Genomic DNA, 271,426 nt, shown 5'->3' on the forward strand with positions numbered 1-271,426 from the left:
GGTAACTTTGAAGTTGAGATCTGAATAGCAAAAAGTAGCCAGTCATAGAAATGGGAGAAGAGGGGAGAGTGGCGGGGAGAATAGAGGGAATAATTAATGCAGAGTCCCTAAAGTAGGCAAGTCTCACTGTGTTGTAGGACCAGAAAAAAAGGTTCATATGACCAGAGCATTGAAAATAATGGGAAGATAACAAGAGATAAGGTCAGAGTAGGAGGGCTTAGTGATACAGGAATACAGGAAAAGGAATTTGGATTTATTGCAGGTGTGATGGTAAGCCATTGGAGGGTTTTAAGCAGGAGAGTGACCTGATTTGGTTTATAATTTTGTATCACTGACTACTCTGTGGATAATATATTGGGGAGGGGGATAAGAATGGGGTAGAGAGACGTGAGGAACCCACTGCTTTAGTTAAGAGACAGATAGTGATGGCTAGGGTCTTAAAATTAGTAGTAATTTAGATTGAGGTATGTGAGTGAATTCGGGGTGTGTTTTGAAGAAGAAGGGGCTTCAGTTAAGTCTTAAAGGATAAGGTGGAAGGCAGTGGAAAGGTGGAAGAGTATTTGAAGAGTTAACGTCAAAACACAGGGTTGGTGTGATGGTCCTTCATCTTTTCAGAATATTGGTTACACAGGTGTATACATTTAGCAAAACTCATTGAAATCTTACTTCACTGTATATACATTTTACCCCCCCACAAAACAAAACAAAATAAAACAACAATAAAAAAAAAAAAACCAGAGCAGAGATGGGGTGGAATGAGTATAGCAGAAGAAAGACCAGATTGGTCCAGAATGAAGTTCTGAACCCGTAGAATTGAATGTAGATGTTTTATACGTGCTTCACTGAGTTAGGGTGGATTCCTGAGACTGCAACATGAGATAAGTGGTATTTTAGGAATCTAAAAAAGAGGGACTTCCTTGGTGGTCCAGTGGTTAAGACTCTGTGCTCCCAACGCAGGGGGCATGGGTTTGATCCCTGGTCAGGGAACTAAGATCCTGCGTGCCACATGGCACAGCCAAAAAAAAAAAAGAATCTAAAAGAATGGTTATATATATATGTGTATAACTGATTCACTTTGCTGTAGAGCAGAAGCTAACACAACATTGTAAACCAACTATACTCCACTAAAAATTAATTTAAAAAAAGAAATGGTCAGTAACTTGATGCAGGTGTTAACACTATGGTAATTATTTTGCAATATATAAATGCATTAAATAAATTGTACACCTTTAAAAAAGTTGAATAAATTAGCTGTTTGTTATTCAAAGTGTGGTTACATCAGTATTACTTGGGGAACTTGTTAGAAATGAAGAATTTCAAACCCCACCCTTTACCTACTGAATCAGAATCTGTGTTTTCAACAAGATCCCTGAGTGATTCATATTAAGTCTGGGAAGCACTGGATTAGAAAAAATAGACTATAATGAGGTCACTTTCGACCTATCTGAAGAGGGCCTGAATGAAGTGTTGGCAATAGGGGTGAAGAAATAATCTGAAACAATGCTGTAAATGGATAGTATATAGAGATGATGCTTTGGCATGCCAATAACAACAACAAAGTGTTCGGGTTTTTTGTTACGTTGTTTGAATTTTGTCCTCAAATTTATCTTGTGTATCATCTTAAATATTTTAAATATTCCTAAACAGTGTTCTGCCTGTTACCTTGCTGGATTTCTCCTATATAATTTCCTTTTTTTTATTTTATAAATTTGTTTATTTATTTATTTATTTTTGGCTGCATTGGGTCTTTGTTGCTGCGCACGGGCTTCCTCTAGTTGCGGCGAGCGGGGGCTACTCTTCGTTGCGGTGCATTGGCTTCTCATTGTGGTGGCTTCTCTTGTTGCAGAGCATGGGCTGTAGGCGCACAGGCTTCAGTAGTTGTGGCACGCAGGCTCTAGAGTGCAGGCTCAGTAGTTGTGGCACACGGGCTTAGTTGCTCTACGGTGTGTGGGATCTTCCCGGACCAGGGCTCGAACCCATGTCCCCCGCAATGGCAGGCAGATTCTTAACCACTGTGCCACCAGGGAAGTCCCATAATTTCTTAATAGATTCTTAATCAGTGACATGTTAGCAAGAATTTACATAGTTTCTCAAGGTTTTCTAGGTTGAGTACTAACTTTAAAAAAATTTTTTATTGAGGTATATTTGATTTACAATATTAGTTTTAGGTGTACAACATAGTGATTCAAAATTGTTATGGATTGTACTCCATTTAAAATTATTATAAAATATTGGCCACATTTCATGTGCTGTACAATATATCCTTATTTATTTTACACATAGTAGTTTGTATCTCTTAATCCCATACCCCTATCTTGCGCTTCCTCCCTTCCCTCTCCCTACTCCCCACTGGTAAACACTAGTTTGTTTTGTATATCTGTGAATCTATTTCTGTTTTGTTATATTCATGCCTTTGTTTTATTTTTTTAGATTCCACATATAAGTGATAACGAACAGTATTTGTTTTTCTTTGCCTGACATTTCACTAAGCATAACGCCCTCTAGGCCCATCCACGTTGTTGCAAATGGCAAAATGTCACTCCTTATGGCTGAGTAATATTCCATTGTATATATACCACATCTTCTTTATCCATTAATCTGTTGATATACACTTTGGTTGCTTTCATATCTTGGCAATTGTAAATAATGCTGCTATGACCATTGGGGTTCATTTATCTTTTGAATTAGTGTCTTTGTTTTCTTCAGGAAAACTACACCCAGGAATGCAGTTGCTGGATCATATGGCAGTTCTATTTTTAGTTTTTTGAGCAGCCTCCATACTATTTTCCCCAGTGTCTGCACCAATTTACATTCCCACCAAGTGTCTGAGGGTTTCTTTTTCTCCACATCCTCACTAACATTGGTTGTTTGTGGTCTTTTTGATGATAGCCATTCTAAGAGACATGAGGTGATATCTCATTGTGGTTTTGATTTGCATTTCCCTGATGATAAGCAACATTGAGCATCTTTTCATGTGGCTGTTGGCCATTTGTATGTCAAGTTCTGGGTCATTTCTGTATGCTGCTGTTAAGGACCATAATATGTTTTGGGGAAATGGGACTGACTAAAATGAAACTTTAAATTTTTTCTTAGTGGACTTTTTTTTTTTTTTTTTTTTGCGGTACGCGGGCCTCTCACTGTTGTGGCCTCTCCCGTTGCGGAGCACAGGCTCCGGACGCACAGGCTCAGCGGCCATGGCTCATGGGCCCAGCCGCTCCGCGGCATGCGGGATCTTCCCGGACCGGGGCACGAACCCGTGTCCCCTGCACCACTGTGCCACCAGGGAAGCCCCTAGCCATTCATGTTTGACTACTACTATAGTTTTCAAAAGAAGCATCTATAGGCTTAAGATTCCTATATTGATGCTTATAAGAAAATTGCAAAGAGGCATATTTTCATTACTTTTTAAAAACTTCTATTTATAGAAATTTATTTCTTTTAGGGAAAGTTTGCATACATGTATATAGGTGTATTTACACCCACGCATGCATATATATATGCATGCGTGGGTGCATATACATTATCTGGAAATTAATAAGTATATATTATATATATGTATGTACATATGCATATATGTGCATGTATATATATGCACATACACATTCATACCTTGAATAGGAAAATAACTTTGGTCTAAATTCTCTGCATATTATTAAAATCCCTGACTGAAGTTAAAGTAAAACCAGTTTGAAAAGTGTGTAATCACTGTGAAGGTTTTTAGAGATAATTTAGATGGATTTGTACACATATAAAGTTTAATAATGTTTTAATCTTACAGAATTCTCTGGCAAGGTCTTAAAATGAGGTTCCTTGTGCTCTCAACAGAATTACTACCAAAAACCAAGTGTGGAATATACTGAGTTTTCAGATAGCAGAAAATAAGTTTTGTCACTGCCTTTGTTCCTTTTGATTTCAAATTTTGACCGCTTACAAGCATAAACTATTGTGATTTGGAAGATTCAGTGTCCTAAGGGCATTTTTTTTCTTGGTGCCAATGGTGTCAGTAGATGAGACCAGTCCACCATGCCTTAGTTTCACATAAATTCTTACTTGTTTTGCTTTTCTATAAAAGTTATTCTAAACCTTTCTCTTGATTTCTTCGTTTAGGATAGTGGTTCTGAACCTGTCTGTTGCTTCCACCTGATAGGTGAGAGTCCCCAGTATGACATTACTACAGTCCAAGCCTAGATATTATAAGGGAGATTATGTAGACAACAAGGGCTATATAGATTATGAGCATTAATTTCTTGTCTAATTGATAGGATTGTTGGAAATCCCTGGTTTAGAGGCACTGAATGTACATAATACATACTAAAAGCTATTTTGCAAAATGAATTATTTAAAATAATTTAAAATGCATAGAAATATGTAATAAAGCTGTTCTAATCTATGAGACAGATATGAGTGTAAATTGAATTAAAATAAAAATCCATATGGTCAAGAATAAATCCCAAATGATATGAGTGACACATTTTAGTTCACTTAAAACTCTGCCCTTTATCAACACGTAAACATAGTTGGTATTTAAATAACAGTAATTATGCTAATAACATTATGCTAAAACATAAACATTGTTTATGTTGAATTGCCTACTGAGAGTTTAACTACCTATGGTTGAAGAATGACAAAAGATGGCTTTTGAATTTTCCTTAGGGCTCAGTAGTAGAAAGTTATTTTCCTTTATTCTGCCCTGAATACTAAGTATTTGAAGGCAGACATTCCTCCCATCCTCCACCACCACTGGTAGAAGTATACACATTTGATAATAGTGTATACAGTTAATGGGAATGTTACATTGTTTATATATATATATTTTTTACCATTGAAACCAAAACATATTTCATGGTCTGGGTATAATTTAAAAGAAACATTCTTATGAAGAACTGATTTCTTTTATAAACAAAATGCACATGCCATAAATAGTTCTTCATTTTAATATGATAATATTTGCTCTCACAGCTGTATTCTGGTATGGCTTAATAATCAGCTACATATGAAGTATTTGAGATAACAGTACAGTAGTACTGATTTTATTTTAAGAACCTTAGAAAATGTGACTTGTGGGCAAAATAAACACAGAAAGAATGTTTAAAGCGAACTATTCACCTTACTGTTTTAGTTTTTACTATGCTTTTTTCCATTTTCAGAACCCACGTATCTCATTTGCTACAAGTATTCCAGTGGAGGCTCTTAATTTCCCAAGGCTAGTAGCCGTCTACTATTTACTTACTGTGTATGGAATGCCTAGAGCAAGTGACTTCTATAGCTAAATTAACAAAACATAGGAGAGAAAATGCTTAGGCCAATTTATTCATATCCCTCCAATATTAATTCTATAGTTTATAGCTATGTAGCTATTAAGAATTTGTTGAGCAGTTAACCTGGTTTAAAATGGGATCCAGTTATTCTCAAACTTTTCCATCTCAGGAACCCGTTAACACTCTTAAAAATTATTGAGGAGTCCAGAGAACGTTTATAGGTTATATCTGTCAATCTGTAAGTATTAAAAATTTATGCAAATTTTAAGAATTTTTATGAATTCATTTAAAAGTAAAAATAAACCCATTACAAGTTAAAAAATAACATTTTAATTAAAATAACTTTTAAAATTTAGTGAGAAGAGTAGCACTGTTTCACATTTAACAAAATGCAAAATCTCTTTAATATCTGACTTACTGAAGACAGCTAGAGTCTCCTTTCTGATAATGAAAAGTGCTTTTGCTGAAGTTGGCAATTTAGGGAATCGGTGGTGATCTACGTCAAAACAATTTGAAGACAGTCATTGGAGGACAAAGTCAGTGTCTTCTGCACAGCATTTTATCCTCAGAGTCTGGTACAGTGCTTGGTATATAGTAGGGCCCAGATGATATTCAGTAGGTGATTGAACTATATACTGCAGTGGCTTGAGATGTGAATAGAGGGTGAAGATACGGATTCAGGGAGCACAGACACCACCTTCAAGCCACTTGGTTGAGAACAGGAGAGAAATTAGGTCATAACTGGATTCAGAACAGGATCAGAGAGGTCTTTTAAAAGAGTGTTTCTTTGTGAGGGAAAAAAAAAAACAAAAACAGCGGAGAGGAACTAGGACACAGGAAAGAAAAGGGATGACAGGGGGACCTATGGAGGGTGGAGATGGGTAAGATATGCATCATCTAGCAAAGCATTTCATACTTTAATGAGCATATGAGATCCTAGATCTAGTTAAAATGCAGATTCTGAAACTGTGTCTTTCTAACTAGCACCCAGGCTGCTGGTCTGAGGACCTCACTGTGAGTAGGGAGATTCTAGAACCCAGCTGAAGAGGTGAACCTTGGAGGAGGAGTAGATACCTCTTCCATTGAATTGGGAGATCTTGGCTGATGGAACTTTTTTTTTTTTTTTTTTTTTTCCGGTACACGGGCCTCTCACTGTTGTGGCCTCTCCCGTTGCGGAGCACAGGCTGCGGACGCGCAGGCTCAGCAGCCATGGCTCATGGGCCCAGCCGCTCCGCGGCATGTGGGATCCTCCCAGACCGGGGCACGAACCCGCGTCCCCTGCATCGGCAGGCGGACTCTCAACCACTGTGCCACCAGGGAAACCCCTGATGGAACATTTTTAAGAGAATTTTTTTCTCTAATATCCAGTTAGTACCCTTTCCCTTTCTAAATTCCCTTTCTAGTAATTTGGAATTTCAGTGTTCCCACAATGCTTGATCGATAGAATGATACTGAGGTAATGACATAAAATACAGTGATTTTACTGTTTAAAAAAAGAGACATTATTAGGATCACTAACAATTGTCTAAATGTCATTGCTTCATAAACAGAGCTCAGACTTTGGTGTTAGACATGGTTTGATTCTTGGCTCTGGCTCTGCGTGGTTTGGGGCTGTTAACACCTTAAGTAAAAGTACTTTCATGCAGGTTTTTTTGTGAGAAGTACAGATGTAGTACATAAAAGCCAGCACACAAAAAGTGGTGTCTATAACACTCCACAAGTGCAATAAGCTATATTGAATGTAATTTCAAACTTTGTTTCATGAATCATCAGATTCATCTAATTTTTAAAATAATTTAAATAAGAAGGTGGAATGAACAGATCATATTTCATTTCTATGCACAAGAGAACTGTGCATATTTCTTTTATAACTCGGACATGGTTTAACTTAAAAAAAAATCTCAAAATAGCTCAAGTTAGCAGACATGCAATTTTAGCAAGGATGATTGGAATTTTGGCCTTTCCTGTAATACAATTATATTCAAGCAATCCAAGCATACTGCTCATTAGAAAACATTTTTATCTGAATCTTTTACTCCTGGGGGCCAAGAATGCTGTTTTTCTTTTTCTTTTTCTTTTTTTTTTTGCGGTACGCGGGCCTCTCACTGTTGTGGCCTCTCCCGTTGCGGAGCACAGGCTCCGGACGCGCAGGCTCAGCAGCCATGGCTCACGGGCCCAGCCGCTCCGCGGCATGTGGGATCCTCCCAGACCGGGGCACGAACCCGTGTCCCCTGCATCGGCAGGCGGACTCTCAACCACTGCGCCACCAGGGAAGCCCCTGTTTTTCTTTTTTATAGCTATGTTTATGGAATGTAAATCACCCTGAGCAATTATTTTGACATTTCAAGTTATTATAACTATTCATTCTTCATTTATAGCTATTTGAATTTTGACAAATTTCAATACAGTGACAAAACAAGGTCAGGTACATTCAATATAAGGTTATGGTGTACACCTATTTTAATTTGTTAGATCTACTATGAAGAAAATGAGGATATACAATATTTCACTTTTTACAGTTGGACTTCCTATACTAAGAACAGACTTCTGAGCTCTGGGAATTTTGAGGCAACTGATCATTGCCCAGTGTCCGGGTATGTGTGGGCTGGCTGTATCTCAGGGAGGGAGTCAGCAGCACAGAAGGTAATAGTCCCTTGACTACTTCTATATTGTTGCTTTGAAAACAGCAAGGCAGAATGTCCTCATTTGGCTTTCTTCAGGAAACACATGCAGATGGCAGAGAGGAACTCAGTAGAAGGTTAAGAAATAAATCCTGCAATTGAGATAAAAATTAAGTCAATATTCCAGACTATTCCCAGGCACATTTTACCTGAACTTTTATTGCCAATATTCACAGTATCGCAGATAATTAGCTCTGTCTTATCTATTTTATAATCATTGTTGATCTTTTACACTGGTAGAATATGCACGGATGGTGGGAGATATTAATATAGCATAAAGCATATTGTAATTTGTAGCATGCTTTCACATACAAGGTGATGAGGGCATGCAGAAATGTCAGCCAAGCTACTTGAAGCCAGTTGTAGTTTAGGTTTGCGGGCCCAGTGTTATTAAGATCCTGCTGGACTTTGCTTTGAAAAGTTTTTCTCATTCTTCTTCTAAATCTTGTAATTGTTAAGTACTACCTTCATAATTCATGCTCCTATTCTAATCATGCTTTTAAGCGCTTTAAGAATTCTAAGCCCAGGGATCCCTTCAAAAGGACCTGACTAGAAATGGATGCTTATGGTGGGTGCCATGCTGATTTACAACAATTATCCTAACCTGACATTAGATCTATTCAACAGATACAGCAATAAACATGGAGGATACTGATGTCTGATTCTGAAAATTTTAGTTATGCACATGAAGAGTTTCTTTTCTCTACTGCGTTGGCTGAGTATATCAGGATACCAATTGAAAGAAGATCTGAAAATTAATAACTCCTGCTCTTTTGATTTAACATCCAATAAACTTTTCTCTGGCCATAATGGCTTAAAGAACTAAGCACTTCCTTGGCAAAGAGTTTTTCTGGCATGAAATGTTACTGTAAAAATTTTTTTGTTGTATAACTTAAAATGAAAGGTTGATTTTACATTGCATTTATTTTGCAAATGATATGAAATTTCTACAAGCCACTAGAAGAGCAAAAATAATTTTAAGTGTCTCTAAAATTTGAATTAAAGTAAAAATATTCTTAGTATTTTATCGGGTACATATTTGTGTTTGACTTTTTTGGGACCAGCACTTATGTATCTTGGTATCTCTGCTAGCTAGTATAGTGCCTTGGAGACTCAGTAAATGTTTGTTGTTGCTCAGTAAATATATGCTGATTAGTTAATTTTCATTTTTCCCCATGTTAATGGTTTAGCTCTCCTAGTCATGAATTTTTATGCAGATATAAATTTGGAGATCAAAAGAAATTCTGGAAGGACTATTCCTATTAAGGTAAAAATTTTCTCTAATTTCTAAGCCAGAATCATAAAAGTCAAAGCATTTTTTGAATAATTAAATTGATAATTTATTGTAGGTGTTGTCAAGTAAAATTTTTCTTTCAAAATGGTGAAAACCTAGGCTATTGAAGCTTATCAATTTAGGTTTGTTTTTTGTCTTTTTTTAGAAGGAAGTTAAGAGTGGCTTTATTATTAACAGTAAAGTAGATACCAGGATAATACAAAACATAAAAAACAGAAACAAAGAGGAACATTACATAATAACAAAAGAGTCTATCCATCCAGAAGACATAGCAAACCTAAATGCTTGCACCAAAAAATAGACTTCAAAATATGAAAAGCAAAAAATGATGAAATTGAAAGCAGAAATAGACACATCAAGGCCCCTTAATTTAGATTTATTTTTAAATATGTTATAGGAAGATAAAAATTATTGAAAATTTGGCCATGGTATAATTATTAATAAGATTTTAGAAAGTGAAATGATGGGTAAGTAACATTCTTCTGGCCTATTCCACCACTAGGAGAATAAAGTCAGTTCATAAATGCATATGATACCCAGGTGTCTCTTGGGTATTCCTAAATCTTTGATCTTTTGGAGTTACATCTCCTTTAATTTTCAAATAGAATGCCTTGAATGACTATTCTAGCTTCCCCAAATATCTCCAAGGATTTTTAAGAACATATGTATCTCCAGCCTTCTCTGGTTCAATTGTATGCTTCTGCTGAATTGTCAATTTTTTTTTTTTTTTCTTTTTTGCTGTACGCGGGCCTCTCACTGTTGTGGCCTCTCCCGTTGTGGAGCACAGGCTCCGGACGCGCAGGCTTAGTGGCCACGGCTCACGGGCCCAGCTGCTCAGCAGCATGTGGGATCCTCCCGGACCGGGGCACGAACCCGCGTCTCCCGCATCGGCAGGCGGACTCTCAACCACTGCGCCACCAGGGAAGCCCCTGAATTGTCAACTTCTGTTTCAGTCATTCAACTATGACAGACACTGATCTTTCCCAGGTAGCACTTTGCCTCATGTAGGACATTACCGTACCCTTCAAAGCACCACTAACATAAAGCTGTGTATCCAACTTTACCAAAGGTCTCCACACTTCAGGAGAGAATTAGAATATAACAATGTCCACCACTACCTTACATCTATACTTTGAATATAACTATATCTCGAATCTAAGGCAAAAGAGTTAAACCTTTTGCAGGTATATCCAGCTTCCTAGCCATTCTGCCCCACATCAGAGTCCACCCTGTACTTGTTTGTTGGAGAAAACACCTTTCATAAATATTTCACAGGGCCAACTTCCATCCTACTTTGAGAATATTCCACTCACTACGTACAGGAGTTGGTTTCTCTCTAGGACTCATTAGACATCCTTAGACACAAGAATGCACACAGGGGGACTTCCCTGGTAATGCAGTGGTTAAGCATCCGCCTGCCAATGCAGGGGACACGGGTTCAAGCCCTATTCTGGGAATATCCCACAAGCCGCAGAGCAACTAAGCCTGTGTGCCACAACTACTGAGCCTGCGCTCTAGAGCCTGCGAGCCACAACTACTGAGCCCACGTACCACAACTACTGAAGCCCACGTGCCTAGAGCCTGTGCTCCACAGCAAGAGAAGCCACCACAATGAGAAGCCCACGCGCGGCAATGAAGAATGGCCCCCGCTCACCGCAGCTAGAGAAAGCTCGCGTGCAGCAATAAAGACCCAATGCAGCCAAAAATAAATTAATTAATTTTTAAAAAATTGCTGTTGTTTAAAATAAATAAATAAATAAAAATAAATAAATAAACAAAGTGGCCCATACATTCAAGGAAATCCCTTTGCTTTGTTTCATAAAGAACTTTCTGAAGGAGGTGGGACCAAAGCTGGCCTCTTCTGTGGTCATTTCCAATCCTTGAGGGAACACCTGACTCTCCTCTGTGTAGACTATTTCATGGCTGTGCTGGAACTCTGAAGAATAGACAAAGGCTTCAGTTCTTTCTTTCTTCTTTTTCTTTTTTTAAAGGTAGAATATTTATTTATTTGTTTGTTTGTTTGTTTGTTTATTTAGGCTTTGCTGGGTCTTAGTTGTGGCACTCGGGATCTTCATTGCATTGTGCGGACTTCCTACTGTGGCATGTGGACTCTTAGTTGCAGCATGCATGAGGGATCTAGTTCCCCACCAGGAATGAACCCGGGCTCCCTGCATTGAGAATGCAGAGTCTTACCCACTGGACCACCATGGAAGTCCCAAGGGGTTCATTTCATAGCTGTTTTGTAAGGTCTCTTCACTCTGCATGATGGTGAGCATGAGATGTGCTAGAGATCACTCTGATCTCACTACTGATGCCCAGACAACTACTAGGGCTAAATCTAGGAGCACAACTTAGGTCTCTTATTCCCCAGGCCAGTCCATTTTGTAGTTTTGGAAACCTTTCCTTTTTGAAGCTAATATTTTTTTCAATATCCACCCACTAGTCACAGAATAGGAAGAATGAAGGGGTTATTTTAAAAAATGTAGTTTGAATTTTTACAAGTTTCTTATAATATATGGCTGTTTCCTCTCTGCAAAAATAAAATGAAATCTTTTTTTTTTTTTTTTTTTTTTTTCCGGTACGCGGGCCTCTCACTGTTGTGGCCTCTCCCGTTGCGGAGCACAGGCTCCGGACACGCAGGCTCAGCGGCCATGGCTCACGGGCCCAGCCGCTCCGTGGCATGTGGGATCCCCCCAGACCGGGGCACGAACCCGTGTCCCCTGCATCGGCAGGCGGACTCTCAACCACTGCGCCACCAGGGAAGCCCAAAATGAAATCTTTTATACTTCAAAATATAAATAAAAATGGCTATTACAATTCTAAGTTAATAACACAGTAAATGCTGTGCTTAATTTTTCTTCCTGTTTTTTTTTTTAGCAGAACAAGTTGAACAGACAGTAATGTTGTTGCTCGTTTCAAGTAAACTTAATGAGAGGCCAGGTAGAACTTCTGTGCCAGAACATAAAATCACTAAGAAAGAAAATGTTTTAGAGAAAGCAGGGCTTGACTATTCTTATCTTTGATTATCATTACTAAATATATCCTTTTAGGGAAAATACAGAGTTCAGTTTACTCATTTCACTAGGTTGCAGGAAGAGAAGTTTAGTAAACAGACATTCCCTCTTTCTTCTTACCCAGAAGCCCCAATAGTTTATTTTAAAGATAATTTTAGGGTAAGTCCTTTTGATCTTACTGCTATCAGAGAATTATAGTGTGGTTTTGCAAATCTGGCTAGAATGCAGGACCTTAACAACAAAAAAACCCCAACAAAAACCAAAGTCTTAGATTCTCTGTTAAATCATTTGAGTTCAACGATAGGAAACTCTTGTACGTGCCGAAAAAATGAAACAAAACAAAAAACCCCAAAGCCTTAAGATCTTTACAGTAGGAAGAAAATAACCAACTACTCTTCAAATTATGGGGTTGGTCCCATATTTTGAAAGTTACCGTCTCTACTGGTCTCTTAATGAGCTGTCTGTGCACACAGGGGGAAGGTCAGTAAGAGTCAAGGGCTTCTATCTAGACTATCCCATCTACTCTAGCAGATTCAGAAGATGTGTTTAGGACCCCTGCCTTTATCCACTGGGCAAAGCACTCATTATCATCATCTTAAGGCTGTACTGAAAACTTCCTCCGTATTTGTCTGCCTTTTGGGGGAGTGATATAATACAGGATTCACCTAGAATATTTTCCCTTTCTGCTTCCTGCACATCTACATTCCTCCCTCTTACCTTCATTTCTTTTTTTTTTTTTTTTTAAGAAGATGTTGGGGGTAGGAGTTTTTATTAATTAATTTATTTTATTTTTGCTGTGTTGCGTCTTCGTTTCTGTGCGAGGGCTTTCTCTAGTTGTGGCAAGCGGGGGCCACTCTTCATCGCGGTGCGCGGGCCTGTCACTATCGCGGCCTCTTGTTGCGGAGCACAGGCTCCAGACGCGCAGGCTCAGTAGTCGTGGCTCACGGGCCTAGTTGCTCCGCGGCATGTGGGATCCTCCCAGACCAGGGCTCGAACCCGTGTCCCCTGCATTAGCAGGCAGACTCTCAACCACTGCGCCACCAGGGAAGCCCCTTACCTTCATTTCTTAAATATTGTCTGTAACACTGTGGCTACTTTTTTCTCCCTGGCTTCCATTTCCAAATGTAGGATTAAACCTACCTTTCTGAATATCATTGTGTAGGTACTGACAACATCCGTAATCCTTTAATTACCAACACTGAAGGATATATTTTTGTGGACAAAGATGGGATAATTAGAATTTTATCATTATATATATATATATTTTCTGTTTACATGAACTTTTATTTTTTCCAGCTTTATTGAGACATATAACGTATATTGACATATAACATTGTGTAAGCTTAAGGTGTACAACATGATGATTTGATACACGTGTAATTGCGAAATGATTACCATAATAAGGTTAGTTAACACTTCCATCACCTTACATAATTACCATTTCTTCTTTTTTGGGGGTTATAACACTTAAGTTATACTCTTGGTAACTTTCAAGTATATAATAAGGTATTGTTAACTATAGTTACTATGCCGTACATTAGATCCCCAGGACTTATTCATCTTCAATCTGGAAGTTTGTATCCTTTGACCATCTTTCCATTTTCACCAGTCCCTGCCCCTGGCAATCACCATTCTAGTCTCTATTTCTATGAGTTTGGTGTTTTAAGATTATATATATATATATATCTAATATATGTGTATATTTTCTTTATCCATTTATCCATTGATGGACACTTTGGTTATTTCCATGTCTTGGCTATTGTGAATGTTGCTGCAATGGATATGGGGTTGCAGATACCTCTTCAAGATACTGACTTCATTTCCTTCAAATATACATTCAGAAATGGAATTACTGGATTACAGGATAGTTCAATTTTTAATTTTTTGAGGCATCGCCATACTATTTTCCGTATTAGCTGTATCAATTTACATTCCCACCAACAGTGCACAGGGTTCCCTTTTCCCAGCATTCGTGCCAACACTTATCTCTTGTCTGATGATAACCATTCTAACAGGTGTAGGATGATATCTCATTGTGATTCTGATATGCATTTCCCTGATGATTAGTGATGCTGAGCATCTTTTCATGTGCCTGTTGGCCATTTGTATGTCTTCTTTAGAAAAATGTCTATTTTTTAAATCAGATTTTTGTGTGTGCTGTTGAGTTGTATGAATTCCTTATATATTTCAAATATTAACCTCTTATCAAATAGATGGTTTGCAAATACTTTTTCCATCTACATTCTGTAGATTACCTTTCATTTTGTTGATTGTTTCCTTTGCTGTGCAGAAGCTTTTTAGTTTGATGTAGTCCCACTGGCTTATTTTTGCTTTTGTTGCCTGTACTTCCTGTGTCATCCAAAAATCATTGTCAAGACCAGTGTCAAGCAGCTTTCTCCCTATTTTTTTCTAGGAGTTTTTCGGTTTCAGATATTACAATTAATTTATTTCCTGTTAGTTTCTGTGAACGGTATAAAATAAGGGTCCAATTTCATTCTTTAGCATGTGAATATCTGGTTTTCCCAACACCATTTACTGAAGAGACTATACTTTCCTAATATGTATTCTTGGCTCCCATGTCAAATAATAGGTGACTATATATTTGTGAGTTTCCTTCTGGGCTCTTGATTCTCTTGCATTGGTCTATGTGTCTATATTCATGCTAGTATCATACTATTTAGAGTACTATAGCTTTGTAATAAAATTTGAAATCAGAAAGTGTGATACCTCCAGTTTTGCTCTTCTTTCTCAAGATTGCTTTGACTATGCGGGGTCTTTTGTGGCTCTGTACACGTTTGTCAATTGTTTTTTCTATTGCTTTGGAAAATGCCATTGGAATTTTAATAGGGATTGCACTGAATCTATAGATGACTTTGGGTAATGTGGACATTTTAACAATATTAATTCTTCTAATCCATGAACACTGGATATCTTTTCATTTAGAATTTGTGTCTTCTTTAATTTCTTTCATCAGTCTCTTGTAATTTTCAGTATACAGATCTTTAACCTCCTTGGGTAAATCTATTTCTAAGTACTTTATTGTTTTAAAATAGGATTATTTTCTTTCTTTTTCAGGTAGTTTGTTGTTAGTGTATAGAAATGCAAATAATTTTTGTATGTTGATTTTGTATCCACAACTTTACTGAATTCTTTTATTGGTTGTAAGCTTTTTGGTGGATTCTTTAGAATTTTCTCTATACAAGATCTTATCATCTACAAACAGAGAAAATGTCATTATATTTAATATATTTTTTCATCTACCTTCTAGGAGTGATTCTTCCTGTTAATAAACGTGTTTTATAAGCGTGAGAAATATACCGGCCATTCGGATGTTGGCTATCTGAATCCACGAGGGTTGACCTTTTTATGAACCATATTCAACCAGAGTATAAAACTCAGTTATTTTATTAGAAGTGTTTCCACTGTACCTGTCTCTTCTTGCAGTTCTTTCCAGCCACAAAGTCCCTTCGTTCTTATCATCTTTGCCCCAGGCTTCATCCAGCCCAGTGCTTCCCTGCCCCTTCCTCTTTCGTAACACAGAGTAACTCCTTTCCCCCAATTCACCTAACTCCTCTCTACTCTACCCCACACACTTGTTTAAAAAACCTTGGGCACCTCTACTGAACCAAAGCACTAATCAATGAAGCCAGTCTCTCCCTGTAGAGCAGTGGTTCTCAACTGGTGGTGATTTGGCCCCCAGGAGACATTTGGCAATGTCTGGAGACATTTTTTTTTTTTTTTTTTTTGCGGTACGTGGGCCTCTCACTGCTGTGGCCTCTCCCGTTGCGGAGCACAGGCTCCGGACGTGCAGGCTCAGCGGCCATGGCTCACGGGCCCAGCCGCTCTGCGGCATGTGGGATCTTCCCAGGCCGGGGCACGAACCCGTGTCCCGTGCATCGGCAGGCGGACTCTCAACCACTGCACCACCATGGAAGCCCTGGAAACATTTTTGATTGTCACAGCTACAAGGGTGCTACTAGCATCTAGTGGGTGGAGGCCAGGGATGCTGCTAAATATCCTACAATGCACAAGACAATCTCTTATGACAAAGAATTATCCAGCCCAGATTGTCAATAGTATACCTGTTGGGAAATCCTACTGTAAGGAAATTCTTATATTACCTTCAGTAATCATTGGTGTTTTCTACTCTGCTCCTATTAATGTTTTATTACTTCTGTGCATTAAGTTATATATTTTATACCCATACGCACACCAGTCAATAAGCAATTGTTGAATACCAGATACGTGTCAGGCAGAGTTAGGCACTCCTAAGTTGCTCATAGTTCTATGAGGAAGACAGACAGTATAATACCTCGTGATTGAAGGGGCTATGATTACATAAAGAAAAGGTACCTGGGCTTCCCTGGTGGATCAGTGGTTAAGAATACGCCTGCCAATGCAGGGGACACGGTTCGAGCCCTGATCCGGGAAGATCCCATATGCCGCGGAGCAACTAAGCCTGTGAGCCACAACTACTGAGCCTGTGCTCTAGAGCCCACGAGCCACAACTACTGAGCCCGCATGCCACAACTACTGAAGCCCACGTGCCTAGAGCGTATGCTCCACAACAAGAGAAGCCACCGCAATGAGAAGCCCGCACACCACAATGAAGAGTAGCCCCTGCTCGCTGCAACTAGGGAAAGGCCACGCACGGCAAGGAAGACTCAACACAGCCAATAAATAAATAAATTAATTTTTTAAAAAAAGAAGGGGTACCTAATGTAGCCCAGGATGATCTGCAAAGATATTTTGAAGGGTTCTGAGAAGGAAGAGGCCTGAATTGAGCCTGGAAGAATACGTAGGAGAAAGCCAGGCAAAGAAAGGGAGAGAAGCACGTTTCTCACAAAGGGAAAAATATGGGTTAAGACACATGGTTAGAGAAGAGGGCAGCAGCAAGTCCTGAGGATGTCAATGTGCTGGCAACGATCAGACGGCCCTTAAGCTGGCAACTGGGAGTCCTTGAAGGAGAAGCTAATTGGGTAGAATGATAAGATTTAATTTTAGGAAGGTCATACAATTTCTGAAATCTGGCTGAGAGCTAATGAGGGCCTGAACTAAAGTGGAAATGAGGATGAGTAAGAGGGGCCAAGTGGAGTGATATTGAGGAGACAGAACGCACAGGACTGGGGATGGGGTGGGCATGGAGGTAAGAGATGCGGAAGTCCAGCATGACCCCCAAATTTCAGGTGTGGTACCATTTACAAGTCAGGGGAGGCAAGGGGAAGTTTGTGGGATGAGATAGAAAGTCAATTTTGGACGTCTCTTTGTGTCATACAAATGTTTTCGTTTATAAAAGTAGTATACATGTCTCTTACCAAAAAATTGTAGACGAGAGAGAAGTATGAAATGTCCATTCAACCAGTGTTAAACTTTGGATGGAGTTTCATTTCGTTTTGTTTTGGCTGTGCTGTGTGGCTTGCAGGATCTCAGTTCCCTGACCAGGGACTGAACCCCGGCCACATCAGTGAAAGCCTGCAATCCTAACCACTAGGCCACCAGGGAACTCCCATTTTTTGGGAGGGAGTGGAGTTTTTTCCAATTTGTTCTATGTGGAAAATTATGCATTTTAAAAATACAATCAGTGGGATGAATTGGGAGATTGGGATTGACGTATACACACAAATATATATATAATAGATAACTAATGAGAACCTGCTGTAGAGCACAGGGAACTCCACTTTGCTGTACAGTAGAAAGTAACATAACATTGTAAAACAACTATACCCAATTAAAAAAAATGCTTATGGTTTCCTTTGCTGTGCAAAACACATATATATGGAATTTAAGAAAAAAAATGTCATGAAGAACCTAGGGGTAAGACAGGAATAAAGACACAGACCTACTAGAGAATGGACTTGAGGATATGGGGAGGGGGAAGGGTAAACTGGGACAAAGTGAGAGAGTGGCGTGGACATATGTACACTACCAAACGTAAAATAGATAGCTAGTGGGAAGCAGCCACATAGCACAGGTGCTTGGTGCTTTGTGACCACCTAGAGGGGTGGGATAGGGAGGGCGGGAGGGAGGGAGACGCAAGAGGGAAGAGATATGGGAACATATGTATATGTATAACTGATTCACTTTGTTATACAGCAGAAACTAACACACCATTGTAAAGCAATTATACTCCAATAAAGATGTAAAAATAAATAAATAAATAAATAAATAAAAATGCAATCACAAATTTGGGTGCTTTATAGATGGTTTTTTCCCCACTTTGTAATATATTTTTAAACATCTCTCTGTGTCATTGAACATCCTTTTACATTTTTATTGACTGAACAATATCTCACTCTATGGAAGAACCGTAATTTACTCCACCATCCCTATCGTTTAGATTCCTTCGAGATTCTCATTTCTAGCAAGTCATGTGTAATGCCATCACAGGTTGAGTCCTCCAGAAACTGACAGAAATGCCGCTTGAAACATAAAATATTTATTAGGGATTGACCCCAGGGAAGTGAAGAGGGAAGGAACAGCAATGGGCCAGGGAGAAGCTCAACTATGACAGGCTGACTGCTTCAACAGACCTCATCTCTACAGAAAGGGCGCATCAGAGTTGTCCTGAATTGGGTGGAAATGACTGGGCTTTTATAACCTCAAGTCATTCAGTCACCAGACAAGGGCTGCTCTGGCAGGGGCATGGCCTCAGGTGAGGCTGCACTCTGTGGCCGAGGTAGACTTCCAAAGGGAGGTTTGGCCAGTGCATCTCTGTGTCCACTGCAGATGCTCATTGTGTGCATATATCTTCACTCATATCCTTAGGATAAATTCCCAGAAGTAGGATTGCTGCAGTAGAACGTGGGCATTTTAAAAACTTTTAATATTTATTGCAAAATTATCTTCCAGAAAGATGGGTCACTTTCTCCTACCAACAGTTCAGTTCATCACTAATATATAAGAACATGACAATTGTACTGTTTTATGTATTTAAATATTGAAAGGCACCTCAAATTCTTTTGGAAAATAAATAATATCTGTGATGTTTTGTTTTTGTGAATTTCATTTTTAACTCCTAAGGCAGGTTACCTTTCTCTATAGAGCTGTATAAATCTTTCCAAAAGGATAAAACACTCTAATGACCGATGGTAAGACACAAAGAACTGGATTTGGGTCTTGTGAGTTGCAAATCTGCAACACTAAAGAGAGAGAAATGGCTGGTGCTTGAGCTGACTTGAAACAGAATTTGCAGTACCCTATAGCTCTTTTCCTGTGAGTATTTGAGCAAATAAATGAAATTCCCACTTATTAGGAAAAATCCATATTTGACACACTACTGTTAGAGAGAGACGAACGAGAAATAACCACCATTTATTAAGTGCCTGCTCCATGCCAAGCAATGCCCTTGGCTTTTACATACACCATCACATTTAATTCTCACAAGAACCCTTTGAAGTAGTTATCATCGCCACATTTTTCAGGTGAGGAAATTGAAGCTCACAGAATCTGGTAACTTGGTAACCTTAGTCATACAGGTTCCCAAGCCTGTGCACTTCTTGCCATCCTGGGCTGCTGCCCCCAAAGCTGTAAGTCAAGTGACACAGCAGTAGCTTTAAATGGTATAGTATATATATATATATATATATATATATATATATATATATATATATATATATATATATAAAACAACTGTAGTAACAGTAACTCTCATGAAGCTTGCAGAATGTCTGTCTTTCTACTGGGTTGGCAGTCCATAGGATTCACTGTCTAAAATTTAAAAATTTTTGTAACACTTATGATACCCAGCACATTACACATATAATGTGCTCACTAAATATTTAATAGAACAGGTCTTGAATAGCCGGAAAGAAATTTCTTCCTAGTTTCGTTTATCCTTTCATCCTCATTTTGGGTTTGTCCTGATCATGGTGTCGTTAGGAGGCAGAGAGATGATCCAGTCAACGGTTTCCCACTTTAGCAGGAACAACTGTGAGCTCTTCTAAACAGACCCACTGATTACAGACAACGCCAGTGAAAAAAGGGTTGGATGGAAATAAACATAACAAATTCCTCTAGAAGTCACCCCAATCGGGAAGGATGCTGGTGAAATCTTTATTCAGAAGTGTAAATGAGTTTAATCCAGCCTTTAGATCTAACTTCTAGGTAACAGGAAATAGTGAGGGAAGAGAACTATGTTGAAGACACCACAGAGAAGCCATAAGACAAATCTAGAAGTCTGCCTAGTTTCTTTTTAAGAAGATAATGTCATTCTAAAAACGGGGAGGGGGTAGAGTGGGAGAGAAGGAGGAGGCTATTCTAGGCTAAAAAAAAAAAAGAGGTAACCGAATGCAATGTGTGGTTATTGTTTGAGTTCTGGTCTAAGTCAGCTGTAAAAGACATTTTGGAATCCATTGGAGGAATCTGAATCTGGACTGGGCATATATTAATACCAAGTAATTAAGGTTAGCTTTAGTTAGGTGTGAAAATGGTAATATGGTTATGTAGAAAAGCGTTCTTTCAAGAACGAGATGTAGAGAGGAAATATCTATTTTTTAAAAAATTTATTTTATTTATTTATTTTTGTCTGCGTCGGGTCTTCTTTGCCGCGCGCGGGCTTTCTCTAGTTGTGGCGAGCGGGGGCTACTCTTGGTTACGGTGCACAGGCTTCTCATTGTGGTGGCTTCTCTTGTTGCGGAGCACGGGCTCTAGGCGCGCGGGCTTCAGTAGTTGTGGCACACGGGCTTAGTTGCTCCATGGCATGTGGGATCTTCCAGGACCAGGGCTCAAACCCGTGTCCCCTGCATTGGCAGGCGGGCTCCCAACCACTGCGCCACCAGGGAAGCCCTGAAATATCTATCTTTAAGTGGGAAATATGTATATTTTCAGCAGAAAATGTGATGAGGTAAATAAGGCAAAACTAGGTTTTAGCTATCCATTATACTAGTCTCTCTGCTCTTTAACGTCGTTTTGCATCAAAAAGAGGATCAACCAGGAAAAAAAAAAAAAAAAAAAAAAGGGATGGCTTCCTTTACCGGAGTAAGAACCGATCTTTATCTTCTTCCAACAGTGACAACATCAACGTGTGGCCCGGATAGGGCTTCAGGAGCATGAAGCGAGATTCCAGGGAGCCTAGACAGACGAGCAGGTTCCTTTCCGGAGATCTGATTTCTGTGGGAAAAGAACCCGCGTAAGGCAACCCTTGAGCCTCCGACCCTCCAGTCCTGCGCACCTACCCAGGCCCCCTGCGGATGGTGAATAACCCGCCACCTTACTGCTCCCTAAGTGTTCCCAGACCACGCAGGGTGGCGGGTGTGACGCTCAGGGTGAGGGCGGGAGAATGCTGGGTTTCCCTCCTCTCCGACCCTTCGCGGAGGGATGGGGCCTGGGTGGCAGGTATCTTCCGCCTCACCCACCTGGAAGCGAAGCGGAGAGGGGCTGGCCCAGGCTGGGGCAAATGGGCCGCACCTGCCAAGGCCACTACCCTCACCTGCCGCCAGGAGAGCTCTGGCCGCGGCAAGGGGCGGAGACCCGGGAGTGCGGACGTCCTCACCTGGCGGCGGGGCGGGCGCGCAGCGGACTCCGCCGGAGAGGGAGCGCCGCGCTGCGAAGTCGGGCCGCAGGTGAGGGCGGCGGGCCGGGCCGCGCTCCACCGCGGGGGACGTTTCTTGGCTGGGAAAGGTGCAGTTGTGAGCAGCTATTCCTGGTATGTCAGGCGGGCCGGGCGGCCGCGAGCCCTGAGGGCGCCGCTTCCCGGGGCCCCGGCAGAGGGAAGGCGGCCAGGCGGCCGGAGGCGGGAAGGATGCGGACAGGATGCGGGCGCGGGGGCACATCTCCTCCGGGCGGGGCCGCGGTCCGGCGGGCGGCGCGGGAGCGGGTGCGTGGCCCGGGCCACGGCCTCCTGGCGGACGGTGGCATCCCCTGCGCCAGACTGTCCGACCACAAAGGCCGCTGCGGCCGGGAGCCCCCGAGCGTGGCTGGGGGTAGGGTGGGGAGGACGGAAGCGGCGGCTGGGCGGCCGGGGGTGGGCGGCGGGGGTGCGCGGGGCGGGGCATTCCGGGAGGGCGGCGGCCGCGCAGCCACTTTTGAAGTCCAAACAGTCCTCGGGGCCGGTGCCGCGCGCCGCCTCTGGTAGCCCTCTCCGCCTCCCGCGCTCTGCCTGGGTCTCCGCGGCGTTTTCAGGAGTTTAGAGAAAGCCCCGGCTTCAAGTTCTCGTGGGTTCGAAACTTTACCAAACTGCAGGGCGCAACAAAGGGTCAGAGAGCCCGGGCGTCTTGCAGCCGGAGAGAGGCCGGAGCAGCGGGCCGGACGCGCGCGGCACTCCCGCCTTTCCGCGCACCCACTATGTCTCTCTCTCCCCCTCTCCCCTTAGTTCTGGAAGTGATGGAGGAGGCGGAGGCCGACTGCGCCCTCGCGTTTGCCGAGGCCCAGAGATGGGTGGAGGTGAGTGCCTTTACTCCTCTTCTCTCCGCACGAGTTGGCGGCCTCGCGGCCGCTCCCGCCACTCTGCTTTCAGCCGCCTCCCGGACCTTAGCTGTCGCAGCGTCTCAGGCTGGTTCGCTCAGCAGTTTGGGGGACTTGAAAGTTCTGCGCCTCCTAGGATTTAACATCCAGCGAAGCTTAGCGCTGCCCCCCACCCCCGACGGTCTCGCTGGCTTCCCCGGAGCTCCTCTGCCAGGACAGAGTCGAGAGCTTGACCCCGCGGGTTTGGGGACCGCGCATCTCTGTGGACCAACCCACGTCCGCGCCAGGACGCCTGGGATGTCCCTGCTGGGCAGAGACGGCCCAGGGTCCTCGGGAGCGTTTCTTTGGGGATGGCTAGAAGTGGAAATGCCTGAAACATACCTGCTTGGGCAGCGTATTGTGTGTTTTGTGGGAGGGCAGATGGAGGTGGTTTTAGACACCTGTGGCGCACCTGGAGCGATGCTTTCTCCGAGGCAGCTTCCAGAGCCCAGGGTGTGTGAGTCAAGGCGCGTACGTTTTCCAAAGTCGGCATCGATAAGACTAAGACATCCTGAAATCACTCACTCAAGGGTTGTTAGTTTCCCAGCTGTGCCTCAGGGAGGAGATCTTCCGTTCCCCTCTTTGCCGTTAAAAAGGAGATGGTCTCTTGGAAGTTCCTTGATCAACGCATTCGTGTTACGTTTGTCTGTAGAAAGTTAACACCAGGACTTCTAGCCGTTTTATTATTGGATGAAAAAGATGACTTTTATAATGATGCTAAAGAAGTCTTCCGAGCAGATGTGAATCAGGAACCAAAAGTATTGCCTTTACCAGCCTTGCAGTCATTTAAGGGTTATTGATGCCACGTGCTGGCCTACTCAACGTATTTAAAAATTCAAATTAGGATTAAAGGTTATTCCATGGAAAAACAATACATTCAAGAATCCCAAAGCAAACAGTACTTTAAAACAATTCATTTCTCCTTAAAGAAGTAAATTATGTATGTGGAAAAAAAGATAAACTTTACATGTTATGTTTTTCACGCTAAAGGAAAGTGAATGTATCATTACCCACTAGAGAGTGGCGAGAGATGGAGATGGGGGGTGTCTAAGAAATTAGCTTTGCCGTCTTTTTGTACTGAAACTTGAGCTGGTTTGAAGGTGACTTAGAACGGGGTGAGGGGGTGAGGGGAGGGCGTGGGGAGGTTGGGAGAAGAATAAACACTGTATTCTGAATTGAAATGAGGGTGGAAAAATTCCAGCAATGTAGTTAAGAGACATAACTTCCCCCATTCATAAACCTTGAAAAGTCAAGGCTTCCAAAGGTACTTTTCCATTAGCAGTATGTGTACTGCACAATTTTAGAAATCAAACTTACCCTTCTGTGTTTGAATGTTGAGATGGAGAGAGGGAGAAGGGAAGAAATATGGGGATACTTTTTTGGCCATACAGGGCTCCTGTGTGGGGTTTGTATCTGCAAGTTCTGTATTTGCTTCAGGGAATCTGTGAATATGGATGATTTTACATCCTTTCCATTTTCAGTATACAGATTTTTGAAATCTAAACATTTGTGTGTGTGTGTGTGTGATAGCTTGCTTATAATTGGAGACTTCTGTGAGAAATTTGTATCTAATAAACTCTGGGGAGGTGCGTTGTGATAAAACACACCTGTGTGCACGGTAAATGTGCTCATCTTCCCACCACCGTCCCACTCCACCTAACAGTGTTTGTCAGCAATGATTTGGCAACTCTGTAAAGTGCTTTGTTCATCATTAGCAGAAAGCCAAATCTTCCTAAAGGCTTTGCCACATAATTTTAATATGGTGAACTCTTATGAAGTTAAAATTAAGTGACTTTTTTCCCCTAGTGCCACAGGGAGCGAGACAGTACGTTCACTGAAGATACGTGAATACTTTACATCTTCACATTTACTCTGGGGCTACTCGGGACCCTTAAGTGACAGCGCCGTGCTCACTGTGAGGTTTCTGCTATTTCTCCAGTCAGTGTCCAAGTTCATCTGTCCCCTTAGCTTCGCCTTTATAACCAGAGCACATATGTTAAAATATTGCTCTTGCCAAAAGAAGCAGAGTGAATGAGTGTCTCATTCCACAACCACTTAACCCTGAGAACCCCTAATTTGAGGATAAAATATTGATTCCAAAGTGTATTTATAAACTATTTTGGAAAGCAAAGAAGATTATAGTGTAAATCTTTCTCCTGCTTACTAATAGTCTTGCTCCATTTTTCCATTTCTATCATACGTTCTTCTACATACATTGAAGCATAAGTGGTTCATTCATATATATATATATTTTATATATACACAGTACACATATATAAACATATGTATTATATTATGTGAATTATATCATTCATATATATGTATTTATATATATACATATAACACAAATAAATACATTAATATATTATATACTATAATATACATATTATATGTACTGTATGTAATATGCATAGAATATAATCCGCTACCTTTATTCTCAGCTGCAGCTTTGACCAACCCAAGGTCAGAAAACTCCGATAACCTTGTAAATCTTGAAAGATGACCGGAGTCCATGGCAATATGTCTTTGCCATTTCTATTCTCCATCAGCGATTTAAAATAACTAATGTATTATTCCCACAACCAAAGTTAAAGTCTTACATTTGTTTTGTTTTGGGAGGAGGAGAAAGGGTAAGGTGAGGGCTAGTGCTTGTTATTCTGCCAATTATTGTCATTTCATGACTCTTTTTGTTTATTTCAAATTGTTTCTCCGCTATTTAAAAGTGTACATGTACTTCTGGTTAGTTTCATATTTGAAATCAAAACAAATGTAGGAACATAACCTTTTAAGGTAATCCAACATCATGATATTGGATTATTATCTGGTTGGAAATGTGCTTTGGAATATTAATAATGTATTGAGCTAGTTTATGATTAAACACGGGTTGAAAGCCAAATAGTGTAATGGTTTGAAGGCAGAGGGGAAGCTTGATTCTAGCGAGGTCATGGAGTGGGAGAGGAAGTGGTAGAAAATGCAGCCTGGACCCTCTAATTTTAGTCCTCTTCTCCAGCACCTTTTAATTTTCTGTACCTAATAGTTGCCTCTGTCCCTCTGTTTATGGAGCATTTAAAAACCTGTGATAAACAGACAAGATACCAGTGAAATTGAAAACTGAGTATAGTGCTCATTGCATTGGTTGGTCACCCATTCCAGTCTGTGACTTAATGTTCCTACCTAGGTTGAGGTTTAAACACAGTAGTAACTTTTATGGCTGGAGCGGATCAGGCTAACTTAATTCAACACCTTCCTGCTCACCTGCCCGTCTTGTTATCTCTGTGTTCGAAGTTTTCAGTATCACTGTCACCCTGTAGAAGGACCAAAAGGGATGCCAACTTGAGCTCATTGCCATGCCTGGCACCAGAATATGAATCCTTCCCCAGTTACTTCTAACCGGTCTGTTTCTCCACCTGCCCCATTTTTGTCCTTTGGGAGTTGTGTGCTGGTCATCACTTTTGTTTGCCTTTAGTGCTAAATTTTTTTTTTTCTTTTTTTTTTTTTTTTTTTTTTTTTTTTGCGGTATGCGGGCCTCTCACTGCTGTGGCCTCTCCCGTTGCGGAGCACAGGCTCCGGACGCGCAGGCTCAGTGGCCATGGCCCACGGGCCCAGCCGCCCCGCGGCACATGGGATCCTCCCGGACCGGGGCACGAACCCGTATCCCCTGCATCGGCAGGCGGACTCTCAACCACTGCGCCACCAGGGAGGCCCTAAATTTTTAAAGAATCGCACTCTGTGGGTCCCCCATTGATATTTACAAAATTCGCCTAAGTGGTTTCCCTCTTTCTCTGTAAACTGCATCCCTTCTATTGGTAGTTTCCAACCTGTGTTCTGGTGTGAAAGGGTTTGCTGGGTGCACTTGAATCCTCAGTGCATACCAGTGTTGTCTGTAGACTAAATGAAGGTCTCATGATTTGTACTGTTGCTTTTCAAATGGATGTAGAGTGACGTAAACATGCATTTGAAAATGTTACTGAATTCATAGAAGCATTTCTGATAATTATATATAATTTCAATGAACAGATATTAAGCTTGAAAAGACTCTGATGGTAAAACTTGGTTTAAAATTTTAAATGTTAGAAAGCAATTCTTACACTAGCTGTTGCAATTAAAATTAGTTTTTCAGAATATAAACCTGATTTTGTTTTTTGTTTTTCTGAGGAGCCATGAAAAGATTTTAAAAGTCCACATTTACATTAAGCTGTGATGTATAGCATTCACAGCCCTTTACAGTCTGGTCTCCGTCTGTATATCTATCTTTATTTTTTGCTCATTTTCTCCATTACTATTTACATAGTTGCCAGATAGCATAGACATTAAAAGCACAGATTTGTACAGATATCCCCAGAACTTATTTATCTTATAACTAGAAGTTTGTACCTTTTGACCACCTTCATCCAATTCATGATGACTGCCATTAACACTGCTGTACAGTATATTTGAAAGTTACTAAGAGACTAAATCTTAAAAGTTCTCATCACAAGGGAAGAAGTTTTTTGTAACTATATGAGGAGATGGATATTGACTGAGCTTACTGTGGTAATCATCTCACAATATATGTCAAATTGTTAGGCGGTACACCGTTAAGTCATACCAAGCTGTGTGCCAATTAAATCTCAATAAAGCTGAAAAAAAAACCCCAAACACCATTTTGGAATCAAATCATTGTTCAGGTCCTGGCTCAGCTTCTTTTTTTTTTTTATTTTATTTATTTTTTTAATTAGTTTCTGCTTTACAACAAAGTGAATCAGTCATACATACACATCTGTTCCCACATCCCCTCCCTCATGCATCTCCCTCCCTCCCACCCTCCCCATCCCACCCCCCCAGGCGGCCACAAAGCACCGAAGTCTTGGCTCAGCTTCTTAAATGCTGCAGGCCTCAGTCAGTGTTCTTCCTTGAGCCTCCAGTGGTGCTTACGCCACTTGAATGAGATGCTGACTGTAAAGGAATTAGTGCTCCGTAATCCTTGCTTGTGTTTCCCCGCCCCACACAGCGTGCTGTTTTCTCACCTCCAGGCTGTTGTGTGTGGAATGCCTGTTACTCCTTGTTTACCTGGTATGTGTTGCCCCTCTGCATTCTTCCATGCTTGGGCTCTACAGTCAAGCTTTATGTGAAGCCTTTTCTCGGCCACCAAGCCTCCCCCCCATCCATTCCTTCCTTATCACTATGGCTGGTATGGATTTTTCTTTTTTGCTCTCTGTGGTGTAATTACAAACGTTCTTCTGTATTAGACTTAGACTAGGCGCTAACTGAGGGCAGGAACAATAGCTTGTCTTTTGCTTGAGGATTTGGCACAGTACCAGGTGAACACTTGTTGAGTGAATGTACAGCCCTAAGGCTGGAGCTTGAGCAAAACCTAAGGACCAGGACTCTTTCCTTCTCCCAGTGGAAATGTGCATCAGTGTCCAAAGCTGAGCTTGTTGCTTTGGCAGTTGGTTGGGACCAGCTACAAGATCCGCCCTCATCTGGGTGCCAGTGTGTACTTACCTGTTTACTCAGTATTTCCTCTCCTGCCCCAACCCTGTTCCTCAGTGAGGTCGCTCTACTTCTGCCTTTTAGTTACTGGTTTTCCTCATGGGGACTTACATTCAGTCGTTCTGTTATCCAGAAAATGCCTATGAAGTGCCTACTCTGTACCAGGCACTTGCTGGGCTTACTGATTCAACTGCCAATTCTTTAGTATCTTCCTAGGACCTCCAGACAGAGTGCACCCCATGGGGAGCAGACCTGCACACAGACCCTGCAGCGCCATCGGATAATTGCTGTGATGGAATTTTGCCCCGTGTGTATGATGATGGCATTTGGGAGGCAGCCTGAGCTCACAGAGGAGGCAGCACTTGAGTCGAGGCTGGAGTGGGGCTGACACCTTTGCCCCCTGAGCTAGAGCATTGTGACCTTGTAATTTGTTGAGAGATCTTGAGGTTGCATACAGCACAACTTTCAGCAGTTGCTTGGAGTCGTTTATTTATTTTTTATTTTTTACATTTAAAAAAACTTTATTTATTTTTGGCTGCGTTGGGTCCTCGTTGCTGCGTGTGGGCTTTCTCTAGTTGCGGCAAGCAGGGGCTACTCTTCGTTGTGGTGCGCAGGCTTCTCATTGCGGTGGCTTCTCTTGTTGTGGAGCATGGGCTCTAGGTGCGCGGGCTCAGAAGTTGTGGCTCGCGGGCTCTGGAGCGCAGGCTCAGTAGTTGTGGTGCATGGGCTTCGTTGCTCCGTGGCGTGTGGGATCTTCCCAGACCAGGGCTCGAACTCGTGTCCCCTGCACTGGCAGGCAGATTCTTAACCACTGTGCCACCGGGGAAGCCCCAGAGTAGTTTATTTTTGTTCAGGTAATCTTTGCATGCAGTGAAATGCATAGATTTTAAGTGTAGAGTTGCAGGCTATAGCTTTTTGTCAAATGTATAGGCCCAGGTACCCAGCACCCCAATCACGTTATTGAATATTTTTACCACTCAAGAACGTTTCCTTCCAGAAGGGCACATCAGTCTTTCCCTCTCCACTCTTCACATTTCTAGCATCATAGATTTCTCAGGGCAGTTGTGAGCAGCCAAGGAGTGTCTTGATGTCAGTTTGTTTCTTTTTTCTTTAGGCAGCATCTTACTATTTCTTAAACACATCCTCTTTATTGAGCAAATAAGAAGGGATCCCAGGACAGGAGGGGTGGCGAGAGATGAGGGCGTTCACAGAATTCTCTTGGGAAGGAACTGATTCACACAAATAGGAACCAGGGCAGAGATGCTGTTAGAACAGCTTGATTCCAGGAAGGGTAAACAGATATGACAAGGTATTTCCTGAGGAAGTGGGAGGATTCTAGCAGTGTCAGTCATTCTGGATCCTTCCAGTGTACTGGTACACTGAAAGCTAGAAGCGGACCTCTTCTTTTGTTTTTTTTTTTTTTTTTTGCGGTTCGCGGGCCTTTCACTGTTGTGGCCTCTCCCGTTGTGGAGCACAGGCTCCGGACGCGCAGGCTCAGCGGCCGTGGCTCACAGGCCCAGCCGCTCCACGGCATGTGGGATCCTCCCAGACTGGGGCACGAACCTGTGTCCCCTGCATCGACAGGGGGACTCTCAACCACTGCGCCACCAGGGAAGCCCTGGACCTCTTCTTAAAGTGGGGAAAAATACTAGGAACTGGTCTCTTTAATAAAACAGAGTGTTCTTGAACCGGCTAGAGAAATGAACTTCCTGGGCCAAAGGAAATGAATGATTTTTTGATTCTTGATGCACATCATCAAGTCACTCTGAAAGCTTTGTGCTAATTTGCAACCATGAGCAGAGGCTGGGGGCCCCAGCCTCTCATTATTCTGGCCAGAATTAGAAATTGTCATTTTCTAATTGCATTTTCCCTCTAAATAAATAGATGAAAGATGTACATTCTACTTTTTCTTAGGTCACTAATGAAGTTAAACATTTGTCTAACCGATGACTCATTGGGTTTTCTCCAGTAAGGAAGGGTGAAGCTGAAACAGGGAGGGTTCTACCTCCTCTAAATGAGGTCACAAAAGGCTCAGAGGGCCCCTGGCCTGGTGAGGTAAGTCTCTAAGGTCATAGGCCAGGGTAGGGCCATTGAGGAAGCGTCCCCTGAGTTGTGTCACTTTGCTTTTGGGTTGTTTGGAGAGAGGCCCGTTGAGTTCTGAACACAATTATGAGATAAAGAATGGAACAATTGGCTTTTTTTTTTTTTTTTTTCCCTCACTGCTGTGGTCCCTCCCGCTGCGGGGCACAGGCTCCGGACGCGCAGGCTCAGCGGCCACGGCTCACGGGCCCAGCCGCTCCGTGGCATGTGGATGTGGGATCTTCCCTGACCGGGGCACGAACCCGTGTCCCCTGCATCGGCAGGCAGACTCTCAACCACTGCACCACCAGGGAAGCCCCAGTTGGCTGTTTTGAGGAATTCTTAAAGCTTCTTCGAGGCTGAGAGAGGAGTAATTTCCCTGGTGTGTGGAAGGAAGTGTGCGACTCGTTCAACCCATTGGGCTCTTGGCCTTCTGTGCGGTGCTCCAGGGCACTCTGTCTCTGGACGCCCAGAGGGCTTTGGGTGGTCAGGGATTTCTACTGAGACTAACTGGTTCCTTTTATCTCCTCCTTCCTTTCAAAATCACTTCTCAACATAACAGCATTTGAGTTTTAGAAAAGCAGTAGTTTTGACAACGTTAGTAAAGAAAAACCAAGCAACGTCAGCACATTTACCTGACTCCTTTAGTTTGGAGAAATAGATTGTAGGTGAACTCTTTCATCTATTACATCTATTATCTGCAGATTGAATTGTCCATATTGTTCCTGTGCCCTACAGTCCCTGACAGACAGTTCTCAGGTTCTTGTTGAACAAATGAAAGTTTTGTGTCCAGTCAAAAGGTTGGCTGATTTAATTGATGTCTGTAGATCTCCTTAAATCTGTTAACTGTCAAAAATGTATCTGAGGGCTTCCCTGGTGGCCCAGTGGTTGAGAGTCCGCCTGCCGATACAGGGGACACGGGTTCGTGCCCCGGTCCAGGAAGATCCCACATGCCGCGGAGCAGCTGGGCCCGTGAGCCATGGCCGCTGAGCCTGCGCGTCTGGAGCCTGTGCTCCGCAACGGGAGAGGCCACAGCAGTGAGAGGCCCGTGTATTGCAAAAAAAAACAAATGTATCTAGCCCGAGGAAATGATAAACTATGTGTTGTACCCGTGTTTACTCTTTCCAAAGGTAATTGTCGAGTATGTTTCTTTAAAAACACTTTTGATGTACTCAGAGCTCTTAATAAGGATGATACCTGTCATATATGCACAGCTTTGAAAACAGGTTTGGCGCACTCACTCTGCCACTTACAGATGAATCGCCACACGGCCCCATAAACAGCCTTTTCAAAGACTGTAAAATCCTCCCTGATAGGCTTCTCAAAGCCTGGTTCTAATTCCCGGGTACAGGATGCTCAGTTTGGTGCTAACGTGTGTTTAGATGATAGTGCGCAGCCCTAGACATCACATCTGTCTTTAAGTACCTGGGGGGTTGTCTTAAGGAGAGCGGATAGAAAAGTCTTCCGTGGGCTTAGAGGGTAGAACTGGTAATAACTGATTGAGCACAGTGAGACCTTTGACTCAAGTATTTTAAAGACCCTTCTATAAATAAAGAGCTGTCCTACACCAGAATGGACTGACTTGAATGGTGGGTTACCTCCTAGTGAAGGTTTTCCAAGAGTAGGTAAGTAACTGACAATTAAAGCAACTAGTATTTATTTTTTTAACTATGTGGAAGACATGTGGCTAGAGCATCATACCCACATGCTCTTATAATGAAGGACTATTATTACCCAAATGTGTGTGTGTGTTTCCAGATGAGGAAAAAGAAGGGTGAGAGGTAAAATAATTTGCTCAAGGAAACACTAGAACTAGTAAGTGGTGGTTGGGGATTTGAACCCAAGCAATCTGACTCTTAATCAGTATATGCTGTTGTTCAAGAGGGACACCGGTCGGTAATCGTGGTGAAGGATTTATAAGTCAGGAAGAGAATGGGCTGTCAGTCTTCATTCCATCTAAAGCTGTAAGATTAGCTGCTTTCTGTTTATGACAAGTCCTCCACACACGACAGGTTCTGTCTTGTGATGTTAGTGCCTGGAAAGCTCATGATCAAATATTACGTAAGCTACAGCATTGCTAACAGACACTCTTGAGTAATTGCAGACTTTATTTAGGTTTGTACGTTCTGGTGTATCTAAGTGCTCCATAAACCCTTGAAAGTGTTACAAAAGGGAAACATGGTTATATGATGACACTGAGTTATACTTTGTACTAGAGTAGGAGATAAATTATATCTAACTAGTTTCTTCTCTAAACAATGTATAAAATTCCCATTTTTTCTCTTATACTACCTGATTTTAAGTAGTACATGGTATACCAAAATTGTACAGTCTGTTACTGTATAGTGCTTTGAAATATATTTCATATTTTTGATGAGGATACTTTCTAGTTAGTGTTTTAGACTTGTGAGGACTGAAGCCAAGGTCATGATCAAAGATTTTGCATTCTTGACTAGATTTAAATTTGACTTAGGTGTCTGAGCTGGGAAGGAAATACCTGATTTATTTTATTATATCACCATTTCATAATATTCAAAGGAAGGGTGGTTGTTACCAACCTTGTTACAAACTTTGATTCTGGAATGCTTTCTCATTAGAGTTTGAGGTCTCTCATTCTACCTGAGGAAGGAGAAAATAAACAAGCATTTTACCTTTACTTCTTGAGTGATGTCTAATCAATTTGGAATTTTACTCTATTGCCTGAAAAAGTATCGTCCATATATCAGTAGCGTCAGACATAGTTGGCCACACCTTCCTTCTTGAAACATTTCCTTCAATTGCCCTCTGGGTTTTTCTCCCATTTAACTTGATATTTCTGATTTTCCTTTGCTGAATCCTAATTATTTGGGTAAATATTAGAGTGCCCTGGGGTTCATTCATCTTTCCATGTTGTCTCTTCTTTGTCTCCAACCTCTCCCTTGCGGGTGTTATCAGATCCATAGCATTGTACACCTTCTGTGTGCTGATAGCTTCCACATTTATATTCCTGACCCTGACATTGTCTCTAACACCCCCCTCATATATGTATGTGTGTACACACACACACAGTCTCAAGATTTCCAATTGTAGGTCAGATAGGCACATCACACTTTGTTCAAAACAAAATTCTTAGTTCCTCTCCCTCCCTACCACCCACCTACTCATCCCCTCAATGTTTCCCATTTTAGTAAATGGCACCACCGTCCACCCACTTGCTCAGGTTCCCAACTTCGAAGTCACTGTTGCCTCCTATTTTTATCACACCCCACATCCAGTCTGTCAAGATATCCAAGTGGCTATATCTCCGGATACACCCAGAATCTGACCACCTCTTACCATGTCCATCATCGCCTCCCTGCTTCCAAAGTAACAGCCAGGTTCCTCTTAAAAAAAGTGAACCAGAGATTGTACATTCAACTCTTGCCCTCTCTTCCCTCCACAACGGCTACCATTACATTGAGAATAAAATCTGAGTTTTTAACCCGTGGTCTCCAGGTCCCCCCACATGACCTATTCCCTGTTTGCCTATCTCCTCTCTGCTCCCACTCTCCATCTTGCTTGCCATGCTCCAGTCATCCTGGCTTCCTGCTATTCCCTACATGTGCAAAGAAGGTTTTTATTTTAGGGCATTTGCATTGCTGTTCCTTCTGCATGAAAGCATTTCCTTCCCCTATTCAGATCTCAGCTTTAATGATACCTCCTCCTCCCTGTCTCCCTTTCTTTTTTATTTTTATTTTTTTTTCGGTACGCGGGCCTCTCACTGTTGTGGCCTCTCCCGTTGCGGAGCACAGGCTCCGGACGCGCAGGCTCAGCGGCCATGGCTCACGGGCCCAGCCGCTCCGCAGCATGTGGGATCTTCCTGGACCGGGGCACGAACCCATGTCCCCTGCATCAGCAGGTGGACTCTCAACCACTGCGCCACCAGGGAAGCCCCCTGTCTCCCTTTCTATAAAATATCAGCCTTGTGACCCCATACTCTTATATTTCATAGCACTTATCATCACTTGCTGTTGTATGATATATTTTTTGGTTTGGCTGTTACTCCCACAAGAATATGAGTGTTTTGATTTGTTTTCAAGCCTTGAATAGTGCCAGGTATTTAGTAGGCACTCAATAAATGGATAAATAAATGGATGAATGAACAAATGTCTTTTAATTCTTTACAGGTGATGTCTTTCTCACTCTGATATGACTGACTTTCAGGCTGTGCTTCCCTCAATAAGACAAGTTGGTTTTGTTATATTAGGGTTTTGTTGGTTTTGTTTTTCTTGTTCAAGTTCAGTTCTGGATTGAGCAAGTTCAAAGCATGTTTTTAAAAAACAAGTTTAAACCATGTAAAATTGACTTTGCTCAACCAATTGTAAAGATGCCCAAAGGTAAGCAAGTATCATAAGGTAAGAAACATCCTAAAAAATTTGAAGATGAGCCTCCTTAGCTGAATATCCTGCACTGGGGACAATGCATCGTCACGAAACTCTGGGTTTTAGTTATGAAAAACATCTTACAGCTTCCTGACCGGTGTCCTCCAGCTTGAGCGTGGACCATCCCCAGGAGTTAACTGGAGACAGAGTAGAAGAAAACAGCTTTACCTTGTTCAAAAACAAAAGAAAATAATTACAAATTTGAGAACAAAAACACTTCTTTCTGTCCCATCTCAGACATCTGAGTCTACTTCACGCTTTCCCAGTGCTGCACTTTACACCAGTTTTTTCAGGAATCATTCTGAGATGGCGCATAAAGCCGAGAAGCGCAGGTTTCCAAAAGAGCTTCATTCAGAAATGAGGGGGAAAGGGAAGCTGAAACTTTTTGTCTGTTTTTATGCAAGCCGACTTTCTCTTAATGTGCTTTAAAAAAATTATTCCTCCTAGCTCTCCTATGGATTAAGTGATAGTGCTCTTTTCATAAATAGAATTTTTTCTTCTGTAAGTTTCAGGTGGACAGCATTATAATTCGACATCTGTATACACTGCGAAGTGATCATCAGCACAAGTCTAGTTACCATCTGTTAAATATAATTTCTTTACAGATGAGGGAAGAGTGGCTCAGAGAAGTAGAGTTTCTTTCGCAGCACTGCTGATACTGTTAGAACAAGTGTTTGAAGTTATATTTTTCTCTCAGAAGAACTCAAGCTCTCAACCATTTCATTCACCTTCCTCTGTTTCTCTTCCTCTTTTATGACTGTACCTGCTGTTTTGGCACGTACACGCTCTGTTGTACTGTTCCATATGTCTGCCTCTGTCTCTCTTTTTTTCTTATTTCACAATTAAAAAGCATAAGAAAGTGCTCAGACTTAATATAAATGTGATGTAAATTCACACTAAGATGTAAGTAGATACTGTTGAATAATTTCCTGCCGTTGGGATGAGACGGGCCTAGAGACAGCATGTGTGTGTGTGTGTGTGTGTATTGAGGAAGGGGAGGGTTGGGCCCTGGCTTTGGTGGTTCTTCCTGGGGCTCGTCCTGGCAGGGAAGAGACAGTCCCAGGGCAGCATGGGGATAAGTGTGAACGTGTTGGAGAGCATATCTCTGGGGAGATGGGAGAAGCATTTGGAAGCTCTTCGAGAAGGTCCTTCTGGAGCTGGACCAGAAAGACGATGGAACACAGTGTGCAGGGCAGTTGAGTTGGGTAGCGGTGGTGCTGGCATGAGCAAGGGCCTCTTGGATTGTTCTGTTGGCAGGACAGAGAAGCTCATAGTCTACTTCGTGCGGAAGGTGCTTATTTGAAGGTAGTGAGAATTTCAAGCCCAAATTGTGGATAAAGAAGTTACTTTTTTTTTTTTTTTCCTGTGAATGTCATGTCAGGTGAATGTTGGAACCCATGGGACAGAATGGGACAGTGGAGGGGAAAGACCATATCACCTAGAAGATCAAGGTGCTTGCCTTGGGAGTCAGTGTCTTCTGTTAAGAGGAAAGAGAGGTTGTGGTCCGAACGCAAGGCAGAAAACTAGGAGGGTGTTAGGGACTCTAAGGGAAATGTTGGTTCCGTGAAACGTAGAAAGGAAGAGGATTGTCAGCAGCGTTCAGGACTAAAAGAAGTGATCAAGGGAAAAGAAAATGGAAAAAGCCCATTGAATTTGGCAAGAGATGCCTCTCACTTGTTGAAAATAGAGCTTTGGCTTGTTAATGAGAGAGCCAAATGAAGCCTCAGGAAATCCTTCTGGGAAGTCTCAATATAGGTGTGCCAGTGCTCTGAGAGAAGAGGTAGGGAGAGCTATTCAAGAAATCTAGATTCTCTTTACTTGTGTTAACAAATCCACTCCTTAGCCCCAGCTTACATATACTAAAGGTTCAAACCCTTCATACTTACGGGGAGTACACTCTAGGACAACAGGTCCGAAGGCATCATTGTGGTCTCTACATGAAGTACTAAAGTTGAAGCATACTGTTCTCTTTTAGAAATCTGTGCCCATCACGTGCTGGAGATCATCTGGAAGCCATTTTAATCTCCTGAATTTATTTCCTGTTTCCTTAGCAGGGAAAATGTCTCTTTTGTCCTCAGGGTTTTTAGCCGATAATAACTTGGTGAAGTAACTTTGTTTACAGTATTTAGAATAAGTATATCTTTTTAAAAAAATATCTTTATTGGAGTATAATTGCTTTACGATGGTGTGTTAGTTGCTGCTGTATAACAAAGTGAATCACCTAAACTTATACATATATCCCCATATCCCCTCCCTCTTGCGTCTCCCTCCCACCCTCCCTATCCCACCCCTCTAGGTGGTCACAAAGCACTGAGCTGATCTCCCTGTGCTATGCGGCTGCTTCCCACTAGCTATCTATTTTACATTTGGTACTGTATATATAGGTCCATGCCACTCTCTCACTTCGTCCCAGCTTACCCTTCCCCCTCCCCGTGTCCTCAAGTCCATTCTCTACATTTGCGTCTTTTATTCCTGTCCTGCCCCTAGGTTCATCAGAACCTTTTTTTTTTAATTTTAATTTTTTAGATTCCATAAATACGTGTTAACATACGGTATTTGTTTCTTTCTGACTTACTTCACTCTGTATGACAGTCTCTAGGTCCATCCACCTCACTGCAAATAACTCTATTTCGTTTCTTTTTATGGATGAGTAATATTCCATTGTATATACGTGCCACATCTTCTTGATCCATAGAATAAATATAAATAGTTTTGATTTAGTGACTCTAAGAAGCTTAAGGTCATATTAACCAGAAAACAGATGGTAATAAAAGAAATAAAACTTTTAAATATAGATGCACATCGTTGCCATGAAGGTGTACATTTTTGGCCTGTTGGGTCTGTTTCTTTTCTGTGTTTAGCATGGTATCGTGGCGGGAGTGGCAGGGTTTGAGGTAGTACTGCATAGGCATAGCTCGTACATGGCAGGTCCCATAGTAAAAGGTGTGACATGGACAAGACACGTAGCATCCCTAGGCGTAAATTCTTACTACTGTAGAGTGAGGGTTGCAAGGTGGTGATAAGGTTTAAAAAGAAAAGAATTTTGGGAGATGTGTAGGTTACTCAACAAAGTGTCCATGTTAGTATTATTATTCTACTTGCATTTGTATACAGTCAGAAACCAGATGATTAATTGATGACTTTTTTGGTCTTCCCTAGAATGGCTGATTTTTATGGATGTGTGTGTACGTGAGCGCACGTGTGCCTGTGTGTGTGTGAATCTCACAATGCACTTAGATAACTTGCTGTGTATTCTAACCTCTGGTTTTCAAATATGGGTCTTTATTAAGTTCTTCTATATTGTTATTAAGCTGTGATAAAAATCCTTTCATTTATAAGGACTTGAAGTTAGAATGAACAAATGCCTTACGAGTAATGAATTGTTTCTTTTTTTTGTTGTTTCTACTTTTTTTTTTTTTTGGTTGTGCTGCACAGCCTGCGGGATCCCAGTTCCCCACCTAGGGATCAAACCCTGGTGGGTTTGGCAGTGAAAGTACAGAGTCCCAACCACTGGACCACAGAGAATTCCCTGAATTGTTTCTTTTTTTTTCTTTTTTTTTTTTGTGGTACGCAGGCCTCTCACCGTTGTGGCCTCTTCTGTTGCGGAGCACAGGCTCCGGACGCGCAGGCTCAGCGGCCATGGCTCACGGGCCCAGGCGCTCCGCGGCATGTGGGATCCTCCCGGACCGGGGCACAAACCCGTGTCCCCTGCATCGGCAGGCGGACTCTCAACCACTGCGCCACCAGGGAAGCCCTGCCTGAGACCTTTTAAGTTGAAGGAAGAGAATTCCATATTTATTGCCTTGTTGAAAACACTGCCATGTATTCTGTCCTCACTGCTGCTTTCCGTTCAGCTACTAGTTTCAGATCAGAGAGAAGCGTATGTAGATTACGTGCATTAAGAGTCTTTTCACATAAATGGTTTTTTTCGTCTCTGTGCCTTACTGTTATTTCAGTTATTCTTTGTTCTTCATGTGTCTTTTTAATCCTTTAAGTTACTTTTCATGTTTTGTGTGTGTCTTTGAGTCATCTCGTTAATTTTGCTTTTCTGCTGTATTCAGTTCGGAAGAGGCAACTGTAAGATCCTTCCAATAAAGACACTTTCTGATGTCATCCTAAAAGTGAGCCTAATGAGCTATTTTAGAAAAGAGAAGCTTTTACCCTTTCCATGAAGAAAGGAAATGCATCTTTAGGTGTTTTATTCAAAGGATAACATTATACAACTGCTGGTTTTTAAGCCAATTTGCAAACAGTTTTAGACTTGGAAAATGCTTGTAAGTCCTGAAAGGTATCACTTGCCAAATAGCTGATCCTTGTGAAATTTGGCCTGACTTCTGGGACAAGAATGTGGTTGACAGCCACACTGCAATTTACAGTAATCCTTTTTGTGTAAGGAAATGAATCTTCTTGGCTTGATAAACTCCAGATGAGTTTCTGGCTCCTTGATTATTACCAAGTCATTTAAAATTAAGGTTTCATTATTCGGTTTAGGCACAGCCACCCTCTCTGTGCTTGTAATGGCCAATGTGATGTAAAAATCCTTTGCACAACTGAAGCATTTTGGGAAAAAATTACATTTGGGTGGGTCATTTTGGGGCAGAAGCTTATGATGTGCCTTAAGGAGATCAAGTTGAAGACCCATAGGAAGTTCTGCTGGTGTCTTAAAGAGAATTTTCTTGGAAGCCCACCTAAATGTTTCTCCTTAACTTTTCATCAGTCACACTTTTCTGCAAAATAGTCTGAAAAATGTAGCTGGACACGTAACTGCTCCCAACAATACGGCAGTTTCATTACTGAGGAAGAAGAGGTTGACAGTGAAATCTCTGCCATACTTATTTTCTGCTTGTTCCTTTTTTTGTAGCATTTTGCTTTATTCTGATTGCAATCTAGTGTCTTAGCTCTTTGAAGATATTATAATTTTTTCCCCCTTACTCCCTGCATTGTCTCTGTCTTCCAAGCTCCTTTTCTGTTTTTTCCCTTTTGACTTTGGTCTCTTTTAAATTGGAAGTTAGACCACTGTCTAACTGCTCTCTAGATTTTCTGTCAATTTCTGTATATGGAGCCATGTTCCTCACTACCCTCCCTACCCGGAGGACCCGTTGCCTCTAGACCCTGATTCTTTTCTGGAGGAACTTGCCTGCTTTGGTTCTGCACTGTGCCTTTGCATGTCCTGAAGTTGGAATTTCCTCCATTCTGTTTGGTTGGTTACCACTCCTCCGTCTACTTTCCACGTCCAAATGTTTGTTCACGGTTTTCTTCCACTGTTGTCTCTTTTTGAATTCTCTTTGTCTTTGTGGATTAATGCCTTAAATTACTGTTTTGTTATTTTAGTGAGGTTTTGGGAGGCAATGGAGAGAAACGTGTAGCCAGTTCATTGTGTTCAATCAGAAGTCCAGTGTGTGTGTGTGTGTGTGTGTGTCTACAATAGACTAAAAGAATAGAAAAACATGGGTTGAATGATGGTTATAACTATTGCCTAGGTGAATTTCATACTAGTAAAATAAATGCCACCTTATATAAACTTTTAAAGAATCCTATCTTATTGTAAAATCAAATTGAGGAGCTTGTATAAATCTTAAATACATACACTGTAATGAGGCAAAATTTAAATCACAAATAAAGGGATAGTGAATGCAGGACAAGCAGAAAATGAGCATAAGAAAGATAAACTAAAGCCACAGATGAGTTGCAGTTTCTGCTATGTTTTCTAATACGTGTGCTAGTAATAGGTCATAAACTTCATCTTTGTAGCAGTTAGTTCAGTTCAGAGACAGAATCTTGACCCTATCTGTGCCTTTCACAGCCTGGCTTTTATGCACACTCTTTCACTCACCTCTGAAAAAACTTGGCCCTTCAAGGGAAAAAAAGAAAGTTGACATGAGTATCTAGGTTCTAGTCACTTCAAATAACTGCATCCTACAAAGAAGAGAACAGAAGATCAGAGAGCCTGAGTAACCTGCCCAAGGAAGAGCAAGCCATACCTCCAATCCTGCCTTCAGTCCTGCTGTCCTGTCTGCGACATCACAGTTGCTTCCAGTGACACCCCTTCTGTGAATGTTTCCCTAAATGAGACCGGCACTTCACTTGTTATAATTAGTTGTTTGTCTCTTTGCTACAAGCTTCTTCCTCTTTTTTTTACCAAAGATTTAATATTTATTTGTTCCCAGTTTTATTGAGATATAATTAACATATAACTTTGTATTACTTTAAAGAGTACAACACAATGATCTGATATAAGTATATTTTATGAAATGATCAACACAGTAAGTTTAGTTAACATCCATCACCTCACATAGGTACAGATATTTTTTCTTGTGAGGAGAACTTTGAGATCTACTGTCTTAGCAACTTTCAAATATACAAATCAGTATTGTTAATTGTAGTCACCATGCTGTACACTATGGTGCAAGCTTCTTTTTTTATTTTTTATTTTTTAATAATTTTTTTTATTAGTTTCTGCTTTATAACAAAGTGAATCAGTCATACATATACATCTGTTCCCACATCCGTTCCCTCATGCATCTCCCTCCCTCCCACCCTCCCCAGCTGCAAGCTTCTTGAGAGGAGTTTCCAAACCACCTAGGGCCAAGTACAGTACCTGGACCCTTAATGATGGCTCAGTAGAATTTTCTTGAAAGGAAAAAGTGTGGAATAAATGTAGTGCTTTGCACATAATACTGGTACTATAAATCCTTACTGAATGAGACCTGCGACTTGGTGACTTAGACGTGTAACCTCTGGAGGAAAGAAATGCTGGGGCAGAGAAGGAAAGCTATCAGTACAACTGGAAACAGTGTGTAATGGTGCTGGTATTTTGTGGTCAAAGGGAGTGTATTCCAAGTCTGATGACAGAGCCCAATAAATAGTTTTCTGTTACTCTAGTGAATTTAGACCTGTAATTCTGGCATCATTAGTCAATAAATAATTCACAACTTGACCTTAAGATTATTGGAGATGTTTATATAATACTCATACATAAACTTAGGTTAGATTTTACTAATCACATAATGCACGGTGATCTTAAAGTTAGCAAATAAATAATTTAAATTCATTTTGTACTTTTTCTTTTCTTTGCAACCATGGTGGGTCTCTCTATGGTGAATGTAATAGAATCATAAGACAACACAGGATCTTGGGGGCTTTTTATTTTTTTTCATATAAAAAATACCCCTTTCTCATTTTTTTTCATTAATACACTATCCTCTACCCTTTCCCCAAAGAAGAAATTTGGAATGTATATCAGGATCCTAGCAGGAAACAGACCACAACTCACATGATTCAGATGAAGAGTTTTTAAAGAAGGCAAGGTCTTACAAATGTGTAGAAAGAGGTAAGGGAACCACTAAGAAACAAATCTGGGGCCATTGAGGAGGGCAGGCAGGTTTGAGTTTTAGTTGTGAAGTTTCTTGAGAGGCAGTGGGAAGGAACAGGGGAAAAAATACCCTGATCCTTCTGTTATTCTTTGTCACCTTCATCTGACACATCTCGTTGGACAAATCCAGTCAGAGGCCAGTTGGCTAAATAACCAAGATGATGCAGTCCTCAGGGGGACAAGAGGGGGGTGTAATCAGATCGGGGGTAGGGGGAGCTAGAGAATAGATTGGGGTGGAGGTGAGAGCAAACAAACTAACCAGCCTAGATTTCACCCATTCGCATCTCTTTCTTTTTGTGTAGCCCAATTTTAGGTCTGGACTGAGAATTTTCCTTGTAAGATTTTGATCTTAAGAGTCCTCTTTGAACATTATTATACATTCCAGTCTCATTACTCAGGATCTTGGTCTACCATTGTTTCTTCTTTTTTCATCTCAAGATCTCTGATACATGCTTAGATATACTTCTTTCTCACATATTTTCCTTAGGTCCTATTTTGGGTAAAAAAGTTTCTGAAGCTTTGCATATCTGGAAATGTCTTTCTTTTACCTCATGGATGAATGATTCTTGTCTGGCTAGGGTTTTAGATTGCAGGCTTCATACCTCTGAAGTCTGTAGAGATGTTCCACAGGCCTCTCATTTCTAATGTGGTCGGGGAGAAGTTTTTGTAACTAGTTCTAATCTGGAAGCTTGTTATATTTTTTCGTGTAATATTTTGATCAGAAAATATCAGATTTTATTCAACTCAGTGAAATTTTATTCCATTTGTTTAATTATCGCTCCCATCTTTATTCACCTCCTTTTGTTGGTATTTAGGTCTCCAACAGCTCTCCCAGAAGTCTACTCATGATCTCTGTTTGTAATTTTGCTCTGTGGCTGACATTTCTTTGAGGCCTCTGATCTTGGTAGTGCTGATGTTTCAGTTCACCCGCTAATTTTTTTAGTTCATGGATTATACATTTTTTAGGTTACAAAAAGGATGGTTATTATTTTTTGGTATTGACTTGAATTTCCTGAAGTGCTCGTTTTTTGCTCACGTTGTCGTCTGAGCCTGGCAGTAGCTCTGTTTCATTAGGAGTTGGGAAGATTTTTCTTGTTTATTCTTCCTTTGGCTGCTGGGCCCCCGTAGATATGTAGTTATTTTGCCTTGTCTCCTCATTGCAGTTCAGGTCCAGCTTCTGGGCTTCCTTGTATGATGGAGGCTTGGTGGTTTCTGTCCATGTGGTGGGCAATGAATCTGTTGATGGGTCCTTGGTCTGTCTATCTTGAGACACCAGCAGGAAACTTCTGTGCTCTTATGTGTGTTTATGCTCTTCTATCCTTGTCTGGTGGGGATACATCCCTACCTGCTCTCATCCTGGGGCCTGTGGAAATTGACTGTGTTCCCTTAGGGATTCAGGTCTGTCTGTGGGTCACTTCTCCCTGGGAGCGACTCTGGTCAGAGCTTTACCCTGGGGCTCTTCCACCGTTGGTCCCCCAGTTCTCTCATGCTGAAGGGGAGACAGTCCTGCAACAACTCCTTGTGTACTTGTTGAGGGCCTGGTATCTTGCCTGGAGCTGTGGGTCCGGGGGAAATGTATGGCTTAGATTGGAAGTTGGGAGAGGGGAAAAGGCTGTACCTATTTAATATGCTGCCACCTCCACTATATTTAAAAATCTCTTAGGCTTTCTACAGATACATTATTAATATTTATCATGTTTTTGACCATCTATTCAGCAATTCAGAGTGGTTATTCACCTTTGCAGTATGTTTAAAAGTTTAACTTCAGAGTCTTTGAGTGCATAAAGATGTTTTTGCATTTCAAAATCTGGACTGTAACATTTTCTCTTAAATTATGACTTTGGAGTAAATGCAGGCAGATTTTGTATACTAACTGGTTGTCATAGTTATGGTTTCAGAGATGCCATGTTTAGCCTGTGGTTAGTAGACTTTAGAACGTTTGTAGTCAGTGGAGAGAAATCCTAGACAACAATTTTCATTTGGATGTAAAATGTGTGGCTCTTGGAAAGGTTACATCAATTCTGTTGGCTATGGAAAAGCTTAGTTCAGGTCTGGCACACTGGCAGCCTTTCTAAGGACTGCCCTGTGAAGAAGATTAGACTTCAGGACCCTTCTTTGCCTTCCCTTCTTGAGGGAGGTTTGATATGATTGTTTCAAATAACTCTTCTGTCACCTTTTGTGAGAAAAACAAACTCGTCCTGTGATGATCTCAAATAGTACTGGTAGGCAGGAATAATTTTATATTTAAAAAAAAGTAAAATTAATATCCAATTCATAGGAGCTCATCTTTGGGGATAGAAATTACTACTAAAGTTTTTGTCACCCACAAGTAACCTTGATTATTAAGTGCCATTTAAAAATAAACGTTAGCGAGCTTCAGTTTTGTCTTAAATTTTTCATGGTCACTATATTTTGTTCCTTTAGTACATTTTTCTGTCCTATTTTGGACCATTTAAGAATGGGCCCATTTTAGGGAGGGACTGATTAAACATTCATTTCTTCTTGAATTTATTTTTGCATTTCATAAGATTCCAGGAATATATCCATTCTCTTTAGATTTTCAAATTGTAGCTAATAGTTTGTAATATTCTTATAAAAAACTTTATGTATTTACTGAGAAAATGTTTATTGAGCACTTACTGTGTTCCACGTGATATAATTAATGGGACACAGCAACAAACAAGTAGGTATAAGTCCCTAGCCTCGTGGGGCTTACTTACATTTTGGTGGGGGAGATAAAAAATAAATGAGCTGACGTTGTATTAAAGTTTTGTTTATTGCTCCATTTTAGTCTGGTTTTTTGCTCATTGTAGTTTATCCTTTCTAAAAAGAAAATTTTAAATCCCACCACACTATCCAGAGGTATGTGTATCTTACTGATCGTTTCCAAGAACCAATCTTGATTTTATTTACTTCTATTTTTGATGTGCATGCCAGGGATGGGATTCCTATTTCATGGTTTCTGCCCTTCTCTTTAATATCAATCTTTTATTTTTTTATTTTTTTATTTTCTGCGGTACGCAGGCCTCTCACTGTTGTGGCCTCTTCCGTTGAGGAGCACAGGCTCCAGACGTGCAGGCTCAGCGGCCACGGCTCACGGGCCCAGCCGCTCCGTGGCACGTGGGATCTTCCCGGACCGGGGCACGAGCCCCTGTCTCCTGCATCGGCAGGCGGACTCTCAACCACTGCGCCACCAGGGAAGCCCTAATATCAATCTTACTTCTTGTTTCTTGGCTTTTACTCTTGCTTTTTCCAACTTCTTAAATTCCCAGCTCATGGGGCACGGTGCCTTCAGTTATTGCCCTGGGAGACCCAGTGATTGCTGTCTTGCCCCTTTTCTAGTCTCAGGGTCTTGTCTTTACTACTTTTGCTTTGCTTCAGAGCTCTCTGCTTGCCAGTGGGAGAGGGGCACCTCGGTCTCCCGAGGTTGTCGAGTTAACCCCATGCTGTGCCATGAGGAGAAGCTACCTTTGTTTCCTAAATATTATTCCATTCGTTTGTCATGATTCCTTAGAAACCCATTCCCTGGAGTTTTCGAAATTTTATTTGAGTCTCCCTCCTGAGTAGTAGAAGAGATGCCTTACGCCTGGTCAGGATTTTCAGGTGCGGAGCAGGGTTGGCTGATAACAGGTACTCTGTCAATGGAATTTAGAATGTCAGTAAGGGAGCATGGGGTCTCCAGGAGCACAGTTAGGTAATAACGCAAGGCCACAGCTATTTTTGCAAACTTGTATTTTGACATTTAATCTTCCCACTGTTTACTTCAAATCCCTTATTCTAAGAAGTTTTGATTATTCTCTCCAGCAGTAATTCTTCCTCCTACATGTTATTCTCCTACTTTATTTTTACCTCTAGTGTAGATAGCCATATCTTTTAGCTTTTTTTAAAAAATTGAAGTATAGCAAAATGAGTAAGTTACACATATATATTCTATATTCCTATATAATATAACATATATATTCTTTTTCAGATTCTTTTCCCTTATAGGTTATTACAAACTATTGAGTAGAGTTCCCTGTGCTATATAGTAGGTCCTTGTTGGTTATCTGTTTTACATACATACAGTAGTGTGTATATGTTAATCCCAAACTCCTACTTTATCCCTCCCCCTCCACCCCTTTCCCCTTTGGTAACCATAAGTTTGTTTTTTATGTCTGTGAGTCTGTTTCTGTTTTGTACATAAGTTCATTTGTATATTTTTAAGATTCCACATGTAAGTTGTATCATTTGATATTTGGCTTTCTCTGGCTTAACTTCACTTAGTATGATAATCTCTAGGTCCAATGGCTGAGTAATATTCCATCGTGTGTGTGTGCATGTATGTATATATATATATATCTCACATCTTCTTTGTCCATTCATCTGTTGATAGACATATAGGTTGCTTCCATGTCTTGGGATAGCCATCTCTTTTAAAATAGTGATATTTTGCTTGGCTTCCTCTCCCATCCTAATGTGGGAACACTTGAAGGGCTGAGGCTCTGTTTTTTTCATCTTTGTGTTTCCCATAATACTGTGTGTGTGTGTGTGTGTGTGTGTATACAGATATATATAGTATGTGCCAAAAAAAGGCTGAGGTGTTATTAAATTAAATATTGTCACATACTAGTTTTAGACAGAAAAAGTAGCTTCTTGACATTGGATGGCCAAGAATAAAATTCACATACATGAATTTTACATGTGCTTTGTAAACTACTAAGTGAGACCATGAGAAAGTGACTGAACTTCTCTGTGCTTTAGTTTTCTTATTGCAAAACGGTAGTCAAACCTGCTTCATGGGGTTTGGAGGATGAAATGACACAAGTACAAAGCTATTTCAACTGGAGTTTTTAAGGAATGCAGAAGACGTGGACACCAGAAGTAATGAAAAGGGCCAAATTCCAGAAAAGGTAACTAAGACACTGGGAGCACACAAAGGGATAAACAGTGACTCTGAAACAGGACTGACTTCCAACCTCTGCCTCCTGTTTCTAGTTTCCCTTCGTCCGCTTGCTGGGGAGTACAGGAGGCATGAAAGATGCCCCTGTGCCAGCACTGTCACGTTCAGAGTGCGTCTGTGCCTTGTCTCCTTCTATGCTTTATTTTTATTTTATTTATATTTTAATAACTTTATTGAGCTATAATTTACATCCCATAAAATCCTGTGCTTTATTAAAGATTCTTAAGCATCCCCCCTACCCTATGAAATTGTTGTCACTACATAGGGTTACCTTTACAGCTGAACAATCTTTTTTTTTTTTAAATAGGTATGTTTTACTACTAGAAATTGTAAATCACAAATGTTTTGTATATGGAATTTATAACCTTAGATTCTCATTTACCTGCCAATTTAAATTTTCTTCTTTGGGTTTTCAAATTCTTTTTTTACGTGACAAGTAATGCGTTTAACTGAATGGCTACTCAAGCCTGACCTTAACTCACCCTTAATCATGTGTTAAACTAAATTTCTTAATGTTCCCAGAGTTCCTCTCTGTGGTACTCATGGAATTTTTAGAAACTGATCATTTCACAAGGACTATAATTTTCAGCTGCTTTTTGGCTTTCTCATTTATCTTTACATACTTGAAGTATTAGACAGGTTTTTACAGTTACCCCGAGGAGGTAATGATTAACCTCTGAAAGAGGACTTTGTGAGCAAAGACGTTGATTTAAGTGTCTCAGGTTCTCATCTCTCATATTGATGCTAGGGAAGAGTGGCAGATGAAGTTCCCATTTTACAGGTGAAGAAACTGAAGCGCACTTAAGAACCTAATACACAGCTTCCAAATGGTGGAACTGAGGGCCTCTGATTTTAATCCTAATATCATTTGCGGATTGAGAATATTTTCCTGTGGATTATTCTAGTTGTTAATTAAAAGTAGAAGTAAAGTTTTTAAATATTCAGTTTTAACTCACTGAGTATTGTTGATTTCCTGGTATGTGCCTAGGAAAAAGAAGACCAATACATCCCTAGGAGGAAAGCAGCTGGCCTTGGGGAATAAAACCAAGCCCTGACCCTGTTCACAAAGGAGGGGACCTCTTATTAATTCCCTTTAATTATCCCACCAACCTTTTTTTCCTTTTGGACGTTTTCCGACTTTGATTAATGCTCAGAGTTTCAAGGAGCACTTGTAGCATCCTTAAGCTAAATAATGTCTTTGAAGGGACCAACACACTGAGTTTCTCATTTGCTTTTAAGGCTGATGGTAACTGAAATGACTTGTTATGTAGGGGACAAGAATACTGATGATTGCTAGTGAACTTTTGAGATGTCCTTCATGACTGTGTATACAGTTTACCTGATCATAGCAAAGGTAATAAATCTGTTTTAATTGCTAAATATAAGACTTCTGTATCTTAAGGATTTTCTCTGAGATATCTGTAGTTTAAATTTAGATTTGTAAAATATTTAGTCATACTTTTTTTCAAAGTTCAGGCATAATTTTTTAATTTTTTTTTTGCGGTACGCGGACCTCTCACTGTTGTGGCCTCTCCCGTTGCGGAGCACAGGCTCCGGAAGTGCAGGCTCAGCGGCCACGGCTCACGGGCCCAGCCGCTCCACGGCATGTGGGATCTTCCCGGACGAGGGCACGAACCCGTGTCCCCTGCATCGGCAGGCGGACTCTCAACCACTGCGCCACCAGGGAAGCCCTCAGGCAAAATTTTTATTCCTTTTCATATCTCATGCTTCTTTAATCCATATAATTTTAAATAGAATTTTGAATTAAGATTTTGAAGTTTTAATATGTTTTAAACTATCAGTTTAAGAAATATGAATTTAAAACAGTATACATAATAATACTGAAGTTACTAAAATAAAGTGCTGATGTTTTTATTTACCTCCCTGGGTTAATGTTTTAGTAGGGCTAGTCCTACCAGTTTTAGCATGGTTGGGGTCAAATGCTAACTGTAAAGTAAAATGGGTTAAGATTTACCTTTAATTGTCTTTAAGCTAATCATTTACAAATTGTTATGCTGAGGAACACAGGATAAAGACATTGCATTCTGTTGAAAGGTAAAAACAACAACAAAAATTCTTCTTCCTGGGGTGTAATGCAAAAAAGTGACATAAAATTCATTGTACTACAACTTTAGTTATTGCTTATCTTGTCTTTAAGAATCAAAATAGGACTTCTAAATGCTTAAATAAAAACTTTTTAAGTTTCAAAATCTTGTGATGAATCAGTACTAATGGTGAATACCGGTATATTTTAGTTTGGGGGCCGTTTCTGGTTTTTATGTCAGATGTTTAAGATACAAAACACTTATGTATTGCTTCTCATAAAATTAGAAACATTTATGTGAATATGATTTTTTATATAAAATAAATCAAGTAATGTAATGACTAGGGAATAATTAATATTGGTAACTAATATCTTTGTCTTCATGTATTTCATCTAGAACTTAACATTTACCAAATGAAAAGTTTGATTTTCTTTTTACCAACTCTGCAAGGTACATGTGGAATCCAATGATAGGGTTGATTTTAATTTAGATAATTTCTGGTCCTTGAAAGGATATTTCTAAATATCTTTGGAAGGCAACAATAGGTATATGTGTTTCTGCTCATAGTTTTTTGGGAAAAATTTATGTTTCCTGGTTGAAATTGATAGCTGAAAAATATTGTTTTCAATTAGAAAAAGCATTTATGTACTGTTTTTGTGTTTAGTTATTTTAAAAATCTGAAAGTAATTGATTTAATTCTTACTGAATTATATACAACTGATAGATAAAATGTGGTTTATCTCCTTTGAAAATATACATCTGTTCTTTAGGTTTGACTATTTCCTACACATTTTTAAAAATATAGTCTTCTTTCTAGAAATTCCCTTGATTTTCTTCCCTGTGTCAAGATGCTTTTATCAGTGCTTTTTTTCTGTGATATTTTCTCTTTGCTTTGCAGTGGTGCCTCCGATTTTTTTCTTGGTTTTTAAATTTGGTAAATGGGATTTCGGGATAGACAAAGGTGAATGTAGGAAGTCTGTCGATAAATATTCTTAAATATTGCTTTTAAATCTAAAAAGTTGCTTCAATTTAAACTTTACTATTCCAGTTGGCTAAGAGAACACAGGAATGTGACGTCTTCTCAAGCCGGGCTTCTTGCTCACTGTGGACATACAAAGAAATGTTTTCTAGTCCTTTAAGTCCACTTTTATATATATCCAAACATTCAGAAATATGTTACATGGATTATGTCTTTCTTGATCTCATCATCGCCGGTTTTTACACATTCTGCATTCATAGTACAAAATCATTGTAAGATAGTATTCCTGTAGCCAGCATGGTAAGTCTTATTTACATGAGTATTCTTTGGGGCCCTAAAGCTGGTAAAAATGCACTTTCTTTTACTGAGTTGAAATTAGCACAACGGCAGAGGGTCAGATATGTGTATGGAATAAAATTTTTTTAGTACTTTTTACTTTTGAGGAAATAAAATGGCTACTCTGAATTATACTAAATGCTTCATAGTAGTTTAAAATTTTCTTTCATGCTCTTATCCTTCGGTGGAATAACCTATTAGATTTTTTAGTAATTTCTTTAGAAATTTACAGCTTTCAGAAAACTTTCAATTTTTTGACTGAGGTAAATTTTAGAAGCAATTAGAGTTCAGAAAGAAATATGTTCTGATAGTTTCCTTTTTTCTGTAGTATAATAATTGTTTTTTTTATATATTCTGCATATTTGGGAGTAGTCATTTATTTTATAAACTTTATATGAGAAAAGATCAGATTTACTTTTGGATTCTTATTTTGTAAGTTAATAAAATTTTAGTCTGAGTGGAGTAATTAACTTGATAGATTTCTAATTCAAGGGGCAATTTGTATCTACTTGGCGTACATTTTATATGTTCTGTAACTATCCATTATTGAAGGCTAATATAGTTAATATAGTAGGGATTTTTACAAGCCTTGGTAGTTACTCAATTAAATGTATATTTTCTATTTAAGATCCTATTTTCTGCGTTATGAAAAGAAAATTGTGAGAAGATAGTTAGATGATATATCATAAAGTATTAGGATTTTTTCCCAATAATTTTTGGTGTAAGAATATTCTAGTGTGTTTCTGATTTCAGTTGGAGTCAAAGCAAACTTTTGTTTTTAATTTGGTAATGTTTTGGGGGTTATTTGTATTGATATAAACCATACTTACAACTTACACCGAAATGCGTTTTAAAAATTGACAATAAACTGGATTCTATTTGGAAGATGGATGTTATGGTGACTGTTTAATTTTGTAATTGTAATATTTTTTTGAAAATGAAGTTTTCCCATTTCTTAATTCTTTGTGTCAGGATTTCGAAACTTTAGAAAGTGGAAATCTTCCTAAAGTGTTTTCCTTTCTGCTCCATTAGCTCTAGGATGAGGCATTTAATATTCTTGATCACTTAGAATGGTGTAGAGTTGCTGCTGCCCTGGGACCTTACTGTGTTCCTAAGGCTGTTCCAGCCTTCTGCAGGGATGAAAAGGCAGCACACTGGTCCTTTCATTCTCTCCCTGTATTCACATCCAGTAAATAGTCCTAGGCTGTTAAGAGAGGACTCACGTGTAGGCTGTTTAACTTACCAGGCCTGGGGACTGTTCCCCTCTGCATCTGCCCTCCTTGACAAGCGAGAGTGTGGTACAGAGTGGTTCCAGCACTCCAGGCCCCCATACCCAAATCCATGCACGCTCAAGTCCCTTGTATAAAGTGGCCTGGTACAGTTAGCCCTTCGTGACCTTGGGTTCCATATCAGCAGAGTGACTTGACTTGTCACTCTGCTGCTGGTCCCTCCCATTTTCTTCCTTCAGTATTTCTCATTGTTTACTTTGTAAACTTTATCTGAAAAACATAGCTAATCAGAGTGCTTTTTCATTTCTCTGTGAGAGCTAGACCATTTTAGCTCTTCACCTGTCATCTTAGAATTTTTTCCTGGTGACCCAACATGGTTACTGGGTATTTTTTTTTTTTTTGCGGTACGCAGGCCTCTCACCGTTGTGGCCTCTCCTGTTGCGGAGCACAGGCTCCGGACGCGCAGGCTCAGCGGCCATGGCTCACGGGCCCAGCCGCTCCGTGGCATGTGGGATCTTCCCGGTCCGGGGCATGAAGCCGTGTCCCCTGCATCGGCAGGCGGACTCTCAACCCCTGCGCCACCAGGAAAGCCTGGTTACTGGGCACTTTGTTATTTCTCCACCATCAGAAATGATTCCTGTCACCCGTCACATCTGTCCCCAAATTCCTTTTCTTCACTTTATTTGAATGCTGAGAGGTCTGAAATACTTAGGTAATGGAGATTCTTCTATAAAGGAGAAACTCCTAATAATTTTGACATTGGGAAGTAGGATGAATAGCTTGCTTATATCCTCGTAAGCCAGGTTGTCAACCCATGTATTGATATTTCTAACTGGGAGAATGATTGAATTTACTTCTTCATTAGATTAGTATCTATTAAGGATTGTGTGTGTGTGTGTGTGTGTGTGTGTGTATTCAATGCATGAGTGAAATTCTGGGCCTTATTCTGGGGGTACAGAAATGAGTAGCCTACGTTATATTTCTTGGTTTAGTTGTCTGATAAATGTCATCAGGCAGACAGGCAGAGGGAGCTATGGGGGAGGATAGAGCACGCCAGAATCAGACTGTAGGGGAAAGATTAGGAAATGCTTTCCAAAGAGGCTGTACTTAATCAGAGTTGTGGCCATGGGTAGGTGTTAGCTGGGATACATGAAACTGAAAGGCTTTTCTTCTAAGGAGAGGGAACAGGGTGTGCAGCACATGAGAGAGAGGGGCGTGCTCAGGGAATTCCCTGAAGGTTGGCATAGCTGGAGCTTCCAGGGGCAGCTGGACACCAGAGGGAACCATCTAAAGCAGCAGTTTTCAAGGTGTGGGTTGAGACCCCTGTGGGTCCCTGAGATCCTTTTATTTATAAAACAATACTAAGATTTCATTTGCCCCTTTCACCCTAATTCTCTCAAGAGTATGCTAAGAACTTTCTAGATGCTGCCCTGTGTATGATGATATCATTGTTCTCTTGTTTAACGGGATGTGTGCTTGTGGATTCTTGTGCTTTAAAAATTTCTCACTTTAGGGCTTCCCTGGTGGCGCAGTGGTTGAGAGTCCGCCTGCCGATGCAGGGGACACAGGTTCATGCCCCGGTCCAGGAAGATCCCACATGCCACGGAGCGGCTAGGCCCGTGAGCCTTGGCCGCTGAGCCTGCGCGTCCGGAGCCTGTGCTCCGCAATGGGAGAGGCCACAACAGTGAGAGGCCCGCGTACCGAAAAAAAAAAAAAAAAAAAAAAAAAATTCTCACTTTAAATTTCTAAAACAGTAAATAAATATTGATAGATAAGCCCACATAAACAAAAGTTCTTCAGGACCTTCAGTAATTTTTAAGAGCGTAAAGGTATCCAAAAATCAGAGAATGCCCTTTTAAAGAGTTTGGATTTTATCTTGAGTGTTGTAGGGAGTCATCAAGTAACTTTTGCAAGAGGGTGATGTGTTCAGTGTTCTTAGAGAGCAGGGGTGCTGATAGAAACACCAAGTGCTTAGGGGCCAGCCTGGGGCAGAGAGACTGTTAAACAGCTATGGCTGTAATTCCGGAGAGACGCGAGGGTTCGAGCTACTTTTGGTGGGATACACATGGTGGTGCAAATGGGGAGACCAAACAGGGGGTAGAATCAGTGGTTCTGGGAGGGTTTGGCTGTGAGGAAGAAGTCCAGCTCACTCCCAGGTTTTTGATGTGGGATGCTGGCAGCCAGTGGTATGATAAACTGAGTGGACAGGTTTGTTTGTTTTTCTTCTCCCCAGCCTTTTATAGGTATGTTCCTCTGTTTTCTGGCTTCTGTTGCCTCTGATGAGAAGTAAGCTGTAATTCAAATCATTGTACTCCTGTAAGCAAAGTGTCACTTTTCTCACCTTGCTTTCAGGATTTTCTGGTTATACTTAGGTTTTAGCAGTTTGATTCTGATGTGTCAAGGAATTATTTTCTTTGAATTTATCCTGCTTGGTATTTGCTTATCTTCTTGAATCACCAAATATGTTTCCCAATTTTTGAGGAAAGTTTGGCCATTATTTTATCAGATTATTTTTTTCCTGTCACATTCTTTTTTTCTGGGACATCAATGACAATTGTTATGCTATTTTGTTGGACATTTTAACAGTATCCCTCATGTCGCTAAGATTCACTTTTTTCAACCTTCTATCTTTTCTTCAGATTGAGTAATTTGCATTGATCTATCTTCAGCATATCTTCAATATCTTCAAAGGGTTCGCTGACTCTTTCCTTTATCATCTTCCTTCTGCTGTTAATATCGTCCAGTGAAGTTTTTATTTCAGAAATTTTATTTTTCATTTCTTGAATTTTAATTTGTTTGTTTGTTTGTTTGTTTTGCGGTATGCGGCTCTCTCACTGTTGTGGCCTCTCCCATTGCGGAGCACAGGCTCTGGACGCACAGGCTCAGAGGCCATGGCTCACTGGCCTGGCTGCTCCGCGGCATGTGAGACCCTCCTGGACCAGGGCACGAACCCGTGTCCCCCACATCGGCAGGCAGACTCTCAACCACTGCGCCACCAGGGAAGCCCACTGTGCCACCAGGGAAGCCCTGTTATTCAGTTTTATAGTTTATATTTCTCTGCTGAGATTGTCTTTCATTATTAGCATTTTTCCTCTCTATACCTGAGTATTGTACCTAAAATGCTTGCTAATTAGAACATCTGAAACATCTTAGGATCTCCCTTGATTGACTTTTCCCTTGGGAATGAGATCCTGTTTCCTGGTTCTTTTGTGTCAACCTATGTGGACAGTATCCTGGACATTATAAATGATGAGTTGTGGGAACTCACAATTCTTTTACATTTTGCCAAGAAGTGGTATTTTTATTTGTTTGTTTTTGTTTTGTTTTTGGTTAAAGCAGGTACTTCATTTGCCTGGATTCAAACTGTAAATTCTGTTTTACCCATGGTGGTGGCAGCTTAAGTCTCAGTTCAGCTCTTTTTCCCTTAGTCTGGTGCTTGGAGTCTGCCTGCACATCTGTGGTTTGGGGGCCTTCAGAGATTTGGGAGGAGTTTTTATGCTTCCTTTCTCTAGCTCTGTCTGGCCTGGAGTGTCCCTCTCATCTTCTGGTGACTGTGGTTTCCTGGGCTCTGTCCTCTAGTGCTGAAGCCCAGTGAGACTGTGCGATTTCTACCAGAATTTTAGCCACTTGCATGGTACAGACTGGGGCCTGTCCTCATGTAGCGTAGTTCATTCATTCTTTCACGTGTCAACTCACCTCCAGTCATTGCTTGTTTTCATTTCTTCCTCCAGGGCCTTCAGAAAAATTTTTTTTTTAAATATATTAGTCCTAGGGTTGTAGTTCTTGTCTGTGTGAGAGCTGGTCTGATAGGAGTTATTTGGCCATCCCAGAGGTGGAATATGGTATTGTATTGGTATTATTTACCAAGAAAGAGAGATTATAGAAAGACAGTCTAATTAAGTGGGAGGTGAGAGGAGTAGGAGGATGAATTTGATTTTGGTCGCGCTGAGTATGATGTTAACCAAAGTAGTTATCCACCAAGTGGTAGTTATGGAAGTGGGACACTTAGAGGTGTGGTTTGGGCTGGAGGTACAGATGTAGGACTTCTAAACATGCCAGTGATGACCAAGATCATGAGAGTGGATGAGCAAGGAGGAATGTTTTGAACCAGAGGACTGACCTGAATTCATAACTCTGGGGAACAGCTGTGTTTAAGAGGTAGGAATAGGATGAGGAACCCAGGAAGGAGATTCAAAGTGGAAGTGGAATACAGTGGACCCTTGCACAACATGAGTTTGAATTGCGCGGGTCCACTTATACATGGATTTTTTTTGTCATCGATTGTGCACTACAGTACTACATGATCCACCAGCCATTTGTTGAATTCATGGAACTGTGTATACAGAGGGTCAACTGTAAAGTTATACTCGGATTTTCAACTGCGTGGAGGGCACCCCTAATCCCCTAGTTGTTCAAAAAGTCAACTGTAATTTGTAAGGGAATGTTGTTAAAGAAACCAAGCTGGTGATCAGCAGTTCTTAACCTGGGATCTCTTGACCCGGTTGGTTCAGGATTAAGTTTCAGGGGGTTTCTGAACTCTCTGCAGTGTGTGTATGTGTAGGGTTTTTCTGGAGAAAGGGTTCATACCATTCATCAGATTTCCAGGAAGGTTTGTGACCTACAAATAGTTAAATGTTGAAATAAACAGTATCAAAACAACCCAATCGAAAAATGGGCAAAAGACCTAGACATTTTTCCAAAGAAGACATACAGATGACCAAAAAGCACATGAAAAGATGCTCAACATCGCTAATTGGTAGAGAAATGCAAATCAAAACTACAGTGAGGTACCATCTCACACCAGTTAGAATGGCTATCATTAAAAAGTTAACAAATAATAAATGCTGGAGAGGGTGTGGAGAAAAGGGAACCCCTCTACACTGCTGGTGGGAATGTAAGTTGGTGCAGACACTATGGAAAACAGAATGGAGGTTCCTCAGAAAGCTAAAAGTAGAATTACCATATGATCCAGCAATCCCACTCCTGGGCATATATCCAGACAAAACTATAATTCAAAAAGATACATACACACCTATGTTCACAGCAGCACTATTCACAATAGCCAAGACATGGAAACAACCTAAATGTCCATTGACAGATGAAAGGATAAAGAAGATGTGGTACGTATATACAATGGAATATTACTCAGTCATAAGAGAGAACCAAATAATGCCATTTACAGCAACGTGGATGGAACTAGAGATTATCATACTAAGTGAAATAAGTCAGAAAGAGATAGACAAATACCACATGATATCACTTATATGTGGAATCTAAAATATGACACAAATGAACCTATCTATGAAAGAGAAACAGACTCACAGTCAGAAAACAGACTTGTGGTTGCCAGGGGAGAGGGGGGTGGGGGACAGATGGATTGGGAGTTTGGGGTTAGTAGATGCAAGCTATTACATATAGAATGGATAAACAACAAAGTCCTACTGTGTGGCACAGGGAATTATGTTTAATGTCCTGGGATAAACCATAATGGAAAAGAATATAAATAAGAATGTATATATGTGTGTAACTGAATCACTTTGCTGTACAGCAGAAATTAACACAACATTGTAAATCAACTATACTTCAATAAAAAATAAAAAAATAAACAGTGTCAAATTAAAGTTCAGAAAAATGACTGGAGAGTGTCTATTTAATCTACAAATTTGGAGCTCACTAGTGGCTTAGAGTGATTTCAGGGTGCAGGTGGAAGACAAATTGGACTTCACTGAGAAGTGAATTGGAGATGGAGATGCAGAGCTAAGGGCAAGGAGTATAAAATTCTCCTGCAGGAAGAGTGGATGGTAAGGGGAGGAGAGATTGCCTGATAGAGGGGAGTAAGATTAAGAAAAGCCTAACAATGCCCCGCCTGGCCTCATGTGTCTCAGGGCCCTTGCCACACTATCCCCTTTGTGCTTATGTCCTGAGATTTTTAGTTCGTGAAAGCTGCTCTGCTGTCAAACTCTGGAGACTGCTTGTGTGGGCCAGCATGCCCGCATTCATAGCTTTTGATCCCAAAGATGTTATGAGCGCCATGACAACGACGATTTGTTTTTCTCTTTAGTTTGGTGTTCTTTCCCTATAGCACATTTTATTTTACTCTGCATATAGTAAAGGCTTAATGTCAGTGGCGTCAGTTTCAGGTTATGGGATAGGGCCATGATCCGGTGGAAACAGTGGTCCCAGTGCCAAGGGTGTAGAGAACATCTCTGGTGCATGGTTTCCCTTACAGCTCTCCATGGATGCTCTCAGGTCCCTGGGGGGATTCCAGGTTGCTATGTATGAAGGTTTCCCTGTCGTAAGCCCTTAGAATAGGGAAAGGCTTTCAAAACGTTGTCCGGGAGAAGTAGGGAAGTATGGAATATATCCCCCGCTCCCCATGCTCCCTTCCCCCGACCTTTGGACTTCTTAAGAGAGAAGTGTGATTAGATGGGAAGACACTAGGCTGAACTACTATGGGAATCAGAAAAGTAGGCTGAACTGGGGAAACTGAGATTTTGTAGCTTTCTGAACTCATCCTGATATCCTTCAGTTAAAGGAAATCTGCAAAATAGCTATTGTGGCTCATTCCTATTGCTTGTTTTATTTTCTGTCGCTGAGAAGTAGAATAATTTTCAGCCTGCCTGTGTCCCCTCCTCACCCAAGCCAGCTACCTTAACACTAATTCTAGTTACTTCCAGCCCTAATGAAGCCGTGCAGTGTCACTGTACTTCTAATATCAGGTCATGGCGAAAATAATTGATCAAAGATTAGATGAGAGCTAATTCTCCAGCAACATTCAATTCTTTAAGAAAAAAAAAATTTTAATTAATTTATTTTTTGGCTGCGCTGCAGGGCACGTGGGACCTTAGTTCCCCAACCAGGGATCAAACCTGTGCCCCCTGCCTTGGAAGCGTGGAGTCTTAACCACTGGACCGCCAGGGAAGTTCCTCAACATTCAATTCTTATACTAGAAACTTGTTAAGAAATGAATCTATAGTTGGATAAATTTGTGGTAAAGACATTTTGGACCCTACCCTTCTCAGACTCTTAGCCAAAGAATAAAATATATCAAATCAGTTTAGAAGTTCCAGCTCCAGAGCCAATGCACTGCCCTCCTCACCTCTGTGAAAGCTGTGTATCACCTTGAGTTGTCACTGCTTGGTGAGAAAGTGCAGGGCAACTGCGCACAGAAAGTGGAAAAAGTTCACAGGGCTTCTGAGAAACCTGAATGCTTTGGATAATCTGCATATTTTGTTCACTGCTTAATTTCTAAAAGTACAAATGGAAACGTAGTATACACACTATTCCGTTCCATGATTTTGGTACTTAACAGGATAGCTTGACAGCCCTTATATATTGGCACATAAAGGGCTTTAAAAAGTTTTTGACAGTTGCAAAATCTAATATTTGTAATTACTGTATTTTATTGACTGGATGAACTAGAGTTTATTTAACCTGTCCCCTTTTGATAGGTACTTAATTTTTTTCTGATTTTTATAATTATAAGCAACGCTTTTGCGAATGACACTGGGCGTACGTCATTTTGCATGTGTGCGGTTATAACTGTAGGATGAGTCCCAGCAGCTGAATTGTTGTTTTCCTCTCTAGAGGGTCTGCCAGTTTACACTCCCACCAGCCACGTAGGAGAGGGTCTGTTAACCTCTATTCTTATTCTTTGTCAGAAAGATGAAGATGGTATCTTGTAGTTTTGATTTTGTATTAATCTTATTTATGAGACTGACCATCTCTTAATATGTTTAAGGGTAATTTGTTTCTTTTCTGTTAACTATATTGCTTCCTCCTTTTTGTAAGAGCTCTTTATTTATTAAGGAAATTGGCTCTGTCTAGGATGTGAGCTGCAAGAATTTTTATTTTGTGTGTGTGTGTGCACGTTGGTTTGTGTTTTGACTGTTTTTCTATGAAGAAACTATCTTTGTACGTAGTTGAGTTTATTAATCTTTTCTTTTGTGGTTTCTGAGTTTTGTATCATAGGGACCTTTCTCATTCCTAGAGTACCAAAATCTCCTAGTTTCTTTAGGTTATTTTGTAGATTCATCTTTTATACTTTAAAATCATTGATCTATCAGGAATTAACTTACTCTAAGGCATGAGCTATGGATCTAACTTTCTTTTTCCCTCAGATGGCTACCCAGGTGAATTCACCTCTTTTTTTTTTTTTTAATGTGATCTACCTATGGCAGACATTACAAGTTGTCTATCTGATATCCATTCTTCTCTTGTCACCCTTTGAACAGTGACATTTATGAGAATATTAGTAAATCCAGATGAAAAGATTTGTCTTCTTAGACACCCTTGTGCTGAGAGTGTTCATGTGTCACAGGTGACTATAGGGTGGAGCTTCCAGGAGAGCTATTGCCTGGGTGACAAAGAGGGACAGGCTGATAGCATAACCCTTTGGTTTTATCCTTTCCCTCTTTTCCTGCCTAGGTGAGGGTAGAAGGTACATATGGCCAGCATTCGTAGGCCATCGGGGAAATGACTGTGGATTACACTTTGAGGATGGATACTAAGAACTTCACAGAAAAATGTAACGGAAATAAAACCCTTGTGGAAAAAATTCCAATCTCTGGCAGCAGAGGTCAGAGTGCTTCTGTGTATGTGTATGTTGGCAAACTCAAAGCAGAGGGTGAGGGCTTCCCTGGTGGCGCAGTGGGTGAAAGTCCGCCTGCCGATGCAGGGGACATGGGTTTGTGCCCCGGTCTGGGAAGATCCCACATGCCGCGGAGCGGCTGGGCCCGTGAGCCATGGCCTCTGAGCCTGTGCGTCCAGAGCCTGTGCCCTGCAATGGGAGAGGCCACAACAGTGAGAGGCCTGCGTACAGCAAAAAAAAAAAAAAAAAAAAAAGGGGTGAAATACAATGGAAGAATGCAACTAAACAGAAGGACCGACTTCTTAGCTTTTATTCATAATATATTGGCCTTCCCCAAATTGGACACGAAAATTGGGGTATTCACAAAACTACAGTGAAATATGAAGGCATCTCAAACCAAATGTGTTGGTTTTCTCACTGGGTTGTAGCCTGGTTTTTGAAAGGTAGAGAAAATCTGCTCAAAGGATGTGATCTATTTGGTTTCAGCTTACAGACAATATCCTGATTAGAGTAATGAAATAAATAGTATCCAATATTTAAAAACTAGAGATTGAATTATAAAGGAAATACAAGTAATAATTTATTGAAATTACTGGATCGAATCTGCCAGCAACAGCAAATAGTTGTGGTGAATATATGGTTTCAGAGTCAATTTCAACTCCCCATCCCTGCTGTTTATGATTTTATTTTCAGGTTAGATTATAACAGAAGAATGTTCAAACATATTTGTACCCTGTATTTCCTTTCAGTTAAAGTCTTTTCTAAACCAGATTTAAGTTAGGTTCCACAGTTGTAAAACAAATGTTTTCATGAAACAATGTTTAAACAGACTTATTTAGGAAATTGAGCTTTATTTTTTTTAAGGTTGATACATCCTTCCCCCCCAATCTTAGCATTTGTTTCAGTTCCAAAAATAAACTTAAACACACTTTTTTGGAATACATTCTCTCCTCTATGGTGTTGATGGAAGTCTGAACCAATGAGCCAAATCCGGAGACATCTCTGTCGCTAGAGGCAAGCTCTGGAGGTGGTGGGTGAGCTTTCTCAGAGGGAGCTCTGTATCTAAATGTTACCCAACCACTCATTGCTGGAATGCTATTCTTTAAACAAAGAATGAGTTATTCACTTGGTTGAAGAAGGTGGTCAATGAGACATGATGCTTGTAACAGAAAATTGAACATTTTTTTAAAAATTAATTTATTTTTGGCTGTGTTGGGTCTTTGTTTCTGTGCGCGGTCTTTAGTTGTGGCGAGCGGGGGCTACTCTTTGTTGCAGTGCATGGGTTTCTCATTGCGGTGGCTCTTCTTTGTTGTGGAGCATGGGGTCTAGGCATGCAGGCTTCAGTAGTTGTGGCACGCAGGCTCAGTAGTTGTGGCTCACGGGCTCTAGAGCACAGGTTCAGTAGTTGTGGCGCACGGGCTTAGTTGCTCCGCAGCATGTGGGATCTTCCCAGACCAGGGATTGAACCCATGTCTCCTGCACTGGCAGGCAGATTCTTAACCCCAGTGCCACCAGGGAAGTCCCTGAAGAACATTTTATCAATTGTCTCCCTCTTCGTAAACGTCTCCTCCTTGTGAAACAGACACACACACCACACACACACACACAGATGTCATTTACACGGTGCCTCTTTGAAGAAGCAAAGTAATAATTAAAATACAGGGGAAATTTTAGAAAGTTTCCCCTAAAACTGCACATATTTTTAGAAGATTGCATATATAAAGTGTAGCCACCTTCTTGTTTTTTTTTTTTTTTTTTTTTTTTTTTTTTTTTGCGGTACGCGGGCCTCTCACTGCTGTGGCCTCTCCCGTTGTGGAGCACAGGCTCCAGACGCGCAGGCTCAGCGGCCATGGCTCACGGGCCCAGCCGCTCCGCGGCACGTGGGATCTTCCCGGGCTGGGGCACGAACCCGTGTCCCCTGCATTGGCAGGCTGACTCTCAACCACTGCGCCGCCAGGGAAGCCCCACCTTCTTGTTAAAAGCATCCTTAGCATCCTCCGCGGAGCAGAGTAGACCATCCGTACATGTTGACGGAATGGATGAATAAAATTACACTGTCAAGTGCAGCATGTTAATTATGGGACTTTCTCCAGACTGAGTATTTGACTGACTTGATGAAACAGTGACTGTGGCTACTCATTGATCTCTGTGATTGCTAAAGGAATTATAGTTAACAGAAACAGATTTTTCAGAGCTTGCCCTGATGCATCTAAGTTGTACACAGAGAAGCCAAGCCCTGGAAGCTGGTTTCTTTACATTAATATGGATGCCTTCTCAGTGTCTTTGACTGCAGCGGGGCAGTGAACCTGAGGCAGTGTAGCAGGTAATGTAACACCAGGGCGGGGGAGCAAGAATTTGTGAGGTGTTGATTCTCTTGAATTCCGTGAATGTCCCTCTCTTTGTATCAATCCACACCTGAAGATTAGGTTTGTTCTCCTCTGGATAAAACATTCTTTATTTAATGCATTCCACAGCAGCTACCAACTGAATGTGAAATTTAAACCTTGTTTCACTAGCTAACAAAGATGAGAAGACATTGCATTATTAAAGCTTTTAGCCAATAAGAGGGGTGTTAGGTACATAAGTTGAGGACAACCCCGCCCCCTTCGTTGTTTTTAAAACAGAAACAACTATTCAGGGGTAATACTTTTCTGTAATAAGGTGGCAATTCTTTGATGATAACACCTAAGGCCCTTTTCAAGGGCTTTTAACCTATTAAGTGTTTAAAATTGTAAATTGAACTTATTACTTTCAGTCTGCAATTGAAGCTTTTAATACGAAAGCTATGAAGTTTTACTTTTGGATCAAATTCTGGTAGCTCAGCTTTTATTTTGTGCCCAAGATAAGAGCAACCTATCTTTCTTTTTTAGAGAGGTTTTTAAGGCCTTGTTTATGGTATAGAATGAGCCCAAGTATTTTTTTTTTCCTGGATTGTTTTCCATGATTTTGTTTAATTCAGAAGTGACATAGCTAATCCTACATACATTAAACACTAATAAAACCTGCATATTTGGAGTAATGGCATGGACACTGGTGGGAGATATAGACCTCGGAAAGTCCTCTCTACATAAATCTACACTAATACTTTTGACTAATTAGAGATTAATTTATTTAATGGTTCTTTAAAGTTGCAGTTCTTTTCTGGGAGAATTAACAATTATCATTCAATTTTACCAGTATCTGCCATCAGATTTTGACTCACTGGGGATATGTTTTGTATTGATGTTTATAAGCTGCTTTATATTTAGATACTCATTCAATAAATAGGAGTACCTACTATGGGCTAGTGACTTTTGTAGGTATTTGGGATATATTAGTGAAGAAACCAGGCAAACATACAGAGTAACTTTAAGTGTTAAGTTTATTACATAATTCAGCCAAAGTGTTAAGTTTATTACATAATTCAGCCAAATTTACTGATTTTACTGAAACTCTTATAGTAGAAGTTAGCTAGATTTCTTGAACGCCTGAACGACCTTTTTGGCCAACCCAATAGGCTGTGCATTTATCCCTGCAACCTTAGTTTTTAAGGAATATTTTCTAATGGGGCTCCGCAGAGCAGAGTTTCCATGGCGACCTTTGGAAGATGGGGTGGGGATGGGATTTATAGACTAGTGTATATGGCTCTTCAGTGATGCTCAGAATCTTCTGCCCCCCACACCCCTTTTTTTTTTATTAGACCAGCTCTACGCCTATCAGTTTACGCATGGGAATTCAGTATACTATTTCTTTAAAAAGGAGCAATCTACTTTAGGTTATAAATGGAGTGGGTGAGTGTTGGAAAACGGAGAATTATCTTTGTGTTTGAAATTTGCCTTAGACAACAGTGGTTTAGATATTCTGTGATTAACCTTTGTTGTCATATTCTGTGTTCATCTATGAATTTAACTTCTTTCTTGTCTTTCCAGCCTGGTAAAACTGTTCAGGACACTAAACAGATGATTATCTGAAATCCACAGCTCTCTTAGATGAAAGTTTGGAAACGACCTTATACATAATCTGGCATTTGATCATGTTTTTTCTGCTCACTCCCTCAGATGAAGAAATGATGAGAGGGTATTTGTATCAGCTTTTGCCATGATCATACTGTGTCACAACTTTGAAGTGTAGTCTTTGGACCACCTGCATCAAAATAATCTAGAGTGCTTTTTAAAGCTACAGATTCCCAGCTCCCACCCTGGACCCACTGACTCAAGTTTAAGAATCACTATCTTAAACCTCGTTTCATATCAGCTCAGATAATGGCAACATTTCTGATAGCTGTTTCACATCACGTGCCTCATATCTTTTTTTTATTGAGGTGTAATTTACAGTGAAATTCACCCTTGGTAGTGAATTGAGATCTGACAAAATGCAGACAGTTGTGTGACTGCCACCTACATCAAGATACAGCAGTTTCATCCCCACCGCCCCCCTCCCCCAAATTTCCTTGTGCACCTTTTGTAGAGGATCCTTCCTTGTTTACCCCCTGTCCCTGGCAACCACTGGTCTGTTTTCTGTCCTTGAAGGTCCTTGGGGTTTTGTCATTTTGAGAATATCATATAAATGGAATCATACTATTTGTAGCCTTCTTTCACTTAGCATAATGCATTTGAGACTCATTCACGTTGTTTGTATCAGTACTTCATTCATTTTCGTCGCTGAGTGGTATTCCTGGAACAGATGTACCTCAGTTTATCAATTCCCATTTGAAGTATATTTGGGTTGTTTTTAGTTTTTGGCAATTGTGAAGCCACTCTGAACATTCATGACAGGCTTTTTATTTCACTTGAGTAAATGCTGAGGCATGGGATTGATGGGTCTTCTTGTAAGTGTATGTTTAACTTTATCAGAAATTGACAAACTGTTTTCCACCTTGATTCTTTCTCTTTATTACGCAAATGATGTTGAGTACTTTTTGTGTGCTTAGTTGCCATTCATATACCTTCTTTGATGAAGTGTTTGTTCAGATTATTTGCCCTTCTTTTATTTTATTTTTTTTAAAGTGTTTTCCTTTTAATGTTTAGCAATTTTCATGACATGTGAATAGTATTCTAAGCTGTTAAATGGTAGAATGGGAACTGCCTTGTTCTGTGACTTTTTTTTTAATATATAAATTTATTTATTTATTTTTGGCTGTGTTGGGTCTTCGTTTCTGTGGGAGGGCTTTCTCTAGTTGCGGCGAGTGGGGGCCACTCTTCATCGTGGTGCGCGGGCCTCTCACTCTCTCGGCCTCTCTTGTTGCGGAGCACAGGCTCCAGGTGTGCAGGCTCAGTAGCTGTGGCTCACGGGCCCAGTTGCTCCGCGGCATGTGGGATCTTCCCAGACCAGGGCTCGAACCCGTGTCCCCTGCATTGGCAGGCAGATTCTCAACCACTGCACCACCAGGGAAGCCCCTTGCCCATCTTTTATTTTTATTTTTTTTATTTTTTTGCCCATCTTTTAAATTGGGTTATTTGTTTTCTAGAGTTCTGTTTTCTGGTTACAAGTCGTTTATCAGTTGTGTTTTGCAAAAATTCTCCCAGTGGTTTGATTTTTCTTTTCAGTGTCTTTCAAAGAGTAGAATTTGTGTCCCAGCACTAATTATTGTCATCCTTATTTAATGCAATCATATATTTCTGTTTTTCTTCACAGATTCCTATTCAGCTGTGCCATTCTTCTCTAGTACTTTTAAGCCCACAAACATATCAAATATATCCACTGGCAGTATGGCGTAGTGGGAAAGAGTATTTTCTGTGTATCCAAATTTGGTCACTTTGACATTTCATAGTCATTTTTTTCTTTTTAAAATTTTTATCATCAAAGGCAGAAAGTCTCATGGGAAGGGCATAGGAGTTGGCCAACCTTCTTACGAAAATTTGGTTCAGTAAGAGAAAAAAGTAGAGGCTTAGCAATTCTGTAACTTAGCTAGAGAGTGTCAGAGCCTGAACGGGACAGCAGGTGTCTGACCCAAACCTTGTGCTTGTTACTATGTACTGTCCATTCTTCACTAACCATTTTACTCTTCTTTGTCTGTTTCAGTGAAGAGCCTTAGTTTTTTCCTCTTATGTATTGTGATGTACAGTTTACAGAGAGCTTTGGTTGACAGCTATTGAGTAATCTTAGAGGCCCCTTCAAGGTTTGATCATCTATGACATTGTGCTTTATTGGATTAATTCTGGTAAATTCCACCCATCTTCAGCTATTTGTAAGTTATTGCGTAAAAGCAGTGATATTGGAAAATTTAAGCATGTTTTCTGTAACTTTCCAATTCGTTATCCCACAGGTAAGTTTCCCAGAACTTGTTAGATTATGAAAAAAGGTTTTGCCTTTGAGTATCCTTTGGTTTAGATTTTCCACGGAATTTGCCTCCATTTCATTTTGCATAGATTTAGTAAACATCCTGTAAATGCAGACTTGAACTTGGAGTAACCTGCGTTTGCAGTTTCTGTGAACCCCGCTGGCCGCCGGGAACTAGGCTGCCACACCACAGATTTGCGTTCTTTCCCCCTTCTGGCTAGAGTTGACTCATGTTTGTGTAAAGTTGAAGGAAACTAAAGCCTCATCCCACACTATTGTCTTCCAAAAGCATGCCAAAGAAAGAGACCAATTAAAAGATGAAAGCCTGGCAATGCATTTTAATCTTCTGCCTGGTCTGGGTGGCCTCCAGGCTCTGTGGAGGAGAGGAAGCAGCAGAGCCTGTGGAACATTTACTTGGATTTGTCCTATGGAAACCAACTCAGAACTCAGCTGCTCATGGTTTGCACCGAAACAGCTCACGAAGAACAAGTTGAAATGAAATCCATGCTCTCCGGCCGACCTTTGAGTGCAAAGCTCTGTGAGGCCTGCAGTGGTGGCTGACACACACAAACATTCAATAGTGAGAGAAGTTGGAGGAAGCCTGCATATAGAGGAAGTATCTACGGGTTGTGACAAATGACAAAAAAATGATACAATTTAGTAGCAAGTTGGATGGTCCTTTATTCAAGGGAAGATAATTCATGGATGTGGGGGAGTACTGTTTCTGAGGGATTTGGGCAAAAGCGAGTTGACAGAGCCTTCGAGGCAGCAACATGGACATTGCATGATTGACCAGGAGGCCAGGAGTATCCTGGGAAGGCTAACAGGTCTAGCGTTTTCTAGCGTGAGGTGAGCCGAGCTGGAGGATTGGGCTCCGTGTATGTTAGGTGTCCTTGGCAGTTTTCCGTAAGTGTAGGCTGACTTAGGTTTAGGTTTGTGATGTGGGCCGGTCCACTGGAGTGGCCTCCATTTTTTATCAGCCGTAATTATGTATATGAAATAAGGGGTGATGAAGAGGGAGAGAGTGGCTACTTCAGTTATATCAATTTACTGCGAAAGAAGGCTCCGGCATCCAAGATTTCCCTCTTACCTTTTTTTTTTACAAGGGGTAAAATATGTTGACACTGGCTTTGTGAGAGGGGGCTCAGCTATGACAGATTAATGGAATGTGTGCAGATGTGTCTCTAGGCAAGGTTTGTGGAAACAATACCTGAAAATAAATCCTCACAGTGAAAGAACTGGCGGAGCATTAGGAGAAAGTGGGTTACGCGTGCAATTGGTCATCCCGTGGGGGGTGAGAGACCCTCTACAGGGTCTGCCTGCATGAAGGCTGTTCTCCCTGTTCTGGACTTGTTATCAGTGACTCTTTCCAGAATGTGTTTCTATAAAGTGACTACTGTTTATATGGAAGGGCTAAACCGTGACTGTATTAGGATTTGTTTGGTCAGAAATATTCGGCTGTCATGTGAGATTGAAGTCTTAAGTCACTGGAATAAAGGATGTGTAACTGTTGAAGGGAAAGGACTTGGGAAAGCTCCAGAACACAATACGAGTAATTTGGGAGAAAGCTGTGATAGGGGATAGCACTTCTGGGCCACCAGAGGGCAGCATGCATTCAACAACTATTTTCTGAAGTCTGCATTTTCAAGTACCACTGAGGACTGTGTGAAAGGGGGGCAGACCCTGGAGTGAAGTCAACTTTGTACTGATTTTATGCTCATCCCATCCACCTTGGATGACTCCAGCAATATGTCATTTTTTGTCTCTCCATCTTTTTCTTTCTCCCCAAGCAGAGTTATTCCACGGCTTTCAATATATATCTCTATGTAGCACTTACTATATTTTTCTGTTTTTTACTGAAATATTTTATTTGAAGGAACATAAAAATTAATTGCTTTTACCATGTGACTGTGAAGAATTAACTGCACCTTCCCAATAAAAATTTAATCGTTACTTTTATGACATGAAAGTAATTAAAGTCATTTACAAAGACAATATCAATTGAGACTCATCCAGTTGTAACTAATCCATTATAAACAAATAACAATCTTAAAATTTCAGAATAAGTATCATTAAACTGAATTAGAATATAGGAAGCTCATTGGCTATGCTATAACAAATAGATGAAAACTAAAATGGATTTTACACTCTAGGGCTATATAAGTGTTAAACATTCTAATTTCTTATACAGATAACAGAAAGCTTCATTTCATTGTTGTAAGCTCCCAAAATTTATGCTTAGTTTTTCTACTTCTGTCAACTTCCTGACACATTTAACACAAGCGTGGAAATCTTTTCAGTAAATTGAGCATGTGCAGCTCACACATGTAATGAAGGATACTGGCCAAGTGACATACGTCTCATATTGTTTGAGTTTCCCATCTATTCTGTGCTTCAGACCCCCATACAAGTTTATTCTTTTCTCAAGCAACCTGTGAATTTGAAGTATCTTTTTTGGCTTTTACAGAGTTGGGGCTGGCAGCGGCTCTGATAGTTTTACAACAAGCTCTCCTGTAGCCATTTGGTTGCTGAGTCCTCAGCTTTCTCCATTTTTCAGTTGTCCACAGCCTGGTCTATGCTCTTGAAGACCTGACTTATCATTTCTTTTTCTTTTTTCAAACCTATCCCTGACTCCAAAATACTGAATACGTTCCTTCCACTGGGCTTTGTTTAAAGATTGTTTCTGACAAGGTGCCCCTTCATTCTTCATTTTATCTTTTCTGGAGAGTTTCTTTCCACCCCACTTCCGCTTCCCAGGCTTGAGGTCAGGGTTTCATGTTTGGAATGCTTTTTATGCAATTCTTGAAATTTATTCCACATATTTAAGGGAATTCCAGAAAGGCACACTTCATGTGCATTTACATGTGGCTCTGTTTCAGTTTTTGGTCTAAGAGAAATCTGAGATTTGTTTCTCGCGTTATCTGACCTTTCTCTTCCTGTGAGTTCAGGCTTCATCGGCAGAGTTCAATGCGACATCACGTAGGCCAGGAGGAAGCAGCCCGCACCCTGTCTTTTCCTGAAGTTCAAGTCTTTAAGAGAGTAGCTCTGGGCTTCCCTGGTGGCGCAGTGGTTGAGAGTCTGCCTGCTGATGCAGGGGACATGGGTTCGTGCTCCGGTCCGCGAAGATCCCACGTGCCACGGAGCTGCTGGGCCTGTGAGCCACGGCTGCTGAGCCTGCGCGTCCAGAGCCTGTGCTCCGCAACGGTAGAGGCCACAACAGTGAGAGGCCCGTGTATCGCAAAAAAAAAAAAAAAAAAGAGAGTAGCTCTTAGAAAGGTACACCTTCTCCTGCTGGTTGCACACCTGGAAGCCTGCAGGTTCTCCGGCAGAGCCTCACTATAATCCCAATGTGGGAAGAATCCCTTCCTGGGCATAACACTCAACGGCCAGGTCCCAGGTAGGATTTCTAGCCTGTTGACATTTTCATGCACTGTAAGTGTTTTCCAGGATTCTCTGATTATAAACATAGTCCATTTTCTCAATGGGAAGCATCCTTACCCCCTCACTTTGGTGGGACAGAAAACCCCTTTCCCACCAAAGAGCTTGGGAAGGTGCTGAGCTGCCCCTTCCAAGGAAAATATGGGCCTGGCTGGGGTCTCCTCTGGCCCAATCTGCCCGTGCTGGGCCTCCTGGCAGATCCTCTGGAACTGTCACCAGGAGCCCAAGCCCATATTTAATTTTGTGTTAGGTTTTATGGGCAATGGATCTTTGTTAGGACTGCTCAACTCTCTCTGCCCATTGTAGTGAGAGATCTCATTGCAACCGATTGGAGTTTGGGTTCCAATAAACTTTTATTTATAAAAACAGTTGGCGGGCCTGGGTTTGGCCCATAGGCCGTAGTTTACCCACCCCTGGTTTAAGATGTGGTTCTCAATAAATTAGGTTAATAAGTTATTTTGTCTCCCATGTTGCTTTAACATAGTACTAAGCAAATGCATAAAGCACATTGATTTTGTTGAATATACTCTGGTGTACTTTGAATGTTCTTTGTTCAGTGATGAAGAGTTATTTCCAATGGCTGAATAATAATTATAACTACTTTTTCTGGTAATGCTTCAATGAAGTTCTCAGAAAATATGTAAGGGATCGTCTATATGTTGTATTTGTAAATATTTAATTTACAGTTAAAAACTGGAGATTTGATTTTAGTAAATGAAAAGTGCTGATAAGTGCATTTGGAGTGTATAGTCTAAGCAAAACTGAAAGGTTTTTCTAAACCAAACTGTGACCGAGAAGAATGTTCTTAAAAAGCTTTAAAAAAATTAGTTTTGCTTCAGGTAATGTGAATGTAGCCCAAATATCTCTCTGTTTATAGACCAGTGACTTAATGTTTGAAGTATTATTCATCCCATCAGTCTCCTGGGTGTGTGTTGAGTAGACGTGTTTTCAGTGTAGTTTCAAAATGCAGGATGGTTTATCATAAGAAAAAAATGCAGGATTTGTGTGGTCTTGGCTTGACGTAGTGTCACAGGTTACTGACTGTTAAATGTAATACGGAAATGTTTAAATCACACCAAGGTCTTCCCTGTAGCCGCCTAACCTCTTGTATCCTTACTGTCAGCCTTTGTCCCACCAAGATGGAAGAGCTTCGGTCATGGTGCTCAACGCTTGGCCTCTTGGTCCAGTGCCCTGCTTCCTCCCAGAGCTTTCCACTCTGTCCCCTGGAACAATTTTATGGTGAACCTGCCAACATTTACCCCTCCCCTAAACCTTCTCTTTACCTCTTTGCCTTAAGAGAAAGCCAGTCCTCCTTTTTTCCTGTTGCCTTCTCCAGTGGAGTTTGCCATCTCTCGCCCACCTCAGGGCTGGAGGAATTGGCCACTTCCAGAGAGTTAGCCTGAAATGTTCACACAGCAGTATCTATGCCTTAGACCAGTTGGTTAGACTGTCCAATATCCTTCTTCCTCACTGCTTGCTGACCTCTGACCTCTCACTTGCTCCTTTTTATTCAGTGAAGACTTGAGCACCTGACTCATGCATCCCTCCTGCCCTGACCTGCCATCACCCTGGGTAACAGTGTAGACTGGGAGGGTGCATCAGGTTCTCTCACTTCCCAATCCAGGATATCCTTTCCTACTCCAGCCACTTTCTTTGACACCCTAATCCTGGATTTAGTTATTTCCTGGAAGGGCTGCACTTTTGCATGATTAAATCCCAGCATCTTACTCTACAGCTTACTCAGCAGCTTCAACTAAACATGCTTAGTCAAAACCCCTTTACTGGGCTTCCCTGGTGGCACAGTGGTTGAGAGTCTGCCTGCCGATGCAGGGGACATGGGTTCGTGCCCCGGTCCGGGAGGATCCCACATGCTGTGGAGCGGCTGGGCCCGTGAGCCATGGCCTCTGAGCCTGTGCGTCCGGAGCCTGTGCTCCTCAATGGGAGAGGTCACAACAGTGAAAGGCCTGCATACCGAAAAAAAAAAAACCAAAAAAAAAAAAACCCTTTACTTTCTTCCTTCTTACCAGCTGCCTGTCTCTACTTCCCTCCCTGCTTAGTGTAGTCTGCACGGTCTAACACTAAGCCGCTTTCTTGAGGTCGTCTTCAAACTGGCTCTCTTGTCCTCTCACATCTACCTGGGAAAACCCAACTGCTGATGGCTTGCTCAGGTAGTCTTGATCTGCACGAACTCCAGGTTGCCCCAACCGTACTTGTGTGGAGTGGGTCCCAACAGATCCCAGCTAGTTTCAGAATCCTTGGTCTACTCAGTGTCTCTTAATTAAGAGGTTATTTACCCAGGACCTGCAGGAGGGCTGCAGTTCCCTCCATTCTTTTCTAGTTATCTCCGGGTCCTTCATGCATGTGTACAGCTGCTCATGTTCCTTCGGGGTTATCCAGTCCAGTTTTAGCTCTTTCAACCTGAAGCATCACTTCATGCCAGTTATCAGATGGCTGTGCCTTCTCCCACAGTGTCTTCCTGGAGGTTTAACTCCAGGAAGATTTAACTCATTTCATCAAGACTTTTGTAGAAGGCAGATAAGACCAGTCACCTTCAGTCTTAGTTCGACTTTAGACTTTGACTGGATGCAATTCAGAAGCATCTTGCCTTGCTTAGACAAGCTAGAGTTCGTAAGGCACTGTGCATACTCGTGTGTAAATTAGTCTGCTCATTTTGAGGATTAAGAGTATGTTGTTACAGAAGCTGTAACTTGGCTTGATTTCTCACGTTGAGATGCCGGGAAGTGGCGTGGACGTGTATGGTTCTCCCCAGTCCACGACTCTTGCGATCATTTTGGGTCAAGTGTGTGGGTAGGTGTGTGACCCAGCCTTTTGTTGTAATGCAGTTACCACAGTGGCTTGGAGCATCAGCTTAGGGTTCAAAAAATAACAGCATTCGTGGCATAAACAGTGATCATTGTCACCAGTGAAAGCACTTATTAAACAACCACATTTTGAAAAATGTCCAAATATAGTTGAGTAACGAATGCAGGCGGTTTTAAGTCTTTTGTTCTGCACTGACGTTTGTTCTATTATTAGCCTCTTTCTGGAATATGGCTTTCATGGTGTGGCCATTAAGGAATTCATCAAAATTTCATGTGGCCTGCATGGGTCTCCATTGTCTGTGGCTGCCATCTGGCTCTGCTTTAGGCTGGGGCGATCATTATTTCATGCGGCGCTCCCGGTCCCCGTCCCTGCCGATACCCAATCTGTTTTCCTTCTCCGGCTTTTCTGTCTTCTGACTTCATTCTCTGTTCCAGGATGTAGGACGTCTGTCATTATTCTCTGTTAGGGGAGGAAAATATTAGTTCACGCTGGTTTTCGGCTTTTCCTTTTCCCCTAAGACATTAGTTAGGGCTTTCATGTGCTGCCAGAAGCTCTCAGGTGTTTTTCCCCAGCGTAGGTACCATCTGTCTGATCCAGGACTCTTGTTCCTGGATCACGGCCTGAGAGGTAGGGAGGCTGGTTTGCTCTCCCATCCCCTCCCGCTTTCCACTGCTGCCTTTTCTTTTTCCTGAGCTGTGTTCTTTTAGTCTCTGAATCTGAATTAAACCTTCTCTGTATATCTCACACAGCAGTTTCTCTTTACTTTTTCACCTTTTGGCCTTTAGGAGAAGCGAATTAAGATATATTTTTTTCTTACAGATGTTTGTTGCTGTGTATGTTACGCAGTGGGGGAGGGCAGGAGAAGATGTGGAACCTTGACAGAGGTTCCTGAGCTCCAGAAAGTTTCAGTGTAGGACAGAAGAGCAGACACGGCCACTTGATGGTGACATAAGGCACAACAGGGTATCTACTGGACGAGTGGCTCAGAACATCGGTCTCACAGAAGGTGTAGATGGAGAAGGACTCTTTTGGGGGCAGTGGTGTTTGGGGAAGACAGTGGAGGGGGTACACTTGGAGTTGTTGAGATGGAGGGATGAAGGCACTGGAGGATGCTGGTTTCTTGTGTTTACACAGAATCAAGGAATCACGTGTGAGAATCCAGGGGTGAAAGACCTGGAGGGAGGGAGGGAGGGAAGCCTTACCCTAAGGACAAATGGACCTTTGGAAGATTTTGAGCAGTGGTTTTTGATTTTTAAGGCATGATAGGTAGCCTTTGAAGTACAGAGTAGAAAAGGGGGAGATTAAGGCAAGGTGATCAGTAGGTTGTTGAAATGTTACATTTGCCCGAGGAGAGAAGCCGAGAACTGGGGTGGAGAGAATGACGTGGATTTGGAGGGGCAGGAAGGTTCATGCTCGCGTTTTTGAGTCTGGGCAGCTGGGAGGGTGTTGGTATCATGATTTCAGTAGAGAAGTGAGGTGTGGCGGTTCAGTCCTGGGTGAGAGAGTGAGGTCTGTCTTACACGTGGTGAGGTCTGGGTGCTCAAGAGGAGATGCTCAGCGGGGAGGTGTGAATATGAGGCTGGAGGGGCGCTTCGGGGGGAGGACAAGGGTTGGAAGTTCAGGGCTACCTGCTTGGAGTTTGTAATTGAATGAGCAGAGTTTAGGAGGTGGAGGAAGGCCACTGAGCAGGTGAACTGAAGAATCTGGAGGGCGTGGTTGGCAGGTCAAGCTTCACGGTTTGGAGCAGGGTGAAGTAATTACCCTGGAGAAGTTTTCCGGACTAACCCATACCCTCCTGCCGTGCACACATTCTGTCACACCCAGCTGCCCTCTGCCAGGGATCCTTCTCGGTTTTGCCTGAACATTCAGACGCATCTTCAGTTTGTTGTGCTTGGTTGCCTGCCCATATTATCTCCTCCCTTTTAAAGCATAGTTCTAGGCTCGGAGAGCAGAATCCACGTATAACCTAAGCCTCATAGAACCCAGATCTGTGAGCTTCCCTGATGCTTTACTGGATGAGAGAGAAATCATCCAGAGTACTGAGAGGAATCTTAGAAATCTCACCCATATGTTCGAACATTTTTTATATCAGGAGTTTACTTTCTGCAAAAATGCAGATCATTCCACATTGGAGAATTTTATTATGGTAGAAAATTGTTCCATGTAGTTGGGTCCCAGGTCTACAATTTAAACAGATTGTATATCTTAACGTGCAAATTTTTCTACAGAAGTCTCAAAATCTATGGTGTGTTTCAAAATCAATTTGGTAGAAACACATCAGAAGCTCTTATAGAAGAATAAAGGAGACAGATTAGTGGTGTTTATATTAATTTTTTTCAGCTGTATTGAGGTATAATTGACAAGTCAAACTGTAAGATATTTCTCTTTTTTGTTTTCATCAAATGTTGCTTGGTGATATGTTTTTAAGCTATTTTGTTGAATTTTTAAAAAAATGTACTTGGATCTAGCCGTGAAAACTAGGAAAGAGTAATTCCCCAACTGAGGGATTAAACTGCAGCTTATACCTCTGCAGTACCAGGAACTTGCCAGCAGGTGGTAGCAGAGAGCAGGAACTGATTTCCTGTTCGGTTTCCTTCGATTTCCAATAAAGAACCAAAGAAAGCATTTGGAGTTGTGAGCGGTAGTGATGATTTACTCCAAATTCTTTTTCTTATAAGGAAATCAAGACTCACAGAGCTCTATATACCTAACACTGAAGCAGTGTTTATCGTAGACCATTCTTAGCAAAACTCTGTAAGGGCACTTCTGGAAAAGTTGAACTTCAGGTGTCTGTCTAGGCTGTCTGAATCAGGCTCGCTTAGAGAAAGGCCTGGGACCTGTATTGTTTTACAGGAGCCACAAGTGATTCTTTTACACGCTAAATTCTGAGTCAACGAGTGAGAGTCCTTCCTACAGGGCAGGATTTATGCTGGGCCTTCAGAATGCAATGAAAATCCCTGAGGATTTTCAAACTGACATGCCTGCGGGGCCAGCCAGGTGGTGAGCTGGGGCGAGGAAGGGTGGGTGTAGCAGATGGGAGGGTAGGGTCTGTGGCTCTCTGCAGAGTGTGTTCTCCCCGGGGCCGCCCATCACTAACTCAGGGCAGCCAGTTGTGGCTTATGAGATAATGCATGCCCAGCGTTGGCAGACATTTCTTTTTAAAGAGAAGCTGGTAATCCAGATCTCTGCTCCCTCTTGCCCAACGTTGTGCGTGGGCCAAACAAAACGTGTTCAGGTTGGAGTCAACCTGTCAGCTGTGACAGCCCCTTCAAGGACTTAGGCCAGTAGAGGAGCCACGAAGGCGAGTACACATGTGCCTGCAGTGATGTGAATGTCACGGGCAGCCAGGAGGTGAAGGCGCAGCGGGGGAAGAGGGAGCCCTCAGCGCTGCATGAGGGGGTCAGGCACACGTCCTGACATTGAGCTCTCAAGGTCAGTGATATATATATATATTTTTTGGCAGGGGGGAAACAATCTCATCCATTTGTATGGGCAGAGTCTTCCTTCTGTTATCCTAAGATGGAATATTCATATCAATCTTTTCACGTGTCACTATACCAGGATACAGTTGTCCCTTGGTATCTGTGGGGGATTGGTTCCAGGACCTCTTGGGGACACCAAAATCCGGGGATGCTCACGTCCCTCAAATAAAATGCCCTAGTGCAGTCGGCCCTCCGTATTCGTGGGTTCCACATTCCCAACACTCAGTACAGAGGGCCGACTGTGGTGTTGAAGAAGTTACTCTCAGTCCTTCCGTTTTTATAGTCCTGAAACAAAATTAAAATTATTACTAAATTAAATTATTACTAACATTATTACTAAAAACTAAAATTATTACTCAGCCAAGGATATTTTAAACTAATAATTAGATGTGTTATGGAGCCCTGAACAATATCTTTTTTTTTTTTTTTTTTTTTGCGGCATGCTGGCCTCTCACTGTTGTGGCCTCTCCTGTTGCGGAGCACAGGCTTCGGACATGCAGGCTCAGCGGCCGTGGCTCACGGGCCCAGCCGCTCCGCGGCATGTGGGATCTTCCCAGACCAGGGCACGAACCTGTGTCCCCTGCATCGGCAGGCGGACTCTCAACTACTGCGCCACCAGGGAAGCCCCAGTATCTACTTTTGAGTTAAATAATCTGGAAACTTTGCTGATCTATTAAGGCCCTAGAAAGAACCTAGAGGAAACTTTGTTCCTACAAGTCATTTGAGGAAATCTGATTTCTGAACCATTCTGTTGTGGGGATGGTAATTAATTCACAAAAGGAGCTAATGTGGAGGTGCTATGGCCCTCTGTGTCCCATCTTACCTGTGTTTTCTGTTTTGAAACCATATACGTAAAGTGAGCTATAAAAAAAGGCCATAACTGCACTTGAGAAAACTTAGGGTTGTAGAATTGTTTAGAGATAATGCAAAGATGACACATTTAAAAGTAAAAAGATAGATGCAAATACATAAAAGGAAATTTCATGATTAAAACATTTCTGTATGTGAGGTAGTGGGCTGGAAGTTTCACTTTGCAAATTTAGACCTATTCCTATGAAACTATAAATAAGTTTTTTAGGGAGATAGGTGTTTAGGAGATAGTAAACAAATTAATAGCTTAACATATATTGAACTTCCTTTGTGTATGGGGTATGAGATGGTATTGAACGCCTTTTTAAAAGTCTTCTTTATTGAACTTGAATAAAATGCGCAAATTTTTAAGTGTACAATTCATTGAGCTTTTTTAGAACATGTTTATTGAGATATAATTCACAAACCATACAATTCACCCTTTTGAAGTATACAGTTCATTGGTTTTTAGTGTATTCGCAGGATTGTGCAACCCTCACCCCAGCCTAATTTCAAAACGTTTTCGTCACGCCCAAAGACACCCTATACCCATTAGCACTCACCCATTCTTCCCTTCCCTTCATCCCTGGCAACCACTAATCTACTCTCTGTTGCTATGGTTTTGCCGTCTCTGGGCACGTCACAGAAATGAATCATAATATGTAGTCTTCTGTGCCTGGTTTCTTTCACTTAGCCTCACGATTTCTAGGTTTGTCCATGATGTAGATGTATCAGTACTTCGTGATATTCCATTGTATGGTTATACCATCTTCCGTTTATGCATTCATCAGTTGATGGCTTGATGGGTTATTTTCAGTTTTTTGGCTAACACAAGTAATACTGCTATGAAAACTCATATGCAGGTTTTTGTGTGAACATGTGCTTTTATTTCTCTTGGGCATGTACCTAGGAATAGGAGTGTAATTATCTCTCTGCTTCCTAGAAATTCACTGTTGAATGGAAGGAAGGCTGACGATTGTGTACCAGAAGGACGACATTGTTAGCTTGCAGTAGGAATCCATCAAGAATCATTTAGGCAGCTCCTGTGTCACAGGTCACCTCAAGTTCGTCCCTTAATGCCAAACTTACACTGGGGAGTAAAGCATATCCTAGGGGTGTGACTATCCATTTGAAGTTCATGTAAAATAAGTAGTGACTCTCACCTGTAATACAGATACACTATTTCCCAAAATGAATGTTTCCCACAGTGATGACTCTCATAGTAATTCACCGGGAGGTAAGCAGGTTAATTGTTGAGACTTGCTAATGTGTGTGTGTGACATTTCTGCACAAAACAATGATGTCTCTTGACCCTGAGAACCAATGATTATATTAAGCATTTGAACTCTACTTAAACTATCCTGATAATGGATATTCACATCTACATGTGCCTTGTGTGCTATTTATTTTAAAAACTCCTTGATCGAGAAGAAAAAAATTATTTATGCACTAGACTAGGCTTTTGGTAGACATTTTTTCCTTTGCAATATTTTACCTATTGTCTGCAACAGCATAAATTTGGAGTATGAACTTGTATTTATAGACAAAATGTACTCTATACTTTAGAAGTAGTTTTGTGATTCTTAACAGAACAAAGTATAGCTGTAAAACTTGAGCACATTTTTGTGTGTGATGTTTTTGGTGAATTTAACTAGCTGCTAATAGGGCTCAGGTTGTCTTGGATTTTGTATCTAGATGAAACCTCGTATATAAATTGTCAGCCCTGGAGCAAATCTTTCTTCCCTTGGTTTTATTTAGTTCTTTCCAGTTGTTTTCCATTTGTGGCTTATTAATAGTTGTGGTTTAGCAAAAATAATCGGAGACTCTAAGCTAAAAGTTGGTATCAGGAAGTGGCCACTTCTCCTGGACCAGAAATTATGTTTAAACTCATTCTTTTTCTTTTTTCCCCCCAAAATATCTGAGTGTAGCTGGCATTTGGCCTAATGATGATTAAGAATTTGGAGGGTTTATAAAGACAGTTGGCTTTTAATTATCCAGAACACACCGGGAGCTGGTACTTTGCTGTTTGTCTTCCCTTCCCGGCTGCGTGAAGACTTGGGAGCCTTCCCAAGAGAAGGGGAAGTGGGGAGGTGTAATTTACACTAGCCGCTAAGACCAAGGGCTTACCATGGGCAGTGGGGCAGAAAATGTTTAGATTTTTGACCACTATGAGACTTTTGGATTCCATTTAGAATTCAGTGATCTGTGCAATTCTAATACCACGATTTTGGAAGACTGTGAGTTGGCTTTGGGTTTGCTATCAAGTGATATTAGCATTGGCAAAAATAGTCCTGGTATATGCCGAGATATTATGTAGTATGATGCCAAATCTTGAGAGGCCAGTGACTTGAGAATTATGTCACTTAAAGCAATGCTGAATATACAATATAAGTTAACCAAGAACATGCTGTAATTCAGAGGCTTAACCACATTTTAGAGAGATGCCTAGGCTTAAAATGCCATTTTGACCACATATTTCAAAACAGGGTTATTAGACTTCTAAAGAGGAATTTCCAAGAATTGCTTCATCTTTTTATATTCCTGGTGCCAAGCACGATGCCAGGTATGTGCACAGCAATTGTCACTCATGATTTTTGAATGAGTGAATAACCAAATACTTTCTTAGTATCTTAGTTAAAATTAAGAAAGATAATTTAGGGCTTCCCTGGTGGCAGAGTGGTTGAGAGTCCGCCTGCCGATGCAGGGGACACGGGTTTGTGCCCCAGTCTGGGAAGATCCCACATGCCGCGGGGTGGCTGGGCCCATGAGCCATGGCTCTGAGCCTGCACGTCTGGAGCCTGTGCTCCGCAACGGGAGAGGCCACAACAGTGAGAGGCCCGCGTACTGCAAAAAAAAAAAAAAAAAAAAAAGATAATTTAAATGGAAAATTGAATTCTAATGTATTCTTCGGTCTGGAAAAAATTTATGTAGCAAACCAGTGGTAAAATGCTCTCAACTTTGAGGTTTTCATCTAAGAATATTCCCTTTTAAAAAGGTGTATCACTAGAGTGATATGTTTCCATAGAGTCTTGTATGTGTTTGTTCTTGAGCTAGTGACAAAACTAGGGTGAGTGATTTTTGGGAATTGAGGCAGGTTCTTCTTCTAAAATACAACCAATCTCCACCCTCCCTACCCCCCATACACTTGAAATTTAACCAGCAGTTTTGCTTTTTTGGGGGTCTTGTTCTTCCTTGCTTCAAATACTTGTAGTGCAAATATTCATCAGAAGAGTAACTAGATTTAACATAAGTGACTAGTGTGTGTAAGCCGTATTTCAACCAATGAGAAGTTGGGTAAGACAGTCCTGCCCTTGAGAGTATGCAGAATAGATTGGGATGGCTGGGAATAGGTCCCTAATTACATTGTCAAGTTCACTCAGTGCTTCCATAGACATTCTCACTGGATGCTCACTGCCTGTTATGTAGGGACTGACCTAGGTCTCAACTCAAGCAAGCATAGTTTTACTCAGTTTCCTCATGTCAAGATGGGGTAAGAGTGTCCACCACACAGGGTTGCTGTGAAGATTAAGGGAGATTGTGCACGAAGTAAACAGAGTAAGGGTTAGCTGTCAATCCTGGAACCCCTTTTCTAGCTGAGAAGACTGAGGCCTGGGGAAATTGGGAGACTTCATTATACAAAGGGGTCTGAGACTCCGTCTCAGCTTCTTGACTTCAAATTTTTATTAGTTTAAAAAGGACACTACCCAGACTCCCAGGTATCGAAACCAAACTTACGGTTACCAAAGGGGATACGTCGGGGGGGTGGGGGGAGAGATAAATCGGGAGCTTGGGATGAACATACACACACTACTATGTATAAAATAGATAACCAACAAGGACCTACTGTATATAGCACAGGGAACTCTACTCAATATTCTGCAATAACCTATATGGGAAAAATATCTGAAAAAGAATGCATACATGTATTCAATATATGTATAGCTGAATCACTTTGCTGTACACCTGAAACTAACACAACATTGTAAATCAACTATACGCCAATAAAATTAAAAAAAAATAAGATAAAAAGGACAGAGCCCCACCCTTTTTGGAAGAATTGGTTTCTCTAAAATTGTGGATAACAACCTTTTCAGTAATTTTACTCTGGGCAAGGAAAGAGCTAGAAGGTAGACTTTTTTTATATTTAAATTATGTTTAGTTTTTACCTATTATTTTCGACTGTGTGCCACAGTTCTTGCATTATAGGTTTTTAGTATGTGTGACCAATGAGATTCGTCAGAGTTATTGAATCTTGAATAATGTATACGTCTCATGGAATTCATTATAAAAATTGGACCTGTTTTGCGACATGGGAATCATATAATGATTGCTTCAAAAATGAAGTTTGATGGAAGAAAGGAGAGAAGGGTGTTTTTAATTCTTTGGTGGCTTCTTAGAGACTGAAAACACGACAGCTCCTTGATGTGTGCCAGCCTGGCGGGGAGTCTCTCTGTGGAAACGATGTCCTATAAGGGCTCTCTCGTTGGAAGGTGGGATACTAGGTTATGTTTCTTAATGAAAATGTTAAAGCAGACCCATTGTTTGTGAATTGCTTCATGATGTGGTTCCTGTGTTCCCCAGTGCTTTCTGAGGGTAAATATTCCTTGGGTTTTTTTGTTTGTTTTTTGTTTTGTGGTATGTGGGCCTCTCACTGTTGTGGCCTCTCCCGTTGCAGAGCACAGGCTCAGCGGCCATGGATCATGGGCCCAGCCGCTCTGCGGCATGTGGGATCTTCCCGGACCAGGGCACGAACCCGTGTCCCCTGCATCGGCAGGCGGACTCTCCACTATTGTGCCACCAGGGAAGCCCCCCTTGGGTTTGTTTTTTGTTTTTTTTGGCATGACTTTGGTTGAAGTGATTGGCATGATGATTTTATGTGTGTATCTTACATGTCCTGATGTAGTAGCTGATCAATCAATTAGTAACTTAATTTGGAATCAACTCTGAGCCCAGTTGAAGCTCATCATCTAGTTTTTTGTCAGCAAACATCCCTTTCCCTCTTTTAAAACAAGCTCAAATGGGCACTGTGTTTTTGCACTGTGATTCACAGAAAAGTATGGTGGAGAGTGCTTTTGGGATTCTAAACATCTTTTAAATGGCTGCTTAAAAGGAACTGAAAAATTTAAACGAGATGAGTGCCTGCTGACTTGCATTAGTGAGTGTTTTGCTGATATAAAGTGGTCTTTGAAAAGTTCCCAGAATGTTTGGGGTTTAGGTCATGTGGTTTCTTGGCCAGAATTGGAGCTGAGATGTGAAGTTTTAGAGAAACTTGTTGCTTAGATTGGTGGGAAATCTCATCCAGTGAGAGGATTTAAATAAAGCTGTAAACAAAACAGTAAAGGGTATGAAGATAATTCCCATTGATATATTAAGTTAATATATTTCATAACAAAAGAAATGGGTTTTTTTGAAATTTGCCAACTTGGCACTTATTGAGGGTGTATTCGGTTGGTAGGTATTTTATTCCACAACATATGCCCTTTAAAAGCTTTGTATCAAGGGCTTCTTTGGAGGCTACAGGTGGTAGGACGGGTTTGACGGCAGTGTTTGTGCGGTGTGTACTTTTGGCGCGCTGTTCCGCCCTTAACATGCTCAGGGGGAGTAATTATAACTTCACAGGAAGCACCTCACCAAAGGCCTCACACTTGGCCCTGTTGCTTCTTAGCTTCTTTCCAACAAGATGGCTGCTCAGCACACAGGCACACATGGCTGGAAGATGCAGTGGCCTCGACTACAGTGTGTAGTCTTTTTTTTTTCCTTTTCTTTTTGAAGATATCAAATATTTTCACATATCATTTGTGGGCTGTGAAGTAGATATGGCAAATACTTCTTTCCCTTTGAAAATTAGGGGACTGAGCAGTAACTTAATAGAAGTGTGTAGAGTGAGATGGGTCCAGGGTTAAACCCCAGATGAAATCTGATGTACGTCTTAGGTTATTTCAAGTGGTACTGATTTTATTCAACTGCATTAGGAAAATATGGAAAGGGACAAGGAAGAGGGAAGAAAACAAGTTTTTACAGAAGGCAAGGTGTGGCCGTTTGACGACATAGTGATTACTCCTGTTTGTGTTGACTTTTGATAACTCAGTGGGAAACACGTGGTCTCTATTTAGTTCCTATGAATCACAGCCTCGTTACATAAAATGTATCACACCTCAAATAGCTTGCTAATGAGTGAGGTTGAAAATTATTGAAAATCACAATGAGTAATTGTTAGATTAGAACTACCAAACAATTTTTCTTTCAAAATTCTGGAATTTCTTTTAGCATACTGAATTCTTCAAATACGGATGCATTCACATTTTAAGGTATGATTTCATTTTTTTGAACAAAACAGCCTTCACTCTATTTTGAGGTCCTTTCTAGATCTCTATAATTTTTTTTTTTTTTTTTTTTTTACAGTTTCCAGCATATAGAAGGTAGTCTAGTGGAGTTTTATAATGTAACTCAGTTTCTTCCTTTTAAGTAAAGGATGTTACTTCTGGCAACATGGACTTTCTCTTTGCTAAGATGAAACTTTTTATCTTCATTCTACAGAGGGATAGTAATAGCTAATTGTGCTAACATTGCTGAATGCTTTTTCTGAATCAGGCAAGTGCTGAGGGCTTCATATGCAGTATCCCATTTAATACTCTGTGCAGCCCTGTGACTTTGGTACTTTGTATCTCTGTTGCATCCCTGAGAAAACAAAGAGGTCAAGCACCCTGTCCAGGGTTATAGGTAGGAAATAGTGGGGCAGGGATTCACAGGCTCTAGAGCCCCGCCCTGGCCTCACCTGGCCATGTTAGGTGCCGTGCTGTGTGTTGCTGTGTGTTTCTTTCTTTCATTTTTTTTTTTTGGTGGTACGCGGGCCTCTCACTGTTTGCTGTGTGTTTCTTAAGGAACGTGGCCCAGGCAGCTGCTATAGACTGAAAATCCCTGCTATGAATTTATGTTCTCTTTTTAGTTTAAAACTCTTGGGAAAACTTTTTTGTTTTAATTTCTTAGGAGAGGTCTTAGATGAGTTTTTATTTATATGGATATATAAATTGCTAATTAAAAATTTTAGTTTACAGTGATCAGATGATTTTCCTTGTTGAGCTTGAGGTAGATAGTATATACAGTATGAACATTTTGTAATGTTCATGAAAATGTCAAGAGAAATGCTGAAACCATTTACAGATGAGTTTTCATTTTATTAACATTTAGAATGCCACTTTATCACACACACACACATACACACACACAGTCATTATGTGTTAAGACACAAGTCTTCTTTTTTTCAGGAACATTGAAAAAAAGTTAATTCAACATTTTTTATTTAAAGAGTTACCTTTTTAATACCCTTAACAGTGGAGGATTATTTTTGAAGGCACACTGCATGGTAAAATACATTAATTTAAATTTTAAAAGTCTGAACACAGATGGAAGACAACTTAATTTTTTTCTTAGTTTAGAAACACTTTGTGTCTGATGCAGTTGAGACATTCTCTTACTGAGTGCTTGTAAAATGCTGTAGGTTTTTGGTATCTGTTCCATGTGGATGATTCTATAACTTTCTAGAAAGTTAAACTTTCTGAACCTCAACCTTCTTACTAGTGAAAGGGGGAATAATAAGGATTATTAAACTTAAGGATGTGTGCATTTCATAGATGAGAAAAATTACCTACATGAAAACTGGTGTCCTTCTCTTCCTTTATCCTTTAAATGTAGGAGACACAGGAAATTGACCTAAATCTGATGGAATCTGACTTCTTTTGAATATTTTTTTAAATATTAATTTATATATCTATTGCACAAGAAACACCTGTGGTTACTACAGAATATATATATAAGCAAAAAAATACTAAAATTAGCTATAATTCTACCACTTAGAAATAATTACTGTTAATATATTTATTCTATATTTATTTATATAATGCATACTTATATATGCATATTTATATAATGCATAGAGTTGTAGAAATTAGAATCATACTCCATGTACTTTTTCACAAATTGCTTTATAATTAATATGTTCAGTATTCTTTACAAGTGATAAATCTACTTTTCTGACATGAATTGAAATTTCATGAAGTTTTCTGTTTTATGGTTATGTTATAATTTATCTGATTTCTTATTGTTGAGCATTCAGGGTGTTTTAAGTTGTTGCTATTATGTGTAATGCTGTGAAGCAGTTCTACTGATGTCTCTGAGTTCTTGTCCTGTTGCCTTAATATAAATTCCTAGATCTGCACATAGTGTGCCCAAGAGAATGTGTGTTTAAGATGTCAGACACATTTTACAAATCGCCTTCAGCAATGGTGGTGTCATTTTATATTATCTTCAATAGTGTACAGAGCATGCCAGATTCCCATGTCTTCAAAATATAGACTATCATTTAAGAATCTATTTAGTTTTTACATTCTATCTTTGTAAATACAGTATAAATGGAGTCTGGTCTTATATCATCGTTATTTAGATTTTGATAAGTGTATATGTACAAGAGTACATTCATATTTTGACATATGGAGGGAGGTGGTCTGAAATCCGCTACATACTATGATTTTGCCTTTCTCTAGTCTTTTTGGAGGAATGAACCATTCTGGATAGTTGGGATTTCTAAATATCTCTCTCTATTCCATTATTTCTACTTTGTTAATATTCTGAATCTAACTCAGCTTTTTTGTCTATATGGTGCAGAGGTATTCTTTCTTTTTTTAACTTAAAAAAAATTATTTACTTATTTATTTATTTTTGGCAGTGTTGAGTCTTCGTTGCTGCGTGTGGGCTTTCTCTAGTTTCAGTGAGTGGGGGCTACTCTTCGTTGCCATGGGCGGGCTTCTCACTGTGGTGGCTTCTGTTTGTTGCAGAGCACAGGCTCTAGGCGCACGGGCTTAAGTAGTCGTGGCACACAGGCTCAGTAGTTGTGGCTCATGGGCTCTAGAGCACAGGCTCAGTAGTTGTGGCGCCTGGGCTTAGTTGCTCCACGGCATGTGCAACTAAGCAGCCCTTAGTTGCTCCAGGGCTCTAACCCATGTCCCCTGCATTGGCAGGTAGTTTCTTAACCACTGCACCACCAGGGAAGTCCCCAGAGGTATTCTTTTGAGGGCTAATTATTGCGATGTGTTGTCAGCATGTTACTTGAAGGTTGATGTGTGTAATGAGGTTAAGCATATACCTCTGTGAGCTACCCTCAGGTACTTGATTGCACTGCATCTTGGCCATTATAAGCTAATAAGTAGGTGATATTTACCCTGTTTCAGATGAGCAGACTGGGGTTCATGGAAGCTATTCAACTTGCTTAAGGTCACACAGCTACTAGATAATGAAAGTGGGATTTGAATATATTTTTGTCTGACTTGCGCCCTTTCTCCTTCTATTTCGTCACTTGCTACACTGCCTCTCGACTGGCCCATCCAGTGCTGTTGACGGTCACTCTTCACTGCTCTCCATGTGTCTGTGGGGCACAACCCTTCTTCCTTCTAACTCACTGCTTCTAATCTACCTTGATTGGGGAACGTAATCCCTAGATTGTTTCAGTGGTGGGTAATTGAGTATTGGTGGCTCTGAGTGGCTTTCCTAATAACTAGAGAGAATGGGCTTTGACATTTGCTTTGGCTGTTCCTGGGACTTTTTCATGGTTTTTAGCTTTGGGTAGGAGTTCCCAGATAAATGAGATACTACTATGTTTTCACTAGCTGGGATTAGTGCTCACCTTGAGTGTGTTTTGGATTTATTTGGGGAAAATTCAAGAGAGTTTGTGCTGCATAGGTTACCTGGGATAATCCATGGGTCACTCAAGGTTATCCCTGAAGGAATATACCATTCCATTTGGATATGTTTTACTGAATTTTTAAACTTTGTGTTTTACTTAACGTGGCTGTGAGCTCCTTGCATTTTTTTTTAGATCTACACCCAGTATCCAAGTAAACGCACGTAACGGAGACACTCAGCAAATGTTTAATTCTTGCAGCAGTGTAGCCCTTCTGTAGATTAATGACCTTTGTAGGAAAGGATCTGCTACTTCTTCCTGCATTTGAGTGTGTCACCTCCTGGCACAGGTTCCTGTCCCTGTTTATAGAACCAGCTTATGAGAAACTAACTTTAATTCTAGAAATAGCCATTGTTTCGTCAGTTACCCATTATTATGTGTACCTATGGCACTGTTGGGTGTTGTGGAAAAGATGCAGAAGACATACAGGGACTCTAGGTAGACGGTAAAGGTCACAGTGGTGAGTAAGGACAGCAGGAGCTTTGTAGCTCACCTAGGGTTTAGGATTAGTGACTTCCCAATCAGGTTTCCGAGATCCGATTTCTCCCTGAAGTGTCAGGTGGAGCAAGGCCTCTGCTTGTGGGTGGTGGGTCCGTCTCTAGGGCGGCTGCTGTCCCAGCCGTTGTGGTACACCTGCCCACACCCTTGGCTGGGGACTCAGTCCCAGGGTATCCCTGGAGCACCTTTTCCCTACATGGTCTCCATTTTCTCTGCTACTCTTGTCCCTATGGAATCCCCTTTCCTCCCAACCACTCCACCCTCAGAAGACAGAGGAAGACAGAACTGGTAGACATTTTTTCAGCAGTTTCACTAAGAACATTGGTGGCGGTAACCGTAGATGGGCTGTTCATATGTAAAAGCCTTAAGTGGGGAATTGTCTGTTTAGAGTATGTACCATCTTCCCTCTCTGTCTTTTTGTCTCTCAGTGTCAGGATTTAATCTTTTTCTTCCTATTGCAGTAAATAGCTCTTTACACAAATCAGGGCCATTTCATGAATACGTTTAAGGAGAGTCACGCCCTCTGCTATTTAGCTTTGTAATGAAACTTGAGGAATTTAAGGGTGGAATTGAAATTAATGATGTGCGTATACAGTTGGTATTTCAAGTTTATATCTTAATCTGGTTTTATTTACTCTTAGTAGAGTAGACTGCCCATAGGGCTTCTTTTTTAAATAGAAAATATGCTGGAAATTAAGCTTCTAACTTTTGTTTATCCTCCATAAAATGGTTGCGTCATAGAAAACACTCGTGGTTTTTTCTGTTTATATTTGTTCATACTAAAATGGTTAACCTTTCTCTTTGTAACATAGAACAGTGCATAGAATTTCCTGTATGGAACAACTTTTGGTGATACATGCACATTCTCCAAGTATGATATTAGATGCATGTTAATTAATCTGATGCTGGATTTGACTTGTGTATAATCCCTGATTTAGAGAAAACTAATACCCAAATATGTCTTTCAGGCAGTGACAGAGAAGAATTTTGAGACAAAGGATTTTCGAGCCTCCCTGGAGAATGGCGTTCTGTTGTGTGAGTAAGTATTTAAAGCATTAAAAAAATACTTCAAAAGCAAAGGGGCACGTGCGCGTGTGCGCGTGTGCGTGCGTGTGCCTGTTATGAGGTGTCTTCATGCCCCCCCCCATGGCCGCCATAGTCATTGATATGTCTTCTTGGTAACAAGTGAGATTTGATCCCTGCAAATTGACACCCCGACAGTACCAGACCGTAGGAAGGGGTTATCGGTCTCTGTATCTAAAGATAACATTGGTGAAATATATATTATTTTAAATTAGTAAACAAGAAAGATTCTGTTATTGCTTGATGGGCCAGTAGGGGTGGGTGGTTGAGAAGCAAGCCCTATCGCATAGCACCAGCTCTCACTTGCTGTGGATATTCTAATGTATGGAGTTGCCTGGTTTAGAAGTTAATATAAAGCTTGTTTCCTTCATCAGTAAACAGTGATGATTGTAGAACAAGTTTAGGCTGTAGCAAATATTTCTTTGAACCTTTAAGTGGAGTCATTACATTACCACAATCAATTTGAGTCCCAGGCCAGCCATTCATTCAATTAATATGATGTTACTGAGAATCACATCTGAGGCTTTGGTTATCCTAAGTCAAACAGGCTTGTGCCACGATTGATGGTATGGGGCCTACAGTGTATGTTTAGTGTATTGTTTTGATCCCCACTGGATGCAGAGTACAGTTAGCCAGGTGGTGACCTTTGGGGGTGAGGGGCAGACAGTCTGTGGAATAGAAGAATGCAGTCCTGGCTGAGGGTCCAGGTTGCAGACGTGAGCAAATAAAGTATAAGAATGTACTTGTGTATGTACCCACATTTTTGAAACCACTTAAGTATTCCAATCTAGACACTTATCACATAAGTATTTATGGAATCTGTCCACAAGCAAGCACTGGGAGTGTATGTGTTCATACTTAGATGATTTTGATTATCCTTTTAAAGGAAGGTTGTTTGCAGCAAAGATCAGGAGTCAGAGGGCCTAGGTTTGATTCCTTGCTTCATACTTTTGGACATTTGAGCAAGTGACTTAACATCTGAGCCTTATTTCTCATCTGTAAAGTGGAGATCAGGGTATCTGATCTGCCTAATTCACAGAAGTGCAAAGTTCTATAATGCATATATTAAGGTTTCCATAAACTATCAAACTTTGTATGAATACAAGTTGTTGCTAGGAAGACGGCCACGAAATAAGTCTTTATCTCATCAGCTGTGTTGATAGGTGTTCACACTTCTTTGTCTTAGAGCAGTGTTATTAAGTTGAATCATATGAAGTGTTGATATTCAACCACCTGTGACCTACAGAAATGTCAATTTCATGTGATTCTACCTAATATGTAGTAGGACACACATATGAATAAGGGTCACAAGTAAAGTTTAAGGGATGTTTCTTGTCCTTTTCTGATGCCACATTCAGAGTTGTTGTTGCCAAATAGTGTTTAAACTAATCTTAGTAGGTCACGTGGCTAGCTCAATTGGTCACTGATAGGAAATTATCTTGGTTTGCAAATTTTATGTTTTATATATTCTAATGTGTTCAGAAGATGGAGGGAAAAATGGCTGTTAGACACATGTGATCTGAAAAGAACCTTAGCTATGAGTGTAGACTATTTAGAGCTTTGCTGCAAAATAACTTTGATGTCAGTTTTAAGTCCCATAAGTCAGGATAGGAGTTAGGTGGGCTTATGTAGGCAGTGGGCCTATGGAGCACAGAGTTGTTTTTAGACATATGAAAGCATACAACCCAAATAGGTGATCTTTTTAAGAAGTCACTTTGTGGTTATATAGTTCCAGTGATGAACTATTACTCAAAATATTTTTAGGGATCCCCCTTTTGGGGGCATAGCCTCCATAACTAGGTCCTTAAACATACTTGAGAGTGACACTTAGTGTTTTATTTAAAGCGCAATTTATGCAGCAGCCTAAATTACTTGAGGTGATTTCCAAAAACTATATCCAACCTGAGTATATTGTTACCAGTGAGAATATTCAGAGTTGATAAAAAACTGTTTTGATCACAGGCAGTACTGTTAGGTTAAATATTATAAGTTCTACCTTAATGGTCACAGCAAACATTTAGATGCATGTTTAGAGATATATTAGTTTTTTTAAAATGTCATTTAAATTCACAACTTCCAGAAGCTCATTCTTAGATTGTTTCCTTATTGAAATAACACCAATTTGGGGTTTTGTGCATTACCAGCTAAGTCTAATCAATCTGTTCAGTACACAGTATTCTTTATTTTTATTTTTTTAATTTATTTATCTTTGGCTGTGTTGGGTCTTTGTTGCTGTGCGCGGGCTTTCTCTAGTTGGGGTGAGCGGGGGCTACTCTTCATTGCGGTGCGCGGGCTTCTCATTGCAGAGCACAGGCTCTAGGCGCATGGACTTCAGTAGTTGTGGCATTCAGGCTCAGTAGTTGTGGTTCACAGGCTCTAAAGTGCAGGCTCAGTAGTTGTGGCACACAAGCTTAGTTGCTCCGCGGCATGTGGGATCTTCCCGGACCAGGGCTTGAACCCGTGTCCTCTGCATTGGCAGGCGAATTCTTAACCACTGCGCCACCAGGGAAGTCCACCCAGTATTCTTTAAATGAATGTTTCCCAAAAGTAGTGTCAGTAAATATTAAGCTGTGGTAATCAGTAATTTTAGTTTATGATGGGATCCCAAAGTACCACATGATGTTTGTATTAAAAAAATCTCTTAATGGTGAATTGCATTATTTTTAGCCACTGGTTAATGAAGGCATTTTAATCTAATAGATGTAGTGTTGGAAAAAAGTCCAGGTAACTATATTCTGTGTAAATTTATAACTAAAGAAAAGCCTAGCTGGTTGGTCTACAAAATGATTAAGCATCATTGATCACATATGCCTGAGTAGTTATTATGTCTAAGAGGAAAGGAAAACCTGCTATCCAGAAGCCTGGTATTATAAACCCTGACTTTTAAATTAGTGGTAAATATAGTAAGCTGTCTGTCTTTGAGAATATTTTGCCCATCTGAGATCTCAAATTTTAGCTGAAATATGACTTAAAAATAAATTCAGATTTTTAAAATATTCTATAGGAAAAGGCTGACTTCTCTTTGGTTCACTGCCAGAAAAATTACCAATTCTTGTGAAATATAGGGTCTGCTTATTGCCTTTTAAAAATCTCTAGGCATCCTAGTTCATTATCACCATTAAACAGTTTTCTTATTATTTTATCTAGTAATTTCAGCAGTCTTTTATGCTTTAGTAGGAGTTTATCCTTTTTGAACTGGCATTCTGGAATATCAAAGTCAAGAGTTGGAGGAAATGAGCTCATTATAGCTTTTTCCCAACTGGCACTGTACTGACATTTCAGATAGTTTAAATTGGGTATGAACTCTGCACTGAGGTTTCAGACAAGATACACATCTGAATAATGAGGGTAGTTACGTGCATTTATTGCCTTTTAACCTGAAGTTAGTATCTTCTGTAAATCATTTTAGTATCATTTACTTTGATTGACTGTGGGATCCAATCAGTTGAGGGCTAAAGAATACTCCCCCAGTTAAAGTCTGTTGTAGTAATTATTTTACTGTATACCTTAGACATGCAGTCTCTCTTGGCTTTCTTAAACAGTGAAATGTGAACGAAATCTAATTTGTTTTTTTTTTCTAATTAGTAAAAGGATTGACAGGGGTCTATAAGGTGATTTCAACTCCTTGTTATAATTTTCTGTGAATTTTATTAATAGTATTCATTCATCTGTCTCCTATCTTCAGTGTTTATTAGGGCTCCTGAAGACTCCCTTACTATATATTTAAAAATGTAAGAGATTTGCTACTACATAAGTATCTGCAGTCCTCTCTTGCTCTGTGGTTCTGCAGAATTATTTCTCTTTAAATATATTTAGTTGGAGCATATCCAGCTAGTGATTAGTAATTTCATAGTTACTCATCTTACGATAGCGATCTTGGAAATATTTAAATGGAAGCATTGTTTATGATCTTTATGAAGTAAGAAGATGTATTTGAAGGTAATCTTACTGGGTGTGTCTCTGGTTACTCAGTCAGTACTTCCCATCCCTGGAATAATGCCAAGTCTTTGCTCTGTCCCAAGTCAGCCATGCAGACGTTTATGCCTTTTTGAACTCACAGCTCACATTTGTGAGGAAACTCTTCTCACACTGGCACCAGGCCTTCCTTTCCATGGCTTGCAGCTTGCAAAGAGTGGAGCAAATAAACATTCACCTATTGGTTTGAGAAAACCTGTTTCTATTTATATCTGCTATGTGAATACTATACTGTCTTCCTGAAACGACTGTAGTATTTTGTTAAAGGTGCATTCAAAAAAAGAAAAAAACTATTAAAAAATACTCCTGTTAATTTACTGTGGGATACTCGGGTGATTGTTTTAAGACATCAGACAAGATAGAGACCTTGCCACTTCTCATTCATGCGAGAGAGCTCTGTCCTTTGTTAGAGCTGGAGACTTTCACATGCTGAGTGACAGCGACATCAGTGGATTCTGGGCCTCCTACGCAGAGCTCCATGTAAAGCTCAGAGGTCCTTCTGAAAGGATGAAGGCTTTTTTCTTAGAGCTCTTACTGGTTTTGAATTTCCTGAGGACAGGTGCATTCATACAGCTCTCCAGCTCACCAGCGCTATCAATGAACCCTGATCTCATATTATGGCCATTTGAAATTTAAGTAACAAGAACTATTTTTCTTCACTTAAAGTGATACAGACTTTGAAGTTTCTATATTATTTGATAATCCAGTAGTACGCAAAGATGTACGTGTTCAAGCTCATAGAGATAATTAAAAAATTTAAAACTGCTTTCTTTTCATGGCAGTGTTTTATGGTTGCCATCTGTATGCGGGCTTTTTAAGCTTCACAGTCAATTTTTTCTGTAATTTTTTTTTTTTTTTTTTTTTGCGGTACGCAGGCCTCTCACTGTTGTGGCCTCTCCCGTTGCGGAGCACAGACTCCGGACGCACAGGCTCAGCGGCCATGGCTCACGGGCCCAGCCGCTCCGCGGCATGTGGGATCTTCCCGGACCGGGGCACGAACCCGTGTCCCCTGTATTGGCAGGCGGACTCTCAACCACTGTGCCACCAGGGAAGCCCTTCTGTAATTTTATATCCACATATAGCAAAATGTAATTTTTTTAAAAGTAGTTTTTCAAGTTGAAGGTCAGCTTGGCAAACATCAGTTTAAAAATTCACTTCTGTAATGGTAGTCATGTTATACAAGTTTTGCAGAGGTTTTTTTTTACATTGTGGCCTTAGACTTGAATGTAGAAAGCTTTGGTCCTGTCTCATGAACTTGCATGTACCATCTACAGGGCTTTCTCATCCTAAATATAAATTACTAAGAGGAAGGCACACAACATTTCAGTGCTAGGGTCTCTGAGGAAAAAAAAATGAGAATGGTGTTCTACTAAAATTAAATAGGAGTAATGTATGTGCTAAATGTGTGTAATATAAACAATTTATATTAAAGTTGATCAGAAAAAAGTTATTTTTGAAGTAGTTTCTTGATGTCATGAAGGCTCTCAGGTAGGTAATGGAAAACCACGTGTTGGCCAAGAAATGGTGAAAGTATAGGAATTCTAGTCAGTGCAACGAGAAGTATTAAGAAAGGGAAATGAATATTGCAAAAAGGACAAATATATAATGATATCACATCAATTAAAAGTAGAGTAGGGCTTCCCTGGTGGCGCAGTGGTTGAGAGTCCGCCTGCCGATGCAGGGGACACAGGTTCGTACCGCAAAAAAAAAAAAAAAAAAAATTAAGAATAAAATTACCATTTAATCCAGCAATTCCACTTCTGGTTATTTTCCCCAAGAAAACGAAAACACTGATTCAAAAAGATATGTGCACCCCTAAGTTCATTGCAGCATTATTTACAGTAGCCAAGATATGGAAGCAACCTAAGCACCCATTAAGAGATGAAGGGATGAAGAGGAGGTGGTATATATGCACAGTGGAATATGACTCTGCCATAAAAAGAATGAAATCTTGCCATTTGTGACAACATAGGTGGACTTAGAGGGTATTATGCTAAGTGAAATGTCAGAGAAAGACAAATAGCATGATTCACCTAAATATGGAATCTAAAAACCAAAACAAGTGAACACGTATAACAAAACAGAAACACAGTCATAGAGAACAAATAGGTGGTTGCCAGAGTGGGGTGTGGGGAATAAGTGAAATAGATGAGAGAGATTAAGAGGTACAAACTTCAGTTATAAAATAAATGAATCATGGGAGTATAGTCAATAATATTGTAATACCTTCGTATGGTGACAGATGGTAACTAGATTTATCATGGTGATCATTTTGTAATGTATAGAAATATTGGATCACTGTGTTATGTACCTGGAACTAACATAGTGTTGTAGGTCAATTATACTTCAGTAAAAAAAAAACCCAAACCCAAACCTTATGTATACCAGAATATAGCCTGGATTAAAATAATAAAAAACTGAGAAAATAAAATAGAAGAATTAAAAAAATTTTGGAGGCAGTTTAAAATTCTAAGCTTTGAAGGAATAGGAAAAACGCAGAAAAAATAGACTTGAAGTTTTATGAAGTAGATAACTCTGGCGAATAACATTCTGGGAAAAATATTTTAAGCAGAATTGGCTTAAATACTATCTAGAGTTCAAATAAACTGGTAAGATACACATTTGAAAATCTCAGTAGACAAATGAGCAAAGGATGTGACCAAATACTTCACAAATGAGGAAATACTACTGGAAATAAATAGTAAAATCTCTACCATCAATAGTAAGAAATAATTATGTTTAAATCAGATACGATTTTTAAATTGAACTAGTAAATAATTTAAAATCTGTTAAAAAAAATGATGGCCGTATTATGGCAAAGTAGTCTATGATATTCTCAAAATGACCAGTTGAGTACAAGCTGGTACAGTGCCGAACAGCAATTTGGCGGTATCTATCAAGTAATTATATGCTAGTTTATTTATTAATATAAACATATTTATTTATCATAAAGGTTATAAGACTTTCCCCAATAATTCTTTTGTTTTGGACTCTTAAGAAAAGACTACAAAATGGGAAAAAGGTATGCATAAAGCCTCTTCATAGTGGAAAATATTAAAAAGAGCTTAAATATCTAAAATGTGATACATAAAACATTGGTAAAATTTTTTATATCCCTTTCAAGCAGCGCATATAAAGCCTGCAGCACTAGGGAGATCACGCAGTAGATCTGACAGGCAGAGGGAAACAGTGTTGCTGTTTTATCGTACCATGAGGTAGACACAGGAATGCTACCTGCTGATGCAAAAGTAAATTGGTTCATATTGCCAGGTTCCTTTCCAGACAAGTACCAAGAGCTTGTCAGTGATGATTTTATTTCTAGAAATAGAATATAAGAAATGATAAGGAGCATGGTCAAAGATATATATACAGACATGCATCCAAGCATTTTTACAGTGGCAAAAGTTGGAAAGAACCTGAGTTCGACTGTGAGAATCCTCTGATTTATAGGACGGGATGGAGCAGAATTTGCGATGTTACTTAACAGTAAAGAGCAGAACCAGGACAGGAAACCGGAGTCCTCCTGCTAACACGTACGGCTATTGATGTTGTATTGGGAAATGTCCTCTTACTCAGCAAGATCCATTAGCGCCATAATTGTTGATGTTGCCTAGAACAAGAGGACTCTGCCGTCACACCGCTTGAGCTTTGCTAGACTCACTTGAGGATGCTTCAGGCATAACAGTGAAGCTAAACAGAAAGTCCTATCATCATGAAATGATGAGTACCAATGTATTGGTACTGACTTGTTGCTGCTTCACTGACTTTCCTATCTTAGCATGTATTGTTAACCATTTATTTGTGTTGTATCCTAATTCAGCAGTATTCAAAATTACTGCCACAGGAATTCTAGAAATCAAACTTATATTAATTTTACTACTAGTCTTTAAAAATACCAATACTAAAGTAATCATAAAATTCTGTACTGAATGTTTTTTTTTTTTTTTTTTTTTTTGCGGTACGCGGGCCTCTCACTGTTGTGGCCTCTCCCGTTGTGGAGCACAGGCTCCGGACGCGCAGGCTCAGCAGCCATGGCTCACGGGCCTAGCTGCTCCGCGGCATGTGGGATCTTCCCGGACTGGGGCACGAACCCGTGTCCCCTGCATCGGCAGGCGGGCTCTCAACCATTGCGCCACCAGAGAAGCCCTGTATTGAGTGTTTTTAAACTTTAAAATTTTAAATTACATATGCTTATTACTTTACCCATGGATGTGTGATCACTACTCAAGGTGGTTTTTATTTTTAAAATATTACAACTTATGAATTTAGCTGTAGATAATTAATTAAAAATCTCAGTAAAGTATGGACTTATGATAACCATTCTAAATTAATATATCTGGTAGAGAGCTTACTCTCTCTTTTTTCAAAAAATATTTATTTACTTATTTATTTATTTATTTAGGCTGCGCCAGGCCTTTGTTGCGGCCCTCGGGAATCTTTGTTGCGGAATGCGGGCTTCTTAGTTGCGGCAGGAATGCGGGATCTAATTCCCTGACCAGGCATCGAACCTGGGCCCCCTGCATTGGAAGCATGGAGTATTACCCACTGGACCACCAGGGAAGTCCCTAGAGAGCTTACTCTCTTGATCAGCATTTGACAATCAGGAGAGAACACTGAAGATTGACTTGTTTAGTAACAGAAAAAATAACAAAGAAGAAAAGCACAAAATCATGTCTAGCATTTGAGTGAAACTAAAAAAGTTCTTCTGAATTTATTTCTACAAAGAAGAGAGAGATTTTGAATCATTCACAGGAAAATTTCTGCATTAGAAGTTAGTGGGTTTATAAAATATTTGATATGCCAGGTCCTTTGATAAGTGCTAGGAGATGTGTTTGGAATGAGAGAACATCCTTGCACTTAGCGGCTTCACTGGCTGGTTGCTCTGTGGCTGATCCCAGGGCAGTGCTCTGTCTTTACTTGACATCTGTTTGTTGAGCAGAGTCTGCATCTCGAAGAAACCTAGACAGATGATTGTGTCGAGTAACAGATAAAACAAGGCATTGCTCCTTAATTTGTAAGGAAATGTGAAATATCTTTAGTATATCTTTTAAACAAATACTTAGCTTACTGATAGGAAAAGTTTGACTAATGTGGGGATATATGTTTAGAAAATGCAGCCGACAGAAAGATATTAAAAATATGTATGTGTGGGGCTTCCCTGGTGGCGCAGTGGTTGAGAGTCCACCTGCTGATGCAGGGGACACGGGTTCGTGTCCCGGTCCGGGGGTATCCCACATGCCGCGGAGCGGCTGGGCCCGTGAGCCATGGCTGCTGAGCCTGCGCGTCCGGAGCCTGTGCTCCACAATGGGAGAGGCCACAACAGTGAAGGCCCGCGTACCGCAAAAAAAAAAAAAAAAAAAAGTATGTGTGAATGACTAACCAAATACTTATAGGTTAAAAAGTTCACTCTCATTGCACTGATATGCTCTTTGATGTCAGTCTTTCTGGTACATTTGGAAAAACTCTTTGGAAATAGGAAGTCAAAAGATGTCTCTCGATTTTCTACGTCTGCTGAAGAGCTTTCTGATAAAGGAGAAATGAGATTTGGCATTTGGAACTAGTTCCTGGAGACCAAGAGACAGAGCTTCACATTCTAGTTCTCATTAAAGCCTTTTATAACTGAGCCAGACACCACATTGAGCTCTATGTGCAGTTTTCTTGGAGTGTTGCCTCTGACTTATATTTAAAGTCAGGTCACATTCACTGGTGACGAGATTTCTGAACAGAGGCAACTTCCTAGCATCTGTTATGTAACTCAACTCCCTTGGAGGGAGGGGACAATACATTTTGGGGAGGAGGAGAAGAGGAAGTAGATAAAACTGGAGGAAAGAGATGAAGGAGAGGGGTTGTAGTCCTTTTTGCGGGAGGGCTCTACCATGGGAGATAGCAAGTGACTAGGTGTCTCCTGTTCTGGTTTTCATCTTACTAAAAGAGCACACCCCTGGTATGCTAGTAAAGCACATGGCCATGAGGGAAAGCTTGGGGGAGTCGAGGTATGATTCTACATAGGATTAGAGGGGTGGGGCAAAGGGATGCAGGCAGATAAAGTGGTCCCTTGAGTGCCTCTAGTTCTGTGTACAGAGGTATCTGGAAAGTTAGCATGTTATATGGTTCTTAAATAAAGCCAGTGACCTGAAGCCAGTGTTGTGTTTAGGAATTCCACATGTGTAATTGAAGAATGCTTATTATGCAAAGAAGTTCCATTTGTGAAAGAGAGTAGTATCTCTCTTGTGTGGCACTTGTATTTTATTTGACATAAGACTAAGCCCTATTCCTTTAGATAGACTTAAATTTCACAGAATTTTAGATTTTATAAAACCTGTTTTTCTCCCCAGAAGGAATATCCTAATCTTCCTTTAATTGTATAGGAAAATAATTACTCATGATTCATAATCCGATTGGATGTTCACTATTTGCCAAAACTATATGAGCATTTTCTCCATATTCTAGTGCTTAGAACTGATACCATTTTAACAGTTGACAAAATAAAACAGCATTTTCCTCTAGTGACACCACTTCTTTTAGAGGGTAGTTTGCATGTTATCCAGAGTGTTGTTTTTCCTTGTGGTTATTTCCATGTTTGTACACATACGAGGAGGCTCAGGAATGGATGCCAATCCATTGGGTGTATGTTGCTTCTAAGTAATAGCTCTGAAACTTTCTGATGAGGGAGGAGTCCATTGACTCATTATTGGGAGACGTCATTTATCTGTGCTGTTTCCTTTACCTCTATCCCTTGCCTCCTTTGGCTGACTTAATTGAGAGTAGCCTGTGTTATTATCCATTCCAGAAACTGTATTAAAAAAAAATTCTCTTGATATTACTAACGCTGTAATACAAAAATGGTTAAGTGAAGTAAACAGGTAAATTGAATAATCTGGCCAAAGTTACCAGTGACTCAAGTGGGTGGAGGCGGAATTTATGACACTGTTCCTTTAATAAGGACAACTGATGTCAGATTTCCCTGACATTTTATAAAGTGCCCCAGCTCATATTGGTGTCTAACTTTTTTTTTTTTGCGGTACGTGGGCCTCTCACTGTTGTGGCCTCTCCCGTTGCGGAGCACAGGCTCCCGACGCGCAGGCTCAGCGGCCATGGCTCACGGGCCCAGCTGCTCCACGGCATGTGGGATCCCCCCGGACCGGGGCACGAACCCGTGTCCCCTGCATCGGCAGGCGGACTCTTAACCACTGTGTCACCGGGGAAGCCCCGATGTCTAACTTGTAATATCACAGAAAGATTACATTTTAAGATTCAAGTTCCGTAGGGAAGTCACTGTCAAACTAGTGTTCAACAACTGCTATGAATTTCTTGGTTGACGCTATGTTAGAATTATGTTTCTGTTAAGTAATGTTTCAGTTATTTGTACTATGCGTTGCAAGAAGCCACCAGTAATAGAGTTCAAGAAATACTTGCTTAATAGGGAACAACTAGAACAATTAAATTGGAAATGTCATTTCTTATAAACCTGCTCAGTTCTTTGCTAGCTCTTCAGCTAGTGATTAAAGAAAAATATTGTGACCATGAGGGAGAAAGCCTTCCTTCCTACGTGGTTTTCAGTGTACAAATAAGAAATTAGGAGTCAAAGAGTAACAGTTCTTGGAAATGCTTAAAGTCGAGGGGTGGTTTTGTAATCTATGTTATCTAAAGATCTTTGTGTGAAGAAACTATGAAAACAGAAAAACAGCTTTTGTTCACCAGACTAAACCTTCATAAGCCACTGTTTTGTAATTTTGAATCCTGTTAACAACATTCTGAAGCTTATTAAATTGGGACTTTTGTCTTCTTTATTTTTAGCACACTCAAGTGTATATATAAATCTCTGGAATGTTGAAGGAGTGACATTCCACAAGTGTCAGATTTTTTTTTTTCTGTTGCCCATTGTGAAGGGGAGACCAGTAAATTAAGAATGTTTGATTCTTTCTCCTATATTTGCTTTCCTTTTGGAACTCTGTTACAGAATAAAGAATTGTTCTTTTGTGGAAGCATTATTTCATAGGAAAATCATTGTTTCAAATTGTAGTTTTCTGGCAGTGATTAATGATTAATTAACGAAGCTAGCTTTACTAGAAAAACATTATTATAATATTAAATTTCTACATGGCTTGGCCCTGTTATCACTGCGCAGCAACAAAAATATAGAATTAACAATAATCTAGATTTAGAACCAAAAATTGTACTCTTAAGTTTCAGGTGTCAAAGCTGGGTTCTAAAAGTGTTTTAGAATCTAGAGACTTACAGATATCCTTGCAGATTCTGTAATAACAACATAAACTTTTGTTCAGTGTTAGATTCGGAAGTGACTGTTAGCCTATTTTGGGGAGTTCTGGTGCATTTAAATTTTTACCCAGTCATTCTGCAGTGATAACAAAGCAATCATAGAGTTGAATGAGTTACCAATGGGAAATAGTTGTTATTTGGATGAGTTCCACTGCACCCTTTAAATATGGCAAAAAAAAAAAAAATACGGTTTGAATCTACCTTCTTAAAACATGGATCAGTTTGAGAAAAAAAATCAATAAAAATGATTAATAGAAAAAGGTATTCTTAGGTTGAAGAGAACTATATTATAATGAAAAAGATTCTTTAACTGTTGAAACAGAATCAAATATTACCTTTCTTTAACAAATGTGGAACTATTTTTAAGGACATGTCTTTGAATGTAGAAGTGTGTCTCTATGTTCTAAGAGGCCCGTTCACTGTTGTTGGCATTGCTGGTCTGTTTCTTGACTTATTTTCTTAGTTGTTTGCTTTCTGTTGGGCTCTTGGGACCTGAAGAAAACATTGGGATGGATGAATGACATGTATGATTTTTGAGGATGTTAAAAAGAACACTAAACTAATATTGGCATTCTTGTAACTGCATATGTTGTTTGTTTATTTACTTTCAGTTTGATTAATAAGCTTAAACCTGGTGTCATTAAGAAGATCAATAGACTGTCCACACCAATAGCAGGTTTGGTAAGTAATAAATTATCTTCAAAATTAGACTTGTTTCTGAAATGTAAAAAGATGGGCATAAACACGTTCTCTTATCTGGAATTATCATAGATATTAGGTTTGGGGTCTTTTTTCTCAAGAAAAGACCTTTCTCAAGAAAAGATCACCTTCTAATGATCTTGTCCTTATATCTTTAGTTCCTCCTTCTGTTTCCATTCTGCCTGGAGGCTTTTATTTGTTTAAATTTTTGTTTGTTTTGCTTTTTGTGCCCTCAAACTGCCTATAGCACCCCTTTTGGCCCATTTCTTCCACAAATTGCATGTGTTTAGGATCACGGTCTTTCCGAAACTCAGCCCTCCGTATATTGGTTGCTAGTTGACCACAGTTTATGGAAACTGGCCAAAGCTGATGAGTTGTTACATTTCAGGTGCTTCGTGCTTATACATTGCCCTCGCTCAGCATGCAGGTTTTGGAGTGTATTTGCAACATACTTAAGACCTGTCAGCTCTTTTGGTTTCCTACCAACATCCTGTGTGATGTTGGGCAAGTCTCTGTCTTCTACTTTGCCTCAGTAATATTTTCCATAAGATGACTATGGATGACTCTCTAGATTCATTCTAGCTTTAAATTCAGAGTTTTGTGTATGAAAAACACCCCATACTATCATTATATAGATTCTCTGCTGTATCAAGACCCTAGAGAGATCAATAATAATGTGGGACCATATCTTTGGAAATAAATAATTTATAATTACAAATGATGGGTAATTTTCAAAATGTTAGCAATCCCTAAGAATCAAGGCTGATGATGGGAGTCAGGTAAAAAATTAATTTTACAAAACACTCAAGTTTAAGACAGCTAATAACTGGAATGTAAATAAAATATGTTAATATTTTAGCTTTGGAATAGTCAAGCTGCTTATAATACATTCAGGAACCTTCTGTTTGGCCATGCATGTGTTTGCAGATGTTAAAGGCGTGACGGATTAAAGGTAGCAGTACTAAAATTTCTGGGTTTGCAGCTGGCATGAAGGTGTCATCAGAATTTTGACAGGAATAAGTTGGTGGCAGAGTGTTTATTATTAGAAAATATCTGTCTAGGAGAGAAGGAAAGAAGAGTCTTTACAGTTTTTTCTTTGAAAGATCAGAAAAGTACTATTTTCTTTTGAAATATAGAATGCAGTTGACCCTTGAGCAAAGTGAGAGTTAGGAGCACCAACCTCCTGCGCACTTGAAAATCTGTGTGTAACTTCTGACTCACCCCCAAACTTAACTGCTAATAGCTTACTATTGACCAGAAGCCTTATTGATAACATAAATAGTCGATTAACCCATATTTTGTATGTTATGTGTATTATCAATATATACTGTATTGTTACAATAAAGTAAGTTAGATAAAAGAAAAGTTAAGAAAATCCTAAGGAAGAGAAAATACATTTACAGTACTGTACTGTATTTTTTGAAACCATAAGTTTACGTTGTCTGTTTACAAGATGAATCATCTGTCTGCCAATACCAACATCAGTATTGTCTCATATGATACAAAACACTATAGCTGTTATACATATTACTAACATTAGTCATAAAACTGAAAAGGTAATGTGAAAAAGAAATTCATATTTATTTAAAGGTATAATGATTCATGCATTTATAACAAAGAAACAGCACTATGATTGCTTCATGGTTGCCAAGCCTATACACTAATAAATGAATCATTATATGATTTTTGTGGCATACAGTATTACAGTCATATTTATAATATAGTATTAGAAACATTGTTACATTGAAAAACCCACTTACCTGTGATGATAGTCTGATATGCAGTTTCTCCAATCATGAGAGAGAGAGAGGTATATTGTACTGTAATGTAATTCCTTGAAAGCAAAGTTATAAAACAGTAAGAAAACTAACAAATAATTTTATATTAAATATCACTCACCTTATGCCTGTGTAAAGATAGTATCTACATATATTTTATGCATTCATGATAGATACTAACTTTTTCTTAATTTTTTCAATATTTCTAGGCTACATGGTTCATCTGTGAGTTTTTTCAAATTGTCGCAAATCTCCAAAAAATTTTCCAATATATTTCTTGAAAAAATATCTACGTATAAATGGACCTGTGCAGTTCAAACCTTTGTTGTTCAAGGGTCAACTTTCTATATATAAAGTTCCAGAGCAGTTGGGCTCAAATATTAATTCCTTCTTTCTTACCAAGTTACATCTATTCTATTTCTGTCATGACTAAGCAGCTGACATGATATTTTTATTGGTCTCAAACTTGGTTGGGTAAAAAACTTTCATATATATGCATATATTGCAATGTACATATATGTATGAATTACTTCTAGTAATATAAGAGTCAGAGGTATTATTTAAGGAATAAAGTTAAAGAACTTTTGTTTTTGAAGTCTTCCTATTCCTAGGAAGAAACATTCAATTTAATAAAATAAGTATGTTTTATCTGAAAATAACTTTTACGAAATGACTTCTGTGAAAATGAAAAGTATGAATTGTATTGAAAGTACTCTGTTCTTTCATATGGCTTGAGTTTTTCTCAGTGTTATAGGTTGAATTATGTCCCACCTCTCAAAAAAAAGATACAATACCAGGCATACCTCAATTTATTGTGCTTCGCTTTAGTGCACTTTGCAGATATTGCATTTTTTATAAATTGAAGGTTTGTGGCAACCCTGCATCGAACAAGTTTTATCAGTGCCATTTTTCTAACAGCATTTTTTCACCCCATGTCTCTGGGTCATTTTTGGGTAATTCTTGCAGTATTTCAAACTTTTTCATTATTATTATATTTGTCGTGGTGATCCATGACCAGTGTTCTCTGATGTTACTTCTATGACTCTCTGAAGGCTCAGATGATGGTTAGTATGTGTTAGCAATACAGTATTTGTTAATTAAGGTATGTGTGTTGCTTTATTAGACCTAATGCTACTGCACACTTGATAGACTACAGTTAGTATAAACATAACTTTTATATGCACTGGGAGACAAAAAAAAAATTCATGTGACTTGCTTCATCGCGGTGGTCTGGAACCCAACCCACAATATCTCTGAGGTATGCCTATATACTGAAGTCCTAAACTGCAGAACCTCAGAAGGTGATCTTATTTGGGAAGAGGGTTGTCACATGGAGTATGGGAACAGAGGTCATAATGGAGTAGGGTAGGCACCCTAATCTAATATGATTGGCATCCTTATAAGAAGATGGCCTTGTGAAGGCAGATACACACAGGAAGAATGCCATGTGACAACTGAGAATTGGCGTGATGCATCCACAGGCCAAGGAGGAGCAGAGATTGCCAGCAAACCACCAGAAACTGGAAGAGACAAGGAAGGATTCTTCTACAGGTTTCATAGGAGCATGGCTTTGTGAATACCTTGATTTTGGACTTCCTGTCTCCAGAACTGTGAGACAATAAATCTCTGTTGCTTTAAGCCACTCGGTTTGTGGTACTTTGTTATGGCAGCCCTCGGAAACTAATACAGATAGGTACATGTTTTAGTTAATACTTGCCTTTTAAAAAACTTTTTACTTTGAAATATAGATTCAGAGGAAGTTGCAAAAAAAGCAGTACGGGGGGTCCTCTGTGCCTTTCACCCCAGTTTCCCCCATTGTAACATCTCGTATAACTCTGGTACAATATTGAAACCAGGAATTCACACTGGTACATTCAAAGACTTTAATCAGATCCACCAGGTTAATGCTTTTTTGGTAACAAAGAGCAAAGATGCTTTCAAGCTAAGTGAGATGAAGAGTGTTTTATTGTAAGGATTTTCCAGAGGACTCTCGTTAATCTAGTGCTCAGGCATAAACGTGGCAGCTGCGTTCAACATGATTACTTTTTTCTATCCCATTTCTAACAGGAAATGGCATCCCTTAGTTGCGTTTCCCAAAAGAGGAATCTGAATGGATCAGATTACCTTTTCTTTTTTTTTTTAAATTGGAGTACAGTTGATTTACAATGTTGTGTAATGTTGTGTTAGTTTCAGCTGTACAACAAAGTGAATCAGTTATATGTACACATATATCCACTCCTTTTCAGATTCTTTTCCCATATAGGTTGTTACAGAATATTGAGTAGATTTCCCTGTGCTATACAGTAGGTCCTTATTAGTTATCTATTTTATATATAGTAGTGTATATATGATAATCCCAATCTCCTAATTTATCCCTTCCTTTTGCTAACCATAAGTTTGATTTTGAGATCTGTGAGTCTGAGATTACCTTTTTCTTTCCAGGCTACAGATCTCATGGGTCAGTGGCCAGCTAGTAGGTGAGTTCCTTCAGGGAGAGAGTGGTCTTGGCTGACTGGGCTGTGGTCAGGAGTATTCATTTCCTTTAGTTTGTTCAGTTCTGGTGTGTGGGTTGAGGTGGTTTCATGAATGAAGTTTGTGTGGGGTAGATACCAAGTTAGGTCAAATACAGCAATAATTACACAATTTCTGTGTAAGTGTTTGTTAAGCTATGTGAGTGTAGTGCTCCAAGCCCCCTCTTCCATTCCTCCCTTTTTTACTCTCTTCTTCAGTTATGACTTTTATCTGTTTCATGTCCACTCCCATGTGTATTTAGCTTTGAAGCCAAGGCTGTGGATTTACGCATGGCAGATAGACCTGTGTGAAACACTTGGAATATCCCCTGAGCAGTGACAACACAGAGGGAGATGTTAAGATGATTCAGAAATATATTGAATGCTTTTCTTAAAACATTCATATGATTATATGATTTTTTTTTCTTTAGGAAGGCAGTAATCATGTTCTCATAGACCTTCTAGAGATACAGCTTTCCTTGCTTGATTGAGTTTTGTAAAGAAATACATTTTCCCCTATCCTTTAAATTCTTTTTGTTCTTTATAAAGCCATGCTTAAAAATTCTAACGCAAGAGTTTGAGTCTTTCAAAAAATTAGCTGGTGTTAAATGTGGGTATGTTCAAATCATTGAAACCCAAAACCAAAACTTTGAGAATTAAAAAACTCAACCTCAAAACAAAACCCTGAGGAACAGGCAAGATACTCTGATGGTGAAAAGAGCCATTGAACCAGAATATTATTTACCATCTGCATTAGTGTGCATGAGATACAATATGTGTAGAAAACATCAAGGAAGTTATTAACCATAAGACTTACAGTCATCTTGGACCCCTAATGGTTTATTTGTATTTTCTAAAGCAAGGTTTCTCAACCTTGGCACTATTGACATTTTGGACTGGATAATCCTTTGTTGTGGGAGTCTGTCCTGTGCATTGTAGAACGTTGAGCAGCATCCCTGGCCTCTACTCAATAGATGCAAGTAGCACTGTGCCTTCCATCCCCCCCTTGTGACAACTAAAAATGTCTCCGGACATTGCCAGTAACCCCTATGGCATAAAATCATCCCTGGTTGAGAACCACTGAGCTAAAGAATCAAGAAAGTAAACCCTACCCGTTTACATGGGCTAGTTTGCTGACTGACTACAGGTTTGATTGTTCACACGCTTGGCATTTCAATTGTGATTTCCCTTTGAAAAGCAATGGTATCCTAGAAAATTTAGTTTGAATCATTTGTTTGTTTGAATGTTTGTGTCTGTCAGTGGGCTTAGTAGAAAAATCCTTGGTATATCCGGACTTGCATGAAAAACATGGGCTCAGTTTGAACATCTTTGCTCTAAAGTGTTATTCTTTCAGATTCCTTTAAGAGTGGAATGTGTAAGGTTGACTACAGAGGCTGGGAAAGTTGTCTCCTCATTCAGGAATGCTGTAGAATGTAGGAAATGGGCAAAGATGCCAGCTAGCTTAAGCTGTTAGATGTGTCATTTTCTCCTGCCTTCATAATGGTTATTTTAAGAAATAAAACAAGTCTATGGGTCTGTTCTTACTGCTATTTTTCAGAAGGTTATTAGTGGTCAGTGTTCTTGTACCTGTGTAAAATTACTTCTGATTCATTCATCTTCACTCACCTATACATTTGGGGGTCAGCAAAGTAGTGCAACCTAGTCTATGCCAAGGTCACTGAAGAAACATCTAGTTGTTCCCTTCCACTGTGGTAGAAAATTCACCGGAGGAATCAGCTATAAAATTTAAATATTCTGATCCAGGTTTTATCATGCACTTTTTTGAAAACTACTCTTAAGCAATGACTATAGTTATCCCATTAAAAAAATTTTTTTAGTAAAATAAGCCCAGGGGTTGGGAGAGGGGAGGTTTGTGAAACGCTGAGTTTGTGAGTTCTTTCTACAAGTAAAATCAAAATGTGAGACAGACTGTTTTCAGGAGAAAAAAACTTTCTCCTGTTTCCTTTCCTTTCTCGTCCAAGTTGAAATAATGTAAGAAGTACAAATATAATTACTAGTTTCATTCAAGGGTGGTACTTTTCTGGGTAAGAGGCAGGAATGAATTTTGTATGGTTGAAGAGAAAGTACTCAAGGAATATTAGAATGTGGCTTGGATGAGCAGCCAGTATGAATATATGCCTTGCTTGAAAGAGTGCTGATTGAGAGTTGCTCTGTACTAGGTCAAACCCAATGTGTGTCTCAGAGGGAATATCTCTCTAGCTGGTAATAAGCAAGATGCATTTGTGAAAATATTTGGATGTTAATATATGCAAAACACTGATAACAAGCTGCAGCATGAGAAGAGAGGGGAAAATGGTGTAGAGCTAGTTTAAAATAACCATTTAATGGTAAGATCAGTAGTGTCTGTTTTCTGGTCTTGAATTTTATTGCTGACTTCATAGATTTGTTGAAGGAGATCTTCCACCTGGTAAATTTGAGAGAGGCTTCCACCAAGCAGATTCTTTTTGATTCACTCATCCTTGCCAATTTGATTATTTAGCCAATAAGAGCAGGATTCATACTGAGCTGATTCTGACTGCCCTGCTCCGCATCTTTAGATGGATGGGTGTCAACATGGAGGTCCCCTCCCATAACCCTACTCTTGCCTCAACTCTTAGTTTTCATGTTCTTGATTTACTCACAGTTGGTAAATAACAAAGGCTAAATGTTTCTATAAATTACCATTTCTCACCTCTTACTGTATTGGAATAATTTCATATATGTTGGATCAGACCTTGGAGTTTTGAGTTAAAAGATTTTTTTCTTTTCTTTCATTTCCTAATGAGACAGTGAAGGTTAAACTATATCAATACACTTGATTAAAACTGCTCAGTCTTGGTCTCATGATTAAAAGTCTATTAAAGAAATGTTTTTATTACAAAGGGAAGGTGAACCACTGTTACAAGCTGTGTAACACTAACATTTAAACTATTCTTATTTTACTAGCATGCCAATCTCATTATTTCCTTTGAAAACAAAACACCAATAACACAAATATGGAGTACTTTTTCTTACTTCTTAATAAAGACATAGAGGAGTACTATAATGTTACCATTTTTAGTGTACTATTGCACTGGTGTAAGAAATCGTAGCATAAAAGTTAGACACTACTAAAAAAAAAAAAGATCACTTTGTGCATTTGAAATGACATTTTCCATGGTTGTATTTTAATGTAAGTAATTTTTTTCTAATATATCTTTTATTGGAATTTCTGTGGATCACCATCTGTATTTTGAAATGGTTTGGGGTTATCCAGTAATCAAGTCTGAGGAAACAGACTGATGTACATTGGATGTCTTCAAGGTAACAAATATTAGATATTAAATATCCAAATGCCTTAATACCTCCATGTAAATGGCATATAAATAAGTCAATGATGACTGAGTTATTTATATAAAGTATTTTTAGGAGATCTCAAGTTTCCTTGTCACCCTATTTTTCTCCAACTCTCAACTGAAATTAAGTATCACCAAGAGTAGAAACTTAGAAACTTAGTGTCAACGTTGAAATTGGTTACAATGCCCTCATAATGATGCAGCACTGTAAATCAGGAAACTCCGGTTTTATTTCTAGCCATAATCTCTTAGTCATGGCATTGCCACAAGTTTAGGAACACTTCTCTATGGTTCCAAAACTTACTCGTTTTTAAATCTAAGATGAACATTTATGCGCCAGCTTTCAGCCTTGAGGGCAACTTTTTTCAAAACATTAATGAATTAGAATTCCTAAAGCAACACTATGATTAACTTTTAGAGTTAAAAAAAATTGATTCAGAGTAAGATTATGTCATACATGGCAGTTTTATTCAGATACAAAGATACTTTGAACAATCTCTCTTTAGGCATCTTTTTTTTTTTTTTTTTTTTTTTTTGCAGTACACGGGCCTCTCACTGTTGTGGCCTCTCCCATTGTGGAGCACAGGCTCTGGACGCGCAGGCTCAGCGGCCATGGCTCACGGGCCCAGCCGCTCTGCGGCATGTGGGATCTTCCCGGACCAGGGCACGAACCCATGTCCCCTGCATCGGCAGGTGGACTCTCAACCACTGTGCCACCAGGGAAGTCCTAGGCATCTTTTTAATGTAGAAATTGGAAACGGAAGAGCAGATGATGTTAATATGAAATAGAACCCAGGTGTAAGACTGGTGTCAGGGCATTGGTTACTTGATGGGGTTTAGGCCCATGACTATCCCTCCTTTCCTAAAAATACTGAACACCTACTCTGTGCCAGGTACTGTTCTAAGAACTTGGGACACAACCACAAGTAAGGCAGAGAACGTTGCTCCCTAATGGAACATAGGCACTAAGTTGATAATAACGTGTCAGGTGCCAATAATTATGATGAAGAATCTATAATACCTCGCCAATTACCTTAATTATACTGAAAAAATAAAGTGAGTGGGTAGAGAATGATTGAATGCATGTATGAGAAGTATTACAGAGAAGGTGCTCAGGGGCATCTTATTTCAGGAGGTGGCATTTGATCAGGGACCTGAATGAAGGGAGGGAGTGGGAAGATATGAGGATGGGTGGGAGTTTTCCAGAGAGAAGGAAAAGAGGGGCGGGGTCAAGGCAGGATCACACTGGACCATTAAGGAGGACTCTGCGTCTGGAACTGAGTGAGGCAAAGAGGTAGGCCAGCAAGGTTGTATAGGGCTTTGTGGGCCCCTAAGCCACTGGGGATGAGAAGCTGTTGGGGACTTTTGAGAGTAATTTAATTTGTTGTTAGAAATTATTGGTTGTCTGTGATAAAGGATGCACATATTTGTGAATACACTGAAACCCACTGAATTGTGCCCTTTGGATGAATTGTAGAGGATGTGAATTAATGTCTCAGTGAAACTTAAAAATAAAAAAAGATCATAGATTGGTGTTTGAAGAGTGGACTGAAGGAAATTGAGAAGCAGAAAAGTCAGTTAAGGTAATTGTGATGATTCAGTAATTGTGATGATTCATTTTATGTGTCAACCTGACTGTGCTATGGGGTGTCCAGTTATTTGGTCAGACATTATTATATTATCCTAGGTGTGTCTGTGAGGGTGTTTTGGATGAGATTAACATTTGAATTGGTGGACTGAGTAAAGCAGATTGCTCTTTCTATTGAGAGTGGGCCTCATCTAATCAGTTGAAGGCCTGCCTAGAAGAAAAAGTTCAACCCTCCTGTGAGTAAGAGGAAGCTACTCCTGCCACAGTGCATGAGCTAGGGCATGGGTCTTTTCCTGCCTTCAGACAGACTTGAACTGAAACATTGGCTCTTCTAGGGTTTCAAGGCTGCTAGCTTTTGAACTTGTTAGTTACACCATCCCACTGACTCTCCTGGTTCTCAGGCTCTGCCCACAAACTGGAACTATGCCATCAGCTCTCCTGGGTGTCCAGCTTATAGATGGGCAGATTGTGGGACTTAGCCTCCATAATTGTATGAGCCAATTCCTTATTATAAATCTCTTTATATATGTATCCTGTTGGTTCTGTTTTTGACTAATACAGTAGTTCAGGCAAGAGAGTGTGGTGGCAATATTGGGAATGGTGAGAAGTGGTCAGAGTTTCCAAATGTTTTGATGGAAAGAGTGTGTAGGACTGACTTATGGGTTGATAGAGAAGCCAGGGTTTTTGTATTAGTAGTCTATTGACATAATACATATGGAGCAGAGGGTTGGTGGAGGGGAGGGGACAATCAAGAGACCCTGTGGAGGATGAGGTGATTTGCGTAAGGTGGCAGATTTGCAAATGTCCGAAAAAGTGGTCAATGTTGATTTTAGATGTTATTCCCTAACAACATCATGGAAAAGATAATTAAAGGGGTGGTTTGTGATTATTTAACAAGAAGGAAAATAATCACTAGAAGCCAGCCTTGTCCACCCCAAACAAATGCTCTAAAGCAACAGATCACTGGGCTGGTCCCATGGAGAGTCCAGGAGACCTACTAGAGGTCATGAAATGGCCCACAATGGATTTTGCTTGACTCACACAGGTTTTGCTTGTCTTCAAAATTTAAATCAACATTTGCATACCCTCATATTTTAGATAAAATCTTCATCTCTAGCTTTGCAATGAATCTGGAAACAGCAGGCCTGTATTCCCCCAAGGCAACCATTATATGGGGTGTCCCATAGACAGGATGGGAGCCTCTGGTTTCTTTGTTCTCTTTTGTCATCTCTTTGACATTATTCCCATTTTATTCATTTGTATTTGATTTATTCATATGACCATCCTTGGCCTTTTAGGCGTCTGTCTTAATTCCTGTAATGTGTCTGTTGTTGTAGCCTTGGTATTGTTGAGATGGAAAAGCGGACCAGATAATAATGTCTGTAGGCGAAATCTTAAATAATTGAGAAAAAATGCTCAGTTTTAAGGACCTGAATGTAAATCCATGTAAACTTGGAGAGAGGTTTCTGGCAGTTTGCCTTAGGGCTTGTACTTGCCCTATTTTTTTTTTTTTTTTTTAAAAAAGGTGGGGGCTTCCCTGGTGGCGCAGTGGTTGAGAATCCGCCTGCTGATGCAGGGGACATGGGTTCGTGCCCCGGTCTGGGAAGATCCCACATGCCGCGGAGCAGCTGGGGCCGTGAGCCATGGCCGCTGAGCCTGCGCGTCCGGAGCCTGTGCTCCGCAACGGGAGAGGCCACAACAGTGAGAGGCCCGCGTACCGCAAAAAAAAAAAAAAAAAGGTGGGATGAAAACATGGGAAATTTACTTAGTCTAGTTTGTAGATGTTGGAGCAATAACGCATAGCTCATGTACTGGATATCAAAAAGTGAAACGAAAAACGATCCAAATGGGCCTCAGTCTCCAAAAGGATATTCATCAGGAATATATTTCCACTGTATTCTATTGAAAAAAATCAATCACTTGAATTCTGTGATTTTATATTAGCTACAAATGGAATCATGCATTTTATGCCTTTTTCTGTGATACCTCACTAACAGGATCACGTGACTTTCAGATTCTTTATATCCACCTTATTTTTATTCTAAATTTGACTAGCTTCCTGGTCTGTTAAAACTAACAGGTCTTCTTCCTATGAACTGTGATGTCAGTTCATAGGAGGTGACTACGCCACTGTACGTGAGCTCAGCTGACAGTATAATATAGATGCCACAATACAAAGTACCTGTGGTCTGCAACAAGAGAAGTTGGGTAAGTTCTCTCCATTTACTGATCACTTACTATATGCTAGAGACTGTGCCAATCACATACCTATTTCCTCACTCCATCCTCACAATCACCCCATTATCCTCATTTTACAAGATGACCATTATTAATGACCTTTACAGTGATGGTTTTTTGTGATAATTAACCACACTTGGAATCCTGTCTTGAGTTACAGATGCTTCACTCTGAGAAGGGAATAGCACACGGGAACCTGTTTTTTAAGGAGGCTTGGTAGCTATAGGCAGAACAGCTCCCAAAGATGTTCACACTCTAGCCCATTGAAACTGTGAATATGTTGCAAGGCAAGGGGGGCTTAGGTTGCAGGTGGAATTAGGGTTGCAGGAGAGGAGCCTGGATTAGCCAGGGAGGCCCAATATAATCACAAGGGTCCTGCTAAGTGGAAGAGGGAGCGAGAACCAGTTAGATGGTAGTGGAACAGAGACTCAGCCCGATGCTGCTGGTTTTAAAGACGGAGCGAAGGCAGCCTCGGGAAGGAAGAGAAAATCGATTTTCTTCCAGAGCCTCCAGAAGGAATGCAGCCCTGCCGACACCTTGATTTTAGCCCAGCGAGACTGATTTTGAGCTTCTAACCTCCAGAACTGTAAAATCATAAACTTATCTTGTGTTAAGCCACTAAACTGTAATTTGTTACAGCAGCAATGGGAAATTAATACAGTGGTTAAGAGCATGCACTTGAGTTGAAATGCTTGGTTTGAATCCTAGCTTCACTACTTACTGGGTGACCTTAGGCAAGTCACATACCTCTTAGGCCTCAGTTTCACCGTGTGTAAAATGGGAACAGTTAGACTTTGTAAGCTTCTTTTCATGGGAAGTTGAGATTATTGGGAAAATTAGCTATTCTATGGAGAGCCAGTTGGGATAATAAGAGAATGGAAAAATGTCACATGAGGGACCAGAGATATTGAGGAAACCAGGGATGTTTAAAGAGAAGTTGTGAGGTGGGGGAAACACGTGGAGTGTATGAAGTAGGAAAGCTCAGGGGCTCTCCTGTGGGAGAAAGATGAGATTCATTTTGCATTAAGTAGGCAGGGTTAGGATCAATATTTTATAATTACAGTGAGAAGTCTCTGGACTTTTTTGACGTAGAAATGACTAAAAGTGAGTTAGCCTCATAAAGCAAGGAGTCCCTGGGGTTGGAAAGACTTAAAAAAGGGCTGATGATCCAGACATATCACCTGTAAAAGTCTCTGAAGGGCTTGGGGTGGGGGCACGTTGATGTAAGCAATTACTTGTTTCACTTTGGAACATACAACACGGATAATTTGAGGACGGAACTCTGTTTTCTTTTCTTCCCATTTTGTCCCGTCCCCCCACCTCTGGCAACCAACCAACCTGTTCTCTGACAGAACTTCTTAAGAATCTATGTCAGCACCTTTTTTTTTTCTTTTTTTAACAGAGTAGGTAAGTTTTAGAATTACTTCATTTTTGATGTAAAGTTTAATAGAAATAATATGCAAGACCGTACCTTACTTCATGCTGCAGTTTGACAAAGGCTGTTATGGCTCCTGTGTAGTTAATTGTAACCCGAGTTGATTAAGCATTTCAATAACTAGCCTTTTTGTTGTTGTTGTTGTTTTTAACATCTTTATTGGAGTATAATTGCTTTACAATGTTGTGTTGGTTTCTGCTGTATCACAAAGTGAATCAGCTATACGTAAACATATATCCCCATATCTCCTCCCTCTTGTGTCTCCCTCCCACCCTCCCTATCCCACCCCTCTAGGTGATCACAAAGCACCGAGCTGATCTCCCTTTGCTATGCGGCTGCTCCCCACTAGCTATCTACCTTACGTTTGGTAGTGTATATATGTCCATGCCTCTCTCTCACTTCATCCCGGAGTGAGGTGGATGGACCTAGAGTCTGTCATACCGAGTGAAGTAAGTCCGAAAGAGAAAAACAAATACCGTATGCTAACACATATATATGGAATCTAAAAAAAAAAAAGGTTCTGAAGAACCTAGGGGCGGGACAGGAAGAAGGACGCAGGTGTAGAGAATAACTAGCCTTTTACCGGAGCGCTCAGCGCTCCATCCCTCTGACCTGCTGCTGCCCTAACCTGCCAGCTCTCAGTCTCTCTCTCTTGGTCTGGTTTTGCTCTTGCCCCGCCAGGCAGTGCTGGAGCAAAATCAAACCACCAAGCTGCTGGCACAGTTATCATGTATAAGCCCCGGGCCCTCCGTGTCACGTGGCGATTCCTTTTAAGCATTTCTGGTTGGGTCCTGTTTTCACATGTGACAAAACTTTACTGCTCTCCTTGTCCTCAATTCCTTTCTTACCGGCAAGTGACCGAGCCTTTTTCTTTGTAGAGAAATAAGGACCCAAGGACAACTTAAAGACTAGCTGCTGGACTTCCCTGTTGGTGCAGTGGTTGAGAGTCCGCCTGCCGAGGCAGGGGACACGGGTTCGTGCCCCGGTCCGGGAAGATCCCACATGCTGCGGAGCAGCTGGGCCCGTGAGCCATGGCCTCTGGGCCTGTGTGTCCGGAGCCTGTGCTCCGCAATGGGAGAGGCCACAACAGTGAGAGGCCCGCATACAGCAAAAAAAAAAAAAAAGACTAGCTGCTTATTTTCTTCACAAATAAGGATGGAAGTCGAATCTCTTGTGTGTTTACCTACATATTAGAATCATAGATTGTAGGTGTGCCACTTCACAGCTTACATTTATTAACTAAGCCATAAAATAGAGGATGAATTTTCCAAAACAATTAAAAAGAGCTAGGGCTTGCTGATCAAAATTGTGACTAAACTGCTTTCTTAATGGAAATGGTATACTTAAAAGGCAAATTTGGAAATATTGTCATTGCTGGCTTGGGAATTGCTTTAAAATAATTTTGAATGACCACAATTAGTGTATCATAAAAATGGAATTCATTTCACTTTTGGTGATGGTCTAATGTGAGCTCTATAATACCTAGGTGTTTCGTGTTTATGCTAACGAGAAACACTGCTTTAGTTCATATTTGGAAAGAGTGTCCTTATTTTGTTATTTGTCAGAGAACTTGTCTACAAAGACTCCAGTCACCTGGGGGAGTATCTTAGGATGCGCATTCCGATTCAGTAGGTCTGGGGTGGAGCTACAGCGTCTGCATTTCTGACAGTTCCCAGGTGATGCCAGTGCTGATGGTATGTGGACCACATGTTGAGTAGCAAGAGGCTAGGTCAGCTGTTCTCCAGTTTGATCCCCATCAGCATCACCTGAGAGGCAGTACTGCGTGCCCCTTTGGTCACTCTTATGTGGCTGACAGGAGACTGTCGCTCTAAAGCATGGACTTAGTTTCTCCGCCTCCAGCAGTGCTTACGCCCTCTTGCTTGCTGGCACGTACCTGCTAACTTCCTGGCACTGTCCATTCCCGAGGCCGAGGAAGTAGGGGCTTTGGTGCCATGTCATTAATAGAAGAGGAGTTGAGGTCACCAAGCCTCTTGGCCTTAGAATAAATTGACCGGCACCATCCTGTCCTCATGTTCAGAGGAATTGGATAACAGGCTCTTTAGAAAATGGAAGAATCTTGCTCAAAGTAGGCATAGAGCTGTACTGGGAAAAAAGGTCAGTCTGAGCATGGGAAGACCGCTTGCTTCATTGATGGGAAACACTGCCGAGTGACGCCATTCTGGGAGCTTTGGCTTAAGATGTTGCTGGTATGGCCCTCAGGTCACAGGCCTGAGCACAGCTTCACTCTTCTTTAGAATTAGTTAGGAGTTTGAGCTTATTCAGGGATTCTGTAATAAATCTCTTCATTAGTCTCGTCTTTATTTAAAGAACCCATTTTTGTTTATGACAGCCCTTGACCCTGTACACTCAGGAAGTTTCTGCAGAAGTGGGTCTAACTGGTTTGATCTTATGAGCAGACAGTTCCCCATCTGTTGTGGCATTAAGGTTTCTTGATACAAAGTATTCCCTCTACATGTTGGAAGTCATCACACTTGAAATTTTATCATTAATGATACTTAAAGGGGCTTCCCTGGTGGCACAGTGGTTGAGAGTCCACCTGCCGATGCGGGGGACACGGGTTCGTGCCCTGGTCCGGGAAGAACCCACATGCCGCGGAGTGGCTAGGCCCACGAGCCATGGCTGCTGAGCCTGCACGTCCGGAGCCTGTGCTCTGCAATGGGAGAGGCCACAACAGTGAGAGGCCTGCATACCGCAAAAAAAAAAAAAAGATACTTAAATAAGAAAAGGTCCTCTAAGTAAGAATGAAAGTGGCTTTGGGAAGGGTGAGAGCCTAGGGAGATGGAGTATACACTTCAATGAGGATTTAGACTTTGTGTAACAAAATGATCCAGCATGTAAGAGAAAATAGTTTGTTGACAATAATGCAACAACACATCAGTGTATACACACATGTCAATCCTGATCTCCCAATTCATCACACCACCACCACCACCCCCGCCGCTTTCCCCCCTTGGTGTCCGTATGTTTGTTTCTCTACATCTGTGTCTCAATTTCTGCCCTGCAAACCAGTTCATCTGTACCATTTTTCTAGGTTCCACATATATGCATTAATATAAAAACAAATATATTTGTTTTTCTCTTTCTGCCTTACTTCACTCTGTATGACAGTCTCTAGATCCATCCATGTCTCAACAAATGACCCAATTTCGTTCCTTTTTATGACCGAGTAATATTCCACTGTATATATATACCACACCTTCTTTATCCATTCGTCTGTCAATGGGCATTTAGGCTGCTCCCATGACCTGGCTATTGTAAATAGTGCTGCAATGAACATTGGGGTGCATGTGTCTTTTTGAATTATGGTTTTCTCTGGGTATATGCCCAGTAGTGGGATTGCTGGGTCATATGGTAATTCTATTTTTAGTTTTTTAAGGAACCTCCATACTGTTCTCCATAGTGGCTGTATCAATTTACATTCCCACCAACAGTACAAGAGGGTTCCCTTTTCTCCGCACCCTCTCCAGCATTTGTTGTTTGTAGATTTTCTGATGATGCCCATTCTAACTGGTGAGAGGTGATACCTCATTGTAGTTTTGATTTGCATTTCTCTAATAATTAGTGATATTGAGCAGCTTTTCATGTGCTTCTTGGCCCTCTGTATGTCTTCTTTGGAGAAATGCCTATTTAGGTCTTCTGCCCATTTTTGGATTGGGTTGTTTGTTTTCTTAATATTGAGCTGCATGAGCTGTTTATATATTTTGGAGATTAATCCTTTGTCCGTTGATTCGTTTGCAAATATTTTCTCCCATTCTGAGGGTTGTCTTTTCGTCTTGTTTATGGTTTCCTTTGCTGTTCAAAAGCTTTGAGGTTTCATTAGGTCCCATTTGCTTGCTTATTGATTGATTGATTGATTGCAGTATGCGGGTCTCTCACTGTTGTGGCCTCTCCCATTGCGGAGCACAGGCTCCGGACGCACAGGCTCAGTGGCCACGGCTCACGGGCGCAGCCGCTCTGCGGCATGCGGGATCTTCCCAAACTGGGGCACGAACCCGTGTCCCCTGCATCGGCAGGTGGACTCTCAAGCACTGTGCCACCAGGGAAGCCCCGCACTTGTTTATTTTTGTTTTAATTTCCATTACTCTAGGAGGTGGATCAAAAAATATCTTTCTGTGATTTATGTCAAAGAGTGCTCTTCCTATGTTCTCCTCTAAGAGTTTTATAGTGTCCGGTCTCACATTTAGGTCGCTAATCCATTTTGAATTTATTTTTGTGTATGGTGTTAGGGAGTGTTCTAATTTCATTCTTTCACATGTAGCTGTCCAGTTTTCCCAGCACCACTTATTGAAGACACTGTCTATTCTCCATTGTATATCCTTGCCTCCTTTGTCATACATTAGCTGACCATAGGTGCGTGGGTTTATCTGTTGGCTTTCTATCCTGTTCCATTGATCTATATTTCTGTTTTAGGGCCAATACCATATTGTCTTGATTACTGTAGCTTTTTAATATAGTCTGAAGTCAGCAAGTCTGATTGCTCCAGCTCCACTTTTTTCCCTCAAGACTGCATTGGCTATTTGGGGTCTTCTGTGTCTCCATACAAATTTTCAGATTTTTTGTTCTAGTTCTGTAAAAAATGCCATTGGTAATTTGATAGGGATTGCATTGAATCTGTAGATTGCTTTGGGTGGTATAGTCATTTTCACAACATCGATTCTTCCAATCCCAGAACATGGTTTCTCTCTCCATCTGTTGGTACCATCTTTAATTTCTTTCATCAGTGTCTTATAGTTTTCTGCATACAGGTCTTTTGTCTCCCTAGGTAAATTTATTCCTAGGTATTTTATTCTTTTTGTTGCAATGGTAAATGGGAGTGTTTTCTTAATTTCTCTTTCAGATATTTCATCATTAGGATATAGGAATGCAAGAGATTTCTGTGCATTAATTTTGTATCCTGCAACTTTACCAAATTCATTGCTTAGCTCTAGTAGTTTTCAGGTGGCATCTTTAGGATTCTGTATGTATAGTATCATGTCATCTGCAAACAGTGACAGTTTTACTTCTTCTTTTCCAATTTGTATTCCTTTTAATTCTTTTTCTTCTCTGATTGCCATGGCTAGGACTTCCAAAACTATGTTGAATAAGAGTGGAGAGAGTGGACATCCTTGTCTTCTTCCTAATCTTAGAGGAAATGCTTTCAGTTTTTCACCATTGAGAATGATGTTTGCTGTGGGTTTGTCGTATATGGCCTTTATTATGTTGAGGTAGGTTCCCTCTATGCCCACTTTCTGGAGAGTTTTTATTATAAATAGGTGTTGAATTTTGTCAAAAGCTTTTTCTGCATCTATTGAGATGATTAAATGGTTTTTATTCTTCAGTTTGTTAATATGGTGTATCACATTGATTGATTTGCGTATATTGAAGAATCCTTGCATCCCTGGGATAAATCCCACTTGACCATGGTGTATGATCCTTTTAATGTGTTGTTGGATTCTGTTTGCTAGTATTTTGTTGAGGATTTTTGCATCTATATTCATCAGTGATATTGGTCTGTAATTTTCCTTTTTTGTAGTATCTTTGTCTTGTTTGGTATCAGGGTGATGGTGGCCTCATAGAATGAGTTTGGGAGTGTTCCTTCCTCCACAATTTTTTGTAAGAGTTTGAGAAGGATGGGTGTTAGGTCTTCTCTAAATGTTTGATAGAATTCACCTGTGAAGCCATCCGGTCCTGGACTTTTGTTTGTTGGAAGATTTTAAATCACAGTTTCAATTTCATTACTTGTGATGGGTCTGTTCATATTTTCTATTTCTTCGTAGTTCAGTCTTGGAAGGTTATACCTTTCTAAGAATTTGTCCATTTCTTCCAGGTTGTGCATTTTATTGGCATAGAGTTGCTTGTAGTAGTCTCTTAGGATTCTTTGTATTTCTGCAGTGTCTGTTGTAACTTCTCCTTTTTCATTTTTAATTTTATTGATAATTTTATTGATTTGAGTCCTCTCCCTCTTTTCTTGATGAGTCTGGCTAATGGTTTATCAATTTTGTTTATCTTCTCAAAGAACCAGCTTTTAGTTTTATTGATCTTTGCTATTGTTTTCTTTGTTTCTATTTCATTTCTTTCTGCTTTGATCTTTATGATTTCTTTCCTTCTGCTAACTTTGGGTTTTGCTTGTTCTTCTTTCTCTAGTTCCTTTAGGTGTAAGGTTAGATTATTTATTTGAGATTTTTCTTCATTCTTTAGGTAGACTTGTATAGGTATAAACTTCCCTCTTACAACTGCTTTTGCTACATCCCATAGGTTTTGGGTCGTCGTGTTTTCATTGTCATTTGTCTCTAGGTATTTTTTGATTTCCTCTTTGATTTCTTCAGTGATCTCTTGGTTATTTAGTGACGTGTTGTTTAGCCTCCATGTGTTTGTATTTTTTACATTTTTTCCCTGTCATTGATTTCTAATCTCATAGCATTGTGGTCAGAAAAGATGCTTGATATGATTTCAAGTTTCTTAAATTTACTGAGGTTTGATTTGTGACCCAAAATGTGATCTATCCTGGAGAATGTTCTGTGCACACTTGAGAAGAAAGTGTCATCTGCTGTTTTTGGATGGAATCTTCTATAAATATCAATTAAATCTATCTGGTCTATTGTGTCATTTAAAGCTTGTGTTTCCTTATTTATTTTCATTTTGGATGATCTGTCCATTGGTGTAAGTGAGGTTTTAAAGTCTCTCACTATTATTGTGTTACTGTCGATTTCCCCTTTTATAGCTGTTAGCAGTTGCCTTATGTATTGAGGTGCTCCTATGTTGGGGGAATATATATTTATAATTGTTATATCTTCTTCTTGGATTGATCCCTTGATCATTATGTAGTGTCCTTGTCTCTTGTAACATTCTTTATTTTAAAGTCTATTTTATCTGATATGAGTATTGCTACTGCAGCTTTCTTTTGATTTCCATTTGCATGGAATATCTTTTTCCATCCCCTCACTTTCAGTCTGTATGTGTCCCTAGGTCTGAAGTGGGTCTCTTGTAGACAGCATATATATGGGTCTTGTTTTTGTATCCATTCAGCAAGCTGTGTCTTTTGTTTGGAGCATTGAATCCATTCACGTTTAAGGTAATTATCGATATGTATGTTCCTATGACCATTTTCTTAATTGTTTTGGGTTTGTTTTCGTGGGCCGTTTTTTTCTCTTGTGTTTCTGACTTAGAGAAGTTCCTTTAGCATTTGTTGTAGAGCTAGTGTGGTGGTGCTGAATTGTCTTAGCTTTTGCTTGTCTGTAAAGCTTTTGATTTCTCCATCAAATCGGAATGAGATCCTTGCTGGGTAGAGCAAGGATCTGCTGAGAAATCAGCTGTTAACCTTATGGGAGTTCCCTTGTATGTTATTTGTCGTTTTTCCCTTGCTGCTTTCAATAATTTTTCTTTGTCTTTAATTTTTGCCAATTTGATTATTATGTGTCTTGGCATATTTCTTGTTGGGTTTATCCTTTATGGTGCTCTCTGTGCTTCCTGGACTTGAGTGGGTATTTCCTTTCCCATGTTAGGGAAGTTTTTGACTATAATCTCTTCACATATTTTTGCAGGTCCTTTCTCTCTCTCTTCTCCTTCTGGGACCCCTATAATGAGACTGTTGTTGCGTTTAATGTTGTCCCAGAGGTCTCTTAGGCTGTCTTCATTTCTTCTCATTCTTTTTTCTTTATTCCGTTCAGCAGCAGTGAATTCCACCATTCTGTCTTCCAGGTTACTTATCCGTTCTTCTGCCTCAGTTATTCTGCTATTGATTCCTTCTAGTGTAGTTTTCATTTCAGTTATTATATTGTTCATCTGTGTTTGTTCTTTATTTCTTCTAGATCTTTGTTAAATATTTCGTGCATCTTCTCAATCTTTGCCTCCATTCTTTTTCCAAGGTCCTGGATCATCTTCAGTATCATTGTTCTGAATTCTTAGTCTGGAAGGTTGCCTATCTCCACTTCATTTAGTTGTTTTTCTGGGTTTTTTTCTTGTTCTTTCATCTGTTACATAGCCGTCTGCCTTTTCATCTTGTCTGTCTTTCTGTGAATGTGGTTTTTGTTCCACAGGCTGCAGGATTGTAGTTCTTCTTGCTTCTGCTGTCTGACCTCTGGTGGATGAGGCTATGTAAGAGGCTTGTGCAAGTTTCCTGATTAGAGGGACTGGTGGTGGGTAGAGCTGGCTGTTGCTCTGGTGGGCAGAGCTCAGTAAAACTTTAATCCTCTTGACTGCTGATGGGTGGGGCTGGGTTCCCTCTCTGTTGGTTGTTTGACGTGAGGTGACCCAACACTGGAGCGTGCAGGCTTTTTGGTGGGGCTCACGGCAGACTCTGGGAGGGCTCACACCAATGAGTACCTCCCAGAACTTCTGCCGCCAGTGTCCCCCTCCCCACGGTGAGCGATAGCCACCCCCTGCCTCTGCAGGAGACCCTCCAGCACCAGAAGGTAGGTCTGGTTCAGTCTCCCCTGCGTTCACCGCTCCTTCCCCTGAGTCCTGATGCGCACACTACTTTGTGTGTGCCCTCCAAGAGTGGAGTCTCTGTTTCCCCCACTCCTGTCAGAGTCCTGCAATCAAATCCCGCTAGCCATCAAAGTCTGATTCTCTAGGAATTCCTCCTCCCGTTGCCGGACCCCCCAGGTTCTGAAGCCTGACATGTGGCTCAGAACCTTCACTCCAGTGGGTGTACTTCTGTGGTATAAGTGTTCTCGAGTTTGTGAGTCACCCACCCAGCAGTTATGGGATTTGATTTTATTGTGATTGCGCCCCTCCTACTGTGTCATTGTGGCTTCTCCTTTGTCTTTGGATGTGGGGTATCTTTTTTGGTGAGTTCCGGTGTCTTCCTGTCGATGATTGTTCAGCAGTTAGTTGTGATTCTGGTGTTCTTGCAAGAGGGAGTGAGAGCACGTCCTACTCTGCCATCTTGGTTCAGGCTCTGTGTTCTTTATTGTACAAGTATTGTAGCCAGCTTCTAAAGTGGTCCCAGTGATTCTCACGTGATAGTCACTCCCTTATACCTATAAATTGTACCTAATTAACTAGATGCTCTAGCTTAAATGATTTCCAGGTGGAGTGTTAATGTGCTGCCTGGCTTCCTCTTGATGAGTATAGTAAAATGTGAAGGGTAAAGTGACAGGTAGATTAGTAAACACGAGGGGTCACAGGAATTGCTGGTTTTGGGAATTATCAGTCTCTATGTTAATAAATGATGAATTTTTTTCAGAAAAAAATTAAGAGAATTGAGAAATGGGTTTTTGGCAGAGATCAAATTCAGAGCGCTGGCAGGAAAACAAGATGGTCTAAAGATGAAGCTGAGGGTGTGGCTGTACAGTTGCTTAAGATCTTAGAAAGATACATAGTGGTGCCTTGGAAATCTGTCTGGTCTAGCAGTAGGGCTTCTAAAAAGCTTAAGGGTGGTGGTCCCTCAGTCATCTCAGCAGATGAAGAGAAGGGCTTGTCTTGAAGGAATTCATGGTTGTGGCTTTTGTCTGAGGGAGTGAAGTCCAATAAGATTCACAGAAGACATATGGTATTTTTGAGGGAATTGTATGTGCAGAAACTTTGAGGGAATCGTATTTGCAGAAACTTTGTAAACTTAGCCTGAAAGGGACAGAGAATCACAAAATAAAAAGACCTTTAGTCCTCCAGACTTCTGCAGCCGGGAAGCAGACTGAGAAAGCTGCACATCTGCAAACACAGGCTACTTTCCAAGGAAATGGAAAGATAATTTTTAAGGTGGAGCCAAGTGTTCGGAGAGTGAAGCAGCAAACCATGAAGGAAGTGTTCCCTGGCCTTGAATCCTAATGAAGGACCTGTCAACCTATGCTTTGCAGGACTTCAGAATTTCTGTGGATCAGTGACCTTTCATTTCTGCACACATTGAACTGGAGTGTGTCTATTGGTTACCCTACACCTGTCCCACCACTGTAGGCTGGGTGTATGGGGCAGGTAACTTGTTGCTTTAATTCACTGGCACTCAAGTTGAGAGAACTATTCCAGGGCTGTTTCTAAGGCGCTACACCTCAGGAGCCTACTGCTCCTCAGACTGAATGCCTTCCACTGAGCTGTTCAACTTTTGACTTAAGTTCCTTTAATCTTTGACCTCTATTCAAAATGAAGAAAATGAATCATGGATTGCAGCTTTCAGCTAGGTAGTTCACGCTGCCTTTTCCTGATAGTACGTACACTAGACTAACATCCTACCGCTACAACCAGGTTTTTTTTTTAATGTCCCTGAGCTCCCTAACAGCATTGCTTTTCTCCGCCATACATTTGCTTCCCCTTTCCCTAAGTCCTCTCCCGCGCCAAGAACCCAAACTGTTGAATTTAGCCTCCTTCACCTTCCTTCATTTATTTCCCTTTCGATCATTCCCTCCCACGTTGCCATCGCAGCCTGCCTTTTCTTCCTGTGGCGATGAGCTTCCCAGCGTGGGAAAAGAGTAACTGCCTCTCTCCACGTGGCAGAGAGGACCCTCACGGCCACCTGTTAGGGAGTGAGGTGAGGTTTCAGGGGGCCTGAGAGGCTCACCCCTCCGATGTGGCGTTGCCAGCAGGTGTGTGAGGGGACCAGCCTGTGCTGGCATGTGAGGAGGCCATTCTCTTGCCTGAGAACCTAACAAAGTGAAGGTGAAGAGTTGCGTGGCATCTGCACAAGCTCAACCCCATAAAGGGTTTTGTTTTTTGAAGCGGAGTAAAGATAGAAGCCCCAGCTAATTCTGCTCACCCAGTGTGTCTCTACTGTTGTCAGTGTTGGTGCAGCTGTTTATGTGATTGAAAAGCCTTGGTTTGTGAATGGAGGATTTGGGTTTTGAAATTAGATAGGAGGGCAACCTAGATTTTCACGCTGTGGAGGCACTTCCTGAGGCAGGTGCAGGGCGTGAGTAACGACCACACCTCAACTCTGCGGTTCAGCCAATGATCACTGGGCTTCTCCTGGGTCCTATAGTGTGGTTTCCCTGTCTGTCAAGAGCCGGCTAAGCAACCAAACCCAGATTCCAGGTGTGGTATTCCACAGTCGTTCTGTAATTTGTAATCATAGAAACAGAATGTTCCTCCTCTTCTTTCTTCCCTGCCAACAGTTTCTGGGTGGGTGAATGTCAGTAGCTGGAGTTATTTTTAAAGAGGAGAGGTGAGGCTTGTCGTGCAAAGCTGGGAAGAGGGCGTTTGTTTGCAGAGCAGAGCTGACATCCAAGTGTAGATTACTGCTCAGTGACCAGGCACTTGTCCTATAACAGGTAATGTTTAACGTGCCAGTCACAAAGATCACAGGAACAGCATATGCCTGGCATAAGAGAGCACTGCCGTTTATGGTCTGGAAAACTGAAAGGCTATACATGCGCATGTATGAATATTTTTTTTTTACATACATGAGTGGCCTGGTCTTGCTTCCTCCTTTTTTGCTGGCTGTAATTGGACTTTGAAGCTTGGAAGTTATATCATAAAAATTGATAACCTTTGTCTGAGAGAGAGCTCGGCTAAGCAATCACTTTCCGCTTCTTTTCACAGGATAATATAAACGTTTTTTTGAAAGCTTGTGAACAGATTGGATTGAAGGAAGCCCAGCTTTTCCATCCTGGGGATCTACAGGATTTATCAAATCGAGTCACTGTCAAGTAAGTTTCACTGGTTTGTTACATGTTTTTTTAAACTTAGGGCTTGTAGCTTAAGTGTAAATAATTCCTGAGAGCTCTGATTACAGAAAAATTGTCCCTCTGTCTTCCTCTGTTTGCATTCCAAAACAGACCATTTAAGAAATAGCTTAGGGATTGTGAGTGTGAAGCTGTCTGTAACTGAGACCATGATATGTTATTATTTTAAATTCCTGTATTAGCCAAAATGGTGGTTTATATTTTAATGCTTGTCCAACATCATAGTGTTTGGTTGCTAATGGTGAGGCTGCTCATTATATTTATAAAGAAAATGGAGAAGGTCATATTTTAGCTTACAGAGTAAAAATTATTTGAAATTAAGACATGATTGCGAACATAAAAATGAGAGTGGGACAGTGATAAAAGAGACTTAATATTTGGAAAGCAGCGGTGCTTGGGACCAACATGTACCGCTAATGACTTTTGTCAACTGGCTGATTTCTAAGAATGAACTGTTTTTCACTCTTTTCATAGTATGGATGAGAAAGTGAAAGTGGGGGGGGGGTGAAAACATGTGCGCAGGTGTTTGTGTTGTGTTTTAGATGGAAAATGCCGTTTGTGTTTGAGTATATGGTTTCAGGAAATCTGGTTTTAAACTCTTGTAAGATTTTTCTCTTATAAATCTAAATTTGCTTTCAGTGAATCGCAATAAACTCATGTTACCAGATCAATGTTACAGGAAAATGATTTAATTTTGTAATAATGACTTCCTCCTTATCATGGCTCTTAAACATAATTAGCATTTTTCCACTGGAAAAAAATAAGCACCTTATTCTATCTATAGAAATAATAGAAATGAAAAAATTAGCTTTTACCAATTCAAAGACTAAGTTTGAAGAGTTAATATCCCTGTTGTAATAGCTTTAAAGTTATTAAAAAATGACTGTAAAATCTGAAATATGGCCAAGATTTTTTTCTAAAGAAGAATAACCCTGTCTATAAATATTTTTATAGTAAACATTGTCTTTAGCCATATAACCTAAAAACCTGGGTAGGATTAATCTTTTAAAAGCAATGATATAGTTTTAAATGAACAAGCCATTTCGTATCTATATGCTTCTAGTTCTGTTGAACAAGCATTTCTAAACGACACAGCAGTGATATGTGCATAGCAGGGATGGGTCTGTTAGCATTTCTGGTTAATTGGAAGATTGTTGAGAGATGCTAAGTTTCATCACCAAAATGGCATGTTTACTTCTGCAGTGTTCGAGGTCATGTTTAATTTCCATGAAAAATAACTATGGATGAGTTTATTTTTCCTAATCAGCATTCTCTCATATGACCTATCTGATGGGCAAAGAAATTTTTAACTTTCAAAGTGTTTTTCTTCAGTTGTTGCTGTCTATTAAGAAGAAATGTCTTTTCCCCTTAAAATCATACTGTTTTGAAACTCTGTAGCCGATGTTCGAGGAGGCTATGAACTTAGTAAAACATGTTTGTTGGCTTCTAATAACAAGAGTGCCCTGAGCGAAACTTGCCTGGAGCCTGTTTCATGAGACACGGGGTCTAAAGTGTTCAGGAAAAATCAGTATCTGGGCTCAGCCTTCAATGAAATTAAGTTAGTGACAAACTGAAACCGGGAGGTCACGTAGTTACAGCCGTAGTAGGAAGTATGCAGAACAACTTGTTTCAGTGGAAACCACAAGTCCATAAAAGCAAGATGTGTCCAAGTAGTCCTAGTGAGAACATCTGCATGAGGACCTCGACTCTCTTAATTAAGAACATCACCCCGACAGCTCCGTCTTGTTGGACCAAAGAACACAGGGGTCGATCATGGGGCTGCTGCAAAGGAAGTGGAGGGTGGAGAGTGAGAAAGCTGGCAGACGGCTTCTTTAAACGGTTGACCAGAGCTCTTCTGCCCTGATATAGCATTTTTTTTAAAAAAATTTATTTATTTATTTTTGGCTGCGTCGGGTCTTCATTGCTGCACGCAGGCTTTCTCTAGTTGCGGCGAGCAGGGGCTACTCTTCGTTGCGGTGCGCAGGCTTCTTATTGCGGTGGTTTCTCTTGTTGCGGAGCACGGGCTGTAGAGCGCGGGCTTCAGTAGTTGTGGCTCGCGGGCTCTAGAGCGCAGGCTCAGTAGTTGTGGTGCAGGGGCTTAGTTGCTCCGCGGCATGTGGAGTCTTCCCAGACCAGGGCTCGAACCCGTGTCCCCTGCATTGGCGGGTGGATTCTTAACCACTGCACCACCAGGGAAGCCCTGAGATAGCATTTTTATAGAAGGAAGGGAAAATGTGAAGGAAAGCAAATAATTCCTTACGCAGTAGTAATGCATTTCTCTTTAGTTTCAGTTCTTATGCAACGTGGAGGCTTCTGTAGGTCAAAGATCTTGTCCTATATTTATTGTAGATTAAAAGCCTTGGTGTTGGTTAGACTGGTGGTTCTCAACTGGGGGCATTTGGCAACGTCTGGAGATCCTTCTGGTTGTTATAGCTGGGATGGGGGCGCTACTGCCATCCTGGGGGCCAGGGATGCTGCTAAATACCCTTCAGTTCAAAAGGGTATTTAGTGGCCTCTGTAACAAAGAATTTCTGATCGCAAATATCAGTAGCGCTGAGGTTGAGAGGCCCTGACTTCAAATTTTTAGATTTCCACTCTGCCAGCAAGATAATCGTGTGGAAGGGAGAATACTGACATACACTTTCAGCTGAAGTGTGACTTTTTACTTACTAGTATAATAACATGTATTTCTGTGTTAGTATGTTTGTTCATGTTACAGAAAGGCTCATTGGATTTGGAGCGTGCAGTAAGGTGTGAGTACTTGGACATTATCTTGCCCATCCATATACATTAAAATTAGCAAAATTGTGGCAAACTATTTATTATTATTATTATTTTTTAGATGTTGGGGTAGGAGTTTTTTTATTAATTAATGTATTTATTTTTGCTGTGTTGGGTCTTCGTTTCTGTGCGAGGGCTTTCTCTAGTTGTGGCAAGTGGGGGACCACTCTTCATCGCGGTGCGCGGGCCTCTCCCTGTCGCGGCCTCTCTTGTTGCGGAGCACAGGCTCCAGACGCGCAGGCTCAGTGGCCATGGCCCACGGGCCCAGTTGCTCCGCGGCATGTGGGATCTTCCCAGACCAGGGCTCGAACCCGTGTCCCCTGCATTAGCTGGCAGATTCTCAACCACTGCGCCACCAGGGAAGCCCCCTATTTATTATTTTAAATGCTGTATCAAAATCCAGCCCCTAAGATACTGCATTAACAGTTCACAGTCCTGTTGTTGGTCTTCCTGCACATGTAATCTAAGATACATGTTTGCAGAACATACTGAGAGCAAAGAACTACATGTTGGCAAATGTGAGGTATTTTTTGTTGTTGTTAGTGGGCAACAGTGTTTAAAAGCATAGGTGACACACGGACCTAGGAGAGTTGTGTGTGGTGAGAATGAGCGGCAAGAGCAGAAGCAATTAATTTAAGAACCCACCGCTGTTGAGTCACTTCAATAATCCAGACCCTAAGTACAAATCTTATTTTCCAGTAGTTTGAGATTTACCATTTACGTTGTAACAATTTTCACTAGTCAACGAAGCTAGGGTACTTTTTATATTTCTGTAATTATACATATTAATTTTCTAACTGAATCATTTTATTTGAAGGAAGTAAGAGTTTGAACTTTTCCAAATAGCTTTGAATTATTCCACTTATTTTGGGACTACATATATGCAAAAGTCAGTTGATACTTTTAAGTTTGACTTTCCTGACTTTGATGGACAGGGTGTATCTTTACTCCTTTTCTTCCCAAAAGGGTAGTAAGCAAACTGGGGGCTTAGCCTCCATGAATGGTAGATTGAGGTTGAACCTATCCTAGTTGAGGTGTTTACTGAGGCCATGAAATTTAGCTTCTGCACCAATGATTAACTGCACCGTATTATTAACCATTTACCAAATATCCATACTGAACTTAGAAACACACACAATCTGCAGAGAAGAGGGGTGCGACTCCCACAGGGCCATCTCTGCACACTTGCTCTAAAAGGCCTGTGGGGGAGCAAGCACAGTGATGGCAAGGCCATGCCACAGCGCACTGCAGAGCTCCTACAGCAAGTGTCATGGTCTTTGTGGTGGCATCTGGTCATTAAGAGGCACAGAACAATGACTCGTTGTGGAAAGCAACTCAACAGAGCAGCCCAGACGTCCTGTATTGGAGGATTGAAGTTGACAGAAAGGTAGAGTTGAACATTAAAGGTTTTAATTTTGTGTCTAGCATTTTGACTCAGCCTGAGTCCTGCATTTAAACCATTGCTCTAAACCAAATTATATATTGAAATCTTTAAGCTGAGAATTTGAACAGATTATAAACGTTTGTTCTTTCCACCCCCTTACCATTCCAATCCAGTTTTTCGCACTTCCTTAGATACATTCTGTTCGTAATACAGTTATAAGCTGGCGATGCTTTTGAACACAATATTTGTCATGCAAAGAAAAAGTAGTTTTTAGTGTACACTTACTCTTTCGTTATTTACGATATTAATATTTTAGGTCTAAAATGTGACTTGAAATATTATTGACTGAGTTTTTAAAAAAGGTCTATTTATCAGATGGAGGGTGGAGAAATCAAGAATCTTATTCTTACATGTACTAGTTGCCAAAGGAACAGTAGTTGGGAGCAAAATTAGTGTTAACATATTTCCCTTGTGAAAATAAAGGAGGCTCAAAATGATATTTTAAGGATTTAGCTGACCTCTAAAGCTTCAAAAGGGTGCTTGATTTTGCAGCAATACTGTAAAGTCATGTCTTAGGAATTAAGTTCCCAGATGGCTCTCTTTTACAGTCTGCCAAATTTGACTTGAGATATGAATGTGTATGTGTATTTTTTTAAGGTTGTTATTCATGTAAGTAAAAATATACCTACTTTGAATTGTATAATTTTCAACTTTCTCTCATTTAAACCTGATTTTGCTACTTTTTTTTTCAGATGTGTCTTTCAAATGAGTTTCTCAATGTCTTAATCTGTTTTAAAAAAACAAAAAGGAAAAAAGCAACCTTAATGGTATCCAAACTTGGATCTGTAACTTGAGTATGGGGACTTCCACCTGTCAATTCATGTTACTATTTTAAAATGTTCCCTCCCTTCCTACTAAGTACTTAGAACAGAAAAAAGAGAAAGAAAGTTTACTGCATCACATACATCTCTATCCCATTCATTCTCTGGTGTTAGGTAGATACCGAAAGGGGGACATTAATTCTTTTGGGTTGCCGAGGTCCTGTTTAAGGCCAGCAGCAAAAATATATGGTCACATTTTTCAAATGATCTTTAATTGCAAAGTTTGAATTTCTAAGAGTCTGCTCAACTGCAGAGAAGGTGGTGGGATATGAGCTTCAGGGACAAACTGTAGAATAACTAGCAGTTTTATCTGGCATTTATTTCTCTCCATTTCTAGTTCTTAATTTATTTCTTTGATAGATCAACACTTTCTGGATGCCAGGTCTCCTTCCTCAGCTCCCCACTCCCTCAAATCCAAAGAGCCATGGGGTCTGATTTTGTCTTGGTTTGCTGGGTGAGACTTCCTGTTATAGACTTTTGTGGCCAGGATCTTTATCTACAAAAGTAACCCATCCTAAATTCATTGCTCCAAAGAATCTCACTTGGTGGCTCATCTTGATTAGCCGTTGTCATGAGTCAGTTCATGGGAAGGTGGTAGAATTTGCTTCCCCTATCAGATAGCATTTGTTTTATAACGTGGTCCTCCAAGGGGTTAAACCAAAGAGATATTTTGGTTGAAGAGATTCTTTTTTCACCTAATTATCTATAGGGCTGCCTATGTTGAATTAATCAAACTTTTACAGTTACATGCACTGTAATATCTGTAGTCCTGTCAGTCATTTTTGAAAATGAGAGCTTCACCAGTCACTGGAGATGTTAAGCATTGTTTTCCCCTGAATTTCATGCTATATTCTGGTCTGATTTAACTGATTATTTGAGTGAAGGGTGTACATGTGAGGTGCGTGTGCTTACATCTGTTTCTGGGGCTACAGAGTAGAAAGTGGCAGTTCATCCAGCTCTGGGGAAATTTTGGTTTCATTCACTTGCCAGTCATACAGCAAGCATCGATTCAGCATCTTCTCTGTGGCCGGTACTTATACAGACATAAATAAGATGGAGTCCTGCCGTTAGAGGGCTTCACATTATAATTGAGGAAATGTCCTCATAAGTTAAGTTAGAATACATTGTGTTAAATGCACAGGGTTCTCCGGGGCTATAGAGATGAGCAGTCATTTCAGCTTTTTCATCAGGAAACACTTCTAATTGAAGGTGACGTTGGTCTCTCTTCTGGGCTTTCAAAGCCTTTCTTGTTTTTACCTACATCTAATTTTTCCCTAGACTTGAAGCTCTTTGAGGGCAGAGATAATGCATTCCCTACTCCCTTTAATCTCCTCCTGACACCTTAGGTGTTAAATACTTATTTGAAAATCAGATTTTAATTATGAAGGTATCATGGAAATCTGAAAACCAGGCTTTGAAGATGAGACTGAATTTGTCTTTGCCAAGTGCTCCTCTCTTGCTTCCTCATCTTTCAAAATTGCAAAGCAGATCTGGGAAAGCAGTCGCTAAACTTGCGGTTTGCTGGGTGAGACTTTTACTTATCATTTCAGAATATTACCACACAATCTGAAACGTATACAGTTTAAAAGAAGAATGTGTGTTTCCTCTCAGTTGTGTGGGTAAAACTAAAATTGGAATTTGGGGCCATGTACTTTCCAGAGTATTTGGTGGAAGTTTTAATCCTTACGCTGATGTCAAATGATAAATGCTAATATTGTTTTTAACTGACATTTGAGGGATGTTGTTCCATGCTTATATTTATATGAAGTTTTAGAAACATTTTAATGTTCTCATACCATCACCAATCTAAATGTATGCTTAAGACTTGGGTGGAAAAGTATAGCGGTTACAGAGGCAGCTGGAATATTTTGTAGAAGCTCAAGGGCAAGGGACAGAAAATTTTAAAAGCAGGAATCAAGAGTGGAGGTAACTTAACGGGAAGTCATTAAAGTTACTTTAATAAGAAGTTTTACCAACAAGTTTACAGGAAGCCTTGTTTCTTCCAAAGTCAGGCTATCTGCCTTGGTACCTCTTACCTTTGCCTAGCATTAAACACCAAAGCCAATTTGAAAGAAGTCACAAATTGCCTTTGACTTTGGCATGATAAAAACTATTTGAAGAATATGAGCACACAGAAACATGAAGATTTCTTAGCAGTTCATTTGAATTGTTTCTAGTATACCCCAGGCTGAGTTTCTTTCTCACCCAGGATGGAATAGAAGTTCAGTTGATGTGCATCAGTTGTCATGAATATATAATCATCCTAACAATAGCAGGGACTTTAGGTGCCTGATGTGGGTTTAATCCCATCCCATTCAGTCACCTGGTGGCTGAATGACCTTAGACAGGTTAGTTTTCCTCTCTGTGATCATTTTACTGCTGAGTGAACAAGAGAGATGGAATGGCTAATATCCTAGAGCTTAGCAAATAATACAATTTGGGGGATAGCCCTACCCCGCAAGGACATTGTACTGATTTTCATAAAGTCATGTATGTAAAGTGTATAGTGCTTGACATACAGTAGTGCTCAATAAGTGGTACTGAATTATCAATTGTGATCATTTATTTTATTTTATTTTTTTAACATCTTTATTGGAGTATAATTGCTTTACAATGGTGTGTTAGTTTCTGCTTTATAACAAAGTGAATCAGCTGTACATATACATATATCCAGATTCTTGACCCTATGAAGTGAAGATATGTGTGCCCTGTAGAAGAACATGGAGGGAAAAATTTGGCCCCCAGCTACCTAAATTGTGATGATTGGCTATAGGCTCTTTGTTTTTTTATGAGATTTTTAGCCATTTTAGACTTATCTCTTCTTTCAATTAGGAGCAGATATTAAAACAGATGTTTTTCTGACATGTATGTTTAGTCAGCTTTTTACAGTTTATCTATTTTGTTAGAATAGCAAAACTGGAATCCAGAGAACATATATCTAAGTTATTTACTCTTCCTCTTGTTTATGTGGGACCAACATAATTTTATTAACTTTTTGAGACCTCAATTTTATGTGTATTTTATGAAATGTTAGAAATATTGTAGTTTGATTTGTTTCCTTAAAAAGTTTCTATTTCCATATTTAAAAAAGCAAAAAAAAAAAAGACATAAAACCACAAGCAGTCTACAACACAAATCCAAATTCAAAACTTTACTTTGGTGATTGGTTTAATTCTTTCATCCCATTTTTCCTCTTCTGTGAAAATTCTTACCATTTTGGTCATTAGGAGTGGAGAGGTGGTTATCCTTTGGATAGGCAAGATCAGATCAGATGCCGTTCTCTAAAAGTCTTTTGTAGGCCTTATGAATTTTTGGGGGGCGGGCGGATAGGTGTTCATAATGTTTACAGAATTCAAATGCACACTGCAGCTATGTTGTCCCCCAGACAGAAAACTTAGCTGCTCCTTTTGGGCATCTCCCATCTGTGCTGTCCATCAAAAGCCTACTGTACTGATAGCATAAAGGTCTTGATTATATTCTCTCAAATATTTGTAGTTTTAACTCTGGACATGAACAATCATAAATAGCAATAGGCACTGTTTGTGAGGTCATAAGCCTTGGTTCTTATTTACTTCCAGTTGTACATGGTGAAACACATCAAGAAACTAGGAAGTATACTTTCATGTTGATGCTTTGACATAACATTATAGCTTGGTTCTTTTAAAATGAAGAGCCTTGCTATCAAATGTTGAATAGGTATAAAAGTTATATATTGATCATTTATTGGTTATTTTAAAGAGTCTAGGTTAATGGAGTAGTTATATTTTAGGGGTAATTGCCTGGTATAATTTGTCATGCTGAGCAGCCATCCCAGGTGGGATTGGCTGCTGATGGACTGATTCTCCATTTTTCAGAGACATACCTTCTCTGTATCCCTACTGAACTGAGAGGCGGGGTGATGGTCACTTTTTCTTAAGAGCTTAAAAGCATTGCTTCAGATACTACTGACCAAAATATACACAGTAAACTTAAGAAAACATGTTCCCAAAGTGTTCCTGAGAAACCTTTAATTTTAAGGAAACAGTGTACACCTGCTGTATAAATTAAGGATACTTGCCACATTAAATTCATATGATAGTGTAATAAAATTCCATTCAAAAATACGTAGGTTAAAAACATACTTTGAATGAACACACTTCAGGTAAGCCAGTTTTTCTTAAGTTAAAAAAGGAAAAAGTGGGGGATCTTGGTGGCCTGGAAAAAGCAGCTGCTTTGAATTAAGCTCTGTTTGCATTAACCACCATCAATTTAAGAAGGGTTTGTGCTGTGTATTTTGAGCACTTTGGGGAGAAATCCCTAGATATCAGGTATCACTGTTATTACATTTCACCATTTCATTACATTATAATAACATTGATGGCTGCTAGACTTTGTTGAAATGCTTTTGTTCTGTATTTTTTCTTTCACATTTACTGAGATAAATGGAAATAATCTTCAAAAGAGTCTATGTCTGGGTAGACAATTTGGCTGACATGTTACTAGGCTTCTTTTGATTTAATATTGAGAAGGAAAATTCTCTACTAAGTGGGGAGCTCAGACTTTATTTTGGTTATAATGTGTATTCATCTCAAAAGTGTGCAGTAGAGCACACACGTGTACACACACTAAGAACATATGTGAAAATTTGTAAAAGGCTTCAAAGAGTGAGGCACCAGACCCTGAGGGTCCCTAGATCCTTTTTTTTTTTTTTTTTTTTTTTTTTTTGGTACGCGGGCCTCTCACTGTTGTGGCCTCTCGCATTGCGGAGCACAGGCTCCGGACGCGCAGGCTCAGCGGCCATGGCTCACGGGCCCAGCCGCTCCACGGCATGTGGGATCTTCCCGGACCGGGGCACGAACCCGTGTCCCCTGCATCGGCAGGCGGACTCTCAACCACTGCGCCACCAGGGAAGCCCCCTAGATCCTTTTTTATTTTGGTGAAGAATTCATTTCACCAGAAGGGCTTGGTCCCTGTCTTGGAGGAGAAATAGGAATAGTATGATTAAATATTGGTGTCTAAAGCGTGCCAAACCCAGATTAAGAAATAGAGCTCTATGCCCTTTCTCATATTTTTCATTCTCTTTTTCATTCTGCTTACAAGAAAGAGTCAGGGTAAAAAATTCCCGTAAAGACTGATATCCATTGATGTAAGCCTTGAGCTGCTAGAGCCAGAGATTACTGCTGCTGGGGTATCTAGAAGCAGCACAGTCCTGATGGGCTGAAGAGGGAGGGTGGGCAGGTACGTGAGGCTTAGCCTAGGGGTACTGAGTTCTCTCATCTGTACACCTTTTATCTTGTGGCTTGTCAACCGCATCCATTGAATATTTAATATGTGCTGTGTACAGACCCTGAATGCTGGGTGAGTAGAAGAGAAAAAAGACCTACTCTTTCTCTACCTCGTTCTTAAAACCATAAATGGGGAAGATGAAAAAAGCATTCTTCAGTCTTAATGTTTGCTTTTGTGTCTTAAAGAGCATTGCAGTGATTTACAGTTTACAACTGTAAGGGAACGATGGATTTGGACTGATGAATATCAACTAGGTGAGGGCATCACTGTACTAGAGTGTCCAGAGTATTTCATAAATACTCCATCAGGTTTAGACACCTGGCAGACAGCTAGCTATCTGTGAGGTGTTTTACATTAGTTATTTCTAACCTAGTAACAGCCCAGCCAGCCATTTTGCTTCCAATGCATGAAATGAAGGGAGTCAGAGAGAAGAGTAACTTGCTTAGCTTATCTGGGGCAAATAACAGAGCTAGGATTTAAATTCAGGGGGTGTCTTAGCCTTCAAAGCTTGGATTGCTTCCACTGTATTGTCTAAACAGACTTGAACAGACTTTAAAAACTTGCTGATATTCTTTCTAGTGCTATAGGACTGAAATTGTCTGAGGTGCTGCTTAACCAGGCCAGCTATAGCCCAGATGGATTTGTGTGTATGATTGATATTACCTCATTTGATACATGGCAAATATCTTTATATTATAATTAAAATTTCCCCCTAGTTTGTGAGCTAAGTAACTTCAAATAGATATAATATTACTAAGTGCCATTAAATCTAAGATCAGTGCTTTTAAGATCTCCTTATTTTAGAAATGTTAAATAGACACATGTGTGCCTTAGAATAGAAGAAATATGCTACATGTGGTCTGTTCACCCTGTCTAGTAGAGAAATAATAGAGTATTTGGATTTTATTGATATGCACACGTAAAGGTCTTTGTAGGTTTTATGACTGTCACACAGATAGTTATGAATGTTCAGTTGTATTTACCATTATAATGGAACACTCCTGTTAGAGGCTGTGGATTGTAAAACATTAATCTAAATTGCTCAGGATCATACTACCACAATCTGACCTTTACAGCATTGGCATGAAACCTATATTTAAAAACAGAACTGGCAGGAAATTATTCTAAATAAGTTATTTATTTACCAGTTTTTGATGCTTCATTTTACTTGTTAAAACCAAACTAAAAAACTCTCCAGAAAGTGGGCATAGAGGGAACCTACCTCAACATAATAAAGGCCATATACGACAAACGCACAGCCAACATTATTCTCAGTGGTGAAGAACTGAAATCATTTCCTCTAAGATCAGGAACAAGACAAGGATGTCCATTCCCGCCACTATTATTCAACATAGTTTTGGAAGTCCTAGCCACGGCAATCAGAGAAGAAAAAGAAATAAAAGGAATATAAATTGGAAAAGAAGAAGTAAAACTGTCACTGTTTACAGATAACATGATACTATACATAGAGAATCCTAAAGATGCCACCAGAAAACTACTAGAGCTACTCGGTGAAGTTGGTAAAGTTGCAGGATACAAAATTAATGCACAGAAATCTCTTGCATTCCTATACACTAATAATGAAAGATCAGAAAGAGAAATTAAGGAAACACTCCCATTCACCATTGCAACAAAAAGAATAAAATACCTAGGAATAAACCTACTTGAGGTAAAAGACCTGTACTCAGAAAACTATAAGACACTGATAAAAGAAATCAAAGAAGACACAAAGAGGTGGAGAGATTTACCATGTTGTTCTCGGATTGGAAGAATAAACATTGTGAAAATGACTATACTACCCAAAGCAGTCTACAGATTCAATACAATCCCTATCAAATTACCAATGTCATTTTTCACAGAACTAGAACAAAAAATCTTAAAATTTGTTTGGAGACACAAAAGACCCCGAACAGCCAAAGCAATCTTGAGAAAAAAAACAAAAACAAAAACAGAGCTTAAGGAATCAGACTCCCTGACTACAGACTATACTACAGAGCTACAGTAATCAAAACAGTATGGTACTGGCACAAAAACAGAAATATAGATCATTGGAACAGGATAGAAAGCCCAGAGATAAACCCACACACCTATGGTCAACTAATCTGTGACAAAGGAGGCAAGGATATACAATGGAGAAAAACAATCTCTTCAGTAAGTGGTGCTGGGAAAACTGGACAGCTACATGTAAAAGAATGAAATTAGAACACTCCCTAACACCATAGACAAAAGTAAACTCAAAATGGATTAAAGGCCTAAATATAAGACCCCACACTGTAAAACTCTTAGAGGAAAACATAAGAAGAACACTCTGGGACATAAATCACAGCAAGATCTTTTTTGATCCACCTCCTAGAGTAATGGAAATAAAACCAAAAATAAACAAATGGAACCTAATGAAACTTAAAAGCTTTTGCACAGCAAAGGAAACCATAAACAAGATGAAAAGACAGCCTTCAGAATGGGAGAAAATATTTGCACATGAATCAACAGACAAAGGATTACTCTCCAAAATATATAAACAGCTCATGCAGCTCAGTATCAAAAAAACAACCCAATCAAAAAATGGACAGAAGACCTAAATAGATGTTTCTCCAAAGAACACATACAGATGGCCAAAAAACACATGAAAAGATGCTCAGCATCACTAATTATTAGACAAGTGTAAGTCAAAACTACAATGAGGCATCACCTCTCACCAGTTAGAATGGGCATCATCAGAAAATCTACAAACAACAAATGCTGGAGAGGGTGCGGAGAAAAGGGAACCCTCTTGCACTGTTGGTGGGAATGTAAATTGATACAGCCACTATGGAGAACAGTATGGAAGTTCCTTAAAAAACTAAAAATAGAATTACCATATGACCCAGCAATCCCACTACTGGGCATATACCCAGAGAAAACCATAATTCAAAAAGACACACGCACCCCAATGTTCATTGCAGCACTATGTACAATAGCCTGGTCATAGAAGCAACCTACGTGTCCATCGACAGAGGAATGGATAAAGAAGATGTGATACATATACACAGTGGAATATTACTCCGCCATAAAAAGGAACGAAATTGGGTCATTTGTAGAGATGTGGATGGACCTAGAGACTGTCATACAGAGTGAAGTAAGTCAGAAAGAGAAAAACAAATATCGTATATTAACGCATATTTTTGGAATCTAGAAAAATGGTGCAGAGGAACCGATTTGCAAGGCAGAAATAGAGACACAGATGCAGAGAACAAGCGTATGGACACCAAGGGAGGAAAGGGGGGTGGGATGAATCGGGAGATTGGGATTAACATATAGACACTACTATGTATAAAATAGACAACTAATGAGAACCTGCTATATGGCACAGGGAACTTCACTTCGCTGTACAGTAGAAACTAACACAACATTGTAAAACAACTATACCCCAATAAAAAATAAAATAAAATAAAATACACAAAATCACAAGAGAAACCAATTACACTGAAACATGGTTGTTAAAATAGTTCTGAAACACAAATATGAAATATAATACTATGTGTTTTTACTAATGTATTAAATTTTAAAATACATTAAAATACAAACAAGTTAAAAATAAATTTATCCTTAAAGACTTAAAAAAATTAAAAATTAAGTTATCTTAAAAAAAAAACGACTAAACCATGACTCCCTCCTCCAAACATCCTTGGCTGGGAATAAGTGCTTATAAATTATTTATATATATACATATAATATAAATATTTATATATAAATATATATAATATTTTCACTTCAGTTTAGGTTATTGTATATTAAATCTTATGTAAAACCTTAATGCTTGATAATTTGAAGTCCTGTCTGAAAGCTCAAACTAAAAGCAAAATGATAAATTATAGTCATATTACCTAGCTTATTGAATTAAAGAAGAAGAATTACTTCAGTACATCACTGCACGTCCTGCTCTCAGCGTAGCCATTGGAGGGTTTGAAACAGGTGGTAAGTACAAAGCACCAAGTGTAACAGTAAATAACACAGTCTAATTTCGGTAAGATGAAACTCCTGGGGGATCAGATAGTGACTCAGAAAAGCAAAGTCCAAGAAATGACTCAAGCACAGAGACACTTTAAGAATTCCTTTACTAAGACTTATGACAAGTGGAGTGATCACTTCTTCTACCAAGTCATTAGAAGTTATTTCGTGCTAGTTGTTGAATGTAAACCTTTCATTCGTAGGAAGAAGTATTACACTTTTATGTTGTGAATGTGATGTTTTTAGAGAGCCAAAGATAGATGAAACTAATAGTAGCCTAAGATACACGTATAGGAGAAGAATACAAACAAGGAAAAATTTCCTTTTAAATAACTAGTGGGATGGGTTAGATGCAATAATAGAAAACACTTGTTTTAAGGCTGTTGAATATGTAAAAGGAGGAAAAGTACTGCTTTTGAGAGACGGAGTGGAGGAGAAGGGAAAGAAAGTAACATTTGAATGCTTTGCTTAATGCCTTGTATAATCTTACAACCTCTTTATTAGAAAGAGTGGCTGCTTGAGTATACAGGTATGGAAGCTGAGAGGTTTGGCCTCTCACTCAAGGTCATGTGCCTAGCACAAGTGGGAACCCTCATTAGGACTCGAAACCCAGTTTCTCTCCATTATAATCATTCTGCTTCCAAGTGTATCCTAACGAAAGATAGGAAGGTCAAACAAAGGAATTTTGAACGTGTTCACGTGTATCTGTCAGACACGAGCTCCGTGAAGTTGGTTGGATAGGAGGGAAGTTTTGGAGATACAAAGGAATTTGTAATTTCTAGAAGCTGTGGGTGAGAAATTACCCAGACTTTACTGAGAGTGAGAGTGCTTTAAACAAGTGCTTCTCAAACTTCAGTGTGCACGTAAAACACCTTGGGCTCTGATTCAAATGCAGATTCTGATTCATTAGGTCTGGACGGGGCTGGGATTCTGTATTTCTAGCAAGCTCCCAGGCTGTGCCGATGAGGACCACACTCTGAGTTACATGTATTTAGGCAATTAATGATAGTGATCACACTGGAGTGAGGGTTTAATACAGATATTGGGGCAGATGTAAGGCTTTAGTGTGGATCTGGAAGATGAGTTGGATTTGAGTGAGGTGGGAGAATACTACAAGAAGACTGGCACAACATCCAAAGGCACAGAGGCGAGAAGTTCTAATCAGTCCTTTTAGAGAGCCCTTTAGATGCAAAGCAATGAGTAAAGTTAAGTAAGATCTCCGCTCTTGAGGCCTGCACTTATTTGCGGAGAAGGTTGGGTATGCAAGGCATGAGTTTCTAGTCTAGGTTGGCAGACTGGAGGCAGGCTGACAGGTAGGTTGGGACCAGCTTGAGTGGTACCTCCAAGTATCCTGGCTGGGGGAGTTTGAGCTATCTCTTAGGTAGTGGGATTACTACCAAAAGCTTGGTGCAGAAGGTTACAATGTTAAAATCAGAGATTTAGAAAGATGGGGTAATGAAGTAGTATATAAAATGGATTGACTGAGAACTAGCTTGGAGGCTGAGACAGATGTTGGGAAATTGTTGCAGTTCAGGGGTGTTTTGATAAGGATGCAAACTGCTGAAAGCAGTAAAAATGTAAAAGAGGAGAAGACATTTGAAGTAGACATGATGGGGGTTGATGAGAATGAAAGCAAGAAGGGCCAGCTTTTGAGCTAGTGCAACTATTAGCAGAAACGGGAAAGGTAGCCAATTTGGGGGCAAGATAGAAATGAGGTCTTAACACATGGCACTGGACAGTAGACAGTAGAGTATCCAAATGGAAATGTAGGAGCTGTTAATGCATTTAATCAGAAGTTATGGTCTTTTTTCCTTTTTTTTTTTTTTTAAATCCCACATTATTTTTTGATTGCTGGTCACAAACATTGAAGGGATTATCAGAACTAGGCTTTATTTTACTTATTTATTTATTTATTTTGCGGTACGCGGGCCTCTCACTATTGTGGCCTCTCCCCTTACGGAGCACAGGCTCCAGACGCGCAGGCTCAGCGGCCATGGCTCACGGGCCCAGCCGCTCCGCGGCACGTGGGATCCTCCCGGACCAGGGCACGAACCCGCGTCCCCTGCACCAGCAGGCGGACTCTCAACCACTGCGCCACCAGGGAAGCCCCTTTCCTTCTTTTAAATGCCAACGAAAAGAAGGAATTATTATTTGAGTCCAAAATCTCTTTTCTGTAGTGCCTTCTGGAAATGTTAGGCCGGATTTCTTGTCCTAGGAACTACTTTGCTTTTGGAGTAAGGGCAGTGGGAATGTCATGCCCTCCCAGGAAACACTATGGGCTTGGCCTCTGGGCTCAGGTGGATATTCAGATCAGTTTAGAGAATCCAACATCACTGTGTGTCCTAGCCTTGCGGTCCTTAAATCATAAATACCCCTGTTTGCGTGGTAGCCACAATCTGGGCCAGTGTTGGCCATACTAACCCCACTCACTTGCTTTGTATATTCTCCTACAACCTGAGCAGAAGTTGTCCCTTATCTTTCTTGTCAACATCTTTTAAATCTAAACTCTGCGTCTCTTGTCAGCAACTGTTCCAGACAAGAATATGTACAGCCCCCCATAGCATAGACCATTTCAGGCACATTGTATCCAAATTCGTACAACAAAATGTACTTAACTCCTTGTTTTTTCTCCCACCCATGAAAACCCTACTCCCAAACAACAGCATTGAAAAACAAAACTATGGAGTCTGCAAAACATCTCATTCAGCCTGACGGAATTTTATAACCTAAAACTGCTTCCATTTCTGTTCATCAAGGTTGGAAAAATAACAGTATTTTAGGGCAGGTGTAACACCAGGGAATTTGATTCGAGAACTAGATGGATGGATAAATGACTGAGTTTAACAAATATTTATTGTGTTCTTACTCTGTGCATGGCACTGTTCTAGGGATTGGGGATCCAGTTTTGTGGTGAAAAGGACAAAGCCTTGCCATTCTTAGGCATAAATTCTAATAGGGAGGACAATAATGAATAAAAATATAAGGTGATGGGAGGTGGTGATAGGACTCTGAAACAACATAAATCAGGGGTGGAGAGAGCACGTCAGGAAGGTTCGTTTTGATATGATATTTTAAGCATAGTTTTAGATAAAATTCTACATTCAGTAGATTTTAAAGGTACTAATAAAAGTAGCTGTTGGGATTAATGTGACATTTTATTAGAATCATAAAGAGTTTTGGTAAACTTTTCTCCTAAAACAAGCTCACTGATTTGAAGCTTTAGTGTATTTTAAAGTGAAGCATCAGAAAGGAGGCCCATTAACCTCTGAAGGTCGGGCTGCAGGTTGGGGTGCATCTGCACACGAGGCTTCCCCTCCTCTGCACCTGACCCCCATCTGGCAGCCTGCTGGCTGGCAGGGCTTGTGTCTTTGCATTTAGGTTTCACCCTCGCAAATGAATTAAGGGTTCAGTTTTTGTTTTAAGATTTTATATGGTGTGAACTCAAGGAAGCTTGCTTTGATCAGATAATTAAATACTTATGGTATTTTGACTCCTGCTTTTCATAAAAGATTTCGTATTTTGTCTGTTAGTCTCCTCAAGTCTCATATGTGTACTTGAATCATGTATTCCCACTCATGATCCCATCATGGCTCCCACTTACCCACAGGTCAAGTCCAAGCACACTTGAGACTTTAATGGAGTTCTACTGTCTATTCATGTTTGGCTTATTTACTTGCATTTTTATTTCCCTTCTACACAAGCTTTGTCAACCAGTCAGGCCAGCTTCTTCCCCTGGACAGCCATTCTTAACAGGCCAGGCACCATCTTGCCTCATCCAGGAAGCCCTTCCTCCCTCACTAAGAGAGGAAGCCACATGCCTGGTTATTAGTCCCAGGCGGCCCGTGCTGACTGTGGTCTTTGGTCATTTCCCTTACCCTCTCTGTCCTTCCATTTCTTTACCTGCAAAATAGAGGACAACACTAGTACCTACTACACAGGGACCATTGTGAGGATTAAGTGAGTAAAGGTGAAGAGCTTAGATGCCTGACACATGGCACACATTCATTATATGCTGGCTGTTAACTACTATGGATACTTTACGATAACATTTTAGACTACTGTGTTCTCTAAATATGGTGTGCATAATCTACATGATAGCTTTTTTAAATTTCCTACTCCATTTTTTTTACCTTTATGGTAGATTTGTAAACTCCTAACTTTTAATATATCTAGAGCTAGATTGAATTATAAAATATTTGGTGATTGATGATCAGGTAGGAACAGGAACCCTATGGAGGGAGCAAAGAACACTTAAGGACGGTTCTTGTCTATTGCTCTTGTCTACTTAGAGGAAATGCTCGAGAGGAGGGGATGGACCCAAGGTGCTGAGAGAAAGTACTGCTGAGTTGCTGCCTTTTTTCTTTCTTGACTGTCTTAGATATAAGTTAATCTATGAATTTTCTCATACTAATTTCTTTTTTGTTATGGTAAGAACACTTAACATGAGATCTATCCTCTTGACAAATCATTAGGTACACAAGCCAGTGTTAACTATAGGCATAATGTATTTAGCAGATCTCTAGACTTATTCATCTTTTATAGCTGACACTATATACCCACTGAAAAGCAATTCCCAGTTTCCCCTTCCCCTAGTCCCTGGCAACTACCATTCTATTGTCTGTTTCTGTCTGTTGACTATTTTAGATATCTCATTTAAGAGGAACCATGTCCTTCTGTGACTGGCTTATTTCATTCGGTATCATGTCCTCCAGGTTCATACATGTTGTTGCAGATGGCAGGATTTCCACTTCCAGGTGTCTATCCATAAGAATTGAAGTCAGGATCTTGAGGAGCCCTCTGGACTCCCATGTTCATTGCAGCACTATTCACAATAGTCAAGATATGGAAACAACCTAAATGTACATCGATGGATGAATAGATAGAGAAAATATGAGACATACATGCTATGTACAATATTATTCAGTCTCATAATAATCTTAATTCTGTATGTTTTCCTCAGTTTAAAACCTTAGTCTCCAATGCCCAGTAATATCTCATTTAATAAGATGCAGTAGAGATGACTTTGGGGTTAAAAATTGTAGGTGAGTCTTCTTTTTTTTAAAAAAATAGATTTATTTATTTATTTATTTTTGGCTGCATTGTGTCTTTGTTTCTGCGTGTCAGCAAGCGGGGGCTACTTTTCATTGCGTTGCGTGGGCTTCTCATTGCAGTGCCTTGTCTTTGTTGCAGAGCACGGGCTCTAGGCACGTGGGCTCAGTAGTTGTGGTGCACGGGCTTAGTTGCTCCGCGGCATGTGGAATCTTCCCGGACCAGGGCTTGAACCTGTGTCCCCTGCATTGCCAGGCAGATTCTTAACCACTGTGCCAGTAGGTGAGTCTTAAGATAGGATTGTAAGGGTGTGTTTCTTAAATGAACTAAGCAATATGAATTTACCCTTGGCGTAATAAGGCAGAAGGGAAGATAAAGGATCTGTCCATATAAGGAGATAGAGGAGGGAGAAAGAGCTGCATATATGGAGAAAGGAGAGGTGTGGCAGAGGGACAAGAGTGACTCCCTCTGCCAGGAGAGAAAAGTGTGACCCAGGTGACATTCCTGTAGACTCAATCTATGCAACAAACAATAATAGGAAAGGAAGGACCTCTACTCTTACCCTTATGTGTGAAGAGGATAGTTTTTCTTTTTCTTTTTTGTTCTTTGATATTTAGAGTAAATGGAGAAGTATCTACCAACTTAAATCTTAAGAAATGTAAGACTACAGATCTAGGGATAACTGATGATCTCTCCATAGTCCTTGGATATTTTGATTACTATGATAACAACTATAAGCATTTGGATTTATTTTATATAAACAGATAATATCCAACAGTGTTCTTAGGATGAAAAAGTTGAAAGCAAAAATAATTGAATAGCCCGCTAACAATTTATCCTTGCTTTAATCTTCTGTTATTAGGAATGATTGTTTTTACTCTTTCCTTAAAGACTTATAAGTGGATAATTTGTCCTCTTAATTTAACAGTTGTGTTAAAGAAAACTATGAAAGTAAGAAGGGCATTATCTCACCAAGAAGTTAGTAGTAAATCATTTTGCTAAAGGTCTCAAGTCTTACTAGTTCATTCACAAAACAGAATGATGTAATCAGGAAGAACTTTCCTTAGTAAACTTTTACACTTCTAAATATTCATTTCCCTCCCAAATACATTGTTCATGATTCTCTTCATTCTCTCTCACTCCTAAGTAAATAATTTGACAATCCGGTGTTTGATCCCTTTTTTGTGTTCTGTTGAAAGTTTAAGGCAAAATTTGGGGTTACATTATTTGAAAGGTTGTTTTTTATTATGTCTGAGAATTGCTTTCAGGGAATGACTTTGAAAACTTATTAATTTTCTGCTATCAATTAACTCACTTGTGATTTCAAAAGCATTTTTAATTTCCTAATCTTTTAAAAATTGACATATAGTTATGAGGAGAATAAATACTGTATTCAAAAGTTGTCAACCTTCAACTCTGGAGCACGTTATGCCACAATTGTAATCAAGGTAATACATGGGAACATTTATTTATATTAGTTCAAAATGCTTAGTCACATCATGCAGTTGATGTGAGTGTTCACTGTTTTATTTGAACTCACCAGAAAAGCTCTCTAGGGAGTCTCTCTGCTGCCTTTCATATCAAATTAAAAATCGTGGTGGGGGCTTCCCTGGTGGCGCAGTGTTTGAGAGTCCGCCTGCTGATGCAGGGGACGCGGGTTCGTGCCCCGGTCCGGAGGATCCCACATGCCACGGAGCGGCTGGGCCCGTGAGCCATGGCCGCTGAGCCTGCGCGTCCGGAGCCTGTGCTCCGCAACGGGAGAGGCCACAACAGTGAGAGGCCCACGTACCGCAAAAAAAAAAAAAAAAATTGTGGTGGGAATATTCCTTTATAAGAGGTAAGGATCAGACTATCAGAGCTGGAAGGTACTAAAGAGACAGCTCCCTCCAGTGCAGTCCTCCTTTCACATGAGAGGGAAAATGTGGCCCAGAAGAGGTCAGGATGCTATTCCAAGGCCACTCGTGAGCCAAGACATGTATCCTGACTTCAGTCCCACCTTCTGGTTTGGGTGTAGTTATTTCCCCCTGTCTTATGCCCAGCTTAGCCAGGGCAGCAAAAGACTTGAACAAGAATAATATTTAATTTCACCTGGCTTTAACCTTTTCTTATTTCCGTGAGTGACTGTCTATAATATTGATACTGTCTACATTTTAGTTTATTATTCTACTTCAGATTTAGTAACTTGAAAAAGATAAGGGCTATACTTAAATTTCAAAGGCAACCACCTTCTTTAATCAGTAGGCCTGAATATGTTTACATTATTTCACATTTTAGAAGATAAAGAAGGAAATTTACCAATGGCAATTTAATTGGTCTGTGCAAACGCCGTCCACTTTTCTTTATCCATGTTTTGTACCTGTTTTCAACAAGTTGGTCTGTGTTGGTGTTTGTTAGTGGTGCCTTACAACCCTAATATACACAACTATTTTTATGTAAGCTACTTTGGTGTTATAATTTTGTGTGTAGGATTTTCTAATAACGTGGTCTTAGATTCATGCTCATTTAATCTTTCACCAGATGCATTATTCCAGTGTTACTTAATCCAGACTTTCTTCTTAACTGGGGAAAACAAATTAGAGATTAGGTAATACAAAAATAGGTCTAGGCCAGTTTCTCACCAATTACCCTTTTTCAGAGACATATAACAGGAATGTATGATTTTATGAGGAAATTATAAGATGACTGTAACAAAATTAACTTATTTTAACTTTCTGAATAGCATTCATTCCTTTAAAGCTGACAGTGGTTGACTTTTCAGGAAACTTACAGGAGAAATCATTTCTGTCCTTCTTGAAACATGGACATGGTTTGTGTGTTTTTATGTTTGGCTGTTCTCTTCTGGATCCCATGGAGTGGTGGTGCTTATGGACTGTTAAGCAGTGAACTCAATGATCTTCCCTGTCCTTTAGATCCCTGGACCAAGACATCCTAAGTGACAGCTTAGTGAGCAGCGACAGCAACAAATCGAGTGCATTTTTTATAAATTTATTTATTTATTTTTGGCTGTGTTGGGTCTTCGTTTCCGTGCGAGGGCTTTCTCTAGTTGTGGCAAGTGGGGGCCACTCATCATCGCGATGCGCGGGCCTCTCACTGTCGTGGCCTCTCTTGTTGCAGAGCACAGGCTTTGGACGCACAGGCTCTGGACGCGCAGGCTCAGTAGTTGTGGCTCACGGGCCCAGTTGCTCCGTGGCATGTGGGATCTTCCCAGACCAGGGCTCGAACCCGTGTCCCCTGCATCGGCAGGCAGATTCTCAACCACTGCGCCACCAGGGAAGCCCTCGAGTGCATTTTTACGGTGCTCTCTTAGGCCCACGCAAGCCCAGGGAAACACATTGACGTTTTTCAGTCAACACTTGAAAATCATTGGCAGCAGTTCCAGGCTTTTCACTTAACTCTGAGTTTCTTTGTGCTTTTTATTGTTTGTTTTTAATTCTAGTTGGGTAAGGCTAGAGGAATTATGTTTCAGTTTAACTTCCTTCTTCAGAGAAGTACCTAAACTAGTTGAAGCTGTAGCTCAGTTAAGCTGTAGTTTTAACTTTGGTATATATTTCAAGGGCACTGACTCTCAATCAGTTGCATGCATCAGAATCACCCGGAGGACTCACTAAGACCCAGATTCCTGGACTCCTAACCCCAGAGTTGCTGGTTCAGGAGGTATGGAGTAGGGTCTGAGGATTTTTATTTCTAACAAGTTCTGTGGTACTGTGGATACTGATGGTCTGGAGACCGTGGTTTGAGAACCTCTGTTTTAGGGGATAAATCAATGGGAACTACTCAAAGAGAAGGTATGTGACATTATTACCCTAAGAATATTTTTACTCCATCTTGTATAGATATTCAGGAAAACCCCCAGTACAGTTGACCTTTGAACAACATAGGTTTAAACTTGTGAGGGTCCACTTACACGTGGACTTTTTTCACTAAATACGTACTATGGTATTACATGTTCAGCACTGTTCAAAGGTCAACTGTATGTGAATAATGTTTGTGGAAAGAAAATAGTCCTCAAAGGTCCTTTGGAGGTAGGTAGACAAATACACAAAATGTATTTTATTAACGTCAGTAATGGATATAAGTGGATGAATAATGGTATGGCTCTATATTTGTATGAGCGATTGGGACTCTAAAGTGATGGTGTATCAGGGACTTGGCAATGTCCAATGGGAGTTTCCTGGAAATTGACATTTAAGAGTTAAATGTGTGACAGATTCTGGGCATGTTAGGCTGAAGGAATGGAATATATAGCTCTGGAGTGAAAGTAAACAGGTCCTGTTGTGTTAGACTTGTTTGATTAAAGTCAGAATAGAGTGAGATGCAACAGGAAATGGCTGAAAGATGGAAATGGGGATGTAACTAAAATTAAGTTCAAGATAAAGCATAAGAATTGAAGTCAGGATTTAGTGGAGATGAGAGGGAGTAAATGGCCCCTTAAAAATGATTCTAGGTGATTGGTAGGATAGATTTTTAGAAGAGGCTGAAGATCAATCTCCTCTTTCTGGTAATATATATATATATATATATATATATATATATATATATATATATATATATATATATATATATATATATATTTTTTTTTTTTTTTTTAATGGTTGTGTTGGGTCTTCGTTTCTGTGTGAGGGCTTTTCTAGTTGTGGCAAGCGAGGGCCACTCTTCATCGCAGTGCGTGGACCTCTCACTGTCGCGGCCTCTCTTGTTGCGGAGCACAGGCTCCAGACACACAGGCTCAGTAATTGTGGCTCACAGGCCCAGCCGCTCCGTGGCATGTGGGATCCTCCCAGACCAGGGCTCGAACCCGTGTCCCCTGCACTGGCAGGCAGATTCCCAACCACTGCGCCACCAGGGAAGCCCTTAATGGTAATATTTTAATGCCTATATTTTAAGTACTTAGCCAGAGATGAACAGCATTCTGTTTCTGAATTCATGGAGTTCACAGTCCAGTGGGAGAGACTAGGAAGATAATTTAATGGAATGTTTTAAAAGCACTCTGTGCGGAGCACCCATGGGCTCACATGAGAGAGACCTCTAGAAGATAGGAAGGCTTCAGAGGCTGGTGACATTTGAGTTTAATCTGAAAGGATGAACAATTCAAAAGTGGGGGAGAACAGTCAAGAGCCTTCTAGGAAGAGAAAACCTCCTGTTGTCTCTTCTGTGGAGGTGGGAGAGATCAGGGCTGTTGAGAGAGTTCTAGAGCTGTTTTATAGAAAAAGTGTCGGGTTTATGCTGGGGCAGGTCAAGAAACGAGGTGACCGAGAGTGGGCAGATGATGAATGTGAATGCTATGTTTTCAACTTTACTTGAGGGAAATAAACCGTAAGAGGTAAGAATGTCAAGATAGCAGACATGGGGCTTCCCTGGTGGCGCAGTGGTTAAGAATCCGCCTGCCAATGCAGGGGACACGGGTTCGAGCCCTGGTCCGGGAAGATCCCACATGCCGCGGAGCAACTAAGCCTGTGCACCACAACTACTGAGCCTGCGCTCTAGAGCTCGTGTGCCACAAATACTGAGCCCCCGAGCCACAACTACTGAAGCCCGCGCACCTAGAGCCCGTGCTCTGCAACAAGAGAAGCCACCGCAATGAGAAGCCCACGCACCACAACGAAGAGTAAGTAGCCCCCGCTCACTGCAGCCAGAGAAAGCCCGCGCACAGCAGCAAAGACCCAACGCGGCCAAAAATAAAAAATAAAAAATAAAAAAATTTATTTTAAAAAAAAAGGAGACGTGGAGAGGATTCCATTTTAGGATGATTCTTCAGGAATCTCTGGGGAGGAGGAGGACCAGGGGGAAGATCGAAGACAGGAAATACATCTGAGAAAGAAGCAAGGAATTCCAGAGAGATTTAGAGACTAGAATTGATAGGATTTGTTTGGTGGGGAAGTGAGTGTTCGAGGGAGATGTTGTTTGGCTTAGGCCTTAGTTTTCTGACTCTGAAATTTGGGGCCCTTCACCAGTGGAGAGCATGTGGAAGGATGAACAGGCTCGGGGATTAGATGATGCATGCACTTACGAAGACTTATTTAGTTTAAATTCTGAACTGGTGATAGTGGGAATATAAAGGGCATATCTGAGAAAAGTTGCCTGGGAAGTATTATTTGAATTTGGTTTAGATTAAATATGGTGAAGGGGAGAAAGAAGAAGAAAAATCTCACTAGATTCATTAGTCTTGGAAGTTTCAAAAAGGTATTCACAGAAAATGGGAAAATTGAAATTGATTGCAAGAAATGTAAACTACTCTGAAGGACATCGGGATTGAATGTGTACTGAACTTGAAAGTTAATTGAAGAAGGCAGTGTTCTATTAATCTGAATTTGAAAACCAATTATGTTATTCCTTTGAAGCATGTCCATTCTTTCTCAATGATTTATACAGAGTGATTGGTGATACTTTGATAAGATTCCGAAATTTGAAGCATTATATGGAAGGCTAAGAAGGAAATGGCACATCTATGGAAGGCGGTATATGTAAATGGAAATTTTAAAATGATGCATGGTGTTAACTCTCTAATGAAAGACAGGCAGCTTTATACAAATTGCAAGGAAGATAAGTCATAATATATTTTTAATTTAATATTTGGTCGTTCTTGGAGAGTGAGTCAACTCCTCAGACTTCATTTACTACTCATGAGATTGGTTTTGGTTTCAGCTAATTTTAGGCCCATGGAACCTTGAGTATACTTTATGAAGAGGAATAAGTTAAATTCTTATATCCTCTAAAACAGTGGTTCTCAACGTCGGACAATTTTGTGCCCCAGGGGATATTTAGTAACGTCTGGAGACATTTCTAATTGTCTTGACTAGGGTGAGGCGAGGTGTCTAGTGAATAAGGCCAGGGGTCTGTTTAACATCCTGCAATGCACAGGGTAATCCCCCGCAGTGAAGAATTGTAAGGTTCAAAGGATAACATTGTCAAGAAACTCTGTTCTAAATATATATTGCCCCTAGGAACCTTTGGATTAAATATAGTTGTGAAAAATTTGGTGTTTTTTTAAAAAAAAAACACTAAGATAAGAGAGGCTAATCTAGAACAGGCAAAATTTAGGACTAAAAATGATTTATGAAAAACTTGGGCTAGGGATTTTTTTGAGGGGGCCGTGGTGCTGATTTTTCCCATGGTGGAATTAAAATTTTGAAACAAGTCTCACTTATAGGCAAAGGAGAATAATGTACTTAAAAGCAATATGGAGACTTTTGAATGTGTAGCATGAATCAATAGTTTGGTATGCACTACTTTGTCAATACTGGTTTGTACTATACACACATAGCACATTTAATATAAATTACAGCTAAGGAATTGGTGTAATGATATAATAACTTACTACTAATAATTTACACCTTATGCTTTCATGTTCATCAGAAAGAAAATAAGTATCTACATGCTAGGCACTTTAAATATATTTTGTTTAATTTTCACAAACCTAAAGGTAGATTTAGCTTTTTTTTTTTTTTTTTTTTTTTTTTTTGCGGTACGCGGGCCTCTCACTGTTGTGGCCTCTCCCGTTGTGGAGCACAGGCTCCAGACACGCAGGCCCAGCGGCCATGGCTCACAGGCCCAGCCGCTCCGCGGCATGTGGGATCTTCCCAGACCGGGGCACGAACCCGTGTCCCCTGCATCGGCAGGTGGACTCTCAACCACCGTGCCACCAGGGAAGCCCTTTTTTTTTTTTTTAAGATCAGAAAATGTACCTTCAGGGGGCTAACCAAAATGTTTTCCCATTTAATCTTGCTTGTGCTTAATTTATAATCTTATTTATATTCGATGGGTACTTGCTTTAAAGAAACCACACTCATAAAGGCTTAGCAGTGATAAGAACAGGTAATCTCTGCCTTGCATTTCTCTCACTACGAGAATTATTGTGATATATTTCATTTACTCAGAAGGAAGTCCTTTAAAAAATGCTTTGGCAATTTTCCATCTGCAGAATCCCGTAACGGGTTGTATGTGCAAGATAGTACAGTACAAATCTAAATTTTGCCAGAAAAGGTAAGGGGGAACTTCTGCCATTGTCTTTGAGAGACAGATTTAGGCAGGAAATTATTGCTGCTATAGATAGGCTTTGAACCAACACTTGGAGAGGATATTGAGAGACATTTATACTTCTCAAGGATATTACAGACAATTATTTTTCAGGATTAAGAAAGAAGTAAACTATTAAAAACATATTAAGGTAGAAAGGGTGACTGCACTAATACTAAAACAGGGTCTTAATCCATGGCTTTTAGTGTATGGCAAGCATGGATCACATCAAGTCTTAATAGTTTTGTGACCTTGGGAAAGTTTTTAAGCCTTTGGAGTCCCAATTTCCTAATCTATAAATCATTGGATTGTTGTGTGGATTAAAGGAGATAATAATGCAATACGGTCAACGTAATGATTAATATAAAGTGCTTAATAAAGGTAATTATTATTAATATGCATGATACAATTAAAGCATAAAGTGGACTTAAACAGAACACAATTGGGAAATACTTCATCGATACCAGAATTCCTTAAGATTTTAGTAACTGTTCTGCCAAAAACTATGAGAAAGTGAATTTTTCAAAGTATAAGTAAAACAGATCTCTTGTTGTAGGGCTTTTCACAACTTCAATTTTCTGTTATGTGTTAAGGAGAAAATATGCAACACTTTGTAAAAAGTTTAGACCTTAAGCCCCATTCAATCTGCCAGTTTCTCATGCTTCATGGTACACAGTTTGACAAATACTGACTTGGAAAATTCCTCACCTGGCACATTATTATTCCAATATCATGATGCTAAAGACAAGAAGATTTATACCTATAGTTGAATTTCTTGTTGGCTTTGCTAAGTGTGGGCTCAGAAGTCTGGAAGGGCACCTGAGCCATCTAGCTCAGTATTCTCCTAAATTGTATGTTTAGGAACATCAGTGGTTTTGACAGGATTTTTGTTGATATTAATACTTCTTTCTTTTTCTCCTTTGAGGAGAAGTAATTAGTAATTGAGTGAGTGTGTATTACATGTGTGTAAGATATTATAAGGGTTAAGAAAAGAATACAGCAGTAATTCCTCAGCGCTCATCCTCATTCCCCTCTGAACAACATTTTTGACTGTTCCCTCCATCTCGGTCTCCTTCCCTCTGGCGTGCCACTCCCATCACATTGGCTGGTCCTTCTGTGTCTGCTTTGCTGGTTTCTCCTCTACCTCTTAGCCCTTATGTGTTGGGTTTCCCAGCCCTCAACCCCTAGACCTCTTCTCTATCTACACTTATTTTCTAGGGGTGTCTCATTGTAGCTTCATGACTTTACACTTAATCTTGATGCTGACAACTCCCCAGATTATATCTCCAACCTAGATTTCTAGCTTGAACATCCTACTTGTATGTCTAATTACCAGTTACTTCACATTTCTACTTTGTCATGTGTCTCAAACTTCCCATGTCTAAAACCAAGCCCACTCTTCCCGTTGCTGCTGCTACCTGGCATTGTTACCTACAGAAGTAAAATGATGGGTAGGCCTGTAATTGACACCCCCTGTAGTCTCTCCCCAGCACATTTTATATAATTGAAGGTCATAACTCCATTTAGTACACGGAGCATATATCATGGATATTAAATTCTGTATTCAGGAATTGTCTGTTTCTGGGTTACCATCTAACAGGGGATATACATGTGTGAGTCTCAAATTGTGAAATCAGTTTTATGTAATAGCAAACATACTCCAAAAAGTAGAAAAGAAGATTTGGAAAAAGTCTGTGGTTGAGAGAGTTAGGAAAAAACCCCACTTTTTAGCTCCTGCAGCAGCTCTTCAGGTTCATTATTTAAGTGGAACCATGTGCCAGTGTCTTCGAACGCATGTGGGTTTTTTTTTTCCTTTCTCTTCAAGTGAAACTTAGCTATTCTTAGTACTGTGTGGGTGGGGTGTGAAATTTAATAAGAAATGATTTTTAACGAGAGGGTACTTACTCATTTGTCATGTTTGGAATAAGCATTATGTTCCTAGGGCAAAAACTGTTGAATTTCCAAGAGTTTTGTCTCACATAGGTAAGTACAGAAATCATCGTTTATCTGTTTTTGCTCACTAATTATCTCCAGATTTGGTATTATTTTCTCAAGTGCCATTTTTACAATTTCCACAGTCAGGTAGAGCTGCATTTTGTAGCAATGGCAGATTAAAAGCTATGAGTCACATGTGTCTCACATTACTGGCAGATTGTCAAATGGAATACAGTTTCATTTTTAGGGATGAAGGTGGGAGGAAAGGAAGAATTTCAACCTCATTTTTTTAAATGCAGCTTACTTTTTGAGTGCAGTATTCCAAGAATTCGTCTTTAACTTTTATCCACACATTTCTTCCTCCTTCTATTTGCCAGTCATTAGAGAAAGGTTTGCTCTATTTTATGTAATGCAAAGGAAGAGCTTCCATGAATAAAAATGTCTGTTAATAGAAAAAGGAGCCGTTACCTGATAGATTCCTAAATTCCTTCTTCACTTCCTGCATTTGGAATAAACACAGGCCCTTCCCTCGGCGACAGTGGCATCAGAAATTATTATGTCACTCTGCGTCTTAAAATTTCACTCAGTATCCTGAGCAACCCTTTCCTCCCGTTTGGAGGCAGACCGTCTTGTCTCTTATAGAAAACGATGCCGCGGTTGTAATGAGAAGGGCATCTGCTTTGAATGGTCTTAACCGTCTCCCCTGGCCACACACACGCCTCCTCCCTAACCTCATGCATACCTGACAGATTGAAAGCAGATACAGTCCACACACTTTTTTCTACTGGTGACCGCTTATGAAATCATGATCCAGGACCTCATTTCTTGACATTTTTTTAAAAGTTGTGAACAGGTGGCCAGACTACATAAGCAACAACTGGAGGGCAGGGATTACTTAGTGGCTTGGAGGAGGACCAAGTATTGTGTGAGCCCAGCTTCTCTGATGTCAACCCCGTTTCCCAAGCAGCACATCCCGGTCAGCTGAAGCTGCCCAGGGCAGGGCAGGGCAGGGCAGGGTTAGAACGGACTCTGGAAGGGTTGGGTCCACGCCCTGCTCTGGGAAGTAGCCTCAGGAAGTGGATGCTTGGGGACATAATCACCCAGTGAGTTGCAGTTGTTCTGAGGAACAAAGGTAAAAGCTTATTTGAGGCCAAGAAAAGGGGATGATCGGGGCTGTAGGATTAGGGATAGAAAGAGGGGTGAGTGTGTATGGCAGGGAGGAGACCGGGTGGGGTAGGAAGTTATGCTTGAGTCTCTTATTGAACTCCAGATTCCTTGTAGCCAGAGAAGCCTGGGGTAGTGGCAGGTGGTACCACATGTCTCATCTCTCCTGTTAGGATGTAGGGAGTCTTCCCCCGTGGTATCTGGAACAAAGATATTCCCACTCTATCAGAAATTCCAGCATGAGTTTTTCATCACACGCTTCCTTGTATGATGCTTCGGTAAGACAACTGTATTTGATCTTCACCGAGGTTGGATTGGGCAGGGTGTGGGCTGGGATTTAGGGAGGAAGGATGATTTTGGAGCATGAAGAATTCAGTGTCAAGGGATTTTGATCTTAGGGCAGAACATGACGAGATTGAGCTTATGGTGCTGCCAATGAAGAAGTTGGTACCTTGAGGAAAAGGTGTATCAAGATATGGAAGAAGAAAAAAAAACAAAAAGGTATGGAGGAAGAACATAAAGAGAGAATTGGGAGTCGGTGTCAAGCTCTGTGAAGCTTTATCTTATTTGGGGGGAATTTTCCTCCAATTCTTTGTCCTTGATCTGCTGGACTGGCTCTGTGAGTGGCTTTAGGTGACTTATATATGAACATTGGAAGCTTGGCAGCTCTTAGCCAGGCCTGTGAGTCAGGTGTGGTTACAGCTCTCTGCTGTCCACCAGGAGAGATTCTATGAAAGGCTGAGGTGGGTGCATGCATGTGGGCCCAGCGTTAGCTCTTTGGATAAACAGAACGTCTTTGGAAATATTTTTGATGAAGCCCTAGACTACAACTGGCTACACCAAACTATAATAAAACTAGAATCTCATCCTTTAACATTCTGTTCCCAAACTATGCTATCAGATATGAGATAGACAGACTTCGGCCATGTAGGCACATTTTTTTTCCCTCAGATTTTGAGCTTTTGGAAAATTGAAGGGTGTTGGCCTAGGCAGTCCCTGGTAGATAAAGGGCGGGCGAGGAGGGCTGGCTTGGGGCCAACATGGATGTTTGGCCAACAACGGTCATACCACACTAGTTTGCCTTGCTCTTTGTTTGACCTTATTCTAGAAACAATTTCTTGTTCAAAGCCTTTCAGAGAAAGAGGGAAAGGAAAGCAGAACATGAAAGAGTGTCTTGAATTGTGCGTCACAGAAATGTCTCTTCTGGGGGAAAATACTATGTGTGGGGAAACTTGCCTGTTCTCTCGCCACTTCCCTTCCACCATACTGTGTGGTTGAAGTGAGTAATTGGAGGATAGTCTTGAAGTGTCTCCTTTACTTGATCTGCTTGGGTTCAGTACTTTTCAAATGTCTGTCTTAAGCCCAGTGAAATGGGTATGTGGTTTCCAGGTGAGACTATGGAGACACAGAGTTAGATAAGCCTTGCCACATTCTCACAGCTCCCAAAAGTGGAGCCAGAAATCACACCTAGGAGGTCTGACTCCAGAGCCTGCCCTCTTAGCCACGCTGCTGCCTTGGGGGAAGAATGGGGTCTCCTGATGAGAGCCAGAGCATCCACATGGATTTTATTTCCCTGGTCCTTTCCTTAGAGATGGTTGGTGCTCCTTGATGGAGGATTTGTACGAGTATTTTAAAACAGCTTTGAATAAAGAAAGGATCAGACCTAGAGTTTCCTGGCTCTGAGTATACCTTGAAGTTAGGATAAGGTGGTTACTGATGGATCTTGTTCACTGATGGGCTTACTTGAGGGTTTATGGCTCTTTTCTTCCTGGCCTCTGGCAGGAAGTTTAGAGCTCTGTGATGAGCACATGTTTTCTGGTCCTTTGTCAGGTAGTGAAGAATTACCAGAGCTTTTCCATTAACAGAGTGGAAGATGATATCTACATCATACTTGGTATTTCCTGAATATTAAACAATATTTAAATTAGCGTGTAATACACAGAGAAGGCTAGCAACATATTCAACATAGTCATTTTTTCAAACTATTAATGTTTCATCTCTGTCCCTTTTTATGGTAAATTTAGGTTTCAAGGAAGGTTTGGATTCTTTGGCCTTTGTCTTTCAGAGCTCTGCTGGGAAGCTTTTTTATCCCAGAGGCCACCACTTAATCTTTGTACTCAGCACTTTGAAGCTGCCCTTTGTTTTTGAACCTGTGCCTTTTTTGGGTTATTGATCTATGATTATAAAGAATTCCTTTTATTGCAATTTTAAAGAAAATAGCTTTAAAAAAGAAGCCCAGTTATGAGTATCAATACAGTTGGAGTCAAAATTGGATGTTTTAAGTAAGCTAATGTAATTTAACTGTTCTTTGACATCTCATAGGAATCTCCTGAGCTTTTATCATTTCAGGCTTTCTTTTGCTGACTTACATTTCTTTCTGTAAGCTAAATAAATGTGTTCAGATTAGTATTGGTGAACATCTGTGTGCCATGCACTGTGCTAGGCATTTAAAATAAAATTATGGAAATAATTAACTTAGAAAACTCAGAGGTTTTGTTTTGGTTTTTGTGTTTTTTGGCCACGCCGAGTGGCATGTGATCTTAGTTCGCCGACCCGGGATCGAATCCACGCCCCCTGCATTGGAAGCATGGAGTCTTAACCACTGGACCACCAGGGAAGTCCCATGTACTAGGCGTTTTTAATAAAATATTTTAACGTACTTGTCAGGTGGTAGACCCTGTCTTAAGACACTTGGGATATAGCAGTAAATAAAATCACAAAAATTCCTTTTGGATTATGAAGAGACAGATAATAAACGAATGCATGCAGTTGATGGTTATAAATACAAAAATAAAGCAGGGACGACAGATGGGGAGTGTCAGGCAGGCTGGTTGCAACTTAAATATTGGAGTCCAGCATGGCGTCACTAAGAAGCCTGTGTGGGTAGCTTGGTAAATAAGTTGGGCCCTGCCCTCACATAGCTTACAGTCTAGTGGTAATTGCTACTTGATGAGCACTTACCATGAGGCTAGGGACTCTGCTAAATGCCTGTGTACTTTTCTTATGATGTCCTGGAATAAGGGCCATTATTTGCAGTTTCTCCAGAAGGAGATGGAAGCTTCAAGAGTTAAGATGAACATAGCTAATGGGACCTACATCTGACCCAAAGACCATGCTTCTGAACATGGAATTATACCATGTCAACTGTTGAAATATCTGTTGTAAGGGAATTAGCCTATTTGTAGATCAGACTGTCTTATTTTCGGTTCTGATGGGTTAGGCAATATCTTGGATGGTCATAGAGAGACTGATACCAGGAGCTTCTCCTCTGCCCTCACGCTTGCTCTATTTGGAAGGCCTTGGGGTTGTGCCCTGTGGCCACAGCAGGGAAAGGAGCCGCCTGGTTACTGACTTGCATACAATGAGATGTGTTTGTTGTGTGTCAGAAGTTGACCTCTATGGACTCCAGCAAATCATTGACTACTTGAATTCCTGGCATTACATTTCAGTGATAGAACAGCAATTTGGCCGGCATGTGTGTCCCTTTGTTCAAGAGCATGTTATAAATGCTCATATGCAGAAGGGATTGTGAAATGAGGGAAAGGTTATAGTGCCAAGGTCACTGCTTATTGTGAGCGTTTATTCCAAAATAGGCCATACCTTGTGTTTACAATTATTGCTTTGTCATAATACAAAGTAAATGAGTGTGATGGATTAGGAACCTTTAGAGAGGGCTGTGGAAAGGAGGTCAGGGGTCCAAGAGAGCTCTGTTCCTCTTCTTTCTGCCCTCAGTGTACTTCTGAGAAAAGTGGGGTGGTTTGCATTGACTGTTAAGAATGTGGTGATTTTCAGCCTAATGTATCCTTTTCATTGAGTATTGATGGTTCTTTGTGCTTTGGTTAATGTCTGAAGTGTGTTTGTTGGTCATTAACATAAAAAGAGGCTATATATTTTATCACTTTTTTTTTTTTTTTTTGCCCATGCTGTGTGGCTTGCGGGATCTCAGTTCCCCAACCAGGGATTGAACCCAGGCCATGGCAGTGAAAGCGCTGAATCCTAACCACTAGACCACCAGGGAATTCCCAATATAACTCTTTTTTTTTTTATTGTCAGTTTCTAATGATTTATTTTCCCCCCACTTCTTTGAAAAATGTTGATTTTGTTTTTACAAGATGATTTTCTTTTTTACTTAAGAGATAAGCTAGGATTTAAGTACTTGGGCTGTAAAATTTATTTGCTTTTTTGAAGCATGTATCTTTTTCTATATGTGTAGTTTAAGTGTACAATTCACAGACTTTAGAGATGGAACTCACTTAAATAGCCAGCTTACAGATCAAAATATAAGAAATTTTCAGCGCCCTAGAAGCCCCTCACCTTTTTCCAGTCACTTCCATCCTCCCCCACCAGGGCGAACAGTATCCTGACTCCTTGTTATGCCTGTTTTTGTTCTTGACTTGAATGAATAATACAGTCTGTGCTCTATTTGGCTTCCTTTACTTCCCATTGTTTGTCAGATTGAACCAGATAGCTGCAGGTGGTTTGTTCTCATTGCTATGGAATATTTCATTGTGTGGATATTCCATAATTTATCCATTCTACTGTTAAAGACATAGATGTAGCTCCAGTTATTTCTATTATAAATTGTGCCTCTATAAAGTTTCTCATATATGACTTTTGGTGAACATCTGTAAGCATTTCTGTTGGGTATATATCGAGGAGTGGAAGTACTAGGTCATAGAATATGCATATACTGTATATTCAGCTTGAATAGATGCTACCAAATGTACTAAAGTAGTTGTACCAATTTACATTTCCACAGTAGGGTGAGAGTTTGTGCCAAATGTTCATTCAGTTCATGTTTATCTTATGGGAAGGAATGGTCGTAGCTGTCTTCATGGATTCTTTGAAAGCTAAGTTAAATGTTTGTCTCCATTTGTGTGCTCACTCTCTCCCCCTTTCCTTTGTCTCCCTGTGTATGTATGTTATATATGTGTGTTTTATATGTCTTACACACATGATGTGTGTGTATACATATATATTTTCTTATAAATGTACTACTTATGACTCTTAGACTGAAAAGCGACCTTGGAGGTCATCTAGCTCAGGCTCCTGCATCTCTCTGAATTAGCAATGATACTGCTTAAGTCTCTGATGGAAAGCACCAATAGTTTAGGGTCATCCATTGCTTTGTTAATTAACTTATGTTTTTCGTCTTCAACATTGCGGTGACATCTGCCTCTTTAACTTCTCCCACAAATACCATGCCCTTTTACAGGTGGGGGGAGAACTCATGATGCTTGTACTAGAGTGAAATCTCTTAGGCAGAGATTCATGGCTATTTTTTAAACTGCACTTTTCAACATCTGCAGGGTTTGGTCTCTGAGCAATTTCCTCTGGGGAACTTGAGTGAAAAAACCCTCATGCAAAGTGGAAAAGAAAACTCAGGGCAAAATTACTTTTGTTTTTTTCCTATTTAAGGGCTTTTTCCCCCATTTCCTGATTTTTTTTTTCTGCCGTGAACACGCATTGATTTTTTCGCCTTTTGCTTGGGTTTAAACATTGTTTAAAATGAAAACTTATAAATGCAAATAACACATTTAAAAAATCAGACTGTAATGAATAAAGTAAGGAAAAAAGACAACCTTGCTTTTTATAGAAAACTGACAATTATATTTCATGATATCAGTGAATATGGAAAAATCCTTCTGATGGATAATAAACTAAGGTTTCTGAACTTCCAGGTGGTATTAATATTCATAGAACTTTAGAATACAAATGAGTTTTTTCTAGTTAATAATTAACAATTTAAGGTTCATAGATATTACTAATGGATATTTTCTTTTTTCTTTACAGGCAAGAAGAGACTGATAGGAGAGTGAAAAATGTAAGATATATTTAATGGGACATTATAAATGGTTTTTTACTTACATGTTCTGTGAAAAGGTAGTGGGATCTAAAAATATCTGATATACTCTCTGTCCTTTTTCTAAGTTTTGCTAGAAACAAATTCTAAATGTGTTTAAATATGGTTGAAACATGTATTTTCTGACCTCACAGTATAAGAAGGTGGGTTAAATCTAGGGAGTGGGTCCTTACATGTTAGTAATGTGGTAAAGGCAAATGAATAGGCTGTAGGATTTTTAGGAGAGCAAGTCAGAAACCACCAAAATCAGACTTTAAGGAAAAACATTAAATGTTTAAGGACTCTGGGTAATTGCCCAATGTAGACTTATTATCTATAATATTCTGCATATTAGAAGAATTTCTAAAAATGTGACAGCTTTATTGAAAAACATAAGAGCTCAATATCATTATTAGGGAAGCTGAGAATTTTTGATTTTAAGTGTGCAGTCTGTAAGATTGTTGGAAAAATATTACTTTAGAAGTTTAATTTATGTTTTCTTACTGTAAATTTTTTCCTTCTTCATGTGTACCAGTAGAGTATAAATACCTGTTGGGGTCTAGGCTCTTGCTCTGAGAATGTGCTCAGAGATGGAAATCTAAGAAGAATAACATTTTTAGTGACCCTTCTCCTTTACATAATTTAAAAGAAAATCTACTTTTCAACCATAGATACTGTCTTTTATCTAGAGTGCTCACTTGCCTTTGAGCTTGCCATTTAGTTACTAAATAGACTGATCTTGTTGTTTCATGGAATTTTTTTTTAAAGGTTTTGATAACGTTGTACTGGCTGGGAAGAAAAGCACAAAGTAACCCCTACTATAATGGTCCCTATCTTAATTTGAAAGCATTTGAGAATCTTTTAGGACAAGCTCTGACTAAGGTAAGGAAACTCTATATGAGACAACTACTCTAACTAGTACTACTTCTCATCTTCCCCTTTCCCCTTCATCTCTTTTTTCCACATGCCCTCTGCCTTCTTCTCCTCCCTCTATAATATATGGCGGCTCTGATTGGGATGGGTGGAGAGGATTGTTACTCATTTGCTGGCTTTGTAAGCCACCACAAGGAGTGAGTAAGTATTTCAGAGCAGTTTCCAGGGTATATGATATAGGTATACGTATTTATTTCTTAATTTTAGGTAACTCAACAAAATACTAATTTACTTTCTTTCTTAGGCACTTTATATAACCTATTATGAACTTAACCTGTAATAGAGAGGTGGTTCAGGGCTATTAAAATGTATGGAAGTTACTCGTTTCTTTATCTTACTGTCTTGCCATGGGTCATATCATATATCTCAAGTGCCAGCGCTGACCAGAGTTGGCCAAATCTTCACTCATAATATTCAAACGGGAAAATGAACTTCACTATGGCGGTATTTATGCAGGAGAATCTGCTGTGTGCAGAAGAAAATATGTCATCAAAATAATATATGATCATCTAATTAATAGTAGTTGCTTGATGGGTCTTAATGATGATTAAAGGATACTGTACCAGTCAGGCATTTAACATTAGTCTCTGGCACATTGTAAGGATGTAATAAATGTTAGTTGCTATAATTGGAAATAAAAGTTTTAGGATGAAAATGATCACTTTGCCTTATAACTACTCTGATCTCTAAATAGTTTTGCCTGAACCCAGCCACATACATTATAGGGAGATGGGATTATAGTCTAGAAGGTTAGGGTATTCCTTCTGGATTTTTATTTTCTAATTGTAAAGAGTTGATAATACCCTATTTAAATTCCTTAAAGCAGTTAATTCAGATAACAGTTGAGATAATAACCATGCACAAGCATTGTACTAGTTGTTGAGAAAACACTCATACAAGGCTGATGACCCATCCTTACAGCACAACCCTCTGATGTAGACAGATGAACAGGTAGGTCAGTGCAATGGAGGAGGGCAAGGCTCTGAAGGATGAATGTGGCAGGGATTTGAGCAAAGGCAAAGCCTTGCCTTACAGGTATTTCAGCTAAGAAAACATCCAGTTAAAAATAACGTAGGACTTTGGCTCTTGCATTAGTGTTCTCATTACAGCCTTTGGTTCTTTTTATGGCAGTCTGACTCAGGTTGAATCATCCTAGTAGAGTGTTTGTGCTGGGAATGCTTTATTCGAGGCTGCTTCCTGTCACCAGTGTCAAAATCAGAGTAGATAAAAAAGAATTTTCAGGGACTTCTCTGGTGGTGCAGTGGTTAAGAATCTGCCTGCCAATGCAGGGGACACAGGTTCGAGCCCTGGTCTGGGAAGATCCTACATGCCGCAGAGCAGCTGAGCCCGTGCTCCACAACTACTGAGCCTGTGCTCTAGAGCCCGTGGGCCACAACTACTGAGCCCGCATGCTACAACTACTGAAGCCCGTGTGCTTAGAGTCCATGCTCTGCAACAAGAGAAGCCACCGCAATGAGAAGCCCATGCACCGGAAGAAAGAGTAGCCCCCGCTCGCCACAGCTAGAGAAAGCCCACACAGCCATATGACCCACTCAGAAGACCCAATGCAGCCATAAATAAATAAATGAATAAGTGAATAAATAAATAAATAAATTTATTTAAAAAAAAGAATTTTCATAGGTAAAACTATAGTTGTGGTTCCATTCCATTATTGTGGCATGTGGAGAGCCATAAGAGGTGAATGAATATATGAGCTGTTTTGCATTGTTCTGTTAAAATCAAAATCATTGTGTTCATCAAACTTTTCTCCCTTAACTAGATAATGCTTAATGGCCAATCCAAAATATATATTAAAGAAAAATACTTGCAGTAAGCTGTTGGCCCTTAGTCATCCTATAAATTGTAGATGACTCATTTTAGATGACTTGTCAGAGTAAAGTCCTTGGTGGGGGTTAGGGGGAGGAACCAGGCAACGGGGCCAAACTTAGGTTCTTTTATAACCATGGTGGCACATCATCATTATCTTTAACACTTACGAGGTCAAAAATCATCTCCTTGAGTTGAACTCTAAGGCTTCAACAAGTGTGTGTCTAAGAAACCTGGTAAATCTAAAGATTTACTTAGAATTTTAAAATCTATATTTTTTTAGAAGTATTTTGGTGGTACCAGCACTAAGCCCAGCCTTCCCTATCCGCTTGGAAATAGGGTACAAAGCAGGCACTTTCATTTTCATGCTAGGATGTCAACTCTAATTCCGGGGTGTGTGTGGCGTCTAAAATGTATGAAATCTCACATAAATCTACTAGACCTTGCTGGCACTTAAACACTTGTCAAACAATTCAACCACGAATTAACATCTAGTCTTAGCCAAAAGTATGCCTGAGACAGCTGCTAATTATTCATTGTAAACATTCTTTCTTCAGCTTTTTAATATCTTGAGAGTGTTCCTAATTAAAAGTTGAAAGAATAGTACAACAAATACCCACCTGTGTTCCATCGGATTTAATCATTAAACATGTCCCATATTGGCTTTATTTATGTATCCATCTGTGTTTTAATTAATCATTTCAAGGTAAATTGCAGACAACTCACCCCTAAATACTCAGCATGCATCTCTTAACAGTAAGAATATTCTTCCATATACCTGTGATGTCTACTAGACCAAAGAACAGTCATGAATTCCCCATTAGTTAATATCCAGTCTATATTCAGAACATCCCAATTGTCTCCTAACTCTCTTTCATAACTTTTTTTCTGAATAATGATTTAATGAAAGTTGACATATTACATTTGGTTGTTAAAGAACCTAGGAATTCCTGGGGCTTCCCTGGTGGCGCAGTGGTTAAGAATCCTCCTGTCAACGCAGGGGACACAGGTTCGATCCCTGATCCGGGAAGATCCCACACGCTGTGGAGCAACTAAGACTGCGTGCCGCAACTACTGAGCCCGTGTGCTACAACTACTGAAGCCCGCGTGCCTAGAGCCGTTGCTCCGCAACAAGAGAAGCCACCACAATAAGAAGCCCGTGCATTGCAATGAAGAGTAGCCCCCGCTTACCGCAACTAGAGAAAGCCCGCGCACAGCAACGAAGACCCAAAGCAGCCAAAAATAAATAAAATTAAAAAAAAAAAAAGGAAAACCCTCTGCTTAAAAAAAGAAAAAAAAAAAGAACCTAGGAATTCCTATCTCTGTATTAGTATCATCACCTGAAAGTAACATTTCTGATTTTTACTATAGTAACAAAATTACCTTCACCATATTAAAAAAATATATATTTACTAGCTATTCATTGAGTACTATATATTAGAGCTATGCTAAAGGCTTTATAAATTCTACTTACATGCTAATTTTAAAAAGTCCAGTTGTATTTTGCTATTAACTTTCCTAGAGGAATGTTAGTTAAAAATGCTTATTTTAGTAAGTTCTATATGATTTACAAACCTATGGTTAATAACATTTACATATTTCTATATAGCTGTTATATGAGCTAAACAAATATTTCATTTAGATCCAGGGAAAATGTTTTATATTCAACAAACAAGTCTACTTTCTTTGGTTCACATCTAGGTTTTGAGTGAAAATAAATGAATTTGTGAAGTGTACACCTGCTATTCTTGCCCCTCTCTCTTTTAAAACTTTTCTTTTTGTTAAAGAACTTTGTTATGGTATTTTTGTTTATTTAATAAAAATGAGCCCTAATATTTCCTGGAGGTAGGCTGAATATAATCTTAATAACTTTTCTCCCTTTGGATATCAAAATTAAGGTTGGTTTTTCTCATTGGCTCCTTTCATGTTTATTGCCAGAAAACTGTAGATAATAATTGATTTTAGCCTTTGAATGTTACGCTAATTATTAGCTTTTCTTTTATTAAAATGTTCCCCCCGGGCTTCCCTGGTGGCGTAGTGGTTGAGAGTCCGCCTGCTGATGCAGGGGACACGGGTTCGTGCCCCAGTCCGGGAAGATCCCACATGCCGCGGAGCGGCTGGGCCACTGAGCCTGCACGTCCGGAGCCTGTGCTCCGCAACGGGAGAGGCCACAGCAGTGAAAGGCCCGTGTACTGCAAAAAAAAAAAAAATGTTCCCCCTTATTATTACCTTATTAAATAATATTGAATACCTCCATATAGTCACATGAGTGCCAAGTATTAGTTGTGGGAAAACATTTACAGATTTATATTCTGATTTTTATCAGTTTTTTTCTGATATTTAATGGGCAGTCTCATTGCCTCACCTATCAAATGCAGCACAACTTGAGCTATTGCAAATAAATAAACAATAACTGATTACATTTTTGGAAGTTTGTGCTAACTTACTAGTCTTTAAAAAATGTTCTTCAGGCACTTGAGGAGTCCAGCTTCCTGAAGAGGAGTGGCAGAGACAGTGGTTACGGTGATATCTGGTGCGCTGAGCGTGGAGAATTACTTGCTCCTCCAGGCAACTATAAGAGAGAAGATTCATTTGAAAGCTTGGACTCTTTGGGGTCTAGGTCATTCACAAGCTGCTCCTCTGATATCACGTTGAGGGGGGCACGTGAAGGTGAGTTACGTTTTGGACTCGACGGTTTATTTTTATTTCTTTGTGTATTGAGAGAAAATTGGGAATTGGAGAGAGTAGAAAAATGGAGTGAAACTATTGAGGCAAAAATTTCGCCAAGAAGTATATTTTTGTAGAGATGGAAATGTAATTGGGGGTGTCTTTTCTTTCCTTCTTTCCTTCCTCCCTCCCTCCCTCCCTCCCTTCCTTCTCTCTGTCTCTCTGTCTCTCTTGTTCCTTCCTCACTATATTGCCACTGGAGGGGTGATAGTTTCACTTCTTTTAATCTTCTGTTTTTAGAGGAGTTTGGGGAAGACACAGTTAACTATGACCTGTTTTATCAGCGATAATCTATCCTAATTCTTTTCTCTCCAGATTCAGGTTTAATAATCTCTGCCTCTGAGGCCTAATAACTGATATATCTAAACATAAAAAAGAAAGTAAATAAGATTCTATAAAAGTCTGTTCTAGTTCCTGAATAAGCTTTCTTCCCTTTTCTTACTTTTCTGCAAAAGATAAAAAAAACAACTTCTAAGAAAAAAGAGGAAAATATTTTAATAATTATCTCTATCTAAGAAAAGAAATGATTGATATCTGTCATGATAGAATATTATGCTAAACTTTGATTAAGTAACAACACTGGCATTGTGTTAGAAAACATCTTTTGCGTCCGTCAGGGTCAGAGTAAACCCATGACAAGTGTGAAAGGAGCGTGTTAATGAAAGTCTTTCTGTTGTGGGAAGGAACTTTCTTTCAAAATCCCAATATTATGGTCAAATCTGTTATTTAAACGCAAGTCTTTTTCCTCTGGCTGTTGGGTGGTGTCAGAAATTTCTGACTGTATGCCTCTCGCAATTCAAATTGACTAGATTGGAACCACAAGTGAAGTTTCTTGAACTATTTCTGTGCTTCCACCATCAGCATGAAAAATTGAGAGTTCTGGTTGTGAGTTTTTGCTGGATTGTTAGAGTTTACTTTGCTTGTTTATTTTGATTATTATTTTTTATTTTAAATGTTTTTCCTAATGTTTTTATTATAAAAAATTTCAGACATCAGCAAAGTTGAAAGAATTTTCCATGAATACCCATGTACCTGCCACCTAGTTTTACCATAACATTTTACTGTGCTTGCTTTATCACATACCTTCTCTATGCATTAAAGAGAATGCATCACATGCATTCTCTATGCATTAATTATCCATTTTATTTTTTGAGGCACTTCAGAGAACATTACACTTGTCCTAAATGCTTCAGCGTGCAATCATTAGCTAGAATTCAACCTTTATTTGCTGTTGTTCTTTTAATGTAAATGAACATAAAAGCAATGTACAATGAATTTGTTTTTCAAAAATAGAATGAATCCACAAATATTATAACAAAACCCCAAATTCTTTAGCTTTTTGAGTAGTCGTGGCATTTAAATGTTTAAAAAGTGAATGGCTATTTGAGTTAACCTTTACAATTACTGCCGTATTTGTTGGCTGTTTGCTGTCTAGGTTTAATATTTTCATAGCCCAGATGACTCTTATAATAGTTTAAAGGAAATGAATCAGAGTTCATAATTCATCTGAGTGATTAAAGCTGTAAAAGCAGAGGTTGAAATTCTCAACCCACTATATTACTTTGTCCTGACTGAAGAACCTAACACATGTGATGTTTAAATTTATATCTGACCAACAGAAATAAAAGGGACACGTATTGAAGGCATGTGGGAGTATACAGACTCCAGCCAGTTCAAATGCAGTGGTCCAGTGGTGTGACTTGAAGCACTGTCCTCAGATAATACTTGTTGGGCTGGGTGCCTGGCCCTTGTGAGGAAAAGCAGAGGGTTACTGTCACGCTGCTTCCTGATCTTGGGAAAGGAGTTGCAGACCATGTTCGAAGAGGGTGGAAGTGAAGACTTGCTAATTAAAACTAAGGAAGAAAAAAAAGAAAATCCTGGGGGCCACCAGGATGCTAAAACTTTTTTGTGATCAGTATGTTGAAATTCTGCTACCTACCAAGTTGTAGTCCCAAATTGATGATCAATATAATATTGATGATAAGATAATATTTTTAGGTTAACAGAATTGCAAAGTCGTATTCCTTAGTTTTATATGAAGCCTCTGTTGACTGGAAAAAAAAAGCAAAAACACAATCGAAAGGTTGAGAATTATGTTTTATTCAGCAGACTTCATGAGGACTTAAGCCCAGAAGACAGTGTCTCAGATAGTTCTGAGGGACTGCTCTGCAGAGGTAAGGGTGGAGCCGGGATAAATAGGAGTCTTTGTAAAACAAAACAAACAAAAAAAACAAAAAAAAAACAACTCACTCAGGTAGTCAGAACATCAGAAGATTACTGTTAATTAAAGAAAAACCAGACATCTCAAGTTAATGAATTTCAGGCTTTCCTATGTATGGAAAGATGAAAGAGTCTGGGCTCACTGAAGTCATTCCTTTGACATGCATCTTAACCATATGGGGCGAGTAGCCTGCTTTTCTCCATCCTGAATCCCCTCAGGGTGCACAGTCGGGGACAGGTGCAGTGGCTGCTGGCTGGCTGGCCGCAATATCCTTTGTTTACTGATATGGCAGGTGGCATTTTTCATCCATATCTCTTACCAGATCAAGGATATTTGCCTACTCTGCAGCATACTGTACTGGACTAAAAAAAAAAAATGTAGCTTAAAAAATTCCAAAGTAGAAGGATCTTTTGTACAAATTTCACATGTACAAAATTTTAGCAAGAATCCTTGACATTTCTCTCTTATTTTCAAAAACTGTACTAATTTAGGAGGCAGTAAAAACAAAGCACGAGATTATTGACTATTAGTCCTTCTGGTCATAGCTGCTATACTTCCTCCTTTCTTTCCATGACTCTCCTTTCCCTGTTCCCATCTCAAGGGCTCCTGGCTGTGTGTTCAGCCGCTTCCTGTAGCCTCCTCTCTGTCATTACTGTAGACTCCTGCCAGGCACGGGGGAGGGGACGAGACCGCCTCTGGCTCAGGTCTACCCTGCAGGTGTGCTCCTGCCGAGAGCCCACAGCTCCCAGGTCCTCAGGTACTGTGCACAGCCAGCCTCTGAGAGCTCTGGCGGGAAGCATGCAACATTTGCAAAGTTTCTTAACAGATACACAGAGGCAGGAAGAAAAGGGCAGAATGGGAGGCAGCTGAAGCTTGTATCTATCGTATCTATATCGTATCTATTGTCATGTTTTGTACCCTCATTTCTTCCCATGTATTTAAAAGAACAGACTGACTTTTTTTTTTTTTTTGAGAACAGATTAGTGTTTGTATCTATCTGACCTTGAGGTACCAAAGTGTATTCTTTCAAATTTGTGTGTAAATGATGTTGAATCAAAATACAAGGTTCCCGATATTTCCGTGACCACCGTCAGAAGAAGCCTCGAGTTCTGTGTTCTGTTAATATTTTGGGGGGACATTAGAAGTCATTTGGTCCAACCTCATATGTAACGTGTGATTCTTGCTCATAGGGGTCTCACAAGGATCTATCAAACTTCTTTGTGATCTTGTGCTTTTTGCATCTCTTTCTTTGTCTTCCCTTGTCTCTCGCCTCACAGAAATTTCGGATGACTGCATGATTTATTTTACATGACTGAGTTTCCCTCGAACTACATTCAGATCTCATTTTAGGCATCTTTGACTTGATTGCTAGATTTTATTCACATGTATTCCATCAACAAATTTTATGACAAATCGTGAGGGCAAGGAAGACTGGGAAGAAAAGGGGTTCAGCCATAAACCAGGACTTTTTCTGCTTAGAATGTGCAACAGTGAAAGAATGTCCTGCATGCATCTCCAGTATGCAAAGCAAGTTCCTCCTGATGGGTCTTATCACAACTTCATGACAAATTTCTAAAAATATTCCCTGCAGTTAGCAGTAGAGCCCTGGGTTTCCAAGGGAAAGACAAAAGCAGGCATGCTGTGTGGGTTTCAGTTAGACGAGTAACCTGGAGAGTAAAGCAAATTCTTGTGCCTTTTTTTTTTTTAATAGGTTGTGAAAGTGACACAGATTCTGAATTTACATTCAAAATGCAGGACCATAATAAAGATGATATGTCATATCGAAGGATTTCGGCTATTGAACCAAAGTCTGCTTTACCATTCAATCGCTTTTTACCCAACAAGGGTAGACAGCCCTCCTATGTGCCGGCGCCCTTGAGGAAGAAAAAGCTGGACAAAAATGAGGATAACAGAAGAAGCTGGACAAGCCCAGTCTACATAGAAGCCGATGGAACATTTCCAAGGTACTGGGATGCGAGCTGATTGTTGAATTTTAAAATTCAGTCTGCTTTGTGAATTTGCCAGGGTATTTAAATTTGGTAAAAAGGAATGGTCCTTAAAATGTATTTCACAGATAACATAAAACTTCATTAATGAAATATTTCTTTTACTTACCTATATTTTTAGTCATCCGTATCTTGAAGAGATTTCTTCCGTTTTAGAATGTCAGCGTATGATTTGCCGGTTCTTTTTTTAGATGCATGCCTTTAGCTCACTGGTTATCTTTCAGCTTATTGTTCATTGTGAGCTCTGCTGTGTTACTTTCTTCCATTTTTTTTTCTCTGTGTTGACTGATCTCAGTGGACACAAAAAGAATTCTTTAATTTCCCATCAAATCAGCAGAGCAAAGCATGATTTTTCGAATCCAGATTCCTATCAGAAGGAGGTGTATGGTTCTGAAAGTGGATCAGACTCGGAGGAGGAACGGAGGTTGCCGGATGTAGTTTTGGATGACTTAGCCAACCGTAGATTCCAAACGAAAAAGAGGCCCGAGGGTTTCATCTCGAAAAGCATCTCTCCTAAGTCTTGTTCACCAATCTTTTCTCCTGCTGACCCATTAGCCACTGGGCTATACAGAATGACGAGGTCAGAAAAATTTCTCTTGGATTGGAATGTCTATTTTGCTCTTGATTTTCAATATGTAAAGTAACACCCCAGATGGTTTGCAATTTGTCTCTCTCTTTTAACACATCTTATAGTTGTCTTTGGTCCTTCTGTATCAAGCTCTTCTCTAATTAAAATGAGATGCTATTATAATGCCTTAACTTTGTTGTAGGAGCTGGAATGGTGAGACTGATGAGAATGGGAACTAATTGGCTGCATTCACAGTGTAAACTTTGTGAGACAGAAAGCATGCCTCTTGTGTTCTGTGTCACAAATTGCTCACGCAGTGTCTTAACTGGTTGGATGTTTTGAACAGTAATGAGAGGAGAACTTGGGGCAGAAACGTGGAGAACTGGCCAACGGTACAAGAAACTTCCGACTCCTCTTGTTATTTGGAAGAGGCAGAAGAAAAGACAAGCGTACCCAACACTGTAAAGGATGATCTTTATGTGCGAAAGCTAAGCCCAATCATGCCAAGCCCAGGGAGTGCTTTTGATCAGTTTCTTCCCAAATGCTGGATCCCAGAAGATGTGAACTGGAAACGAATAAAAAGGGAAACCTATAAACCATGGTATAAAGAATTTCAGGGATTCAGGTTTGTCTGCGTGCATGTTTCTTTTATTCTGGTGTCCATTCAGTACCCTGGCTGGGTACATTCTATGTGTGCTTTTTATGAGAGAGGTTAATTTCCCTTCAACATCTGTAGAACTGCTAACTGAAAAAACTACTGTTTAAATTTAAACTTTAGGATCTGGATCTTAAAAAGTCCTCTCCGTAGCCAGAGCTTGACATTATTTTGAGTTGCATTGTTCTCCAATTCTTTGTCTTCTTTTCTTCCTTTCGCTATGTCACTCCACGGTAGAAGGAATTCAGACTCTGACGATGAGGATTCAGGCTCTGACGAAAGCTCCGCCATTTTTAGTAGCATACAAAAAGCATATCATAGGCTAGACAGCAACTGTCAAAGATGTTCACTCTTGCTGGAACTGGCTAAGAAATGGACCAGAAACTCCCGGGACACCCATGCAGCCAGGAGAACTAGTGGTGCTTCAGATGAGCCCAGGTGTACCTGCCTGCATGAGCCCGCCTGCTTGGAGTCTGGCCTGTGACACTTGTGCCAGCTTCTGCTGCTACTTTAACCTCTGACCATGATGTGCTGAGTCATGAACACTTAGGCACTTAATGTTTAGTTATAAAAGCATAACATATGACATCATGCTTTCTGTACAAGCATGTGAGCTTGAAATTCTATGGGATTAAATATTCTTTAGCACAATCACGTACAAGAGAGTATATAGTTACATGTGGCATAGACAGTTCTTGGGAAAACCGTTTTTAAGAGGCTTTTTAGGCAGTTGACCTAATTTTACAGCTGTGCTATGTGTGGAGCTGTGGAGAAAGGAAATAACTTATAGACAGACACTGGGACAGGCAAGACTGGTGGGAAAATGCAAAGAAAAGATTCATAGGAGTCTTTAATAAAGCTTCAGAGCATTTTATTTAATCTGCTGACTACCTGTGCCTGTTGCATAAAGTGCTTCTTGCTCAGCTCTTGAAACCTTCCAAGATGATTGCTGCTTCTCTGGGAGGGGACTTAGGTCACTGTGGCCAATGGGATGAGGAGGGGGTGGAAGGGAACACTGGGTGTATCAGGAAGCTTCACTCTCTTCCCATTCTGGCCCCATCGCTTGGCCTCAGTGGTGCCCACTGAGAGATACACTCTGCTCTTGTTCCTTTAAATGGTATCCAGGAAAGTCATGGATTACGGCATTAAATGCTAATCTTTCTTCTCAGCAAGAGTCCCTCCCATGGCCGCCTAAAATAATTTACCCATAGTGACTGGCTAATTAGTCTGCTACCTAATTACCTTTTCTCCCCAAATTTAATAAGATTCTCCCTTCCTTTTTCTTTTCTATGCTTCAGTCAGTTTTTATTACTTCAGGCCCTCCAGACATATTCTGATGACATCTTGTCTTCTGAAACAAATATCAAAATTGATCCCACTGCTGGCCCAAGGCTCATAACACGCAGAAGGAATCTCTCTTATACACCAGGATATAGACCAGATGACCTGGAGATGCCAGCCCTGGATCCTGACTTAGAGAATGATGATTTCTTTGTCAGAAAGACTGGGGCTTTCCATGCAAACCCATGTGTTCTCCGGGCTTTCGAAGACTTAAGAAGGCTTTCTGGGCAAGACGATCCTGTAGAGCAAGATATAATTCTGCAGTGTAGGGAAGGTGAACTTGTACTTCCAGACCTAGAAAAAGATGATATGATTGTTCGCCGCATTCCAGCACAGAAGAAAGAGGTGCCTCTGTCGGGAGCCCCAGACAGATACCAGCCAGTCCCTTTCCCCGAACCCTGGACTCTTCCTCCGGAAATTCAAGCAAAATTTCTCTGTGTACTTGAAAGGACATGCCCACCCAAAGAAAAAAGTAATAGCTGTAGAGTGTTAGTTCCTTCCTGTAGGCAGAAGAAAGATGACATGTTGGCTCGTAAGATCCAATCTTGGAAGCTGGGAGCTACTGTGCCTCCAGTCAGTTTCACCCCTGGTCCCTGCAGCGAGGCCGACTTACAGAAGTGGGAGTCCATCCGGGAGGCCAGCAGGCTTAGGCACAGGAAGCGGCTGATGGTGGAGAGGTCAGAGTGTGTTTCTGCAAGGATTTGCTTGTCATGGATGGTCTTGTGTGACTTTTCTTGTGTGAGAAAGTGGCATCGTATTGCCCAGCTCTGCATGTCATGAGCCATTTGGAAGCATCCTGTAAAACGTTGATTTTGCTTTGAGAAACCTTTAGTCTTTGTGTGGAAAAAGTGCAATTCCATATTTGCACATCTCAACATCACCTCTCTGAGACCTGTTTAAGAAGGTGTATACACAAATGTTGCCCTTGGCCTTAAGGATGACTATGATACTACTCTGCCACATTGACGTTCCACGAAAATGTTTTCCAATTATATTTACAGACTTTTATTCTCACGTCCAGGCATTTCTGAAACAGTCTGGTTGTTTGGTTTTATGTGTTTCTCATATTTCGGAGTACATGATTTTTGTGTAAAAATTTCCCTTAAAATATGGCATTGCAAGTTTCATTTAACTTGATTTTGATTTTTGATTTTGACCTAGACTTCTTGGACTATCAATGTGTGACTTTTTAAATTCATGGTTTAAAGTTCAGTGCAAACATTATTAAAATGCATGAATGTTATTTGCTGTGGGCTACACTTTACATGTATGTAATTATGGCCATTTTGATCATGAGTCTGCATTTATGTGTTATGCAACTTGCTGTTTTGATGACTGTTCAGTTTGTTGAACTTTGAGATCGACAAATATTGGGTTAAATGAAATTAGTAGATCTAAATCTAACTTATTAGTTCCTGGCAACAGGAAGCTTTTCTAAAAATGGGTTTGTTGGTTCAAAGGAAATCAGGAAATTCTTTATCTTAATCTGAATTCCTTGAGATATGAGATCAATGAGATTTTGAGACATGATCAAGAATGTGACTGAAGAAGCAACCTTTTGAGATTTGTCCATCTCTAGTTCAACTCTTAAAGATGCCGATTTAGAAACTAACACAACTAGAAAAAATGACTTTTAATTTTTGGTTTTCTGATTTCTTAGACTCTTTCAAAAGATTTACGGTGAGAACGGGTAAGTTTTGTGGTTCACAGTAAAAAAAAAAGTCTGCATTTTGTTTGTCCTTTGTGTAGTACGTCTTTGCACTTCTATCCTGGCATGTCACTAAATGGCGGTGCTCTGTGCTGTGCATGAGACTTAAACAATGGGAAATCTTTCTTAATTATGCAACCAAATGGTAATATTTCTGTCTGAGTGCCCAGTGCGTGAAGTCCTATAGGACTGCAACAGTTTGTTTTATTAGAAGTCAAAAACTCAGGTCCTTTTTTTTTTTTTTTTTTTTCCTTAAGGAGTTGATTAAAAGTCACAAAAACACGTGCCTGAGATTAGGTGTATTTATTCTGGTATCTGATTGCTGCATAGACCAAACCTCTCATTTCTGGATGTTGAAGCCCAAATAACTACGTTTTAGAATATCTATGATGGAAAAAGAGTATTAGCATTTACTTTGAGGTTGGAATGCATGCAGTTGGCATTAGCTGTATACTCTCAGTTCAAGGGGAGCTTTGTTCGTTGGGATGGTGAGTGGCATTAGTCTTCCCTTAGTAGGATTTGGAAACATTTTCAAGATTCCTGATTAGGGTAAAATTTTATAACATGGCTGTATTATAAAGGCAAATCAGACTTCCAAAACTGCAAAAAAATTAAAATACTGGTAGTTTCCAATATAGCTGCAAGGACTATATTTAGAACTAATGCCCAGTTTTTGTCTACATTGGTCCTCTGTATCTGAGGATGCAGATCCTGAAACCAATCCCCCTCGGATACGGAGGGGCGACTGTCCTGTTGTTTAACTGTAGTCACCCGGTAGGCATAAAATATGATAAAAATAACTTTCTGGAAATATTTTCCCTTTCTAGAATAACTGAGTTAAAATAAATGCTTCTTTACTTCTAGTACACACTAACTATGTAGACTTAACCATTCTTAGTGCAGAATAACCAGCTGGCTACATCTTAATATTTTATATCAAACTTTCTGTAACTTTGTGAACCTAACTGCTAATACTTTTTGTTCAAGAAGAAAATTTAAGTATGTCAAATATTTTAATCTGTCTAAGCCTTTTCATCTCTAAGGTTCTCTAATTTTAAAATAATTAATTAATTAATTAATTAATTAAAATTTTGGCTGCGTTGGGTCCTCGCTGCTACGCACGGGCCTTCTCCACCTACGGCGAGGGGGCGGGGCCACTCCTCGTTGTGGTGCGCAGGCCTCTCATTGTGGCGGCTTCTCCTGTTGCAGAGCACGGGCTCTAGCATTGCTCGGGCTGCAGCAGTTGAGGCTCGTGGGCTCAGTAGTTGTGGCTCGCGGGCTCTGGAGCGCAGGCTCAGTAGTTGTGGTGCACAGGTCTACCTGCTTCGCAGCATGTGGGATCTTCCCGGACCAGGGCTCGAACCCGTGTACCCTGTATTGGCAGGCGGATTCTTAACCACTGTGCCACCAGGGAGGTCCCAGTTTCTCTAATTTTGATAGCTTTGGATAATTTTGATAATGTGGAGATCTTGGAAGGTACTAAAAAGTACTATTTAAAGCAATATAGCCATTCTAGATGTCAAAGATGTAAAGGAGCGATGGGCAACTAATTTCAAGTACTTCTCAGCCACTGATTTTAAAAATCAGGCTCCCAGCATGCTTTAAGTGTGCCTTGCAAAGGCACATTATCTCCTATCCAGTTCCTCATGTGTACTTAAAGCGTTTCCATCAGGGAGGGTGAACAAGGCAATTTTTAGCATGACGCTTAAGCATCTGCTAGTCTCAGTTCATCATGGGAAAGCTGTTTTAACTTGATAAACAAATCTCTGCAGTATCAAGCATTTTGAATGATAACTTTCAGAGGAATTTTCTTTGGTAAATAAGGCTTTATAACGTAAGCAGGTTGTTTTTCTTAAAGGGGATACGAATACACTGAGTACAAGTGCTTCATGCAAATGTAAACCTGTACAGTTATTCCAGTGGCTGTACCTATTCCCTCTTAGGAACACACTGTATGACTGGGTTAAGAAAAGAAGAGAAAAACCCAAATGCTGAGGTTCAGCAAGCTAAGGGTTTTCCTGGGCCAGAGCCAGCAGCAGCAAATGCCTTCTGTAGACCCTTTCAAGATTGCTACTTGCATAGTACACTATTTGTTTTAAAGGCTGTTCTTCATGCCGTTTACTGCCAAGATAACACAAATAAAGCAAGGTTGTCTGTAACTGGAGACTGATGAATAATGCATGACTTGTCAAATAATGGAAAGTAATACAGATATATCTTCAGAAAACTGAATTGCATTTTAGACCACTTGCAATTAAAATATATTATTTGGGATTAAAAAAATTCTCTCAGTTAGCAATGTTTTTCTTAAATTGATCTGCAGTGAAAACAAAAAAAGATTTAAATTGGATTGAGTATAGACATTTAATCTAGAATTCAGCTCATGTTTATAAACATGTTTGTAAATGATTATAAACATGAAACAAGTGATATTTCTGGGTGATATTCCTCTGGACATCGTGTATGTTGTCAAGCTTGGAACACTTACCTGGAAAAATACTTATTGCTCAACATCCTGTGATGGAAAAATAACTGCCTGTAACATGAATGCTTTCTTTTTGGTAAGAACCAGGTTAAAGAGAAATGTGCGTCACCTTTTGCAGGCTTAGATTGTTCATTTCTGGCTTGCTTTTTATTTGGCATTTAACACTTCTCACTTTATTTCTAGTAAGACGCTTTGTATGTGGCAGTCATTTTCTCACATGTGCTTTTGTGTTGCATGATTTGTCTTATGGTTCTGTGACATTTGAAAATTTGGTTATGATGCCTCTTGGCAGAAGCTGTTAATGACAAAGAATTTGTAACGGTATATAGCTATAATTTTGTAATATGATTAAGCCATTGAGTCTACTGCCAGTATCAACAGGAAATGAACATTAATTCAAGGTGAAGTTGTAATCAAAGACAACTAAGACACGTATATTTTAGTTATGGGGTTTTGGCCAAAAATTTCTGTAGAACTCTAAGACACCTAAGACAACAAGAAGGAAGGAAAAACAAAGTTGATGTGAGTTACTTTCTGAAGATTTTGCCCCCAGGGGACATTCAGCAATGTTTGTAGACATTTTTGATTGTCACATTGGGTGGGTTGAGGGGAATGTTGCTACTGGTATTTAGTGCTTTTATAGACAAAGATACTGCTAAATGTCCTACAGTACACAAGATTGCCCCCTACAATAAATAATTTTGGGGCCCCAAAATGTCAATAATGCGGCCATAGAGAAACACTGATTTAGACTCTAAACCTGTAAAGGGAAAGTCTCTTATGTTATCATTATAATTTATGGTAGTTCTAAAGCCTCTTACCCTGGTTTTAGCATTAATTACTCTTCAGAGAATTCCTACAGCACCTAATGGAAATATATTTAGAGGTGCATAAATAGGTATATTCTTATTTTCCCTTGAAAGTTGGGGACCCCAAACTTAGCATCATGGAATTTCTGTTTGCCATATAAGGTTATCGGTGATTTTATATTTAGGAAATTTTGCTACATGTTGTTCCTTTTTGATCCCTTAGTTCCTAGATATTCATCTATAAATTTCCTGAAATTGAGTTCTAAAAATATTCTCATCATAACACTAGTCCCTGCACTGTGGGAAAAGAAAATAAGATTTTAGTGATCTTGTTTTATAATCTACTCCCTTTTTCTTAAACTTCCCCTTCTTTCTCTCTTCACCTTACATGCGATTTAAAAAAAATTCTACTCAACTGAAAATGCAACATGATAGACCTGTATTTTTTGGGAAAAATCCAAATGCAGTTTTAAATTGGAGCTTTTCCAAATAAGGAAGTACAAGGGTAAATGAACTGCAGGGGAATTATTTGCCAGTGAATAGTAATTCATTCTACAAAACATTCTAGAGCTGTGTTGTCCTTTCAAGTTTTCCCAGTCTTCCTGGGAGTATCTCTGGTGCTTATCTCAGTTTGCGGAGGTAGACAGGTAAGTGTTATGTGCATTTTAGAGATGTGGAGAAAGAGAAACAGATGCCACAGCTTTCCCAAGGACCTGCAGCTTCTGAGTTGCTAGAATCAGACTAGGGTTTCGTACAATGAGGTAATCCATGGAGACTGCTCGGCAGTTGTTGTTGGCACACAGTAAGCCCTCAGAAGTTTAATATTATGCTGTTAACTCTGATAAGGAAGGAAAGAATTCTTCATGATCTGGCTGAAAGACTCCTACACTCAAAAAGTTCTCGATTTTATCAATGTGGCCTGGGGTGACCTCTCTAATTTGAAACTGCTTTGGGAGTTAGTTTTCAGTAGATCTCTAATGATCATATTTGCCTTAATAAGAATAGTTGGTGTATAGCACCAGATGGCTATTGAAATGCCATCAACATAACCTGACCCATTATTTCTCCTAACGACTCCTTCCTGGCTTAGCAGACAAGGAACTGAGACTGAGAAAAGTTAAGTGATGTTAGGTGGGGGTGAAAATTGGTGCCTCTGCTGGGTCTTACTTCCTGTCTCATTCTGGTGCCTGGCTCAGCCTGTATGGAATGTGCCAGGCTTTCTAGAGGTAACTTTATCGATCCCAGGGAACACAAGGGGCTCATATTCCTGCCTTCCACAGGGACTTGTCTACTCTAGCCATTGTTTGGCTCACTTTGTTCATATTGGGGGGACCTCCTGTGTGCCCGGCTCTAGGCTTTGGGCTCCCCGGAGGGTGATGCAGCCTTTGCCCATGGTGATACCATGTTTTCTGAAAAGACACATGTTAAGGTTTCATAGTGCAGGAGGGTGAGGGCTGAAAGGGTCTGGGCCAGTTGAGACTGTCCAGCCTTCCTCCCACCAAAAGATTACTTAAAATACTTACATTTCCAATTTTGTTCTGGAATTTATGTAACCTCATGTGTTGGGCATCCAGATTCCCCTCATACCTTCGTCCTGAAAAAATTTTCTTTTTAGTGAGTCTGTTATTGTATTAGCTCATATAGCCTTATTCTTTGCAGTTATGACTTAAGTGAGTTTATATTCTCAAATCATATGATGATTTTTATATAGTCATACCTAGTTAATTATATATGATGTTAACAGCTCAATATATAATTTCATATATGTACTCATATGTGTAATTCCTTAATATTCTTGAATAAATCCTATAAAGCTTTCTGTATAAAACTTTGGGGGAGGAGCCACAATTTCTTACAAAATTAGAAACATTTCATAGCTAGTTTATTTTGCATGATTAAATATGATAAATCATACCTCATTCTTACCACAGATGTTAAATGAGTGTGTCCTGCATGCCTTGTGCTGGGTTAATGTGTTTTCCTTCCAGGCAGCATGTGAACTTGTAAGGGAGGAAAGCTAAACATGCATGCATGCGTGCACACTACATATGACATAATGCTGAGTGTTAAGTGCCACAAGAATGGTATAACGAAAGCATCACTTTTTGCAGGAAGACTTTATCAAAGTGGGAGAAGATTATCTAGATCATTAGGACATTTATGAGCACCTACCAGGGGCTGGGCACTCTTTTAGGCGCTGGTGATAGAGCAGCAAACAAATCAGACAAAATTCCTGCTTTATAATAACCATACAATTCAGATGGTGATAAATGCTATGGAGAAAACGAGGGATAATGTGAGTAAGGGGAGAGGGGCATTAGCTCTTCCTGTAGGGTGGTCAAGGGAGGAAACCCCGAGGTAACATTTAAGCAGCTGACGGGAAATGAGAGATAAACCATGTGAATATTCGGTCGAAGAGCATTCCAGGCAGATTGAAGAGCAGGGAGGGAAGCAAGAGGTGGGGCCTGAGCAGGGAAGCCAGTGGCTGGAACAGAGTGTGTGAAGGGGAGCTCAGTGGGGACAAGAGCAGAGAGGTAGGCAAGGGGCCAGGTAGTGTCAGACCTGGAAGGTCTTGGAAGAACCTGCTTTTAACTCAGGTGAGATGGGAAGAAACTGGTGGGTGCTGAGTGGAGTCATGTCACGACCTGAGTGCAATTTCAAAAAGGTCCTTCTGGCTGCTGTGTTGAGAATACACTGTTGTGCAGAAGGTGGTGGAAGCAGGGAGACCGATTATTGTAATAATCCAGGCAGGAGATAGGATGGATCAGGATGGCAATGGTGGAGGTGGTGAGAAGTGGTTGCCCCTAGATATATTTAGAAGGTAGAGGGACAGGATTTCCTGATGGGATCAGTTATGTATAAGAGAATGAGGAATCTGGGATGACTTAAAGATCTTTGGCCCATAATATGAAAGGATGGAGTTGGCTTTTATTGAGATGAGAAAGATACGAGACCATGTTTTTGGTCTGTCAAGTTAAGTTTGAGTTGCCCATGAGACTTCTAAGCAGAGAATGAATACCCAACCAGACTATAGTCTTGCAGGGATCCTGAGGAATGAGTGGCATTTAAAAAGGCATATATTACTGGTGAAGGATTTCTAAGTTGGAGGGAAGAGCTCAGGAGAGACCTTCACTGGATTTGGAGCCTGGGTGATAATTTAAGAAGCTTTTTAAAAAGTCTAGGTAAGAGTTGACTGTGCTCTGATCTAGGGTGTTGGCAATAGAAATGGAAAGAAAAAGACACTGAATAAGAGGACTTGATAACTAGGGAGAAGGGAGAGAGAAAGGTGAAAAATGGTTCTTGGGTTTCAAATGTGGGTCACTGGGGGCAGGTAGCATCACTGACAAGACGAAAAGCAGGTTTGGAGACAAAATTGAGTTTGGCTACATCAACGATAGCCATGTGTTTAGTAAGTTACCATTTACAAAATCCTTTCTAGGTCTTATTTCCTTTGATCCTTTTACAGTGGCCATGCAGAGATGTTTATTTAACAAGCAATTGGAATTAAGCCAGAGAGGCTGGGCCTAGGCCGTGGATTTGGGGGAGTCACTTGCATAGAGAATGTAATTGAATTCCTAAGCTGGCTAAGGGCAAGCATGTTATTAAAAAAATGTGGTGATGGCAAAATCTTGGGGAAGGAAAACTTAGGGGCTCAAGAAGGAGAGGGAGAGTTACTTAAATAACTAAAAGTGGAGTCAGTTACAATGAAATAAAAATTCTGAAAGCTTGGTAGGAAAACATTTTGGGCACCCCACGTTCGAAAGCTCTGTGTCTCTCTCTTCTCTCGTTCGTTCCTCCTAGCTGCTACTCAGTATTCAGACCTGACACCTCTCTTTCCCGGAGGCTTCCCTCAGTCTCCCTTCTCTGGTATAGCTTACTATACTCTTCTGTGTGCGTGTACAGCACATGTGCCTCGTGGGTGGCACCCCACTCTGCTCACACTACCCTAGCTTGAGCTCTTTGAGACCTAACCCGCAGTACATCCTCATGGCAGGGGTCACACATGGACAAAACGAAAGCTGCCTTAACAAAAAAGAGGATTATAATAGAGGTTATATTGTAACTGGCTCTTGGCAACCACCTGTGGTCTTTGAGACCAAGCCCAGTGCAGTAGTGGGGCAGATGTTATAGAATCTTTGAGAAGCCGTGGCACATTTATTCCTGGTATTGAACTTGAGGAGAAAATATCAGGTAATCATTAAATTATTTAATAAGTGCTCAGAAAAGGCAGCCAAACCTTAAAAGATTATCTCTGGGGGAGATAGAAAAATAAAGACAGGTGATTCTAGGGACTAATAATTATTTTTTTCCTAAAGTAATCTTTTTCTGCGTCGACTACCTAAATATGAGCATTGGATTATTTTTTCAGACTTGTTCAGGGTTCATTTAGCCATTTTGTGAAAGAATTCACGCTTGACTTGAGTGCTAGGCTCTTGTTTCTGCGTTTTGGAAAAACACCATTTATCTCTGTAGTGCTATTTCTGTGATATTATCACGAAAGCATCTAGGTAGTACTGCAGAATTTTAGATGGAATTTCCAAATATAAGCCCAACCTTCCAGTTTTACCTTAAATCCGGTCACATGAACCTTGGTTACCATGGGTATTTTTGTCGTAGGAGCAAGTCCATGAGTGATGTCAGTGCAGAGGATGCTCAGAACTTGCGTCAGCTGCGTTACGAGGAGATGCAGAAAATAAAGTCACAACTAAAAGAACAAGATCAGAAATGGCAGGATGTGAGTATTATTTTTACTGGGACATGGGGAGGCAGGGAGGATGTGTTTGTTTGACTCTCCCTTCTTTAAAAAGAGAGTCAGTATACTCAAGGGACGAGTTTCCTTGCTATTGAAGATTTCAGTTCTGTAAAAAATGTGATGTTTTAACCATTTTGATCTGTGACTGCTGCATATCTTAAAGGCCATTGTGTAAAATGAAAGCTGTTTGTCTTCTGATATTTTCTGTGAGTTCTCAAAAATGAGAAGCTGCTTCTGTGCAGTATAGGTAACTTGTTTACTTGCTTTGGTGGTAGAATTTGGCATATAACTGTTCCTGATGCTCATGAAAGACTTTGCTCAAGGGTTAGGGAGAACAGGGGAGAAGAGGGTCCAGCCCAGAGACTGGGTATCAGCAGGGAGAGAGGAACGGGTTCTTAGAGTGAATAGAGGAGGTTTGGGGAGAAGTACGAATTATAACTCAGTAATATTTTGGTGGAAAAAGGAGTTATCTAATGTGAACCAAAATTAGGTGTTTTTAGAGCGCTGACAGATGTCCAGATGTCTATTTGGATAAAGATTTAACCTTTCGTTTTGTCCCCGGCAGAAGGGAACTCTACCCTTTTAAAAAGCGTTCATTGTTTTACACCAAAGGAGTGTAAAGAAATACGATAGATAAACTACACAGAGCAGACCCACAGAACTCTGAGGACAACCTTTTGGTAAGAGGGTTGAGTGGTAGCATAAACAAAAGTGCTAGAGATAGTAAATCTTAATTTTCCAAGGAGTTAAAGATTACATAATACAGATGAAACCTCTGCCTTGGCCATGTTTCTAAATCCCAGTTCCTCTTTTATTTGGGAACTCATTTTAATTGTCAAGAAACAGAAATTCAGTGTTATGTTGCCAAAATACATGATGACTGAGGCTGAAAATGAGAGGTATGGAGGGTTTATCCCTTAGGTTAAGTCAGATGAAAATTCATGCCGGTTACCCTATAGGACTAATGTGCACTGCTTTCATTCTTTCTGAAAATAGTTCATATGGATTTCAGGCTGTTTTTTGAAGCAGGAACGGCCCTGTCTGCTCCCAAAGGGTATAAACCAAACCTACTTTATGTGCCCAGGGGATGAGGTTCCTGTCAGTTTGAGAAGCTTACATGAGCTTCTGTTGGGGCTGCAATGCCACTAGGAGTTCTTAGCATGGGATTTCTCTGTTTTGATGACATAGAAAAGTTGGTACCATCCAAACTGTCTTTACCCCTGGGTGTCAGAACCAGCTTAGGCTGCTAGGACTAATTTTAAAGGTGAATTAGGTTGATTGTCCCGGGGTCACCCAGCTAGGTGAGACTTAGGTTCCTGGATGTATGGGAAGCAGATGTCCACTTGTTCCTGTCTGAACCTCCTTACTGCCCTGTCCTTATGGGGAGTTGACCTGCTTTGAAATGACATACTTGAGGCTGGCTTCCCCATTAAAGCCTTTCCAAACTCCGCCTTCCCCTGCCTGGGATAGAATTGATCACTTTCTCCTTTGGATCTCTACTCTCTCACGCAATCCTGTCTCACTCATTGTTGAACTTTATTTACCTGTCTGTCTTTCCCTCTAGACTGAGAGTTCCTTGAGGGGAAGTGCATCTTATTCATCTGTGTGTTTGTGGCCCCCTTGTTTCAAAGCAGGGATTGAACTCAGTATTTGTTCAATGTATGCTTCTACGTTTAGCCATTTTACAATCATGTTTCTTTTCCAGTCTGACTAGTGAAACATGTCATTTTATGTAAGAGCCAGATTATAGGAGTGAGATGGAAATGAATTTGAAACAGTTCCTGATCTTTTCTGACCTGGCATCTAATTACAGGCGTTTAGCATTCTTTGTGAAATGGGCAGTGAGGTAGGCTACCTGGGAAAACAAAAATGGGGTCTATCTTATTAGGTCAGGGCTTTTAGACAGATACATGAGATAAAAGGCTTGGTACAGAAACGCTGGCTATAAAAAGCAAAATTAGGGCACCTTGGCATCGAAGTTGGAGTGAATAGTTTCAGCGATGTAATGGGATCCTCTGGCGCGCACTCACTGCTGGAGAGGGTGTGTAGAAATTCAGGTGTGCCTGTGCTGATGTGATTTTCTTCTGTCAGGACCTTGCAAAATGGAAAGATCGTCGGAAAAGCTACACTTTAGATTTGCAGAAGAAAAAAGAAGAGAGGGAAGAGATTGAGAAGCAGTCGCTGGAGAAGTCTGAGAGAAGATCTAAGACATTTAGCGAAATGCTGCAGGACAGGTAATGAGGCTGAATGCATCTCAGGGTTGGAGATACCAGTGTTAGAAATAGATATTTTGTGTAAGTGTAGTGGGATGTACATGTGCACCAGTATTAAACTGTCATCAAATGTACATAACCTTCGAGCATTTTGCTCTGCAGTGAAAAAGCAGAGTATTGCTGTAATAAGTAGTGACTTGGATTAATGAAAGAAATGAGTACTTAAGGGTGGTGTACGTAATTTCTTCATTTTACACTGTCTATTCACATGCAGGATTGGCTATATATGCGGAAAATAAACAACTTTTTCTCCTTTTAAAGTAAATTTAGGAATGGAATGGTCGGGTAAAACCAGCTCTCACTCTTAACTAAATTGTGTAAAAGTATAGCAAAGTTCTTTTTCATGTCTCCGTGGTTCACTTAAAATTGTATTTTTAGAGGAAGACTATATAAACATCAATGTGAGGGTTTATCTTTTTTCATTGCAACATAACAGGATAAAGGTCCAATGTATACTTGCCTGTGGAGCAGTTACTGTGTGAAACCTTGAGATATTTACTGGTCAGGGAGAAGGCAACGAGGCTTTAAGGATAATGTCAGAAAGGAAATGTGCTGTCAGGTGACATTAAGCAAAGCTCCTTTGTCCCCTAGAAGCCAATGGTAGACACAGTTTCATCCACTTAAACGCAATGCAGTTGGCTTGAGAGGTACTCCTTACTAAATGGTAGCCGTGAGACTGTTTCATCAGCCTCTCTATAGACAGGAGTAGTGACTTTCAATCTGTAATAATTGTCCATGGAAATTCTATCAAGCTGTATGAAATTATATACTAACTTGATCTTAATGAAAGTCTGAGTCTTTTGTGGTCTTCTGTTTTTACGAAGCTATTGTAAACTGTGTACAAGAAAACTCTCAACCCTGTTAAGAAATCCACATCTTTGGAGGGTTCACATTGGTTGTCAATTAGTTATCGTTATAGTGTGTTAATTTTGGAAACGTTATACACTTGTGGATGAAATTTTGAATGATCCCTTATTAAAGTTTTCTTATTTTCTTATTAAAGTCTCTTTAAAATTGCATATGGGGCTTCCCTGGTGGCACAGTGGTTGAGAGTCCGCCTGGCGATGCAGGGGACGCGGGTTCATGTCCCGGTCCGGGAAGATCCCACATGCCGCGGAGCGGCTGGGCCCGTGAGCCATGGCCGCTGAGCCTGCGCGTCCGGAGCCTGTGCTCCACAATGGGAGAGCCCACAACAGTGAGAGGCTCACGTACCGCAAAAAAAAAATAAATAAATAAAATAAAAAAATTAAAAAAAAAAAAATTGCATATACTTCAGGGACTTTTTTTTTAACCTCTTTAAGAAAAAAAAGTCAAGCTCTTAATCTTTCTTAGTGTGACATTAAAAAATGTGCATGTATTTATTCTCACATTCTCTTAATATTGTGTTATGATATGAAGTCAGCAGTCTTTTTGTTCCCACCCATTTTTTTATGTTAATGACCAAAGTAACATCTGTCTCTCCACCTCTGTGTGTCAAATGCATAACTTTGTGGTTTTGGCGTTTCTTTCTGCTAAGGGAATCCCCAAATCAGATGTCTATAGTTACATCGAGGAGGAGACTGTATTCTTCCGATGATGGAGTGAATGAAGAAAAGCTTCCCCCTATGCTGACTATGTCAGAAGCAAGTTCCCAGAGTGAGAGAGTAGAAGAGAAGGGAACCACTCATCCGACAGAAATTCCTAAGCAAGATTCTACAACTTTTGCAAAAAGGGAGCCTACTATCACAGCTGAAATTCAGCTTCCTTCGAAAAGCCCCGTGGAAGAACAGCGCCCAGCCTCTTTGTCTTCTCAGCATTCACTGAATACACAAATGGAGTCGACTCGAGTTTCAGCTACTCTCCCTACAAGTTACCAGAAAACTGATGCGGCCAGGTTAACGTCTGTGGTCACACCGAGACCTTTTGGATCTCAGTCAAGGGGAATCTCATCACTCCCGAGATCCTACACGGTAAACGTGTTCCTAGTTCACTTAGTCTGTTCGCCTGCGCAAAACACCGGTGAACTTGTGCAGAGGTTTGAGTTACAGATACTTGATGGGTAAAATGTATATAACTTGTATATAAAGCAATTGTATTTTTACCAATTTAGATTCAATAGACATTTAATGCTTAAAATATAGCAACGATGCAGAACTGATTAAACTTTAAATTCAATGAAAGTCGAGCTGATACATTTTAAAAAATAAGTAGTCGACATTCTAAGGCAGAGCATTTATTTTTTAGTGTCATATTTTCTCGAATATATCTTTTGTAAAGTATTAGGTTGCACTGTATGAATTTGCCAGTAGTCAGTTCTTTTTGACCTACAAAACAGCAATTTCATACGGTTTAACCAAAATATTTTCAGGTGATTATCACAAAGTTCTATTTTTCCTGATTTCCCACTTCATTAGAACTTGATATATTTGATTGTAGTTATTAAAATGTATCTCATGGTTCAAAAAATACATATTTTTATTGGGGTTTTAAAGGATATAGAATCATTTGCCCTGAGAATGAAGCAGGGCTGAAAGTGAGTGTGTTATTTTGAATTATTTAAAAGGAAGCAATACAGCCTTGAGCACATTGGTGTTCAAATTCCTTTTACCTCTGCCAATGAGGAATCCTAAAACTCGAAAGTAGAAAAAATTTGATTAAAAAAATTCAAGGTGAGGGAAGCCTGCCTAAACTAGCCGGAAAAACCGCTGACCATTATATTAAGTAAATACAGGCATATTTGACAACATAAAAATTAAATTTATATGATAGACACCATTAATGTAGTCCAAAAGACAATTTATATAGGCTCAGAAAAATATTAGTAAAATGTATTTTATATATAGGTTTAATATACCTAAGATTTAAAATGCAAATTGATAAGGAAAGATAAACAGTTGAAAAGTGAATATAGAAATGAATAGTTCAAGGGAGAGGGAATTTAAATGGTTGGTAACATAAAGTACTTAGAAGCATGTTCAGTCTCATTAGAGCAAGAATGAGGTGTACAACTTTTCACCCATGAGATTGACAAAGATTTAAAACATTCAAAACGTCTAGTGTTGGCAAGGATGCAGGGACAGAGACATTCTTATACATTACTTTGGGAGTGCATTGCTACAATTTTTAAAGATATATATAAACAAACAAACAAACAAATAAATAATTATATTTTATACAACATACATAAAATATTCTTTGGTCCAGCAAGTCTACTTTTGGGAATCTGTGCTATAAAAATAAACATTCTGGGGGCTTCCCTGGTGGCGCAGTGGTTGAGAGTCCGCCTTCCAATGCAGGGGACACGGGTTCGTGCCCCAGTCCGGGAAGATCCCACATGCCGCGGAGCAGCTGGGCCCGTGAGCCATGGCCGCTGAGCCTGCGAATCTGGAGCCTGTGCTCCGCAACGGGAGAGGCCACAACAGTGAGAGGCCCGCGTACTGCAAAAAAAATAAATAAATAAAATAAACATTCTGGTTATAAAGAGATGTGCAATATTTTTGGTACACTTTAAATGACATTGAATGCATATCAAATGAATAAACTGTGGAGATCCATAGTGTGAAGTATTCAATAGATCTAGTTTAGATTTCTGTCTGTTGACCTGGAGTGATGTAGATGGTCAAAGCAAGTTTCAGAGGTCTGTTTATAAAATAAACACTTTTGTAGAAAATAACTACTCCTACCACTTCATATGTACAGATCTGTTAGTGTGACAGAACATGCTCCAAGCTTTTAGTAGTAGTTACTTTGCTGAGGGAGGTATATATTACTTGCATGACTTTAAAGTATTAATTTAATGTATACACTTGTTAAATAGAAATCTAACAGAATACGAAGTTTAAAATGATGTTTCCTATTTAGATGGATGATGCTTGGAAGTATAATGGAGACGTCGAAGGCATTAAGAGAACCCAAAGCAGTTCGGTCAGCATCTCTGTGCAAAGACCTGACACGAGCCAGCTTGCGTCCAGGTCGTCCAGCGAAAGACAGGCAGCAGCATCCAGAGAAAGTGTGACAAGGCTGCTCTCTCCTACACCCACCTTCTCATCTCCTTCCCAGGGGCAGGCTGCCACTTCGAAAGACACATTATCTCCAACATCTAGCCCCGATTTAACGTCTGAGCTTGGAGAAGGGAGAAGCTCACCACAGACAGAGGTCTCAAGATCACAGGTGAGTTTGGGAAGGCTTTTCAATCACCTGCTGCCCAGAAACCTAAGTATTTAAATCAGGAAATCACGTTTCTAACCTCTAGGCACTACAGTCTGGGCTGATAACGTAGAAAATGACATTGCATTTTATTTGTAACAGATCTTGGAGGAAGTAGATCTCTTCCAACTCTGAGTTGATGGATCCAGATGACCCTTGTGATATGGGTGTGTGGAGACTTTTTGGACCAGTCTCCCTGGAGTTGGCTGGCTTTGCTCTCTACTCCCCATTTCAGCAGCTGTTGCCTTGCACCGTTAGCACTCAGTAGTCCGGGTTCGGGTGCAGGAGTCACTCAGGAGGTTTTAGATGCAGATCTAATAGAAAATGGGTAATAAAAGCCCCTTCTCAGGGGAGTGAACTGACCACAAGGAGAAACTGGTACATGTGAGAGGGGCTGGCCACTAAGGACAGGGAACTTCTTTCTCTACCATATGAAAAATCTAGTGACTTTCAATACTAATTTGTACTCTGGGAAGCCTAGAATTTTGTACCACTCCTTGTCTTTTAAGGGGAATATTGAGGCTTAGTTACAGTATAACAATTGTGTTTTTTAACATTTGGAATCCAAATAAAATATACCATCAGATGAAGAAGGACTGGAGGCATTTGTAGTTTTTCCTACTTAAAATCCCACAGATGACTTTAAGAGAATGATTAGGTAATGAATGTTCTTTTAGTTATGTTTTACACATAGGCTAAAGAGTTGTTGCTTGTCTAGAGAACAGAAAGAAACTTTTCTCTTTTAGAGAAAAACCTTCAATAAGCAATTTGATAGTTGTGTGAACCCCTTAGTGTGGAGATGCTTTTATGGTTCTGTGGCTTAGTCTAGCATTTTCTGATGCCTTACTAAAGTGTATTTTTTTCCCAAGGCACAACATCAAGTATATAACTTGGCCCAAGTTATATTAATGAAATATCTTTGTGTAAAATACGATACAACATATTTTAATATCGTTAGTTTTTACTAGTACAGGAAAGCTTTACAAGTTTAAAGTAAGCTTTTTTTCTTTGTGATTATAAAGTACTCTGTGCTTGAGAAAACTTGGAAATGCAGGAAAACATACGTAATAAAAATGACTTGGTAATCCCATCATTTAGAGATATTCTGTAGCATTTAGATATTTTTCTTTCAGTTTTCCCATGTATATTTACAAACATATCTAAATCCAGTCTCTTCAGGTTGCTAAAATCATTGGTTGTAGATTATTTTTTTAACTTCACTTTTAAAGAATTGGGCATACGTAATTAGCATCATAAGTCTCAGTGGATGAGGGCAGTAGCCTCTGTTATACTTGGGGAACATAAGGTACCAGTGGATGAATAATAAAGAGAGAATCAAGGTGTCTTTTGTTTTATGGACTTGCCTGTTTGCCCTCGCCTTTTCAAATAGCAAATCCCACAAAGCAGCCTGATTATTGTACTGTGTGCTCAGTGGTGGTAACTCCTTCAGGGTGGCAGTTGACTAGCTGCATCAGTAGATACAAAGAAAAAGAGGCTAAGTGTGGGTGTGGCTTTCAGGTTAGAGCAGTTCAGAGGAACGTGAGTTAACATGGTGTGGTTTCAGGGGTTTTTTTTTGTTGTTGTTTTTGTTGTACGCGGGCCTCTCACTGTTGTGGCCTCTCCCGTTGCGGAGCACAGGCTGTGGACGCGCAGGCTCAGTGGCCATGGCTCACGGGCCCAGCCGTTCCGTGGCATATGGGATCTTCCTGGACTGGGGCACAAACCCGTGTCCCCTGCATCGGCAGGCGGACTCTCAACCACTGCGCCACCAGGGAAGCCCATCAGGTTTTATCATTAGTGGATTTATGATCTTTAGTCACCCAACTTGAAATGGAATGCTACCGGGCAAAATTAGGCTTGACTTAATAAGTGGAGCAGTTGGAATTCTTGAACAAATGTATATATCATATGGTGACTTGCCTATCCCTGAGATGCTTGGTGTGTCCACTTCTACACTCCGAGGAAAGTAGCTTATGTAGCATCACCCTGCTCTTGTCACTGAGAAGGAGATTACTGACTTGGGAAAAGGACTAGGAATGCACAGAACAGCCTAGGACCAGTATGGCCAGGGCATATGCAACACTCCTCCAAACTACCTAATTCTAGGAGTTCAGAAAAATAAAAAATGGTGTCTGGCTGAACATCTAGATGTCTTTCTCTTTTTTTTTTTTTTTCGCGGTACACGGGCCTCTCACTGCTGTGGCCTCTCCCGTTGTGGAGCACAGGCTCCGGACGTGCAGGCTCAGCAGCCATGGCTCACAGGCCCAGCTGCTCCGTGGCATGTGGGATCTTCCCGGACCGGGGCACGAACCCGCGTCCCCTGCATCGGCAGGCGGACTCTCAACCACTGCACCACCAGGGAAGCCCGATGTCTTCCTCTTTTAATTGAAGCATACTTGATTTACAATATTATACTAGTTTCAGGTAGACGTCTTGGTAGCTTTGTAAAAGAGTGTTCTTCAGGTCCTCTTCCTTATGCACACTTGTGCTGGCAGTGTCCTTTCATTTCTTCCTACAGCATCTCCTTTGATGTTGTTACCCTTTTCTATCCCTGCTTCCGCTACGCTAATTCCAGCCGTTTCCCTTATCCATGCAGACCCTTTGTAAATAGTCACGTCTTTGCATTCTACACAAGGCTGGCACCAGATTAATTTGCATGATGCCAGGCTGGACTGGGTAATTTCTCTGCTTCAAAGCCCCCAGTGGCATGCTGTGGTCTGTTCAGTGAAGTTCAAAGCACTCCGGGGAACACCGAGGTCTCTCATGACTGTTCCCAAACTCCCTCTGTAGTGCCGAAACGGCTAATGTTTACTGAGTAGCTGCTATGCCGACCAGGCTTCGCAAGGCATTATTTTATTTAATCCTCACAGTGACCCTCTTATTGATGTTTTGTAGCCATGAAAATGGAGGCACGAAGTGGTCATGCTACTTGCCCAAGGCCATGAAGCATACCAAGTGGTGGAGTCAGGATTTGAACTCAGTTAGTTTGTCTCAAGATTGCCTCCACTGCCCTGTGTTGTGAGAAAGAGAGCGGAAGTAGGTGATATCTAGCCACATGAGACTGCTTGATTTTTCTAGAACATACCCTATACTTTCATGAACACATCATATATATTTTTATTCTTATTGTTGCCCTATTTAAAAATGTTCATTTCACCCATCTCTGTATTTTGAAGTCCTCCTGTTCTTCAAAGCACAGGAGGGTCGGTTCCTTCATGGATCAAGAGATCGCCTCCCCCTTGTTGGAACTGAACTTCCTACCCTTGCAAGTTTCATTCACTGAATGCTTCATTTTCCATATGTTCATTTCTCCTTCACTGGTATTGTTTATACCCTCCATAGCCTTTACCCGTAGTTGGCACTTAAGTATTTACTGACTTGAATTACATTCAAGGCCTTGATTACTAGACTAAAGAATGAACTTGATTCAGCAGGTAATTTAGGTCTTTATAGGTTCTTTAAGATTAAGGGGTGTTTTAGGAATGTGAGCACTGTAATGCTATATAGAATTATTTTAAGGAGGCGAAATCTGGGGGCAGAGATGGGCTAGGAACCTCTCACAGAATTGTGATAAGAAGGGAGTTCATGGCATAAAGAAGCAAAGACTAAATGAGGGAAGAACTTAAATGACCTCATTTAAAACCTGCCCAGGAATTTCCTTCTCACCTCCATTGCTAGTCTGGAGTTCTGTTTCTCTCTCTTCCCTTTTCTCACAGACTTCTCTTATGGTACTGCTTCTTTTCTAGCCTCCCCTGCCAGTCTGGGCTGCCAGGGCAATTCTTGGGGCACCCGAGCAAGGGGAGGCAGTGGGACTCCCAAAGTCCTCCATCCCGCTCCAACTGCCTCGCAGATATGGCTTTCCCCCAAATTGGTGTTGCATACAGGGTTTGGTTTGGTTTTGCCTTGTCCAAGCCCTCTGCGCCCAAATCTCATCCAAATCCACATTTCAGGACCTTTGCCCCAGATTTTTAAATCAGAACCCAGAACTAGGATGATACACGTGGAAGGAAGGAAGCTTTTTACACTTCCTAATGCCCAAGTCTACGAGAGTACCTCTTTTAAGAGTACCCAGGGTTTACCTTATCACAACTTCCTCCTGTGCATTTTACCTGCTTGTCACTTTCACTAGACCCCTACCCTATCTAAGGGTAGGAAGCAAGCCTGTTGTGCTCACTGTTAGTACGGTGCCTGGATCTGTAATTATACATTGAATGCTGACCGAGTTCTATTAGCTTTAGAGCTACATGCGTGAGAGTTAAATAGGATTTTCTTTAGTGGATCTGGAAACTGCCTAACCAGCATATATTACCATGTATAACATTGTTTCCATGGGAAAAAGAAGATAATTACTGGGCATCAACCATGTGGCTTGGCACCTTTTAAATGTTTCATTTAATTCTCTCAGTAACCTAGCAAAGTAGGTGGTATTATCCTCACTTTCACCAGTGAAATACTTGAGAGTTGAAAGTTATGTAACACACCCTGGGCTAGTTAAATGCTTAGGCCACATTTGCAACTTCTCTGATGCCAGTTTTTTTTGAAATGTGACATGCTTAAATTTGAGAACTGCCTTAAAACACCAAATGTTGACTTAATTTAACTTTGCCATGTCTCTAGAATTTTAGAGCCAATATGGACTGAAATATCTTCTGGTTCATAAAGAGAAAATCATTCTTAAAATTATTTTGAGGAAAGGTAGGTATGTATCAAAACTTACCCAAACTGAATCTAATTCTGAGGTGCAGACTTCAAACTCTACCCAGCAGGCAATAAGGAGCTACCAGCAATTTTAACACAGGGTATGATATAATAATTGGTATTTTCTGTAACTAAAGTTCTGGCAGATGTGAGCAAGATGGGGGGAAAGAAGGGTTGGAGGCGAGAGAGGCAATTAGGAGGTGACCCACAGCAGTTTAGAGGGGAAACCATGACCTGAGTTAAGATGAGAGCCTGAAGGAGAATGAAAGGATGGGATGGTTCCAGATGGATTTATGGCTTGTGGACTTGCTGACACTTTATTAAGTGCATGTGTGTGGTGGTGCTTGGGAGACCACGGTGTAGAGGTGGGGTGGGGAGCACTTAGGGGAAGGAAGGAGGAAGAGGCCCAGAAAGAACCTGATGTTTCTAGCTTGGGTATCTGGTTAGACAGTGATGTGGTTAACCAATATGTGAAAAACACGAGGTGGAAGAGCAGGTTTGGGGAGGAAGATAATGAATTTAATTCTGAGTATGTTGGGCTTAGATAGTAGTTGATGACAATGCATGAGGTTGACTCAGGAAAACATGGGGTCAAGAAGGTGGGAGACTGACTAGGGGTGAAGAAGAGCAACAAAAAGAAAATAGAATAAAGAGGAACACACTGATGAAACTGAGAGGTGGCCAGAGGATAGAGGAAATAGGCAGGAGAAAGTGGAATAATGGGTGACTTGGAAGACCGTTTCCCGTAAGCAAGAATAGTTCGTAGTGCCTGATGGGATGAGGGCCGAAAATGGATTTGGTAGGTAAGAGCTAAGCTGGGGAATGGGTTGAGTCAAGTGGTAGAGCTGGAAACACCACCTGCCTCTTTGGAACGGATAATGGAGAGGGGAAACAAGTAGGTATAGACGCATCTTTGGTGAAGGAGAGTAGCTCCAGTGCCGGAGCTGCACCATGAGTTGAGGGCTACTCACTATGTTCTTGTTCCACTAAGACCCTGAAAAAAGAAACTAAAGAGCCATGTAACAGAAATCAAAGATTATATATTTCCTCTGTTATTTATGATTTTACAGCCTGAATCTACTTTCAGTGTTATTTGGTTTTATCAACTTAAGTAGGCTTTCTTTAAGGGAACATGTTTATCTAATTGAAAAAGTTTGAGGAGAATAGCCATCTGATTGACCCTGTTGTTTATTGATTCCCATCTGTGTTGATACGGGAATCTTAATTCATCAGATCTCATAAAAATAAATCTTACGATTGCTATGCCAGATCACCATGTCATTGTTTAAAAGTCTCAGATTTAAGTGTATATTTCTGTTTAACTTGTACCTAAATTGAGGGAAGTTATTTTTATTTTAGATGCTGATATGTTGGTAACTGTATTTTGTCTTTCCCAGAATAGGCAACTGTAACCACTTGGGATAGTTCTTTATCAGTCATCAAGAATCTACATTTCTCCCAATAATTTATATTCCTGGTTCCATCCAGTTCAAAAGGAAATTCCCACAGTGTCATCTTCTGAAACATGGACCCTTTGTAGAATACTCACATGGCATATATCTTGCAAGGAAAAATAAGGAAGTAGAAATCCTAATCATTGTTGAATAGTTTATGCTTGACTATAATTATAGATATATTCACCTGCAAAAAGTCTCAAGGATAATTTAATTCAAGAACCCAGGATTCCACAGAGATGCCAGAGAGACTGTCATGGCGGGGAGGCCATGCAAGAGGGGCCTCTGGGGCCCTTTCCCTGAACTGCCACCACCTACTTTAATCCTTTCTGTGGTGTGGGAGGGAGATGGTCTGCATTGGAAGATAGGGTTTTGAAAACAAAGCTTTAAAATTAATGTCACTGTGAGAGAAAATTCTCTGGCAGACTCAGTGACATGCCTGAGGCCACCTGGCTGTTGACAGAAATAGTCCTGTAGTTGCTCACATGGTTCTCTCTCCTTTGCCTGTGTGCACTCCCAGGACCCACATGACAGGCTGCCAGGCTGGAGCCACAGTACGGCTGACCTCCTCTATTAACTATTTCAGAGAGGTGGTTATCTGCCTTTTTATTACGTTCAAGTAGAGATTTATCTCCAAGGTAAGAGCAGTCCTTTGGAGGACAGTTCTTCTGGTCTAATACAGTTGTGACACTGCCATCTAGAGCTTAAGCTCATTCTCTTTTATCCTATGTTTGGAGGAAAAGGGTAATTGTTCACTTGCTCTCTCCCACAAAGTATTCTTTATTGTAGTTGGAAACTATCTATTAAAACTCCATCCTGTCTCTTATTCTTCAAGATAAAAAAACCTCAATTAGTGTCTTGGAATTTCTAACCCATCCTTTGTCTCTGTGCCCTTATATAGCAATAGATCCTGCACTGTCATTGGCTTTAGGTCAGAATTTGGCAGTGGGAGTAGAGTGGGGTAGCAGTGGTGAAGACGGCTGTTTATTTTCGTTGAATCATCTCTAATTTAAGTGTGTGGTGGCTTTGGTTAAGGAGTAGAACTAACCAGTAATTTTTTCTATTCATAGCAGAGTTTTGATATACTCTGGAGATTGGTATCCATCAGGCTGATCATTAATGACTGTTCTCACCATCTACTTCTGGGTTCCCATATTTCAACTGCTTTACATGATGTCTGATGAAAACGTTTCTATATTATTAGCTACAATTTTTTTCTTAAAAAATTCCATACCCACTTTGAAGAGTCAGTAATTCTTTCTTGAGAGCAAGGACCATGCCTAATTCCTCTTTATTTCCCAAGTGTTTTATGCAGAATAGATGCACAATAAATGTATGTTGAACAAATAAGTGTGTATTGTTACAACACTTATTGCTCATATCCATACAATACAGTAAGTTCTTGATCCTTTATTCAGTGCCGTCCTTGTCTTCCTTCTAATTCTTATATAATATCACAGTGTTTCTTAGAATATAATCACTTAGATTTCAAACTTGTTGTAAAGGTAGAAAAACTTATGAATTGCCCTGTTGGTCCTAGGTCTGGATTTAACTGCTAAATTAAAATAAAGAAGTTATAGGCCTTTTTCTGGAAAATAAAGTGGCTTTAGGAAGAATTTTTCTTTTTAAACAGTTAAGTCTAAGTTCTTGATAATTATGAATCAAAGAACTGGAAACACTAGTCTGGGAAACACATGCTAAAATTTATGTCTGCTGTTTACCCAAAACAAAAAATGTAAATTATGGAAGTTAATTAAATTTTTCACAGACCTAGTATACTATACTGTAAAACTTAAAATATTTGTTTTGGAAAATGGCCTAAGAAAGTCCATGAAACTGAGAATTTGTGGCTGTGGACTGTAGGGATGGAGGTGAAAATAGAGGTCTACCTGTTGTCCAAGTTCTGGGCCTGCGGGCTGTTGTTACTTCAAGGAGGTTGTGGCCTGGAGCTCATGGTGTCTCAGTGGGGCCCTCTTGGCATCTTACTTGTGGTTCCTCGGGCATGACCCAGTTCTGCATTTTGTAGCATATGTAGCAGCTCTGCCTTTCCCGCTCGATCTTCATGCAGCAGTAGGACAAGCAAAAATGCCTTTTGCCAAACTTTCAGATACCCGTTCGGGGGTGGTACCAGTCCTAGATGAGTGATTCTGGTAGCTGAATTTTGTGCCTATGAACCCCTCAAAATTATTTGGCTAAATATATTGAATGTTGGAAGTAGTTTAAGTATTGTGACATTTTAAAAATAAATGATTTAAATCTTTTTTGCATGTTCAAAGATGTCATTTTATTGCAATGTATTTGAGATATAATGTGTAAATTTTAAAGGTACAGCATGTTAATTTGATACACTTATATATTGTCATGTGATTGCTGTTGTAGTGATAATTAACATCTCTCACATTACATAATTATCCTTTCTTTTTAGTGGTTGGAAGTTCTAGTCTCTTAGCAAATTTCATTATAATAAGATATTATTTATATGCACAGTACTGTGTATTGGATCTCTAGGGCTCATTTACTGTTCACTGGAAGTTTGTACCCTTAAGCAACATCTGTCCTGTCCCCTCACCCCCATCCCCTGGTAACCACCACTTTACTCCCTGTTTTATGAGTTTGGCTTTTAGACTACACGTATAAGTGATATCATACGTCCTTGTCTTCCTCTGTCTGACTTACCTCACTTAGCATTATGTGCTCAAGGCTCATCCATATTGTCACAGATGGCAGGATGTCCTTTTTCTCATGGCTGAATTCCATTGTGTGTGTGTGTGTGGGGGGTGTGTACACACACCCCACACACACATACCACATCTTCTCACTCACCTTCATTCCTGGGTAATAAAAAATGGTCTGTAACTTAGACCCAACTGTATGGTGGGCGAAAGCCTAAGCTTTATCAATATAAATCAACTGACTTATAGTATGCACGTGAAGAAAAATATCTATGGATATGAAGATTTCCCTGATTTTAGTAGCAAAATAATAAACTCAGAGATATTTATGTAAGTGAAGGTTTTACCAAACCCAAGGGGAAAAGAATGAAGCTTCCGGTTTATCATGAAATAATTCAAGTGTACCTTGCGTGCAGCCTCCCTTCTTTCACGGATAGACTTTCCTCCGTGTGGGCGCCAGGGACACTTGATCCCACCGTTTCATGTTTGTTTTCAGGATCAGTTCAGTGATATGAGAATCAGCATAAACCAGACGCCTGGGAACAGCCTTGACTTTGGATTTACAGTAAAATGGGATTTTTCCAGGATCTTCGTAGCATCAGTCGAAGCAGGTAAATCATAGATTGAGCTCTACTGAAGTTTCTTCTCCTTTGTTGTCCTGTGCTGTTCAAGAAGCCCCCACAGAAATTAGTTTCTTTGGTAGAGGAGGAGAAAACACATGTGAAAAATGCAGCAGTAAAGTGAAGAGGCGCATCCTCTTCCCAGAGACTGATAGTTGGAGTTACAAATTACATATTGTTTGATCTTGCCTCGTTAATTTTAGTTTTGAAGAGTTGTAATTTTGTGACTTTTACAGACTTCATTTATCAAAATTTTAGGCTTAGTATTTGGAAATACTAACAATCAATGCTAAATTGAAGATCCAGAAAGAACTTTCCCTGATCATTTGTGTTTATGATGGATACATAGCTGCTATATAATCAATATTTTCTGAGCGTCCTAATGTATCTATTGCACAAGGACTCCTGAGGATGCTTTGGGACTTTTACAAAAGCACTGCCCCTCCTCCACCAAATCAAGCCCAGAAACTCTTAGCAAAATAAAGACCTAAAACTAAAATGAAAGCTATTGTATTTATGAGGAGTTCCTCATTTACATATTTTAGCTATATAAAAATGCATGTGAACTCTGGTTATTTCTTTGAAATTTCAAGGCTGCTTTAATTAGATAATGGTAAGTAGTAATTTTAAGCCATTTTAAGCGGCCCTGTTTTCTTCTCCATTCTAGAGTGCATTTGGCTTTGGAAGCTCAGCTAAAGCGGAATATATATTTCACATTTTTAATTTAAAAATAATTTAAAGTTTTCTTCTTAGGAGGTTAATAAAGAAATTTTATTGAACAGATGGGTTTATCATTTCTCTTTAAACGTTAAGGAAGATACATTCTATAGGATTAAAAAATGCCTTTGGTTGCTTTGTAATGTTGTAGCTGCTCAAATATTTGATAACTTTAAGAAATGTTGTGACTCCTCTGTACCTGAAAAAATATGAGAAATGATTAGGTGAGATTAAGAAGTCATTTTTCTCTTAATTTAAATAAGCAGTGACTAGTAGGGCATATTTTTATTTTTTATTGGTAGTTTAATTTATTTTGCTTTATTTAGGTAGCCCAGCAGAATTTTCTCAGCTACAGGTAGATGATGAAATTATTGCTATCAACAACACTAAGTTTTCATATAAGGACACAAAAGAGTGGGAGGAAACCATGGCTAATGCTCAGGAAACTGGAAACCTAGTAATGGATATCAGGCGCTATGGAAAGTCTGGTGAGTTGGTTATACCACCGTGTTTGTCTTTCTAAATTGGGAACTGGTCTTTGGCAAGTGGTTATAACAGCTTGCTTCAATAACATTTTCTTCTCTCTTCATTTCACTTTTTTATTTTTTGGCTTAAAGATGTTTTGTGGTTATGTCGAGACAAGTCTTGAATGATGCTTCTTTGGATGTTCTGTCTGAAAGCTTTTCACTAGCAAATTTACTGAATTCTGCATTATTTATTGACTGATTTATATGCTGGACTGGCTTTGAATGCACATATCAGCTGAAGGCTCTTGTAATTATATCTGCATTTGGAAGTCATATGATGATATATTAAGAATTACACCATGGTTTCACTTCCTCTACAGCATCATGGCTGTAACTGGTATAAGAGAGAGCACAGTAGGTCAATATCCCAGTTGTTCATTCTCGAAGAACTTTCGATGTACATTTCATTATTGTGTTGCTTAATTGTTGAGGTTAGATGGGGAAAGGCGTTAAGCCTTCCCAGACCTACCAACTTATGATATCAAAATATTATTATATTTTGTCCTGGGTTACAGAAAGATTCAGCAAATTTGCCAATCTTTTCACCATTAACATGCTCTAACCCTCTGTTTTTGGAAGGTGATCTGTTGGTAAAAGGCCTAAACTCTTCATTTCTTTCACACACTGTCTGACTTGTTTGTCTTCTGTGTGTGTATTTTGTATATGTACATTCAGTAACTTTGTTCTTTCAACTTCAACATTTACGTGTACTCATTTCTTGATCTTCGTGTGCCAATCAGACTGGGGCAAAGACCAGCCTTCCCTGCCATTTACACGGCATAAAACCCTCAATCTCACCAGTATGGCTACCAAAATTATAGGTTCACCTGAAACAAAGTGGATTGATGCAACTTCTGGAATTTACAGCTCAGACAAATCTTCAAATCTATCAATAACAGCTGATTTCTCAGAAAGCCTTCAGAATTCTGTAAGTATTTTGAGAAGTGGGAGTATTTGGGTAGAGCAAAGCAACTATAGGAAGTGTGTTTGTGGGGGGAAAGAATCTGCTTTCTTTGAACAATTTTGATGCTGTTTTAAAAACATAGATAATTGAATTAGGTAATTTATAGTAATGAGAATAAAATATATTTTTGAAAATCATAAGGCATTTCTCATTAATAATTTAGAGTAATAGTGAGTTATATAATGAAAAAAATCAAAAGATCCATAGTGATGTTTTGCAGGGTTTTTTTTTTTAACATACGTACATACATACATTTATTTATTTATTTATGGCTGTGTCGGGTCTTAGTTGCAGCGGATGGGCTCTTTGTTGCGGCGCGTGGGTTCTGTAGTTGTGGTGGGTGGGCTCAGTTGCCCCGTGGCATGTGGGATCTTAGTACCCCGACCAGGGATCGAACCCACATCCCCTGCACTAGAAGGTGGATTCTTAACCACTGGACCACCAGGGAAGTCCCTGCAGGTGTTTCTTACCAATCCTTCATCATTATACCCCTCTCTCAGATCTTTGAAAATGTGAAGTAGTTAATTATGTAAAATTATACGCTATAACTCTTCTATGCTTTCCTTAGTCTTCACTGGTAAAATAAATATGGTAACTGTGTGCAGTTTTAAAACCTCATGAAGCAGTTTTAGTTCTTGTGTGGGTGCATATAATGTGTAGACTTACATATGTGGTTAAGAGATACACAGTTACATTAATTGATTTAAAATAATTATAATGTAGAAATTTTCTAATTATCAAAGTAACAGTTAAATTTAAATTTGCAAATAAATGTGTTTATATTGACTCCCTAGATATAATTGCTGTTATCCCAAGATGCTCCCTTTCATGTAATAAGGAGATCCTGCTACCTTGTATAAGAAAAGTTTAAATGTTAGAGAATCCTATATAACTGTGTTGCTTACTCATAAATATAAACCAAATGGACCAATGATTATTTGGCCCATCATGTTTCTTGGAAAATTAATGACTGATTGAACTTAAAGCTATTCATGCTTACAGTTGGTCATTAATTCTTCCACAAATATTGAAGAACAATGAAAAAATTATGTTTTATTATATGTAAAAGGCTGTAAAGAATATATTAATACTGTGAAAAACTCATCTCATTAGAAGATATTTTCACTAATGAGAAATGCATTATTTAAGCCTGAAGTCCAATTGGAGAGAATATTGTTAACTGGCATTTTTATCCTTTCTAGAATACTGAATCAAAGGAAATTAATGGAATTCGTGATGAAAGCAATACTTTTGAATCAAAAGGTAAACATTACCATTATAGCTTACATTTATAATATAGGAGAAGTCATTGCACTCAAGTTCTGCTACTATAAAAATTAATATCTGTGAGTGAAAGCAAAACTGATCCACTGCAAGTTGAAACTCAGAGGTTGGCACACAGATCCAATTGCAGCCAGGTGGAAGGGCATTCAGTTCCAGTGTTGAATAGTCCAGGAACTGCAAACAAAGCTTTGGCAGCCTGTCCAGGAGCTTTGAGTGCCTGTGTGTCTAATCCAAATAAGAAAGACTGGTTTTCCCAAGGCCATCAGCTTTCTCTCTATGGTGTGCTGGCAAAGGGAGTCTTAGTTAAATACGAGGTTTCCTTTCTCCCTTTTATGTTGTAAAAGGGACAAGCCTGGAAGCAGCTAGTAATAAGGAAATGCCAGTGGTAGTAACAGTTGTTAGCAGAAGTACCCATCTGTAAGGAAAAAGCAGACATAGCATCTAGGGAAATTTTGCATTATGGAGTCATCACTTCCTTCCTTCTGCTGTCTATCTACAAATAATTGAGCTACCACATGCTGTGTGCTATGGCTTAGGCATACAAAATAAATAAGAAAGATCTGGTCCACGTAGGCAGGGAAAGAGACCCAAAGAAGATGAAGCTTCTCTTAGCATGAGACTAGACTGCCAGGCACAGGTCTAGGTTTTCTCAGTGATTTGGTGGTTTTGAATCTGCATTTGTCAGTTCATAATACCTTATGTCAAAATCAAACCAAGTTTATAAATTTCCCTTCCTTTATTGATTATTTATGTATTTATATATTTATGTATTTTATTAATGTATTTAATTTCTGATAATTATAATTGACTATAATTATAAGTGACTATATTTTAACTGTTTGATATTGCATTCTTTGTCAAAGGAGTTTTTAAAAGTGAACATGACTGCTTTTTTCTTCGTGATATTTTAATCTAAGATGTGCGGGTCCCGTTCTGTCTGTGACTCAGCAGAGTACTTGTTAGTGACACAGGCCCTGTCATTTGAGGGTTTTGTTTAGATAAGTAAATATCAACTAGTGTCAAATAATAATTACATTTACATTTTATGAATAAACTGAAGTATAATAATCATTTGCCATAATCCTGTGACAGATCTGTAGAAGTCAGAATATTTTCTTTTTCTTTTTTATCTGATTGAACTCTATTTGCTTTATGTAAACTTAGGGGCTATAAGATCTTGGAAACTAGGGCAAAATAGTCTAGTTAGAAGAATATTTTAATTTTAGCATTTGGGGTTTTTTTTAGAATTGTTCTGTGGATATTTATTTTCTTGTCCTCCTCCCCATTATTTTTTAGTTCCTTTTTTACTTACTAGTACTATGAAAAATCTTAGTTACAAACAATTCTTCCTGTACTAGAAAAGATTTTGAATTGATTAACCTAAGCAAAAACAATTTAATTTCCACTTCCCTAAAAGGGTGTGATCTAGCACGGAAGATGTTACTTCAGCTTCTATGAAACTGTGATGCTACCTGCTAAAATTTATTAATCAAAATATTAGTTCCTTTTACTAATTTGAATGTAGTATAGACTACTAAAACTATGTGTGTCTTTGTGCATTGAAATAATCGCTATCTTCTATGGCAATCAGTTTTATCATTTTAAAAATAATATTGCTACAGAATGGAAAGATGTATCAAGTATCGTTTAGTTTTCCAGTGGTGAGAGATTAAAATGAATGACATGGTATTGATGTGTTTTTTTTGTGTTTGTATTTTTCAACTAGCCTCTGAACCTATTTCTTTGAAAAACTTAAAAAGGCGATCACAATTTTTTGAACAAGGTAAACTGCCAAGCTAACAATTCATGTACTTTCATGGAATTGTTCCCACTCTCCACTCTTTTCCTGATAGTCTGTGGTGCTGGGCACTGAGCCTCTTCTATTTGGCCATCATTATGACCAAGCAACATAACCCATTTCCATTCTTTCCCTAGGGTCATCAGGCTTTTCTTACAGTTCATGGGTCTACCTCTGTGGTAATGGGTCTTTGTGTGTCCTTTGTATACCTCTGAAGTTTTTGGGTTTTTTTTAATTAAAAAAATTGAGATGCTGTTTAAACACACACTACTTGCCACTGGGTGACAGTAAGAAATGAGGAATTTCATTTATGCCTTACTGCTTCCTACAAATTGCATAATATTAGATTACACCAACATACAATTGGCCAACTTTTAGAGTCAAATTTTGGGTTTTGGAAAATGCTCTGAATAAAGAACAGAGTTGTTGATTGCTATTGGGATGATGGCTTTGGAGTGTTAATAGGACCGCTCTGTAAATTTGGTCACATCTGTAAACAAGTACATTTTGAGATTCTCTTTGTTGGTGTAGTCGGGCAGTGCTGCATTACAATGTTCCGTGCATGTGGCATTTCCTCCCCTTTCACGTTTGTCTAATACTCTGTCTCATGAATGCAGTTTGAACTCTGTGCTTTGCAGTCAAGAGCTTAAAAGTAATATCCAACATTTGAGATGCAATGGCACAGTCAGTAGGGGGTGTGCTGTTGGTGTCTAAAATGTTATTATTTCTTACTTTTAAGATTATCAAAAATATTTCCAAACTTGCCTTATAACATGGTACTTACTGGATTTGTGTATTTTGTGTTAATCTATTCGTAGTCTCTTTTGGTGAATTAAGATCTCTTTTTGACCATAAATAGAAGTAGCTTACCAGCTCTGCATGTACAGGGGTCCATTTGTGTCAGTGTCCTTTGTGTTTTTGATAATTTTTGTTCAACTGTTGTTATTCTATGGTAATTTAATTGAAACCGTGTGATACGCCTAGCTCAAATTGGCTAAAATAAAGCAATTCCTTTTCTTTCTCCATTTTCACACACTTTTCTTCAACAGACTATTTTAGGGAAGAATATTTTCTTAAATCTCAAAGCAGTTTTCTTAAAAATATGATTGTGTAAGTGAATAATTTATTTGACAGCTGAGGTTTCAGGAAAATTTAAAAATACAGTATGGTAGTGTTTTTTATGAAATTTGCTTACATGTTTATGATCATTGTACTACATATAGGCACACACAATTATGTAGGCCCCCTAAGAATAAAAAGAATAACATTCTGCCCATAGGTTTACACCTGAAGTCTGAATATTTTGTTTTTCAAATAATAAGAGTGGAAAGGGAAATGTTTCTTGAATATGTTTGTTGGTGGCTTATTTCAGAAAAGTAGCTCCTTAGCAATAAGACCTGAAAAATGTGACTTACACCTGTCACCATGTAATTGAATAGCAGCCAGTAAAAAAATTGGGTTTGGTAGATGTTGTAATATTTGAAATTCAGCTTTTCTTCTATTAGGCCAAGTTATGAGAATACTATCCACTCTATTAATAAAAGAACCCTGAACGCTTAGAAATAAGTACACTAGTATCTCAGCTCTAGCATCTAGAGATAAGATGAAACTTTGGCATCCACTGTTTCTCTTCTTTTTACTGACTTTGAATTTGGAAGATGAGTAACAAACAGATGGGACTAAAGAGAGAAATGTACTTTTGTTTGAAAAAACTGATGTCACTTAGTATACTGGCGTAGACACAGTTAGTGATACAACTTTCTGAAAGGAATTATTTCATAGAAATGAAGATTTATATTGTTTTCTTTTTCTTTCCTTGCCCACGTGCTGTAATATAGGAAGTTCCGATTCTGTGGTGCCTGATGTGAGTAGTATTCATTTGGTTTTGGAATAAACAAGAAGGCCTGGGTGGGACTGAATTAGCACACAGTAGCATTGCTTACTGTTATTTTAAGCTGCATAAGAGTTTATCCAGGAGTATCTTTCCAAGATAAAGAGGCCTATTTTTTTTTAATTGAAGTATAGTTGACTTACAACGTTGTGTTAGTTTCTGGTGTACAACAAAGTGATTCAGTTATATACATATATATATATATATATATATATATTCTTTTTCATATTTTTTCCATTATGGTTTATAACAGGATATTGAATATATCAATAGTTCCCTGTGCTATACAATGGGACCTTGTTGTTTATCCATTCTATATAAAATAGTTTGCATCTGCTCATCCCAAACTCCCAGTACAACCCTCCCCTGCCCCTTGCCCCCTTCCCCCTTTGCAACCACGAGTCTGTTCTCCATGTTTGTGAGCCTCTGTTTCTGTTTCGTAGATAAGTTCATTTGTGTAAGAGACCTATTTTGATATATAAAGCCCACCCTCCTTTAGTACAGCGTAGGCCAAGGGTGATATGAATAATTTATGTATGCAAAAGTACTTCAGTAGATGACTTAATGAAGTAATATATTCTTCTCTGTTTGCACCTTTTCTCTTGTAACTCGGCAGCTTCCAGTCCCGACCATCAGTGCCCCGAGTCGCTGGACATGGGATCAGGAAGGGGAGCGGAAGCGGCAGGAGAGGTGGCAGAAAGAGCAGGACCGCCTGCTGCAGGTAAAGCAGGGTAGTGCGGGTCAGCAGGAACACCGTTTGCTTTAACAGCTTTTCCTGCTCAGTGTCAACCTACATTAAGAAGCAACTTTAAAAAAATTAAAAGCCAATAACCTCATAATTAACAAATCTTTTGATATGTAGCACATTTTTTAAAAAGTAATCTATTTATTTATTTATTTATTTATTTATTTATTTATTTATTTATTTATGGCTATGTTGGGTCTTCGTTGCTACGCGCGGGCTTTCTCTAGTTGCGGCGAGCGGGGGCCACTCTTCGTCGCAGTGCACGGGCTTCTCATTGCGGTGGCTTCTCTTGTTACGGAGCACGGGCTCTAGGCGTGTGGGCTTCAGTAGTTGTGGCACGTGGGCTCAGTAGTTGTGGCTCGCGGGCTCTAGAGCGCAGGCTCAGTAGTTGTGGTGCAGGGGCTTAGTCGCTCCGCGGAATGCGGGATCTTCCCAGACCAGGGCTCGAACTCGTGTCCCCCGCATTGGCAGGCGTATTCTTAACCACTGCGCCACCAGGGATGCCCCTGTAGCACATTTTATATGAAATACTTTTCCATTTTGAAAATTTCCAGAGTCCCCCATTAAAATTATTTATTAGACCCTTTGTATATTTTTAGAGTATGTGGCACCATCGTTTTATGGATTTTCTTATGCATGAGAGGTGTAGAGATTTGTTAGGACCTCCACCTGCATCAACTGTGTGCTTGGTCCACTGCACAGTAATTCAGTGCCCCTTCCAGTTAGCTAGGGGCTTTGATGAATTACAGCCACAGTCAAGAGTGGATATGGGTTCAATTCGGAATGTCTGCCCTTTCCCAAGTCTGCATTTTAGCTCAGTATAAGCTATGATCTGCTTAAGGGGTGCAAATCTGATTGGTTAAACCAATATCTCTGTCTTTAAAGATGGAGGTAGAGGGTAGAGCTGGCAAAATGCAAATGAGAGATTAACATCATTAACCTATTAACTAATTAATATGCCATCTCCTCTTGTAGGAAAAATATCAACGTGAACAGGAGAAGCTAAGGGAAGAGTGGCAAAGGGCTAAGCAGGAGGCTGAGAGAGAGAATTCCAAGTACTTGAATGAGGTAGTGTTGGCCACGCCCTCTTCCTCCTTCTCGACCTTGTTGGTGAAATTCGCTGTAAAATGGAAGCTACCCCGTTTCACCTGGCTTTTGTCACACATTCACCTGTGTAGTTCTCTGAAAATACCAGGCTCTGGTTTGTCCGCATTTCACTTTGACGTTTCAGCCTTTCTCCTAGTTTCTCTACTGTATCACTAAATAATCCTATCGCTAGGCTCGAAGGGCATATTCCTCTTCTGTGTTACAGCTCCACCACCCATGTGTGATTTTTGTTAGTGATAAAACGTTTCGCGTTATTTCAAGTGGAATTCTGGGCCAACTACAATAAGTATCATTTAAAACTGAATATAGACATATCTGTGCATAGTACGGAAATGCACAGATTCAGATGGGTTTCTTTTCTCCCTGGTCACGTAGGAGCTAATGGTCCTAAACTCAAACAGCATTTCTCTGACCACACGGGAGCCTGCTGTGGCCACCCGGGGTGAAGAGTCCAAGGCACCTGACACGGAAGGAGCCCCGGCAGAGGAGGAAACGAAGCAGCAGCAGCAAGAGAAAGACCAGGAGCAGAAGCGGCGCGAGGCAGAGGCAGAGGCAGAGGCGGACGAGCAGAAGCGCCAGGCGGAGAGAGAGAGGGAAACTTCTATCCAAATCTACCAGTACAGAAGGTCTGTCCCCACGGCCGAAGGGCGCGTGTGCTTTTTCAGTTGATCTGACTTGGGTGCCTCTGAAGTGGGGAATGGATACAGCTAACTGGTCCCCCTGCTCCCCGCCATCCGTCCTCCACGCAGGGCCACACAAGCAGAGGTGAACCTTTTTCACTGTCAGTGATCCTGTCACCTACCTTCCCTCCTCAAAGTTCCCCTATGGCTCCCTGTCACGTTAGAACATCATCCAGAGTCCTCGTCGTGGCCCCGATGGCTTGAATGGATCGCATCTCGGCCTTCTTGTCCACCCGGCTTCCAACCACTCTTCCCCTCACTTGGTCGCTTACAGTCACACCGGCCTCCTTTTCCTTCCATGAAAATGTCCGACTGACTCTGCCCCGGGACTTTTGCATTTTCTAGTCCCTGTACCTGGAGAAGACTTCCCTCACGTGTTTGTGTGGCTTACTCATTTTCTTTAAGTCTCTGCTCCAATGTCACCTCAGACTTTCCAGAATACCTCATCAGAAACACGTCTCTTCCCCGCACCCTTTCTCTCTAGTGTGCACTTGCCTGCTTTACGTTATGCGTTTATTTGCTTGTCTGTTAACCTGCCCCATCCCACTAAAAAGTATTACGAGTCCAGTAAGTTTGTTTTGTTTACTTCGGTAGCCCAGCCCTGGAATAGTACCAGAACATAGCAGGCACTCAGTGTATGTTTGTGGAATGAATGAATTGCAAATGTCTGTTGGCGGTAGTAGGTCTGTTTTCGGTAGGGATGGATTGAAATACTTCTGTATGTTTAGTTTTCAACTCAGAGACCATTCTCATAAAGAGACTGGAATAACATTACTTTGATATCCATTTCTTAAACTCTGAGAAGGCATTAAAGTCTAATACTTTGAGCATAAACTCTTTTTCCATCTTTTAGACCTGTTGATTCCTATGACATACCAAAGAGAGAAGAAGAATCTTCAGGTTTGCTTCCTAGTGACAGGTGTGTAGAACTTTAATTGTAATTTGGTTGGAGTAATTGGCTTCAGAAGAATATTTGAGGTCTTGCCTAGATGTTTCGTAGGACTGCTTTAGCACCTGCTCTTTTGTGGGATACAAAGATATCCTGCTGGTTGATCTTTGCATCAACTGGCTTTTGCTGTGTAACCAACTGCCCCTAAACTTAGTGACTTGACTTACGATTTCATAGGTCAGCATTTTAGACTAAACTCAATTGGTGGTGCTTTTAATTGATTGGGTCCCTAGTGCATCTACCACCAGTTTACTAAGCAATTCTGCTTTTGGGAGTTGACTGGCTGTCAGCAGGGACAGTGAGAACAACTAAGCCATGTGTCTTTCAACATCCAGCAAGCCAGTGCAGTCTTCTGTACATGGTGGCTGGACAGAGAAAAGAGAGAGAATTAAAGAGAGAAAGTGTACGAGGCATCTTGCAGCCTAAGGTCTGACCTGGTACACCATTGCTTCTGCTACATTCTGTTATCTAAAGTCACAAGGCCAGCCCAAGTTCACAGAGAGGAGAAAAACCCTATCTCTTTGTGGGAGGAGCCACAGTGCAAGGGGAATGGACACAGAATAAGACTTGTGTTCATTTTTGCGATCTACCTGAAGCTTTATTTTAAAGAAGTTATAAGCAATGGCATAAGCTTACCAAAAGTTCCATGCAGACATCTGAAATGAGAATTGTAGCCTTTCTCTTAGTTTGATTAGAACTACTAGTCGGTTTCAGGGAATGAAGATAGGATTTCAGATACCTGAAAAGTTATATATTTCCTAAAACATTAAATTTAATATTTTAAAGGAATTTAAAAAATGCTTTGCACTCTTGAAATCACTAAGGACTTCTGAAAAGTCTGTCTATATATATATCCAGTGTATGACCATTAATCTGTGTTTTCACAGCTAAAATTTCTCCTCTAGGAAGTTCGCCTTAGAAATAAGGAAAGACTCATCTCTATAGGCAATCAGTATGACTAAATAGGGCTCAGAGTAGATAGGGAAAAGAAAAACAACATACATAAAGGTACTAATGGGCTGACATTAAGCTAGACAGAAAATTCTAGTGATGGATAACCTTATTTTTAGTGAATGTTTCTGGGTAACTTTAGATCATTAAAATGTGTATCTCTCTTTTTTAAAGCTATGATTTATTTATAGATATATAAATAAGCTTTATGTATGTAGTTCATTACCTTGAGAAAATAAGTAGATTTTAGGGAAAGGAAACTTAACGAATCCTGGAAAATATGAACCACTCGTAGGTAGTTGTGATAAAGCATGCCCTAGAGGCATTACGGAGTGTAGCTAGGCATCATGCATTAAAAGTATTTTCTTCTATGTTAGTACAAATGAAACCATTCATGGATGTTGCTAACAGTTGTGATATATTGCGTGTTACACATAATTATATGTTGTATTGATATATTATAAACATCTGCATATACCTATGTATGACAGCGTATATTATTATTATATAATATATTATTATTCATTATTATTCCTAGTATTTGAAGTTATTGTGCCTAGGAGAGTGAGAAAGAGATGAGCATGTATTGGTATATGGACCCAAGGTGTATCATTACGAAGTCAGGCCTTTTCAGAAGTTGCCTATGCCAGTGCGCCCCAGTACCTCTTTGGAATGCTAGGATAACATTTGTTGAGTTGCTGTTTCAGAGTAGGACCCTAATGCCCCCAAAGATGACTTCTTGACCCTCGGGCAGCATGAAGGAAGTGCTGACAGTCTGATGTTAGGTGATCTGATGACAGATGCTTTGTACAGCCTGGTAAGATTGATGTCTGGAAGAGAAGAGAGTCGAAGTATTCAAGCTGGTCAAAAAATCATAGGCTTTAACTGACATCAAATTGGAGAGGATTTTCACATGCTTCTGTTTCTAGCATCAAGCTCTTTTCTCTTTAGAGATGTCTTGCTTTCTGCTAGTTTGTGCAACATGAAAAATGCCTTGGTGTGAAAATAAATATGTCTCTCAACAGACATGGGACATAAATCAGCTGCTTTAAAAAGTCATCTTTTGGGGGTTCTTACTTCATAAATCTGAAAAGGATGTTCTTAATGAGATGTATGTAATCTGTTCTGTGTTTTAGGAGTAAATCCAGATCCACTACTGAACTGGATGATTACCCCACAAATAGAAACGGTAAATGTGAATTTTTTTCAGAATTTTTCAGTGCAGTTGCTTCGTTATGCTATAGCACCCTATGATCGGTATTTTTAAGGTCAAGGTATTTCAGGTTGATTAAGATTACATATTTAAAATACTACAGATCTTGAACACCCTTCCTATTTGTGTATAAAAACAAAATTATCTTGTGCTTATTTTGGCTTTATTTTGTGATGGAGGGAGTACTGCAAGATTAAAATAATTATAAATAGCTAAGGAAATCTGTGGAAGTTTTGCAAAGTGATGCTGATATGATTTTGTGTAGTGAATTGCATCTTGCCTCCCAAGAATTGGGACACAAAAGTTTTCTGCAGAGTACCAGAGAAATTGTATATAAACCTGAAATTGCATATAAACCTGAAATTGGACATTTAAATGACAAGATTCAAAAAATTCAAAATGGGGCTTCCCTGGTAGCGCAGTGGTTGAGAGTCCGCCTGCCGATGCAGGGGACACGGGTTCGTGCCCCGGTCCGGGAAGATCCCACATGCCGCGGAGCGGCTGGGCTGGTGAGCCATGGCCGCTGAGCCTGCGCGTCCGGAGCCTGTGCTCCACAACGGGAGAGACCACAACAGTGAGAGGCCCGTGTACCGGAGAAAAACAAACAAACAAAATTCAAAATGATGATTTCACTAACTTGGCAAAAACAATTTGGAGCCTGATATTTTTAGTATAAAGTGTATTTCTAGGAACACATGTTAACTGAGGTTATGTCAATAAGGGAAGAAAACTGTTGAAAGCCCCATTTTAAGCAGGGTTTGCCTACCAGGCTTTGAGTAAGTAGGGTGCTGGTCAGTTATGTAAATGAATGAAGATCCAGATGAAGATGGAGGTGAACTTGGTGGACACGCCTGTTTAAGTGGACAGCCACTCCCTGGCTCCAGCTTGTCACTGCCACATGGGAAGATAGAAACCTGTGATTGCCAACTCTTTCTGTTGTAAAATAGAAGTAAAAAAAAAAAAGTCTGGATTTTTATGTTGTCTTTTAAGTGGTTGACAAGGAATTTAAAAAACCCTCTAACGCACCATTGTAAAGCAATTATACTCCAATAAAGATGTTAAAAAAAAAATGTACAGCCCTCTGTGAACAAAACAGCATCCACAGGCCCCAGTGGTCTGATGGCAGCTCTGGTTAAAGCTTGTAGAATTTACAGTTTCTAATAGGTTCTGTAATCACCCCTCTTCCCTCAACACAGGGGACCTTCCATCGTCTGGTCCTAGTTTAACTTTCCAGCCTATTTTGCTGTTTTCCCCATTAGGGGCCCTTAACTATAACGAAATTGTTCTCTCTCTCATTTTCCAACTTATCAGATGCTTTCTGATCTAGTTCCTCTGCTCTCACCTGTTTGGATTTCCAGTTTCTTCTCCCCTGAATTTGCCCCTAAGCCCCCATTAAAATTAAAGTTTAAGTACTTGAATCTGCCATGAAACATGTTTAACCTGCAGTGATCACATTCTCTCTTGAACGTAAACACAGGACCTGTTAGTAATAACAAGTGTGCCTCTCAGAAATAGTTTTGTTAATATTTGTGACTAGTGTTATTAATCTGCCTATTTTTCTATGTATGTTTTCTCCCCTTTACTAACTGTAAGCTCTTGTATCGCCCACGGTAGACGTTATTAAATATTTTATTGAAAAAGTTGGCTATGCCAGTAAGGCATCTTTAAAATAGAAAACATTTTATTCCAAATCTGACCAAATTGATAAGCTGTGTGCATACACCAGTGTAAACATAGGCGTGTATAAGAAACCTTTGGTGGCCTTGTTCATTGCTTACTGGAAGATAAGCTAAGGCAGAATGAACTTTGAAAGAAAGACAATAGCAGTGAATCTGGAGAACAACAGAAAATAAATCCTTAGATGAAATTTTCTAATCCAAATTAAGATGGGGAGGGTACATCAAAGTTATGGATGTTTTACCCATATCAGGAATTAATCAGCAAATCCAAGGAGACAAAGCCTTGAGGATAACACCTGACTTAATTGTCACTCATCCAAATTATAGTTCTGTCAGTTTCTTTACAGGAGATACAAGTCTGATAACAGCCCTTGGTTATCATTTGGACTACTTGGCTATTTTGCAATTTCACAAAAGCCATTTCAAAGGTCATTGACTGTGCTCTCATTCCTATGATTTGGTCATGACTTATGCTGTGGCTTATACCATGAAGACTCGAGCCATGTTAGCTGGAGATGCACGCGCTGATGTCTTCGCTCCCTCTGCAGGGGGAGTGTAGTTTTTTGAGAGAACAGAGTGCCCTGTTCCCTTGCAGAGTTGTCACAGCAAGCATTCAGTGAGCAGGTGCTTGATTGATTTTAATTTAGGAAGGAAGGAAGTAGTGGAAGAGAAACTTTCTAGATGAGCAGTTTGCAATACTGCTGAAATCAAGGCTGGTGGTTTCCTTTTTAGGCAGCCCTTTGGTATGCCTCTGGGTGTGGAATTGGAATATCTAGGGACAGGAGACTGTTCCTTCATGTTCCGAGGTAGCAGTCTCATTGAGAATTGATCATGTGAGCATATGTGCCCAATGTCACTTTTTCTTTTTTTTTTTTTTTTTGCTCCACTGTATTTGGAGATTTATCCACTATCCCCTTTTTTTTTTTAATGTGCTAATCCCAGAGCTTTTGATGTTTTTAATTTAGGAAGCAATAGATACTTAGACCGAACTGGGAGCAGTAGCTCATCGCAGAAAAGCTCCAAGAAGGAACAGGTCCCATCAGGAGCGGAGTTGGAGAGACAACAAATCCTTCAAGAAATGAGGAAGAGGACGTCCCTTTATGATGACAACAGCTGGATCCGACAGCGCAGTTCCAGTGTCAACAAAGAGCCGATCTGTCTGCCTGGGATTATGAGAAGGTGCGGGACGTCTGCGGAATTATTTCTCCTTCTGTACTGAGGTGCAGGTATTGAATTTCTAGACGTGCTGGCTGCTTTGGACAGGAGAGATGTCATCATTTCTTTCCTTAGGCAAGATTTAGTGGGGGAAAGAGAAGGAGAGCAGATGTCATGGGGCACCTGTCATGGAGCACTGCTTAGCGCCAGACACGTGGCAGGTGCTTTGTCTACATCATCTCACTTAATCTGGGAAGAATGTCTTGAGGCAGGGATGGTAATTCTGTGTTTCCATACGAAGAAGCTGTGACTAGAGCAAGAAACGCACTCGGACAAAACCACACGGCTAATAGGTTGCCAGGCTGCCTGTGGAGCTCTGATGTGTGATGCAGGTACTTAAATAATGGATGTGGTTCTTAGTGCATCCTTGGATGCTGAACCAAGAAAATAAATAAACATCTGTTTATAATGAGATCATGGTTAGATTGGAATCATGAAAGTAGTGTTCACAAGATGTGGACACCTAATTTTTGTAACTTTAAGGAAAATACAGAGATATAAATTAATTGGAGATGAGAGGATGAACTAAACAAATGTATCTTGGGTAAGTGAATACTGACGCTACTTTTATTTAGTATTTCCACAGCTGACATACTGAGGAAAATTACTGACAGCACATTACAGACAAAGGGCTAATTACCTCAATGTAAAAGTAACTCTTGAAAATCAGTAAATAAACCCTGACAACTTTATAGAAACATAAACAAGTGATATGAACAGGTAGTTCATAGAAAAAGAAACAAAGTCAGTAAGCATATGACAGATCAACACTTCTCCTAAAGCAACAGCGGTATGCCTCGCTCGTGGCATTTGTAGACTTAAAAGGTTGATTAAATCTAGTATTGATTAAATTAACTTAAATCTAGTATTGACTGAATCTAATATTGATTAAATCTAGTATTGACAGTTGTATAAGGAAACAGGAATTCTTGTTCCCAACTGGGTGGACAATTTTTTCAGTGTTTATTAAGCAAAAGTTTTTGCGTATACCCCGTGAGCACTTGAGTTTCTGGCACTTTATCTTCTGGGTATATTTGGATAAGTATGCAAAGATATCTCAAAGGATGTACACTTAAATAGTATTGGCAGTAGCGAAAAAGAGAAATAATCAGAATATCTACAAATAAGGGTGTACTTAGTGCTCATTAAATAAATAGTGGCACCCTGATAAGTGGAATACTATACAACTGTTAAAGAGTGAAAGAGACATCGCTCTATAATATACCACCTCAACAGTGAGTGGGTTAAAATAACAATTCACTACTCTCAAAATTCTGAGCGTTGGCTGGGCAGGTCTTTGCATGGTATTGGTTGGGGCACTTGGCAGCTGTAGTCATTTAGAGCTGGGGTTGGCAAATTTTTTTGCACACAGGACCAGATTGTAAATAATTCAGGCTTGGTAGGCCACCCAAGTCTGCGTCATGTATTTTTTGTTGTTGTTGTTTTTAATGAAAAGATAAAATACCCTTAGCTCATGCATTTTACGTATCCTGGCAGTGGGCTATAACTTGCTGACCTCTGATACTCCACTGAGAGCTCAGCTGGAGCTATTGGCTGGGAGCTGCTGTTCTCCAAATAGGCCTCCCCACCTAGCTGCTTGGGTTGCCTCATAACCTGGCACCTGGATTTAAAGAGGAAACCTTGCAAGAGGTATAAGCTCTAATGTACAAGTGCTTATCAAACCTCCATTTGTCTCATGTTTGCTAATGTCCCATTGACCAACATGTCACATGGCTAAGCCCAGAATCAGTGGGAGGGGACCACGCAAGGTTGTGGATACCAGGAAGATGATCCACTGGGGGCCACCAAAGTACCTTCTGTCACCTGAACTGACATGAAGATAGTTCTAAGAAAATGTATATTACATGGAATAAAGCAAGTTATGAAGAATATGAGTTGTAGAATAATCCCATTTGTTTAAGCATGTTAAACATATGGACACATTACCTATGTATAGAGACATGGTTATACGTACATATGTAAATTTGTGTATGTATGTAAATATATACTTGCATGTGTGAGGAAAAAGTCTAGAAGGATACACAGTTAACAGTGGTTACCTCTGGGGATTAGGGCAGGTAAATTGTAGGTAAAAGTGTGTATACCCTACTATATTGCTTGGGTCTTTCTCATCATGATGATATAATACTTTTATAATTTGAAAAAAATACATATTTCAAACTTGGGATAAGAGAGAAAGTTAACAACAAAATTGACCAGGTAGGAAAAAATCCCTCATAATTTGGAGTCAGTCTTTGTAGATCAGAATTAATGTCAAGTACATAACGATCTTATTTACAAAGCAGAAATAGAGACACAGACATAGACAACAAACGTATGGATACCAAAGGGGAAGGGGGGGTGGAATGAATTGGGAGACTGGGATTGACATATAAACACAATTGATACTGTGTATAAAATAGATAACTAATGAGAACCTACTGTATAGCACAGGGAACTCTACTTAATGCTCTGTAGTGACCTAACTGGGAAGGAAATCCAAAAAAGAGGGGATATATGCATACGTATAGCTGATTCACATTGCTGTACAGTAGAAACTAACACAACATTGTAAAGCAACTGTACTCCACTAAAAATTTAAAAAATTAAAAAAAATAAATGAAGGTTAATTGAATATGAAACACCATGATGCCTTTGATGAAAAGGAACTTCAGCTGTTAAAGGTAATTTTATATGTAACTGGCTTTGTTAGATTCATACCTGCTTATAAAATACATGGATATTTTAATGACTGGAATGGTGTTAAGTGGATTTCTAGTTGAACGTGTTATGTAACTTGGACGAACCCTTTCTGTGTTTCAGAGGTGAATCTCTAGATAACCTGGATTCCCCAAGAGCCAGTTCTTGGCGACAGTCCCCTTGGCACAGCCAGCCTTCAGGAGTCTATGCCACTTCTTCTGTCCAAGACTGCAGTCGCCCCCCACCTCAGCTGCTGTCCACTTCGAACCGTGCCTACATGCGGAACCCCTCCTCCAGCGTACCCCCTCCCTCAGCGGGTTCCGGGAAGACCACCACCCCGTCCCCCATACCGCGCAGCCATTCCCCTGCGGTTCCACAGCCCGGCTGCCAGCCACGCAACAGGTGAGGCCCTTTGGGTTTTCCCTCTTCTTCCCTTCATCTCAAGGGGTAGCTTTTCATTAAAAATTTCCCAAAATCTTGTCCAAGCTTTCCAATGAAAAAAGAAAAACAAGCCTTTTTGAGTGTGTCAGATTCAGTGTTCCTTTCCCAGATCAGTTCCTTGCTATCGTTCCATGCCAACCCAAGGGCATTTATGGATGTCTTATGGAGCCATTGGAGGCCTTTAAAATGTTTACTTCATTGCCACTGCCTCGTTTACTTGGGCCTGTGGTCAGTGTCTTAGATGCAGACGGACCTGAACAGTTCTCACTGTGGAATCATAAAAATATACAGTAGCTCAAGAATGCATGACAAATTGATGAGTAAAAGCGGTATTGTAAAATGTTTGACTGTTTTGATGAGACTGTAATATAAAATCATTTTATAGGAACTGAGTATAAAAGGAAAGCATTGTAACGCAGACCCATCGTCTGTGGAACTTTGAACAAGCTGGCTTAAAAAATTCTTAAGTTAGGGCTTCCCTGGTGGCGCAGTGGTTGGGGGTCCGCCTGCAGATGCAGGGGACACGGGTTCGTGCCCCGGTCTGGGAGGATCCCACATGCCGCGGAGCAGCTGGGCCCGTGAGCCATGGCCATTGAGCCTGCGCGTTCGCAGCCTGTGCTCCGCAATGGGAGAGGCCACAGCAGTGAAAGGCCCACATACCACAAAAGAAAAAAAATTCTTAAGTTAGATATGGCATTTTGGGTTTTTGATTTCCAAGACCATTGCTTGTCTCTTATCTGGTTTTCCAACATCTTGCTCAGACTACATCAACTGAAATCTGCAGGTCATATGCTGGGGGAACTGTGTGAGAGTTATAATGGTGGGTCTTGACACGCCTTTTGGTATGGGTTAAAGCTCAGATTATCAACGTGTGTTGGGGTGTTATATCTGTGTAGCTTCTCCACAGATCACTGATGCTTCACAAAGCCACATACAGCAGTGTTTCTGTTGAGACCTGAAGGGAGTTCTACTGGCCTGTGCTACTTTTCATCACTATTGAAATACTGAAAAGTAGAAACACAATGATTAATATTGGGATTTTTTTTAAGCTATCAACTAAAGGATTTCATTCAGAGAAGATATTGTTATCTAGCTAAAATGTTGCTTGTGCCAGGATTTATAAAATGTGTATCAGGGAGCTTAAATTAAGAGAAGAAGAGATGAGGATTTTTGGTAAATTTGGGGGGAAGATAGGGACTGCAGAGTCGGTGGGGGAGCCAGAGGAGAGAGTACCTGTTTCCTTACTGAGAACCCTGCCCTTGGAAAGCAGAAAGGAGACGGGGCTGTGGACTTCTCTGCCCTGAAAAGGTCTCTATCTAGAGCACGTGGTGCTCTAACGTGAGGCACTCAACAGCTATGCCCTTTCCAATGTCACTGAAGTGCTGTGCCAGTCCAGTGGGATGCAAAGATAAGAAGTAGCCTTCGGGCTTCCCTGGTGGCGCAGTGGTTGAGAATCTGCCTGCCAATGCAGGGGACACGGGTTCGAGCCCTGGTCTGGGAAGATCCCACATGCCGCGGAGCAACTAAGCCCGTGCGCCACAACTACTGAGCCTGCGCATCTGGAGCCTGTGCTCCGCAACAGGAGAGGCCGTGACAGTGAGAGGCCCGCGCACCACGATGAAGAGTGGCCCCCGCTCGCCGCAACTAGAGAAAGCCCTCGCACAGAAACGAAGACCCAACACAGCCATAAATAAATAAATAAATAAATAAATAAATAAAAATAATAAAAAAAAAAAAAAAAAAAAGAAGTAGCCTTCACCTTTCGGCCTGGGAGAAGAGATAAGCCTTGTAAACAAAGCAAAGTAGAAACTTGCCTTACCTATCTAAATGGTAGCTGTCGGGCAGTTTTCATGTCATTCTCCGCAGAGGCAGTCCTGTAAGCCAGAGGCATAGTCAGGAAAGCACTGATACTTCTGTTTACCTAGAATATCGGGTGAATGAGAAAGAGGTTGAGAAAATAAGGTTGAGGCGGTAGGTTGAATAGACTTGCAACACCTCTCGGAAGCAGGGCTGCTCTTTCAGTGTTCGATGAGCAGAAGACATGATTAGAGCTGTGCCTTGGAGGGTTTACCTGGCAAGGTGATGTCGGCTGCATTAGAGGAGGGGGGACTGTTGCCGAGTACAGAGGTGGTCTGAGGGCGATAGCGTCGCGAAGTGCAGAATGGACCGATTACACGGAAATCGTTCATGTATGTGACTAGGTGTCAAGGGTTCCAGAGCCGTCGTGGAGATCCATCAAGGTACAGTATCATCAAAGCATACTTTGGTTGGCTGGTGAAAGTTTTCCTGCCACAGGTATATAAAATAAAGAGTTTCGTAAACTATGATTCACGTTAATACCAGAGTGTGATTTTTTAGATAAGAACTTTGAGCTACTCGGATGAAAGCCACCCTTCCATTCTTGTTCTACGTCTAGGTCGGTCAGTGGGAAGCGCGTGTGCTCCTATTGTCATAACATTCTGGGCAAAGGAGCCGCCATGATCATCGAGTCCCTGGGTCTTTGTTATCATTTGCATTGTTTTAAGGTGAGACTGAGCCAAACAGCCTGCAGGGCCGCATCGCTTTGCTTGGAGAGAGCATGGCTTCTTGCAGCGCTGGGTGTGGACCTGCCACTAACAAGCTAGGTGCTGCCTCTGTCGGTCTGTGCTGCACTTTGAATCACACATGGCCTGCTACTGCTACTAGGTTCTCAAACCTTGAACCTGGCTTCAAAACTTAAAGCCGGAAGCACTATGCACTTCCTATTTCCAATCTAAGATTCTATAAGTAAAATTTACAGTGCGTAAATGCTTTCTCTAACATGCTGCCACGGTTATTAACAGCACGGGGACATGAATTATAACAGGGTCCAAAGCCTAGCTTTGAAGAGGGAGAGTATGAAAGGAAAAATAAGACAGTTGCACAGTCTGCTTGCACCTAAGGGGCTCTTGCACATAGGAAAGAAGTAGGGCTCTATGACTACCTTAGTTTGCAGTATCTGTCTTTAGAGACACATCTGTTTGATTCTTGAACTTGCCGTTGGGCCAGAGAGAGAAATTCCGGTGGTTGATCCTGGAGTCCTTCAGAGCTCAGCTTGTTTAAGCTTGTCTATCTCTGGCTTGGGTTGTTCCTAGGCATAGCAGAATGAGTCAAAAGTATTAAGTGTTTGAGCACATGGAGCCAAAATAACCCAGCCTCGAAGGGAAAGCACCATGAGTGAGCCTCACCGAATTGGTGCTGGGGGGAATGCCTGGGGTGACCCACCCCAGGGCACAGAGCCTGAAACCCAGTCTTGGTGCCCTTCACCCGTTCCTTCCTGTGCTGCTTTATCCTCTCCATTCCGCTGGGAGAAAGGAAGACGCAATTTCTTTAAACCAATCAACGAATCATTTCTATTCTTGGTATATTTAGAATGATATCTTGGCTCTTCTAATTGGCTTTATGAATTCTTTAATGTCTCATCTGGCAGGCTTCCTTTTAATCTAATTATCTTTGGGCCTTTTTTTTTTTTTTTTTTTTCCTTTGCTGAAATGTATCTAAGAGCTTAGAAGCTGCATTTTGCTCAATTTTTTTTTTTTCTGGGAGTGCCCCAAGCTTTCTTGAGCTAAGTGTGGACGTTTCCTGTTTTTGCTTTTTTTGTTTGTCTCCCAGTGTGTGGCCTGTGATCGTGACCTCGGAGGCTCTTCCTCAGGAGCCGAAGTCAGAATCCGAAACAACCAACTGTATTGCAACGACTGCTATCTCAGATTCAAATGTAAGAGAGCAAATCAGGGAGAAAATTTCTTGTCTTTTACAGAGACCACGGGTTCCCATGCATTTCCCTGAACCTACCACCAGCTCCTCTTCAAGCTCCCTGCCCCAGAGCCCCGGGCTTTAGGAATCTCAGAGAATCCCCTTCAAAGAGGGTCCGGTGAGCGGGTCAGTGGGTCAGTGCTCAGGACTCCAGCCACGCAAGGGTGGGTGTAGGACCAAGGAACCAGAGAGGGATGCGTGCCGGGAGTCAGGACGGTGTGCTATGCAGTCTGCTGGGTCTGGAGAAACTTCTGATGACTCAAGCATACAAACCAACCAAGACCGACAGTCAAAATGAATCTTCTGTATAGACTCTCATCAGTTTCTTGGCTAAGAAACTCTCATCATTTTAGCTGATTTCTGTTATTTACCAATGGGGTCTGATTATGTGATTTAGAATATGAGCAACTTTAAAAACTGTGGTTTAAAAAGGTAATAAAGAATAGTTAGTGTATGCTTTGTTACTCTATAATCATATGCTATCAAATTATACAATAATTGAAGCATTAATTCTGATGACATAGTGTTTCAGTGTCATTTTTGGAAAAATTGAGTTTTTCAAACACTTCACGTGCTATTCTGTGTCTAAGCATGTTTTTGCCTGTAAGTGTGTTATAAACATAGGGTAGCATAAGTAGATTGCATATCGTTTATAGCTGCATAAAGACAACCATTCCTCCTTTTTATATTTTGAGCCTTGATGCTGGTAACATGTGTTTCTTCCTTATTGTGAAAGGGTGTTTGTTACAAGTGGTATCAGCCAAACCATATGCTTTTGAGCTCTGAGGTATTTATATGGCCTTTATGTGAAGAGTGCTTTGGAAATGGCTTCAGCCCAGTCAACTCTCTCTTATCTGTCACCGTATTTTGAGCCTTCTCACCCCATTGGTCCAGGCCTTTCCTGGATGCCAGCACTGAGGTTGGAGAGTGTCAAGGCTGGGCATGGAATGGGGGGGAGTGTGTGTATGTGTGTGAGCTTTTCTGTCTTTAGTCAAAATTCCAAAGCCAAATATAATTGATTTTTGGAATCATCATGGAAAAATTGCCCATGCCTTTTCTCTCCTCCAGTACAAATAATAGAGAGTTGAGTGTAACTTGTTTGTATATCAGCAGTTAATTTTTACTCCATTTTTTGCAAAGAAAGATTTGTAGAACCCAGAGGTGTGATTTGCCCAGCTTTATCCTAAGTGAGTAACAGGATAACTCTTTCTACCTCATGGGGTCATTCTCTGAGCGATTCCTGCTATGTATCCCAGGTGGCGATATTCAAGTGTTTCTGAATCTAAGCACTTTTCTTTCTTCTCTCCTTGCCTGATCAGCTGGACGGCCAACCGCCATGTGATGTAAGCCTCCACACGAAAGCACTGTTGCAGATAGAAGAAGAGGTGGTTGCTGCTGATATAGATCAATAAATATACGTTGTATGTCCTTTTGCTCTCTTTTTTAAAAAGAATAATACTTTTTCTGGCCTCTTTAGATTATATCAGAGCATCATAGTCTTGGTAGAACCTGTATTTTCGTTGTTTATTTATAAGAAGGTAATTATGTGTGGGGAAAAGTGCAGTATTTCCTTTTTGAATTCAGCATTATAAAAGCACAGGGGAAAAATAAGAACTTCAAAATATTTTTTTGATGCTGATAATGATCTAGTTTGACTTTCTAGTGGTGTTTTGAGGAGGGTTATTTTATTGTTTTTTTTTTAAGTTTTGGAAACATTATTTGAAATAGTTAATATAAATATATAATTGCATTTGCTCTGTTTATTATAATGTATTCTAAATTAATGCAGAACCATACGGAAAATTTCACTAAAATCCACCCCCAAATTTGCTTTCTGTATCCTTCATTTCATTTATGTAATATTATTAAATTTTTTTTTAGCTTATATGACATTTTATTTGCTTGATGAGGGGAGCTCTGTTTTCTTCACCAGAATTGTCACTAAGCAATTCCCAGTAGAAATTGCTTCTTTTCATTCATGGAAAATCATCATGGTTTGTATGCCAGAAGTTTTCTCCAGAAACTAGTGAGCCTTTCTGTTCAACTGCATTTGTAAATAAACTTGCTGATGCATTTAAGCAGTGGTTCTTTTTCTTCTGTGTGTGTCTGTGTTTGTCTACCTTCCAAACCTTTTAATTATGTTTCAGTGTGTGGCTTTTCTTGATACTATGTTTTATTTAGCATATTTACTGAGGTATAAATTGACATACAATAAAATGCACATATTTAAACTGTACAGTGACAGGTTTTGACATGTGTATATACCTATGAAACTATGACTGCAATCGTGATATTGTTTTTCCTGAAAATTTTTAACAAGAAACTTTATTTTTGATGGAAAGTTGTTTTTGAATGCAGTACGTTTTTATGGTGAAAGGTGAAGTGAATGGTGAATTGTTGGATGATTTGCATAGAATCTTTACATACTCTTTTGCTTCCTCAGTGATAGGTTTAGAAAACCTATAGGTTAAAAAAAATCTGTAATGTTTTAGAAATCTGGAGTGAGAGTGCAAGAACGCAAGACTTTAGCATGTTTTGAGCAAAAATATAAGCTTGCTTGAATCCTTTATAATAAGGAAGCTGGAGTGGTTAATTCTAGGATATGAGAACTGTACTGGGGTAGGTTAGAAATATATAAGAAGCTGTAGCGTGGGAGAAAATAAAAAAATGAGTTCCAGTTTTTATTTTTGTTTAGTATTCTTTATTTCAGATTCTTAGAGTAATGTGTGTTTTCTGATGAAAATTTATCAAGTACCTAAAGTGTAAGGAATATAATTCTCAATTCCAAACTTCGAAGACAAGAGCTCTGTGTTTAAACTCAATCTGTACCTAGTTATTTATCCTGTGTTCCTAGTTAACGTTGGCTTGTGAATTTTTCCATGTTCTTAAAACCATTTCTATATATTTTTATTAATGGTTGCATAATGCTCCATTGTTTGGTGCTGTTAATACTTATCTGATAGTTCCCCTACTGCGTGCATCTCAATTGTTTCTAATATTTAACACTTTTTTTAAACAAATAGATTTTATTCTTTTGAAAGTGATATAACAGTTACTTTTATTTTTTCCCCATTATTTTTATTTTTTATTGGAGTAGAATTGCTTTACAATGTTGTGTTAGTTTCTGCTGTACAATGAAGTCAGTCAGCTATATGTATACCTGTATACCCTCCCTCCCCCCTCCCCCCCATCTAGGTCACCACAGAGCACCGAGCTGAGCTCCCTGTGATATATATAACGTGGTTTTATATACTATATGTATGCATATATTTCTAGTATAAAGTCTGTGATGGACTCTCCATGATCATATCTATTTTTTTATATTATTTTCATAGACATGAGGTTATTGGCTCAGAGGTTATGCATCTTAAGGCTGTCATGATACATATTGCCACAGTGGTTTCCAGAAAGATGCTACCAACTTAGACCCCCACTATCACCACACAGGAATTTCCGTTGCCTTGTTCTCTGCCTGACATATAGTAGCCCTCAGTATGCAGTAGCTGAATAAATTAATAAATAAACCACTGCTTCAATTTCTGTCTTGTTAATTCTGCTTGTTCCTGCCTCTAGTACAAGCTTTAATTCTTACCTCACAGTTTTAGTTTTCTCATCCAACATCTTTACTGATCAGTACTCCTTTTCATCTAAATCCTTTGTCTTTTCCTCTTAACCTTGTATACTGTTTTTTTCTTCTCTGTACATTCTTATGACTTTTCTCCTCATCTCTCATATTATCTTGTTAAGTGATAATAATTTTGTTAGTACAAGTTGTTAGGACAGCTTTCAGAGATTTTCTTCTAAGACACCGGTGTTATAGCCGGTGTATATGCCCATGAGAATTTGTAACTTCATTTAGGAACAAGGAAAGATTCAGTCATTCAACATTCTTTATTCAAGTGGTATGCGCCAGGCACAGTTTTAGATACTGTAGATAGTGCAGTGAAGAAATACAAAGTCTTGTCTCTGACTGGGCTTAGATTTCCAGTTGGGGGAGACAATGATAAACGCAATAAAATGTAATATGCATGTGGAGATAAGGGTGTTGAAGCACAAATGAGCAGGGCAAGGAGGCTCCATGAGTGTTGGAAATGAAAGTTCCGTGCTGCCTTTTTATATGGGTTGTAGAGACAGCCTCTCTGATATCTGAGCCAAAGCCTGAAGGATTGAGGGAGCAAACCTTACAGATATCTGAGGGGAATGCATTCCGGATATAGAGAATAGCAAGTTCAAGAGCATTGAGGCAGGAGAATATTTGGTGTGCTCAGGAAGCGACCATGTGGTTGGGACGGATCAAGTGAGAGTGATACACGAGCAAGGAGGTGTGGGGAGGAGGACGCAGGTCTGCTGAGCAGGACAGAGACATTGAAGGGTTGAGCTGGGGAGTGAAATGAACTGACTTACGTTTTAAAATGACTGCAGACCACCACATAAACAATAGGTTGCAGAGGAGTAAAGGTAAAAGCAGGGAGGCGAGTTCGGAATCTATTGACATTGTCCAGGTGAAAGATGTTCTCTTCAGCAGGGCGGGAGCAGGGGAGGTGAGGAGTTGTTGGCAGATTACACAGTGTGCATATGTATCTCCAAGAGGAAGTGACAGAATTTGGTGATGGATGGGATGTAGCATAAGAGAAAGGGAAGAGTCCAAGTCTCAAGTGTTGTCTTGAGGAGCTGACCACGGAGCCACCACTTTCTAAAATGGATAAGGTGGTAGGTGGAGCCCAGTTGGGGTTGGTGGGGCGGGGAGATCAGAGTTAGGATTTTAAACATGGTGAGGTCTGAACAGTCTATTAGATAAACTAAATGACAGTGTGGAGTGGGCAGCTGGCTGTGCAAATCTGGAGTTCAAGGCAGAAGTCCAGGCTGGAGACGTAAGTGTAGGGTCATCAGTATATAGATGGAATTTAAGCTGAGAATCAAGAGGACATCACCTGGATTCTGACTGTAATTAGAGCAAAGAATATCTCAGAAGGACCAATTCCTGGGGTCCTTCAGCATTGGAGATCAGAGATGCAGAGGCAGGAGAAGAACCCACACACTGGTGCTCTGGAAATCAAGCCAAGAGCATGTTTCAAGGCGGTAGGGACCTGCTGTGTCAAAGGCTACCCAGAGATGCAGTAAGATGAGAACCCAGTTGATGACTGGAGATCATGTACATTTTGGTGTTGGTGGATTGACCACCTCAGATGTTCAGTTGGGGGGTCTTTCACGTACACAGCACCCAGCCCAATTTCCAGTGCCTGGCAACCTCTGAATGTCCTGATGTGTGGTCTATTTACCCAGTGAGATGAACTGAGGGAGAGCTTGGGAAGCCATCTCCAGGCCACGTTCTGTCTGTAACGCCCCCCCCCCCGCCCATTATATATTAGGAATCAGAGCTGCACTTCCCAGTGTGTTGTGAGTTCCCTTGACACATGTGCTGCTTCCCCTTCACCACTTGCCCTGTAGTTTTGGGGGACTCTCAGAATGTCCTGGAAACAGAGGCACTGGGGTTAGAGTGCGCTGGCTGCTTCCAGAGGCAGACACAGCCAGCTGGGTTCTGTTCTGCCGTGTTCTGAGACGCAGACTTTGGGTCTCTCGGCTGAGGCCCCGGACCTGGTCGCTGTGCCTCACTTCAAGCTACAGACAAGCTTTGATCCTTAAATTATGATTCACAGTTGAGTTTCATGGTAGTTGATTGAAATTCTGTACCCTCCCACCCCCAGAGTCTAGCATTGCCAGTGGTAGATCTCAGTGTTAAGACTTTTCATCACTTTCAATGTCTCCATGTATGCTTTGTGGGAAGCAGGGAGAGGCCAAGTCAGAAATTGCCGTCTAGGTGCCATATATTTTTTAAATTAATTAATTTTTGGCTGCATTGGGTCTTCATTGCTGCGCACAGGCTTTCTCTAGTTATGGTGAGTGGGGGGCTACTCTTCGTTGTGGTGTACGTGCTTCTCATTACTGTGGCTTCTCGTTGTGGAGCATGGGCTCTAGGTGCACCGGCTTCAGTAGTTGTGGCACACGGGCTCAGTAGTTGTGGCTCGCGGGCTCTGGAGCGCAGGCTCAGTAGCTGTGGCGCATGGGCTTAATTGCACCGCAGCACGTGGGATCTTCCTGGACCAGGGCTCGAACCCGTGTCCCCTGCATTGGCAGGCAGATTCTTAACCACTGCGCCACCAGGGAAGTCCTAGATGCCATACTAAGACATAAGAAAGTTCTACGTTTTAAAATTTTGTAAATATTCTTAAAGTTACCCTTTATAATCTTGACTTAAAGAGGCAATAGGTACATGTGTATTCTCCAGCCTTTCATTTGTTTTGTTTACATATGAGAATTATCTGTGTGTGTATGGGGAGGAATAATCAGAGTGCTGGGTCCATTGGGAATCTTTGCAAGGGGCAGGGATCAAAAAATATCACCGTCATTTCTGCTGGCGCACTTCCTGCTTCCTCCTACTTGAATTGAGCTTAGCAATTGAGTAGCCAAGAGAAGAGCTCTTTGTCCTCTGTGTTTGTGGGAGAACCACATGGGGGGAGAAGATGGCACATGGCCTGTGGACAGGCAGCTTCATGAGACAAGGCCAAGGAAGGATTGAGGGGCCAGGCCATTTGTGAGTGGCAAATTCTAACATTCAGTCTGTCCCAAAGAGGTGGTGGGGAGGAGTGAGTGAGTGAGAAGGGTAGAAGGAAGGGATGATTTCTTCAATATTTTTGAGAAATCAAAAGTTTTTATTTTATGGGTAGGCATGACTGGTAGAGGAGGGGAGAGGATGCTTTTATCCCCTGGAGTCATTAAAACCCAGAGCCTCTGCAGTGCTAGATTCAAAAAGGAAAGTAGCATGAAAATTAAATTTGTTCTATTCAAGAATGTAATCTAGGCATTTTATTCAATACTTAATTTTCATTTCTATCATGGTGTGAGAAGTAGCAAAAAAAAAAAAAAAAAAAAAAGAGAAAGAAACTAGCTGGGTTCCAAGGAATAGGCCTGGAATAAAAACTACTGCCTGGTTGTTAGTTGAGAGACAGCTCTAATAGTGTATATGCCAGGGCTGGGATTTTACTCATTTTATCTACCACTCTAACATCAATCCTTGCAATCTGGAAGAGGTGTTAAGGTGTGCTAATGCAAGTCCCAGTTAATACCAGTAAAAATGGAATAAAAAAAATTGAACTGTTTGTAGTGAGGTGGATGGACCTAGAGTCTGTCATACAGAGTGAAGTAAGTCAGAAAGAGAAAAACAAATACCATATGCTAACAGAAATATATGGAATCTGAAAAGAAAAAGATTCTGATGAACCTAGGGACAAGGACAGGAGTAAAGACAGAGATGTAGAGAATGGACTTGAGGACATTGGGAGGCGGAAGGGTCAGCTGGGACGAAGTGAGAGAGTGGCATGGACATATATACCAAATGTAAAATAGATAGCTAGTGGGAAGCAGCTACTTTGCACAGGGAGATCAGCTCGGTTCTGTGTGACCATCTAGAGGGGTGGGATAGGGAGGGTGGGAGGGAGGGAGACGCAAGAGGGAGGGGATATGGGCATATATGTATACATATAGCTGAATCACTTGGTTATACAGCAGAAACGAATGCAATATTGTGAAGCAATTATACTCCAATAAAGACGTTAAAAAAGTGGCATTTAAAAACCCTAGTATGTGTTTAAAATCCATGTGTACAGGACAGGGAAAAAGCAATTTTCAGATTAATGTCATAAAACATGGAGGGAGTGTATTTGATGAATACAAAGCAATCCTTATTCTCATGGAGGGGAAAGGCACATACCCAAAGTATTCTAGTGCCTGGTAGAAAAGACCAGGGCTATGAGAGAAATCCAGTGTGTGAGAATCCATGAGACATTTACATTTACATTTACATTTACTCAGTTGTGAAGCAACTTCACAGCTGAGTTGATATTTGAACTGCATCTTTTTTTTTTTTTTTTTTTGCGGTACGCAGGCCTCTCACTGCTGTGGCCTCTCCCGTTGCAGAGCACAGGCTCCAGACGCGCAGGCCCAGCGTCCATGGCTCACAGGCCCAGCCACTCCGTGGCACGTGGGATCCTCCCGGACCGGGGCACGAACCCGTGTCCCCTGCATCGGCAGGCGGACTCTCAACCACTGCTCCACCAGGGAAGCCTGAACTGCATCTTTAAGAGCAGATATAATCTTAGCAGATAGAGCATGCAGAAGGAACAAAATACCATTTCTGAGTTGGGATCAGATCCCCAGAGGTGCCTCCCTTACGTTGTATTCGATCAAAAGCATACACACTTTGGCCTCTTTCCTAGAGGAATCAGGAGATCCCTAGATACACTATGTGGGATCATGTCTCCATGGAGTGGTGTAGATCTGACGTAGGGTAGTGAGACCACAAAAAGGAATAAGCCAATGGATGAGAGATCATGACTCAAAGACATGACACGACCTAAAGAGAAGCAAAAGAATAACTGTAGGACCCCAAGCCTGGATAGTGTAGAGACTGATATTGTTGAAAAAGGAAATGAGTTCTGTTTTGGACATGCCACAGTACTACAGGGTTGACGTACATGGAGAAGAAGTAGGTGAAGGTAGCTGGAAATAGGGGTTTGGGTTTAACTAGAAAGAAATGACATCCATTAAAGTTGGTTCATTTGCAAGCTCAAATTGACTTAGATATAAGTTTATTTCCTCACCTGAGAGAAAGTCAAGAAGGTCAGTTCATCCAGCAGTTTAATAATATCATCAAAGACCCATATCATTGGGCTTCCCTGGTGGCGCAGTGGTTGAGAGTCCGCCTGCCGATGTAGGGGACAAGGGTTCGTGCCCCGGTCCAGGAAGATCCCACATGCCGCGGAGCGGCTGGGCCCATGAGCCATGGCCGCTGAGCCTGCGCGTCCGGAGCCTGTGCTCCGCAACAGGAGAGGCCACAACAGTGAGAGGCCCGCGTACCGCAAAAAAAAAAAAAAACAAAAAAAAAACCCGTATCATTCATCTCAGGCTGTTTGGCCATCACAACGCTGTCTGCTCCGAAGGCTGCTTATTACGACGGTTGCAAGATGGCAGGCTCCACGCTTCTTTTTTCATATTCACTGGAAGAGATGCCTCAGCATCTTCATTGCTCTTCAGCATATAAGGGACCTTTTCCAGAAGCCATTAGCCAAACTTCTGTCTTCTCATAGGCCAGCCGTGGGTTATTTGACCAGTTTTGAACCAGGGGGCCCCCTTAAGTGAGAATCAACTTCCTGGTGATGCTACTGCTGACTGATGGGAGTTTGGTGGAGTAAATGTTGGGGGTTAAGCACAACATTTACCATAGTTAGCCTTTATGAATTCTCTTAAAAATTGTGTACTTGTATCAATATGATGTGAGACCCTGTCTCTCAAAATTAGAACCTTGTAAGTCCGCGAGTTTCTTAAGGAACAGTATAGAGAGCACAGGGGAGGGGACAAGAATATTTCCTTCTGTCGTGCCCACCAAGGATTATGTGAGGGAGTACTTGAGAAAATTTGATCTGTTCAAGCAATCATGAAGAGATCATGGTGGTGATGAGGTGAAAAATTGGTAACCTGGATAATTAGTAAATACTTGTGAATACTTTGTGAATATAAAGTGTGAAAAATAGTCTCATACTTTTTCCGGTTTCTTCTGTAAAAATTCATGAAAGGGAATGGTGGGTTAAATGCTCATCTTCTTATGATTAAATTTTAAACTTAAGATTGTGGGTTTTAGGTACTGTAATCCCATGAGATTGTTTAATACATTTAGTTGACCCAGTAATTCTCTTGATGATTCTGTTTGACGATTCTGTGTGAAGCTCTTTAATGCTTATGCTGTAAAGATCCTCAAAGCTCGTCATGGAGAGTATTTTTCAACACCAGTTTTATAACACAATCCTGTGAAAGATTATCAAAATTAGATTATCAAAAATTAGATTGGGAAAAATAGGATTTATTGAAAACTCCATAGGAGAGACCTATTAGAATCAGGAAAAGGATGGAGCAGTGCTTTCTAGGTTACATTCAGGCTTTTAACTTACATATTTTTGTGTGCTACTTGCTGTTACTTAAATTTGTGTGTGTGTGTGTATTTTTGATAGCTAAAGTGCTTTATTAGATCTGTAATGAATTCAGTGTCACAGACCTGCATGGGAGGCGTTGGTCTGCCTGTTGCCATTTCAGGCTAAATAGAGAGTTCTTACATTTGTCAGAAGCTCATTTGCCCTTTCAACCTGTTCTACGGCAGCAGGAAAACATCCATCACAGATGGCCAAGAGAGCTCCTGGGTCAAGCTTGCAAGTCCTCTGTGTTCTTAAATCCATTTCTACCTCCAAATCAGACTAGCTTCCTGGGAGCCCTTAGTCGTAAAATACTGACTTTGTGTCAGTTTCAAGTTCGGATGTATAATGAGGTTTAGGATATCCATGTTGCCTTCTTTCTGAATACATTTAAGTTCTAGGGTCAGGAATATAGCTCACAGCTGAAGAGGAGGCCAATGGAAGTGCAGAGAGAAGCCAAGAAAGAGCCTCTGCCATGTCCTCCGTTCACCTTAACAAGTCTTTACTGAGTATTCACTGTGTGCCAGGTGTATTAGGGACAGGGTACAAGTGTGGTATTTTCATACTATAAAATAACTATGAATTCAGCCATGAAAATTAACATTTTTATAATTAAAATTATTTACAATTTTATAGTCAAAATTAATATATACTTAGAGCCCCATTCCACCTGAAGGCAAGAAAACTCAAATCTAGTCTTGCCTATTTCTTCTCTCCAGCTTTTTCAGATATAAGTCCAATCAAATCAGGATATTCCCTAACCCCTCTTCTGCCCCATAGTTGTTATCTGACCTTGGCTTGGTTTACATGGTGACAGAGTCATGGCCCCGTGGTGGGCCTGTGGAAGCACCTTGTTCTATGCACCTAGTTGCTATGCCAGTGACCACTGCAGCACCTAGTATCCTGTCTGGTCTTTCTACTTGGTTAGCCCTTCACGATGGCATCCACTGGGGTGTCAACTTTCCCATCTGATCCATGGCTTGAAGGACCATGCAGCATAAGTCACCCAGTGTTCAGCTTCAGCCCTCATCCCTTCATCTCAGGCAGGTCATCTCTTTGGGTCAACAGGTCTGCTCTGTCAGCCAAAGGTCCTCTCTGCCCCTAGATCCTGAATCAAATCTGCAAAGTCCCTCTTTCACATAAGAAAACATACAGCTTCCAGGGATTAGGATGGGAACATTATTTGGCATACCACAGTCACTTTGATATTTACCAACTAAAACCAGGAGTTAGTATTCTCCCCTTTTGCCACTATTTAAAAAGAGATCATTAGGATGATTCTGACTAAAAATGTTAAAGTTTTTTCTCAAATAATATTTATAAATGTGTGCTCATCACTAAAATGTGTAATAAAATGACATTTGTCATCTCAGTAGGCTTAATTTTCAGTGGGATAGTGGTGGTTCCAGTGACCTCTGCGTTGCCCGTTTCGCCTCATTTCTTTGGGAGCAGTCTCTACAACGATGGGCAAGATGATCCATTGTGCTGTATGAAGAACATATTAGAAAATTTATTTATATGTGTTTTTATATTTGAAAAGAAACATTTTAAGCATTTCTGGTATTTCATAGAAGGGTTGACACAGACACGCTTGTCATTATGGCTGTGTTAGTCACGTGTAGTGCAGAATGCATAGTGTAGTACGTAGATGTCCTGAGGGCTGAATGGGCACCCCACCCTGTGGCAGGGTGGACAATGGTTTCTTCATTTGGCATGTTGTGATGTATTACAATTTATTTATGTCATCACTTTGCAAGCAAGATTTTTAGAAACATGAGGAACATGAAGAAGAACATTTACAATTTTTCCAGTGATGCTTAAAGTCAAGTAAGATTCAATCTCTCCTTGACATACTACAGTAATAAATGTTTACAGCACCTTTTTTTAATTTTTAATTTTTATTTTATTTATTTATTTATTTTGCGGTACACGGGCCTCTCACTGTTGTGGCCTCTCCCGTTGCGGAGCACAGGCTCCAGACGCGCAGGCTCAGCAGCCATGGCCCACGGGCCCAGCCGCTCCGCGGCATGCAGGATCCTCCCGGACTGGGACACAAACCCGTGTCCCCTGCATCGGCAGGCAGACTCCCAACCACTGTGCCACCAGGGAAGCCCCTACAAGCATCTTTTGAGCTTACATAATAGCAGATGCATATAACGGCAAATCCCTTTGCTCTTCCTACTGAGGTAAAAATGGCTGAAATAAAATACTGGAAATAACATGGAAACTGACACAACTATATTCCTTCATCAGCAAATATTTCTGGAAGAGGCACAGAAAACATCACTGACGTAGAGAAGAAACAAGAATGAGAACAAATAATTCGGTGTGAGACGTTTGCTCCATAATAAGGTGTCTCCATCGTATCTCAGCTTATGGTATTTGCTAAATTGTTTCAATGCTGAAAAAGAACTATTTATGAGCCATTAAAATGTTTTAGGAGACTGATACGCAACAGTAAGTTACTTCTTTATTAAAAACAAGGGACTTCCCTGGTGGCACAGTGGTTAAGAATCTGCCTGCCAATGCAGGGGACACGGGTTCGAGCCCTGGTCCGGGAAGATCCCACGTGCCATGGAGCAACTGAGCCCGTGTGCCACAACTACTGAGCTTGCACTCTAGAGCCCACGAGCCACAACTACTGAAGCCTGTGTGCCTAGAGCCGGTGCACCGCAACAAAGAGTAGTCCCTACTTGCCGCAACTAGAGAAAGCCCGTGTGCAGTAACGAAGACACAGTGCAGCCAAAAATAAATAACTAAAAATAAATAAATTTAAAAACAATTTATGGTAAAACTGGGTACATTTACCCATTGATGGAATGACTATTTTGGAATAAAAAAGAGATTCCAGAATATAGTTACAGAGTCTCTATAATATTACTATATTATTATTTTTTAAATATTATTTTTACTGCATCATTTATTGCAAGTTTTAGTCTCAAATTGTAGTCAGAAATTAGCAAATATGGTTCATTTAATTAAAAACAGGATCTTTTTTCAGCTTTATTGAGGTATAATTGACACATAAAATCGCCAGATATTTAAAGTATACAACGGGCTGATTTGATACACACGGTACATTGTGAAAGGATTTCCCCCATGGAGTCAATTAACACCTCCATCACCCCACACAGTTATCCTTTTTATTTGGTGAGAACATTTAAGTTCTACTCTCTTAGCAAATCTCAACTATACAATACAGTGTTATCAACTATAGTCACTATATTATACATTAGATTCTCAGACCTTACTCATCTTATAATTGAAAATTTATACCCTTTAACCAACATCTCCCTATTTCCTCCACCCACAGCCTGGGCAACCACTTTTCTACTCTTTAAAAACAAGATCAGCTCGGTGCTTTGTGACCACCTAGAGGGGTGGGATAGGGAGGGTGGGAGGGAGGGAGACGCAAGAGGGAAGAGATATGGGAACATATGTGTATGTATAACTGATTCACTTTGTTATAAATCAGAAACTAACACACCATTGTAAAGCAATTATACTCCAATAAAGATGTAAAAACAAAAAACAAAAAACAAGATCTTGCTCCAGTGTCTCGTCTGCAGTCGGTTGTGTGGAGGGAAGCGTCTTGGTCCGTAGGCGTGAGGAAGGGAACAGCATCTATTGTCTGTGTCTGACTCCATAGTTTGGTTCGAGGCCTCCCGGAGCTTTCCCGGGGTGGTCGGCAGAAGCCGCCAGGACCGCCCCGCCCCTCCCCTCCGTCCCTGGGACCGGGAGGGACCCAGCCCGCGTCACGCCCCTCGGGCGCTCGCCTTTCCCTTCTCTGTCGTTGCGTCCGCATCGCGCCCCCCGGAATCAGACGGTGCCCCTTAGATGGCCAGCTTTCCCCCGAGGGTCAACGAGTAAGAGATCGTGAGATCACGTACTACAGGTGAACTTTTAGCTCCTGCAGCTCCTTTTGACAAGAAATGGGGTCGTGAAAATTGGACTGTTGCTTTTGCCTTAAGAACTTTCTCTTGCATGGCACCAAGAATATCACCAACTCAAGCAGTTTAAGATTGTCAAGACAGGGCTTCCCTGGTGGCGCAGTGGTTGAGAGCCCGCCTGCCGATGCAGGGGACACGGGTTCATGCCCCGGTCCGGGAAGATCCCACATGCCGCGGAGCGGCTGGGCCCATGAGCCATGGCAGCTGGGCGTGCGCGTCTGGAGCCTGTGCTCCGCAACGGGAGAGGCCACAACAGTGAGAGGCCCGCGTACCGCAAAAAAAAAAAAAAAAAAAAAAAAAAGATTGTCAAGACAAAACAGTGATGGTGGTCAAAAAAATAAGCCTCGTGAACATATTATAGACTGTGGTGCTTTAGTCTGGAGTCTTGCTTTTGGATCTTCAGTTTCAGAAAAACAGAGTCGCTGTGTAAACATAGAATGGCATCAATTCAGATTTGGACAAGATCAGCTACTCCTTGCCACAGGGTTAAACACTGGGCGTATCAAAATATGGGATATATATACAGGAAAACCCTTCCTTAACTTGGTAGGTCACACTGAAGTGGTCAGAGATTTAACTTTTGCTCCAGATGGAAGCTTGATCCTGGTGTCAGCTTCAAGAGACAAAACTCTGAGAGTGTGGGACCTGAAAGATGACAGAAACACGATGAAAGTATTGAGGGGCCATCAGAACTGGGTGTATAGCTGTGCATTCTCTCCTGACTCTTCTATGCTGTGCTCAGTGGGAACCAGTAAAGCAGTTTTCCTTTGGAATATGGATAAATATACCATGATACGGAAACTAGAAGGACATCACCATGATGTTGTAGCTTGTGACTTTTCTCCTGATGGAGCATTACTGGCTATGGCATCTTAGGATACTCGAGTTTATATCTGGGATCCACACACTGGAGACGTTCTGATGGAATTTGGGCACCTGTTTCCCCCACCCACTCCAATATTTGCTGGAGGAGCAAATGACCGATGGGTACGATCTGTCTCGTTTAGTCTTGATGGACTGCATGTTGCAAGCCTTGCTGATGATAAAATGATGAGGTTCTGGAGAACTGATGAGGATTATCCAGTACAAGTTACGCCTTTGAGCAATGGTCTTTGCTGTGCCTTTTCTACTGATGGCAGTGTTTTAGCTGCTGGGACACATGATGGAAGTGTGTATTTTGGGGCCACTCCGAGGCAAGTCCCTAGCCTTCAACATTTATGTCGCATATCAATCCGGAGAGTGATGCCCACCCAAGAAGTCCAGGAGCTGCCGATTCCTTCCAAAGTTTTAGAGTTCCTCTCCTACCGTGTTTAGAGGATGCCGTCTTCCCTAGTATTAGGGACTGACAACACACTTTACACAAACCTCAAGCTTTACTGACTTCAAGGTTTAGAAGATTTATTTATTTATTTTGTGGTACGCGGGCCTGTCACTGCTGTGGCCTCTCCCGTTGCAGAGCACAGGCTCCAGATGTGCAGGCTCAGCGGCCATGGCTCACGGGCCCAGCCGCTCCACGGCACGTGGGATCTTCCCGGACTGGGGCACGAACCTGTGTCCCCTGCATCGGCAGGCGGACTCTCAACCACTGCGCCACCAGGGAAGCCCTAGGAGATTAATTTAATTTAATACATTCTTGTATTGCATTTTGATCAGTTGAGCTTTTAAAATATTATTTATAGACCTTAGGAGAAATATTTCTGAACATATCAAATGTAAATTTTTTTCTAAAATGTAACTGTGAAAACATATACATACATGTATATATTTCAATATAAGCTGCTGTGTGTTGAATGGACCCTTTTGCTTTTCTAATTTTTAGTTCCAACATGTATATATTGCTTCAGTAGAGCCATAATATGTATCTTTGCTGTAAAGTGGAAGGAATTTTTTCATTCTGGGACACTGAGTTAGCTGGTAAATACTGACTTAAGAAAGCTGAATGCCTCATAACAAAATGTGTATTTGGTTGGGGGGTGGTCAGACAACTGACCTTCAAGTAAAACAGCTTTTGTCTAGGGAAGGATTTTGTTTTCCTTAGGAGTGGCAGCTGAGAGGTAGAATTTGAATGCGACATTATTAAATGAAAAATAGCCAGGATATAACCAGGAAAAAAGGGTGCCTTTTTTTTTTTTTTTTTCCTAACTACTGCTGTGGGCCTTAATTTTGGAAAGCAGCTTGCTACTTTAACCCCTGTGGTATAAATAAAGTATTATAATAAATTTTAGTCAATTTGAAAAATCCATCTACTGCATTATTGCTAAATATTTTGTTGTTTGTAATAAGGAACAATTATTTTAAGACCATGGTGGGTATTTTTGCTTTTTGTTTATTTTTTACACATATCCTATGTTTCTGCAGGGGATAATATTGGTGACTTGCCAAAGAGAAGCAATACAGTTAGTATATCTGTTTTTGCCTTCTGTTATTTATCTTATCTGCAGATATTAAGAATGTATACATTATGTAAAATGCTTGATTATATATTTTTGTTGAGTTTTTAATTAAAGACTTGTAAAAAAAAACAAAACAAGATCTTTACTAGAATAAAATAACATTTTGTAATGAGATAGGGAATGACCATGAAAATATTTTTTTTCTACACTTGATGGCAACAGTGTTTGATGGCTTTGTTTCCATTACTTTGGCAGTGGCTGAAGATATTCTGCACTTTTTCCTTTGCAAAAAAAAAGGGGGGGGGGTTTCAAATTTGTTGACCTTTTCCTAAGGTGGCTGCCTGTAGTTTTCCTAGTAGATATTTAAAATACAAAAACAAGCTTAATAATCTTCTTGTACAATAAAGGTGAAAAAACAAATACAGTGCATAACCCCTTTTGAAAGAAACATATGCTATGAGAGAACAGTTTGAAAATTAAATGTGCAAAAAGCTTCCATTGTTATATGGTTTTGTTGCAAAAAAAACTCCCCTAAATATTACACACATAACAATTCTCATTAGAAACTAAAATGTTTAACAGTATTTTCAAATGATATATTTTTAGCAGAATTTGAACCAGTTTGTTTAAATACACACAAAAGACAGAGGACTCAGTGAGTGAAGGTAGTGGGATGGAAATTAACTAGCTCATCTTATTTTTAAAATAAATTTATTTATTTATTTTTGGCTGTGTTGGGTCTTTGTTTCTGTGCGAGGGCTTTCTCTAGTTGCGGAGAGCAGGGGCCACTCTTCCTACCGTCGCGGCCTCTCGTTGCGGAACACAGGCTCCAGACGCACTGGCTCAGTAGTTGTGGCTCACGGGCCTAGTTGCTCCGCGGCATGTGGGATCCTCCCAGACCAGGGCTCAAACCCGTGTCCCCTGCATGGGCAGGCAGATTCTCAACCACTGGGCCACCAGGGAAGCCCCAAGCTCATCTTTAACAAAACATCTGCCTAAATGGTAGATGGCTTTGAGCAATGAGTAGCTGCTTAGTAAATTACTAAGTGTGACTCAGTAAACCAGCCAAGGTCAAACTCCTTCCAGCTGTCCCTCTGTGCCAGCCATGCACACCAAGGATGCCTGTACATTAGTCCACAACAAAATCTTCCAATCTTTGTATCACCAATCAAGATATTTTGTAAGGTCAAAATATTCAGTCATATTGTGTTCATAAAAATATCTAGAAAAATAAACATTTTGAGGGAGGAAAGGCTTTATTTTAGTGCAGCAACGAAGACCCAACGCAGCCAAAACTAAATTTATTTTAAAATAAATAAATAAATAAAATAAAAATGTTTACAGTTCTGGCAACTGAAATGGAAAGAAGTAATGTATCTCAGACCAGAACTGGAACGTAGGTCTTGTCCTGTTTGGGGTTTTCCCATCTTAAATCTTTTAAATGTATATTTTTTTAACTTCTTTATTGGAATGTAACTGCTTTACAATGCTGTGTTAGCTTCTGCTGTATAACAAAGTGAATCAGCTATACATATACATATATCCCAATATCTCCTCCGTCTTGCATCTCCCTCCCACCCTCCCTATCCCACCCCTCTAGGTGGTCACAAAGCACCCATCTCCCTGTGCTATGTGGCTGCTTCCCACTAGCTATCTGTTTTACATTAAATATATTTTAAAAATTACTCCAGGTGAAGGGAATTGCACTAAAACACACATATGTTGGAGAATTGGAGCATTAGCAGTGGGACTCACTCTATTGTTTGGTTATAATACACATGGGGTAGAAACTTGAACTTCCAGAGACACAAATCTCCATGTGAAAAGCCTTTAGTGATCAAATAAAGCACTCGGTCTCATCCTGAATTTTGCATTTTTCCATTAAGAGCTGTATTTACTTGTCCCCCAACTTGTTGATGGTTGGATCCAAGTTTTCTAATATTTTGTATCACCTTCATGGCAATTAGCACTTAGAATGAGGGGCCGGACGCTGTGATGGTTAAGACAGCAGTGCTGAGTCACAGGGGCTGTGGCTCCCTGTTTACCAAGGTGTAACCTTGAGTGACTTACTTTCCCTCTCCGTGCCTCACTTATGTGTAAAACAAAAATAATATGGGGATTACTAATAACCTATATCTCATGAGCTTCTTGTGACCAAGAACAGTCCCAAGTCAATTCACCTAATGCTCTTAGGAAAGTGGCTTGCCAATAGAAACAGATAATGCACGTTAGCTCTTCAGCTGAATGGCAAACGCTGAGTGTTGGAAGAAAGAATAAATAATCAATCTTCTAAAAACTCTATTTCGGCTTTTGAGATGATACAGGGTTGACACAATTTTAGAAAATCAACAATAAATAACAGCTGAGAGTGCACCTATGTTCCTAATTCCCCATTTCTTTGGAAGGATTTACTTGCAGCGTTCCTTTTATGTATTTTTAACAATAGGTGGCAGTGTTGGCACAAGATGGGGAAAAAAATCCACCAGGTTTTTTTTTTTTTTTTTTTCCTTTCCCCTTCATGTTTGATAACTTTCTGATTAGTTTTTGAATCACCGATCAGTCCAGTATTAGTCGTCTGGGCACACCCCAATGCTAAGTCCAACAAGAGAGCGGCTGAAGGATTAACAGGAAATTTAAATGATCGTTGCTTCATCAGGAGAAAACCCGGGCTGTTGCCATGTGGAGAATCTAGGTCCTTATTTCTCTATCAGATGATTACACCCTATTTTAGGGCTTTTTTTTTTTTCTGCACGGGAGTAGATGTAGGAACGCTTCAGCTCACTAACCGGCGGTCTGGAGGCTGTCCCGGATTGCGCTGCCCGCTTAGAGAAGCTGTCCTGTGTCAGGCATCTCCATGTTTCCTCAGCTAATGAGCCACTTACAATCTGCCTGGGGGATTTTGCTGCAACCATTACTGACTCTCTTTGTGGGAGAGGCGAGTGACTGCCAAGACATTCGGGTCTTGCCTTTAAAAATGACCAGTTTTAAAAATAATTCTCATATTGTTTTAAGATTTTTCACCTGGAGCTTCTCTGAGAAGGGTGAAGGTAGATTATCACCTGTTAAAATGAAAAAAAAACAAAAAGTAACTGACACAACTGGGCAAAGGCATGGGGCCCACAGAAAGATGAGGATTCCTCTTGCTCCTTTGAATTGAATTTTTACAATGTTAATTGAGCCCAAAGATTTCCCATCAGGCAGATGAACACTTTAATGGATTTGGGCATATATCTCTGTCTTTATATCCACACACACACACAATTTTTATTCATTCAATCCACAAATATGTTTTGATTGCCCACTATGAACTAGGCATTGTTTACTGAAAAGCAATATATGATCTTAAAGTTGAGAATTGTTTTATTCGGTAGACAAAATTGAGGACTTAACCCTGGATGGCAGCCTCTCAGATAGCTCTAAGGGGTTTCTCTGAAGAGGTAAGGGAGGAGCCAGGCTTCCAGAAGTTTTGCCACAAAAACCAAGTAGTCAGAACATCAGAAGATTGTGAGCTCCCTGGTGGCCTAGAGGTTAGGATTCCGGGCTTTCACTGCCATGGTGGCTTGGGTTCAATCCCTGGTCAGGGAACAGAGATCCTGCAAGAGGTGCAGCGTGACCAAAAAAAGAAAAAAAAAAAAAAGATTACTGTTAATTAAAGGAAAACCAGACATCTTAAGTTAATGAATTTAGTGCTTTTCTCTGGATGGGAAGATGCAAGGGTCTGGGCTCACTGAAATCATTCCTTTGATAGGCACCCTAAGTACTAGGGCCAGTAGCCTGCTTTTCTCCATCCTGAATCCCCTCCGGGTGCACAGTTGGTGGTGACTGCAGTGGCTGCTTGCTTGATGGCCACAACATCCTTTGTTTACTGATATGGCAGGTGACATTTTTCATCCACAGCACTGATATCAACAATGCAGATAAAGCAGTGAACGAAACACATAAGTCACCCCTCTTGTGGTGCTTATATTACAGTACACACAAACGTGGCAGGTGGTAAGTGCTGTGAAATAAGTGGTGTAAAGTGATAGAGAGATAGGGTGGCCAGGCAAGGATTCCTGAGTGTGGTGACGTCTGAGCAAGCCCCTGAATTACTATAGATTGTTCCTGTCTCCCCCAAATCCGTATGTTAAATCCTAATGCCCGACGTCATGATATTTGGAGATGGGGCCTTTGGGAGGTAATTGGGTCATGAGAGTGGAGCCCCCCACGAATGGAATTAATGCCCTTATAAAAGAGACTCCGTAGAGATCCCTTGTCTCTTCTACCATGTGAGGACACAGTGAAAAGATGACTATGTAAGAACCAGGAAGTGGGTCTTCCCCAGACACCACATCTACTAGCACCTTGATCTTGGATTTCTCAGCTTCCAGAACTATGAGCAATAAGTTTCTGTTGACTAGAAGTCACCAGTCTATGTTATTCTGTTATAGCAGCTCGAGCAGACTAAGACATGCGTGAAGTGAGGGAGTAAAACAGGCAACGATCTAGGGTAAGACTATTCCAGAGGAAAGGGCATCTAAATGCTCTGAGGAAATGGGGTGATAAGGCACTGAGACAGGGGCAGATGCAGATTGATGGGTGCTGAAGCTTATGAAAATTAGCCACCCGCTTTAAGAGAGAATATAAAATTAGAGACAAAAGTGCATATGTGAATAAAAATCCCAAGAAATGACAAAATTATAAAAGTTGACAAACTGTGTAAGCATCAAAGTCCAATAAAGACATTTATACTCATTAACTGCCCGACACACCTATGAAATAGTTTTTTCCTGTAGTTTTGGCTACATACTCTTTGATTACTTCTTCATACGACTCTCGTGGTATAATACATTTTTATAGAGATAATAGATAATTTAGTTTTTCCTTTAACATCGTTGAGCAGAATATTATGAACAGTTTATAAATTTCTTTCCACTTCACACTTCTTTTTGGTGATGCCATGTAAATTTTCAAGATTCTCAGAGTTGAAAAAAATCTCAAAAATTTCTTTGAAATGTGAACTGTTAAGATTTGGAAGAATTTTCCACAGAGAAAATTCTGGTTTTGTTCATTTCCACTATGAATACTTTGAAAACCGGATGCTGTGGAACCACATTCATATCTCATTTGACTTTTGCCCTCCCGTCTTCACATCCCGACACTGGAGGGTGGGTCAGCGTGGAGAGGGCCGGGCATTTCCTGGAAGCCCTTCGTGAACCACAGCAACTACCACGCACAGAAGTGACTGCAAGCTGCAGGGATACACCTCACACAGATCACATGCCCTTGGATCTACCGCCCCTTAGCCAGACCCCAAATGCCCACGGCCACGCCACTGCCCTCTGACAAGAGGGGAGATGTATCAGAGGGAACTTAGGACTGGAAAGGAGACAGAGGCCTTAACTGATTGGGGTTGAACGATTTTTCTTTTGCAAGCTTTACAAAGCTTATGACTACATTGACACATTACTGTACAAGTAAGGGCCCTGAACCTTAAGCTTCATAAACTCCATGGAAAACCCACCTCTCCTAGAATGTGAAGATATCTCTGCCCTACCCTTAAGTCATTGAAGGCAAAGGAGGTCCAGCAGTGTGGGATTTGTTTGGGAGAATATCTTAATATAACAGAGCTCCAAAACATATCCAATAAGCCATGGCAGACAGATTTCCCATCTTGGGCAGTTGTATTTCCCCAACAGGGGTGACATGAGACCATGGGATGAACACGGCAGCGTCTGGGATGGTGACTTTATTGGATGTCTGGTGGTGAAGACTGAAGGAGATGTGGGTTTGGTAGTTTCACTGGTAAGTTACTAGTCATTTTAATTTTGAAATATTTAAAAAAATATGTCAATCCCATTTATAAATTATGCTGATTGCATGTGAAGTTTTAGGCTAAAACAAGCTTCCAGAAGAACTTCTCCCTTGCAGTGGCCTGCTGTAGGGACAGCACGATAGCCTTTTCACAGTTAGGGCTTCCTCAGTAGGAAATTTAGGGAAATGTATTCAGACTAAATGTTCCAACCTGTAGTGGCCTATGATCCCTCATTTACCAGTGTGACACTCCAGACAACACTAGAGCTGATGGTCTTTCTCTATAGTTTCGGTTATCCACACGATCTATTTGTATGGTTAAGCAATACAGCACAGAGGTTAAGGGTGCAGATCTTTGGCGCCAAAAGTCACAGAGTTGTTATGAGCATCAGCTGAATTAATTTTGGGCATTAGTCATTGGTTGGCACAAAGTAATATAGTGCATGTCAGCTGCTTGACTGATTTCTCTGGGAGACTTCTCCTCAAGCTCTTCCCTTTGCCCCATCAGTCCTCATTGATTAGACCAATCATTGGCATTCATGGTGCTACTTCTGGAACATGTCAGAAGGCCCGACTAATCAGGATGGGACCTGCCACCAGACCTTATGAGGGCCATGGTCTAGCCTGGTCATATTTTTTTAAGTTGTCTTAAAGCAGAAACTTTCCCTTCCAAATAAAATCTTATAAAATGCAGCTGTTCAGGTTGGACCACAGATGGGGGACACAGAAGCCCACCTCTTTGCCCTATATTACTATCCCTCCCTTCCAGAGCCCTGGGAACCGTCCAAAATCTTATTGTTTCATAGAACACTGTTTGGAAACCCTAAAAATCAGCAAATTCTCTTTCTTAAATGTCAAAAGAAAAGGCAGATATTTTTCTAAATATAGCCATGACTGCTTGTCATGTTAATGGGGCCAGGCTTACTAAGGGCTGTTTATCCACCTGTAAATCCAGAGTCGTGATCTTGTGTCTCAACCAAATCTTCTAACCAAACTGTTGAATGGACTGACTTGAGTTCCTTTTCTGGTTCCTGCTCTGTGTATTTTATGGTTTGGGGGTGGACAATGGCAGGAAGAAAACTGAGGGTTAGCTGTTTCCATTTTAGATTCAACGAACATTTATTGAACATCTAGACATCATGCCATGAACTCTCATTATTAACCTGTAAAAGTATGTTTTCAGATGAATAAAGTGAGCTCAGAGAGGTGAAGTGCTTCCCTCACCTCAGAACCATAATGACTTAGAAACATTTCTTAAAAAGTTGTATATTTTATACCGACAGTCCAGCGTGATGTGAAAATGGTAACAACTTGCATTTATTTGAAGCTCTATTATGTGCAAAATACTCTGACTTTTGAAAATTTTGACATGTGGTTCTCAAATATAGTTTCTTTCCCCCCAATTATTATTATTATTAATTTATTTATTTTGCAGTACGCGGGCCTCTCACTGTTGTGGCCTCTCCCGTTGCGGAGCACAGGCTCCGGACGCGCAGGCTCAGTGGCCATGGCTCACGGGCCCAGCCGCTCTGCGGCATGTGGGATCCTCCTGGACCGGGGCACAAACCCGTGTTCCTTGTATCGGTAGGCGGACTCTCAACCACTGCACCACCAGGGAAGCCCGCGGTGGTTAATTTTTATGGGCGGGGTAATTTAACGGGCTAATCAGTGGGAGGAGTATTCCAACTATTTTGGGGTAAGGGGCGGGGATTTCCAGGAATTGGGCCACCGCCCACTTTTTGGCCTTTTATGGTTGGCCTTGGAACTGTCATGGCGGTGCCTGTGGGTGTGGCCTTTCGCATATGCTAATGTATTACAATGAGCACATAATGAGGCTCAAGGTCTCCTGGAAGTTGAATCTTCTGCCATCTTGGGCCCAGTTGGTTCTAATCAGTTTTTGCGTACCCTCACGTGCTATGTCATTCTTTTAAAGGTTGTGCCCTGGCCCCTTCCCTCTGTTTGAAGACCACAGAGCAAGAAGAGATACAGTTCGGATTCCAACCAGTTCATCTGGCCAGGAGCCTGGCGTATCACCCAGGTGAGAGGGCTTTCATCCCTTCTATCCTATCCTGACCAGTTTACTGGTAGAAAATGTTTTTGGTGATTCTAAGTCAGGATTTTCTTAATATGCTTTGACTTGGCTGCTTCTGCCCCTGGGAGTCCAACCCCACCTGAAGCCCTGCAGGCTTCCTTTTTACATTTTTTTTCCAACAACAATCGTGCCTGACTCCATGGAAGGTTAGCCAGGTGGCCAGAGGGCCTGGCAACTTAAACCCCTTCATTACCAAAGGAAAATAGCCTTATTGCCTAAGGGAGGCGAAGCGAAGGGAGACCACTATGTTGTATTCATTAAATGTCCAGCTTAAACTTCCCTCAGCCCTCTCCAGCCCTGCGGTGGATAGAAAAAAACATGGAGAGGAGTGACGAGACCTGGATTCCAATTCTACCTTTTAGTACTTAGTGACCTTGGGGAGGTCACTTTACCTCTGCAGCCTCTGGTTTCTAGATAAAGAATAAAATGAGGTATTTTGCCTCATACCTGAAGTGGGCTTATCTTACCACGAGGGGGCAGGCAAATACAACCCGTGAAGTTCTTGCATCTCTCTCACACGCAGAAGTATACAATGAAAAGTTATAATACAAATAAATTTGTAGACGTTTTAAAAAATTGGTACAATAATATACGGATTTTCTGATAGGGTGTTTGAGGACTCTCAACTGTAGGTTACACCCTTCCTGTTGTTTGGGTTTAGTTGCCTGTATCGTACGTTGCAATAATGGCTAGCATTTATTGAGTGCTTGCTGTGTGCAAGGTGCTGTGTTGTACCTGTTACCTGTAATCCACACAACAAACTGTGCAACGTGGGCATTATTCATTCTTTACCCAGAAGGACCCTAAATCTCAGCAAGGTTAGGTGGCTTGCCCAAGGTCAAGCAGCCAGCAACTGGCAAAGCTAGGCTTCAGATGTAGGTCTGATTTCCCCTCAGCCAGACCCTGCTTTTATTCCCACAGTTAACTTCTTTCCACAGCTGCATGAGTGTGTACACGTGGCCTCATCCATCCCTGTGGTCATCCAGAGGCACAGCGATGTCATGGAAATATTCAATATTTCTCTCTTTGAATGAGTGACTCTGATTTCATAAAACCACAGAAATCGCTAGTATAGAAAAGGTTAAATCATGACAGTCTTTCTGGAGCATCATTGGATTCACCTGTTCTGTTTCCATCGGTCCCACAGAGCTCCGAGGCCCGCACTCCACATTCCCACACAGCCTGCTCCCTGGAGGCCTTCCTTCTCCAGCTCCTCTCCTGTCCTCTCTCCTCGTGGTACCCAGCAGGAGGTGGCAGCTTGTGGCTCTGTACGCTCTCTGTTGGGAGCCTCTAGACGCAAATGCTGAAGGCTTCATTACACGGGCTTCCATCAGCCATCTCTGTTCTCCTTCCGCCCCTCCTCTCTCACCTTAGCTTAGGACCTGCTACTTCCAACTATGCAAATCAATGTATGTTTCCTAAAAACACCCAGCATTTCAGATACCTTCTCTCTTACTTGCTGCCTATCAGGGTTTTGTGTGTGTGTGTGTTTTCATTTTAACATCAATTTCAAAATGTCTGCTTCGAAATGCTTTCCTTGAGTATCACTACTCCACCCTGAACATGGCTTTGCTTAGCTTTCAGTTTCCATTTTGTTCATTTTGTCCCCTTGTACATTGCTTCTCAGATCTCCCCTTTCATGAGTTGGTAGTATATTTCTTTCTTTCTTTTTTTTTTTTTTGCGGTACGCCGGCCTCTCACTGCTGTGGCCTCTCCCGTTGCGGAGCACAGGCTCCGGACGCGCAGGCTCAGCAGCCATGGCTCATGGGCCCAGCCGCTCCACGGGCATAGGGGATCTTCCCGGACTGGGGCATGAACCCGTGTCCCCTGCATCGGCAGGCAGACTCTCAACCACTGCGCCACCAGGGAAGCCCCATGAGTTGGTAGTATATTTCTAACTGCACTGTAAGTTCCTTGAAATCACTGGAATTTGATTTCTCTCAGGATTTAACTGAGTGTTCATAATAATACATACTGAGCTGGATTGCATCCCTGATCCTCATTTATGAGGCAGGGATTAGGGTGCATCATTTCAGTAGCTCAGGGGATCATCTGTATACCCACTGGGGGATATTTACGAGCACCTATAATGTTCCCAATTCTGTGTTTTGTGCTTTAAGCCATGGTCTGGTATCATTTACTCAAAAACCCAGTGAGGTAGCCACCATTATCATTCCTGGTTAACAAATGACATCTCTCATGGTCAGTCGTCTTGTCCAGAGGCAGAGTGCTGGCCAGGGCAGGATTTGAATCCAGGCAGTCTGACTCCGAAGGTCATGCCTTTAACCACTGCTCTATCTGCCTCATGTCCAGACTTTGGTACCGTTTAGCCTTCAGAGCTGGGTTGTGACAGGGAGGACAGGAATGATGATGACAAGAATGATGAAGTTGGAACAGGGTAGCTAGTGGAAGTCTCTATTCCACAGTGTGACTCTCCCTGGGACCCCGAACATCTTGAGTAAACTCTACTAAAATTCATGAAACGTTTGAGACCAGAGTTCTTGCAGAAACCCTGGGAAGAGGCAAAGTAGCTTGACAAGATTCAGGCATCATGGGGAGAATGCTGATTTTATCTAGATCTCTAAAAGGAGTGGGCACCTCAGCTGAACAAAAATGACTATTTTGGCACTAGTCTCTGAAACAGAAACAAATCAACAAGAAATATGTATCACCTTGAAATAAAATGACTCAACAAGAGGCCACATCTCTGTCAAGGGAGAGAAAGTTCCCAGCTGATCATCACTAGGCTTCCAGCACTGCTGCATGGCCACTGTGAGGACCGCCTTGGGTGCAGTCAAGAGGGGAAAAGCAAAGGCTCCCTTACCCTTTCTTTTGTTTCTTTGCATCTGTTACAGTTGCTGCAGAAGAGCAATCCCATAACTCAAAATGGCTCCAAGTCCCTTACTCATTTGTTAGTATTGGTGTTAACACTGAAAATACTGAACACCTGGACTGGCCCAGGCAGTGACCCTCAGAACAGATGATAATTATAAACAACTCATGTAAGTAGGAAGTGTCAATTAAATATTAGATATGGTTAGCCTAAACATTGGCTTTACTGTTTCTCTGATTGCAGGCAAACAAGGAGGAGGTGGTAAAATTATCTCTTGCCTGGACTTCAGGTGGCAGAGAAGATTGGGATTGGCTGTCACCATCGGCGACTCTGGTGGGTGTTCAGGAAAATACTAGGGGGTGATGAAATTTTACGTGGCATCGCAAGACAGAAGGTCAGGTAAGTGGTACCCAAACCTGGCTGATTATTGGAGTTGCTTTGTGAGGTAAAAAAAATACAGATCCCAGGTTTTGCTTAAGGCCTGTTGAACTTTTAGCCACGGGGCTACATTCATAAAATAAAAATTCCCCAGGTAATTTCTGATAATCAGTTTGATCAATAACTGATTGGAGGAACATTCCATTATTGTTATTTATTTTTTCTTGAGACGCCTCCCTCATTTCCTGATTGAGATCCAGAACTGTTTCTCTGGTTACGAAGGTCAATTATCTGAGCAAAGTGATATGTGGATAGGGCATTCAGAAGGATTTATGCCATCCTTGTGTGTGTGTGCATATAATGCATTTGAAATATGACTTTTAGTCTATAATTAAGCCCAATGAAAATGTGATATTTTAAGCCTTGGTTTCATTATATATAAAATAATAATGATCATCATAAAAATGATGATCTATGTAAACCATCTCAATGGCATCAGTTGTGCATCTCTGCCTAGTACATGGCTGTTGCAGGTAGAGTTTTGCTAATCCCACAATCAGCCTCAGGGTTTTTTTTTTTTTTTTTTCTTCTAGGTTAAGATAGTTATGATTTCTTTTTTTTTTTTAACTGTTCTTTTTTTTTTAAACATCTTTATTGGAGTATAATTGCTTTACAATGGTGTGTTAGTTTCTGCTTTATACCAAAGTGAATCAGTTATACATATACATAAGTTCCCATATCTCTTCCCTCTTGCATCTCCCTCCCTCCCACCCTCCCTATCCCACCCCTCTAGGTGGTCACAAAGCACCAAGCTGATCTCTCTGTGCTATGCTGCTGCTTCCCACTAGCTATCTATTTTACGTTTGGTTGTGTATATATGTCCATGCCACTCCCTCACTTTGTCATGGCTTACCCTTCCCCCTCCCAGAGTTATGATTTCTTTTCTCCCTAAACTTTTAGTCTCTCATAGACTTCCCAATGATAGAAAAAGACTAGTACAATTCCCTTAATGACAGTTGCCCTTTTCTCAGGTTTTCTAATGTAGGGAAGCAGTTTTTGAGTCAATAGATTGGCCAGTGGGAAGTCTATACTGAAATCAGCATCATGCCTATAAGTTTGCTTGGGGTTTACTTCAATAAACTCTGGGAAATAAAACTCTTTCTGCAGAAGAATCGATCATACTTATCTGGCTTGGAGCCAGTTCTGAAACAAAGGGCTGTCTCACTGGATATAGTACTGTTTCTAAACTAAGTGATACAGAATGTTCTTCATTGTCAGAAAGTGATAAAAATAAATATGGTGATTAGATACCCATTGTGTTTATCAGGAACTCCAAAGCAGAAAAACCACTGTTGGAAATTCTGTGATCACTATAAAAATAAACTCAAAATAAATTAAAGAATTCAAAGCTGCAATTCTCAGTCAGGTGTCTCTAAACTAAATAATGAATGGGGAAAGAGACTTTTAATTAAAAAATTCTAATAAAAAGCATATGTCTACTATGCAAAGACCAAATTATTTGGTGGATATTTCTTGGGAAAGAAAACTTTTAAAGATTGGGCACATAAAGGTATAAATGGAAATAATAAATGTAGAAAGGTTAAAAATGGTGAAAAGTTTGCTTCAAGGTGTTCATTATTCAAAAAGAAACTGGGTTCCTTGGATCTAATTGCATTTTATAAGATAGACTCGAGCATATCATTGAGGATAGTGGACCCCAACTTATTAAATGCCCCAAGCTCATTTTTTCCCCTAATACACTCAACACAATATTATTTGTAAATTTATCTTAGAGTAATTGTGGTGATTCATAATTACAAGACCACAATAAATAGCTTTTCATATAAGTGGCATTTCATAAATCAGAGCAGCACATATAAACTATATAAGATTTTTAAAAAGTAGCAGCTATATGTGCAAGAAATGTATGTCATCTACAGACAATGTTTGAGGACATATGCTTGAAAATATAGATTCTTCCACCCCTCTTTGGATTAGCTCTCCAAATCTCTAGGTGATCCATGGCCCACATATTTGGGATCACTAATTTATCCAGTGAAAACAAGAACAGTGCATGGTTTAAACTCTCCCTCAGATACACTGTCTTGAAAGACTTTTGCCTGAAATGTATTTTTTCCTACTTTTGTCTGTGCTGACCACCATTCACATCTGGTCATACCCATCTGGCTGACCGTGATCCTTGGCAATTTTAGCCTGTGTCTCAACAATATGGTGTGGGACTAGAAAAAAAGAACTAAGGGAGAGCGTCCAGATTCTAGTGCTGGGTTGGGACTTGGGGTTAATCATTTTGACTCCCTTTTTATATGCAACATAAAGACTCCAATGCTCCTGTTATTAACCCAGCTCACAGGGGACCTAGAGGAATAAAGTTAACACAAAGGAACAATCTGAAAGCTTTGGCTGAAGGGTATTATTTAAGCCACTGGAGAAAACTCTCCAATTATGGAAAAGAAAGTAGTACGGAGGTGAACTTGTGGGTTTTTTCCATTTACGTAAATTAATGGTAAGAGGTCTAGAACATACAATTTTCTTATGTATATTTTATTCCTTCACTAGTAGATAGAAATAAAGGCGCCCAGCCTGTAAGAGAAAGTTGGAAATAGTGGGGCTGAAATGGCTATTCTTGTTATTTTCCCTTCCCTGGAGTTAGCTTCATGCAATTCATGCTTCAGGGTCTGGCTGAACCTCCCAGGGCATTGCAAAGCCTAATACTCAGTGGAGTATAAAGATTCTTTGGAAGTTTTTTAGATGAATACATAATAGCTTTTCATACATTCACAATACCTCTTATTCCTTGAATTCACAAGGGAGAAACACTAATCATGGCAATATTAAGTACGGTAATGAGCGCAAGGTAGCATATGGACCCTGGGGTAAACAATTTCTGTACTGTTGATGTACTTATTTGATTTTCCTGTAAAACGTCCACGACCTGAGCCATTGCTGCAGAATACAAATACAGGTTTTCAGTCTAAGCCACACATTAAGATTCTTTCTTTAAAAGAATCCGAGTGTTCTCTGGAAAGACAAAGGAAGGCTAATTAGTGTCTTGGGCCCTGGAAACCAGTGTTTTGCAGTTTAAGTGAGTTTTTGAGGATGAATCCTCTATAAAGAATGCCACAACTTCTATCGAGACACCACCAATATGATTTCTTTTCCAGATGCTTCTATTTAGAGTTCAATATCTGCCTGGCATTCTGTTGTATATTATCACATCATGAAGGTATTGAGGTATGATTTCATGTCTTCAAAGAAACACATAATATTTACAATATTCATATAATTCCTGAGAGTTCACAGAAGACATATGAACATATAAGATGCAAACTTAAATGCCTCAGGGGCCAGGCAGATAGCGTCAATGTGTGGCGCTGCCTGGTATAAGACAGTAGGGTGTGGTGGGGACTGTGGCCAACTGGGAGATGCATTACCCTCAAGTTCAAAGTCACATGTAAAGAAAACTGCTCTGCTGTTCAAGTGAAACATATACGTGGGCTACGTTTACCCTGTTGACTTCTTTTCAGATACACACAATCTCTTTTGAGCCTCTAGCAACTGTTCAAAGTTGACTATAGACACCATTTTGCAAAAGAGGAAACAGAGGCTCTGTGAGGTAAAAGTCTTGGGCAAAGTAACTCAGAGAGTAACTGGGAAAGCAAGAATAAGAAATTGAAGTTCTATGGACCCAAGCCCAGTTATTTTTGTAAAAAACTGGTAGAGTAGGAAGGGGCAGAAATTGCTATTTACTTTGAGATTTACTCACTCTTCTCATATCTAACTCATCATCCAAGGGCTCCTCCACTGATTTTGCTTGCCCTTTCCCCATATTTTTGTACAACATTAAAGAACACAGTATGTGTGTGTGTAATATCCTCTAGTCAACATGCTTCTGATTTGTCAGAAGTCTCTGGGCTGCTTTCAATACATTGATTTGCTCTCCAAAGACAAGAAGAAATTGCTGAGGAACATAGCTTGATGCAAAAGGTTGCTGCTCTCATCGGAGCAGGCTGGTCAATCCAGGGTGGACCCAATGCAGAGCTGCACACCTCACTAGGGCTGACTGTGTATGATGCCTCAGCATGGGTACACATCAAAGACACGAAAAGCTATCCTTATAGCCAGTTCAGGTGGCAAAATATAGGCTTCAGAGTCAGAAAGAGTTGGGTACAAAACATCTTGTCCTGGGTGGCCAGGGCAATCTAATTAAACCTTCACTATCACTTTTGTTGTTTGAAAATGGAGGAGACAATTATCGTGGGGCTACACAGGTGAATGTATTTGGAACAGGTGTTGGGCAGTTGTTACTGAAGACTAGATGCTCAGTAAATGCTGGCTCTCCTCTCTCCCTCTTCCATTCCCCTGGCTTCATGCCCAGTGGAGGAGGCTTAGGCCATGCTGGTAAAATGAGATGTTGGGAGAAGATGTGCTTTGGGAGCTGGAAGACCACAGTCCTCATTGCCACGACCCATACAGTGTTGACAGGGACAATATCTGCCTTGGGATGCTCCAAATACTTTGTCACTCTTAAGGGACAGTGAGTAGGAAGTAAGTTATGGAAAGTGAAGTAGAATTTCTGTAAACTGCTGGCGTACAATCTCTGACAGGGTCACATGCAGATTAGCATAATTTTTGTCCTATTTTTGTCCTGTGAGATACTTATTTGAGTTTCATTGTGCCCATTGTGCGGCTTTTGTTCTGAGGCTATGGGTTTAATTATTTAGTTATTTATGAGTGCATCTGGGCATAAATGCCACAGTTTTATTTCAGTGACAAATTTATGGTCAGTGAATTTTAGTAATGAATGAATAAATTATTTCTCTTTCATAAATGTCCCTGCAATTTGTGATCTCCATGGCAATTCATAATACTTAAGAAAGGTTCTTTATTAGTTGAAAAAGCCAATGCTAATGGAATCAGGAAAGGGGAGATTTTAAATTGCTTTAATTAACTGTGTTAATTAATATTCAGCATGTGTAAGATATTGAATTGACTTTGGTTGGCTCGATTAGAATTTAGTTGCTTAAAATCTGTCTAATATATAAATGTTCTTTGTTAAAGGACATTCTAATTCTTTTGTGAAGTAAATGGCAGGAATAAAAGGATTTCCTCTTCTGTAATCTTTGATTCCTGGTATGTTATTGAAATAATGAAATTACTGAAATTTGCCAAAAAAAAAAAATCAGCACATGCAAAAAAATCCACATCTTGGCTTTCTAATAAAGAAACCCTTAAAGCCACATTGTGATGTGATTTGAAGGAATTAGGGAAGCTTATGACTGATTGCATATTTCAAATATTTTTCAAGAAGAATCAACACAAACAAAGAAATTTAAATAAACCCTATTCTCCACAAATCACTGCACTAAGTGGACTGGGGCAAAAAAAAAAAAAAAGATGAAGAAGGCTAATCCCTGCTGCTGTGGAGCACACAACTGAGTGAAGGTGGGAGACTCACAGTTACTCAAATGAGAAGTTGGGAAGAGTGTTTGAAGAAGGAGGAGATGCTGAGTATGGTTTCTGTGCAGAAGGAACAGACTGTTTCCTTGAGGATAGTGAACGCCCTATTTTTAGATCCTCCTAGGCTTAGCATATGTTTCCTCAATGGAAAACATCAAGACTCATTCTTGATTTTTCTTTTTCTTCACACTCACATCCATTTCATCAACAATTCCCATCAGCTTCACCTTTAAAATATGTATTGAATCTACACACCTCTTATCACTTCTACCAATACCACATAGTCCAAACCCCTGTGCAGATTTCCTATTTCATCTAACTCTTCCCAGGGCTTGGAGAGAGTTAGCAAGTGCAAAGGCCCTGGGCCCTGGATATTCCCTCCGCTGGAATAATTTCCCTTTAGATATTCTCAGGACTCATTTGCTACCTCATTCAGGTTTCTGATCAAATGGTACCTCCTCAAAGAGACTTACCTGACTACCCTATCTAAAATAACCTCTTGCTATGTACTTGTCTGACTTTTAAAAAATCATCGTACCTGTATCAGTCAGGGTTTAAGCACAGAATTACATATATATTATATAGATATAATATATATATAGTATTTGCATCTGGCACTTAGCGTCCCCAGGGTGGTGGTCAGGAGGGGAAGATGGATGTGGAGTGGGGAGATCAAGTGTTGGCTGGAACCCACAAACATGACCTGGAACCCCATGGGGATGGACTAAAACCTGTATCCATTTTTTTTTTTTTTTTTTTTTGCCACTGGCCTTGCTGACATGGGTATCCTGCAGAAGCCAAGGCACTTCATCAGGGAGCTAAACACACGCACCTGGCCCAGGAGTCACTGGCTCAGGTGTTAAAGAAGCCGCAGGAGGATAGGGAAAGGCAGCTACTGCTCTATGCCCCTGGGATATCTCAGCAGATCAGCAACAATGGGTGTGAGCTACAAATAGGCAGCTGCTTCCCTCTGCTCTCTACATCTCCCGGAATCTTCCCGTGGTCTAATCAGAAAGACACAAGAAATGGAATTCTGGAAAATGTAATTCAGCCCAGCCACACTGACATGTTACAAAGCCATCACGGTATCTATAGTACCTAACATTGTGCTATATACTTATTTGTTCCATGAAAGCAATTATTTTTATCTTCTCAACAGAGCAGATTCAGATATGTGATTTGTAACAGAGTCTTTCTAGATTGTTACCTAATTTCCATACATCTCCCCCATCAGCCTGTTGCTACTGTCTAGAATAATATTACTGATTCTTTCCTTGGTGTTATTAAGAATTTGTCACCAATTTGACAATGCCCAGATGACCTCCTCATTCATCTGACTAATGTGACAATTTTGTGCTAAGTGTCTAACAAATACTTCATTTAGTTAGTCCTCACAACAACTCTGAAAGTAGATGTTATTATCTCCATTTTACAGATAAGGAGACTGAGGCTTAGGCAGGTTAATACCCCAGTGAGGTCACATAGTAACAAAGCCCTGCAGGATTTGAACCCAGGTCTCATTCATTGAGAAGTTTGTTCTATTAAACTCTATATGTGGGTAATTATAGTATAAATGTTGGACTAATTGAGATCACTGTTATCCTTTTGAGAAGTGGGAATCAGCCACCGGTGTCTGGGTCTTGTATTCTACAGTGTGAGGCAGGATGAGAACCTGCTGGTCATTGCATCTTATTGATCTAAAGCTAAAGTAGTTAAAACCAAACGGGTTGCAAAATCCAGAAGATGGACTAATGTAACACATGTGATCAAATACAATCAGTAAAAATGGTTCAAAGGATTGGTCCCTGACAGGAATTATTGATTTAAGAGGGAACAAGTTAATATGGATTTGACAGCAAATCTACGTTCTAGGCAGCCCTTAATGAATGGACTCTTGGATGATGAGTAGAAATTACACATCTTCAATATCTATGTTTTTCCTCTCTTTCCCAGGCACATAGCTGAACTACATTTCCCAGATCCTTAGCAGTTACTCTGGGGCCATTTGACCAAGTTCTGCCTAATGGAATATGGGTAAAGTGAAGCCTATCACCTCCCTGCCTGACTCATAAAAAGCTCTATGCATGACCCTCATCTCTTCTTTCTGTACTGCTGCATCCTCAGAAGTCACTTTATTTAAAAAAAATTTTTTAATAAAATTTTTTATTTATTTGTTTATTTTTGGCTGCATTGGGTCTTCGTTGCTGTGCGCAGGCTTTCTCTAGTTGCGGCGAGCGGGGGCTACTCTTCATTGCGGTGCGCGGGCTTCTCATTGCGGTGGCATCTCTTGTTGTGGAGCACGGGCTCTAGGTGCTCGGGCTTCAGTAGTTGTGGCACGCAGGCTCAGTAGTTGTGGCGCACGGGCTTAGCTGCTCTGAGGTGTGTGGAATCTTCCTGAACCAGGGCTCAAACCCATGTCCCCTGCATTGGCAGGCAGATTCTTAACCACTGCGCCACAAGGGAAGCCCCAGAAGTCACTTTAAAGTAAATGTACTTTAAGAATAAAGGAGTCTGGAAGCCTGGGTCCCCCTATTATTCACTGCTTCTCGCTCTCCACTCCTCACCCTGCCTCACTGACTTATGTTGGACTGTGGCATGAGAAATAAGCCTTTGTTGAGTTAAGCCACTGAGAATGTGGACTTTTGGTTATATAGGCCAATGTTATTTATTCTGTAAGAAGAGCATGCCCAATGGCTCAAGCTCACTTCTCCTTGGAGTATCAGTGCTGCTACTGGATTTTCTGCCTGTTCTCTCCTATTACTTTCTTTTTTTTTTTCTGTACGCGGGCCTCTCACTGTTGTGGCCTCTCCCATTGCGGAGCACAGGCTCCGGACGCACAGGCTCAGCGGCCATGGCTCACCGGCCCAGCCGCTCTGCGGCATGTGGGATCTTCCTGGACCGGGGCACGAACCCGTGTCCCCTGCATCAGCAGGTGGACTCTCAACCACTGCGCCACCAGGGAAGCCCTCTCCTATTACTTTCAATACCAGAACTCAAAGGTGTCCAAGCACCTAATGATAATCAGACCTTAGATGCTAGAACCAGGAGCTAAAGCACAGGTTCCCTGAGTCTGGGTCAAAGCACAGCTCATATTCAGCATTTGTGTCTGCTTGGGTCCTTGAAAAAAATAGCAGGCCTTTGATGGGAAAGAGGATTGTAAATTCTGAGAGGGTGCAAATCATGTCACATAACATTTCATATCTTGTGTTGAACTATGCTGGTGGGTGAAGAATTGATGAGATAGAAAGGAGGGAACTTTTGTAGTTTTGGAAAAGAACGGCCGCAATAAATGTGGTGTATAAAATGAGTGGACCCTGAGAGGCAAGTACAGACAATGGAAGAATTAAATTGTGAGTTGAAAGCTCAAAAGAAAGCAGTGAATGCAGAGAAAGGAATAGATGAAGAGATGCTTTGAAGGAAATAAAACAAAGTTGGTGACTATAAGCATTAAAGATGGGAGGGAGGTGAGTCAAAGATAACTTAAAAGTTTCAAGGCTTGAAGATTTGGGAAAATAAATGGTAGTGCCATTGGCAGTGACAGCAAATATTTGGAAGAGGCATAATTTTTTTAGTGCCATTTAGTTGACCTGTGATGTTGGTTTCAGGTGTACAACATAGTGGTTCCATATTTCTATACATTAGAAAATGATCTCCACAATAAGTTAGAAACCATCTGTCACCATACAGTTACTATTACAATATTGTCGACACTATCCCCTATCCTGTACATTACATCTCCATGACTTATTTATTGTATGAATGAAAGTTTTTACCTCTTAATCCCCTTCACCTATTTTGTTCATTTCCCCACCCCCTTCTCCTCTGGCAACCACCAGTTTGTTCTCTGTATCTCCAACCCTGTTTCTGTTTTGTTTGTTTTGGTTTTTAGATTCCACGTATAAGTGAAATCATATTGTAATTGTCTTTCTCTGTCTGACTTATTTCACTTAGCATAATAATTTCTAAATCCATCCATGTTGTTGGCAAGATTTCATTCTTTTTAAAGACTGAGTAATATTCCTTTGCATATATTTACCATATCTTCTTTATCCATTAATCTATCCTTGGATACTTAGGCTGCTCCCATATCTTGGCTATTGCAAATAATGCTGCAATGAACATATGGGTTCATATATCTTTTTGAATTAGCATTTTTGTTTTCTTCAGGTATTTACCCAGGTGTGGAATTTCTGGATTGTATAATAGTTCTAGTTTTAATTTTTTGAGGAACCTTTATACTGTTTTCCATAGTGGCTGTACCAATCTACTATCCCACCAACAGTGCAAGAGGGGGTTCCCTTTCTTTACATCCTCACCAATGCTTTTGTTGTCTTGATGATGGCCATCTGACAGGTGTGAGGTGATATCTCACTGGGTTTTTTTTTTTTTTTGCGGTACGCGGGCCTCTCACTGTTGTGGCCTCTCCCATTGTGGAGCACAGGCTCCGGACGCGCAGGCTCAGCGGCCATGGCTCACGGGCCCAGCCGCTCCACGGCATGTGGGATCTTCCCGGACCGGGGCACGAACCCGTGTCCCCTTCATCGGCAGGCGGACTCTCAACCACTGCGCCACCAGGGGAGCCCTCATTGTGTTTTTTCTTTCTTTCTTTTTTTTTTTTTCTGTCAGTATTTTGAAATTAAGTTTAGATGAATGTTTCCTAAATTGTGAAACAGTAAATGATAAAAGAAAGGATTTTTACATTGAAAAAAGCAATCTTTTAAAAACTGCTTTAATCACTGACATATATTTCTGTTTGCTGAGGTCTAAAGTTCCACTGGAGACTTGCATGCACATCTGCATTAAAGGTGACTTTAATGATGCAATCCTTAACAGGTACCATGTTTTCAATCTGGTCTGATGCATGACCTGCTACTGCCGATCTGTAAAGGGGCACGGCGGTGTAGGACACCCCCAGCATGCCCACGGCCGCCGTGGCCACATACGTGAGGACGGTCTTGTTCCGCCGCCGCCAATCCTCCTCCTGTACGCGCGTGAAGGGGTTCGTGCTCTTCGGCCACCACGGCGGCTGCACCGCCAAGCTCGGGCGCCTCCATGTGCCGAGCCGTCTCAGCTCCCTCTCAGCACCCCCTGTCCCGCTCCTCCCCGACTTGAGACAAGACTCTACCCTCTCCGCAGCCCTGGTCGGGTTTCCAGGGTGGTTCCAGGGCCACCCGCAGAAAGCCACGCGCGCCCATCCCATACCCCAGAGCCCTCCCATCCTTCATTGTGTTTTTGATTTGCATTTCCCCGAGGCTTATTGATATTGGAGCATCTTTTCATGTGTCTGTTGGTCATCTGTATGTCTTCTTTGGAAAACGTATATTCAGGTCCTCTGCCCATTTTTAAATTGGATTTAAACCCTTCGGGTTTTCAAAGCCAGACATTTTGTGGGCTTGTCTTCCCTGTGCAGCACCCCCAGGCTGGGGAGCTCGATGTGGGAATCAGATTCCTGGCTCCTTTAGGAGAACTCTGCAGTTGTGATTTTCCTCCCACTTTTGGGTCACCTTGCTGGGGGCGGGGGTCCAGACTAGATGCCCCTTTTGTTGTTGTTCCTTCTTTATATCTTTTGTTTTGTTTTGTTTTGTTTTATGGGGTGGTTCACGGACCTCTCACTGTTGTGGCCTCTCCCGTTGCGGAGCACAGGCTCCGGACGTACAGGCTCAGCGACCATGGCTCACGGGCCCAGCCGCTCCGCGGAATGTGGGATCTTCCCGGACCGGGGCACGAACCTGTGTCCTCTGCATCGGCAGGCGGACTCTCAACCACTGCGCCACCAGGGAAGCCCCCTATATATCTTTTGTTATGGAAAATCCTTTCTGTTAGTCTTCAAGTCACTCTCAAATATAGCTGTTCTGTAAGCAGTTGTAATTTGGTGTGTCCGTGGGAGGAGGTGACCTCAGAATGTTCCTGCCACCACCATTTTGTTCCAGATTCCAGGAGAAGAATAATTTTTGATGGAAATGTGATGATTTTTTGTGTGTGTGTATGTAGAGTTTCAGTGACTGAGACATTTAGAAATGTCCAGTAAGCAGTTGATAAATTACTTTCTAATCAGGCTGACTTTTCTTTCAAGTATAGTAAAAACTAGCCTTCTGATTATTGGAGTCTTTTTTTTTTTTCAAAACTGAAGTTAAACTAATACTTTCCAGGCATTTGATATATACCTTACGATGGTGACAATGCTTAATAACTCCATCATTTTGCTGCTATCTCTTGTTCTATTTCCCTTCCCACCACAATAATTAAGGATTCTATACTTTGCCCACACTGCTAATGTATTTATAAAGCATGGCCCTGCTGCTCTTTCATACCCTTCCTAGTTGCAATGTATTTTGTGATGTGGCCTTTTGACTTGGCCTGTGCTTATGTCAAATTGTCTTATACACGTCCTTGATCTTTTGCCCTGCTAACATTTTACACACTATTACATTTCAGAGTTTGGAATCTTCAATCATGCAGTAAACACTGATGCTGCATTAATTTTAAATTCAAGAGATTGAAAAAGGGGGAGATTGAAAAAGAGGTCAACTTGGATCTCGAGACTGACTGACTTTCTGTAGGAGTCAGAGCACCTTAAAAGTGTGCATTTCAACCAGATGATTTGTGAGTGACCCTTGTGGCTGACAGTCAAAGAAAGAAATGACTGCTTTGGAGGTGAGAGCCAAGATGGTGCCTCACTGCTGGTCGGTTTCTCATCATCTTTGGAGAATAAAGGTAGAGAATATCAAGGACTGTTTGGACCAGAAGAACCTGGTTGGTTAGGACCCCATTGGATCTCCAGATTATGCCAGGAGAACGGGAATGTGTTCTGTGAGGAGCCAGTTAGTGCTTTTTCATCTCCCTACACATAGCAGAAATATTTGGAAACAGCTCCTTCCTCTCCCTGAACTCAATTTCACTGGCCTTACTGCTCAATGCTTTCTTTTCTTCAATGCCTTTCACATGAACAGTGCAGATCCAACAGAACGAACTGTCACTGAGTTTGGTGATTGTCAGCAAGGGGGGTAAATGTCTCTTTGATGGCTGTTTTGATGTGCTTGTTTAAATGTGCCCTCTGTCCACTAATGCTTGTGGAATGACCTCTTGTTGTCTCAGAGGCTGGCCTCTCTTATTTCTGCATGGGAGGTAGAAGTGTGTTCTTCCTCCCACCCATTTCAAGTCTTGTCAAAGCAGACATCGAGATGAATATTTGCCCTTTCTTCCCTTCTCAGGTCAGCTCTGCAAACTAGTAACATTATTGACATGGATTGTGTAGATATAAAAACAAAGAGATAAAATGATACTTAGTACTAATGAGCATGTGGTAAAATAATATATGTCTGCAGTGTGACCTGAGCTGCGCACCAACAAATGCACAATGATATTTTTCAGATTATCAGTGGACAGAGGGCATATCAGAATAAACTGGGGGACTCTTCTTCAAATATACTTACCAAGGATACATCTCCTCTATGACAAGCAATGACAGATGATACAGCTAGAAATGCACTGTGTATATGACCAGCATAGAGGAGAAAAAAGTTGACCACCAAATTCTGTGTGATTGATTAGAATAACATAAGAAAACCTTTGTTCAGGTTGCAGTCTTTATTGATAGCAGATCAGAATCTGAATATGAAAATCAGACCAAATATACTTGTAGAATTCAACATTTCTATGTATATGGACTTAGAATTAGATTAGGCTTCTTTTTTTTTTTTTTTTTTTTTTTGCTGTACGTGGGCCTCTCACTGTTGTGGCCTCTCCCGTTGCGGAGCACAGGCTCCGGACGCGCAGGCTCAACGGCCATGGCTCACGGGCCCAACCGCTCCGCGGCATGTGGGATCTTCCCAGACCGGGGCACGAACCCGTGTCCCCTGCATCGGCAGGCGGACTCTCAACCACTGCGCCACCAGGGAAGCCCTAGATTAGGCTTCTTTATGCCTCAGGTTTTAATAAGATTAGAAAATCATGTTGCAATTTTGCATGTTTAGTTGAGAAGGGATAGTAATACTTACCATGTGGCTCAAAATCCCCATTTCATGGAGGAGAATTCTGAGGCCTAGAGAAATTATGATTGTCCACGGTCAAAGTGGTGTAATGGCAAAAACTTAGGCTTTGGAGACACAGCAGTCTGAGCTTGATTTCTTGACTTGCCATTTGACCTTGAGCAAGTTTCTTAACTTTGCTTAGTCTTAGTACCCTGATTTGTAAAATCAAGATGTCAATCCCTGTCATTCAAGTTTATTGGAAAAAATAAATAAGCTAAAATCTCCAAAACAGTTATAGGCATGTAGTAGGCTCTGAACAAAGGGGGACCGCTAGTAGTATTATATATGTTGAGAGAAGACAGATTTGAGAATAGAATCTATATCAACATTATAGGATACAGCTTTTGTTTTTCTACCTCATATAGCTCATAAATCAAGTTTCTATCAATGAAAACTAGCACTTATGGAGGGTTTGCAAGTGCTTTCATATCTGCTACTCATGACTACATGGAGGGGCCAGTATTACAATCCAGCTGTAATGCTAGGGAACATTGACTTTTAACTTTAGGTGAAGTGACTTGCTCAATAATTCTAATAAGGAATAGAGTTGGGACTGAGTCCAAACTCGGGTCTTCTCCTTCCCCAAACCATTCCAGATTTGCTCCTTTATAATCGATGTTTCATGGCTCGCCATTTCCTCCATTCCCTAATTAAAGTGCTGTATCAGTGCTCCACAAACATACTCTATTTCTTATTTTATATGTATATTTGAAATGGTAACATAACTGGTATATTGAATTAGTTGAACACTATAGGGTGTAAGCAGAAAACAATTTTATTTCATTATCTCAAACATTGTGGATATTTCACTCCTGTAACTGGGAGAAAATCTCAGCCAGCCACTGATGTTTCCAGGCAATCTTAGATAATAAAATTTCAGCTGACCTTCCAGCCATGATGGTAATTGGTACTTGACTAGCTCTTGCAATGTAAACAACTATAAAGCTAGACAAATATATATGGAACAACTGTTTTCAGATGATGGAAGACAGGCAGCAATGGACTGTAATCCCTAGAAAAGGAAAACACATGAGCCTTATGATTACCCCAGATTTTTGACTGAAGGTGCTTTCAGACCATGGCACAGGAATTTGAAACCCTAGCAAAGTATGACAGTCTCACTGAATGGAGGAGCCAGAGTTTGGGGCTGCTGAGGCTGGAACTTGTAGGAATGGATATCTGAAAGAAGGCAGCTGGTCAGAAAATAAGCTTCAGAAATCTGCCTAGGGGTCCCCTTGAATCGTTGGCCAAATACTAATCTGCATGTACAGGGAGAGATACGGCAAGGCTTGACAGCAAGCAGCTACTTAGGGAACTGTGAGCTGACCTGAGATTTTTGAGATCACAAAGTTCAAGGGAGCATTAGAATTCCGACCAACCAAAGTAGAGAGGTCTTGCTGAAACTTCAAGTGTTCAATTGAAACCCCATAAAGGCCACATCTCAGATGTTGGGCTACTCTGGCCTTAGAGAAAGAAGTAGGAAAGTGTGCCTTATACCTGTAGAAAAAAAATGATCAATGGAAGCAGACCCAGAGATGACAGAGATATTGGAATTAGCAGGAAAGAACTTGAACAGCTATTATAAATATATTCAATAATTTAAAGGAAAATATTGTCATACTTAGTGATGAACAGATGGATAATCTCAGTAGAGAAATTGGAATTATAAAACAAGGACCAAATGAAACATTAGAACTGAAAAAAAAAAGGAAATGAAAAATTCACTGGACTAGCTTAACAGAAGATTGAACACTTTAGAAGAAAATATCAGTAAACTATCCAAATTGAATGACAGGAAAAGAGCCTGAGAAAAGGAACAGTCTCAGAGATCTGTGAGGCAACATTAATCGCTCTAACTTATGTGTAACTGGAGTTCCCAGAAGAAGGAAGAGTGAGACTGAGGCAGAAAAACAAGGATGAAATAATTAGCAAGAATTTTAAATTTGATCTTTAAATTTTGGAACAGGGGAAGGAAGTTCACTCTTAAAACTTCTTTTCAAAATTGTACTGGGTGTATTAGAACTAGTAAGTGAATTTAGAAAGGTTGTAGGATTCAAGATCAATATACAAAAACAATTGCATATCTATATACAAGCAAGAAACAATTGGAAAATGAAATTAAAGGTCAATTCTATTGTCAGTAGCATCAAAAATTATAAAATACATAGGAATAAATTTAATGAAAGAAGTGTAAGACCTCTATACAAAACACCAAAAAAGATTACAAAAAGGAATAAAAGACCTTATTTCATGGTGAAATATACCATTTATGGATCGCAAGATTTAATATTGTCAAGAAATCATTTCTTTCCGAATTGTTCTATGATTCATACAATGACAATTGAAATCCAAGCAGTTTTTTAAAAATAGAAACTGACAAGCTGATTTATATGGAAATGCCAAGGACTTAGAATAGCCAAAACAATTTTAAAGATAAAGAACTTACACTACTTGATTTCAAGATTTACCTTAAATTATTACAATCAAACATTATTATTGATGTAAGGATAGACAAATAGGTCAATAGGATGGAAGAAATGAGTCCATAAATAGACCCACAGGTGTATGTTGTTATGGTTTTAAAGATGACTACAAATTCTTAGATACACCTCCCATCAGGATGTGGGGTTCCCTTGAATCTAGATGGGACTGTGACTACTTTGTCCAAAAGAATATGATGGAAATAAAACTGTATAATTCCTGAGAGTAAGTCGTAAGAGGCAAAACACCTTCTGCCAGGTTCTCTTGGGACACTCCTTCTGTGGGAAGCCAGGCTTATGTAAAAAGTTTGACTACCCTGTGGCTACTATACTGGAGAGGTCATGTGTAGATATTTTGATTGACACTCTCAGCTGAGACCCTGGCAGCCAGCCAGCATGCCAGTCATGTGAATGAGCCATATTTGACCCTGAGCCTAACTGAATCTTCAGAATTCTACAGCCCCATGCAATACCTAAGTGTATCCACATGAGAAACTCTATGAATAAACTCCAGCAGAGCCTTTCTCAGATTGCTGACCCATAAAATAGCAAAGTAAAATCCTTGTTCTAAGCCAGTCATTCTGGTGGTAGTTTGTTATGCAGCAAAAGTAATTGGATAATTTAGTGGGTAAATGAGACCCTTTTCAAGAAATGGTACAAGGAAAACTGGGTATCTGTATGGAAAAAAAGAACTTCAACACATACTTTGTACTATACATAAAACAGTTCAAATTGGAGGATCGACTCAAATGAAAGAACAAAATATGTAGAGCTTCTAGATAAACACATCAAACTATATTTACATAATGGAATATACTCAGGATTAAGGAAGAAAAATAACTCACTGATACATGCAACATCAGGGATGTATCTCAACAACATTACCTTGAGTAAAATAAGCCAGACATGAAAGAGTACATATTATATGAATTTATTTATATAAAGTTCTAGGACAGGTAATCTACAGTGATATTGAACAGTAGTTGCCTCTGCAGAAGGGATGAAATTCTGGCACTGGTTCCCTCTGTTTATGGCAAGTCCCTAACACTATTTTTCTTTTAAGTGCTATTGTGACTTCCACAGAAACACTCCTGCTGGGGCTCTCTAATTGTAATTGTCATGATTTGAGTCTCAGCCTTTGTATATGCTGTGACCCATCCCATGCTAAGTCTCTCTTTAGGGTTCCATCATACATTCAGGGGATCTCCTGAGTAAAGTTTACTTTAAGGCAGCCCCAGGCCAGCTTTCTTCCCCATGTGGTCCACATCTCACGAATGAAAATGCTCACAAATATTTGCCCCACCAAGAACTGCAGTTTGTTCCCCGTGCAGGGCTTTCGTCTTTAACCATGGGCTTCAGCTTCTTGCCTCAGGCTTTTTCAAGCATGGTTCTGACATCAGTCTTGGACCCCAGATATGCCAGGCAGTCAAGGTCAACTGCTCTCAGCCATTCACTGGATGCTTCTCTTACTTGCCCTCTTCCCCTCCTCTATGATGGGAAGAGAAAATATTATAGTCCTCTAGAACTGGCTGCAGTAATTTTGCTTTGCAATCCCTTTAAACCTCAATCCTTTTATATCCTCAAGAGGATTGCTGAGCGAATCACGAAACACTGATTTATTATCATTTGCTTTGGAAGCTCTGCAGAGGTGGTCTTGCCCTACACTTTGTAATGTAGGGTACTTAGTACCTATTGTTTGCTTTCTCCAATTTTAGACTGAGAAATAGTCGAATTTTAACTTCTTATTACAGAAAGGGGGCATTTCAAAGCCCTGGGAGCTGACCTTTAGCTGACATTTTTGGCTTTCCAAATCAGAGCACTTTTACTAAATTATTGGCTGCAGAAAATCTGTCAGAAGATTCAGTTTGTCCACAATTAACATTAATGTCAAGTGTGACAGCTATTTTTGTGATGGTTTCAGCGGTGAAAATTCTCTTGTCTAACTAGTGTTCCTGCCACCCACAAATTTAAAAAAGCTCACTGTTAATGGGCCTCAGTTAGTTCTTGTGCCCTGTAGAATAATTCTATGTTCTCACTTTATAATTTTATTTTAAAATAACAGTCACTACATTTGAGGGTGACCTACAAGATGGCGGAGGAGTAAGACATGGAGATCACCTTCCTCCCCACAAATACATCAAAAATACATTTACATGTGGAACGACTAAAGGACACCTACTGAACACTGGCAGAAGACCTCAGACTTCCAAAAAGGCAAGAAAATCCCCACGAAACTGGGTAGGGCAAAAAAAAAAAAAAAAGAAAAAAAGAGACAAAGCAATAGGGATGAGACCTGCACCTCTGGGAGGGAGCTGTGAAGGAGGAAAGGTTTTCACACACTAGGAAGCCCCCTCACTGGTGGGGATGGTGCGGGGAGCTTCGGAGACACAGAGGAGAGGACAGCAACAGCAGTGCAGAGAGCAAGGTGGAGAGATTCCTGCACAGAAGATGGGTGCCGACCAGCACTCACCAGCCTGAGACGCTTGTCTGCTCACCTGCTGGGGCAGGTGGGTGCTGGGAGCTGAGGCTTGGGCTTCAGAGATCAAACCCCAGGGAGGGGACTGGGTTGGCTGTGTGAAGACAGACTGAAGGGGGCTAGCACACCAGAGCTAGCTGGGAGGGAGTCCTGGAAAGTGTGGACTTGCCGGAGAGGCAAGAGACCATTGTTTCAGGGTGAAAGAGGAGAGGGGGTTCCTGCTCCGTGTGCCCACAGATGGCAGAGCGCTGCCTAAGCAAGCTCCAGAGACAGGCACGAGCTGTGGCTATCATCTTGGATCCCAGAGGCAGGCATGGACTGCTACCGCTGCCACCACTGCCACTAGGGACCCTGTGTGCAAGCACAGATCACTACCCACACCCTCCCAGGAGCCTTTGCAGCACACCATTGCCAGGGTCCTGTGATCCAGGGCCAACTTCCCTGGGAGAACACACGGCGTGCCTCAGGCTGTTGCAATGTCACGCCAGCCTCTACCACTGCAGACACTGCCCGCATCCCAATTAGGACTACCGTACCCTTCCCTCTCCCCAGCCTGAGTGGGCAAGAGATCCCTAATCAGTTGCTGCTTTAACCCCCTCCTGTCTGGTGGGGAACAGATGCCTGAGGGCGACCTACATGCAGAGGTGGGACCAATCCAAAGCTGAACCCCAGGAGCTGTGCGAACAAAGAAGAGAAAGGGAAATTTCTCTGCGCAGCCTCAGAAGCAGTGCATTAAATCCCTGCAATCAGCTTGGTAAACCCTGCATCTGTGGGATGCCTGACTAGACAATGAGTGTTCCCAAAATTGAGGCAGTGGACTTTGGGGGCAGCTGTGGACTTGGGGTTTGCGTTCTGTGTTTGATTTGTTTTTGGTTTTATGTTTATCTTAGTTTAGTTTTTAGTTTTTGTCTTCACTTGTAGGTTTGTTTATTGGTTTGGTGCTCTCTTCCTTTCTCTTTTCCTTTTTTCCCCCTCTTTTTGTGAGTGTGTGTATGCTTCTTTATGTGACTTTGTTTCGTTTTGCTTTTACCCTTTGTCTTGGGGTTCTGTCTGTTCATTTTTTCTTTTTTTTTTTCTTCTTCCTTTTCTTCTGTGCCATGTGGCTGGCAGGGTCTTGGTGCTCTGGCCAGATGTCGGGCCTGAGCCTCCAAGGTGGGAGAGCCGAGTCCAGGATTTTGGACAACCAGAGGCCTCCTGGCCCCATGTAATATTAATCAGTGAGAGCTCTCCCAGAGATCTCCATCTCAACACTAAGACCCAATACCACCTAATGGCCAGCAAGCTCCAGTGCTGGATGCCCCATGCCAAACAACTAGCAAACCAGGAACACAATCCCACCCATTAACAGACAGGCTGCCTAAACTCAAACTAATTCACAGACACCCCAAAACACACCACCAGATGCAGTCCTGCCGACCAGAGGGACAAAATCCAGCCCCAGCAACCAGAACACAGGCATCAGTCCCCACCCACCAGGAAGGGTACACAAGCCACCGAATCAACCTCACCCACTGGGGGCAGACACCAGAAGTAAAAGGGACTATGAATCTGCAGCCTGCAAAACGGAGACCCAAAAGTTAAACAAAATGGGAAGACAGAGTAATATGCAGCAGATGAAGAAGCAAGGTAAAAACCCACCAGACCAAATAAATGAATAGGAAATAGGCAGTCTACCTGAAAAAGTATTCAGAGTAATAATAGTAGAGATGATCCAAAGTCTCAGAAATAGAATGGAGAAAATACAAGAAATGTTTAACAAGGACCTAGAAGAACTAAAGAGCAAACAATCAATGATAAACAACACAATAAATGAAATAAAAATATGCTAGAAGGAATCAATAGCAGAATAAGTGAGGCAGAAGAACGGATTATTTACCTGGAAGATAGAATAGTGGAAATAACTGCCACGGAGCAGAATAATAATAAAAAAAGAATGAAAAGAATTGAGGACAGTCTCAGAGACCTCTGGGACAACATTAAACACACCAACATTCGAATTATACGGGTCCCAGAAGAAGAAGAGAGAAAGAAAGGGTCTGAGAAAATATTTGAAGAGATTGTAGTCAAAAACTTCCCTAATATGGGAAAGGAAATAGTCAATCAAGCCCAGGAAGTGCAGAGAGTCCCATACAGGAAAAACCCAAGGAGAAAAATGCCAAGACACATATTAATTGAACGATCAAAAATTAAATACGAAGAAAAAATATTAAAAGCAGCAAGGGAAAAACAACAAATAACATACAAGGGAATCCCCATGAGGTTAACAGTTGATCTTTCAGCAGAAACTCTGAAAGCCAGAAGGGAGTGGCAGGACATATTTAAAGTGATGAAAGGGAAAAACCTACAACCAATATTACTCTGCCCAGCAAGGATCTCATTCAGATTTGACAGAGAAATTAAAATCTTTACAGACAAGCCAAGTTTAGAGTATTCAGCACCACCAAACCAGCTTTACAACAAATGCTAAAGGAACTTCTCTAGGCAGAAAGCACAAGAGAAGGAAAAGACATACAAAAACAAACCCAAAACAATTAAGAAAATGGTCATAGGAACATACATATCGATAATTACCTTAAACGTGAGTGGATTAAATGCTCCAACGCAAAGGCACAGACTGGCTGGATAGACACAAAAACAAGACCCATATATATGCTGTCTACAAGAGACCTGCTTCAGACCTAGGGACACACACAGACTGAAAGTGAGGGGATGGAAAAAGATATTCCATGCAAATGGAAATCAAAAGAAAGCTGGAGTAGCAGTTCTCATATCAGACAAAATAGACTTTAAAATGAAGACTGTTACAAGAGACAAAAGACACTACATAATGATCAAGGGATCAATCCAAGAAGAAGCTATAACAATTGTAAATATTTATGCACCCAACATAGGAA

At 40.4% G+C, this 271,426-nt stretch overlaps 2 protein-coding genes and 1 pseudogene across 13 annotated transcripts; 2 read left to right on the forward strand and 1 right to left on the reverse strand.

The window, feature by feature from the left end:
• The first annotated feature begins 21,979 nt into the window (after window positions 1–21,979).
• Window positions 21,980–224,688, forward strand: LMO7 (LIM domain 7). Of its 11 annotated transcripts, XM_081214810.1 has the most exons (33): window positions 21,980–22,167; window positions 22,557–22,627; window positions 88,178–88,248; window positions 101,159–101,228; window positions 125,600–125,706; window positions 161,995–162,025; window positions 162,812–162,925; window positions 167,275–167,473; window positions 171,463–171,715; window positions 172,672–172,950; window positions 173,218–173,418; window positions 174,279–174,998; window positions 175,982–176,011; window positions 183,941–184,058; window positions 186,168–186,310; window positions 187,866–188,298; window positions 190,190–190,498; window positions 199,855–199,969; window positions 201,022–201,183; window positions 202,044–202,150; window positions 203,389–203,449; window positions 205,197–205,253; window positions 207,107–207,132; window positions 207,776–207,880; window positions 208,880–208,972; window positions 209,387–209,637; window positions 210,545–210,610; window positions 212,728–212,780; window positions 215,449–215,662; window positions 218,522–218,800; window positions 221,256–221,364; window positions 222,470–222,572; window positions 223,930–224,688. In XM_081214810.1, exons 1-33 carry the CDS (start codon window positions 21,987–21,989, stop codon window positions 223,950–223,952), a joined length of 5,154 nt encoding a protein of 1,717 aa, XP_081070936.1. In that variant the 5' UTR covers window positions 21,980–21,986; the 3' UTR covers window positions 223,953–224,688. The 11 variants fall into 11 exon arrangements, with proteins under 11 accessions (XP_081070936.1, XP_081070934.1, XP_081070937.1 ...); XM_081214808.1 differs by lacking the exon at window positions 173,218–173,418 and having other exon boundaries at window positions 201,963–202,150; XM_081214811.1 differs by lacking the exon at window positions 173,218–173,418.
• A 12,295-nt stretch (window positions 224,689–236,983) lies between these two features.
• Window positions 236,984–238,721, forward strand: LOC308605136 (WD repeat and SOCS box-containing protein 1-like; annotated as a pseudogene). The gene is made up of 2 exons (XR_014017927.1): window positions 236,984–237,966; window positions 238,182–238,721. The product of XR_014017927.1 is annotated as a WD repeat and SOCS box-containing protein 1-like (transcript).
• Window positions 238,722–260,275: 21,554 nt separating this feature from the next.
• On the reverse strand, window positions 260,276–260,764 carry LOC308605040 (cytochrome c oxidase assembly protein COX11, mitochondrial-like; the record flags this gene model as incomplete). Its single annotated transcript, XM_081214701.1, has 1 exon — window positions 260,276–260,764. One exon carries the CDS (start codon window positions 260,762–260,764, stop codon window positions 260,276–260,278), a length of 489 nt encoding a protein of 162 aa, XP_081070827.1.
• Between the last annotated feature and the right edge of the window lie 10,662 nt (window positions 260,765–271,426).

The sequence above is a fragment of the Mesoplodon bidens genome, assembly GCF_964165515.1.
Source record: "Mesoplodon bidens genome assembly, chromosome: 17".
NCBI lineage: Eukaryota > Metazoa > Chordata > Mammalia > Artiodactyla > Ziphiidae > Mesoplodon > Mesoplodon bidens.

What these genes read in the sequence shown, in the direction of transcription:
- LMO7 (XM_081214810.1), top strand. Translation starts at nt 21,987, where the DNA reads ATGCGGACAGGATGCGGGCGCGGGGGCACATCTCCTCCGGGCGGGGCC. An exon ending in AGGCCCAGAGATGGGTGGAG is followed by an intron (nt 22,628 to 88,177) that starts GTGAGTGCCTTT and finishes TATGTCTTTCAG; the next exon opens with GCAGTGACAGAGAAGAATTT. An exon ending in CCACACCAATAGCAGGTTTG is followed by an intron (nt 101,229 to 125,599) that starts GTAAGTAATAAA and finishes TTCTTTTCACAG; the next exon opens with GATAATATAAACGTTTTTTT.